At 33.3% G+C, this 247,995-nt stretch overlaps 23 protein-coding genes, 4 long non-coding RNA genes and 1 pseudogene across 32 annotated transcripts; 16 read left to right on the top strand and 12 right to left on the bottom strand.

The window, feature by feature from the left end:
• Positions 1-9,210: 9,210 nt before the first annotated feature.
• On the bottom strand, positions 9,211-10,724 carry LOC102616037 (protein TORNADO 2-like). The gene is made up of 2 exons (XM_006484747.4): positions 10,022-10,724; positions 9,211-9,771 (listed from the first exon to the last, which is right to left on the bottom strand). The coding sequence occupies exons 1-2, from the start codon at positions 10,520-10,522 to the stop codon at positions 9,457-9,459; spliced, it is 816 nt and encodes a 271-aa protein (XP_006484810.1). The 5' UTR covers positions 10,523-10,724; the 3' UTR covers positions 9,211-9,456.
• An 8,690-nt stretch (positions 10,725-19,414) lies between these two features.
• Positions 19,415-24,639, bottom strand: LOC127901931 (uncharacterized). Its single transcript, XR_008054285.1, has 2 exons — positions 24,509-24,639; positions 19,415-19,713 (listed from the first exon to the last, which is right to left on the bottom strand). It is a non-coding gene; the product is annotated as an uncharacterized LOC127901931 (long non-coding RNA).
• Positions 24,640-33,309: 8,670 nt separating this feature from the next.
• LOC102616317 (hypothetical protein) lies at positions 33,310-34,455 on the top strand. The gene has a single exon (XM_006484748.4). The coding sequence runs from the start codon at positions 33,509-33,511 to the stop codon at positions 34,397-34,399; it is 891 nt and encodes a 296-aa protein (XP_006484811.1). The 5' UTR covers positions 33,310-33,508; the 3' UTR covers positions 34,400-34,455.
• Positions 34,456-36,122: 1,667 nt separating this feature from the next.
• On the bottom strand, positions 36,123-51,423 carry LOC102616606 (cycloartenol synthase 2). The gene is made up of 19 exons (XM_006484749.3): positions 51,271-51,423; positions 50,948-51,157; positions 49,588-49,773; positions 49,269-49,358; positions 48,908-49,120; positions 48,719-48,803; positions 42,907-43,073; positions 41,889-42,077; positions 41,346-41,459; positions 40,922-41,044; positions 40,692-40,814; positions 40,478-40,576; positions 38,949-39,005; positions 38,406-38,452; positions 38,172-38,315; positions 37,768-37,945; positions 37,373-37,453; positions 36,997-37,080; positions 36,123-36,452 (listed from the first exon to the last, which is right to left on the bottom strand). Exons 2-19 carry the CDS (start codon positions 51,143-51,145, stop codon positions 36,336-36,338), a joined length of 2,295 nt encoding a protein of 764 aa, XP_006484812.1. The 5' UTR covers positions 51,146-51,157; positions 51,271-51,423; the 3' UTR covers positions 36,123-36,335.
• A 524-nt stretch (positions 51,424-51,947) lies between these two features.
• LOC112499000 (uncharacterized) lies at positions 51,948-55,469 on the bottom strand. Its single transcript, XR_008054254.1, has 4 exons — positions 54,832-55,469; positions 54,257-54,337; positions 52,163-52,225; positions 51,948-52,069 (listed from the first exon to the last, which is right to left on the bottom strand). It is a non-coding gene; the product is annotated as an uncharacterized LOC112499000 (long non-coding RNA).
• A 15,641-nt stretch (positions 55,470-71,110) lies between these two features.
• Positions 71,111-71,861, bottom strand: LOC112498998 (uncharacterized). The gene is made up of 2 exons (XR_003066468.2): positions 71,544-71,861; positions 71,111-71,463 (listed from the first exon to the last, which is right to left on the bottom strand). It is a non-coding gene; the product is annotated as an uncharacterized LOC112498998 (long non-coding RNA).
• Positions 71,862-72,595: 734 nt separating this feature from the next.
• LOC102616910 (U-box domain-containing protein 9) lies at positions 72,596-75,453 on the top strand. The gene is made up of 2 exons (XM_006484750.4): positions 72,596-73,250; positions 74,053-75,453. The coding sequence occupies exons 1-2, from the start codon at positions 72,966-72,968 to the stop codon at positions 75,136-75,138; spliced, it is 1,371 nt and encodes a 456-aa protein (XP_006484813.1). The 5' UTR covers positions 72,596-72,965; the 3' UTR covers positions 75,139-75,453.
• A 4,199-nt stretch (positions 75,454-79,652) lies between these two features.
• LOC102617305 (E3 ubiquitin-protein ligase CHIP) lies at positions 79,653-84,441 on the bottom strand. Its single transcript, XM_006484751.4, has 8 exons — positions 84,104-84,441; positions 83,899-83,966; positions 83,748-83,811; positions 82,688-82,759; positions 80,753-80,886; positions 80,482-80,635; positions 80,273-80,383; positions 79,653-80,179 (listed from the first exon to the last, which is right to left on the bottom strand). Exons 1-8 carry the CDS (start codon positions 84,218-84,220, stop codon positions 80,054-80,056), a joined length of 846 nt encoding a protein of 281 aa, XP_006484814.1. The 5' UTR covers positions 84,221-84,441; the 3' UTR covers positions 79,653-80,053.
• A 1,174-nt stretch (positions 84,442-85,615) lies between these two features.
• Positions 85,616-86,110, top strand: LOC107177764 (very-long-chain aldehyde decarbonylase GL1-9-like). Its single transcript, XM_015532166.3, has one exon. The coding sequence runs from the start codon at positions 85,616-85,618 to the stop codon at positions 86,108-86,110; it is 495 nt and encodes a 164-aa protein (XP_015387652.3).
• A 2,399-nt stretch (positions 86,111-88,509) lies between these two features.
• Positions 88,510-92,242, bottom strand: LOC102617591 (adenylylsulfatase HINT3). Of its 2 annotated transcripts, none has more exons than XM_006484752.4 (7): positions 91,882-92,242; positions 91,734-91,804; positions 91,482-91,539; positions 90,126-90,192; positions 89,227-89,282; positions 88,968-89,021; positions 88,510-88,886 (listed from the first exon to the last, which is right to left on the bottom strand). In XM_006484752.4, the coding sequence occupies exons 1-7, from the start codon at positions 92,077-92,079 to the stop codon at positions 88,764-88,766; spliced, it is 627 nt and encodes a 208-aa protein (XP_006484815.1). In that variant the 5' UTR covers positions 92,080-92,242; the 3' UTR covers positions 88,510-88,763. The 2 variants fall into 2 exon arrangements, with proteins under 2 accessions (XP_006484815.1, XP_006484816.1); XM_006484753.4 differs by having other exon boundaries at positions 91,734-91,789; positions 91,882-92,235.
• Positions 92,243-99,379: 7,137 nt separating this feature from the next.
• Positions 99,380-101,250, top strand: LOC102618070 (serine/threonine-protein kinase OXI1). Its single transcript, XM_006484754.4, has 2 exons — positions 99,380-100,101; positions 100,213-101,250. The coding sequence occupies exons 1-2, from the start codon at positions 99,710-99,712 to the stop codon at positions 101,099-101,101; spliced, it is 1,281 nt and encodes a 426-aa protein (XP_006484817.1). The 5' UTR covers positions 99,380-99,709; the 3' UTR covers positions 101,102-101,250.
• A 4,873-nt stretch (positions 101,251-106,123) lies between these two features.
• On the bottom strand, positions 106,124-108,193 carry LOC102618355 (60S ribosomal protein L32-1). Its single transcript, XM_006484755.3, has 4 exons — positions 108,048-108,193; positions 107,465-107,558; positions 106,619-106,800; positions 106,124-106,532 (listed from the first exon to the last, which is right to left on the bottom strand). Exons 1-4 carry the CDS (start codon positions 108,158-108,160, stop codon positions 106,403-106,405), a joined length of 519 nt encoding a protein of 172 aa, XP_006484818.2. The 5' UTR covers positions 108,161-108,193; the 3' UTR covers positions 106,124-106,402.
• A 7,263-nt stretch (positions 108,194-115,456) lies between these two features.
• Positions 115,457-118,538, top strand: LOC102618639 (protein NRT1/ PTR FAMILY 4.2-like). Its single transcript, XM_015532181.3, has 7 exons — positions 115,457-115,534; positions 115,650-115,700; positions 115,855-115,966; positions 116,764-116,981; positions 117,071-117,475; positions 117,557-117,654; positions 117,751-118,538. The coding sequence occupies exons 2-7, from the start codon at positions 115,698-115,700 to the stop codon at positions 118,487-118,489; spliced, it is 1,575 nt and encodes a 524-aa protein (XP_015387667.1). The 5' UTR covers positions 115,457-115,534; positions 115,650-115,697; the 3' UTR covers positions 118,490-118,538.
• A 14,364-nt stretch (positions 118,539-132,902) lies between these two features.
• On the top strand, positions 132,903-133,838 carry LOC107177770 (auxin-induced in root cultures protein 12). The gene has a single exon (XM_015532177.3). The coding sequence runs from the start codon at positions 132,989-132,991 to the stop codon at positions 133,703-133,705; it is 717 nt and encodes a 238-aa protein (XP_015387663.1). The 5' UTR covers positions 132,903-132,988; the 3' UTR covers positions 133,706-133,838.
• Positions 133,839-137,034: 3,196 nt separating this feature from the next.
• On the top strand, positions 137,035-139,454 carry LOC102608064 (cytochrome b561 and DOMON domain-containing protein At3g25290). The gene is made up of 3 exons (XM_015532175.3): positions 137,035-137,769; positions 138,203-138,457; positions 138,838-139,454. Exons 1-3 carry the CDS (start codon positions 137,128-137,130, stop codon positions 139,096-139,098), a joined length of 1,158 nt encoding a protein of 385 aa, XP_015387661.1. The 5' UTR covers positions 137,035-137,127; the 3' UTR covers positions 139,099-139,454.
• A 7,709-nt stretch (positions 139,455-147,163) lies between these two features.
• On the top strand, positions 147,164-148,026 carry LOC102608357 (sugar carrier protein C-like; annotated as a pseudogene).
• A 1,002-nt stretch (positions 148,027-149,028) lies between these two features.
• On the top strand, positions 149,029-159,353 carry LOC102618934 (uncharacterized). The gene is made up of 14 exons (XM_006484757.4): positions 149,029-149,496; positions 150,178-150,287; positions 150,470-150,532; positions 150,624-150,813; positions 151,017-151,121; positions 151,216-151,346; positions 151,478-152,060; positions 152,674-152,739; positions 152,985-153,061; positions 154,726-155,007; positions 155,964-156,285; positions 156,389-156,541; positions 157,459-157,998; positions 158,963-159,353. Exons 1-14 carry the CDS (start codon positions 149,233-149,235, stop codon positions 159,143-159,145), a joined length of 3,069 nt encoding a protein of 1,022 aa, XP_006484820.1. The 5' UTR covers positions 149,029-149,232; the 3' UTR covers positions 159,146-159,353.
• A 205-nt stretch (positions 159,354-159,558) lies between these two features.
• LOC102619232 (ras-related protein RABA5b) lies at positions 159,559-160,799 on the bottom strand. Its single transcript, XM_006484758.4, has 2 exons — positions 160,322-160,799; positions 159,559-160,076 (listed from the first exon to the last, which is right to left on the bottom strand). The coding sequence occupies exons 1-2, from the start codon at positions 160,659-160,661 to the stop codon at positions 159,754-159,756; spliced, it is 663 nt and encodes a 220-aa protein (XP_006484821.1). The 5' UTR covers positions 160,662-160,799; the 3' UTR covers positions 159,559-159,753.
• A 3,836-nt stretch (positions 160,800-164,635) lies between these two features.
• LOC102620003 (cysteine-rich repeat secretory protein 55) lies at positions 164,636-165,617 on the top strand. Its single transcript, XM_006484761.3, has one exon. The coding sequence runs from the start codon at positions 164,781-164,783 to the stop codon at positions 165,543-165,545; it is 765 nt and encodes a 254-aa protein (XP_006484824.1). The 5' UTR covers positions 164,636-164,780; the 3' UTR covers positions 165,546-165,617.
• A 5-nt stretch (positions 165,618-165,622) lies between these two features.
• Positions 165,623-169,220, bottom strand: LOC102619529 (asparagine--tRNA ligase, cytoplasmic 2). 2 transcript variants are annotated; one of them, XM_052439231.1, is made up of 9 exons: positions 168,528-169,220; positions 168,124-168,360; positions 167,387-167,971; positions 166,773-166,958; positions 166,619-166,683; positions 166,385-166,514; positions 166,232-166,290; positions 165,814-166,030; positions 165,623-165,771 (listed from the first exon to the last, which is right to left on the bottom strand). In XM_052439231.1, the coding sequence occupies exons 1-8, from the start codon at positions 168,981-168,983 to the stop codon at positions 165,847-165,849; spliced, it is 1,902 nt and encodes a 633-aa protein (XP_052295191.1). In that variant the 5' UTR covers positions 168,984-169,220; the 3' UTR covers positions 165,623-165,771; positions 165,814-165,846. The 2 variants fall into 2 exon arrangements, with proteins under 2 accessions (XP_052295191.1, XP_006484822.1); XM_006484759.4 differs by having other exon boundaries at positions 165,623-166,030.
• A 4,259-nt stretch (positions 169,221-173,479) lies between these two features.
• Positions 173,480-177,123, top strand: LOC127901735 (uncharacterized). The gene is made up of 3 exons (XR_008053985.1): positions 173,480-173,624; positions 173,733-173,969; positions 176,817-177,123. It is a non-coding gene; the product is annotated as an uncharacterized LOC127901735 (long non-coding RNA).
• LOC102620288 (EPIDERMAL PATTERNING FACTOR-like protein 9) lies at positions 176,035-176,974 on the top strand. The gene is made up of 3 exons (XM_006484762.4): positions 176,035-176,282; positions 176,386-176,453; positions 176,569-176,974. Exons 1-3 carry the CDS (start codon positions 176,201-176,203, stop codon positions 176,752-176,754), a joined length of 336 nt encoding a protein of 111 aa, XP_006484825.1. The 5' UTR covers positions 176,035-176,200; the 3' UTR covers positions 176,755-176,974.
• An 8,670-nt stretch (positions 177,124-185,793) lies between the features above and the next one.
• Positions 185,794-187,161, top strand: LOC102620578 (uncharacterized). The gene is made up of 2 exons (XM_006484763.4): positions 185,794-186,044; positions 186,667-187,161. Exons 1-2 carry the CDS (start codon positions 185,919-185,921, stop codon positions 186,925-186,927), a joined length of 387 nt encoding a protein of 128 aa, XP_006484826.1. The 5' UTR covers positions 185,794-185,918; the 3' UTR covers positions 186,928-187,161.
• Positions 187,162-193,705: 6,544 nt separating this feature from the next.
• LOC107177765 (ylmG homolog protein 1-2, chloroplastic) lies at positions 193,706-194,651 on the top strand. Its single transcript, XM_015532167.3, has one exon. It carries the CDS (start codon positions 193,884-193,886, stop codon positions 194,550-194,552), a length of 669 nt encoding a protein of 222 aa, XP_015387653.2. The 5' UTR covers positions 193,706-193,883; the 3' UTR covers positions 194,553-194,651.
• A 985-nt stretch (positions 194,652-195,636) lies between these two features.
• Positions 195,637-200,312, bottom strand: LOC102620840 (uncharacterized). Of its 2 annotated transcripts, XR_371262.4 has the most exons (9): positions 200,068-200,312; positions 199,808-199,958; positions 198,957-199,042; positions 198,468-198,580; positions 197,831-197,896; positions 197,089-197,198; positions 196,899-196,964; positions 196,053-196,655; positions 195,637-195,940 (listed from the first exon to the last, which is right to left on the bottom strand). XR_371262.4 is itself a non-coding variant. In XM_006484764.4 (8 exons), the coding sequence occupies exons 1-8, from the start codon at positions 200,160-200,162 to the stop codon at positions 196,146-196,148; spliced, it is 1,197 nt and encodes a 398-aa protein (XP_006484827.1). In that variant the 5' UTR covers positions 200,163-200,312; the 3' UTR covers positions 195,637-196,145. The 2 variants fall into 2 exon arrangements, 1 of the variants encoding a protein (XP_006484827.1); XM_006484764.4 differs by having other exon boundaries at positions 195,637-196,655.
• An 8,046-nt stretch (positions 200,313-208,358) lies between these two features.
• LOC102621212 (integrin-linked protein kinase 1) lies at positions 208,359-218,056 on the top strand. 3 transcript variants are annotated; one of them, XR_371264.4, is made up of 13 exons: positions 208,359-208,858; positions 210,393-210,467; positions 210,597-210,692; positions 211,367-211,452; positions 211,607-211,727; positions 211,924-212,003; positions 212,578-212,640; positions 212,763-212,881; positions 213,171-213,256; positions 215,302-215,423; positions 216,034-216,145; positions 216,929-217,238; positions 217,466-218,056. XR_371264.4 is itself a non-coding variant. In XM_006484765.4 (12 exons), exons 1-12 carry the CDS (start codon positions 208,544-208,546, stop codon positions 217,022-217,024), a joined length of 1,371 nt encoding a protein of 456 aa, XP_006484828.1. In that variant the 5' UTR covers positions 208,359-208,543; the 3' UTR covers positions 217,025-217,335. The 3 variants fall into 3 exon arrangements, 1 of the variants encoding a protein (XP_006484828.1); XR_371263.4 differs by having other exon boundaries at positions 217,448-218,056; XM_006484765.4 differs by lacking the exon at positions 217,466-218,056 and having other exon boundaries at positions 216,929-217,335.
• A 12,365-nt stretch (positions 218,057-230,421) lies between these two features.
• LOC102621698 (uncharacterized) lies at positions 230,422-237,749 on the top strand. The gene is made up of 5 exons (XM_006484766.4): positions 230,422-230,786; positions 230,892-230,935; positions 231,010-231,676; positions 234,186-237,319; positions 237,403-237,749. The coding sequence occupies exons 2-4, from the start codon at positions 230,904-230,906 to the stop codon at positions 237,315-237,317; spliced, it is 3,831 nt and encodes a 1,276-aa protein (XP_006484829.1). The 5' UTR covers positions 230,422-230,786; positions 230,892-230,903; the 3' UTR covers positions 237,318-237,319; positions 237,403-237,749.
• Positions 237,750-239,110: 1,361 nt separating this feature from the next.
• LOC102621987 (HVA22-like protein f) lies at positions 239,111-240,314 on the bottom strand. Its single transcript, XM_006484767.4, has 5 exons — positions 240,138-240,314; positions 240,000-240,026; positions 239,764-239,886; positions 239,425-239,677; positions 239,111-239,343 (listed from the first exon to the last, which is right to left on the bottom strand). The coding sequence occupies exons 1-5, from the start codon at positions 240,182-240,184 to the stop codon at positions 239,317-239,319; spliced, it is 477 nt and encodes a 158-aa protein (XP_006484830.1). The 5' UTR covers positions 240,185-240,314; the 3' UTR covers positions 239,111-239,316.
• Between the last annotated feature and the right edge of the window lie 7,681 nt (positions 240,315-247,995).

The raw sequence follows: 247,995 nt of genomic DNA, 5'->3' as shown, positions 1-247,995 counted from the left end.
CGTGCACTTGCGAGTTCAATAAAATTTGCACAACATTTAGCTTACTCTGAATATGCATTTTACCCACTAGTTTAAATTAGAATATTAGCAAATGTTGGTGTCTAATGGATGAGGTTTCTCATCCCATCCAAACCATATATATATAATATTAGTTGGAAAATTAAAGAAAAAAAACTAGATAATAAGTTAACATTGTCAAAGATTGAAAGTTTGAAACAACAACAAATTAAGAAACGGGTTGAAAAATATATGTTTGAAATGAATATTAAACTAAAGAAGAGAATTCTGATTCGTTACTGCCTATAAGTAAAGATAAGTTGTAATAAAATTATAATAAATTTGTAGAATTTTAGAGGTATTAGTGATTAAACCGTCTCCAATAAAAGCTTGGATAGAAAAGACTAAAGATATTAAGAATAATTTAAGGATATATTTCAACTTCAATTGTAACTTACTATATAACATTTGCATAATATATATATATATATATATATATATATATATATTTCAATTTCTTACAGGTGCCACGGCCCCTATCTGTCTTCATAGTAATCCGCCCTTGAGTGCGGGAGCTTTTGTTGGTCACATGAAAAAATTTTGATGTCTTATCAGTAATTATGTGAGTGTAGTTCAAATCTCAAACCTTTTTATTTCACCACAAGAGATTTCATCAGTTGACGAAAAACTTGTCAAAATAGATAATCTTAGTCCAAATCTGTGAAACACAAAACCGCCAACAAATCCAGGAGAAGAAATTCTTCATAGAAGAAAGCCTCTGAGCCAACCTATCTGCAGAATGAGTGAAAGGATAAAAAGATAATGGTTTTTTTTTTTTTTTTTTGCCCGAAAAATTGAAGGCAGGGTAGGTATTTTTGGGACAGAGAAATTGAAAAACGAGTGCTAAAGGCAGAAGAATGAGAGAAAATAGAGAGAATAAGCTGATTGAGTGTTTTCATCAATTTTTATTTTAAATTCATGGAATTAAATATATCCTGATTTGAAATTAGACTTTTACCCATGATCGGTCAGTTGGATTTGTCAACATTATTTTACCAAATCACTGCTTAATACATGTGAAGTAAGTACATATGATTGGAATTAGACAAAGACACAGACAAAAGCCAGCATTGACGACACCACAACTTGAATAACCAACACAGTCCAAAACCAACAACCTTATATTATTATATGGGAAAGGCATGCAAATTATTAACATTTTCAAAGTAATGTAGATTAAAAGTAGCATGAATTGTAAAGCATTCCTAAGCTGATAATTAACTCATCAGTGTGCTAAAAGATTTTGATAAACTATCATGGAGTAAATAATTAATATCTATCCAATAACGTTTGAAATCTTATTAACCACTTCTCTTAATTATTCTATTGTCTTCTATCAAGCACTTTCCGTTTATAAAAATATTTACGAGTCTATAATTGACAATAATTGGGAAGTCAATATATATTTTTTAATTGGGACGGAAAATATAATTATGATTATCTATGTCAAGTAAAGATTTTTTAATTTTCTTATTAGTTTTTTTTAAAATAAATATCATTAGGTTTTGATTAGAGACTCACTCTAATCAAACCCACTAAATTCTTTTTAACACCTCTTTTCTTAACATACCCTACGATATCTCAAAATTAACCCTCTATATCTTTATTGTTTCATACTGTTTTTACTCTTTACACCCACCTTCCAAGCAAGCAATCTCCATTTTTTCTTGTTTTCCTTCCTCTTTGATAGTTTTTTCTGTTTTTAAAATTCAGATTAGATTCTGAATTCCGATTTAGAAGCCTATACGTTTAGAAATTGATTTTTCTTTATGGTTTAGCATAATAATTAATAAATATATAACAAATTGCACTAGTTTTTATGAGGGGAACCAATTTGTTGGTTAATCGAGGCACAAATCTCAGTCACAAGGCAAAGATAATTATACTCATTAATTAAAACCTTATAATACGAGCGTGATTGTTAAGTAATTCATACCTTCACAATGCATTTTAGTGAATGTCTCAGAAGTCTTCTCTCCAGAACCGTACCATTTATTACTCATAATAACAATAATTTATAAGAATAAATAAACAAGCTATGTTGCTTAGATATCCCTCATTTAATTATGGCAGGTAATAAAATAAAATTGTCTTATAAAAAAATAAAATTACCACTGAAAACGTCAATACAATCCAAACTAAATGATTTATGTGAATTTGTAACTCGTAAGAATTCTATTTAAGTGAATTTATAACTCGTAAGAATTTTAACAGATCGAATGAATTAACTTTTATAAGAATCAATTTAGTCTTATTATTGTTGTTGTTGCTTTTTGTTTTTTAAGTTATCACACATCTTCCATCATTCTTTCATGTCTATAAACACAAATTATACATAATTTAACAAATCACATCACCTCAATAGGAGGGAAAAAAACAAAAACACTAATAGTGTTTGGTTGGTGGATTACAGCATTTAATGCATTGTTTTATAACAAAGTAATCACAAATTAAACATTTTATGATCATTCTCATCACTTGAGTTGTACATTGAACACACTCCTGGATAGAATTTTTGAGGGCTGCATCAGAGAAGAATATTCTAGCTCTCAGACTAAAATTGACTAGTTTGGGTCAAATTTTAGTAAAGACTACTTATTATTATTTTTTCTTTTTTTCTTTTTAAGGGTTTGGCTACTTTGGATAAGCTCTAAGGTAGACCACCCACCACAGTCATTGGATGCATGTACTTGAACTTGAAACAATTGTGAAAGAGTGCATCCAATAGATGTGGTGAGTGGTCTACCTTGGAGCTAATCCAAGGTAGCCACTGCCTCTTTTTAAATATAGTGCATGGATATACGTACTATATCTACAATTTTGTGAGAGACATATCAATTTCTACTCAATTATACATCCGAGTAAAAAGTCTATTTCACATCAAAAATAATACAATTAACTATAACCAATGTAACATGTGTATTTAAATTTAATATAACTATTATTTGCACGTTGATTTATCAAAATAAATTACCTCATAACGTGACATTATTTACTTCTTATATAACTAATGTGGTATCTCCGTATTTTAGAATTTCTTATACTTGGAAGGGAAAATTTAAGTCTTAGAATAGAAGTTGAGACTCAAACTTATCCCCTCAAATTAGTTCTTATTACCACCAGGCCAAAGGCCAAAGCCAGGTGGCTAAATACTTATCAATTTTGAATCCTATTTACAGTATGTCTGGGATTGATGTTAGGCAGTTGTAACTTAGAAGTTACAGTATTAAAATATTTAATGAACATTAATTGTTGTAGTTTGGAAGATGAGTCGATTTAATTTTATACTTTTATAATGAAAAATCTATTATATCTTTACTAATTTTGTTAAAATTATTTTTTAAAATTTATATTTACTACATAATATTAACTTTTATTTCATAATTATACTTTTTTTTAAACAGCTGTAACTTAAAAATTATAGCAACTCAATTCCGAATAAGATCTTAATAGTGTTTGGTTGGTGGATTACAACATTTAATGCATTGTTTTATAACAAATTAATCACAAATTAAACATTTTATGACCATTCTCATCACTTGAGTCGTACATTGAACACATGGCTGGATAGACTTTTTTAGGGCTGGATCATAGAAGAATATTCTAGCTCTCAGACTAAAATGGACTAGTTTGGGTAAAATTTTAGACTACTTTTTGCTTTTTTCTTTTTTCTTTTTAAGGGTTTGGCTACCTTGGATCAGCTCCAAAGTAGACCACCCGCCACAGCCATTGGATGCATGTACTTGAACTTGAAACAATTGTGACAGAGTGCATCCAATGGTTGTGGTGGGTGGTCTACCTTGGAGTTGATCCAAGATAGTCACTGCCTCTTTTTAAATATAGTGCATGGATATATGTACTATATCTACAATTTTGTGAGAGATATATCAACTTCTACTCAATTATACATCAAAGTAAAAAGTCTATGCCACATCAAAAATAATACAATTAACTATTACAAATGTAACATGTATATTTAAATTTAATATAACTATTATTTGTACGTTGATTTATCAAAATAAATTACCTCATAACGTAACATTATTTACTTTTTATATAACTAATGTGGCATCTCCGTATTTTAGAATTTCTTATACTTGGAAGGGAAAATTTAAGTCTTAGAATAGAAGTTGAGACTCGAACTTATCCCCTCAAATTAGTTCTTATTACCACCAGGCCAAAGGCCAAAGCCAAGTGGGTAAATACTTATCGATTTTGAATCCAGTTTAAGGCATGTCTGAGATTGAGGTTAGGCAGTTGTAAATTAGAAGTTACAGTATTAAAATATTTGGTAAACACTAATTGCTGTAGTTTGAAAGATGAGTCGATTTAATTTTACACTTTTATAATGAAAAATATATTATATCTTTACTAATTTTGTTAAAATTATTTTTTAAATTTTATATTTACTACATAATATTAACTTTTATTTCATAATTATAATTTTTTTAAAACAACTAGAACTTAAAAGTTAGAGCAATTCAATTCCAAATAAGATCTTAATCATCACAATTTACAACTAAATACTTTTTTTTTTTTTACACTAAAAAATATTTAACAAAGATGTTTGCACTCATGTAAAATCAAAATGCAATATATTTCGGTGATGGCTAGTGGCTACCGGCCAAATTAAATGAAATATATCTTAGTACAGTTGGTTGCAGATTCATCACCTCTAGCCGGTTACTTGTTTTGCAGTGTAGACATATTAAAAGAACAAAGCATCTAATTGTATTCAAGTCTATTAGGGGGAAAAAGGAAACAAAAACTGAAGTGAGTTGTAGCCAGTTGTTAGGCATACAAATTGTAAACTCGACATATTAAAAAGGAGATTTTATACATATCCATTTTTGTCACGTACCTTTGCAATTGAACCAGAGCAAGAATCTCATATCATCTATGACCTCTTTACCGCATGCATTTATGTGATCAGCAAATTAAATAGAAAGCCTGCTCGCTTCTAAATTGATAATCCAGGTTCCAAATAAAAGAAACCCTATTCAAAAGGAAACACCGTCGCTCACCACGTGGCACATTATTATTGGTTGGTAAAGCAACCAATTACAAGCTTATTAATCGATCTATCGATTTAATTTGCCAACCCTCATGAACCACATTTTGCAGAAAATTAATGCTTGTCATTTTGTTCAAACTCGATCACGATGACAACATTTTTGATTCACACGTGGGTTTTAAAATGAATTCTAGTTTTTTTGTAGTAGGAAATTTACATGCATGCATGTAAAGGATCTGAACTTCAATTAATTAGGTCAAAATATCCAGCTGCCAGCAAATTCTTGCATGCGTGCCATTCTGCCAACCAGATAATTACTTGTATGGCATGGCAACTCAACTCAAACCGTCAAAAATAGTATGTTGCTGATTCAATATTTCTTCTTTGACAAGATTTTTCTTATTGAATTTCATTAATTATTATCTGTCAGTTTCTCACTCTCAAAACTGTGAGTCGAATCTGTGTGTCAGCTGACACATATCTATACGTGCAGCCATTTCCAAGAAAACATGTACAAAATGTTAACTCACAATCATTTATAAAGTGCATAGATATAAGTGATATACATACATATATATATATATATATGATAGACAGATTCTGTACCTAACATCTCCCGTCATCCCACCGTCCCATTTTCTATGGTTTAATTTCTCACTCCACATCCAACCACATCCAACGGCTGATGCTGCAGTCTGTAGCTTACAGATTCTGTAAGCTAGTCGAGTCCTATATAATAAGTTGCATTAACCATCAAAGATGAAACTTCTGAACTGTAATCAACCGTTTTCTTAAGGTAGTCATTGTAATTAATATTAAATTGAAAGCATATCATTGCATATGGGCGCGAGAGGTTCAGCTAATTTACTTGCACGCTTTTTGTCAGGGTCCATCATTGACACAAAAGAAAAGTTACATTTTGTTAATTTAATTATCCACTTTTTTAAATAAACTTTTCTACTTAAAATGTCGTATTGAAGCAGCCTCCCCTGTAAAGACAATAAAAGCCATATTTTCCAGGGAATCAGGCAGTGGAGGCCAGCTTTGTTGGATACACAATTAGTTTTTGCTATAAATTTTTAATTTTTATACATATAAATACACATCAAAACATAATTTACAAATACTGAATAAGTTTCCCTTCCTGCTCGATCTGTGCATTGTCTTGTACTTTGCACTACACAATAAAAATTGTACTAATTACTAATTAAGTTTATGAAATTGGGACAAACAAAGATAAATAATTTATTTATTAAGAATGACTGTAGTTTAAGACAAATGAGAGAGATTTTTTTAAAAAAAAAAAATCTAAAAAAGACTTGGTTTAAAGGTGTTGCTGGGGTAGTTCTTTTCTTGATTACTAATTTTAAATTAGTGCCATCAATTTTGTTATAAATATAATATTATCTTTGTTTGTGTGTGGGTTGGTTATTGAATAAATTATTACAGAATAATATTATGAAATAGTATTTAAAGAATGTGGTCGGTGCTTTGTCCAAAACCAGAAGTATGTAAAACAAGCGGCGTAAGCTTCTAGGAAAGGCGGGAACTCGAATAATTAATTATTATAAACATTTGTTAAATTCCACTGCCCAATCACGTCTCGGATTTGTTTGGAATTTCTTGGTCTTTACTCTCTTGATTTAAAAAAACAAATTGACTAAATCATTTGGACAATTATTTTTATCCGTTCGTCTGGCACCAAAGGATTTTTATAAATGAATCAAAGATAATACAACTAATGAATGCATGTATAATATTTATCATTAAATTTAATATAATAACCATTTGTTTGGTAATTTTTTGAAATAAATATACACATATTATACTATTACTTATTTATTGTATAGCTGACATAGCATCTCTCATAAATTTTAAATTTTCTTTTCATACTGTCAGCGTCTTTTTTAATAAATTTTTTTATTTAAATTGTATAAAGTAGTTTAACTAGAATAGTTAATTTTTACTCAAACGGACTTTATTGTTACGATGGAAAGGAGTAAAGTGGAAGATATTTTTAATGCGTAGGGCTGGACTATGGTGCTACAGCTATATTGTATCCTACTGTTTACGTATTGTTATATGATAAAAAAAAACTTCTAACCGCGTCCAGAGGGTATAATAATGTAATGTTTTCAAGAGAGTAGTCTAGTAAAGTAATGTGCAAAAAGCATTCAACTGTAAACTAAAAAATGTGATGTGTTGACAGCACGTCCTCTAAATAAAAGAAATAGGAGCAATACTCTCATGCTGCGTTTATTTATCAGTAGTCGAAATGGATTGAAATTAAAATGAGCTAGAATGAGAATGAAAAATAGGAATCATAATAAGTTATTTACTTTAACTGCAAGAATCGAAATATGAATGAGCTAGAATCCTATTGATGTGTATATTTTATCTTGAAATCTGAATCAAAATAAGTTGAATTATTTTAAGTTATTGAAATGCCCTATTCGATAATAATAATAATATTTATTATTAGTATTATAATAAAAATGATTAATAATAATAATATTAAAAATAATATCATTAATAATTTATTAAAATACTCTTTGTTAATTATTTCCATTTAATAATAATAATAATAATTAATAAATTAATAACAATAACAACAACAACAACAATAATAAATTTTTTTATGCATTTACCGGTCAGGACTCAAGAGTTCAGCTATTTTAGTTGGATGCAAATAAACCATGCGGACCCATTATTATCTTTTCAAACCCACGACACAACAATTTTGCTCAGAATGGGGTGGTGCAAGATAAAATGTGGGGGGCAAACTAGTGCTTTCGCAGAAAAGAGCTTAAATGTTGAGCACATTTCCCGGTCAATATTCAATAGTCTAGATATTTCAGTTGGGTGCAAATAATCACCACGTACACCCCATCATTATCTCTTCAAACCCGGTATACAAAAATTATGCTCAGAATGGAGTGGCGTCAGATAAAGTGCGAGTGCAAACAGTGCTATGCTCTCATTTGGCCCAGTTCTTATACTTTCAGGCCCCTTTTTTTTCACTCAAGCATTTTAGATATAGACTTTTGTGTCTCGTAAGAAATTTTTGACGGGGTAAAGAGTACTTCCTTCACTTTCGAACAGATCCATTTACAAGAGGATTTTCAAAATTAAGTTAAAAAAACCGGCTTTAAATCAAAAACCAAACAAATTTTAGAAAACACCAATAATAATAATAATAAATCATCATGTATAAATTTTATTAACAACCAACAATACAAGCAACAAAAATGATCAAAAGATTATAATATACTTTTTTTCCCTCTTTTGAAACTAAACATACTTTAATTTTATTAACTTCTAATTTACTGAAGAAAATTAATGAAATAATATAATATCTTCAAGAGTATCTCAGATTAATTAAAAATCATGTTTTATGAATCTAGATAAATGAAAAGTAAACATCCCATTTTCCTTTTCCCTTTGCTGAAACTTTATAACTCTACCTTCCACTCTTTATTTCTAATTTTCCCACTTCACTGACTAAATTCTAAGGCTTCTATTTTCTAACGTAAATGTTTACATGAGGATATGTCTCTAATCCATTCATACACATTTGGATTTAATGAGTGGACCAAAGAAAATGCACTGTACTGCAGTACTGCTCTTTAATTATCTTCATGTATAGATAGCCCACAATAACAAATTCATGGGGACACGAAATTATTGATCACATCTTCTTTATTTTATTTGCTTACGATCTATTTTCACATCATTAGGGCACGCCCTTAATTATTTAAAATCTTAAACATAAATAAATATATGTGAACTATCCTTATCACATTCTTCATCAAACGCAGTACTTTGGTTTGAGATCACATTGTTAAATCATAATCCAATAGCTGTCTGCATAATGCATGATCACATGGCCCATTTCCTAGACTTGTGTGCATGCATGCTGAAGCATAGCTGTTATCAAGCTATAATATACTTGGTCATGGCCAATGGATCAAGTAGCAGTTAAAGAGTAATGTTAGGATTCTTTATATTTGAGTCTGAGTGGATGTAGCTGTACTCATAATAGATTAGTTATTAATATTTTATATAATGTGACGATTATAAATAATTTCACCCATTATCAACTGAGACTAAATTCAGGCTCGAATGATTGATCGGAACGAAATCTATACCCTTTTCTCTTAAAAAGCAATCATTCAAAAGCAACCCAACTTTCGGCGCCCTGCGCAAATCACGCACGCACAGCTCAAGATTATGTCATCATCAAATCAAACACGAGTCAACACTAAACAAGAATACGATCTTAAACAAATTCATAAAGCTTATTGTCAAAAATAACAATCCAAACCAATCCCCAATTACACTAATATCAAGATCAAGAAAGTTTGCAGGTAGCTAGCAACTAGTATTTACGTGTAAGTGCCTTGCTTGTACTTGCGAAAGAGGTCTTCAGTTTTGTCATTCCTGAAGGCACAGCATCCAATCAAATAAACCAATATCAAAGCAACAAGAGTGACGATCAATATGATATCTACTCTTCTCCATTCCTTTTTCAGATTAGCAAGTAATCCTGCTTTGCATGAATCACAGTTGTAGCAAAGCTGTATCTGGTCATTGCTCCACTGCAAGCAATCCATGTCCGCAGCATTGTTAATTGGACTTATCCAATATGTAGGGTTTACAAATGTGTACCCACACTCTGTCGGAGGTTTACAGCACCCCGACTGTAAAGAGAGAGAGAAAAATTGTTAGAGAAACCACTTAACCAAACGATTAAGTTGATGGATAAGAGTCCAATAACATATTATCTAGGACATCACGTGAAGCGTGTATAATACATAAGGCAGAAAGAAAATTGAAGAAATTATTGGACTTAAGATAAGGGATAACGGTTTAGTAATAATATTTAAGCCAAATCTTAATTAATTTGTTTATAAGAAAAATATGAACTGAAAATTAACTTAGTTAATTTACCTGTAGAGGGGTAATATCATGTGCATTGAAGAAATCCTGAGCCATTGTATAACTCTGGTTCAACTCAGCACACATCTGGGTAGAGCTAAGACAGCTTTTGATCCGATCCCATTTGTAAGAGCTTCGAACTCTTCTTCTTAACCAGCCAGAATAATCATCGAGGCGATATTCTAAGTAAGCTCTACTGGGTGGAAGGTGGCCTGAGCCCTTACTGGTAACCATGTAAATGAAAACAACCAAACAAGCCAGCAATATTATGAGAATTAGCATGGCAACGAGGTAGAGTATAAGGAGCCAGGGGATGCGCCAAAATCCTCCTATAAAGCCTGCTAGAGAAACAACCAAAATCAAGACGCCCAAAACAATGACTGGCCATTGCAGAAGCTTGACACAAGAATTGTCTGGCTCGGTTGCAAGCCAGACTCCGGCACCGATGACTGGGATTGAGAGAAGAATGGCTACGAAATTGATGGCTCCCATGACATTGCTGCTTAGTGCCATATTTTTGTATATAGATCTTCCAGTGTTTTGTTTCGGTTATTATAGAAATATTGATTATGAAATGAAATTTACTTGAGAGTAGAAAAATGTGCTACATAATAAGAAAGAAATACTACTGCTTTCACTTTAGGATCCGCCACATGACAAAACACCACTGATCCGTAGTCACACAAGTTTCACTTTTGTCATAAAGCCCACCGAGTTTTGTTCATTCTCTTGCATCTACATGAAAGCTACTAAAAGCAAAGTAAAAATAAATTTTAAGTTGTGTTTTGGTCTCCCAAGTCTAATCACTTGAGTGCAACTTTTTGAAAAGGTACTTATTCCAATTTGAAATAATGAAAATTTTGACAAATTTCTTTTAAGTCAGTGCTGTTGTTGCAGGAATATTGAAAAGGAAAATACTTGGTATCTAGAAGGGTGAGAGAAACATGACATGCTGCCGTTTCACTCCCAAAATTTCTCGCCCTTTTTTAATTAAAAAAATTAAAATATTAATAAAAAATAATAAAGAAAACATAATCTTATCTGCTCCTTACTCCATTTTTGTAACTCTCTCACCATCTCTGTCAAGTATCTCTCTCTCTCACTGTCTCTCACTATTTCACCATCTCTGTCAAGTATCTCTCTCTCTCACTGTCTCTCACTATTTCACGATCTCTCTCTCACTCACACACTCCTTTTCATGATCTGAAATTCTCTGGCCTTCTGCAACTCTTACAAGAAATTAACACTTTGGTTCTCACAAGGGCAAATTGGTTTTTTTGGGAATCTATTAATTAGAACCATTAATTACTTTAATTTCCATAAATTGTAATGACAGTGCAAATGCATCTGGTTGTGACAGCAAAGGGCCAGCTTGAAGTATTAAATTTCATCAGCTATTACTGGAAAATGCTTTGAAGATAACTTGCTTCTTCCTTTGCTCGACTACAAATTCAAAATTCTTAGGAGTTTTCCATTGTTGTCACAAACCAAGAAATTGTAAAATACACGGCCCGATTCTTTGGCGATGACCATCTCATCGTCGGCGGTCGTGTCGTCATTGTCACTGGTCTTGCTCGACCGAGATAGTGAGAGAGAGGTCTGTTAGTGAGAGAGAGTTGTAAAGATGGAATGACATAAATGATTTTATTTTCTTTATTATTTTTTATTAATATTTTAATTTTTAAAATTAAAAAAGGCGAGAGATTGTGGGAGCGAAACGGCAACATGTGTTGCCGTTTCTCTCGTGCTTCTCTCGCCTTTCTCGATTTTCTCGATGCCCAGCAGCACACTATTGAAAATGTTAAATATCACTGTTCATTGGCCATCTTTTTTTGGCCTAATTCTTATCTATTAGGCTGGCATTTTATGTATTTTAGTTATAGTTGGATTATTGGCAGGTGGGTATTTTGGCTTTTGTTTCAGTTTTTTTATGGTTTTATGGCTTTGGTTAAAAAATAATTTCGATTCGATTTAGTTTGAGTTTGTATTTCAATTCGATTTTAGGTTGTTAATTTGGGTTTGAATATAGTTTAGGTTACTTAATCAGGTCGGTGTTAATTCGGGTCAAATTATTAATTCAGGTTACATCTTCTTATTGTGTCTATTAGAAAAATACTTGCCTTTGTACTTGAAATAGAAAATGACTCTCTTAGATGTGGCTATGGCTAAGCAACGGGTTGTTTCCCTAGGATTTTTATTTAGATATGACAAAATCATACACACTTTACAAAAATATGATAACTTTTATTTAATTAAGTGTCCGTGACATTTTGACGGGCTGTAGTCTAAAATACCATTATCATCTCCAACAAAAGCATGGGCTCAACACTTTAAAGTATTATCAAACACTTACTAAAATCACCATCTTCTCTAAGTAAAATTCAACTCGTTTTAAAAAATTCTTCAACAAAATCTTTATACACTATTCTTATTGTTCTAAGAAGCTACATTGTCTTCAACATTTATTATAAGGGTTAGTTTTTATGTTTACTTAAAATTAAAAGTATTGAGTGCTGTTATTTAGGCTTTTTTAAAGGTAAAATGTGATCGATTATAGTTAAATGTACATGTTATTTATCATTTTTTAAAGAAATTTATTGTGTTTGATCTATAATAGTTGAGTTTGTTACATTCATGGTTCTAGATCGCGTTCTTGACTTCTCTACTTCTAGACTTTTAGACCTCTAGGAAAGGTTATAAGTTTGGAAGTCTAGAACTTAATCCTAAAAGTCTAGAAGTTTTAACAGATTATTTTTGTTAATATTACTATGTTTCACATGATTTTTAGGTAAATGGATTTGGTATGTATTATTGTCTTGCACAATGTTGAATGGATTAATCAAATCAATAAACACAAGTTCAATCCCTTAGCCACAAAAGGAATAATGGTGCACCTTCTTCAACATATTCACAATTGCTTGAAAACATAACTCAGACTATTGAAATTGGTATTTCAAAATATGAAATTATTATGAAGTTCAAATGCAATTCAACAAATTTGGTGCCACTTGTGGAAATTATCTTAGATGATGACGTCCATGAAAATCTTAATGGTATTGCATATAGAAAACCTTCTTGAGGCACATATCAACGTAGGTTCACTACTCCTATACTGCGAACAAATTTGAGTGGAGAGGATAATCAACATTTTAATAGTTTGTAGGAGGAGAGTCAGACCTATCCAATATTTAAACCATCAACATTTTCTAAAGAAAGTGTAAAAACTAATCGAAAGGATGTTATCAGTCCCAAACATTTCTCTACTATATCTCATTTACCATAGGAAAATGTGCCCACTATTGAGCCCATAGATGAGTATGAGATCGATCCAAACATCAACAATATTTATATGCTTAGAAACATAATCAGTTTTCTTGCAAGTAGTAACACTATGAGTACTAATGATGCATATCATTGTATTGACAATATTATAAGTAATGAATTTATAAGTGACAGTGATGGTTTTATGAAAAATGAGGTGTGCACATCAAAAGAGAAGTTGCAAGTGAGACTTTGTAAGCTTGCTTTGCAAAACTATTTTCAATTTAAAATAGTTAAGTCTGGAAAGAATATTTTGATTGTTACTTGTATAGATAATAATTGTCATTGGGGTATTCGTGCTACAAAAATAACGGATTCAAGTTATTTTTAAATTCAAAAGTATCGTAATAGGCATAAATGTTCTTTTAGTGAATAAAAGAGATCGTCAATAAGCATATGCAAAATTGATTGCGCCATACAGTTAAACACAAATTTAAAGGTACTTTATCAACATACAAAACAAAGTAGATTAGACGAGACTTTCAAAAAAATTTCAGCTATGATATTAGTTACCATGAAGCATGTAGGCAATAATGCATGCAGTGACACTTGTCAGGGGTTCACTAGCAACATTGTACAAGTTGCTCTTGACATACTTGAAAATGGTTGAAAATTAAAATGTTGGTTCTTATACTCTCATTGAATCTGTTGGTTCAAATCACTTCAAGTATTTATTTATGGTTATTGGTAGTTGTCTGAAAAGGTTCAGTTGGCTATTAGACCAGTAATTGCAATCGATGGCACATTTCTGAAAGGAAAATATAAAGGAACCATGTTTGTGACTTTATGCATGGATGGTAACAATCAAATATATCTACTTGCATTTGGTATTAGTGATAGCGAGGATGATGCATCATGGGAAGCAAAACTAAGGGATTTAATTAGCAATGTTAAAGATTTAGTTTTCATTTCAAATCCTAAAGGAAGCATAAAAAAAGGGTGTTGCCATGATATTTTCAGATGCAAGCCTCTGTATGTATCATCTCGATCAAAATCTAAGGTCAAATTTCAAGGATACACAAAATCTTCATATATGTTGCAAAGTTATACATTGTTTCTCAATTTGACATTGTCATGACTAAGATAAAAAGGATTAATGCAGACATTACTCAATACCTATTTGAAGCTGGTGGTTTTGCTTAATTGGTAGTGGACACAACTATAAAACTCAAAAAGTGGGCTAAAAACAAACTTCTTTTGTAGCAAGTTAACTCTCACATGTACTAGATTTTGTCTCTAAACTTGCATGAATTTATTGTGAAAGGTGGTCAATTTGAGGGCCACGCTAATATGCTTGCAAAAACTTGTAGTTGTCGAGCATTCTAACTAAACCATATGTTATGTGAATATGCTATTGCAGTGTGCAAGCATCTATCTTTTGAATGTCATTTATTTTTTTCTTCTACTACACTGTCTATGCATGAATTATAATATACACAGAGATAATCTATCACGTTGGTCTAATAGAAGAATATGATGTTCCTATTGAATTACTTACCACTAATATGCAACTTCTAGTATTAAAGCCAAAGAAAAGGCATCATAAAACAAATAAGATTCTATCAGTGGGTGAGGAAAATGTTACTAAAAAATGTCGGCGTTGCGGAAAAGTAGGTCACGATCAATTGACTTGCACAACATTGACACCATTGTATGAGCAAAACTCAACAATTGCCAACAATTTGATTTGAGGTGAGATCTTTAAGTTTATGCATTGTCTTTCCATTACAAACTTATTACTTGCATACCTTGTACTAATGTGTACTACTAATGATACTTGTAGACATTGCTGGGTGATGAACATTAAAACTTGTAGTAGTTTAGTGTTTACTTTTTACTAATGAGAAATTTCTAAATAATGAAGATGTATTATAATGAATATATCTTCATGAAGCAATTGTTGAACATGTCATTTTATAATCAGAGGTTGTACTTTAATGAGCTGTTATGAAATTTTTATGTTATATGTTTGGTTCTATTTTATTGTTATTACAATTAAAATTAGCATTCTGCAAATATATCTCGATTACTAGATTTGTCATAGGTCAATAACTTAATTTCTAAAAAAGTCTGTTAGTTTAAAATATTAATAAGTTTATGCGAAGTACGTATATATAATCTCAATTTGTTAAGAAATTGTATATTTTAAACACATTTCTTTATTGTAATTCAGCTACTACATTTTTCTTGATTCTATTAAATTATCTACTACAAAATTGGTCTATCAGTCAAGAACTTAACATATACACTAGTCTATTAGTTTAGAATATTAATAAGTTTGTGTGAAGTACATATATCTAATCTCAATTTCTTTAGATTTGTATATTTTAAAGACACTTCATTATTATATTTTAGGTACCATGTGTTCTTGATTCTATTAAAATATAGACCACAAGACTGGTGTATCGGTCAAGAACTTAACATCTACATTAGTCTATTGGTCTAGAAATTTGACAAGTTATAAACAATTAATTGACAATGGAACTACAAAAGCTATAGTTTGTATTGTTATCAAGCAATCAAATCCTGCTATAGTTTACATCCACATTACTAAACAATACATTCACAACAATTTTCAACTTCTATCTTTAAACAAGTCCAATATAATATGCTTCTTACAATAATTGATATCCTTTTGGTTGTACTGAGCTTGAATATCTTGTCCGTGCACTAAGATCTCCAAGAATCGTTAAACGAATACACTACAATCACCCTTATAATGATAGTTAAATAAGTATTTCGCAAATAAAACAAATAAAAATGACTTTAAGGTTATAAAAAATACCTAATAATCTATTGCGATGCATTAGATATCTGGTGTACAGGCCAAGGATTTGCCTATTCAAATGTAACGGAGGATCCATTGAGTCCTATATTGGCATCTTATTAAGAATTAAAGGTAACATCGCAACATATGGTTTCATTTTATTACTAAACTCACTCTCAGAAGTAAAACATATGGATGAGCCATAACATGAATTTTCCTACTCAATATGTTGACGACCACAAGAGCTTAAAGCTCTCCATACAAGTTTATTGGAATGTAAACACAAGAAATAACAACATTAAAAGATATATTAAAACCCTACCTTAAGTGACTCAAACCATGGTATTACAAGGGTAATTTTATTTCCACTCGCATATTGGACAAGTGAGTCATTTTTAAGCAAAAAATTATTTGGATTTTTTAAAGCTTTTAATCTCTATTTGATTAGTTGCTATGCAATAACAATAATAATATTTGTTAGAAAAAAAAGTTAAAGAAACAAAATAAATCATATTATATGTATTATTTTTTCATTCACTACTTGAAAATGAGAGTTCATAACAGCACAAGGTTACATATGGGAGTTATGTATTTACTCATAGCCAATCTCAACTTATAACAAAGTACATCCATGTGCTATTTACCATATATGAAGAAAAATAAAAATCAAGTGATAAATGGCTAATTTCATTAGTTTTTTATTATGTTTTTGAAATAAAATTCTAAAAAATACCAAATTGCTCAGCCACTTGCTTGAATTGTAGAGATCTCAGAAGAAACTTCTATCACCATTGCCAATAGGCTATTTTACAAAATTTCTACGTCAATCATCATATGATATTAGTTTATAATTTGTATAAATTATAAACTAATAATTATAATATTTTTTAAATTAATAAAAAAGCAAAATCTTAGGGTTCAACATTATTTGTTTGTGTCATCTATCTCTTTAATGCAAGACTATTATTTAGCTCCATCGATGGCTTAACTTCAAAGGCAACTAGCATTTGGGGCTTTTTCAATAGGCAAGTGTATGAAAAATGCAATTATATGGATTCGATTCCAACTCTCTTTTTTCAGACATAAACTTAAAAAGTTGGTTTGTTACTTACTGTACACCTCGAGCTTGTGTAGATGATATGGTGATCAAATTATCACCTCTTATGTCTGGAGGATGGACTAACATCATTTCTATGGTGGTTCTAGCAGAAGTGACATAAAAAATATCATTAAAGTTATAAGTTTCCTGAAATGAAAACATATAAAAATTTGTTAGGCTATTTTTCTTTGCTATATGCATATATACTAACATTCTACAATTATTTTGATATCTCATCAGAGAAGTTTTTAACTTGTATAGATTTCAACTCTTCAAGTAACTTAATCAAGAAATCTCTTTTCTAAACTTCCTAACTCAATTTTTGTTTTATTTTTTAAATTAGTTAGTGAGAAAGGTTTATGTGTATTTTCACAATTGAGTCATACTCTTGACATTTACCAACTAGTGAGTTATATCTGGAGCAATTTTGTTGGAAAAAAGACTACCACAAGCAGTTGCAAATTAAGTAGAAATAAAACTATTTCCTTCTTTATGTGATTAAAATAGGATGTGTACAACAAATAAATAAGCAAAAAAATAAACTACCAAATTCCAAAGTAATAAATCAACCACAAGAGATACAAATTGTTTATGTTAAAAACTCAAAGCGAGAAAAACTACGGGATTGTAGTCCAATATAATCTTCCATTATATTAATGAGATTACAGCACAAATTCTTCTCTAGATAATACGTGTGGCTAATAACATCAAGAATCTCAATATTCTTGGCTTACAGTAACAGTCTAATATTTGTCTATATAATAAGTGAGTATCTCAAATAATAGTCAACGAGATGATAAAATAAAATCAAGACTAATAGGAATGTAGAGAGCAATGCCAGGAACTTACCCTTCAAATTTAGGATAAAATGGAGTTAAAATCGCCTTCCGATCGAGTAATTAAAGATTGAAAAACCTTGCTCCCAATACTACATTCACGCCATTGTCTCTTCTCTCTCTCTCTCTCTCTCTCTCTCTCTCTCTCTCTCTCTCTCTCTCTCCCCTTCTCCCTCTCTCTCCTTTTTCTTATTTTTCCCACAATGTTAGTTGCCACTTACTCTTCTATATATAGTGCTTTCAAAACCTAAATTTCATGAAAATTTTCATCTAGCACCTTTAAGATTTCTTTAATTATTTAAATGCCCAAATTAATAAAACTTGGGCTTGGGCCACCCAAATGAAATGGACCCAATAAATCTCTCATTCCAGATGAAGTGTGGGGCACCACCAAGCCCACTCTCTGCATATAATTTTTCAACTTTTTCTTGGGCAATGACTATGTCATCATATCTGATTCACTCTCCATTGTGGGTATCTTCTCAAGTTGCAACTGTTTCTTCTGAAGCACATCTTGTATCCAATGATGCCTCACATCAATATGCTTGGATTTTGAATGGTACGTCGAATTCTTTACCAAGTGAATGACACTCTGACTATCTCATTGCACACCATATCTATCGTCCTTCACACCCAACTCTTATAAGAAATTCTTCATCCACAAGGTCTCTTTACAACCTTCAGTGATTGCAATATATTCTTTTCTAGTAGTAGACAAAGCAACACATTATTGAAGCCTGGACTGCCATGAGATTGCTTCCCCAGCTAAGCTTGGCAAAATCCGGGTCCGGTCCGGGTTTTGGTGTTGCCTGGGACCGGACCGGATAAGTGGACAAAAAACCGAGACACGGGTTAAAACCCGATTTTCTGGGTGCGGGCCGGGCTCAAACCCGGCACCACCCGGGTCCGGGTTTTTGGTTCGGGCTTAGAAACCCGCATGAAGTAACTTAATAGTAATGGCAATATGGCATGCAATTCTCTCCTGCAGAAGCTGAGAAGCAGAACCTTTTATTATTATTAACTATTAACTAAATAGCTAAAACCATATGAGAAAGTTATTTATGTCAAATAACAATGTAAATTTATTACACAAATAATAAATAAAAATTATTTCAATCTATGTAAAAGAAAAATTAGAGAAATCTAATATAAATAATAAAAAACTTAAAAGAAAAATTAAGCAAATAAAATTATAGACAAACTACTTAAATTCATCTAATTTTTAATCTAAACTCATTCAATCTATATCAAAAAAAATTAAATTCAACAATACAATAATCACTAAATAAATCTAAATATTAAAATAATATCCAACATATCATAAGTTCATAATTATGATACCAAAATACCAATTACCAATACAACATATGAAAATTTTAAAATGTTCAACTCAAAAAATAGTTCATTAAAGAGTCAAAATACTCCCATGTAAAATAAGTAAATAACAAGTTCATGTCTAATTCCAAATTAAAAAAAAAAAAGGTTCATGTAAAGTGCTCCCAAGCTTCGGAGACTTTCTTCTTTTTTCCGGTTTCTTCCTTGCTCTTACTATCATTCACAGTTGACACTGAAATTTCCTCAACCTCATTATCAGTTTTATCTTCGACATTACGAGATAAAACTGGAACACTCGTTGAATTGATTTCCACGTTGTCCGACATTGCATTGCTCATTTGCTCTGCTGTTACAATAGCAAAGAAATTAAGGAGACTATCAAAAATACTAAATTTCATATTTTAGTAATATCATAAAAGATATAGCTCATATTACTGTATTACTTATGTTTATTATTATCAAAAATCAGCTCGAGCATACAATAACCAACCAAATTAACATCCAAAAAAATACAAAGCATAAATAAACATTATAACACAAATAATCATAATAATTTATCATTTTTTTAACTAAGTCGGAAAAATTTTAACAAAGGTAAAATACAAAGCATAAATAAACAGTATAACACCAAATCTTAAAATGCAAGCGTAATTTATTTTCCCCTGATTTTGACTGCTAAACTCAAAATGATGTAAAGATTATGTATTGGCAAAAATGCAACAAGGAAGGCAAAATTAAGAAGTAAAAAATCAGTACCTAGGGCTGGCTGTGGTGGTTGTGATGGTAGTTGAGAAAGTGGCGATGGAGAGTTGGAGACGGTGGCGCTGATGGCGCTGATGGCGCCGAAGGGGGCCTCACCTGCACGGACGACTCACTGTCACTGAGTCACAACCACACAGCCACTGGAGATGGAGCAACCGAGTAAAGCCGCGTGCCAAGCCGAGTCAGCAAACGAGAAGAGATGACGCCGATGATCGACGGTGACGGTGGGTGGTGGTTGATGTCGAATGCCGACGATGACGAAAAAAGATGATACCGGTGACAGCGTTGCTGGCTTGCTGCTTATGCCTCTTTCAATCGGGAATTAGCCAATTAGGGATTTGGGTTTTGACTGCGGTCCGGTTTTGCCCGGATCCGGCCAGGTTTTTTTGACACCCCTATCCCCAGCAAACGTAAGTAAATATCCTGATAGAAATTTTATAAAATTAACATCTCCTGCCATATATACATCTGTGTACACTTGTAACATATGTTTGTCATGGCCAAAACATAAACATGCCTTAGAAGTGTCTCTGAGATATCTGAGAATCCATTTTACCATTGTCCAGTGTTCTTTATCCGAATTTGAGAGAAATCAGTTGACTACACCAATTGCATGAGCAATATCTGGTCTTGTATAAACCATGACATGTATCAAACTACCAATTACTGAAGCATAAGGAACTCCTTTCATCTCTAACTTCTCTTTTTCGCTTATAGGATAATGCTCAGAACTAAGCTTGAAATAACCTACAAGTGGAGGACAAACAGATTTTGCTTTGCCCTTATTAAATCTTTCAAGAACTTTTTTAACATATACTTCTTGAGATAACTATAACTTCATAGATTTTCTATTGTGGGAAATCTTTATGCCAAGAATATGTTTTGGCGGTCCCAAGTCCTTTGTTACAAAAGACTTGTTAAGCTCTCTCTCTAGATTATCAATTTTACTAGCATCTTGGTCAACAGTCAACATGTCAACCACATAAAGCAAAAGAATAATGAAATCATTATCACTGAACTTTTTCACAAAAATACAATAGTCACACATAATCTTGTGGAAGCCATAATTTTCCATGAAATAATCAAACTTCTTGTACCACTGCCTTGGTACTTGTTTCAGCCCATGTAAATTTTTCTTCAACTTGCATACAAGTTCTTTTTTACCTTTTACACTGAACCCTTCAGGTTACTCTATGTATATTTCCTCATCTAAATCACCATGCAAGAAAATTGTCTTTACATCAAGTTGTTCAATCTCCAAATTCAATCTAACATCTAATTTTAGAAAAACTCGAATAGAAGACATCTTCACCACAAGAGAAAATATTTCTTCAGAATCAATACATTTCTTCTGACCGAAACCATTCACAACCAATCTAACTTTGTACCGTTGTTGTGAGTTATTTTCAGTTTTCAACATATAAACCCATTTGTTCTTTAGTGTCCTCTTTCCTTTAAGCAGCTTCACTAAGTCATAAGTGTGATTCTCATTCAAGGATTTCATCTCCTCTTGCATGACTTTAACCCACTCATTTTTATACTAGTGAGACATGACTTTTTCAAAACATTATGACTTTCCTTCATCTGTAAACATCACATACTCATGTGGAGGATATATAGTGGAAGGTCGTCGTTCTCTAGTGGATATTCTCAATTCTGGCTCAATAGGTGGTGCAAGTGGTTCTGGAGGTGCTTGCTCAACTGGTTCTTCTAGACCATTATTATTATCTACTCTAGCTCCCCCATAATCATCATGAACAGTATGTGAGGAAACTGAAGTTAAGATAATAGGAATCTTTAGAGATGATCGAGACTAATCACTTTTCTTTATATCACCAACTATTTGATCTTTAAGAAATACAACATCTCTACTTCTAATCAATTTCCTTACTATTAGATCCCATAATCTGTACCCAAATTCTTCATGTCCATGGCTTAAGAAAATGCATTCATTGGCTTTATCATTAAGCTTCGATCTTTCATCCATAGAAATGTGAACATATGCTTTACAATCAAACACTCTTAAGTGTTTATAAAAAAACATATTTCTCAGTCCAAACTCTCTCAGATACATCACCATCTAATGGAGCTAAAGAATAAAGGTTAATCAAGTCAACCGCAATACACATAACCTCTACCTAGAAATATTTAGGAAGCTTGGCGTCAGAAAGTATACACCTTACTCCCTTTTTAATTATTTTATTTATCCTTTCTGTAACACCATTCTGCTACGAGGTTTTTGGTACAGTTTTCTCAAGTCTGATTCAATGGGATCTTCAATACTGTTCAAATGGTCATCTGTACTTACTATTATTATCTGCCCTGACATATTTTAATTTACTTTATGTCCCTCTTTTAATATAAGTATGAAGAACCTAAATGTATCAAGCACCTAGTCTTGAAATTTCAAAGCAAAAGCCCACACTTTTCTAGAACAATCATTAATAAAAGTCACAAAATAAAATGTATCTCTTATTAATCTACTTTGCATCATACAAACATCAATGTGGATCAAATCAAGTGTTTACGACTTTCTAGATAGAGAAAAGCTTTTAAAAGCTACTCTGTGTGTCTTTTTAGTTAAGCAATGAACACAAGTCTTGAGGGACATACTTGTAAAACTGAGTAGAAATTCTTTTCTGGCAATAGTTTCTAACACTTTCTCATCAATGTGATCGAACCTTTTGTGCCATGTCTCAATGTCAGAATTTTTTACAGCCACATTCACGTCTTCTTTCTTAATCTTGGCTTATATCACATAAAGAGTATTTACTTTCTCTCTTTAGCTAACACTAAGGTGCCTTTGGTGAGTTTCCATTTTCCTTCACTAAATTGGTTAATATAACCATCATCATCAAGCTTACTTATAAAAATCAAATTAAGGTGAATATTTTGTACATGTCTGACATCTTTAAGTGACAACTTACAACCAATGCTAGTTTCCAAGTAAATATCTCTTATGCTCATAATCTTGGAAACCCCTCATTTCTCATTCGAACATGGCCATAATCACCATTAACATAAGATGTGAAGTAATCAAGATATGCAGTGACATGGAACGAAGCACCCGAATCAATCACCCAATCACTAGTATAACAAGTGATATTTACATAGCTCTCATTATAAACAATACCCATATCACTATTAACTATGGCTGCAGTGTTCACTTTGTCATTTTTCTAAGCATCACCTTTTTTCTTTCGCCAGTTCCGTTTTCCACAATCTACACTCATTTTTAACGTGGCCCATTATCTGATAATGAAAACATTTTACGTTTCTCCTCTAGGATTTAGATCTTCCTCTATAGTTATCATTGTTCTGCTGGCGGGAATTTATACTTTGGCTCCTCCGCTTTTCTTGTTTTTTTGAAATGAGTCCATCTGACTCAGAAGAAAGTACTCCAACACTTGCTTTTAGATTTTTCATTTCGTAGCCTATCTGTAACCATATCTAAGGTTAATTTCTTGTTCGGCGCTAAATTATTCACTGATACCACTAATGTCTCTCAACTATCAGGTAAAGAACTAAGCAACAATAATGTTTATAACTCATCATCTAAAATAATTTTCATAGTAGTTAACTGATCAACCAAACCCTGAAACTCACTAATGTGTTTAGTTATACTGTGTATCTTTTTATATTTCAAGTGAAATAGTCTTTTCATCAAATTAGCTTTATTCTGTGCTGCTGGCTACTCATAAATCATCTCTAATTTTCTCCAAAGAACATCAATCTTGGATTCCTTTGCGATATGGTGGTACACACTCTGATCAATCCATGATCTAAGTTCTTCACCTTCAATAAGTTCATGTTAGTCTTTCATGTACAACAAATCTTCCATCCTAGACTTTCAAATGCCATAATTCCATGACTTTAGTTTAATCGTGCATGCCGAGGATTCCTCTATCTCAACCACACAGGTAATAAAAACACACAATCTAACGCTCTAATACCACTCTTTTGGGAAAGAAACTACCACAAATAGTTACAAATTAAGCAAAAATAAAACTATTTCCCTCTTTGTGTGATTAAAATAAAATGTGTAACATAAATAAATAGGCAGAAAAATAAACTACTAAAATCCAAAGTAATAAATCAACTATAAGAGACACAAATTTTTTACGTGAAAAACCCAAAGCGAGAAAAATCATGGGACCATAGTTCGATATAATCTTCCACTGTATTAAAGGGATTATAGCACAAATTCTTCTCTAGATAATATTAAAGGCTAAAAACATCAAGAATCTCAATATTCTTGGCTTACAATAACAATCAAATATATGTCTCTCTAACAAGTGGGTATCTCAAATAATAGCCAACGAAAGGATAAAATAAAATCAAGACAAGTAGGATTGTAGAGGATAATGCCAGAAACTTACCCCCAAAAATTGAGAGAAAACGGAGTTAAAATAACCTTCCAATCATGTAATCAAAGATTGAAAAACCTTGCTCCGAATACTACACTCACGCCACTGTCTTCTCTCTCTCTCTCTTTCTTGTTTCTTCTTTTTCCCACAATGTCGGCCGCCACTTATTCTTCTATATATAGTGCTTTTAAAACCTAAATTTCATGAAAAATTTCAGCTAACACCTTCAAGATTTTTTTTAATTATTTAAATGCCCAAATTAATGGAACTTGGTCTTGGCCCACCAAATGAGATGGACCCAACAAATTTTGCCCATTTCCTTGAGATTTGGTTTGCCAAACAAGTGTTCAGCCAGGGGCCAAGTTTTTCCTTAGTAGCCCTATGAGCATTGTACCTCAATTTTGCCAACTGCTTCCTCCTCTCATAAGCTACTGTCATGGGCTGCTGTGGTTGGCTGTTGTGCAGTTGGGGTGCAAATGTTGTACGGTTATGGTGCGACAATTTTGGCTGACATGACACTAATTTGAGAGGAGAAATGAGGGCTATTGTTCACTGTTGTTACTATCGGCGACTCTGTCGTGGTGTAGTTGTACTATTGTGTCGATGTGGAACAACAAGCCGATAGCTTTAGCCTTGAAAGAAAAGAAATGAGGGTTTATTTTGAATTTGATTTTGGGGATTGATTTCACAGGTGTGGGCTTGTAGCCGATGATTGTGCGTATTTGGGTTTTTTTTCTTAATGTAAGCTTTCTTTATTATTATTATAAAACCAATCAGTTTTACAAATTTGCACTGTTTTGGTTTCAAGATTAACTAGAACCGAACCAAAAATTAAATTAAAATTTGGGTTTGGCTCCATTCAGGTTAACCTAAACCGAACGCCCGCCCTTAATTTGCACCTCTCGGATCTCCTCATGAAATCGTTATTCCAATTCTTTTTCAAAAAAAAAAATCATTTTTTTTCAAATATACCCTTCCAATTTTTCATTTAATTTTTTATTGTCAAAACCCAAAGTAATATTTTGTTATTTGGTTATTTCTTTTGTAATCTTATTATTACCCCACACACAAATTAAAATATATTTCTAGCGGATGATTTTTGAACGTTAATCATTAGCTTAAATTACACATATTTTAAATTATAATTTGAAAGCAATCTTAAGTACAAAAATATTCAATCAATAAGAAGTAAGTGAAGAACAATACATTATTCTAAATTTGTACAATTTTTTTTTTTAGATAGGAGGTAACAAATGAAAAATATAGAGAATTAATTATGAAGTTAAGTACTCCGGAGGAAAAAACTGATGTGTCTTTAATTTTTATTTTTCTTTTAACTATAATTTTAATTGAAGTGGAGTTTTATAACGTTAATGAAGGGGGTGCCAATAGCTTTGCTCTTTTAATTATTTACACTTTGGGTCTAGGGAGATAAACTTTGGGGCTAAATAGTAAATCAATTACTGTCCAAGAGACTATTATCAGTTAAGTTAGCTGATGGACTGGGCTTAAAACATGTCAGGGTGTATTTAGCATTAAAAAAATAGGGAGAAAAAAGGCTTTTAAATTTTAACTTACTGGACCAACTTTTGCAGAAAGTCTGAAATATTTCTGTGCCATTATATTTTCTTCACTCTCCGTTGTGAGATGGAGAGGGAGACTACTAAAAGTTTTTAAGTCATTGCCTTATTTTATTTAACATTTGGCGGTTTTCACACATATTTTTATCATTGCTAAATTAAGAGCTTGTGGATCCTTCTTTTGAGACAAGCTTTCTTTTTAGTTTCGAAATGAAAGGTAATAAGCCTTCATCTAGGGATTCCACATGGTCCTATCGCGAGGCATATATCTCCGAATTTGCTTATTCTCATAATTTCTATTATATTCAGTTTTTATTTAACGTCATCGTATATTTACAATGATCAATAATATAGCGATAATTATTTATAATACCTTTACTTAATGATCCAAATTAATTATCAAAAATATATTCACACATATACGAGTGTATGTATGTATGTATGTATGTATATGGCTACACACACACACACACACAAAGGCAATCATTATTGTTTAAGTAACCAATTAATCCTTGTATTTTAAAATATTACCCAAAACACTTATATCATTTTTTTCATAATTGCTGGATCTATTTTTTCAAGGGTAAACTTTGTATTTATGTCCAATATAACTTAAAATTCAAACAAATCTAACATGCAACAAATAAAAAATAATTATAATTAAATAAAATTTAACGAAATAATTATGTGACAAAGATATTTTAGATAAAATGTGGGGTTATATGAATTGCTATTAAGGACAATTTATTACAAATCAATATTACGTAATTTTTTGAACACTTATATGGCATTTGAAAACATATACAGCACACTCATTATATAATGTATAATTCTCATGTCTAAATATATATTGAATCTATTGAAATTAGGTGTATTGAATAGTTTTATTGGCGTAAATAAAGTTAATTAATTTAAATAATTTAAATAAATATTATTTTGAAATTTTAAAGAGTGTGTAAAGTAAAACTTATTTTTATTAAAATTTACATATAAGTATATGTAGTAATAGAATGCTCCAAATAATTTCTAAGTACAAATAACTCCACCATTTTAAATAATTTTTAAAAATATAAAAATTAATTGAATAATGATAAGTGCATATTTTCTCTATATTTTACTATTAATTTCTCCATTTTTTTCTCGTTTTGGTCTTAAATATTCTAGTTATTTTAGTTAAATTTTAATTTAGTATTTTATTTTGATTTAATTTAAATTTTGTATCTTTAATTTAAATTAAATTCATTTTAGTTAGTTGATAATAAATTAAATTTACTATAGATAATTTCCTATTCCCGAATATTTAACTATCCTTAATTTTGTTTTTAATATAGGTGAAAAATTCAAATAGAGAAAGTTGGATTTGATTGAGGTGAAAATGTAGGGATGACAAAATAACCCACCAACCTGCAAATCTGCTCAAACCCACCCGCAAAAACCCGCCTGCTGCAGGTAATTTTGCGGGTTCTGGGTGGGTTTGGTATTTCAAACTTAAATCCACTACAAGTTGCGGGTGGTTTTGGTATTGAAAAAAAATCTGTTGGATACCAGTGCGGGTATCCACCAACCCGCATTCTTTATTTTTATTAGGAGAAAAGACTAACATACCCACAACGTTTAGATAAGGGGACAAAAATCCCCCTAACATTTCGAAAAAGACATTTACACCCACATTCACTAACAAAAACAATTACTTTTAATAGAAATAGTATTTTTAATATATAATTACCGCTATACCCTTCTAGCACATAAAAAATAATTGTTAATTGTCCATTGTCCAATTTGTCCATATATTGTTAATAAAATTACAAATATACCCTCATTGCCCAATTCCGCTATTTAAATTTTTATCAAAATCTCTCTTCAAATTCATCAAAATAACAATCCACTAAATGTGCGATAAAAAGATCACTCGTCATGGTTCAAGATACCTGATAATTGAAGGTAAGTTGAAATCGACATAAATCCGCAAAACGACATTAACGTATCATCTTTGTGCGCTAAGGGGGTGATATAAGAACATATACAACACAACAAAAAATGCATAGATGGGAAATGTCAGGTTGTTGACGATACCAACTGTGATGGAGAATATTGATGATAAGCGGTGAGTCCAAGACGAACTAATGCTATAGCATGTAAAATAGTATTGACCTATACAAATATTGGTAATTTTGTACGCATAAGTAAAGTTCTAACAATTATCTGTAACTACTTAATTAACAATTCCGCCAATCCATTTTGTGTATGTACATGTGGAACCAAATGCTCAACAACAATATCTATTGATGTACAATAGCCATTAAATGTCTTAAATGTAAACTCACCAACATTATTTAGATTTATGGTTTTGATCTTATAATTTGAAATTTGTGCCTTTAATCTTATAATTTGGGCAAGCAATCTTGCAAATGTAACATTGCATATAGACAATAAAAAAACATGTGACCTCCGTGCAGATGCATCAATCAAAAACAAAAAGTAACGAAATGGTCCACTAGATGAATAGATTGGTCCATGTATATCTCCTTGAATTCCTTGCAAAAACGATGGAGATTCATAACCAACCTTAGAAGAGGATGGTCTAACCACAAATTTTTCTTATGAGCAAGCAGTACAAACAATTTCACTGGATAATAGAATCCTCTGATTTTTAATAAATGTCCATGAGAACTTTTGCTAATTTTATGCATCATTATAAATCAAAGATGTCTTAGGGAGTTATGCTACAAGATAAATTTTTTTAGATTTGTGAACTTTTGGTTCATCACTGCACAACTTTAAATTGTATTTATGATTGTGTAATATAATCCTGATGAGAATGCTTTTATTTTCCTAATATGTATTTCTTCCCCAAGATATTTTTAGTAATGCAGAGATATTCCACATTATTTTCATTTGAAGTCTCAATATGACATCCATTTCAACAAAAAATTTTAAAGCTCAACAAATTCTTTTTGGATCTTGCTGAATAATAAACCATTTTGGATATTAATTTTGTTCTGTTTGCCAACAAAAGTATGGCTCTTCTAGAGCCTTCTATCAAGTCTACAAGACCAGATATAGTATTTACTTTTCCTTCCAGTAATTTATCTCCAAGAAATATATTTTATCTTGAAAAATAGTGCTATGGTTGCACTATCAACCAAGTATCCCAACTTTTGTTTCCAAAAAAATAATTCATTTCTAAAATTCATAACCTTACATTAAACAAAAGTGCATGTTATATATGAAGATTAAATATGAACATTAAGCACATATGATGAAATTACAAAAAAATAAAAATAAAAAGTTAACATATTAGTAACTTAATAATTATGGCATAATAATGAGAGCTTTAATTAATATAGACATTTCCATCTCTAACTAAGTGATCATTTTCCCCTCTGTTTCTTAAAAAAAAAAAAAAATCAGAGGTGTCAAGATGAGTCAGATCAATAGGATTTGCAATATCGACTAAATTAGTCTCAGTTTTTTCCGTTTCTTTATTGGATGCTTGGTATAGGTCTACCAAATATTTGTCAGTCTGGCAGGTGCATGACCAATGTCCTTTTCCTCTACGTCGATAACAAACTTCTTCATTATCATTTCTAGCATTATTCTTTCATGCATTATTGTATTTATTAGGTCTCTCATAAATATTTCACTTCTAGTGGCATCCATTTTTATTGTTGCGCTGTCCTATTAATACCTACATTCGCATTCACTTTTGGGAATAGTTGAGAGTCAATTGAATGTAATTAATGGTTTTTCATTAAGAGCTCATTGTTTTTTAGCAATTAAAAGAGTTATTATTAGATCACAATATTTGCTATATCTACGCTCCCAATGTTGTTGTTGTTGCAAGATAACATTTGATGTAAGAAAAGTAGTGAGTTTCTTTTATCTCAATCAATAATTTTTATACCACACAATTTCAATTACAAGGTGATTTGGAACAAAGTAAAGTTGTAATTCGAGACTCTTGCATAATCTTAGAACCTCATATTTAACATTCATGTTTAGCATTTGGAAGAAAAATATCAGCTTGGTGGTCAAATCTTTCCTTGAGGTTACTCCACAATGTTAGTGGATCCTCTACTGTTAGACATTGAGCTTTCAGGCGGTCATGCAAATGGTGGCGGAGAAAAATCATAGCCTTTGATTTTTCCTACAAAGATGCCCCATTTCTTTTGCTATAGTGCCTTCCAAGCCGATAGTGCATTTTGGCGTGCAATACCTAAGAAAGGTAATTTCTTTCGAAAACTTCAAGAGCAGGGATTTGTAAATTCGTAAAACTTGCCATTTTTAAAAAAACTTTGTTATTAATAATTAAAAGGAAAAAAAGTATCACAAAATAAATATATAAATATAAACAAAAATAAAAATTATGGAATATGTAGGAACTTCATGTATAAAAATTATGAAATATGTAAAAACTTCATTCATGTATTTAGAATTTCATATTCTAACTTGAAAACATAACTTAGAACTTCAAGTTCTAATTTTAATGAGGTTAGAAGTTTAGGTTCTCACCACCTTATTTGTTTTATAAACTTCATACTAAAACAACAATATTTAAAGGCAAATAATATGCAAGAACAAATCATAATTTACTAAAAATTAAAACAACTTGATAGGTAGTTAATCCAACCATCTAAGCAAATAAATTAAATAAGATAGGCGGTTAAACCAACTATATAAATAAATTGAACAAATCATATTAACATAATAATAACATATTAACAAGATAATAACAATATAGGCAATATTATAGAACCAGCTATTAAATTACTGTGAACAATAAATAATTAAAATAACAGCAAAATAAACTCACAATATAATAAAATAATAATGATAAAGCATAAATAAACATAAGCAGTAAAAATTAAACTACCCACATTAAATCAGTTATCATGTTGATGACGTGTTATGAAATAAATAAATAATAGAAAATTTTCAACTAAACAAAGCACTAAATAGTACCTTGTTATTAAGTTTATATTTAGCTAATTTTTGTTGTTACCAAAACAATGGAATACATTACTATATATAGAATTAAAAAGCTATAGGGGGAGGATAATTTGCGGATGTGGGATTTTAATAAATTTCAAATGGTAAAAGTTCACTAATTTCACAACAATATTCAATTTCTATCATTTAATTTATTTAATTGAGATTGTTTATACTCTTTCATAATTATCGTTTATGATTTTATTTTTGTCTTATTTGAATGGCCAAATTAGATAGGACTTGAATAATTATTGCTAAATTAAAATACTTGATCCATAATTGTCTCAATATTTTAATCATTAGTAGTAAATTGGAGTCGGTGATTGCAATCGGTAATTGCAATTGGAGAACATAATCTCGGTTTAATAATCGAGTGTGTGTGTTTATTGCCTTAATCAACTTAATATCTTATATACTTAATGCTTCCATTATCTTAAATTTAGAGATCTTGTTTTAAATTATTTAATGATTAGAGATTAGGTGAATAAGTTTTTTCCTTAACAAATATTAAGGAAATATAAAGATTAACAGAGTTTATTGTTGTCTACGGTTGATAGTTTCAATGGAAATTGATACTAAAATTGATGTGTTGATTATGTGACGAATGATCCTTCAATCAAAGTATTCATTATTATCATATCTATTTGATTATTATTTTCATACTTTTAGTTTCTTTATTTTTTACAATTCATTATAGTTGGCACTTTCTTTAATTAGATTAATTTATATTTTTAGTAGTAGTAATAGTTGTTGTTGTTATTTTAAGACTTTGTTTTAGAGTTGATAATAAGTAAAACTAATATAGTTTTCATGGGATCAATCTTTACTTACTCTCTACTGATTGTTTATATCATTAGTAAAATTTTATTAAAATTTGGTGTACCTTAACTAATTAAAGGAGCATTTTCCTTAATTAAAAGGAAACATTCCATTACTTCCCTCCTTTGCTGAAACTTATTACACTTTCCACTTTTTTCATTTATTTAATTTTATTTTTCTCACTCAACTTTTTAAATTCTAAAGTGCCTGTACGGTACCTAAATTTTTGCATGAGAATTTCTAGTACATTCACACATTTAATGAATGCAATAATACATTGCACTCTACTCCTCTTTATCTTCACATATTGGTTTTATTATAATAATTAGTCTGTAAAAATAGTAATCCAGACAGCCCCTAATACAACAAATTCTTGGGGACGCAATAGGTAAGGCTAGACGCAAACATAAATTCTCAAACTTAAAATTTTTTTTATATTGGAATTGGTCACAATCTGCCTATATTAGAATTTAAATACATATATTTATAATATAGTCTAAAAATCTATCGAGACAAATTTTAAACTCTATTTCCCACAATTATTTAGGGAGATACTCGCCTCTACTAATGATATAGCCAAAGTTTTAAAGTTGTGGATATAAATTTTATTACCTAGTAAATTTGCTAATAAATTTCATCTTCTTACAAGTGTTTTAATTGAATGTTGGGTATAATGTACTTATTTAAGTTGATTTGGTGATAAAAATATGATTTTAAACCTATTGTTATGTATTTTATTTAAAACCAATAAGGACAAATCACAATTTTATTGGGGTAAATAAAAATTTAGGTGAAATTACAAAATAAATTCAACAGAAACAACTGCTAATACTGAATAACACGTGATTTCACCACTAACCTCTGTCCATACTTATCAGTGGAGGCTCGAACTTTTGACCTTAACATAACAAACCTACCATGCAGGCATGTGTTATGCTAAAATCTCATTACTATTTTATAATCTTCGTTTTCATTTGCTTAGGATTTATTTTCACATCATTTGGGCGGTGCCTTTAATTTTTTTTTAAAATCCCACGAAAAGAGCGGATGTATATAATCCATCCATATCACAATCTTAATCAAACAGTACTTTGGTTCATAATCACATCCTTAATCATAATCCAATTTGAAATAATGAAGTTTTCACACAAAATAATTAATAATTAATGGATAAACCTCTTTACCCTTCCATTGCACGAAGAGCCGGAGGCCCCACAAACATTTATCCAGGTGTCACGTCCTATGGAAGCACAGAAAGAAACCAATCGCCAAATTACATCCGTCCACGTCACGTACTGTACATCGGAATAAAGGCACAGGTGCCGTTGGATATGCTGCCACATACGCAGGCGTCGGTCCGATACCGTCCGGTATATCCAAAACATATTTTAAATGAAACGCATAACAACTATTCAACACACTATAAACGAATATTCCAAAATAAATTCCCTAAATAATTTTTGCTTAATCCAAAAACAAATACAATTTCTCTATAAGTCTCTCAGATATTCCTTTGTCCTTCTATATCTCTTAAGCTAAATAACTCCTACCTCCAAGAACGTACTGGAGATTTTTTGAAAACGGGAAACTGTTTTTATAAAACCGTTTTTGTATATTTTCAAAAATGGCAAGCTCTGGCAGGGCAAAACGAGTTACTGATCCACTCAATGAGAAGGTCAAGGCTCAACTCATTGGCCACCAGCTCAGTTACGTTAGCAGCGGAAGCGAATACTCTGCCGCCGCCGTCGACGATGACTCGCCTAGCTTATCGGAGCTCGTTCATGATTTTCTAGAACACGAGTTGTCGCAGGCTCAGCCCCCGGGTTACGACTCAGATTCGGAGCGAGTTGACACAGTCGCAGACTCGACTGAACTGATCGAGGACATTCTCAAATCGACAGCCAACGGCAATGTGGATTTGTACAGGAACTTGCTTCTAACTCACGTTTTGAAAGCAATGGAAGTGTTTTCGCGTTTGAGACAACAGAAATCTGTTTTCAGGCGCCAAGTGATGAGCCTGCTTCGCGAACTCGGCCACAATGCGGCGATCTGTAAGACTAAGTGGAGCTCATCTGGTGGACTCACCGCCGGGAACTACGAGTACATCGACGTGGTCCAATCAGATTCTTACACGTCGACGCAGAACCGATATTTCGTCGACCTCGACTTCGCCGCGGAATTCGAGATCGCTAGGCCGACGAGTGCGTACACGAGGTTGTCAGCGACGCTGCCTAGGGTTTACGTAGGCAAAGGTGAAGAGTTGAAGAGGATCGTGAAAGTCACGTGCGATGCCGCCAAAAAATCGCTCAAGAGTAAAGACTTGACTCTGCCTCCTTGGAGGAAAAACCGTTACATGCAAAACAAGTGGTTCGGTCCGTACAAACGGACCGTTAATCCAATTCCGGCCGGTTCTTTGTCTCCGGCGGTCGGACCCTCGGTTAGTAACGGAGTTAAATGTCGGTGCATTGGATTCGACGACGGTGTTAACGGCCGTTTGTTTGTCCGTACTAGGTGATGATAACATTATATTATATCAAAAACTTCGAGAATAAATTGTGAATATTCGTCTTTTGTTTGGTTGATTTTTTTTAATATTTTATTTTAATTTAGGAAAAAAAAGAAATTGACTAAAAGCGTATGTAGTGTTTGTGGAACGCGGCAAATCCACATCGTGTAACAATGACGGCGCACAAGCCAAAATAGTTGTGAATCACGTGAATACACAAGTGTTTATATCATAGCTTGCACGACTGAAATTGACCGAATTTGGACCGTTGGATGGATATAATTAATTCATGCCTTCATCTCATGGAAATGTAGATTTAAAGGTCATGAGATGAATCAAGCTTCTGAAAAATTACACGAAAGAAACAGGATAACGTTAATTTTTATACTTGTTGGCATTATCATATGGATTATAAAATGACGTGCCAGATGGTGTTATTTGTTTCGACGTGATCCGCAGATTTCTAACTGAAATTTTGGCGAGAGGTGGGGAAGGGAGGCAGACAAGCAGCTGTAGGAGATTGATGTGGATTAATGAGGGACATAAATGTCAAAGTTGAGTTGATTTTTTTTTTTTTTTTGAAAGGGAGTTGATGTATCATGTATTGGATAAGGCCTTTCTTTTTCTTCTTTTTTTTTCCCTCTCACTGTCTGTGAAGGGACAAGATAATGCTAACCTCTGGTTTTCGACAAATGGCAGCTTCTGTAAGGGCTATTGACACTTAGTCCACTAGCATATCATGAAATGGCCCAATGAAAAGCGTGAAGGCAGTTTTGGATTGGAATGATATACGTGGGGCATGTTCAAGCTAATGGCGTTCCAGGCTGACTTGTTCTTAATCTTAGCGAAATAACTTGCACGCTGCAGCGGTCAGTCACGGCATCATATATTCTTTTTATTGTGTAATAGTAATCGAAGGGACAAATTTGCTTTCCTTTTCCAAGTAATTACGTATAGGCAAAATTAGTTCACAGCGTTGAACGTGTTTGGTGATGAAACTTCAATTAGGACGGATCAAGTTGAACGGCCAGTCAATTTTAATCCTGAAACTTGAGAAATACAGCTACCAGATTGAAATTACACTCTGGGCCGAACAGATGTCCATCTCCTTCTGCTTAGCCTAGTCTAATGAAAGTCTTCGTAGTTCAGGCTTTTGTTTCAGGAGTTCGGCTTCCAAAATTTAAGTACAAAAAAACAGAATCGGTTCAGTCTAATCTGACCATATCTGTTAGCCTAGTCTCACTCAGTCAATCTCAGAATACAATTTTAAGTGGTATTATTTTGGACGCACGACTCTAGGACTAACGGGGCATTAAGATGATCCGCTGTATGGTTGAGAACTGGCCCCCGGCCACAACAAGACGAGAGGTGTCAATTATCCCAAACTAGAACCAGATAAGACCATTTTAAAGTCTAATAGATAAAATAAAGTGTCCCCAATTCCCAGACAAGATAAGGCCACCAAGGTATTATTTAATTTTCGCAATAATTATCTCTCTTTTTTTAAAGTCGAGATAAGCCTTTTAAATCCTATATAAAATAAGGTTATATTGCTTTTGATCTGAGAAAAAACAAATTGCATAGCCTATCCAATATTAATTAATAAACAAACATCTAGCAGTAAAAATGGAATTGATTGCGGTTGTCTTGCAATACTTGTTTCCAAAGAACCTCCTGCTCCTGTCACCATTTTGAAAGTTGTCTCATCCATCATTCATCGTGGGAGATAAAGTTTAATCCTAAACCCGATTCCCGAATTAGGTTCGTCCTTCAAATATATGAGCTAAGAGTCTTTTCTTACCTTATTCTGCTTTCGTTTTTGTTTTTGCTGGAAACTTTGTACATCTCATTACAGCATTGAAAGCGATAAGGAAACAAAAAAGTTGAATGGACTAGTAGAAATTGGAAAGCATATGGACGATTGTAATCGAAATGGTTAAAAAGTTTACATATGAGCCTCCAATACTCGACATCGGTACTCTCCAAGTGCCCAAATAGGGAAAATGTTTCTATATGCAGAGTAGCTGATCATACAATTCCTATTGAAGACTCCCATAATTTCCTGCGAGAAGAATATATCAAAACAATCAGGCATTATAGATGTTGATGCCATATTAATTTTTCGACCTTTTTTTTTTTCTCAAATTCAATGCAGTTTAATATCAGCCTGTAACATTGGAAAGTTGAAATACCATACTGATATTGTATGTCAGGGTCATATAATCATTCACCATGAAATCTCTCAATTATTTATATCATTTTCCAAAATGTATGTGCATTTAAACCATCATATAAAGCTGATAGATACTGTTACCAAATACCATCAAATACCAACATAGATGTCAAGAGACATATAACAAACATTCATCAAAAGAAAGAAAACATTATAATACAATACCTTGTCATTTATTAAAATAAATGGTTTATATTTTTGGCCCTACTTTCAGTTCTAAATTGTTGCATGGGTATTGCTTTGCAGCATTAGCATATCTAGAAGCATGCATGCATGGTTCTGCAAGAATTAGTGTGTGAAATAGAATGGTATCTGTGCCAATGATAATGTATTCCATCAAACATGCATATTGCATAAAGTGTCACAGAATTACCTCCTGTGGATAATCTCCATTCTCCATTTGCGAATTTATTAAATATCTAGCAGCACGGTGCAAAGGTGTCGGATCTGTCTCAGCCTGCCCAATAAGTTTATAAGCATGCGACTACAAGAAGTATATAAAATAGAATGTCTGATGAATGATGCTATCAATATCTCTAGAAGATTCGTCAAAAAAAAATATCTCTAGAAGATGACCCAGAATTTAATAAGTAAATAAATTAATAACTCCTTGATGACTATTACCATTATTCACACTCTTTTGATCAACATATATGAGATGAACTCTAGTAGTCACACGAATTAATCGAGAATTCTCTTACTAAGCTCAATGTAACTTTTAAAGTACTGCAGCAACAGTTGATGCGTACCTGTCCAGCATCAATCAGAGCCAACATAGCCCATGCTGTATTTACCACATGAGACCTATCCCCTTCAAGATTTGAATAAACCTGTGCAAAATGTCAATAAAACGTAATAAGTGAGCAGTTCAATGGCATTTACAAAAGTTTCTATATATAAGGCATCTGAAGTTCACATTCTTTATGTGCTTTCATCCTTTGTGGAAAGGAAAAGGGGATGTATGAATGCTAGTCATGAGAGTACCGCTAGCAATTCACATATAAGACAGTTAATTCTATGCATTAAAATGGAGATAAATTTTTTGAAATGACTACTGTGGCAACCTCAAGTTTGTGGTCTATGAAGTTGAAAAGTATTCAAAATATAAATTTGACAAGAAAGAAATAAAAATTGATGTACTAACCTTTTTTTGACATGAAAGATAACTTTCTCCCCAGCCACCTGAAGGACGCTGTTTTGACAGCAGAAACTCACAAGCTTTACGGATGGTAGAAGAATTGCTGTAGTTCATTCCAGCAGCCACCAAACCTTTCACCCCAAACCATGTACCGTAAGTGAAGCAAACACCCCATGAGCCGTACCTATTCAGCAATGTAAGGTATTAAATGAATGTTCTAACTGTGAGCCATGAGAATCTTTAGTGGGAGCTGAGAGAAAACATAGATCCTCATACTTGAGAAGCTTGTAGGAATTATTCATGCAAATCTTGAAAACCCATAAGCTAAAGTGTGATACCAGACATTTAAAGCAAATGGACTGTAAATTTAATATATCTTCAAAATACAGCTGTTGAGAGAAGAGGCAAACCATGAGCCATCTAATTCTTGAATCTTTTCAATAAACTTGACAGCTCTTTTAATACAATGATCTACATCTTCTTGCCAATGCCCAGGATATAATTTCTTAAATGATGTCAATGCTTGAATTGAAGCTGAGGTACATTCCACACAACTACAGAATCGAAGTGGTTGATGTTAAAGTAACTTGTATCAAACAAACAAAAAATAGTAACAGATTCAACTCAAGGTGTTGATGTCTTACGGATAATCAATCACAATGTCACCAAAAGTTTCAGCAGGATTGAGCACCTACAACAGAAAAGGTAAATAAGAATAGTGATATTCCAACGTTCTACCAAGAACTCCAGAATCAAACAAAATTAGCATATCTGAATAGGTAATTCATCAAAATAAATTCCATATTGAAGGGTAAAACACATGCTAAGATGCATTTTATGGCATATGTTTTCTAAGGAATGGTTTATTTTTACCTAGACTCTACTAACTGTTCCATCAGTTACCTAAAATACTGCTTTATGCCCATAAAATGAGAATTGATTTCCATTCACAGACCTCAGTCTTTACCCTATTTTAGAGAAGTTAATGGCTTTCAGATGGAAAATACACTGTACTCATCAAACAACGATTTACTAATGGAGACTGACAGGTTGGTGGGGTTGTTAAGTAACAAGGGCAATGAAAGGTGATAGATGGCCTGGTCTGAGTCAGGGAAATGACTTCTTAAATGTAGAAAATGGAGACTTGAGCAAAAAAGTAACAGGCATAAACATAAAATGCACGCTACCTCCAACCAAGGATAAGATCTCATAAGCTCATATGTTGCAAATCCACCATCAGCATTCTGAAAAGAAAAATAGAAAGCTAGTCAATGAATTGATAAATTCCCATATCTAAATGTACTTATGTAAGAGTTATCTCCGGAAACACAACAAATAAAATCATAATTAATTAGCTAAACTCATAGTGCATCCGAAGATAGGTACAAAGGCACAAGAATCAAGCATGCACAACATTGTCTGCCCTCTCTAGATGCAAGTCTCAGAGCATCTCACTCATCCTTTTTTCGCCTAGCTGTGGGAACTTTGTCAGAGACAAGATTTTCCCATATTCCGATCCCTCTCCCAACATCTTTAATCACTAGCACATGTTGATAACAAGCTTTCAAGGACAGAAGGGGAACCAGAGATTTCAGTTCACACACTCGTGTATCATATAATCTTAGAAAAATAAAATAAAAAACATTACAATTTACTTTATGAGCTGAAAGTAGCTCTTAAAATGCAATCACCAAATACTTTTAGACATTGCCACATCAGTGAAAATGCAATTACATATCTATATACGCGCACACACACAAAAAGACTTAAAACTCATTATATAATTGAGCCATTCCTATCAAAAAGCATATTGAACAAATGAATTCCAACAGGAGATTCCTTCAGGACTTAATCAAATAGTAAAATCTACTACATAAACTAATAGGGCATAATTGAATCGTTTTTCTTTTGAGATGAAGACATTATTACCTAAATTCCATGCAAAGGATCTCTCATATATTCTGTGGCAAGGGGGGAAAATCCAACAAATATATGATTATTCCTCCAAGCATAAATATGCCAGAGGCAGAAACACAAGCCTTTTGTAAGATATTTACAATGGATATGTACTCGTCTGTGTGTTTGTGTGTGGATATGAGTATATTGCATAAAAAAGTGAATCAATGTTTTCCTGTCAACAAGAAGCATCGAACTATTTCATAGCAGAACACAAGAAGAATTAGGTTCCTCAACGGTAGAATATTCTGCAAATGACAACATGATTGCTTTAAATAGACAATCCAAGGATATAGGTTCATTAACAAACAATTTCAGTTGTCGAGAAGTGGCTTCAAATGCCATCTGAGGAAAAATACAAAAGAAAATATAAAGGCTGTGCATAACTTTAGATATCTTCTATTTCCTGCAAAGTAATCACTATTTCATATCCAAGATGCTTTTAGCTACATAGGCAGGAGTCTCATGGTAGCATTCAGCCTTAGAGCCATCAAATTTACATACAAGATAAATAATTTTCCGTTGGAAAAATTGCTGAGTCATTCGTCCACATATTAAAAAAAGAAAATTCAGAACAATAAACAATAAAATTGGAGTTTCCAAATATAAATTCGTAATATCCAAAATTTATGCCTGTGAGTAGAAAAAATTGCAAGCTTTATGTTTCTTCAAAGAAAAACTTAGATTAGGAAGTAACTTCTAATGCATTGAATAGACAACAGAAAACCTAACTTTTTCAGAGAACAAGAACCCGAGTTACCTGTAATGAAAAAATAACATTCACAGAATCATATAACCGTTTTGTCTCTATTGGTTCACCAACAATCGCTGAGGATAATTTTGATAATAGCAGAGAAGCCTAAAGAAGTTAAATAGATAAGTTAGGAGTGCAGAGGAAAAATAAGAGAGTGTGTGTGTGTGTGTAAAAGATAAAAATTCAAAAAAAGAATACTTGCTATTTCGTAAACCATTACTTTCAAACCCTCTGATGTGCAATCTGAGATGGGCCATCCATGATCAGCAGTTGAGAACGGCCAAGCACCTTTTGAAATGTGACGGTACCAAAAATCAAGATTACCAGGGCAATCTTCTAACACCTTCAAAGCAAAGAAAAACCAATCAGGAAATCATTTGGGGATTTAAAAAATATCAAATGTTTAAGAATGCATTAATACGAATTCCACAGAATTTAGAAATAAACAACCTGTGAGTCCTTTATGTACTTATGTGCTTTTTTCAGAGTTGCACCATATTCTTCAACAAGATTGGTTGAAATTATTGCTTGAACGGCAAAAGCAGTGTCCCATAATTGACTTCCATTATAACCCTGCAAAGTAATTTATTATGCATACTGCACATGGACATTTAAATCCTGTATTCATCAAAGTTGTAACCAATGGATTCTTAACGCAGTTGCATTTTTAAATTAGTCATATACATTATAAAAGTCAGGGAAACGACAAAAGTATTATATTATGGGGTACCAATTAGCACTTGCCGATGCTCATCATTAGTAAAACCAAATTATACTCAATAAGTTCTCTCCAGCATTTCTCAAAATTTTGATAGATGTCTTCTCATTCAAAGCGGGGATGAAAATGGTCAACTTAACAATAATATTGTCCCACCTGCACTTTCATGCCATCTTCAGCAATCCACAAATAATCATTGACTCTTGGAATATGCAACTTGAAAGCCTCTGAGTTCGGGTCTTCCACCCAACAGCAAAGCATGTTCAGAACCTGCACATTAACAGAAGAAAGAAGCATACATTGTTATCAAATCTTAACCTATAATTCTCAAGTAGATCTAAAGAGAAATTTTTGGAAGTGGGATGACCACCATGTATTAACTAAGCACATTAAACGCCAAACATTTGGGAAATGAGATAAGTAACTTGAAAGATCAAAGGCCATTGCAAAGTCATCTTAAATGAACCCAGATGGCATCTAGCAGGGAAAGGATTTCAAATAATCAAACTCAATTTTACCACAAACTGAAAGAATCTGCATGTTTCCATGATTGGGGTCCTAACTTCTAACCCCAGACCTCTTGTACCACCCGAAGAGTTTTGTTCAGTTGAACCAACTAGCACTGACAGTGCCCACCAGTTTAAAAGGCAGAAAGTTCTGTACAAAGATAAGAAACACTGCAAACCTTTGAATTCCCACCTTGTTCACAGGACCTATGCAAAGATAACGAGTATTCTCATCTTCATAGTGTATGTGTTTAATTGCATTGCGAAGGGCCTTTTCTCTTAACTTCTTTCCAGGCCAATGCATTAGGAGAGGTTCAACAACTTTGTCGAGTGTTGCCCAAAGTACATCTTGGATCAATGGGTGTGGGTAGTACAAGTCTTCCTAAAAAAGAAGTGAAATTCTTGTCAATACACAAGGTAAAAGCCCTGTAAAAATTATCATATTTAAGTGATAATAAGAAGAAGACACAATGACATATGCTAGGGAAAAAGGATATGAAAATGCCACCCGCAGTCTCGCAGAGTTCTACTTTTAACATTTTCCATAACTTTAGGACAGGACGGAGAATAAAAGTACATGACCTCTTTCACTTCAAGAGTCCTTATAATTTGACTCAAACAATCATACATCTAACCATTTTAAAAAATTAGTCAATTGTTTCAGGGCTGACCAACCATATATCTGCAACCTACACAACGTAAACAGAAATTGTCTGAAATTATCAACCAGTGCTATAAGAAATCAATATATCTAGCAATAAAGACTAAGTAGATTGATGCAGGAAAGAAATGTTTGTATTTTTGAAGGAAAAAGCATGGATAATATTGAAGAATTATGGGATAAAGTCCATCTTCTTGCTTCGCTGGCTTCAGTGTCTAAAGAGTTCCAGCATTCACCTTTTTTCTTCATTCATTTAAATTGGGAAGGGGTTTTGATATAGGGTGTTAAAGTTGAAATAGCATTGTACCGCGGTGGTTGGGTATACTTTTGCATATCACTAAAAGCTTTTCTTTATAGCTTACCTAGTTGATACCCTTAAAAAAAAAAAACACTAAGTATATTGGCAAACTATGGTGCCCTGCCCATTACATGTCTATATTGGATGACTCCTCATGGACATAACAAAACTTTCATTCTAAGATCAATTTAACAGAATATGGACGTGTTAGAAACACAGTTTTTTATTAGGACTAATGCCAATTTCACTGACCTTTGCACAGAGGTTGCGCGCCTCATTCCAATCTATTTCATGATATGGAACAGTGAAAAGCTCCTTTCTCAAAGCCAAGACTGTCGGGGTAATTGGACCAACAAACCTCTTTCCATACAAGTAAGACATAGGCAGATAGACCATGCGGCAGTGACACCACATCCTTCCTGCAGCATAGTACCAATTAAATATATTTCCTTTCAGTTTTCATGACTATGTATGTAGAAACTTTTAACAACTTCACAAAAGGTGAATCGGAAACACCATCAGTCAGAAAGTGTAAATCCCAATGGAATCACCACAATCAACTAATACAAATCATATTTTCATACAATGTCTGTTGGACTTCTCTGAGGACATAGGGCTTAATCCTAAATAATTGCTATAACTGGAGCAGAATAATGTAATTCAATCACACAGGTCCCAAAGATGTCCTATCATTTCACATATTTTCCCTGGCCGTTACCAAGAACAAAAGGCTTATTGAAGATTGTTGGAGATTTAGTCAATTAATTGTAAATATTTTTGGGTGTATCTTTTCCTTTATTATTTGATTTAGTCATAATAGGAAAGCTTATACTAGGGAGATATTGTAGGATTAGCTTACATAATTTAGAGATTCTTTATTTAGTTTCCTTTTTAATTGGCTTTCTAAGTGTATATATTCTGTCAAAGTTAATGAGAAAGCATGAACAAGAATTATTCATTCATCAGTATTCTTGTTTCATGGTATCAGAGCTAGGTTGCTAGTCAGTTTTTTTTTTAAATGTCTGAAGAACCGCTAAATATGACCTTAGAGCATCTCTAGGATCCATCTCCGGATCCTCATCTACACCTTTTGAAAGCCACTCTCTGCAAATCACACAGCACAAGCTTAATGGACTGAATTTTCGAGAATGGTTTCAATCCGTTATTCTTGTCTTCAAGGGTAGAGGGAAGGTTGGCAACTTGATAGGGGCAATAACACCTCCTTCAGACACAGCACCAAATTATAGCACTTGGGAAGCAGAAAATTTGATTGTCATGGCTTGGCTCATTAATTCTATGGAGCCAAGTATTGGACGATCTTATCTGTTTTACAAGACAGCAAAGGAGATTTGGGAGGCGGTTCAAGAAATTTATTCCGATCTTGAAAACACATTTCAATGTTTTGAGATTCGATCAAAGATTCGCAACACCAGACCAGGAAGTCTCACGGTCACTAAATATTACAATTCCTTAATGGAGTTGTGGCAGGAAATGGATCTTTTTTATGAGATGGGATGGTCTTGTACTACTGATGCAGAAAAATATAAGAAAATGCTTAAGAAAGAGCGTACTTTTGATTTTTTGCAGGGATTGAATCCAGATTTGGATGAAGTACGTGGAAGACTGCTCGGGATGAAGCCCTTTCCAACCCTTCGAGAATCGTTTGCTGAGGTAAGGAGAGAAGAAAGTAGGAAACGTGTGATGATGAATCCTTCCAGCCAAGACACTCCTTCCTTAGAAGCACGGGGCTGAAGCAAACAAACAAGATGATGGCCATGTATCTCAGTCGAGAGACAAGGTCCGGTGTGATTATTGTAAGAAGCCCTATCACACTCGTAAAACTTGTTGGGACTTACACGGCAAGCCACCTGATTGGAAACCGAGGAAGCAATGCAAGCAATCCAATCAGCCAATATGGTGGAATCAGATTCGGGCAAAGTTAGTGGATTTAACTTCTCAACAGAGCAAGTGGAGATTCTACGGCAACTTCTCAACCAAACTAAGGTGTCAACAGGATCCGAGAGTCAAAACTCAAAGATTCCTAATGCAGCTATGGCACAAACAGGTAAAATAAGTCAAACTTTCCTGTCAAAGTCACAACAAGCAGGCTGTTGGATTGTAGATACAGGGGCCTCTGACCATGTGACTGGGTCAATGAATGTCTTTGAGGACTATGACAAGTGCAAAAGTAAGATCAATGTGTGGGTTGCGGATGGAAAAATGTCACCTGCAGTGGGGAAGGGCACGGTTTGCTTACCAAATATGATATTGAAATTGGTTTTATATGTGTCCAAGTTGACATATAATCTTTTTTCAGTTAGTAAGTTAACAAAAGATATGAATTGTGTTGTGACTTTTTTCTCCTCTCACGGTGAATTTCAGGATCGTTCTTTGGGGAAGATGATTGGCATTGCTGAGAGAAAAGATGGCCTATACTACTTCTCAGGAGTTGGGGATTCCGGTAGAGTGAAGTCACAAAATAAAATGTTCACATCAGTTGTTTCCCATTCTGATATTATGTTATGGCATCACCGCTTAGGGCATCCAAGCTATTCTTATATGAAAGTTTTGTATCCAAATCTTTTCGTCAATAAAGAAAAAGTTTCGTTTCAATGCCAATATTGTGTCCTTCTAAACAATCCAGAGTCAATTATCTGCCACATACATACAAACCCTCAAAACCTTTTCAATTGACTCATAGTGATATTTAGGGTCCATCCAGAACAGTTAATTTAAATAGAACTCAATGGTTTGTCACTTTCATAGACGACCATACTAGGGTGTGCTGGGTGTACTTGATAAAAGATAAATCTGAGGCATTTTACTGGTTTCAACAGTTTCACAAATTTATCCAAAATGTTTTTCAATCCAATATAAATGTCCTTAGAACAAATAATGGAAGGGATTAGAACAGATAATGGAAGGGAGTATTTCTCAAATGAATTTAGCCAATATTTGGGGAATAAAAGGATACACCATCAAAGTTCTTGTGTTGACACACCCAAACAAAATGGGGTTGCCGAAAGAAAGAATCGACATTTGTTGGAAGTTGCTCGATCAATAATATTCACTAGTTCTGTTCCAAATTCCAATTGAGGTAAGGCAATTCTTACATCAACTTATTTAATTAATCGTCTACCCTCAAAAACACTTCAATTCAGAACTCCTTTGAGTGTCCTTCTTGATCATTTTCCAAATATAAATTTTTTCAACTCGTTGTCCCCAAAGATATTCAGCTGAACATTGTTTGTCCATAATAAACAACCCAACCAAAGCAAACTCGATCCCAGGGCTCTTAAATGTGTATTTGTCGGATATTCTCCATCCCAAAAAGGGTACAAATGTTATTCTCCTTTTCTCAAGAGATTTTTTGTCTCATGTGATGTAAACTTTTTTTAAAAATCAGCCTTTCTATCCCAACAATCATCTCCAAGGGGAGAATTCTGATGAAGATGGTCATTGGGATCTTACTGTATCTCTTCCAATATCATAAGATGTCTCATTTTTGCCCATGAATTCTACCCTAATAGAACTAGGAAATGTCACTGTCCAACCATCTCTAGAAAACTCAAGTCCAAGTCCAAGTCCAATTCCTATCCCTAGTCCTGCTCCGAGTCACGGTCGAGAAGGAGAAACAATTTCTGAGAGACCACTTCAAGTTTACTCTCGAAGGTCAAAAGCTCCTCAGCACGACCAATCATTGAACCAAGAACTAGATCCTGGAGTGAGCAGTGACTTGGACAAAGTTATCTTCTGGGTTTAGAGCTTTTATAGCAAAGATTGATAGTGTGGTAATTCCAAAAAATATCCACGAGGCTTTCAAAGATCCAAAGTGACAGAAAGTTGTGCAGGAGAAAATGAAAGCATTGCATGATAATGGAACTTGGGAAGTAGTTGACCTACCAAAGGGTAAGAAAGTGGCTGGAAGCAAATGGGTTTTCACAGTGAAATATAAGGTAGATGGAGAGGTAGAAAGGTATAAAGTTCGGTTAGTGGCACAAGGCTTCACACAAGCATATGGGATTGATTATGAAGAAAAATTTGCTCCAGTGGCCAAACTCAACTCTATTCGGATCCTCTTGTCCTTTGCAGTTAATCTAGACTGGGAACTACACCAAGTCGATGTGAAGAATGCTTTTTGGAATGGCAATCTTAATAAAGAAGTGTATATGAAGATTCCACCAGGATTTCAATCTAAAAAAGAACGAGGTAAAGTTTGCAAATTTAAAAAATCATTATATGGTTTGAAACAATACCCACGTGTGCGATTCACCAGATTTAGCTCAACTCCCACTCGGCTAAAGTACACTCAAGGGCAAGCTTATCACACTATCTTCGTTAAGAAAGGAGAAACTGGGAAAAAGGCCATTATTCTTGTATACGTAGATGACATTATACTTACAGGTGATGATAATGTTGAGATTCAAAGGCTCAAAAATCAACTAAAGGAAGAATTTGAAGTTAAAGATCTAGGACCTCTAAAATATTTCCTCAGTATGGAAGTTGCTAGAAGTAAAGAGGGTATTTTCATTTCTCAAAGGAAATACACTCTTGATCTACTAGAAGAAACAGGGAAGTTGGGGCGCAAACCAGTAGGAACTCCACTCGAAAAGAATTGGAAAAGCAAGATTAAAGATGATGAACCTTCAGTGGATGTAGGAAGATACCAACGCCTGGTTGGTAGATTGATTTACTTATCTCTCAGACGGCCTGATATTGCATATGCTATGAGTGTGGTGAGCCAATACATGCATTCACCTACTCAGAGACATCTAGAGGCTGTAAATCATATTTTGAAGTATCTCAAAGGAACTCCAGGAAGTGGACTAATGTTTCTAAAAACTGAGAGCAGGAGTATCGAAGGATATATTGATGCGGACTGGGCTGGAAGTGAAGATTGTAAGTCAACTTCAGGATATTGCACCAAGCTGTGGGGTAACTTGGTTACATGGAAGAGTAAGAAACAAACAGTTGTGGCAAGGAGTAGTGCCGAAGCCGAATTTCGGGCTATTGCATAAGAAGTGTGTGAGGTTATATGGCTGGAAAGGTTGATGCAGGACTTGCAAATCACAGTTTGCTCTCCCACTAAGTTGTATAGTGACAGCAAATCTGCCATCAGCATCGTGAACAATCCAGTCCAACACGATCAAATGAAACATGTCAGAATTGATCGAAGTTTTATCAGGAACGAAATCGAAAGAGGAGGTTTCGATTTATGCTACATCTCTACTCATGCACAAGAAGCAGATATCCTCACCAAAAGTCTACCCAAGCCAACTCATGAAAGGCTTGTCAGCAAGCTTGGAATGCAAAATATATATTCCTAAGCTTGAGGGGGAGTGTTGGAGATTTAGTCAATTAATTGTAAATATTTTTGGGTGTATCTTTTCCTTTATTATTTGATTTAGTCATAATAGGAAAGCTTATATTAGGGAGCTATTGTAGGATTAGTTTACATAATTTAGAAATTCTTTATTTAGTTTCCTTTTTAATTGGCTTTCTAAGTGTATATATTCTGTCAAAAGTTACTGAGAAAGCATGAACAAGAATTATTCATTCATCAGTATTCTTGTTTCAAAGATGCTATAGGAAATTACATACAGAAAACAAAACTGCTAAAAGATAAAATAGAGCAGAGTTTTAATTTTGCAAATAGTTAAATAAATTGGTTGCTCTATCAGGAATAGAATGGATGGAAAGAGAAAGGCGTCCTAGGCTGTCTTGCATCAGCAACTCTGTGAAAAAAAATTATTATTCTCAATCTGAAACAGCATGCATATATCTTTATTGATGCATATTTCTTTTAACAGTCCAGTCTTGATTATCCTCTTTGATCACATACACCATAAATGCAAACATTCTTTATCTTTTATCAGGAATAAGTGGATCAAAAGACATCAAGGAAAGGGGCTCATATAGTACATGCAGAGGCTAAAAGACACTGAATTCTTGAGTGTTCGAAAACTTCAGAGAATTATTTCTCTTCAGACAAATAGTACCAAGAAATTTGCATGTACTTGTCCCAATTAAAATTTCATAAAAAAATGCACAAATGCGCAGAAACCTGGATGGAATGGTAGAATATAAGGAAGAAGCCATATCTCAGGGGGAAGGGGATTGTTGCCAGACCATTCAAATGCTCCAAGTACCTATTAGCATCCAGAATACAGCAAGAATCAAACAAGCAGCAATAGAAAATGAAAAAGCCAAATCAACAATTCAAAACCAGAAAGAAATAGGTTCAATACAGAACTGAGAGCCACATTTTCCCCCATGATGTTAGTGCAGTTGCACCACCATGTTCCAGAATCCAGCTACGCCCTCTCTCCATTGCCCCTCGCCCATCATTAGCCCCTCGCCCATCATTAGCCCCTTCACCAAGCAACCTTAGAGTGACATAGTTCAAGACTGAACCAAACATGGTACTTGGGCCCTCAATATGTAAACCCCATCCACCGTCTCTGTTCTGGAATAGTGAATTTTGAGAAATTAGAAAGTTTCATCCATGATGAAGGACCAAATTAAAGGAAAAATCTGAATGAACCAAAACCATCAATCTAATGAAGAGACATCATACATATTGCGACCCCAAATAGAATGAAAAGCATCCTTGCCTGGTGATTGTAGATATAACGACACATCTCCTTCTTATGTTCTTCCAATAGAACAGCATTCAGTGCTCCAGTAATAGACAAAGTAATGACCTGATGCATCATATTGTTAAAGTGAATCAGAACTTGCAGTATTTTTATTTTGGTTTTTTTTTTTCCTTTTATGGACAAGATGTAAAGGTAGATATCAAAACAATTTTGCTTCCAGCAGCAGACGACCTTGAAACCCTCACATATACATTACACAACCACAATTGTGCAAAAGAACCAAGAAATCCATTGCATGCACTATAAAAGGAATCACAGCAAAATCAGCACTTACCAAGCCAGGCATTAGAAACATAGGACCTCCATAATCCCCTGGCCAGTGCCCATCATGGGCCTGGAGAGTTGAATGGTAACTTAATGCCCTTCTCAATGTGTTAGTCACTATATCCTCAGTAACATCTTCTGTGTCTTTCACTTTGACTTGAGGTAAAACTCTAACACCTGGATTCTCCTTGGCAAACTAGAGAATTAAAAAATAAAGGCAAAAAGTTGAAATTTTATGTAAAATCATATATTAGAAAATTGAAAAATGTGTTTATACCTAATTGAAACATTTGCAATCTCAGACATCATTTTTGAGTATGAGAGCCAGAATAGATCACGTCATATGACATCCAGTGGGGTAAAGTTAATTTCTAAAATGCGCTTGGTCAATAGTTCTTTCAGCTCTCAGGAAGCCCTCAATAAACACGGGGATGCAGACAATTGAAGCTGAAAGCAGCACCTTTTATACCCAAAATTTCAAAGTAAAAATGGGATTTCACTGGTGTTGAAACAATATATGAAGCTTCAGACCAATTAAGCAAAGGTTGAAACTGGTGCTTATCAAGTGTTTCCCAGTCTAACTTGCCCCATTATTTAGCATCTCTGATTCTCATTCCAGTTTTTCAACCTAAGCGCGATCTAATTTCTTTTATTTGACAAATAACCAAAAGGCATTAGGTGAATGAAAAAACAACAAGAGCAATTATGGTAGGAGATCGAAAACTTGGCTTCTTAAGGTTTGTAATTTAAGTAATGACAATGCCCATCAATGTGCTGGTACTTCTATCAAATGCGATACTGTGCAATTTGTTTAAATACTGACAAGGTAGTTACCCCGAATCATTATTAAAAAAAAAAATCAAGAAAACTTGACAAAAGCTTTTTTTTTTTTTTTAATGTTATGAAGACCAGTAAAGACACCAAAATTCATCATTACCATTTCATGCAACTCCATTACAAATTAAAATACAATTCTTATTGCGCCAAAGACTTATCTGTTTATAAACCAAAAACATTCAAATGATGTTGAAATTAATAAATAAAACAGAGTCAAAGAAATGCTTCAAAGTTAAATATACAGGGGCCTGATCATGATTAATAGTAGTAATTCACAATCAAAACACTTTTCCACTTAAAACAAGTAACAGCGTCTACTTAGTAAATTTGAAGAAAAAAAAATTGCTTAATGAGGTAGATCACTAATCAGCGATTAAATCAGCACTATTTTATAGTAATCATTTGCTGTTGTTCCAGTCGTAGAAGCAATTTACTTCACTAATTTTTTGGTTACCGCCATCGCTTTCGGGACACACAATGACAGCGCATTATTTGAAAAAAAAAAGAATAAAAGACTCGCTGAAAGTTGATACCTGCAATCGCATGAGCAGATCGGCACTGTGCTTCTTCTCGAAGCGATGGTTATGGAAATTTTCACGAGCCTTTTCGATCTTCGCCAGCTCCTCCGGCGATCCGAGCTCCGGATCGAACTCCCATACTTGTCTACCGACGTGATTGTTCAATGTACGCAGCCATGCATTGCCGCCCTCGGCGATCTTCAGCTTCCACATATCTTCTTCTAACTTCAGGTTGGAAAAAAAATTAAAAAAAAAAAAACACAATGTCATATCACACGTAAAGCTAATTTTTCAATTTTCGAGTGAAAGCATTAATATTAATCAATTTAATAAATTACCTGATTAACGGAAGGAGAAAAGAGAGTGGACAACTAATGTTGAGTGGAACGAGGCTTGTACGACGATTGTTTTGTGTTTGTATGGAGGTGGTGTGCGTAGAATAAAAAATGCTAACGACGACCCCTCACGTGACGTGGCCAAGTCGGCTTGCGCTATAATCCATCTAGCGGGCAAAACTCAAGGTGTTCGCGGATCGAATTTTATGGATTGGACATCAATTCATATTCGATCTATGATTTTACGGATTATAAATTTTTAATTCAATTCAATCCATTAATTGATTAAATTTAATTCAAATCCAATCCATACATCTGCGGATCGGATACAGATTTGACTCAATCCATATCCAATCCATACGTCTGCGGATCGGATATGGATTTAACTCAATTCATATCCAAATCCATCATTTTACGAATTGATTTGTTAATTAAAAATTTTAGTTCTCTTCAATCTATAAAATAATGAAATTAAAAAAATCTAATATAAAATTATTTTACTACCAATTAAATTTAAAATTGAATAAAATTTAAACAAATTAATTGTTTGTTTTAATAATACATTCAAAATTTCAAAATATAACACATCGAGATTATCATTTCAAATAAAACTATAATAATACGTTTAAAGTTTTAAAATATAACACACTAAAATTAATTGTTCAAATAAAATTACAATAATATATTAATATAATATCAAAATTAATTGTTCAAATAAAACCACAATAATACATTGAAAGTCTCAAAATAAAACACACCAAAAGGAAAAACTTCCAGCTCCAATTTGTGCTTCGTATTTTAGCTTAAACAAAATAAACATAATTGATATAAATAACAAATAAAAAATTTATTAAATAAAAAAAATTATTTAATAAACAAATTAATAAATATTTACCCTTATATCCCATCAAATGCCATCAAGCTTCATCAAATATGTTCTTGTCAGCTCCTAAAATCTCTGTACGTATAAGATAACAAAAATGTCAATTTTTAAAATAGAATAACAATATGAAGTCAAATAATAATAAAAAAAATAAAATTAAGTTAAATTGTTACATTTTACTTGTCTCAATATGTTCAATCTCATCTATTGCTTCATCAAGATTTATCGAAGTTGAACGTAGCCAATTTTGTGTGCAAATTAATGCCTCTACCGTCCTTGTAGATAGTGAGCACCGATGTGGATCAAGAACACGCCCACCAGTGCTAAATGTTGACTCAGATGTCACAGTGGAAACAGGCATGGCCAAAATATCTCGAGCAACATAAGACAAAATTGGATATTTGGAAGAATTAATCTTCCACCAATCCAAAACATCAAAACTCTCATTTTCTGGGTTCTCACATGATTCTAACAAGTAAAGATCCACTTCTGTTTTGCACTCTACAAAAGTGTTGTCTTTTAAAATCCTCATATAACCCGAATCAAACACTTGCCTAACATCAACCTCTAAATCTTTTTCATCATTGACAACATCCGTTACTTCCACATCATCACCATAAAGCAATTTGTATTCCTCATATAAACTATGTAAATAATTCCGCACTTTAACAACCAATTCATTAGCTTTAAATTCACTAAACAACACTACAAAACAATATCTCAAAAACCGTTCTTTATGTCGAGGCTCAAGCAAAATAGAAACAAACAAATAAGGGTTGATTGTTTCATAATTTCCCCAATACTTATCATACTTCTTTTTCATATTTTCAGCCATTATCTTCAAAAATAAATCCTTACTATCCCTCCAAGCTTGCAATTGTGTATGAATCAAACATAATTGGCGCAAAAAATTATTGGATGTCACATATAAAGAACCCGAAAATGTCAAAGTGGCATCATGAAAAACCTTCAAGAATTTAATGAAATAACGAGCATATTCGCAATCAATTGACGAATGACACGTTTTTGGCTCGCTCAAACAAAACTCACGAATGTATTGTGCATCATGAAGCTCTAACCGATCAAATACTTTTCAGCAGCCTCTAACATAAAAAAAGTGGAATTCCATCTAGTTACGACATCTAGACACAACAACTTATTTGAAGAAATTTTCTCTCGCTCTGCATATGCCTTAAACTTTTGTGTCCTAAAAGGTGAAGATCTAACAAATCTTACCACATTGCGAATTTTAGAAATCGACCGATGATACTCTTTTAACCCCTCTGCAACAATGAGATTTAATATATGTGCACTACACCTCAAATGCATATTTTGACACCCTAAGATTGCACTATTCCAATTGTTCACAACTTTTGACAAATAAAAGACAACACCATCATTAGAAGAAGCATTATCAACCGTTACTGTAAAAACTCTCTCAATACCCCAATCTAATAGGCATGTTTCAATTTGCCTACCAATTGTTTCACCTTTATGGTCAGCAACTTGGCAAAAATTCAATATTTTTTTGTGCAATGTCCAATTATCATCAATAAAGTGAGCTGTAAGACACATATAACAAAGATTTTGAGCTGAAGTCCATGTGTCTGTAGTGAGGCAAACTCTTTGATGACTACTAACAAAAAAATCAGTCAAATCTTTCTTTGTTTTTTTGTAAAGTTGCAAAATATCACGAGCAATAGTAATGAGAGATGGTACTTTAAATCTTTTTTCAAAAACTCCCAACATTTCCCTAAACCCTTCACCCTCTACAACTCCAAATGACATATCATCTTTTATAATAAACTTAGCAATTGCTTCCCTACAAGCCTTAACATTATAGGTTGTTGATACAAGGTTACATGACTCTCCAATTTTCACTGGTTGGTAAGACAAAGTTTTTTGTTTTTTGTCCACTCGAGCTCAACCAAGATATTTTAGACATCTCTCTCTTATATGACCCAATAAATTAGATGTTCCTTTTATTAAAACCACATTTATATTCTTTTCCACAATATCAACATTTGGATCTAGGATGCAGTGGATCAGAACTTAATTGGATAAAATGCTCCCAAGCTTCTGAAGTAGTGGATTTATTGGGTGTACCTTCAGCATTACTGGATGATTTAGAACTTGGGGGGCTGAATCTACAGCTACGCGTTTTCCTTTGTCAAATTGAGAAGTCATCTACACCACCAATATGAAAAATCATTAGAATTAATTACAAAAAATGACAGGAACAAATTAAGCTTAAAAGAGTTTAGTTAGGAAAAGTAAAAGAAGCCAATTCAAAAAGAAAAATCACAAAATTCGTGTGTTGCATTCAGAAAAGGCAATATGATTGTTAGATCCACAGAAGCAACATGATTTAACCACCCCCCACAACAGCTCTTTAATCTTCATTTTTTTTAAAAATAGCCCATCAAATAAGAAATTAACAGATTCAGTTTTACCACAGAACAAAAAGCAAAAGCAACCGAATTAAGACATGCAATCAACAAATAATTCTCTCCCTCGATCCCCAACAACCTTATTATTAATAAAAGGATATCAAAATCATTATCCCAAGTCACCATTGATAAAAAAGAAGATAAATAATAATAATTAAAAAAATTAAAACAAATGTTATCGAAGATAAAATCAAAATAATAAATTAAGAGAATGTTTTACGAGCACTGTACCTGAAGAAGGAGATAGAAACACCGTGGTAAAGTTTAATAATACTCGTCGGAATCATGCGTGTGACTGTGATGGCAGGGAATGAGGAAGCAGCTTAGGGTTTTTTTTTTCGTTTGCAGATTGTTGGTCGTGACCACTGATTTGTGATTTTGGGTTATGCTAATGCTAGTTTACTTTTGGGCTTTTGGCGTTATCTAATTTACTTTTGGCTTTATGTCATTGTTACTTTTTTTTTTTTGACAAAAGCTTTACGTTACTTTAGTTTTGGTTTTGGATGAGGATGACTTTATTTCAAGAGTTTTTGACCGCCGATTTGATATTTTTTATTTTTTATTTTTATTAGATAATGGTTGTTATGTTACTTTACTTGATGACTTTACTTTACTTTAATTTTTTTTATTAATTTAATCATTTTTTATTTTTTATTTTTATTAAATAATGGCTAAATTATATTATGGTGTTTATGTAATTACGTAATATTATATTTATAATATTTTTTAAAATAAATAAATAAAATTTTTTTTTTGCGGATTCACGGATTTTTGCAGATTCACAGAAGTAAATCCATATCCAATCAACCGACTGCGGATTTTTAAAATTTCAATCCAATCCAATCCACCAATCCACAGATCGGATTTATACGGACCGGATTTTTACGGATCAAACGGATTGAACGGATCGGATCGGATTCTGAACACCCCTAGCAAAACTTATGTATGACAGTCTAGTAAATGCATGACATCTGTCTTAGTTTGTTTTTATCTCTATTAGCATTAGCATGATTGTAAGCATGGGTATGTTTGTAAGGTAGAACGCGTCTTTATAACTATTTATTAAAATTAGTACCTCTTCTGAGGTTTTCTGTGAAAACTAAAAGGATGAGAGGGTGAAGAGAGTTGTCATAACTCTGGCTTTAGTCACTCTTTCATGAGTTTTTCTTCTGAGTCCAATAGCATTAATACTGTTGAATTAAAACTTAGTTACTGTAGTCCAGTGGTAAGAGCTAACAGTTCGTAAGCTTTTACTGAGGTTGGTGAGCACTTATTGGGGCTGAGCTCCTTGAAGATCAAATGGATACCGAAGAATTAATAAAGCGATGCAAATCTATCCGATTAAGTGAAGAAGAGGAAGGAATGAAGACAAAAGGGGAAAAAATATTGAATGGCTGTCTGGTGGGAAAAATACTTCTCTCCAGAGAAGTAAAGATAGAAAGACTGCGTTCAGCAATGCAGCATGTGTGGAAGACAAGCCGGGAAATAAAAATTGAAAACCTTGGTGATAATGTCTTTATGTTTAAATTCGGATCGAATGAAGACAAACGGAGAATTCTAGCAGGGGGACCATGGCCTTTTGATAGGGCACTTATCGTTCTCACGGAGCCGTCTGGGATTGGAGATGTTAAGAAGTAGGATTTTAGCCATGCATCTTTTTGGGTACAATTACACGATGTACCAATCATGTGTATGGAAAAAGAAATGGCTGCAGAATTAGGGGAAGCTATTGGAAAGGTAGAAGAAGTTGAAACCAATTCTTCCGAAGGGTGTATAGGCAAGTTCTTGAGAATGAAGATTTTGATAGATATCACCAAGCCTTTAAAAAAGTTAGTAGTTCTGGAAAATATGGAGAATGAGAGGGAAAATGTAGAAAGAAATAAAGAAGAAGACATCCCAATGCTGGTATACTACGAAAGGCACCCTGACTTTTGTTTTTGTTGTGGCCGCATTGGGCACTAGTACGGGGAATGTGCTTATTATAAGTCTCAATCAAATGATGAACTCGCCTATGGTCCATGGCTTAAAGCAACTGCATCAGCTGAAAGGTTGAAATAAAGTAGAGGCAATGAGAGATGGAAAGCAGAACCCGGTCAACCAATCACAAAAGTTCAAGCTCAAGTAAGCACGGATTTGATGCAGGTAGCAATAAAGGAGAAACAATAAGATCCAATGGAGAAAGAGGTAACAGAAAGCTTGCAACAAACCCGAATGGATCCGGGTAGGGAAAATGTAGATCCGAGAACAGACAATAGTTAAAGGGTAGTTGTAAATCATTTAATGCATAGAGCTACTGAACCTAGAGGGTCAGAGGCTAGCTATTCAGCAGCAGAAAGGCCAGTGGTCAACATCACAAGTCATGGGGAAGAGGCAAAAAGGGCGGGAAAGAAGATTGAAGAAGGAAAAAAGAGGGAATCAAAACTTTAAGGTGACATTTTAAAGGAAAAAATGATTTTTGAAAACAAAAAAGAGTTGAATGAGGAGCCGGAATTGAACTGGAGCAATAACAAGCAAAAAACAATTATGGGCTCTCAACACAAAGAAGCATACATGGGCCAAGTGGAATTAGAAACTGAGGATGGAGTTAATGAGCCATATGCAAATAAATGTAAGCCTATAAGGAGAAAATAGAAGCCTCAAGCCCGCAATTTAGAAGAAAAAAAGAAAAACAAAGAGGGGCAAGTTGTAATGAAAAGGCCAGCAAGTTCTCAAAATTGGTACACCCCAAATTCTAAAAGATTGAAAGAAAGTAGCCCAAAAAATATTGCCCTTTCCCAACGATTTCCAAACCAACTCCCAATAGCAACTCAGCTACAGCTTGAGGATGAGGAAGGTGAAGTTATGGAGGAATCACCACTTATTGTTGATGAACTATCGGCGGTGGTTAGAAATCAGCCCCGTCGACAGCCATGAGGATTATAAGCTGGAACATTCGGAGTTTAGTGAAAAACTAAACGTTCCGAGAAGCTCAAGAGGTAATCCGTGAGCATAAACCCCAAATTTTGTTTCTCTGTGAAACAAAAATGACAGTGCAACAAATGAAGAAAAAGAATGAGCAGCTATGTTTCCCAGGCTGTTTTGCTGTCAGTAGAGAAGGAATGGGTGGTGGCCTAGCTATGCTTTGGAGCTCTGATGTCACGGTTGATATAAAGTCATACAGCTTCCATCATGTTGACGCGGTTGTGCACAGTGAGAATGGGAGCTTGTGGAGATGTACGGCCATTTATGGGCATCTAGAAACAGTTTAGAAACAGAATACGTGGAAGTTATTGAAAAGGTTAGCAGATTTTTCCTCCTTACCATGGCTCTGTTTTGGGGACTTCAATGAAGTTCTAAACACAAATGAAAAAATAAGAGATAACGAAAATAATGTAAGCATGATAACTGATTTTAGATAAGCTCTCAGGGAGTGTAATTTGAGGGACGTGGGGTGCACTGGGTATCCGTTTACTTGGTCAAATAAGAGGTTTGGGGTAGATTTGATTGAAGAGCCATTGGATAGATTTTTATGCAACAGGGGTTAGGGTAACTATTTCCAGGAAAAAGCAGCTCTGAATTTAGTTTCCTGGTGCTCTAATCACCACCCAATTTTAATAGAAGTAATCGAAAAAGGAAAAGATAGGAGATTTTTCAAGAGAACTTTTCACAGAGCTCATTATGAAAACTTTTGGAGTTCCTACGAGAAATGTAAGGAGATCGTTAAGCACGGATGGAGGGACACCAGCTGCTGGAGTAAGGGAAACCTTATGGATTTGTTTAAAAAGAAATCGAATGAAGCTTTGGCCGATATGAAATTGTGGAGCAATAATGAATTCAAGGGCAGACAAAAGAAGTTAAAGCGGCTGAAAGATAAGTTGAAGATTATCAGAGAAGATTCCAGTCATAATGATAGTGGTGCTGAAATCAGAAAAACGAAAAGGCAGATTGATAACATCTTGTTGGATGAAGAAATTTATTGGAAGCAAAGATCGAGAGCAGATTGGCTGTGAGAGGGGGACAAGAACACAAAATTCTTTCATTCCAAAGCCTCGGCGAGAAAGAGGAAGAACAGAATAGTGGGGCTTGAGGATGAGCGAGGAATCTGGAATGAAAAACCTAAGGATGTCCAAAGTATGTTTTATGAATACTTCACCAGCATCTTTACTACAATCGATCTTTCTCTAGCCCATCTGAATGCAGCCTTAACAGATTTGCCTCAATGAGTAACAGGGGAGATGAATATGTCCCTAGAGCAGAGTTTACTGAGGAGGAGATCTCAACTGTCCTTGCTCAGATGTGCCCCACCAAAGCACCAGGTCCCGATGGTCTTCCAGCAACCTTTTTCCAAAAGCACTGGAGCTCAGTCAAGGAATGAGTGATAACAACCTGGTTGCATATTCTCAATAAGGGAGGTAGTGTTGCCCCTTTAAATCATACTTATATTGCTTTAATTCCAAAAGTGCGTAATCCTAGAAAGGTGACTAAATTTAGACTCATTAGCCTGTGCAATGTTATATATAGGATTGTGGCAAAAGTCTTGGCTAATAGACTGATACAAGTTCTGGATGAGATCATTTCGCCCAACCAAAGTGCTTTCATCCCAATCGATTGATCACTGATAATGTAATCATAGGCTATGAATGTCTTAATAAAATTAGGCAAAGTAAGGGAAAAAGAAATAGAGTAGTTGCCTTAAAGTTAGACATTAGCAAAGCTTATGATAGAATGAAGTGGTGTTTTGTGGAAAAGGCAATGCAGCAGCTAGGTTTCTCTGTAAAGTGGGTTAATCTTATTATGAATTGCATTTCTACAGCGAGTTTTTCTGTGCTTATCAATGGTGTGCCTACCGGACTAATATATCCTCAAAGGGGGTTAAGACAAGGCTGCCATTTATCTCCTTATCTTTTTATCATTTCTGCAGAGGCCTTTTCGAATTTGATAATTCAAGTAGAGAGACGTAAGCAAATCCAAGGCCTAAGTTTTAGCAAGAACTTGTCTGTTTCTCATTTCCTATTTGCCGATGACAGCCTGATCTTCGTAAGGGTGTCTATTGAAGATTGCAGAAATTTAAAAAAGATCTTTGATGTGTATGCAGCAGTTTCGGGTCAGATCTTCACTTATCAAAAGTCCTCAATGTTTTTCAGCAGCTCAACAAATTAGAGGCGGATGGAGGAGATCAAAAACATCTTTAATCTAAGTATTATTTCCAGGCATGAGAAGTATCTTGGTTTGCCCTCCATGGTGGGGAGAAAGAAGATTAGCTTCTTTAACGATATCAAATTGAGAGTCCTAAGCAAGCTGTCCAGCTGACAAAGTAAATTATTTTCTTAAGGGGGAAAGGAAGTGCTGATCAAAGCAATAGCTCAAGCTGTGCTTGCTTATGCAATGAGTGTCTTCAAAGTGCCCTTGAGTATTTACGAAGACATCCAAAAAGCCATAGCTAGATTCTGGTGGGGAGGTTCAGAAAAGCACAAAAGCATCTATTGGGCAAGATGGGAAAGATTGTGTTGTGCCAAGAAGATATGAGGGTTAGGCTTTAGAGAATTTTCCAGCTTTAATCAAGCTCTAATCGCGAAGCAAGGTTGGAGGGTCCTGCAAAATCCAGAGATTTTGCTGTCAAAGATACTAAAAGCAAGGTACTTCAAGCATTCTACTTTTATGGAAGCAAAGCTCAGTTCAAAGCCTTCATTCGTGTGGAGAAGCATAGTGTGGGGTAGGCAAGTTCTTTGTAAAGGCTCAAGATGGAGAATTGGAGATGGAGAGAAAGTGTACATTTATAAGAGCAACTGGATTCCAAAGCCGGAAACTTTAAAACCAAGCTCCCCTCATACTCTACTTCTCTGTGTTGTAGTAGCTGAGTTGATCAGAAACCAACAATGGAAAGAAGAGATTATTGCTCAGCATTTCATGAAGGATGAGGCTACAACAATTCTAAGCATTCCACTGCCAAAGTCCCCTCAGCCGGACCAACTTATATGGCATTACGACAAGCATGGTAATTATTCAGTAAAAAGCGGGTACCAAATTGCTTTGAAGCTGAAATTCACTGAGACAGCAAGGAGCTCAGACAATTCCTATTGCGCGCAAGATCAACTACTTCTTTGGAGTCTGATTCAACAATTATTGGCAGGAACTTTGCATTTTGAGCTACTTGAATGCCTAGATTAACTGCAGCTGCTTCCATATATGCCACATCTCCTCTGAAACTGACCTTCTGAACTGTAGCTGCTACTGCTTTGCCCCTAGAGTCTCTGATAATCACACCTAGGCCTGCTGTTTGGTCTGAAAGTTTGATGGCAGCATCAACGTTCACTTTAAACCACCCATTTGGGGGAGATGTCTATGCTTGCTGGTTACAGCTCTGATATATGGGAATTGTCTGATCAGTTGGAGTTTTAATTCTCCTATATGAATCCAGAATCCCTATAGCTCTTGCCACTGATAAATGAGGATCTTCACGCTTTCCTTTAAAAATGACAGAATCTGTAAGTTACAGACTGCAACATCAGCCGTTGGATGTGGTTGAATGTGGAGTGAGAAATTAAACAATAAAAAGTCGGATGGTGGGAAGGTGGGAGATGTTAGTTACAGACTCTGCACCAAAGACAGGTCCATAATAATATATTATTAAATTGGGGCACATGGTTCATGCGTTTCTCCTGGCTCGCGGCTGATTCGTAGTAAGCTTTGTAGGGCACCAGCTGGCGTTCGCTGCACCACGGCATTTTTTAAAATCTTTTTAATTTTTGAATTTTATTATAATCATAAGTTTTGAATCCATAAGCATATGAGTTCAATGGTCGGTCAATATTTGTGATTTGTTTTTAGATAAATTTTTTTTTACAGTCTTTTTGGATAATATTTGATGTAATTCCGTTTTTTACATCTTGATAACTGCTCGTTCATTGGGTGGTTGCGAACTGACGGGTGCAATTAATTGGCGATGTATGATTTTATTAAATATCACATTTATTATCAATTGGCAGATAAAAAGTCAGGACAGCCCTCGTAGATTTTTACCAAATTTTCCTTAATTATAGTAGTACAGCTGTACAGAGATAGATTTCTCTCCTGGATTAATTTTAAGGAAATGTGATAAATTGGTAAAATAATAGATAAATAAATAGTGATCCAGTGTTGTGTTATATTAGTTTATTATGTGGACTCAAGCCTTCCGGCTTTTCTCATGTGACAATATATTTCTTAAATATGGAATTATTCATACACGTGCCACGTAGAAATGCTAACATATATATTTACACGCCACACAAAAAACAAAAAGGCCGGTGAAGATTCTAGGCCGAATTGACTCTTGAGGCCTGCGTAGGCTGCATTTAAACCTCTTAAAAATATTTAAAATTTTACATAATTTATTTCATCGCTCTACTTAATTTCAAAAATAACCCTAGTCATTGAACTCATTTCTAGCCAATTTAAAAACACCCTAATCTAACAGTAGTGTTTACTCCTTCTCAAGACCTCATGAACGGTCAAACCGCGTTAATAAGATTTTTTTGCTCGCTTAATCATCCTTTCCTACACTCATATTCTACAAGTTCTTTTCGTTAGTTGATTATTTCTTTGAAATTATAAAAAAAAAAAATTTCAAACAACAATAACAACAACATTTGTATTGCAATAATGATAAAGATACAAATTATTGTACAAATGTTTTTAGAAAAAAAAAATGATGAGTACAGGAAGGTTGTCGTCGGTGAAATAAAGAGAAGTCATCAGCGGAACTATGTAACGCAAAGTGAAGGAGAAAAGTCATCAGCGGAACTATGTAACGCAAAGTGAAGGAAGAAAAATACAAATAAAAAATTGAAAATTTTTTTACTTAATCGTCTACTATTTAAGCTTTTTAAGCCATTATCTTTGAATCATTTAACTTGTTAATGTGGCTGGTACAACATAACTATCAACTCAAGTTGTACAAAAGAGTTTTTATAATAATTTGTAGTTGTATAATTATTGTTTGTCAATTATTTATATTATTCTCATTTTGTTTTAGAAATAGCAATATTAGATAAAGTGATTTTTCAATTAAATACTACTCAGTGAACAGATTTAGAAGGTTTAGATATCTTGCAACGTCATAGAATTTGAGACACTTTAATAATTAAATTTCCTGTGAAATCCCATAAGAAATTGTAAAACTCAAGATTATTGATAGTTTGAGCTTTACTTTTTCAAGAAGAAGTTATAGATTTATAGGTCTTCCTTTCTGCAAAATTTTTACTCCATATTTTGTAGGTGCCAAGAGTTCGCAATAGAAAGAAACTTTATATTGAGAATTATGTTTGTCTTTTATGTAATTAAGGTAAAAATAGTAAGTACTGGAAGTGGGTTTTAAAAGACTTGGTAAGGGGTGTCCGTAGCTCAACTCCGGATTATTCAGTGGTGGGCAAGGCCTTCGAAAAGGATCTTCGGCTATTTTCAGGCTTTGGGTTTCAGGCTTTCAGCTAAATTAATTAAAAAAAAAAAAAAGGAATTGCTATTAACATTCAACGCCCCTGTGAATAATCTAATAAAAACCCCTTTGATGTTTATGTTAACAAAAAAAAAATGATATTTAGTAAGCCCTTTCGTATAAATTAATAGCAAATGTAAAGTACTCTCATCATTCTATTTAGTAGAAAGGTTTTTAAGACCAACAAAAGTATTAAATCAAAACTAGGATTTTGATTAATAATAAGCTTATTATTGTCATCTTCAGGAATCAAGAAACCAAGTGTACTAATGTCACATTCAAGAGATGAAGAGACAATGAAATGAGCCTATAAATGTTTTCCTCAAAAGATAACGAAAATAAACCAATTAATGTCATCTTCAAGAACAACAACGTCTCGCTCTCTCTCTCTCTTTGAATTTACATCAAATGATTTTTGGGAAGCAAGAATGTTGCCAAAGTCAAATTATATTGAACCAAATAAAATATCTTTTTCACATATGTTGTTCTCATTTTAACGTCGCACACCGCCACAAAAGAATGGGAGATAACTGATATAAAAGAGGGGGAGCAATCAGTACCTTCAGGGTGTGTTTGGTGTGTGGTATTGCATAGGATTAATTGTGGGCCCAGCATTAATTTAAACCAATAACATGTTTGAGAGCAATTGAGCCTCATTGGGATTGGGCATCGGGAGGCGCGCTAATGCGGGAACTCCCGCATTAGATCACAGTCGGGTTTGATCTAATGCAGGAGTTCCCGCATTAGCTTCTTTTTTTTTTTTTTAACTTTAACTTTTAATTTTAGTTTTACTTAATAATAATAAAAATTGATAACTATATAATTTATAATTTATAATATAATTTTTTTTACATCATAATTTATTAATAAATTTATAATTTAATATGATTAATAATAAATACTTAAAGTATATAAAATATAATATAATATTACACTTTTTAATTATTATAATATTAATATATAAAATTTAATATTTTTAAATAATATAATATAACAAATAATAAATATTTAAATACGAATGAATTTCAATAATATTAATCTAAAATTAATAATAACATAAATAATAATATAAAATATTAGCACAATTCATTTTGTAATTAAATTTCTAAAATATAAGACCTCTATATTTAGTTTTTTTAAGTACTAATAAATATTATTTTATAAATATATAATATAAATTAATCACAAAAAATTAATACAGTACAGTGCGACACCAAACATAATATAATTAAAAATTAATAAAGTACAGTGCAGCACCAAACATTGTATAACATTATTATAATACAGTGCTAATGCAATACAGTATAATGCAATACAGCATAATACAATACAGTTTGCCAAACGCACCCTCAAGACATTAAGCTGTGGTATGATTAGAATATAAATTTGCAAACTCCCCAAAACAACCTGGAGGCTGATAAAGTAATTTAATGTGACGCAAGAGACTAATATTGCGTATTGACATTTTGGTCTATTCAATTTTATTTAGTCGAATTCGGTGCAACAAATGCACCTTTTGTCAAACAACCAAGTGCAATTAGTTAGATTAATACAATCTTCTGGCACGCTACTTGGATTCCATATTTCCATGGCTGTTTTTTTGGGTTGCTTTTCCCTGCTTTTGAGTACTAAAACATCTATCTACGATGAGATGTAAGCTATTATTATGACTTTGGAAATTGTTGTGGATACAGAGTGGACTCATCTATAATTAGAATATGATTCGACGTATGTTGTTATTTGTTATTACTGTACCACTTGTCATCCACCTTGGGAACTATATGTTCGTTAGCAAAATTGTAGAAGTTATTAAAGTTCTATTAATTTTGAATGTTCTCATAATTTCAAATATTGAAATTCGGTTGCATATTTTACTAATTGTTAGTAAGAGTTTACATGAGGATTCCTGTAGTGTATCTAAATATCAAGTTTCTTAATTGGTGTTACAACCTCTTTACCTTGTAATTTTTATTTTTCTAATAATAAAACTGCTGTAATTTTATTTTTTTAAGTACAATGAATTCGATTTTTTTTTTTTTCAAGACAAATGTGAGTATGCTTGGAAAACTGTATATTGGAGTGTGATTAATAATGTGATAGCATTTTAATCAGCACCCGTGATGTGTGTATGTGGACCTATCGACTTTTGTCTTGAGGGCTTCGCTGGCTTCAAAAATTTCGATCCAAAACCAGCACAAGATTGAGGCCTAGTAAGTACTGGGCCGCGACATGGGCTACACGGACTAATCCATCTGGGCCATGTTTTTCAAATGGCATTTTCCAAAGAAATCCAATTCAAATTCTCTGAACCACCGTTGTCTGCCACCACATTACATAAAAGCCCATCAAAATAGTCGACAACATATTGAGTTCTCGTGCAACTCTTTGATTTCTCCAACCAATGCATGTCTCAATTGAGGTTGAAACACGATGGAATTTTATACTGCTTACAAGCCACTCGCTAATTCAATGCATAAATTCACGAGCTGTAAATTCAACGATTTCTCATTAAAGTTGCGTCGTCGTCGTCGTCGTCTTCGATTCACCATAAATTCGATTTTGCTATTGAAAAGGAGTAAAGGACTAAGGATTTATTTGTTAAACATATGAAAGTTTAAAATTTTATTAATTTAAGATTCTTTTAAAAAAATTACTTGTTTACTTTTTATAATTAATGTCTGATATACGTACATTTACATTTGAATAAATAAAATAAATTTTTGTGACTTTTATTTGAATGAAAAAATGATAATGAACAGTAAATATTATATTCTAAAAATACCTCCTTTTACATATACTTATTTACTAAATTATAAAATATAATCTCTTTTTTAATTTGATTTATGAGGACGTAAATATCAAATAAAAATGTCTAAGATGTATTTTATTTATAAAAACAACCATAATACTATTTACATTTAGTTATTAGAAAACATATGTCAATTAAATATTTATATTTAGACCCATTCAAGCTTTAAAAAAAACTGAAATCTATTCAAAATTATATATATATAAACGCTATCTAAATGTATGACTTGAGTTTGTGTCTCCGTTGACTTACAACAAATGGTATCATTAAGATTCCACAAGGATCGGCTCCCCGTTGCATGAGGAATTAGATTCTTCGAGGTTGAAGATGATCATGAAAATAGCAGTGAAAGATTTTAATGAAGATTACATATGATCTACAGCCATATCCCCATTAATATTTTTTTAAATTATCCAAATCTTATCTAATCTTCGCATTAAGCATTCCACATGCATGCCATTGTTGCCAATGTACTTTAAAATTTTGTGCTAATATCCTACGTTGTATGGCGTGGAATTTCGCTCAGCAGGCAGCATTCTCCATTAATTGTTAATTACGTACTAGCGGCGACAAAGATTAAGTATTTAACACCAATCGATTTTGTTTCTTAAAAGAAAGAAATCAAATGATGCGGTGATCGATGAATCAGAATATCACATGGTGTGAGATTAATACGTGCATTTTGAAGGTGTAATCTTCAGCGCAAGATTCTGTAATAAATGAATTCAGTTAATAGAATACTAGCATTGGATCGTGAGAATAAATATGGGATCAAGATAAGGCTAATTAGTGTTATGGAACAGATCGAGAATAAAAAATCTGACTCTCAGTAATTTTACAATGGGTGGGTTTATTTGTACTCTAAAATCTATTTGATTATTTTCAACATCATTTAATTTATACACTCAATTAATAATTTTAAAATATTAATTTTTATTTCGAACACTCTTTTAAATTCCTACATTATTCTCATTAACCATTTCGTAAATTTCTTTGTTTCCTCTTTACACCCAATAAAATATTCATCATCACAAATAAAATATCTAACTTTCTTCTATTATAATTAGACTTTTATCCTCCTTTCATAATAAGGTTTGATATTTGTTTGTTCTTCTCTTTAATGAGGTAATTTAATTTTGTTTTTCAAACCCATGAAAGCATGTGGATTAGATGCAGTGAAAGCAAATTTAAAACAAATCTTATCCTTTGATTTTCTTTCGTTTTCTTATGTTGGAGTGGTACAATTTATTGTTCTTCCTCCACCACAATTTTTTTATTACTTTTGTTTCAGTTATAAAAGATGGAACATGTAAGTTGATGTTTTCCAAGCAATTTTATCAACCAAAAAAAAAAAAATTGAAAAAGGTTTAGTTCATAAGTAAAAGAAGCGTTTCAACGTGAACATTGATTCAATTTTCATTGTTGATGTGGTTTATTGTAGATAAAATATGATGTTTGGGATAAAAAAAAAATTAAACTATATTTTATTAAATTGTCCTTAATAGTGAATTACATTCAGGCTAATTTAATAATATAAAAAAATTATTAAAATTCGAGTGTTTAAAGTAAATTTTGAAGTGCAAATAGCCTCAACTTTTACAATAAGGGTTTTTTTTTTACATAAGTTAAAATATACATTAAAAAATATACCATTTAATACATTATATTTTATATTCTAATATATTAAAATATGTATTTTTTTATTTTTTTAAACTTATCGCTTACCTTCATATTCTCTTATTATAAAATTATTCATTTGTACCCAATAAAATTGAGGGGTTGACACAGGGTTGGGTTGGGTAAATCTTTTCCAACTCAATTGAGCTTATTTTCCATACTATTTACTATTTTAATTAGAAAAAGAAATACTAAATTAAATAAAAGAATAAATATAAATATAAACTTGAAAAATTGTTTACCATATGAATTTTGTAGAGCATTGTGTTTTGTTGTAAATTAATTTGATTTTGAGGCTTTAAACTTTGTGTGCGTTTATGTTTTTATATTAATTGTTTCAATAATTTGTTTTTAATAATTGAAGGATAGCTTTAAGAAAAATAAGAAAATGAACCTTTGAATGCGCCTAATATGGCCACCAAAGCCCGTACTTTAGGCATCTTTGGTGGGTTAGAGATCCCAACTTGTCCGAACTTAACTTACGCCCACTCGTACTAATAATATTTTAAAAAAAATGACGTGACCTTTTTACTAGAAAGAAATTCTAAAACATAAATTTTTGTTGGTAAATCTTATCTTACATGCATGTAAGATACATTTTCCTCACATGAATAGTGCATATGTGGGATCCACATACCATTCATGTGAGAAAAATGTATCTTACATGTATGTAAGATAGAAGGATCCCATTTTTGTTTATTAGTTTGGAATTTATCGTATTGAATATAAATAAACTTTTATATTTAATCCATTTTAAAACAGTAGTAATAATTCCATCGTCATTTCGGTTTTTGTCACGCGGGAAAATTGGAGCACCACGTCCATTTGGTAGTTGGGAATTATGCTATATGGTACTTTTGATTTTTCTGACACAAATTGTGCGTTTCACCCAAAACGGCGAGCAGAACATGAGCCAGTTGGCCATGCTGGGTGCATCAGAGCAAGAGACGTGGGTCTACGACGGCCACCTGTTAAAGTGACCTTACGGACGGGAATCCAAGTTGGCATTTTGGCTGTAAGGAGAGAATGGCCCCACCGGACACCTCAAAAAAGCTGATGCCGCAACAACCAATAAAGCGGGAGAGCGATGTGATGCCGATGCGATTGGTGATCCTCATTAATTATCATGGATCGCCGAGAAAGCAATCATGCTAAAGATAGCGGGAATGGCGACAAACCCTCGTCTTTGGGTTCCCATGTCTCCCGCCAAAAGCATTTTTAGACACTTCAATAGTACCACCCCTTTGTGATTGATTGTGATGATGCCATCGTCTTCTTTTTCGTATTCGTTTGAGTTTAACCTTTTTATAATAATTATTATTATTATATGATTTCTTATAAAATATTCGTCTCAATCAATTTTAAAATTGTGTAGAATTTCACATACATGCTCGAGAAGCTTAAAAAAAAAAAAAGGAAGATATAATAATAGTTAAATTTGCCCTTTATAAGTTTAAAGATTCAAATTTGAATTGATAGTTAAATAAAGTTATTTAAAAATCATTCCGTCAAATTCTTAAGTTCAAATCTGTAAAACGAGTTTGTTGTTGATAAAATATAAAATCATAAGTTAACATATTTTGACTATATATGGTTATTAACAACATATACATACGCAATACAATTTTTTAAAAAATAACCTTATGAGAACTTTCATATAATAACAGTGGGTGCGGTGCTTGTTAGTCTTATGAGAGATAATTTTTATTATGTTATTGTATTATTTAAGAAATAAACCTCACCTCTCCTCTCAATGCGCACAACTTATTATTTGGTCAAATTTTCACAAGTTGATAGACGTACAAAACATTGCCTTCTAGAGAAAATATATCATGCTTAAGGCAAGTAAGTACAGGTTGTAGAAGTTGACACGCACGAAATAATAACCATATCTGCACTTCCTACATGTACCAACGCGCATGTTGAAATATGTTTCATGCCAAAATGAAAAAAAAGAAAAAGAAAAAGAAAAAAAAGAATGCAAAATAGTTCAATTTAAATTTTAATTAATTCTTTATTCGGATTTCGGAGTGCTCGAGTCTTATTGAAATCAACGATCTCAAAAATTCACGAGTCTGGCTTGAAAATACATCACACGCAAGACTTTTGAGAGTGGAAGCATCTGATCCATTTGCAGCGAAAGGAAAGTACAATCCACTCTTAACAGTGAAATTTTCGGTGTTTGAGAATCTAATTGAAGGAGCAAATCTCGCTTTAGGCCATTGATTGGATTGATTACTTTTTGGTGGGTGCGCTTTAATCTCAAACTTAGGGGCCAAGTTAAGGGTAGGATTGTAATTGAATAGTAAAAGGGGATAAACAATTAAACATGCATGTGCCTACAGGTAGTGTTTTCAAACTGATCAATTTTTATGACTCACTGTTGGGGTTTGACTTTAATCTCGAGCCTTCCCTTCCTCGACACTCAATTAAGCTTAATTTTTAATTTCCTTTTAGGCCTTCGGAGGAATCTCACCTACCTTTGCTTGATCTTTCATCCAACAGCTGCTTGATTGCGGATCAGAGAGTTCGGACAGTTAAATAAACATGATAAATCTTTTTTTCTTTTTTTAATTTCTTAAGTTTTGCCATTTTCCTTTCAAAATCTCGTTTGTGTTGATTTCAAGTTTTTTTTTTTAATTGAGTTTCATAATTAGTATTTTTCAGTTACTTTATTTTTAGAGTAATGATATAACCACAAATTATTGTATTAATTTATTTTGTACAAACTGATATGTCATTAATTTATTGATTAAATTAAATATCTCTTGACCCACATCATTTATTTATATTATTTTATATTTTCATTCAACTGATGAATTAATGCCATATCAATTTGTACAAAATAAATTTGTACAAAAATTTATACTTGTATCATTACTCTTATTTTTAACCTATAAGTAAACAAAATAAGAGAAGGTCAATTATATTTTTTTAGAGTATTTGATTTCTGACTTTTTATTTTTAAGCAAACATGGATTTTTAACACGTTTTAGAACGTTTAGTTTGGATAGATAAAACTATAAATGTCTTCCAAAACAATGTTTGTAATTGTTTTTTGGAAAAATATTTTTCATGAAAAAGTATAAGCCACATATTTTTCTCAGGTGGCATTTTCTTGTGTTTCTATTTTCGATGGCTGTTTTTATAAAAAAAAAAAAAATCAAAGTTGTTAACAATTAATGCTAATTTGACTTCGCTCAATTCGTATTAAATTACTCATTTTCAATTGAGATTTGGGATTCATACATAATGAAATATACTAATTAATAGACTTAAAATTTATGAAATTGACTCAATAGATGAATATCTTCTTCTTCTCGCTGTTTGGAATAAAAATGTCAAGAGTAAAATATAAAAAAAGTATGTCAAGAGTACAATATAAAAAGTTTAACATTACGTATAAAATTCATTATTTTCAAATCAATTTAAAATATTTAAGTGTGAATAGGATTTTGTTGGGTGACCTCTAGTACCGAATTTAACAATCCATTTTGACAAATACATGGTTGCATTGAAGAATCTAAGCGACTACATGTAATAGTCTTCATTAATGCATTTACTAAATATAATTCAAGTAAATACTAAATATTATTAATGAAAAAAAAGTAATTTTAAATAAAATCAAAAGAAAATTACCGAAAGCACCGTCGTTTGCATTCATTCGACCTTTTTTCCACTCAATTACTGCTTTCAAAGTTGACGGCTTGATGGCTTCCGCCGAACAATTTAAGAAACCTTTGACTGAAGACCATAAAACTCAAATGCAATTGGCTGAGATCACCAAAACCAGCTGTGCTGAAGACCACCTATTCTTTGCCTCTCAGGTCCTTCCCGTGCCGCCGATATCATGCAGAGAATAACTCGAGCCCTACTTTTCTACATTCTCACATGACACGCGTCTTTATTCGCAATTCCACGTGCCCTGCCGCCGTGAAAAAAAAAAAACATTACATCAACCTTTTTCCCGTGAGCATGATAACAATTCTAGAAACTGATACATACGAACAAGAACTCTCGCGTAGCAGCCCGACTTTAATTGGATCTACTGATGGCCGTCAGCGTTCCCTTGTCCATGACCATGCCACGCTAGACCCGTATAAAAACAAAGCTTCGGCTTTCCCCACGCGTCATGCCAGCTGCAACTGCCATGCAGTCCGTGTTGCGTACATGTCGGACTTCGTGGGTCCCTCCATTTTCTCTACCCCTCCCGCACTTAATTCTGTTTATTATTGTTTTTGGTGGGAACTACTTAGGCTGGCTGAGCTATTATTATTATTATTATTATTAAATTTTTTATTAATTTTATTTTAATAGCTAATGCTGCCAAATCTTCTGATAAATTATGAAATTATGTTTAAAAAAAATTCATTACATGTAAGAATGTGTAATATTTTCGTTCGTGTATCATGACACCTACTTAGTATAGTTTCTTTTCCAACTAATATGTCATCTATTTATTGATTACAATTTATAAGGTATTAATTGACTATATTATTCATCATAATTATAGTCCAATGATTGAACTACACATAGGATAAAATTAATTAAGTATAAATTATATGCCACAATTATGTATATGGAAAATTATTATATTACGATTTTTTCTTCATAAAGATATTATACGTAAAATCAAGGAAAAAAAATCGTACGCTGCATTTAAAAATACAATTTGTAAATCACTCAATTTTTTTTTTTTGTAATTTTACATTAAAACAGAAAACTAGACAATCAAGGATTTTTTTTTAATTCAAATTTTGGTTAATTTTAAAGGAGGTCTGGAAGAAAGTTTTGGGGTCAAAAAAATCCCTTACAATCTTTGAATTATTTTAATAAAATGTTACAAAAAGAGAAGTATTTTTTCAATATATTTATATGATCAAATTGGGACAGCCAAAAATTAATTTGATCATAAAATGCGGTTGTACATTAACTTTATGCTACCATCACAGTGTCAACGTGGCAGCATATAACACAAACGGAGAGATAAAAGAGACGCGGCAGAGCTGACCCATTAAAGCGAGGCGTGTGAAGGAAACTCTAGAGAGAAGAGAACCTAGCCAAAATATTGCGCCACTCTTATATGATATTAATATTAATAATAATAATATACAAAAATATATAAAAATAAATTTAAATTTTGAAAATAAAATGTGTACAGAGAACGAGTGTTGTTTGCACAGAGTGAGTGGTATTTGTTTCCTTCTTTCTACCACACGGTTCATAGAATTAGAAGCAGAAGAGAGAGAAAGAGAGCAGGAAAAAAAAACTAAAATTGAAAATATAATGAGACTGAGCATTCTCATTCTGATTCTAATTCTCTGTTTCGCCATTATTGGCAACAATTAGATTGAATTTGTTTATTTATCTATTTATTAAATTTATATTGCTATCGAATCGACGGCGCTGATTTGATCCATTTTGTTTATGGCCAAGACCGGGATATTCGATTCCGATCCGACGGTGATGCCGAAAGCGACGGAGTTAAAGAAAGAGCTGCAGAAATTAGTGAGGCTTATTGTGGATGACGTGGATTATCGTACGGAAACGATCGACCAAGCCAGGGACACGCTTTGTGCTTTAAAAGAACTGAAGACGAAGAAGAGATCGCTGTCGCTGAAGTTGCACGAAACGGTGTCGTGTCCTGAAGAGTTTAAGTGCCCGCTTTCGAAGGAGTTGATGAGAGATCCCGTTATTTTGGCTTCTGGTCAGGTTAGTTAGTGCCTAAATTTGTTTGGTTTGCTGTTCTGTTTGGATGCTGAGAAAACATGAGCAAAAATTAAAGAAAATTTCTGGTTTCTTGGCGAGTTTTATACAATAAGATCTTTTATAGTGAAAATCAATTTCTTTCATTTATTTTCTTGTCAACGAAACAAAAGTTCCTTTTTTTTTTTCCTATTATCAATTTTGAACATTCTAATGTTCATAATGCTGTTATTTGATACCTAATAACAATGAATTCTTCACTCTATTTAGCCTTTTTTTTTCCCATTGGACTCGTCGCATTAGCTCAAAATTTTAACTTTCTTTTCTCCACAGCTAAATGTTGCATAAAATTTTTGTTCTTTACAATGTGAGTTTATTTTGCTTTCTTGTTTTGGTTAAAAAGAAAAAAAAAATTAAGTACAGTACCAGTAAAAAGGTTCTGATATCTGGTGGTGGTTGGTGAAATTAAAACGTTCTGAAGAATGTACTGTGACCTAAGAATTGAAAGTAGCAATTGCTTAATTCCCAAAAATTTATTGTATTCTGTATTCGCACATTTATGATGTCATAATTATATTATACTTGCTGCTCAAGGGTAATTTAATTAACTGATTTATTTAACTAGTATTGAAGAACCTCGCAAAATTACAATCGTAGATTTTAATTGTTGTTAATTTGGGTTCCTTCATTTCTTTTGTTGATTTCTTGTGCAGTTTTAGTGAATGAAATTGGTCATCATGTGAATCTTGTTTAATGCATTTCTTCATGGTTTCTTGACTGTTTTATTTGTTATTTGTTTCTTGTACAGACTTTTGACAGGCCATATATACAGAGATGGCTGAAAGCAGGAAACCGGACATGCCCACGAACCCAACAAGTTCTATCTCACACAATCCTTACTCCTAATCACCTTATTCGTGAGATGATATCACAATGGTGTAGGAGTCAGGGAATAGAATTGCCCAACTCTGTTCAGTACATTAATGAAGAAGGAATAACGGAAGCAGATCGTGACCATTTTCTCTCTTTGCTGAAGAAGATGTCTGCAACACTTCCTGATCAGACTGAAGCTGCAAAGGAGCTTCGGTTGTTGACAAAGCGGATGCCCTCATTTCGGGCACTTTTTGGTGAGTCTCGTGATGCCATACCTCAATTGCTGAGTCCTCTCTCTGAAAGCAAGTGTGAAAATGGAATAAACCCCAATCTTCAAGAAGATGTGATAACAACACTCTTGAATCTTTCTATCCATGATAACAACAAGAAGCTTGTTGCTGAAACCCCCATGGTAATTCCTCTTCTGATGGATGCATTAAGATCAGGGACCATTGAAACAAGGAGCAATGCAGCTGCGGCCCTTTTCACATTATCAGCTCTTGATTCCAACAAGGAAGTTATTGGAAAATCCGGTGCCCTAAAACCACTCATTGACCTCTTAGACGAAGGCCATCAATCAGCGATGAAAGATGTTGCCTCTGCAATATTTAATCTATGTATTACTCATGAAAACAAAGCAAGAGCTGTGCGTGATGGTGGAGTAAGTGTTATACTGAAGAAAATTATGGATGGTGTGCATGTAGATGAGTTATTGGCTATACTGGCAATGCTTTCGACTAATCACAGGGCTGTCGAGGAAATTGGAGATCTTGGGGGAGTTTCTTGCATGCTTCGCATTATTAGGGAGAGTACTTGTGACCGCAATAAGGAAAATTGCATTGCAATACTCCACACCATCTGTTTGAGTGATCGAACCAAATGGAAAGCAATGAGAGAAGAAGAGAGTACGCATGGAACAATTTCAAAGCTAGCTCAAGATGGAACTGCAAGGGCCAAGAGAAAGGCTACTGGAATTCTTGAGAGACTGAAGAGGACTGTTAATCTTACGCACACAGCCTAAAGAGATTGGCTTCTGCCCCAATGTCCCGGCCATTTGTAAATTCTACATCTTGGTTGTCAATGCAACTCATCCTCCTCAAATCACCATTTTGTAAATTCTCTTCCTCAAATTCTCAGTCTCAGGTTATTTTACGAGTTTAGTCCCTGTGAATAAATACGTCAAGCTTTTGTTTATAAGATTCTCCTTTTGGGTTTGTTTCAATAATTTTTTTCTGATGCCTTATTCTTCTTAATTGTTTGGAGTTTGCTTTGTACCAGCAGATAGCTAGTAAATTTTACTCCTACCAGCTGAAACGAGCCTTGGCGTTTGCTTTTCTCTTTGGGCTTTTGATTATACAAGTAAGATTTGATCCTCTAATTTGTCCCATATAATCGTCCATAGCTGATACGTCGTATCTATTAGGTACCTCGACTTCGAAAATTGTCTCACATTCGAAAATTCCAAAATGTAAAGTCGCCATTGACTCAATGTCAGACCTTAGCTTAAACCAAAAGCGTTGTATGATATTTTGGCTGATTCATTGATGATGACTCAATCCAAAGGGTGAAGAAATGAGTGGTTCAGAAAGAGTTAGATAAATAGCAACGAGAAGTATGAGCTCATAATGAATGGCGCTGTGAATTTCGGTGTTGTGGTCCATCCATTTTATAAAAGAAAGATGCTTTGGGTTTGCTTGCCCTTTTGTGAAAGTCCTCAATGGAACAGTTGTTCCACCACCTAAAATTTATCCTCTTCCATCGCATTAACATTTCTTATGTGTTGCATACAAACTTTCATTTAAAACCCAACGATGAATGCCAACTAGTTCACTTGATAAATCTTGAGTGGAAATAAAAGATTTGGATTTCTAGCCTGTTAATATAAGTGGGGAGGGATAAGGAGTTCATCGAGTTTTTGTATATAAACTAACTCAATCTTATGCGATTGTGATTTGAATCCCAAAATTTTTGTATTGCTCATGAAAATAGTTACCGATTGAATCATCTAGTATTCACAATCTTGAATTCAAGATTTTAAGATTTTGTTTGGGACAGCTGCTCCACTCCCTTTTTATTAAAAGAATTTTCCTAGAATAAGGGCCGCGCAATGTGTTGAATTTGTGATTTGTGCAAATTAGAGGAATTTGTTTTGTGAGTAATATCATACTTTTCAAGTAATATCTCGATGATTAGTTGTGATATTCATAAATTAGATTGTCTGATGGAGTAATGAGTAAGTGTCACCTAATTGAGGTGTAAAAAATTAAAAAAAATATTGATAAAGTACAAGAAAAGAATTAGTTATTTTTCATTATATTTTTTTCTCATTTATTATAATGTTGTGAATGAAACCCATGGGTCTACCATGTGACAATGGTTATGAATTTGACTGAGTAAGTCTACAACCTTCCAAAGGGCAGTGTAGGCTCCAGTCCCAGCCCTAATGTGTTGAATTTGTGATTTGTGCAATTGCAGACTGAACCACTTGGAAGAGTGGGAGCTAGAAACTGGCTATTGTAAGTGTTGTTTCTACTTTCCACATAATTTAATTATTATGATCAATAAGCCAAAAAAGAGAATAGTGGTTCTCCAAAAACTTTCATTGGCTGCCGATGTATTGTCTTGTTTTTTAGTGCTTATGAATTATTGCACTTTGATGTGATAAGAGAGTACCCTATAATTGGGCCTCTGTGCTGGCAAATTTGGATGTGATGCCAGGGAAGTGTATTCCTTCATTTCACTCTCCATTCTTCAAAGGCTTTGGATGGAATGACTTTTATGAAGAATAATAGACAAATTTTAGAATCACTTTATTGATTGGGATTTTGCCGACCGAAGACACGAATTGTCAATGCTTAACCGTATCTTGTACTATGAAAAAGGAGATATACTTTTGGAACAAACGAAAACAAGTGTTTTAAAAATGACATTATGAGATGAGATTTTAGCTATATTAATAATCAAAATGAGTGAATTAGAGAAGGTCTCATTATTTGAATATCAACTCTAATTATCAACTGTATTTTTTTACGCTCCATGAACATTCACACATTTTAAAATAAGAATTTTAGATTACAAAAATATTATTGTGTTACAGCCAAACTTTTTGTTCTATCATATCAACAGCGAATAATTTCAATAAGATATATAGTCCCATCATGTTATATTATACAATAAAAGATCCATAGAATAAACCAACCGCAATATTGGTCAAGAAAAAGACAATAGATTGAGGTTAACATATGTTTAATATAATTAGCCATGTGTCGGTAGGATTTGGTCATGTAGTGATGCTAATGCAACAATAGATTGAGAATCTAAAAGAAAAAGTTTATTTGTTGGTGACCTGTCTTCTTCGTTAGTTGTCACTGGTCACGAATCAAAACAGTTTTGATGGAATAATTTTTAATTTTTTTATGAAACTGATACACTAACTGCAATATAAATACAAGTATTTTTTTCCCTCTTTGAAAAATTAAAATTATATTTATCTACATTTTTTAGGAACTCTTTCCAGATTACAAATCAAAAGTCTATTAAGTGTCAAGTCCTGCTTGATACAATTTGATAACTGTTTAAAGTAATCATTGAAGTTCCCTCAAAACATGAATTGATTACTTCAATTTGCTGGATTGTTTACTGGGTGGGGGTCAATTGAAAGAAATTTTGTTTTAGATGATGAAATACGGCCAATGCATTATCAGCACAAGGTAAAGGCTAAAATGGCGGTGTTGATTGGTTAATGGGTTGTTTTCATTCAATCCAAAGAGAGATTGGAAAAATTTGGCAAAATGGGTCTAATCATGACCCTTTTTTTTTTCCCTTTTTTTTCACTTCTTTTTGAACCATGCATGACCCAATTGCTTAAAATTAATTAATTCACAAAACTACGATTGTGTAGTTTAACCATTAGCGACGCCTTATTGGGAGATTATGGTGATGTTGCTTTGATGCTAATCATCATTGCTCCCAATAGTTTAAAGCCAAATTTGCTTCCTGTCGGCAACCGAGCTTTGATTCACTGTGATATTATATCATACAGAATGTGGTTAGATCCTCAATTGATTCGGATGTGAATTCATTAACTTTTAGCAGTTTATTCTTTCGGACCTTTGACACAAAAATTATTGAATTCTTACCACATCTTTCAACCTAAGATTAAGGGAGTACATAAAAACATTCAAGATTTTCTGCTAGCGACAAACTCAACAGTTCGAGTAAAAAATATTGATCTTCTCAGACTAGGAGTACGATAGGACCATCTACCTGGGCTTGACTAAAATGAGCTTCTCTTCTTTGACCCATAATAGGTCTTTCTTTCTTTCTGCCAGACTTAGGATGAGATCCTCTTCCTTGGACTTGATTAGGATGATTTAACAATCATTAAGTTAATGGATGGGTTCAAGTAAGCAATGCGAAAAAAAAAACCAAGGTGCCCCTTTCTTAAAAAAAAAATTGCAGAGAAAAAATCAATAGGTTAATGAATGGTTCAAATAAACATAAGCTAACACAATCTAAAACTACTTCAACAAAGCCTATTGGCACTTGCCCGGCCTTCTAAGTCTTGGTGACACTACGTAGTACTTGGCAATTTACGCACAAGATAAATGATCTGTGTAAACACATCCTTGATCCTTTCTCTTTATACACCCTGGTGAAGGAGTTTTAAAAAAGATTTATTAGATAATCTTTTCCTTGGGCTTGATCGAGGAAAGAATCTGTTAGGCAGGCCGTCTTTAGGCTCATTCTAAATCTAAGGCCATCTCTAATGCTTAACACCATATTGGTGTAACACTAACATAAAAAATATACTTTTTTCATAATAAATTACTATTTCATCACCAATCCATTTACATCAAAAAGAATATTCTTCTTTTTATTCTTTTAATTCTCAAGAATTAATTCAATTAACATAATAAATATTACTATTAATATACATAATTAAATAATAAGTAATTTTATATCAATTAGTAAAAAAAATATAAAAAATTATTAAATTTGTATTTAATTAACTAAATTAGTACATTATGAAAATTAGTACTAAATTGGAGGATCTAATAATGATCTCCCACATTACTATTCATAACACCATTTTAGTGATGATTTTGGTGTTACATTGGAGAAGCATTTTAACACCAAAAATGGTGTAAAAAATAATTTGGTAACAGATTTAGTGCTACATTGAAGATGCCCTAATTCACCAAGAAAATCACTATATATTTTTTCTTTTACTTGACTTGCCCCAAATTACAAAGATCAAACAAATAAAAAATGGCAACTTCAGCATCATTATCTCTCACTTCCCTCTCCATAATCCCAACTCTCCCCTCCTGAAACCCTAATATCTAATTTCTTAACAATCATATCAAATTCACCCCAATTTCAAATCCAGCTCTCTTTCCACCTCATCACCTTAACCAACCCCAAATCCAGTTCAATCACTTATCCAGTACGCATAAATTAGCAATTGAAAAGCGGGGGCAAAAAAATTATCTAACAATGATCGAGGAGAAGAAGAAATAAGGGGGGAAAAGATAGAATTTTAAAAATTATTTCTTTTTTAAATTAGGGCTAATATAGTTACACAACTACTTTACTTATTGTAGCTAAAAATTAAAATTAAAAAAAAAAAAAAACATAACATGACAATGGCCAGCCTGGGATCAATATTACAGGTGGGCAAAAAGATCCTATTACTGACAGAAACAAACCTTTCATGCTATGAGTATGATTCAATAAAGTGCTGTACAACATACCAAGTTAGGATCTAAACTTTATAACAACTTTTTCTGTACAGTTCAAAGGATCTTGAGACATTATATATAACTGAAATCATGGTGAATGTAAATTGAAGCTGCAAAACGATCATTACCAAATGCGACCAATAACTCATACCACAACTCAGAAATAATTGCTCCAATCCTGCAGTTAAAATTTCAACTTGCCTTGTATGCCCAACCATGTTTGTCCATATATGCTCGAACTGCTTCCTTTATTGCCAAGTTTGGTACAAGCTGGGATTCTCTCAGTGGTTCCCGCGTGATTGGATCAAACTTACCCACCTAGAATGTAACAAAGATGAGAAAATGTTGGAAACATATAAAACAATGACAGCAACTAAGTTTGAAAAGCACAGTTTCAAAAGCATTTGTCACCTTATCAAGATGATCAAGGATTACTGCCCTCTCATAAGTAACCCCACTTGGAGTAATGACAGGATCTCGAAAAATATCAAGAGTTATTTTGCAACACAGGTAATCCGGGACCTAAAATACTTAATCAGCATCTCAAACAATAACAGAGAAGCATGTAATGATTTAAAAAGAAGCAAATAATGTAAAACTTAACAAATCGAAATACTCACCTCAGCTGGCGTGTCATCTTCTGCAGCTTTCCGGAATACTTGTCTCAAAGCCTCCATTTGTTTCAAATGAGTAGAACTAGCTTCATCCAAAAACCCTTCTTTTCTAGAAATATCAAGAACATGCTTTTCTTCAAGAGCTGCTTCACAAGCTTCCCTGAAACAACAGAGAAATTGCATGAAGCATTCATAAGAAAATGAAAAATGTAAGAACTTTCCAATAATGATGGCCACCCTCCAAAAAGGAAGGGAAAAACTCACAAGAAGCACATACTTCAAGCTTTGTAATTCCCATGAACGCTTGCTAGATTCTTGCTCCCACAACAGGTATTTTGCTCTTGCCAGCTCCTGCCAAATATCCTCTACAATATAACCCTTTGGCTTTGCACCCCTCCCAAGATTCAAAGCCTACAATATAAATTCTGTAAGAGCTCAAATCTAGGGTGATGCTCAGAAAAATTTAGCAAAAAAAATTTAACAAAGATCAGCAAGTTACAAGCATTAGATTTTTAAGATTGTTTTCTGCTACAGAAGAGAAAGCAGAATCAAGCTCAATCAACTCCATGGAATTTTAAAATCCATAACTACAAGATCATGCCAAGGTCACAAATTAAACATCAATCGCATTATGCTGTTTGTTTTGTTACCAATGATCTTTGTATAAACCCAACAATATTGATTATTAACTCCTGGTACTAATAACCCCACATTAAAACACAGCAGAAACATGTTGCTAAAGCCTGGAATAAAAATATATTGGAAAAGACCTTAGTTAGAAAGCTCTCTTGCCCTATTCAAAAAGCTACACAAAAGACAATAATTTGAAACACTATTAAGTCGGCTAGAAAGACCATCTATTGGGAAATTAACATGGCCTTTGCATACACATCTAGCCAAGAACTATTAGTTCTGCAAGATCACATATTGCTCTCCACCTATTCGGTGATGGATTCGGTGAAGGATAAGCAAGTAGCAATATTTGGCGAGCATTCAACACATATAAGCTAATTGGTGGTACATGATACATAACTAGTAAGCATATCATGAGTTGCTTGCATCCTATTCCTTGCTAATTAAAAGCACTGCAGTAAAAAACTGTTTATGCTGTCACTACCTGACAAGTAAAATCAATAACCCAAACCAAGCTGCACAGCAATATTTTTCACCAACAATGATGTTATTATTCTTTATAATCATAATAGCAAGCAATAAAGAATTTGAAGAAGTTGGTCTTTAGAAAATATATGTTTTACCACACAATACACTCTAATATAAATAGCTAATAAAGTAAACTAGCACACTTTGCATCTATAAATAAATCATATGATTTCATTTTTATCAAAAGAGCGATGGTACAAACTGATGTGGCATAAATTCATTGGCTGAATGAAAATACAAAACAATAAAAATAATGTGAGCCCGAAGATATTTAATCTTGAATTATGCCACATTAGTTTGTACAAAACAAGTTTGTACAAGAGTTTGTTATTCTATCTTTATTCTAATCAAAATCTACAGATCTGAACCAAGTCAAAATTTTTAAACGAGATTCAAAGTATTCAAAATCAAGCAATTCCATTGAGACTGAACTACTCTCTTAAGATAGTTACTTAAAGCTAAAATCAGATTTGAATTCTTACATAGCTGTTAATACAGATAACAATATGTTATGAGCAACCATATACAATACGAAAAGTTCTACAATTTTAATGATAAAGCAAAAGTGGAAGACAACTATTGAAATAACTAACAACATTAATGTCAGAAAAGTAAAATTATACTCTCAATGTGGAGAATGTAGAAAAACCAGACTGCATTTCCGTTATTCTCTTCTTTAGAGCTCCATTGTTATCTTCAATGTATTATTAAGTCTCTCATTGTCAGCAAAGCATTCCGAACAAAAGAGGAAAGAATAAAGCTATGAGAGCCTCACCAATATCTTTCCCAACCTAAAATGGACCGGAAGCTAGTTTTCCATTCTTTTAGATTTGTTTTCAAGCCATGAAACAGACCATAAGAGTTGAAAACTTAACAGGTGATGCTTATTAATCCTAATTCTTAAGTCATAAATAGAATAAGACGTCCAAGGAGGATGATGAATCTATTCACATTCCATTTCCAATGCTTAAATTAAAAATTGATAGCACTTCACATGAAGAATCTCTAATTAAATATTGAACAACCATCCAGAATATGTATAACAACATACTTTTTCCAGTTCCTTGATTCCATCAGCATACTCGTTCCTCTGTAGCAACGTTTGTCCCAACAAATAGTGTCCCTGTCATTTAGCAAAATGTAACAGAAAGCATAAGATTATAATTATCAAGAAGAAAAAAAATGTTGCATAATACAACAAGAATAGGAATAAACAGAGGAAGCAGCCGCTAGTTAAGAAACAAGGAACACATGAAGAAATTTACTAAATGGTAGAGACCACAGTTTACTTCAACACTTTCTGTGAAAAAGAAACAAGCGACACAAAGTTTCATGCAGCATAAGTTGCTTGCTTAAGCAGCTGAAGCAGAGCAGCATCTCAAACAAACTGAAGGCTCACACATTAAAATTTCCTAATAAGCCCCAGAATGCTTTCCCGTGCCAAAATATAAAAAATAGCACCTATTTGAAAATCACTTATAATTAAGATTAAATTGATTAATTTAGTCTGGACTATTCATCATGATCAATCCTCCATCTATCAACTTCTGGACCAGATAAGTCAATAACATCAATCCAGAAAACAATTAATCCACACAATACTCTTCAAGAGGTCTTCAAGTGTAAATATTTTATGATAGCAGTCTCCAAAATTCTTCACTTTTGATAATGAGAATCATTATTCGATAATCTTTTGACCTCAATATACTTGACCTGTCAAAAAAAGGCCCTCTTTTTCTTTCGAGTATCAAAAAAGCATTGTGTATAACCCATTCATCAATAGGATAAAAGAAATTAGGGAGAAAAGAGGAAAATCCATAAGGAGCCTACTGGAACTCTTAAACAAAACCTATTCCCAAATGCAAAGACAAAAAAGCAATTTGTAAGTGTCAGTAAGGCCCAAGTTCAGGCAATCTTAGGCACAAAAACACCCACAGAGAACTCCAGAACTTAACCCCGGTGCTTAGTGAACAGGAGCAAAATTCCATTGTTCTTTTCAAGAAGCATAATCAAAGAACTACATCAACAAACACAAAAATGCCCTCAAAAAGAAAAGGAAAAAATAATAAGTTGAAACAATTATAACAAAACAGAGGAAAAAACAAACAGACCTTGACAGAATCGTGATCCAACTGAATTGCTTTCCTACAATCAGCTTCAACTTTTGTCCAATCACTGTACATTTACGCCCACAACAACCAAGTGAAAACAGAATCAAACGACATAAACTCGAAAAGCAATTCTTTTAGTACTGATACATACTTCCTCTTGAGATGACAAAGAGCGCGATTCGTCCAATAAATAGGCACATTAGGGCAAAGTGTAATCGCCTTCAAATGAAAAGCAAAAAAAGACCACAGTAGTACATTAATTCAAGAATCAATCCAAAGGAAGGGCCTTTTTGTGATATTAATTAATAATAACGGGACAAAGAAATTAAATTTCGATAGAAATTTGAAAATTTTACCTCTGTATATGCGTCAATGGCAGCTCCGTAACGGTCTTTAGAGAAGTAAAAGTTTCCGTCTAATCTCAGTTGCTCCGCTTGCTTCGCCACCCCCGCCAATCCCGCTCCTAGCACCATTCTCTCTCTCTCTCTCTCTCTCTCTCTCTTCTCTCTCTCTCTCTCTCTCTCTCGGTCTCTAATCTGATATCCTCTCCGGTTCTGGAACTTTCTTTATGGTTTTTTATAAATGTGAAAATTACGAAACGAAACGACGAGTTTTAAGCGTGTTTTAGTTTTGGCGATGGAGGTTCAAGAGCGTTCCAGGTGAAATCGAAACGGAGAACGAAATGAGTACGAACTTCCGCTGGTCAGCAATTTAAACGACACTTCCTTGCGAGAAGAAGATTAAGTGACAAGCAAAGAACCGAATTACGTGACGGTGAAATCTGATTGGCTGATGCTTTTGTTGACTTAAGTCAGCGCGTGCTTTGATTCGCTTGTGACTTCGACAAATTTGCGGAGAGACTTCTGGTTGACCCATTTGAGGGTCATTTCTTGGACGGACATTTGGATTGGTGTAATTGGATTCTAGTTAAGCATACAAGGTAGTGCTTTGTCACGTAATGGCTGCATTACCTTCTCCTAGAAGTTTGTGTTTTTTTTTCCCACTTTTTTTCCTTTTTTTCAATTACATTACAAATATAGACTAATATATCGGAGACTCGACCATGAGATGAGAAGATACTTAACAAACTCAAGAGATATTGACATCAGTAGAATTTGTTCGTGCAACTTTCTTGTTTGTCACCCATTTATTATTATTTTATTATTATTATTATTAGTAAATTTGGGGTGCGAGAGTGAAAGCCACAAAACCAAACTAAAAGTAATAAATTTATTTTTGAGAAATGCTAAAGGTTGGGAATGCTGAGAGAACACTGAGAAAAATGGTAGGTTGTGCTGTCGTTTCGTGTTCTCTCAGCTCCCCCCCCCCAACATGACTAAGAAAGCGAGCCCTCACATGAAAAAATATTTCAGCTCAAGTCACTTTTGCCAGGTGAATTCTGCCCCCCACGTGAAAGTTTGAGTTCTCTCCTTGCTCATGACCAAGCAAAGCTAAGTTTGAATTCTCTCCTTACTCCTTTACTCGTTCACTTCTTCTTCATTTCTCGTTCACTTATTTGCTCATCACAAACCATCACAAACCAAGATAACTTGCTCCCATTAATTTCAAATATTAAACTGCTTTGTTGAGTTCTACAACCTGAAAATACAATTCTTTCAACATTCTAACAGCATCCTAGTTCACAGTTAGATATCAGAAACAAATGTTAACATATTTAATGCTAATCTTTATTCCATGAGAACTTAAAATATCTAAAAGAAATGCATCTACCCTACATATCTATTTACACAACAAGTGTCCCTTCAATTCCAACAGAATATACATGCCTCCATCTTAAGATTTCATATGGCACTGAAATTAAAAATTTCGTCAACTGATAGAAGCCACCACACAATGGCAAAATATATATGTTTATTATCAAAGAACAGAAGGCATCATTTGAGCAAATTAAAGAGACAACTATTCTCAGCCATTCTTCTCAATATGGGATAGACTTCTTGTATCGTCATATCCACTCTCAGCACCATAGGCTGGTTGTTCCTTATGCAATCGGCGCCCTTTACAATCACCCACTTGAGGGACTTTTGCTTGACACTTTGGGTGGAGCCCTCTCTTTTCTTGTCTCGGGAATGACTACACGAACAGCCGTGATATTTTTCTGCTTTGCTGTGATTAAAACTGTTGATGATCACTCTGGGCTTTGGTTGCCTGGCAATATCTTCCACTTGTTCTTCTATAACAACACCGCTTATCACGATGTCCACCATCAACTTCAGGGCTTGAAGTACAACTATTCTCAGCCATTCTTCTCAATATGGGATAGACTTCTTGGAACTCACATGTCTTACCATCTAGTCAAGCTACCTGAAGGAGGTTTTGAGGCTCGGCTAAAGAAAGACTAGATGCTATTAAGACAATTTGACTGTATCATAAATTAATTATTAAAATAATTATCAACAATACAATTACCAAAATAATTGTGGGAGTTGGAGTTCATGTGGCAGTGCTGGAGAAGGAGTTGAAAATAGAAAGGAAAATGAGTTGAAAGGGAGTGAATGAGTGCTGGAACGGATCTGTTGAAAGCGAAGAAGGAAGTGGAAGAAGGAAAATGATTTGAAAGTCACATGGGGGACAGATATCTATTACTCACGTGGGGGGGGGGGAGGGGGGGAAGGCAGCACAAGCTGCCGTTTCTCTCAGCGTTCTCTCAGGGTTCCCGATGTTTAGCAGCACTCTTTATTTTTATTGGAAAGCGAGGTGTGACTCGCTTGTTCTGGGTGTGCAAATTGTTTTGATTTTTATGAAGTAAAGGAAGAGTGGTTGATAAAGTGAGAAATTTAATTTAGATGCGGAAAACTCTAAAAGTCGCCTTAAACTTGCAAAATAACGAGAAAGATGTCAGAGGTAAAGTCGGGGATGACCGGCGACCACACTCCAATACTCAAATCAGAGTTGGATTATCTTAAGTTAGAGAGCTTGCACGCTCTCAGTAATGGAGCCTGGAAGTTGAAGGAACCTCAACCCTCGTAGTGTGTATGTTGGTTGTTGTGATGAAAATCAAATATGAATATTATCATAAGGTGTACCACGACTGCCGTGCAAGCTGGCGTTATTTTACTGGCGTTCTTTGTTGTCATGTCAGAAATATCCTTGTTCTTCGTACGTGTGGTGGCTTGAATGTTTAAAAAAAAAAAAACGTAGAGAGCAAGTTTGAGGAATATATACTTGTTAGACATAGTGTGATGGTCCCGCGTACTTCTATTAAAGTTGTTGAGAATTTACACGAGAATGTCCCAACTATCATAGCATCAACCATTTTGGCTTATTTGCTAGTGTGACAGACTGTTGTCCCCTCTTTTATAACACAAGATTTTCTCGTTGATTCATATTTTTTACTAGAGACTCAGCCAATCATTTTTGGAATTATGTCTCTTTCATTCCTTACATTTTTTAAAAATATTTTTCTGACCTTTTTATCCTTATTTGCTAACCCGAGTATCTTACAGAACACTTGGGGTAGGTGGTGTAGACCAACATTCTTGTAATTACTTTAGCAACAAAACTCCATATCAACATGTGACATTTTTCTTTGATCTTCTACTTTTCCCCCAAACAATCATCATTATTATTTCATTGCACTAGAATTTTAGATATAATATAAAAAATTTTGAAAGAGTTTTTACTCTTGCAAGTGCAACTTAACTATCATCCGCCAAACGCAGAAGTTAGCCATGGTTAATAGACTTTTCTTTGGATTTCAACATTTTGCTAGCAATAAGAGAATACTCTCATGGCATGCCTTCCAGTTCAGGTAATAATACTGGATGGCAGAAGTATTTTTTGAAATATGTCCCTACCAACAAAGATCAAAATATTTTACTAGAGAGTTTTCTTTTCAATATTCTACCGACCTATCCAAATTTGCATAAAAGGAAAATTCCTGTTGCTTCTTTACACCCTTGTTCTGTTTTTGCTTATGAGTATAATTATCATACCTTAGTGGGTGTAAGAAGAAGGTTTAGAAGTTGACGAGAGGAATGGGTGGCTTTGTGTTGGTCAATTTGGCTAGCAGGAATCACATGATTCATAGTAATGCTGTCAGTACGCCTCAAGAAGTTGTCATTGGAGTTGAGAATATAGTGAATTTGTTTAAAGCGGGCACTCTGTAAAGTGGAACCAATGCGAGTACTAAGTCTAATAATCTCAGCCTGTGTTGCCAAAGTCCTCCTAAATTACAGTATAAAATGAATGTTGATGCGACTGTCAGTTTCAAGGATGATTATACTAGTGTTGCAGTATTAATTTGTAATTCAGAGGGTGAAGTAATGGCAGCTCGAAGTGTTGATTCGTAATTTGGAGGGTGCAGTTATGGCATCTTCTATTTGCAGGGTGATTTTTTTTATGGAGATGTAGGGTTTGTGGAAGTTGTTGCTGTGCAAAAAGGAAGTCGATTTGTGAAGGACATTGGGCTGGCTCCAGCTATAATTGAATCAGACTCTCTTAATGTGGTTAGTCTCATTAGTGACAAAATAGCCAGCTGCTGTGAAGTGAGGTGGTTAATCTCTGAAATTCAAGAAATCATATCTTCTTTTGAAAGCTCTTTTAAAGTTATTTTTACTCCACGATCTCACAATGGAGCTGCACATCATCTAGCTAAATCGACTCTATGTAATTCTATCGAGAAAGTTTGGATAGAGGAAGCTCCAAGCGAGATCTATGCTTATACATATAAGAACAAATATATGTAACAGTTTTAATCAACGAAGTTTCAGTTTCCACCAAAAAAAAAAAGAGAATACTCTCATGGGTAACCAAAAGTTAAATTGAAGGGAGAAACCTCCCATCTGAATCTAACAATCTGTCATTGAACCAGCAATCAAAGACAAGAAACTAGAAGGAAGATATTCGCAGCCGAGAACAACTATGGCTATCTATGGTATCAGAACCTTTTAGTAACTAATTGCAAGCCATGCAAGAATGAGCATACTATTGATGTCACAGTCATAACTCAATAAGTAAATTACAACAATCACTGATCCAATAAAACATCACGATTCATGAGAGACTGGATTCTTGACCCTTGCTACTACATTCACAAATGTTTGATAACTTTTCTCGTACTTGATCAGCCAGTTGAGAGGTTTCCTGGTCTATCTTTAAGGGACGCCGCCTCAAACTCTGGAAAAACTCCAAACATTAATTGATCTCTCCTTGAAGTTTTGCTTGCAAGGAATAAGAAAGCAAATAAGTAACAGTTACCTCAGAAGTCCATAAGCAATCATGTGCCTTTCTGGGAATTATATGGATATGAGTCTGAAATTTCCAAATTTCAAAACCAAAATGTCAAAATTTATTGTTCTCGTCAATGTAGATCAAATAATTGCCACAACACTACATCTAAGTTCAGTTTGATAAACCAAACAAAAGAGGTGGGGAAGGAAAGAAAGAAGACAAATACAATATATTGGCATGCAATTTATTGTCAAGATCCTTTTGACTGGAACTTGTAACAACTTACGTGAAATATAACCTGGCCAGCAGCTGCACCATTGTTAACCAGCAAGTTGAATGAATCTGCATCATTCAAATGCCAAATAGGATAAATTAATCTGCTGATAGGAACAGTTTTGCTAGTACAGCAATGCGTAATGAAGAAGCATAAAACATTTCTCTTGTAAGATTTACAAATGGTCCCATCACTTTGCAGAAGTAGAGTCACTATGTTGATGAACTGATGTTTTCATTAGCATAACCTCAACATTTAAGCTGCCTAACATCAAATATTCCTCTTCGAGGACGTAATGAGAAAGAACATCTAAAGTAGCATAGACAAGTATGAAACCATCGCTGTATGTTTACAATATCAAGAATCATTATCATGAAAGACTAGGAAAGTCAAAGCTAATGTCTTCAGGCCATAGAAGATTTGCTATATAGAACAGAAATCACGGGCCATAAGAGCCAGGACACTGAAATTCATTGCTTCATGCAAGTACCTAATCACCCTGTAATTTACCCAATGAACAAGTTCATGAAAAGCAAATCAGCCACTCCCACATGCAGTATCAAATCATTCAAAGCAAATGCACAAAACAAATAACTAAATAAGTACAATAGTGTGTCTAACAAGAAGTTTCAGTATATGTAACTCATATACATCAGAAAAATATTCACTGTCAACAATGACATTCTAACAGATATTACTGAACAACAAAATTTGGTCTCCATAATTTTATCACTATTGTCCATGTGACATCACTGAAATCACATTCACAATGCCAAAATACCCCCAACCAGTAGCACTTTTTATACATGATAGAGCCAAGAAGCCAAGAGAGTAACTGGGCAAGAAAAAAAGAGGGAGGTGAGAGTGAGATAACTTAGTTGTAACCGCCGTATAGAAAATTTGGCACATACCAGCATCTGTGGCTTTCATGATTGCATTGCTGATTAAAGGTACCTTTGCGCACATTGCAGCTACCACCTGCCCAACAAACTCATTGAAATACACATAAAAGACAAAGAAAAATGGATCTTTCTAGATAAGAACTCCTGTACTGAAATTTTTAAAAGGGATGGCAAACTCCAGCAACATAAAATGGGCAAGAAATCTTATAGGAAATGAGAGTTTGATCAATGAGGATATTACTACACACTTAACAGAATTATTATTCTCCTTGACCGGTAGAATCTAATGTTTGAACAAATGGACAGACAATTATACGTTAGTAATCATGCATGTGTCGTGACTACAACAGACAGGATTACTATTTATTAAGACATTTGAGCCCCTATTGTCAAAAAGGCATCCATTAAGCAAAAACATATAATCCTATATTAGAATACAAACTACTATTACTGGAAAGACCATGATTTGAAAGTACTGGCAAATATCTACATGAGAAACATTCAGATTCTAATTTTGTTGTAGAGAATGGAGAACCAGAAAGAACGCTGTCAAAATGCTCATACATGCACCTCAAGGTTCCTTCAAGAGGTTCACAGTGAAATGGTAAAAGTTTGATAAAAGTAGAACCACGAAAAACAAGACAGCACAATCTATCTTATCCTGTATTTCCAATATCCAGAACTTCCCACTTGCTGGCGCTGTGACTGGAACACCCAACTCAAACATTCACTATGACTCCATAAGTACCCTACAAATTGTTTAGAGTGAATTTACCATGTTTTGATGTAAACTGTGTGTTCACTTGCTTCATATGTCTTATAGCAGCACCTTCTCACAGTCTTTGAGAAGTATATCATGACATCAACATGGTTTGATGCAAACCAGATTTTTTTTTTTTTTTTTTTCGATTTCCTCAGTAATTTCAAACACATGGAGAGACAGACACACAACCATGATACAGTTGTAAGTCAGCCAAAGTCATGAAAGAATCTTTGCTTCATAAATACTACTAACAACTGCTTCAACAAGCAAATTCTTTTACATGGACCTTTTACCTCATTCTGAAATGGGAGTTCCTTCGTAGATACAACAATACTGGACAGAGATATGATAGCCACAACCACCAATCTCAACCGAAATCTTCTGCTCGCCAAGAAGTGCCCATGTTGTTAATTTTCAAGTTCATTTCAACTTTTGTTCTAGAAATTTCAAGTTTTGTGCAAGATAAACCAAATTTTTGTTGGAGTTTGTATCTTATATATACCTAATATTAGTCAATCCTTGTATTATAAAGTAACAATGACAATACACATTATATAAAACAGACAATGCATAAGGACTCCACAAACTAGAAATTTACTTACAGATGGAGGAGTCGCATCCAAGCAAGAGAAATGAGATTTCGGGACAATAAGAGAGTGCCTAAGAAACAAGCACGAAACTGTAATGAGCAGACCACAAACAAAATAAAATTAAAATCAAAGATTTCGAAAACAAAAATGAACGTATAAATTATCACAGACTCACGAGTACAGACTTCATTTCCAGAACCTTCTAATTCTACTAACATCAGCAAGAATGTAATAAAAATTTATATTGGATAGATGATACCTTACCCAAGACTCAGAGGATTGGTATCCAAAATACACAGGCACGTGTCGTCTTCATAGAGCTGTAACAAACAAAACTGAAAACCAGATCAAACAATTAAAGCCTTAAAAAAAAAAAAAAATTCACCTAGCACCTTATTTTTTCGAAATTTACCTTGACAGCAGGAGATTCGCCCCGGATAATCTTGCAAAAAACGCAGTCGTTTTCATGACCGCTCTCCTGCGAACGACTCAATCGCTGCTGCGCGCAAAACGACGCCGAAACGCCTGACGAAGAAGAAGAAGAAGGAGCCGGACCTGTGGGGAGTAAATGTGAGGAGAGGACAGCAAGCCTCCGTTTCGGTGTTCCCATTTGAGGCTATACCTATGATATCGGTGTCTGTGAATTCGCCACGTGCGTCGTCATGTTCATTCTGAGAGAAAGGAGAAGAGAGGAATTGGAAGTATTATGTATTATTATATGTATTATTATTGTTCGAAGTTCGAACCGATTGTTCTGTGAGGATGTGAAGTTGTAATAGTGACTGGTCGATTGGTGGCTTATCCAATTTCATCCACCGGACCACAAGCATGATTTTTATTTTTAAAAAAAAAAAGTTTTGTCCTCTCTCAATCCCATAAACAAATTGTATTTTTGAATTTTTATCAATTGGCTGTGTAATTAATTAATTAATTAATTTTTAATTTTATTTTCAAGATGTTTCTTAGTTTATCGAATGAAGAAGTTTTTAATTTGTAGTGTGATATATTCAAATTTATTAACTTCGTAATTTGAATGAATGAATGAATAATAATAATAATAATAATAATAATGGAGTGTCCAAGTGATATGCAATAGTTTTGATGGTTGAAGTTGAATTTATTAACTTTTTTCGTTATTGTTGTTGTAATTGAATTTTGTTTTTTTCCTGAGAGTATATACTCATATATGAATTTTGTTACTCCTCGTGAGAAACTGAGAATACCAAAAGCAGTAGACCACCAGGCGCGTGTATTATTTTCTTTTAACTACTCGTTTTCAAATGAAATTAACCCACTAGAAGTTTTGAGCTTTTTGGGCTAAAAATGTGTAAACATGATCGAAGATGGGCCTGCACATTTAATACTAAATTCTAATAAGCTTTTTTATTTTTTAAAATCTCATTCTAATAATTTTAAAAGTGCTTTTGGCACATTATATTCTATTACATTAATTATATTACATTAAGTTGTAATATAATATTATATTGGTATAATATAGACTGTATTGTATAAAATAATTTTTCATTTTAATATTTTTGTTAAATTAATATTTTAAGATTATTTGAGTTTTTAATTTTATTTAATATTATTTATTTATTTATTTATTATTTTAACTAAAGGAATTATAAAAAAAAAAGCAAATGTGAACAAGACCGTATTACAGAAACCCACCCCCCCCCCCCCCAAGTTTATTTAATTCTGAACTATTCATATTATGGTGTATTATAGTACATCGTAATGTGAACAAGAAAATTTACCAAACATGGGTTGCATTGCATTAGCTAATGCAATCCCATGTAATATCGTGTACCAAACAAATCCTAAGAGTAGTCTATTTATAAATACTCTTATTATTATTATTTACAGTGGCGAGCCTATAGTTGGGTTACACTGGACTGTAGCCTAGTCTTGATCAGGAAAAAATTATTTCATATCCCTCATGTTTTTATTAAATTTATATAATAATAGAATTTTTATTTTATTTTCAAATATGTCCTTAATTAATTATATTTTTTATTTGAAATTAGTGACTTATTTTATAAAATGATTAATTTGTATATTTATTTGAATAGATTGAAAACATTAGAGGGCTAATGTTATTATTGTTTTAGTTTATTTAAAAAATATATAATTGAAAAAAAAAATAAGCCAATCTAATATAAATTGTCACTAGTATTAAAAATACTTACAAAAATGACATGTAATAGCAATACCAACATTTTCATAAATTTTTTATGTGAATTTTGAGTTTTCATTTAGTATTTACATTAGCTAAGAGTATAGGTAAGAAAATAAAATTTGAGTATTTTGAGGAGTTTTTGATAAAAGAATTATCGGCATCTGATTCTTCAAAAGAGAGTTAGAGCGCCTACCAAAGAAACAGCGACACTTAAATATGTTTTTACTAAATGAGTTTCATTTATTATTTAAATTTTTGACTAACAATATATTTATAATTTTAAAAGATGAATAAATTTTAGTTGTTTGATTTATTTAAATCTATTAATTAAGTACTTGACTTCAAACATTAAAGTTTTACTTGTGAGTTTTAATTGATTGTAATTACATATATTGATTTAATTTAGCATAAAATTCTTAATTGATTTATTAATTCTATACAATTATATGTTATTATATGTTGTAATGTCAGATTTCATAATTAAAAAATAGTGTTTTAACCCGAGGTAATATAAATTCTTGGGCCCGCCCCTGGTTATTTATAATATTAATTATACTTAAAATTACCGACCAAGAAATGACCATGTAATATATTTTATACACAAACTGTTCTCTCACACACAGACGTAGAAGAATTTTGGAGTGAGAGAGAAAGAACGTTATGTGAGAAGCAAGATCTAAACTGATATTAAGAATTTGTATATATTTCTTGTACTGATTTTTTTATCTTTTTAGAATCAATCTAAACATAAAAGAATATAAAGAAAAAAGTAGATTTCGATTCACATTTTGGCTTGATTATAAGAAGTTAATGAATACAAAGTGTTGGCTCCACTGGCAATGGAGTCCCCTTAAGTGGCTTGACTGGGTTTGCTCCTCAATTCGAGTCGCAGGGAAGTCGTCTTTGTTGGGAGAATCTGTGCCTCTCGGTTCGAGCGAGGACTTCTAATCTGGGTTGTGGTACAGGCTTAAAGGTGCCTCCCACAGTTGGGGCCCTCCCCAAGATACCTCGTGGTCAAAACCAAAAAAAAAAAAAATAGAAAGTTTGGAAACTGTTTACTTATAATTAGTGGAGGATAATTTATACGCAGTGAAACCTTTTCTCTAACCTAAATTTCGGTCTATCATCACGGATTTGTGATTAAATGTTAAATTATTCTAAATGTATCGGAGAAATAACAAAATAATCCTTGTGGTAATAGGTTCAAAAATGTTTTACAAATTTCTAAGACTTGTTTAAAAACGAGTCTATGTATCTTTAAAAAAATTATGTGTGACCATATTTTGAAGTAAGAGGATCTTTTACTATTTCACCAAGCTACGGGAAATTGTCATTTTCTAAAATATTTGATATATTTTAAATAAATCATTATCTATTTTAACTTTGGTTCCCGACCCCAAGAATCGGATCATTAGGTAACAGGATCATAGTCCAACTCCATGGGCCAATTCAGATTGCCCAGCTGATATTTGTTGATTCTCCGGATGCTGGATGGTTAGAGATGTGGGTCAAGCTCCAGCCCATGATTGAAATGCGTGGGGCCTTAACTTTTAGAGTGGGACTATTATCACCCTTGTAACATTCTTTTCAAACCCCTTTTCTATCCAAACCTTCTATAATTCCCAAAACATCCTTTTCTATTTTTTCAGTTTCTTTTTTATTCAAAAAGAAAAACAATTCAGTTTCCTCCAAACAACTCTAATTACAAATATTGTTTTTTATAAAATTTTGAATTATTAAATCATATATATTTTGCTAAAAAAAAATCAGATATATGTATGAATTAAGTAGAATTAAAGTGGACTCAAATACATATTATTTATTTTTTTAAATTAAAAATAAGTTTAGAAAGAAAAAGTTGTTTGTGAGGGAACAAAAATTCTAAAAGACTTTGGTGTAGTTGTATGGGCTTAAAGAGTTAGAGAGAGAGAGATATATATATAATGGCATAATTAGATTTATTTTGTTCGTTAATGTAATTGTAATAAGAAAGGGGTTTTATAAAGATTATATAGGGGTGCCAATAGTTCAACTCTAACTTTTATGCTCCAAACCTCAATTTGTCCTGTCCATGAGAAAAAAAAACCTCGGCAAAGAATATATGTTATTGAGACAAATGAATTTGTTTTCTTATCTCTATTTTCTTCATTCCAATATAACTTATAGTACCCCTAATCTATACCAAAACTTCCATCTTAATACACATATTCATTAATTTTACATTAATGATCTTATCAATCACAAGACAACGTTGCTTAATATTTTATATGTGTTGTAAATTGTAGAACGCATATGTGGATTCCACCAAATAGTGATCTCCCCATTATCTTCTTTATTGTTAACAGTCCTAAGTGCTCTCTCCATTAACGTTCTTATAATTAAGAAATGCAAGCGCTCCACCCACTAATGCCTATATATTACTCTTCCCTTACTAATGATAAGACACAATATATTTTCTCCTTGAAAGTATTCTACTCTTGTTTCTTCAATTTTCATCTCTCTATGAATGTAGCATTATTTGCTCAGATATCATTTTTAAATAATTACTTACATACGATTCCTTTAAATTATAACATCCATTTCCTCCAATTCATAACAATATGAGATATGTTCATATATGCATACTCTTTGTACCAAAATATTATTGTAGTTTGGCAAAACTTTGACAAAATTTGTAAAAAGACTAAATCATCCCACATTACTTAGTTCCTCAAAACTATGCTCTAAAAATATAGTAATATAAACTAAGTTAACCACTTCGTTGTATTCTTGATCCACGAACTCATATTAAAGCGAATATACACTTTTCTAATGGAGGTTAATAATGTGATTATAATACACATCAAACGCGTCCAAGCCTCACTGCTCCTTCCACAGCATTTCTTTGAGCTAATTGTTTTGATGTTTTGTTTGGTGAAGAAACTCCTCAAACCAAATTGCCCACTGATCATTCATCAACCAATGGAATTAATTATCACTTTTGTCAAAGTTTATATACTTGACCTTATCTAACTCTATTAAAAAGGGATATTAATTTCGATTGATATCATTATCAATGACAAAACTATGTTGCTCTCAGGGTGTAACATTCTCCCAATTGTGGCGTTTTCTGGTTCAATTATTTGTAGTCCCTACCGGTTTTCATATTTAACATCTAAAGTCCTATTTGTTTCCCTAGAAAAATAAAAATCCTATTTATTTAAATTTTTATGAGAACATGGAATCTCTTTCTTCTTTCTTCTTCCACTCTCCTACACGTTTCTTTACTTATTTTTCGCTGTCTTTTTCTTATTTCTTCTTCTTGTCCTTCAGCATTAATGTATTTCGGTTTCCGGTTGTTATTTTAAGAGCATTCAATAAGTGATTGATTTTGATTTCGGATTAGGTATGGACATATGGTGGTGAGTTAAACAGATTGAAATTGTGGATGAATTTGAGGTGGGATTTTAAGGAAATTATTGAAGAGATTGGATGTTACGTGGGATTTTACCCTTCTGTTAATGTATAGATTCATTAGTTGTGGTGGTTAGAAATTAAATGAAAAGTGGAGGGTGCAAGTGTTAGATTTTCTAATAACCAATTTGCTTTGTTTAGCATCCAAATCCAATCAGCTCCACATTTTTCCTTTGATTTTCTTGAACGATTAAAAAAAATAAAATTTTATTGGATTTTGAAGGAAAATTTAGAAGAAAGTCTATTGAAAATTAAGAATAACATTATGTTGTATTGATACATGACAAAATACCTAAGTAAAAGTTACAGAGATTAAAAGCTATGCTTGATGCAAATAATAGATGCTTGTGTGTTTGATTTCATGTCAGATTTCAAATTAAGCTGTATAGTTGATTGTAGAAGTTAGAATGAATGGAGTAGGAAATTCACTAACTCATAAAGTAAGGAGGAAATTCATGATAATGCCTATGGTACGTTAATTTTCAACAAAGAGCATTTTCAGAAAACAATAGGGTCTGTAGTGTTAATAACCAAATAACACATCCGTTGAAGCAACGGCAAAACGGACAAAACTTGGTGTACCTTGGCACCATGCACACGATGGCTGGATTCCCGATATCAATCTAGTGACTCCTTAGTTGGGGTAAACACTTATGGTTAGTGGGTAGGAAACTTGCTAAGCTGCATATGATATAACTTACATCAATTTATAAGTAATCTTTTTTATGACTCAATTATTATTAGTCAAATAACTAAAGGAACTTACTAAGTTGTATATGATATAACTTATATCAATTTATAAGTAATTTTTTTTACTCAATTATTATTAGTAAAATAACTAAGGGTCATGAGAAATTACTTACAGGTTGATGTAAGTTACATATATTATAATTTAGCCAGCCTCTACTATCTCCTGCACTTAAGATAAGTAGCATTAAAACATGTTTTAAACTTGGGAATGTTTGTTATCAGTCTACCTAATAATGTCGCGTCAATGAAAATTATTGAGACATAACTCAGAAATTATTTAATTATTCCATTCGAAAAATCATAAAATATTCTTTCGATTTTTTTTGTTCCACATTTTTTTTCTCGTTGTAATTCAAATCGAGAGGGATTTTGAGATTTTCAACAGTTTCTCATGCATTCATCGTTTATCCCCACTATTTAGTTCCTTAAAATTATGCTCTAAAATTTACGCCTAGTAACTTTGTTTTTTTTTTTTTTAAATGAAGTGAAAGTGAGTAAATTTTAAATTGATTTTTTAACATATATCTCGCTCAAACTTGGATTGCGAAGTGCAACCAAATATTATATTCTTAACACATCATTAGCCTCATTTCGACGATATTAACGTTTATTGATATGATTTCATGGACCGTTTTGCAAACAAAAATTATTCTGTGATCCTTCCAATCCCATAATTTCAGACCCGGTCCTTCGTGTCGTGATTATAATATTTAAACGCGTCCAAAGTTGCTTTTCTATACTCTTATGTCGTGTGCAAGAAAAGTTGCCATCCAGTTATATATGACTAGCGTTTAACACGTTGTTGTTGTGATGTTTTTTATATATATAATGTTATTTAATCTGGATTTTACAATTTATTAAAGAGCAGTGCTATACATCTATAATTTTATCCTAAAAAATTATCTCTAGTATTCATCAATTAATTGGTGCGACAATATAATTAATTTATTTTTGACACATCATTTAAAATGACGTTTGAGATAATAAAAAATTTATGATGTTTATTATTACTATGTATTAAAATTTAACAAAACTATTATACCATACCGTTTAATAACTTTTCTCAAATTTTATCAAAACTTAGAAACGTGAATTGGATAATTTACATATATAAATGATCTATCAAATATTCCTAACCATATTAAAGTAGGGACAAACAAAAATATAAAAAAAAACACATATAATATATTAAAATATGTGTTTTTAAAATTTTTTAACTTATTTCGAACTTTAATATAACAAAAAAATTTATGATAAAAACCCCTCTCTCTCTCTCTATCTCTATATATATATATATATGTATATAAACTTATTATTTAAAACAAATTTAGTGTTGCGGTGCAGTGGTTTCTGCCCTCCCACCGAAAATCGAAAAAAAAAACAAATTTAGAGTTCCAAAATTTGACACTGTTCTTAAAATATATATATATATATATATTGACACGGTTGCTTCTACTCTTTAATTAAAGTTGTAACAGCTCTCGATTCGGTCCGTCCGCGCCCGCCTTTGATGAAACATGAGTCATGCTTGCTGCCGCTTTCCTCATACTTTCTAGAACGGAACAGCCCGTTCTCCCCCAATTACCTCGTCAAAACCCAACCAACAGTGCAGATCTCGCCACGTATTCCAAACTCCCCTTACGTGTCACAATCAGAGCACGTTACCAAATCTTTCATGGAAATTTCCCACAGTTCGTTCTACTTCGTCTCCAAGCAAAAAAGGTCATTTAAAAAGCAGCCTTAAGAATAAAAAAGGCTCTCCGTAGTCCATTTTCTCCTGGACTCCTCGAGTCGTGAATCCAGCAGTCTCTCTCTCTCCCCTCTCTCTCACCAACTCCATCTCCAAGTTTCCGCCATCATGAACGATGTCGTAAATGACCGTCCAATTCGAAGCTTAGATTTCAGTTGCCTCAGAATCGTATCAGCTCTCGGCCGCGGTGCCAAAGGAGTTGTGTTTCTCGTCAAGGACGTGGAATCAAGTGAGAGCTTCGCTTTGAAGGTCATCTGGAGGGACTTAATTGAGAAGAAAAGCAAAGAATTAACTAATAATGATAATGGCGATAAGTATAGGAGGATTAGCTTTGAACAGCGCGTATTAAGAAACGTCGAGCATCCGCTTCTGCCGAGATTACGAGGAGTTTTGTCTACTGACAAATTCGTTGGCTACGCCATCGATTATTGTCCCGGACGCGATCTCCATTCTCTCCGGAAACAACAAAGTGAGCAAATGTTCTCCGATGACACCATCAGGTAAAGTGGTAAACCGGAAAAGAAAAAAAAAAAAAAAATATATATATATATATATATATATATCAATTTGAAGTTCGTAATTACGCTAATACATTTTATTTTATTTTACAGATTTTATGCCGCGGAACTGGTGTTGGCATTGGAGTATCTTCACAATATGGGCATCGTTTATAGGGATTTGAAGCCCGAAAATATTATGATTCAAGAAAACGGCCACATAATGCTCGTCGATTTCGATCTCTCCACGAAACTATCGCCGAAAACACCTCAAGCTTCTCCGAAAACGGTTCTCGCCGCGAATACGAGGTCGGGGATCAAAAAACGACGGTCGTTCTTGTCGAAGTTCTGCAGCTCAGGGATTTCTCTGGAAGACCCCGTCCATTCGCCTCGTATCGGGCCCGATCCGCCCTCGAGATCCGACTCCGACTCGTCCGAAAAGTCTAACTCGTTCGTCGGAACGGAGGAGTACGTGGCGCCGGAAATCATAGAAGGCAAAGGACATGATTTTGCTGTGGATTGGTGGTCGTTAGGGGTTGTTCTACACGAAATGCTGTACGGCGCGACGCCGTTTAGGGGTAGTAGCAGAAAGGAGACGTTCTATAGGATTTTGTGTAGGCCACCTGACCTCGTGGGCGAACCGACGCCGTTGAGGAATTTAATTAGGAGGCTGTTGGAGAAAGATCCGACGAAGAGGATCGGCGTGGAGGAAATCAAGGGCCACGAGTTTTTTAAAGGTGTAAATTGGGAATTACTGTTGAAGATTTCGCGGCCGCCGAATATTCCTGCACGATTTGAGCATGAGAATAATGAGAGCGATGGTAGGGGTAGAGATGGAACAAAAGAAATTGACGTGGAGAAATTTGTCCAAGGAATTTTTGCGGGCGGTGGCGATGCTGAACAAAAGAATGAAGTAAATGATGAGATGAATAAAAATAGAGGAGGAGAGAAAGTAAATAATCAACGTCATGCTTGTGAAGAGGATAACTTTTTGGTTTTTTAACTATTTTTTCATTTTTTTTTTAATTTTTATATATGGGTTATAAAATTTAACTATGATCCATTGATAGTTTATGATGATGATGATGATGAAAAATATTTGTAGATGAAATTATTGGAGTAATTTATGCACCTAAAATCATTTGTCCTAAAGTGAAATTGTATTACTTGTACAATACTTAATTATTAGTCGATTCACTAAAGGTAAAACAATTATTTACTGTACGTAATTGTTGAGACCTTTTTACCATGGTTTGGTGGGATTAGAATTACAAATATGAGTGAGCTAAGTATTTTCCAAATATTAATGAGTAAATATATCACATCATAGGGTCAAGAGTCAGAGGGTACCATAACAAAATTGATTTATTTAGTCTGGAGTGTGAAAATTAAAGGTCCTATCTTGCCCACGCATAGAACAATTAATTTCCATTTGATAAGTAATTATTTACCTTTTAGATTGTCTTGTCCGCTTACTCACCGAAAGAAAAGAATCAAATAAATGCAGCTTTTTATAATGTGAGGAGCAATTGAAAAATGACTATATTTGCATTGCAAAAACGTTGAATGTGAAACATTAAACAAACAAGGTCGAAAACCACTAAGGTTTGGCCCCGTGGTTAGAATCACTTTCTCATAAGTGTCAGGGAAGTGGTTTGAGCCTTCGCAAACATATTACAAGGATTTAATTTAAATTTTCTTCCTCAAAATTTGAGTGAATACGGTTTTTTTTTCAAGAACGGAGTTGATATAAACTAGTCTTAGTAACGTCCCTTGAATATTTAAGAGGGTTAAAAATATGAGCGGTGCCATATCAGAGTTGGTGTAAATTGGTTTCAATGATTGTATGATTTTAAATATCATAAGCAATAGTTTCCTAAGAAAAACAAACAAGGTGGAAGGTATAATAATTGCTAGGGGTTGACAACTAAGAAATAATAGCTACGGACTTTCTTAGTTTTGAAATTCAAGGGCCGCAATCTATTGAAAAAACGGGGAGTGTGATTAAGAAAGTTTGAGTTTTTTTATAATATTGTGAACAATGATGATTTTTAATCGATAAATAATATGTTACTAAGTTTTAACGGCGTTATAAAATCAAAATTCGACTAATAAGGGGCGGAGCTTTGAGTCCAACTCTACATGAGCCAAATTTAAACGTTTGAAAATTGATTACATGATTTTTTTTTTTCAATTGTATAGGTTGTAACATTTAAACATTTTATTTCCATAATGCAAAAATTAGTTTCTTAATAAAAAAAGATAACACAAATTTAAAGAGACCAAAGTCCACAAAATATCAACAAAAATATAGGCTCATTTGTTTTTAACAAATGAAAGAGAAATAATCAGTTAAAATAAATTAATAATTACAAATATTCGAGTTATTATTAGTATTAATATTTGTGGGATCATACAACTTAAATGATATTTTTCTCTACAATTTAAAAATTATTAAAGAATGTGCAGTGTTACAAGGGTCAAAATAAAAAATTTACATCATTACATATAATGTTTTATTTAGAAATTCATTAATTTCTTTTAAAAAAAAATTACAGGGCACTTGTTTGGATGGGGCACCTCCCCCGTCGAGCAGTAAACAAGTATGAAATAAGTAATTATTTTAAAGTCAAAATTAAATTAAATTTAAAAAAAAAATGAGCCTTTTCCGAAATTTCGAGCAGATTCATAATCACGTGTTTCAGAGAATGAAAACTGGAACTGGGTTTCAAGACTCGCGAGTCTCGACGCCTTGTTGTCAACGGCAAACAAAATCTTTGACTTAATGGACATTACAATAAGTAAATAAATAAATAAATAAATTCTACCTTCTAGAAACCCTAAATTATACAACTAGGATAACAAGAAGAAAGAACCAATTAAAATAAATCGGAATTAAAAAAAAAAAAAAACCTATGTTTTGGATTGCAAGTATGGTTGGATGATTGTGTATAGCTAATATTTTGTTTACTATTTGATTTGTGGCTTTATGAAAAACTCCAGTTTCTATCAAAAAAAATAAAAATTAAAAATCAACTTCTAATGCTTATTCATTTATTTATTTTCAATATCCTTCCATTTCTCAATTCGAGCTATTTATTGGGCCTCAGTTGGGTGATTGTTGTTTGGAAAAAAAAAAATTATTTAGTTTATATCAACTTCTAACAATAATTTTAACAGAAATGTAAAACACATGGTATGATTTTAAATGATCTTATTACGATTATCCTATTAAAAAAACCCATCAAAAACATACTTACAAGATGCAAATAGTACCAACATATAGTATAATTTTTTTAATTGTAAAATATCAATGTCATTGTAATTGAAATTATAGGAGTAGTAATGAATACACTGCTGATTACAAAAACTACCCCTCTTTGGGAGAAGAAAGCAACTCAGCACAGGAAGCTTGTCAATTGATTGATTGACAAAACTCAGCGTTTCGACACTCAAATTCGACAAAATCATGGCAGTTGGCTTGTGGATAACCCTTTCACATTGAATTTCAAGCAAAAATTTGACAATGAATTCAACTTTGAGTTGGCTTATGATCTATGGACCAGCACTTCTTGCAAGCCGCAACATATATCAATATCAGCTTTGAGAAACTCTCGCGTTAAATTTAGGCTCATCTCCCCATTTTTGTAACCAAACAAACACCATCAGGAGCCGCATGAATTAATTGAGCTGTCTCTTCATAAAACAGATCGAATTTGAGTAGCTGTTTGACAAAATGAGTGGAGATGTAAATTTATTTTTGTGAAAATTCATAATCATATGATATAGGGTCTGACTACGGTATTCAATCTATAAAATACAGTATCAATGGAGTAATATAGTCACAACTTCTGACATAATTGCATTAATTAAAAAAAATTACTTGGGTCATAAAATTTGTTTGTATAATAAATTCATTAATTTCATATTAATTTGTACAAAATAAATTCATATAATTTTCGTTGCTCTATTATTTAGTATTTACTTTAACAAATGAGGTTTTTTTTTTTTTTTTTTTTTGGGTGGGCATAATATTCAATACGTGGTTGCATTGTTGATCGCATTTCACATACTCACATGATATTGTTGGGTACTAAAAGCAAACTAGAGTTTTGGACCTTAATGATGTATATTATGAGCGAAAAAAAAGTTAGGTCTTGTGCCATGTGATGGTGCACCAAATATAGGGACTTCCCTCTGGTAGTTATTTTCAGTATATATATTTATTTCATTTGCGTATAGTCTGCATCACCGTCCCAGGAATTTATATAAGCACTCTTAACTACCGCCTATAACTTGTCCTGTCAGTTTTGATTTTTTGGCCAAGCCTCTTCCGAATAGTTCTGTTGTGTCTGAATTTGATGCTCTTGTCTGTGGTATCTATTGATTGATACCATACTATTTAGTTCCTCCGAATTAAATATTTATTCGTGTTTAATACAGAGATGATAAGATACCAGCTAACTGCATTTCTTCCACAGAAAATATTTTTAAAAAATAAAATTGCATAATGAATTAATTGCAAAGCCAAGAATATTCTTAATGAAAGTGGAATATGGTTAGATTGGTGGTTGGAGAGAGTTCAGACCTCATACAGCTTTGTCCAGCGAAATTGCGATGACTCGAGATTTTTTTTTTTTTTTTTTTTTTTTTTGGAAAAAAGAAAATGGTTTTGATCAAATATTATATTATTTTTTAAAATTGACTATCAATTTGTATAATTCTACAAAACATAGTTGTATTTAATTGAAGGTCCCATTGCAAATAAAGCAAGACGTCCCATTACTTGATTCCTCCTCCACCAGCCAAGTCTTCATGAAAGGCCATTATTACTTGGAGCCTAAGATTTGGTCAAAATAATCTCTGAGTTTTTCATATTTGTATGACCTCATTGTTATCGTCAGGCGAGGACTAAAACCATCCAACAAATAAACTAAACCCTCATTCGTGACATAAATTGTAACAATTTCAACACTTCAAAACTCACAGTTCACATTCTTAAAAAATAAAAATAAAAATAAAGATAAAATGTGTCCAATTTTGACTCCCCTTTTCTTTTTTTTTTTTAAAGAAAAAGAATTCAATTTCCATAATACAATTCAATGGAGATGAGCTTATCGAGATTTTGTTGTTTACATTTGTAAGTCATGTCATGCAACAGTATCCCAGTAGAACTAGGAGTCGTAGTTTGGCTTCGCCTTTTCGAATCCATTCAAATTAAATGAATTTTAATTTGAAAATATTAATTCGTTTAATAGATGGATGAATTCAATCACAACGAATCGAATCTGACTTTAAAATTCATTTGTATTTTGTAAAATACTAATTTTGTGGTTATTTTATTTTACTTGATCATTATTTATTAATTATTATATTTGTAAACAACTTCAAATTCAAATTTTTTTTGTTATAAATTTTGCATAAATGAATTAATGAATTAAACACGAATATCCGTGTAATAAACAAATCGAATCTAAATTCTAAGATTATGATTCATTTTTTAATCCATTATATTTTGACCTAATTTATTAAAGATTTGATTTGAATTCCATTTGTTTATTCAATTTACCACCCCTTAAGTAAATTACAATTCAATTTCAATGAATGAAACCCAAATTTAGAATTCATTTGTATTTTGTAAGATACTAATTTTGTGGTTATTTTATTTTGCCCAATCATTATTTATTAATTATTTTATTTGAAAACAAATTCAAATTCAATTGATTGTTATAGATTCCGCATAAATGAATTAAATAAATCTAAATTCAATTTGTCTAATTTTGCAGAGTAAATGAATTAAACATGAATATTCAGTTAATAAACAAATCGAATCTAAATCCTCAATTGATCGTTCAGTTGATTCATTTTTGGATCCATTAAATTTTGACCGAATTCATTAAAGATTTGATCTGAATTCCATTTGTTTATTCGATTTGCCACCCGACTACAATGTAGAACGTAGGCTCCCAGACCCTGATAATTGATCGTGATCGATGAAAGATATCAAATAGAAACAGTCAACAAATTAACGCTATTAAACATCATACGCTTAACATTGCCCACTAATAGTTTCGGCAAAATATGCAAAACAATGTTAATAAAAGGCTTGGCCATAAACCTTAACTCCTAAGTTGACATAACATTAATCATGCTCCGCAAAAAACAACAAATTCAAAATATCATTCAGGTGACAAAAATAGAAAATACATCATAATTCAACCCTGGAAATGTTCATCCATTCCAAAGACAACCTAGGAAACATTTGGCCAAAAAGCAAACACTAACACAATATAGAAACCAATTTTTACTCCTCCTCCTGGCTGCGCAACCTGGCCAATTTGTTGGTGACCACAACATCCAATTGTGCAGCACGCTCGACAATCTCCTTTCTCTTCTTGGTTGATACGTTGTGGGCTATCTCAGCACAATAAGTCCTACAACAAAAAGGTAAGCAATCATTGTCAAGGAACTTCAGAACAATTCAAGGAAACATGACAAGTAAATGTAAACTGTTATTTACCTGTTGTGCATCATCAAGAGTTCCAGTTCATTGACATTGTGCACAACAAACTTCTTGAATCCATTGGGCAGATAGTGGCGTGTTTTCTTGTCCGAGCCGTAGCCAATATTGGGCATCAGAACACATCCTTTGAACTTTCTCCTGACACGTGAATCAATACCCTTCGGCCTTCGCCAATTTTCCTGCCACCAGCCAGTACATTAATTTGACAGACAATTTATCGGTGATCCAAGCGCAATTTGTGTTAAACGTCCCAAGTCGACAACAAAATCAAATATCTCCAGCAGGATCAAATATTGGAACACATGAGCTAGTCTAGTTTATCTTTGCAGGGTAAAGTAATTTGAAGTTGTTGATTAGTGGGATAAACCTACAAGAATGAATACTGAAGAAGTGCAATACCAAATTCATTAGGATGAAATGCAAGAACATGGCTATTACAAGATTATACATCATCTAATTGATAATATTTGAATGAACATCCAAGCGATTCAACAAACAGAAAGAGCATGGAGCATTCTACTTGCAACCTATTCATAGGATTCAATTAGCAATCAATTTCCTGATGATCATAAATCTTTCAAAATAGATTTAAAATAAAAGAAAAAGAGATTCAAAATAGAAATAACAAAATATTTGGCGCAATCAACAACCAATATGACCATAAATCTTTCATGTAACAATCTGCATGATTAAAATCAGGTAATCTTATGGTTCCATAGAAGCATTGTCAAGACAAGCATACAAAAGGAACAGAACAGAAGTCCACACAACATAGTGCAAGTAGGAACTAAACAAAAGAAAGAACAAATAACCTATTTCAGCAAAGTAGAAGTAAATAGATACCTTCACTGATATCTTCCTGTCACTCTGGGGCCTCTTGAACTTCTTGAGACGCTTCTTCACTATCTTCTTGGTCAGCAAAGGAACAGCCATTTTTCTGTAACATATACAAAAACACAAGAACACAAAATTGAGCAACCGGACATTAACAAGAGCACAAGAAAACATAAATAAATTATAAGCTTCTGAGACCAGCATAAGAAGGAACTACAACTACGATGAAATCCAAAAGCCACACAAAGCAACCAAAACGAGATGGCAGAGCACACTAATTAGGAGATTCAATCACTTCCCCCAATCATGATAAACAACTAACAATTTTACATCTCCATAGTTGAATTCTCAATTTTATGCTCCGTTCATCAAATATTCTATTAAAAAAAAAAAGAGACGATATTTTAATTATCAAGGATCCCAAACTATTCGCATTAAAATTTACTCTAAATAAATAATACTTTCATGGATATAAGTTTCAAAATAGTATATACTCAGATATGATAGCTGAAGCCAGCAGATATACGTAATCAATAACATAAATTAACAGATAAATAGAGAAGTGAGGAAGAACAAAAGTGAAGGAATATACCTGAAACGATGAGCCGCGGCTTCTGCAAACCCTTGTGTGAAGTGAAGAAGAATATGGTGGGTTAGGGTTTTAAAGTGGAATATATACCTGGAGGAGCAGTGATCCGATGACATTCGGGTCGCAGTTTAACAATTTGCATCGTGTCTGGGTTTGGTGGGGGCCCAAAACATCAAGCCCATTAAAAGATTTGTGTCGTCCAAATCATAGCCCATTAATATACTGGGCTTGGCTCGTTAAATGGTCTGATCTTGTCCAATTTCGATTTGTAAAATAAGCAAATGATGTGATGAATCGTCAAGATGAACGGTAAGAAGGGCATCTGCTACGGCACGTTATATGTAATTTATAATATCATAAAAGTAGTTACTTAATAAAATAATAATAGGATGTGATATAAGAGGGAGGTTATAGGTAATTATGTTTGAGTTTGTTGTAAATTATATTATATGTAATTTAGCAAGAGTTGGTAATTATAAGAGGCAAATCTACTCTTTTTTTTTTTTAAATTTAACAACTCAATTCCTTCTTTACCCATGGGTTGATCATTATTTTTTTTAAATATGAACATAATGTACGACCTTGAATCATTTTTTTTTTTTAAAAAAAAAAAGATGGCTGCTTCTAATTGGTGGGAGAAATTGATTATTGACTTTCCAATAACTCCGACTTTTGTAGAGTCTGTTTCATCCAAGAAACAAATTGCGTTTTGTGCAAGAAAAGAGTTTCAATTTCTTTCCTTTTATCAAAATCAAATTAGGCCCCTACATCGCCTAAGGCCTAACTACAAGCAGGATAAAATAATTACATTTATAAAATAGTTCCTTCAAAGAAAAGAATTTGCAACGCGTTCGACATCCATAAAAGCTTCACTTTCCATCTGACGGTTTGGTTGAAATTAAGGGTAGGGAAACCCAATCCAATTCAACAGATCCAATTCAACTTAATTTAATTGTGTAAAATTGAATGAATTATTGTGAATTAATTGTTCTAATTTTTTTGAACCCAATAAATAATTGGTTGAGTTGGATAAATTATGATGAATATGTTTAACTCAACACAACCCACGTACATTATGATGATGATGATGATGATAAATTGTAAAACCCTCATAACCTAAACAACTAATTTGATCTTGAACCATTTTTTCTTTTATAAAAGCGACTATTTCATTTTCGTATCTACTGCTTTAGATTTTAATTCCAAAGCTAAAATCACTTTCTCAAATCCTGATTCTTTCATTTATTCATTCTTAATTCTTTTTTATTGTACTTTTAAGATTGTTGTTTTTTTTAGCTTTATTTATCACACACTAGACATTAAATGAAAATTTCATTTTATAATAGATTTATACTTGATTTTCATAAATTTTATTTCAAGTTTCATATCTTTTTCTTTATTTAATTTTTAATTTAACCTTTCTGAAATACTAACTAGGCAACCCAAGAGGGGGGGTGAATTGGGATTTTAAAAATTATCCTAGGCAAATCACACAACAATTTAATCTAATGCCTTAATAAATTAGAAAACAATAAATTCAATAAAAGCACAATAATAAATGAGTAAGGGAAGAGAAAGCAAACTCAAGGATTTTTACGTGGTTCGGCAATCCCCGCCTACGTCCACGCCTCCAAGCACACCGGGCTTGAGGATTTCACTAAGCTAGCCTCTCAAGGCTTCAAACGCTTACAATTGACTTCCAATGTGTCAATGGACCTTTACAACAAGAGATTATCTCCAATCTCTTAACCCAAGTGTATCCCAACACTTACAATCTTTTAACTTGATTTTACAAAAAAGATTACAAATGAATCCCTCTCACACAATGTGTTTGATCTCAAGTGAAAGCTCAATGTGTGAATGAATGAGATGAATACAAAGATTTAAAGCTCAATGAAAGTTGTATTCTCAATATTTTGCTCAATGATGATCGTTGGAATTCTTCTTGTTTGAATTGGATTGAGCTTATTTATAGTTGGAGCTGAAAAACTAGCCGTTATAGATTGTCTGCACGAAAACGGTTCGCCGTTAACCATTAACGGTTAACCGTTTAGGTTGGTCAAAGTTACCGTTGGGCCAATTTTCAAATAAACGGTTAGCCGTTTAGGCTTACCCTTTCGCCGTTAATTTCCAGAGACCTGCGAAACAAATTTGGTTTAACCGTTCTTACTAAACGGTTCAAGGTTAGCAATCTGAAAATAATCGGTTAACCGTTTTCAGTAAACGGTTCACCGTTAGTTTCCAGAATCATCATTTTAACAATACTTTGCAGAACATGATTTCTGGAAATTATCGGTTAGCCGTTTTTAAATAAACGGTTAGCCGTTTGCTACAGTAACCTGCACAGTGCACTATTTTCCAAAATTACAGTTTGACCCTAAAACTTTACAAAATTGTACTATAGCCCAAAACGTTATGAAACTTTGCAAATAGGTCCAATTTCAGAATTTCTAAGTAATGCTTTGTTAATCCCAAAACTTTCTGAAATTATGTTATAGCCCAAAATGCTATGACACTTTTCAAATAAGTCCTTCACCAAAATTTCAAGCAATACTTGTTTGTTTCAAAGTTTTCAAAATGCTTTCAATTAAACCATAAACTTTGAAAAACAACCAATTTCATAAAATCATTTTTCCATTAAATATGAAACATTTATAATGTGAAAATAATGATTTATTATTTAAAAAGAATAAAAACAATCAATTTCATAAAATCATTTTTCCATTAAATACAAAACATTTATAATGTGAAAATAATGATTTATTTAAAAAGAATATTAAATAATTTGAGCTTAAAAGATTAATCATTCTTAAACTTATTTGTTATCATCAAAATCAATATTATGGAAACATATATGTTAACACTTTCAACCTTATTAATTCAATCCAACCCAACTTAATGATTTAAGGGTTAGATTGGATTGGTATGAACATGTTCGCTTTGTTAGTTGGATTAATTTTATTTCAATCTATTCAATAGTGGGTTGAGTTGGATTTTCACAAACCCTATCCAACCCCAGCTTGAAATAAGAAATTAGAAAAATAAAAAATAAAATGATCCCCAAACCAAAACATTATTAAGGGTCTGTTTGGGATTGCTTTTGTGATGCTTAGAAGTGATTTTGAAAATATAAAAGTTAATTTTAGTATTTGGTAAAAAAGATTCAAATCACTTTTGTCGATTTTTTTTTTAAGAGAAAGTAAAGCTTTCTAATTAAACAAACTTAGACAGTAACAACATGATTTGAATTGGAAAGTCCTTCAGCCAAACTACATGGCTTTCAAAACCTAAGGCTACTTTGGCCAATGAGTGAGCTACTACATTACAATTTCTAAGAACGAATTGAATTGATGCTCTGCTCTGGTTCTTTAGACATGCTTGTATCTCTTCCACTGCCCAGCAAATTTCTGCCATGCTGCTCTTCCTTTGCAGTGATAGCTCTACCACTTCTAAAGAATCTGACTCTATAATGATTGGATCACACTTTGCTTGGCAGGCAACTTGAATTCCAAACAACACAGCTTCCGCTTCCATACAAGCCACATCTCCTCTGAATCCAGTGCTCTGAACTGCTGCAGCCAAAATTTTCCCGCTTCAATCTCTAATCACTACACCTAGCCCAGCCTTCAAATTTGCCATTTGAATTGCTGCATCCACATCCACTTTATACCAACCAATTGGAGGGGAATTCCACACCTGTTGATTATTATTGTGCTGACTTGGAACAACTTGGACATTTGGACACTTAATTCTCAAGTACAACTCTACAGTTGCTGCAGCCCGGGCTGCTGTTATTTGGGAATCTTCTTGCTTACCTTCATTTACCACTCTATTTCTTGCATACCAGATTGCCCAACAGGTTGCAATTATCAGCCCTAAATCATCTTTTTTCCTCTTCCCGGCTAATTCTTGAAGAACACTCAGCATATCCTGGTGAGCCAATTGCTTTCTATCCTCATAAAATTCTGTCAACTTCCACACCTTCCTAGCAGCTCTGCATCCCACCAATGCATGAAAGACATCTTCCCTGTTGCTATGGCATCTCCGACAAACAGAATCCATCACCACTTTTTTCTTCTAGAGGTTGTCTATAGTTGGCAACAAGTTATGGGCAACTCGCCACATAAAATTCTTAATTTTTTCAAGGATCTCATTAGCCCAAATAACTTTCCACTTTGATTTGGTGGCATCTGAACAGCCTGGTGTGTCTGGATATTTGAGTTTGACTGCTAACTGATAACCACTTTTCACTGAATAAGCACCATGCTTATTATAACTCCAGATCATAACATCTTCTTGGGGGGTTTTTGGAAGGGGAATCTTCAGAATTCTCTCTGTGATCTCCTTAGGGTAATGTTGAGCAACTATATCTTGCTTTCGTTGGTTTTTCTCATCAATGAAATCAGCCACAACAGCATCATTAGATAACCTTGCTATAGATGTCGGGTTATGAAGCTCACCTTTCTTCATCCAATTCTTGCTGAACACTGAAATTTTATGTCCATTACCTACTCTCCACCTTAAACCCTCATGAAGCAATTGTCTACCCCATAAAATACTTCTCCAAACAAAAGAGGGGTTTGACCCCAGTTTAGCCTCAATAAAATCAGTGTGCTTGAAATATTTGGCTTTGAGAATTTTAGCCATTAAAGAGTCTGGATTGTGCATAACCCTCCACCCTTGTTTCGCAATCAAAGCTTGGTTGAAGCTTGAAAATTCTCTAAAACCCAACCCACCTCTTGTTTTTGCACTACACAGCTTTTCCCACCTTGCCTAGCGTATACTCCTCCGAGTTTCGAAGGATCCCCACCAAAATCTTGCTACAGCCCTTTCAATATCATCACAGAGGCCTTGAGGAATTTTGAACACACTCATTGCAAATGCTGGAACTGCTTGCGCCACAGCTTTGATAAGGACCTCCTTACCTCCACTAGAAAATCTCTTGTTTTGCCAACTTGATAGCTTACTTAACACTCTCAACTTAATTTCATTAAAGAAGCTAATTTTCTTTCTTCTGACCATGGATGGTAAACCCAAGTACTTCTCATGCTTAGAGACAATATTCAGCCCAAAGATGTTCTTGATTTCCTCCATTTGACTTTGGTTTGTGTTGGAGCTGAAAAACATAGATGACTTGTCATAATTACTTAATAAAATATGAGAAATTATCCACCGTCCACCCATTTTTTCTAACTTTTTCAAAAATACACAATTCTTTTTTTTTTTTGGCTAGAATCCACCTGAAGTTACATTTCTTTTCACTTTTCCACTGTCATTGTAAAATAATGATTTTACCCTTATGATGTTAGCAAAGTTATAATGGTCTCCAACCGGAAGTGGAAAAGTGAAAAGAAATGTAATTTCAGGTGGATTCCAGCAAAAAAAAAAGTATTGTGTATTTTTGAAAAACGGTGAAAAAACTGGTGGACGGTGGATAATTTTCCATAAAATATTAATCTCTCCCATAGCCGATTTTAAAAAGTAGAGAAGGAATAACTTTTAGATTCTGATTTTGAAAATTAATTTTATTCTTTACTACAATTCCATAAATATCCTTAAAATTATTACCTAAACCCAAAATTATCCTTATTCAAATTAGAAACAAAATCAATATTTTAATAAATTTTTATTATGATTCATCAATATAAACTTATTAATATCAATTTGTTGGTCGAGTTATTATTAAATTTGTCTCACTATATTATGAATTTAATTATCAATTGTTTTAAGATAAAAAGTAAAATAAAATCAATACACTATAAATTTTATTTTTCATAAAAATTATTATACTACACTATTAAAAATATTATATGTACATATTTTTATATGTATAAGTAAATTTCATCATAAATTATGTACATTTTATTAATTCATTTTCTCTCAGCAGTTTAATAGTAAAATTTACCATACGTTCATAATTACTTTCAAAACTCACAGTACTTCTGAAAGTAGAATTTATCAAACACTTAACTAATTCTCTTCACAGCTAATTATTTGTACAGTACAATTAACAACAATTATTTTTAAAAGTTACAGTAGTCTCAAATTGTCCCTAATTAGATGCTCCTAGATTTGTGAGAATTTTCAACGCGTAGATTTGCTATGAACTTGACCCTTAAAATGATAAAAAAAAAAAAAAAGACTTTAGTTCAACTTAATAGCGAGACAAATAAGATTGTTTGATACTATAGTAAGGTAATTGTAACTTAAAAGTTATAATACTAGTATTTGATAAACACTTAGTACACTAATTTGGAAGTTAATTAGGTGAATTCATTACATACTTATACGATTAAAAAAAGTCTTTAATAATTTTATTATTTTTATCAAAATTATTGGCTAAAAGTCATATATATCACAAATTATCAACTTTTATATTATATATAACTAAAGTTTTTCTTCTACAACGATTGGCTTTTAACCTACAGCAGCTTAATACTAAAAAAGGCCTAAGTAGATATAAAGAACTTTAATAGAAGATTTAACCGAACAAATCTTTTTAGCTAATAGTTTTGGCGTTAACGGCAGCTAGTTTGGTGTTTGTTATTTTGCCGCTATATTCATGGGGATAAACTCACAACGTTATGCATTCATTAACAGTCAAGAACCTTATAAGGAACATAGATTACAAGAGTTCCTCCACTCTCTTTGGCGCTTCCTTCCTATTTTCTTCTCCAGCTCTCTCTCAGAGTTATGAAGAAAGGCTGACAAGTCTCCCAAAGAGAAAATACTGTCAAGACATAAATAAGGTTACTATTTATGCTACAGCATCATTATAGCTCACAAAACGATTAGTATTATTCATGCTACAAGGATGTCGTTTTTATCTTTGTGGTGTTTTCATGGTCATTTTTCTTAAATGAGTTATGAGGTAATAATTAATCTTATCACGGTGATCACTGATGTGGTTGTCTGTGGCAACAGTCACCCAATACGCTGGTGCCCCGTAAAATCATATCTTCTATCGGAACCTTCATGTCATTGGAGTCTTCAATGCTCTACATGTTACATTTTTGTAACATTAAAATAACGTATGGTGATAATATTTTTGGTCGTTACAAGTGGCGTTTACGTGCACACTTGATATATACATTTTTCATCGTTAACGTCCCTATTGTTACTAGTCGACATCCATAATCAAGTGGATCCAAATCAATTATATGATTATAATTTTTTTGAAGTTACAATATTTGTTGCGTGACTAATTTAGAAGACAATCTTTAACCATATGAATTGCTACGGCGACATTCCCCCCAAAAATATCAAACTGTGCCAAACCTCATACATATTCTGCCCCAGTACTGTAAGGTTCTATTTTGGAGTTTTGTCTTTAAATTTGTACGTTTCAAAATATGACATATAAATCTGGCTTTACTGTTAAATGGAATAACTCTATATAGTTTCCACTCTTTCACACAACTGTCTTCAAATATGGGCAGGCAATGCGAAAACCTTATCTCCACATGCAAAATTATTTTTTGGCTGCAAACGTAAGCTTTATGTATTTAGTCAATAACTTTATTCTTATCACAAGCCTACTTTTTCCTTTATATACAAGTGAACAATCATAACTTGGATGGATGCCTTGTCTCTTTCATTTCTCAGGCTTGTTTCAGTGTTTCTTAGAGTAACCTCCACTTCTGCTGCTAGCTCATGGTAAGTTTAAATTATTATAAACATTGGCTGCTCTTATTCATCTGCCAAATCTTTTTCACTCTTTTTAATTGAGAATGGTCATTTGATTTTTGGCTCCTTTCTTTGATCTATGTTGTTATTTGTTGTGGTTCTTAATTATTTCTACACAAAATAGGATGCGGAGATTCATGCAAGCATTGATCAAAGTGGAGATTATGAGGACTGGAGAAGAAGAAAGGCGGATTCTAACAAGCACGGGGGTGCCCGAGCTGCCAGCTTAGCATGCGGTATAAAAATAATAGTACAGCTCAGAAATTGTTTAATTACTTGAATTAAGGCATCCTTTTCTTTATTTTATATAAATTTTTTAATCCAGAATTATAAAGTGCAGAAAATTATGAGAAATTTTTAAAACTGTACGATTTTAAAATTTAATTTCATAATATTATTAAATCTCTACAGTTTTAACGATTTCTCAGATTATAAAATTTTAGACCAAAAAACTACTCTATATATATATATATATATATATATATATATATATATATATATATATATATATATATATATAATTTAGTCTCTCTAATATGCGGACATCTAGAAATTGTTAATTGTGCTGATGTGAGATACTAGCCGTTGGATGAATTGAGTGGATAGGATATGTTGTCAATGTGGGATCCGCGGCTGAAAAGAAAAAAACTTAAACACTTCACATACTATACTAGGATAGTAGGATCCATTTATAAAATGAAATAGAAAAAGTAGAGAACTTCAATCACTCTTCTCTCTAATCTCTATATTTTTTCAAATAAAATACCTCTCAAAGCCGTTGTAAATTGCTTCTTCTCCATTTTTCTCTTGCTAACGCATGTATGCATATGCATATATATAAGGCAACTTTATCTTTTTTTGGAAGACCAATACAATATATGCTCTAACGAGGCCATTTACAGTACCGAACTTCATTTTTTTGAGGGGGGGAGGGGGGTAAGAATATAGATTCAGGTGCTGATTTGACCATGTCCAATCAAGAACTATGATTAAATGATGATCTAGTATTTCACAACAAATATTTTGTCGACAGTTGTAGAGGCATTGGAGAACATGGTTTTCTTATCGAATGCAATCAACTTTGTTGCATACTTCCTCAAATCCATGCACTATCCAGCTGCTGAATCTGCAATCATGGTGAACAATTTCATGGGAACATCTTTTTTGCTTACGATATTTGGAGGCTTCATCAGCGACTCTTTCCTCACAAGGTTTACAACATTCATCTTGTTCTGTACCATAGAGCTACTGGTATAAACTTTACCTCAATTTTCATTTTAACAATAAACTTTAATGAAGCCAAAATTGATATTGAATGATGAAGTCTCAAACATTTTTAGGGGCTGATACTGCTGACAATTCAAGCTCAATACAGTCGGCTACAACCTGCGATGAATAGAAGGCCTTCTCACACTCAAGCTGCAATTTTGTACACGGGGCTTTACGCGATGGCCACAGGCGTTGGTGGCGTCAAGGCAGCCTTGCCTGCGCATGGCGCTGATCAGCTTGATCACAGCAACCGGAGACTAATCTCTGCTTTCTTCAATTGGTTCTTCTTTTCTTTATGTGCAGGTGGCCTCGTTGCTGCTACTGTTATGGTTTGGATTGAAGAGAACAGAGGTTGGAACTGCAGTTTTAAAATTTCTGCTGTAGCTTTGGGACTGGCTCTATGCATTTTCACAATTGGTTTTCCAATTTATAGATACAAACGTCCTAGCGGAAGCCCAATAACAAGAATCTTTAAGGTAAAACAGAAGCTTGTAAAAATGAAGCCAATAAGAACTTTTCGCCATTTCTTGATTGGATTTTTCCTATTTGGTTGTTAGGTGATTGCCTCTGCAATTCGAAACAGGAAAGCCTCAAGGTCAGAGATGACGGAACAGATTGCAAGTCCCGGAGCCACAAGGTCCAATGACATGTTCAGGTAAGTTTTCTAAACGTGTGATCAACTATAGAATTGGTAAATTTCATCGTGGGCTATGTATTAAGTAACAGATAGTAAAATAAAATTATGCTGCAGGGTACTAGATAAAGCACTATTTGATGATACCATAACTGCAGCCCAAGTTGAAGAAACAAAGACATTTCTTGGACTGCTTCCGATATTTGCAAGCACAATCATGATGAACTGCTGCTTAGCACAACTACAGACATTCTCAGTGCAACAAGGGATCATCATGAACAGAACAATAAACAATTTCAAAATTCCAACCCAATCGTTAACCGTGTTCCCCCTAACCATAATGTTGGCTTCCATACCATTATACGAACGTTCTGTGCACATCTTCGAAAGGAAAATTTCAGCAAAGTATAATATTTTCCGGCCTCTTAAGCGGATAGGACTGGGGCTAGCACTGGCATCAGGGTCCATGGCTATGGCTGCCGTGGTTGAGTCCACGAGGCGGGCTGCCGCAGAAAATCATGTCACGTTGTCTGTGTTTTGGCTAGTGTGGCAGTATCTTTTGCTTGGGGTATCGGATATGCTCACTCTTGGTGGGATGCTTGAGTTTTTCTACTCGGAGGCTCCTCACAGTATGAGAAGCATCAGCACTGCATTGTCTTGGTGCTCAACATCAATGGGATATTTCCTCAGCTCAGCTCTCGTGTCCATTACCAACTTGGTGAGTGGAAAATTTAGTGGTGAATGGCTTGGAGGAAACGATCTGAATCATGCCCGTTTGGATTTGTTCTATGCCCTGCTTTGCATTCTTAACTTCATAAATTTTTTGAACTACATTTACTGGGCTAAGAGGTATTGATTATTTGCGGCTTGTCGCTTGGTAATTAGTGTATATCAACGTATAAAATTTGCTTTGCTCTCGGGAAAAATTGGGGTTTTAAATTGTTCATAAATTTTGCTTTATGTAATAAAAAATAAAATAAAGTTAGTTAAGCATGTCTAGTTTTGTGCACAACTTTTAACGAGGCTTTTGGCTTGAAATACACCCTGTTAAATTTTATGCACGTGAATTCATATTTAAGAATAATTTTAAGTAAATTATTATGTAAAAATCATATTTATTGCATATATCGATTTTTATTTTACTAAGATCACTATCAATATTTTTTAATTTTTTTTTTTACAGTTGTTTCTGCAACAACTCAATTCCAAATAAAACTTAGTATGTATTTAAATTTAAAATAAAACATGAACACTACCTTATCCAAACCTTAAAACATATTCTGTGTGGTTGTAAACTTGTAATTTAGAATTGTGTCCTAAACTTGCATGCTTCAGATATGTCATGTAAATTCATCACATATGATAATGTGTTGAATTAGGAATCCCTAAAATCTTGCTTACTTTAAAAGCATGTATTCTGATTAGATTATAGTCCTTCGTACATATGTAAGACATGAGAAAAATCTTATTTTCCATATATACATATTATTTTGGCCCCAAACTTTATATTCTTACACTAAGAGCTTGTTTGTTAAACGTCTAAAGTCTGAAAATCTATTAATTTCAGATTTTTTTTTTAAATTTACTTGTTTGTTTTTTGCAACTTATATATGATTTTCAAATATTTACGTCTGAATAAAAAAAGTAAAGTTACGTTACTTTTATCTAAATGAAAAAAAGTCTGAATAGAAAATAAATACTATATTCCAATAATATCCCTATTAAATATACATATTTCCTATATTATAAAACATAATCCCTTTTTTATCTCTCTCTAATTCACGTTCAACTACTCTTTCTATTTATTCTCTTTTTTATTAGCACTAAAATTTTTCAGGAACAGCCCGTTAAAACTCCAGTGTTAATATTGTGATTGTGATTTGTTTAATTTCGGCAACTCCATGGATTTTAGAACATTGACTGATTTGTAGAAGAATTTATGGTTTCCCATTAATATTAATACTGACGTGGGGAATTCAATATTACCATCCAAGGTAGAATTGTGGAAAATTAAAGCAAAATGAGAAATATGGAAAGGGAGGCCGAAAGGAAGGCATGATGAAAGGCTTTGAGAAGACTTAAATTGGATCATCATACTCTAATTTTGCATTTTGAGTAATGTAATAATATTTTTATTTAAAGATCAATTACTACCTAATTCTACATATGTTTGATTTTAATTGTAATGTATAGATATTTAACTCTTAAAATTTGAATAAATAATTCTTATAAGGACATAAATGTCAAATAATCATATTTCATATGTTTGTGATTTATAAAAATAAGCAAGATGTCACTTATATTCCGATATTGAAAAAGAAAAAACAAACATATCATTCAGACATGTTCACACTTTAGCCAAATTCAAACATATTCAGATTTCAAATGAAAAAACAAACGCTACCTAAGTGTACACACACAGAGATCTGTATATATATATGTGTGTGTGTGTATGTATATTACTTAATACCTATTCAAATTTCTGCAACATTCACCCATTCAAATTTCAGATGGAAAAAAAAAACAAAACATTACTTAAATTATGCTGATCTTTATAACAATATTTGTGCTGAAGTTCATCTTCTTGTTGTTCACATTGATAGTATTTTAAAGTTCTCTCTTTGACAGACTTGTGCCCTTATATAAAATGATATATTGGATTAGTTTGGTTAAGTCTTCGGTTAGATTTTCGACCCAGATGACACAAACCAGCAAAAACGGAATGGTTATGTATGCAAGTATGTTCAAATCGGTTCGGTTTCGAAATTTTATTGTAGTTTGGAAAGGTTTGAAACAAAGCCAAACCGAGCTATACTTAGTTCGGTTTGAAAATTTATGTTCAAAAGCCACAGTTGCAAGATAAGAAACTGGGGGTGGATAAAAAGCCCACGACTCATAACTCATCCCAAATTCAAATCAAGTCAGCTCAGCTTGGTAGGGTTAATAATTTATTTGGGCTAGGACGCTAGGTTGAATCTAACCAGTAACTTGGTTTAGATGGGGTCCAACTCATTAATAACCAACCAAACCGATAATTATTTTAAGGTAACCATATTGAGAAAATTGGAGACTGTTGCCCCCACAATTTTTTTTTTCAATAAATCAATTCGAAATATGAATAGAATTCTCCTTCATTTAGAGTAGTTTCCTCAAGTTTTTAAATTGTACCTTTCGTTGTTGTACTTATCAAGACCAATTCGATAAATTTCTTATTGTGTAGATACAATTATATTAAAAAAAAAATGCAAGCCTCATATATTTTATAAAAATTCTGAAATGTCTATTTCACTCACATTTCGTAAGAGAGAAGACCAACCTCCACTTAAAATTGAGAGAGGAATTAAGTCCTCATATTGTTATATGAGGACTCAAACTCAAACTTTCATACAAAATTATTTTAAAATAAAAAATGGCACGTGACATTTAGGGATTGGCTAAACCTAATTGGTTCAGTTGATTTTTTAGTTCAATTTAATTTTTTTAGTTTCGGTTCGATATTTTGTAAGTAAAAAAATTGAATTTATTAATACCAAAACCGAATCGGATAAAAATACCCAAATTGGTGTTTTAAAATTCCCAAACGAATATTTAATTAAAGGGGTATTAAAGTCTCTTATTAAAAATTTCGGGGTCTTCTAACTATTTTTTCGAACTTCTAAGCTGTGGTGTCCTTTTTTCCTTAAAACTTATTATCTAACTAATTTAGTTACTTGCTTAACAAACCAAAACAGTGTCTTAAAATATACTGATGCATGCAGGTAAGTTGTACGCATGCCAATTAAATCCTTTATCCAAGCAACTAAACCTAGGGGTGGGCATATTTTAACCGAACCGATCCAAACCGACCTTTTGGATCGGTTTGGATCGGTTTCATTAGTAAAAAAACTGGTTTCGATTTATTGGATTGCAAACCGACATCACTCGGTTTGGATTTCGGTTTGGAAGGATTCCAAACCGATTCAAACCGATCCAATCCAGAAATATTATATAATTACATTATATTTTAAGTTAAGCAATCTAACTAATTATATTTATCATTTTATGCAGATTTTGGCAAATGAAAAGTAATTGGGCTATAAATTTTGACGGACAAGATGCACAATATTTTAATTGTCAAATGTTGTTCAAGTTTATTTTAATTTTGTGAGTTTGTTTTGAATGAACAAGTTAAGAACTTGTTTATTAGGATGTATTATGCTGTAAACTTGTATGGATGTATTTTTGAATTGTTATGTAGATATCAAAGTAGATGTGAATAATATAAAAGAGGTATCAATTTAGATTACTGACACAAAAAAATAACAAATAATTTAGGTAAAATAATATAAAAGAAGTGAAATTTTAGCTAATAAGTTCAAACCGGATCCAAACCGATCCAGTCGGTTTGGATCGGTTCGGTTTGAAAAAATTTTAGGTTGATATCGGTTTGAAAATATTTCAAACCGATTAGTTTGGATCGGTTTGAGAATATGTCCCAAACTGATCCAAACCAAATTTGCCCACCCCTAACTAAACCTGCATCCCTAGACTTCATCATGTCTCAAAGCTTCTTCCAGTGCTTTTTGAGGGTTAACCAATATTTAATTTCTCCCCATGGTAAGTTTAAATACATATCTACTTGTATATATCATAGTTATGTTCAATTCTTCTTCCAAGACTTGAATGATTATGTATGAATTATGAATAATGACGCAAGAAAATTAAATATAAATTTTGTCATTGTTTTAAGGAGGATGATCAGATTGAGATGGTCATTTAGAATGTTGGAGATAATGGGGACTGGAAGGGAAGACAAGCAGATTCTAGCAACCGTGGTGGTGTCAAGCTGCTATGGAAAGACGGCCTTCTCACACTCAAGCTGCAATACCGTGTACAGGGCTTTACGCGATGGCCATAGGCATTGGGGGTGTCAAGGTAGCCTTGCCTGCTCATGGTGCTGGTCAGCTTGATCACAGCAATCAGAGAAATGTCTCTGCTTTCTTCAATTGGTTGTTTTTTTTTTTCTCTTTTTTCCCCCCTCAATGTACGGGTGGATTCATTTCTGCAACTGTGAAGGTCTGCATTGAAGAGAATAAAGGTTGGAACCGGAGTTTTTAAGATTTCTGTGGCAGTGTTGAGCTTGACACCATGCATTTTCACTGTTGGGTTTCCAAATTTATAGATACAAACGTCCCAGTAGAAGTCCAATAACAAGAATCTTTAAGGTAAAAACAAATGCACAGAAGTATTTTTTTCACCATTCAGTAATTAGAAATCTTCTAAGGAGAGTTTCAGCACCTCATTAAAGTGTAATAGTAGTTACGTACTTTAATAAGGTCCAGGAACTCTCACAAGATAACGACTCTTTTTTAATTAGACAATTAGATGTGGACCTTATTTGGGTGTACATTTTATTTTACTGTGTAAGGGTGATTGTTTCCTCTAGCATCTATAAGGTATAATTCTCTCCTAATTTGTGCTAATTTTCTGGTTTGTTTGTCAAGGTAATGGCTTCTGCATTTCAAAACAGGAAAGCCTCGGGGCTGTCAAGGAAGCTCATAATGTATGGAAGGATGCAGCACACGTGTGAGATGAATACAGTCAGCTGAATCAATTGAAGAGTGGAGTGCCAGCTCAGCTGAAGTTAGTTAGACACGTTAAGATCATATTCAGTTAGCTTCTTTATTTTCTGTTAAGCTGTAAACAGCTGACTATAAATACAAGCATCTTGTAATCATTTGGAAGTTGAGAAAAATAAAATAAAGCATTTGATTCAGAAGTCTTTTACAAATTTTTCTTAGCACTTTAAATACATTTTCTCAGTAACCAAACAGTATGTTCATTCAAGCTTTTACGCTTTCAAACATGGTATCAGAGCCATACAGAGCTAGTTCCAGTAATCAACAGTCAAGCTTTCGTAATCAAACAACAAACAACACAAATCAATCTACTCAAATCAACTTCTCCTTTACTAATCCTATCAAGCTAGATCGATCAAATTACTTACTCTGGCGCTCTCAAGTTTTAGCCTCAATAAGAGGCAATCGTTTGAAAGATTTCGTCACATGAGCCAAATCAGTACCTGATAAGTGTCTTCTGTTAACTGGAGCAGATGGATCTACACAACAAATTGAAAATCTAGAATATCAGATCTGGAGATCACAGGATCAGACACTTCTTGGCTAGCTACTGTCGTCATTAAGTGAAGGTATCTTAAGTTTTGTTATCAATTGTGAAAGTTCATTTGATATATGGAAAACTTTGGAAAAGAAATTTGGAGTTCAATCTGAAGCTCGAGTTCTTCAGCTCAGATATGAACTAAACACTCTTAAAAAGGAAGCTCTTAGTGTTAAAGATTATTGTATTAAAATGAAAGCAATAGCTGATAAGCTAGCCAGTGCTGGTAGTTCAATTACAGAGAAGGATCTTATGTTAACTATTCTTAATGGATTAGGACCAGGATTTCGTGATATCGCTATATTTATAACTAGTTCACGAATGGAATTTGATGATGCTTATGCACTGTTACTCACTCATGAGACTAGATTAGAGCAGGAGCAAGGTGACTGAAGTATGTTTAATGCAAACTATGCATATACGAATGCATATTATCCTAGAGCTTATTTTGCACAGCCTAGAGGAAGTTTTAAACGAGGAGGTTATTCTGGTGGTAGAACTCCTTTCTTTGGTAGAGGAAACATGAATTACTCTCCAAGAATGTTTAATGGAGGTGTTAGAAATGGATATGGCAGAGGATTTTTTCCTGGAAATAACTCAACTGATTTCAATCATTTTTCAGCTCCTAGGAATCCAGTACCTAGGAACTCATCCTTTCTAGCTAGAAATGGTGCTAATATGAGTGGATCACAAGGAAGCTTTAATAATGCTGGGGAGCTGGTATGTCAGATTTGCTTTAAGAATGGTCATACTGCTGATGTCTGTTGGCACAGATTTGTTGAAGACTTTGTACCTGTTCCAAGAGGTTTTAGCAAGAGAAAAACACCAAGAGCAGCATATTTCTCAAACTTTGATGGCTCTACTTCTAATCCAGATTTTGGCTATGAAAATAATAATATGTTTCCAGGTTATGATTCTATATCTGGCAATAGTTACTATTCTAGAATGGATGGATACACTTCTGGATCAGCTGGAACAGCTTTCATGGCTAATTTTGAAGGGACGGTTGATGATGGATGGTATCTGGATAGTGGGGCAACTCACCATTTAACCAACAATATGGTTGCAGATCAATGAAGAGTTTAAAGGTATTGATCAGCTTATCATTGGAAATGGTCAAGGTTTGTCTATTACTCATGTTGGACATGCATTTATGGTATTAAGAGCTTCTAAATCTTTATCTACACATGCTAGAATAACACTTAAAGATGTGTTACTTGTTCCTTCAATTACCAAAAATCTATTAAGTATTTCCAAACTCACATATGATAATCCTGTATCTGTTGAATTCTGTGGAAATGTTTGTTTTGTGAAGGACATGAAGGGTCAGGTTCTTCTGCAGGGTATTGCTGAAAAGGGCCTTTACAAGCTACTGCTGAAATCTAATTTTCTTTCTTCATCACCTACATCTTATCTTTGTAAATCCCAACCAAATAAACCAGTTTCTATGTTATCTGCTTTCAAACACTGTGATAATGGTACTCGAGCTTGTTATCAGTCTGTTTTAAATAAGTGTAATGTCAAACCTAATATGATAACTTTGTTACATAGAAAGTTTGGTCATCCAAGCTCAATGACATTGGTGCATTTGCTCAAATCATGTAAACAGTTTAAAATCTCTCCAAAAGATATGTTATCTTCTGCAAACACTTTATGTGAAGCATGTCAGCTAGGCAAAGTCCATAAGCAACATTTCTTAATAACTGAAACAAAAACAAAAGGGGTATTAGAATTGATTCATACTGATCTTTGGGGGCCTTCACCTACTGTGTCTAGAGATGGATACAAATACTACATTAGTTTTGTGGATGATTATACTAGGTATTCTTGGATCTATCCTCTTAAGCTCAAATCACAAGCATTTGAAGTTTTTAAATTGTTCAAAACTCAAGTTGAGAATCAGTTTGATACCAAAATTAAGAAGCTACAATCTGACCTTGTGGGAGAGTTTAGAGCATTTACTGATTTTCTGAATCAAAATGGAATAATGTTTAGACACTCATGTCCTTACACTCATCACCAGAATGGTCTTGTTGAGAGGAAACACATGCATATAGTTGAGCTAGGCTTAACCCTCATGGCTCAAGCAAACCTTCCTTTTCAATTCTGGTGGGAAGCTGTTCATACAGCAGTGTATCATATTAATAGATTGCATACCCCTGTTCTGAAATTTTTATCTCCTTATGAGAAACTTTTCAAACACAAACCAGATTACACATTCCTGAAGTGTTTTGGTTGTCTTTACTACCCATACTTGAGGGATTTTAACAAACATAAGTTTGATTTTCACACCTCTAAATGAATTTTTATTGGATACAATCCCTCTTATAAAGGATACAAGTGCTTAGCAAGTTCTAGCAAAGTCTATGTTCTTAGACATGTGATTTTTGATGAAAACACATTCCCTTATCCAATAAACACTACATCTCACTCATCAGAAAACTCCATATCTTCTGAAACCTTAGTGTCTAATTTCTCTCAACAACATATCTATCATCTTTCTACAATGGCCTTACCCAACAGCAGCTTTGAAGGTCTTCAATCAGCAGGCTCAGCAAGAAGTGAACAAATGCCCTCTGTTCCCACACATACAGATATTCTGAATCAACAAGAACATCCATCACACACATCTTTAGAGTTATCATCCTCAACCTCACCATCACCAAACACATTACCAGTACAATCATCCATTCTACAATCAGAGGAAACTTCTATTCCACAGAACATAGACCAAATTCAAACCAGAAATCATTCCCAACCATCTTCTCATCCAATGATTACCAGATCAAAATCTGGAATCTTCAAACCAAAGGTCTATACAGTCACCCTAGCCAACAAAGAACCGAGTACAGTTCAAGAAGCTCTTAGTAGTCAGAATTGGCATCAAGCCATGGTAGATGAGTATGCAGCTTTGGTAAAGAATGAGACTTGGTCACTGGTACCATTTTCAAATGCATACAAAGTAGTTGACAATAAATGGGTGTTTAGACTTAAGCAAAATACTGATGGAAGCATAACTAAACACAAGGCCAGGTTGGTTGCCAAAGGTTTTCAGCAAACTGAAGGTGTGGATTACTTTGAGACCTTTAGCCCAGTTGTAAAAGCTTCAACAGTAAGGATTGTTCTGAGTTTAGCTGTGATGCATAAATGGAAAATAAGGCAAGTGGATGTGAATAATGCCTTCTTGAATGGAGACTTGACAGAGGATGTCTATATGTATCAGCCTGAAGGTTTTATTGATCAACAAAATCCCAATCATATATGTAAGCTGAAGAAGGCCTTGTATGGCTTGAAGCAAGCTCCTAGAGCTTGGTATGACAAGCTTAAGAATTGTCTTATTGCTAATTGGAAATTTCAGAATTCAAAGGCTGATACCTCTCTCTTCTTCAAAGAAGTGCAGGGTTCAATGATACTTATCTTAATCTATGTTGATGACATTCTAATAACAGGACCTGATAATGGTGAGCTGGAAAAATTCATCTCAGAATTCAGCAAGACTTTTGCATTAAAAGACTTGGGAATTCTGTCATATTTTCTGGGGATAGAAGTTTCCTATGCTGAAAACTGCATCTATCTATCTCAGAAGAAATATATCTTGGATTTGTTATCCAAAGCTAATATGCAAAATTGTAAAGGCTGTGACACTCCCATAGTTACTGGAACAAAGCTTCAGAAAGAAGTCAAAGGTTGTTTAGGTCAATATATTGAGGATGCAACAAGCTATAGAAGCTTAGTTGGAGGTTTACAATATCTGGTATTAACCAGACCAGAGATAGCATTTGCTGTGCATAAGTTGAGCCAGTATGTGACAACTCCAACACTCCAGCATGTTATGGCTTGTAAAAGAGTTCTTAGATACCTTAAGGAAACTGCAGATCATGGTTTGAAGTTTTCAGCAGGTGGGGAAATGAAGATCACAGGATTTACAGATGCAGATTGGGCATGTGATGTTGATGACAAAAAATCAATAGGAGCATACTGCATTTATTTTGGAAACAATCTAATTTCATGGTCATCCAAGAAGCAGGCTGTGGTTACAAGATCCAGTGCAGAGAGTGAATATCGTGCTCTGGCTTCTGCAAGTGCAGAGATAACATGGATCCAGTCATTATTCAGTGAACTCAACATTAAGTGTACTTCATTACCAACTATCTGGTGTGATAATATAAGTGCAACAGAGTTGGCCAAGAATCCAGTTTATCATTCAAGGACAAAACACATTGAACTGGATATGCACTTTATTAGAGACAAAGTTTTGGCAAAGGAGTTGGAGATTAACTATATTCCCAACGAGGAGCAAATTGCTGATGCTTTGACAAAGCCTCTGACATTCATTCATTTCAATTATTTCAGAGACAAACTCAATGTGCAACCATGCCCCTTGAATTTGAGGGGGGCTGTCAAGGAAGCTCATAATGTATGGAAGGATGCAGCACACGTGTGAGATGAATACAGTCAGCTGAATCAATTGAAGAGTGGAGTGCCAGCTCAGCTGAAGTTAGTTAGACACGTTAAGATCATATTCAGTTAGCTTCTTTATTTTCTGTTAAGCTGTAAACAGCTGACTATAAATACAAGCATCTTGTAATCATTTAGAAGTTAAGAAAAATAAAATAAACCATTTGATTCAGAAGTCTTTTACAAATTTTTCTTAGCACTTTAAATACATTTTCTCAGTAACCAAACAATCTGTTCATTCAAGCTTTTAAGCTTTCAAACACAGATGAGTGATCAGATTGGACGTCCACGTGCCAGTGCCACAAGGTCCCGTCAGAAGCTCTGGTAAGTATTTAAACGTGACGTGACATTATCTTATAGATTCACGTGATAATTTGTTCGGCTTGGGTATACGGGAGTTGTTATGAGGTTCAGCACTAGTTCGTAATCACATGATTAAAATTATAATAATTTTATTTATTTATTATTTTATATATGTTTTATTATTTATTATTTTATATATATGTGATTGAGATTCGTATTCCACCGTAAAACTACTCTAACATAACTATTAACCTAATTTGCTATTAGCACTGCTCAACACTTCAATATAGCAATGAATTTTAGCTGAAATCTCTGTGGTAATGTAGTTGAAATTCGTACTCTACCGTAAATCTACTTTAACGTAACCATAACCTAATTTGTTATTAGGACTGCTCAACACTTGTTTTTTTGTCAAATTAATTAACAGCACAATGAATTGCTATTTTCATGAGTGCTACAATGATTTATGATTTAAGCGCCAGAAAAGGACTAATTGCTGACATAACAGTCTAAATTTTGTGGCTTCTTCTCATACACAAACAATGACTTTAAACATGATTAAGCATAAATTGGTAGCAGAGCACATGAAAGTCCACTAACGTTTGCACTTTTGGACATGCTTAATTACAGCATGCTGTTTCCAATAATTGTGCAGTAATATCATCATGGATTATATTAAAGTCACAAACAACATTTATGCTGCAGGGTACTGATAAAGCATTAATTGATGACACCAAAACTGCATCCGAGGTTAAGGAAACATAGGAATTTCTTGGCCTTCTACCAATGTTCGCAAGCACAATCATGATGAACTGCTGCTTTGCACCTGTTACTATCAATAAACAGATGTGCTATACGAACGTGGCTACTCAACTTGCTACGTGGCCTTGAATTAATCTTTGTTGAATAAGTCTTGTTTGTTAGTTTTGGTTATTAACTCTAGATTCCATTTGAATAAGATAAGTAACTGAATTTGTAATATTTTTATTTATTTGAAGTTAAGTGAATAACAGAGTAGGCTTTTACCAACTTCACTTGAAGTCTTACAAAGGAGGATTTTGGGTTTCCCTCGAAGTACCCAAGTGTTATAACTTTATTAATTCTCTGTTGAAGAAAAACTGTGAAACGCCAAAATAGGTAGAACTAAGGACGCCATACCAAAGTGGTATCAGAGCTCAGGCATGGAGCAGAGTATAGAGCAACTGGAACAAACCAATGCGTCGCTTTCCAGTGGACAGCAGGATCTAATGGCAAAAATGGCATATAAGCTTTCTATATCGGATGGACCAATTGGTGAGCCAATCAACTAGAGAACATGAAGAAACCTCACAAGCTCCACCGAGAGCACATGTTACCCGTCAAAATAGCAATCTAAATCAACCAGGTTCAACAACCTCATATGCCCCCAAACTTGTAAAATTGGATTTTCGCCGTTACAATGTAGGAGAGGACCCAACGAGTTGGTTGTGCCGAGCTGAACAATTTTTTCAATTTCAAGAAACTCCAGAAGCTGATCAAGTGTCACTCGCTTCATTTCATTTAGAAGGAGGTGCTCAATTGTGGTATCAGTTACTAAAACAGGACACGTCTCATCTTATTTGGGATGATTTCCGAAAAGAGCTGCTTTCTCGCTTTGTCCCAAGCCAATTTTGTGATTTTTTTTTTTCGTGAACTAACCAAATTGCAGCAACATGGAACTGTGCAAGAATACCAATCGCAATTCGAAAGACTCTTGACCAAGCTCGGGCATCTACCTCAAGCACAACAAGTGAGTTGCTTTGTCAGTGGGCTACGGGATTCTATTTGAGCTAATGTTCAAGCAGGAAGACCAATGACACTTTCTGAAGCCATTGGGTTGGCAAGATTATTTGAATCTCGAAACCTGCTGCAGAAAAAGGTGAATCCTTCAGTGGCCCAACTGAATATCCAACCAGCCAAGAATAAAACCAATGGGATCTCTGCAATTCCAGTGAGAAAACTTTCAGCTGCAGAGCTACAAGATAGAAGAAAAAGAGGTCTTTGTTATAATTGTGATGAAAAAGTATTTATGATAGAAGCTTGCGTAGATGAAGAAGATGGTGATGTGATCATGGAGGATAAAGCGGCAAAAGTTTTTTATGCAACAACCCCTGAGAATATCGAAGGCGAAAGGGAAAAGGAGAAGTCTTGGTCCATTGGCAAGGCCTTTCACCATCGGATGCAACATGGGAAGATATTGAATTCATGATTTTGCACTTGAGGATAAGCGACCTCTTTAAGTGGGAGGGAATTTGTTACTATCAATAAACAGATGTGCTATACGAACGTGGCTACTCAACTTGCTACGTGGCCTTGAATTAGTCTTTGTTGAATAAGTCTTGTCTGTTAGTTTTGGTTATTAAGTCTAGATTCCATTTGAATAAGCCTTCCTATTTATAAGGAACTGAATTTGTAATATTTCTATTTATTTGAAATTAACTAATTAAGTCAATAACATAATAGACTTTTACCAACTTCACTTGAAGTCTTACAAAGGAGGATTTTGGGTTTCTCTCGAAGTACCCAAGTGTTAACAACTTTATTAATTCTCTCTTGAAGAAAAACTTTGAAACGCCAAAATAGGTAGAACTAAGGACGCCATACCACATTCTTAGTGCAACAAAGGAACATCATGGGTAGAACAATTGTCTCGGTGCTCAATATCAATGGGATTTTTCCTCAGCCCGGCACTTGTGTCCGCCACCAACTTGGTGGTGAATGGCTTGGAGGAAATTATCTGAATCACACCCGTTTGGATTTATTCTATGCCTTTCTTTTCGTCTCAAGTTTATAGATTTCTTGAGCTACATTTACTGGACTAAGAGGTATTGAGTGATTCAAGAATGTCAGTCTGTCACAACTCATAATGTCATAATGTTACAAAATGAAATAGTTAACTAGCATAACTAGTTTTGTATACAACTGCTGTGGATAACGCGATCCATTTCAATTGGAATCACATAACTCGGCCAATTTTCCCACTTATTTGTCGGTGCAAAATAGACCGCGGCATGGAAATAAATATAAAGCTAAAATTCAGAACCTGTTTGGCAGTTCCACACAAACGAAAGTGGCATGAAGAATCCAATTAGAATGCGTAAAAAGTCTTGTGGGGGCTGGTCTGATTTTTTTAATTTCAATTTTCCTGAAATAAAATTAAAAAAGAAGAAGAAGAAGAAGAAGAAAAAGTTGATAAAGATCATTCACATTCTTGCCTCTTGGGTGTTGGGTGGGTAGGCATGAATCACACAGACGCCCCCCCCTTCCGTCAACGGCAGCAATATTGGTGGCGACAAGCACGCCTTGTCCACATGTCACGTGGTCCCTCAATTTCTCAAAATTTTTTCCTTTTCTCGCCTTTAATAAAATGAAAATATCATTCGTTGCACGTGATCTATCTCCTTCACTCTTTGATTCTTGAGTCAACCAATTACGTAGTGAGTTTATTTTTTTTAAAAAAAAAGAAGAAGTAAATTCTGAGAAACTGGACTGCTTAGCTAAACTACCTCTACGCTACGGCCAAGTGCCGTTTTGAAAATTTCTAGTCGTTGTTCCCACACGCGACCAGTTCCCAACTCCCAAGTCCTCCCAATTGAAGGGAACCAGAGAAGGTCGTCTGTGGGGCTAGGTGCGACTATGTTACAGAGCTTAGATGCATTATAATATAAAATAGCCAACTTTTTTGACCGTATCTGGGGAAGTTTGTAAATTGTGTAATAAATTAATTTCCTTTTTTCTAAATTGAGTTTGACGGAAACAAAGAAAGGGAATATATATTTAAATCATTTTATGATTTTAATCACAATTTTCTCATCATCCAGACTGTCAATGGCATTATTATTACATGTAAGGGCTTCACAATTTTACATAATTTGTAAGAGACATCCCTAACAAACTAGGTAATTGAGAAGGAGAGCTGTATCTTACATAATTACATAAGATATCATAATCCTTACAAGTAAATACCATTCATCCTAAAAATTTTATCTTGAGACATTCATCAAGTAAATAATTAAAATTAAGAGAAATTATTGTAGAAAAGTTGACTTAATAAATTTAAACCAATAACATTTCGAAGTTAAACTATCAATAAAAAAAAATCTTCATTAAACAATTCAATAATCATCATCGTCATCCTTACGTATACATATTTGTAGTTGATTATTGTTTTAAAATAACTAACAAAACAAAAATAACAAAAAATTAAAGACGTGTGAAAAGGAAAGCCAATTTTTACTTGAAACTGCAACCGAGTTACCAAAACGACGCCGTGCGGTCGTTCCTCACTTCCCCTTTCACTGTCTATATAACAATACCTCCAAAAGTCCCAAACACACAGCCACAAGCCCACAGCCCCACACCAAAGAAAACACATCTCTGTCTCTCTCTCTCTCTCTCTCTCTCTCTCAAATTGTTAACAATGGCGTTGGCCGTGGTACTCCTTTCCATCTCGGTCTTGCTAATCTCACCGGCTCATTCCCTCACCTGCACCTCGCAGAGACTCACCAACAACAAGAAGCCCTACGACAGTTGCCTCGATCTCCCCACTTTGAGCTCTTACCTCCACTACACGTACAACGCCACGAACTCGTCTCTCTCCATCGCCTTCGTGTCGACTCCGGCGTCGCCCGACGGCTGGGTCGCGTGGGCCATCAACCCGACGGCTAAGGGCATGGCCGGATCCCAGGCCCTCATCGCCCTCAAATCCAGCGGCTCCCTCGTCGTCAAGACTTACAACATCATCTCCTACTCCAACCTCACCGAATCAAAACTCTCGTTCCAAACCTGGGACTTGAAGGCCGAATCCGGTGCCAGCGGGACCACCGTCATTTACGGTAAGCTCAAGGTTCCGGAGAAAGCGGAGACGTTGAACCAAGTGTGGCAGGTGGGTGCTCAGGTGGCCAATGGACATCCCATGAAACATGAGTTTAAGCAGGCGAATCTTCAAGCCAAGGGGCCATTGAATTTGGTCAAGAAGCCCGGTAGTTTGACGCCGGCGTCGGCGCCGACTCCCGGTACCCCCGGTAGCCCCGGCGTTCCTTCTCCCGACAGGGGCGGACAGTCGATGATCAGAGCTAATGTTGTTGGATTGTTTATGGGTTTGGTTCTGTTTCTTGTAACAGTTTCCGCTTTGTAAACTTTCTGAGTTTTGTTTTTTATTATTTTTTTTAATTTTTAGTATTTTGCTGTAGTTATTATCCGCATTTTGTCCATTGGAGATCTCTGTGTTTTATTTTTTCGGCGAATAATTAATATATTTATGTTTTACATTTTTTGCTTTTGGGTTTTAATTTAAAAATGGTGAATTATAATAATTAATGGTCCTCGAGTCCGAATGATTGAATTTTTAAATTTTTGGTACTCTTAAATTATTGTTTCTTATGATTATTTATTATTTATTATATATATATACACACACAAATTATTATAATTTGTTGAAACATATACATAACAAATAATGAATAATAAAAAAAAAGAATAGTACTTTAGTAGCTACAACGACTTGTCCTTTCTATATAGTTGTTTTAGTGTTATTTTATAATGCTGCATAACTCTAATTTTAATTCAAATCTATAATTCGAACCTTCGGTTCTGAAAATAACTATGATAATATTAAAAGTCAAATTATCTATATTTAATTGCAATGGGCCAATGGGGGTTTATTTGTAAATGTGAATCACAAGTGGCGTATTGATTAGTTTTGAATTTTGAATTGTCTGACACTATAAATAAAGGCCATATGGTATATATAATTCATTGCTTCCTTATTTTATTTTTCAGCGGCCTTTGGACGGAGGGAACAAAGCAATTGAATTCTCACAAGTGCACCTTTTAAAAATGACATAGAGTTTGTTGAAAAAGGTTCAGAGGTCATGAAGAATTTCCCTTTTATCTTTTTTTTTTTATTTTTATTTTCACATTTTGGTGCCTTTTTATCTTCCTTTAATTTTCATTCCATTTTGCATGAAGTGAAAAGCAAGGGGTCCCCTCTTTGGCATAATAACAAGACTACGTACAACAGGCTTTTGGTCCCGTGGGAGAGCCTTTGCACTTATAATATTGAGTGTAATGATTCGAGCCTCCATAAAAGTATTTATAGGGGTTATTTACCATCATTCCTCAATTATTTGATAATTGAGTAGAGTCAGTCTATTTCTCACGAAATGTGAGTGGAGTGGACATCCCTCGAATATTTGAGAGGGTTTAAAGAATTTAGACAGTGCTTCAGAAGAGTACATATCATGAAGAAAGACCCAATTGTAGAGTCTGTTTGTAAATATTAATTATAATACCTAAAATTCTGTATAACAATATTAAAAAAAAAATAAGACTACGTGCATATCATAGAATAAGCGACAAAAACTGTACAGTTATAATAATATCATGAACGTATTAAAATGAAAAAAAAAAAAACAAAACAAAATTAATAATTGGCGTATGCTGTTGATTAGAGTGTGACGTTTTGTGCTTTTTCTTTTGCCTACAACGATCGATCTTCATCATCAAACTCCTTTCATTGATATAATTGCAACAATTCTACGTGGATTGATTAGCCATAATAGTTCTTCAAGCCACGTTTACTTTTTTGTCGGAGGTGCGTTTTGTACTTTTGTTATAACGGGAATATTGTGTAGCAAAATAATGGCGTTACCATCATACCTTTTATGATGGCTCTTACTTAGGGCCAGTTTGGGAATGCTGTAGCTTTTAAAATAATTGCTGTTAGCTGTGCTGTAGAAATAATCAGCTGTGAAGAGAATCAGTTAAGTGTTTGGTAAATTTTGTTTCAAGAAGTACTGCGAGTTTTTAAAGCAGTTATGGACGTTTGATAAATTTTACTGTTAAACTGCTGAGAGAAAATAAATGACTAAAATATCCATAATATAAGATAAAATTTATTTATATATATAAAAACATGTACATATAATATTTTTAATTGTCTATTATAATAATTTTTACTAAAAATAAAATTTATAATATATTTTTTTTATTTTTTTTCTTAAAACAATTGATAATTAAATTAATAATATAGTGAAATAAATTTAATAATAATTCGACCAATAAATTGATATTAATAAATTTATATTTATGAATTATAATACAAATTTTTTTATAAATTATTTTGTTTCCAATTTGAATAAGGATAATTTTGGATTTAAGTAATAATTTTAAGGATATTTATGGAATTGTATTAAATGATAAAATTGATTTTCAAAATCAGAATCTAAAAGCTACTCCTTCCCGGCTTTTCAAAATCAGCTGTAGGAGAAGCTGATTTTGACAAAAGTGATTTTGATTTTTTTTTACCAAACACTAAAACTAGCTTTTAGATTTTCAAAATCACTTTTAGGTCTCTTAAAAGCAATCCCAAACGGGCCCTTAGTATTGATCCAAAAAGAGTTAGAATCTATAGCGATCCATGGAGTTTTTTATGGGCTTCTTTAGATGAAACTTTGAAGTTTCTAGACTTGTAGACTTCAGATGTTGGGGGGTGAGTAAAAATAACTTGGGGGCTCTTTTGTGCAACGCCACTTAAAAACTTGAATTCCACGGCCAATGTTTCCCGTATCAAAATGTATATGAAAATAAATTAAGAATCTAATATTTGATAATCAAAAGTAGATATGTAGTTAATGGCTTGGTTCAACCTAAACGAATAAATTAGGAAAAGAATCTTTTAATTTTAAGAATTAGATTTTGAAAGTGTTATTTTTTGGTACGCGACTGGAGCATAATATTGGGCTTCCTATCAATAGATTGGCATCTAGCAAAGTAATTTTGCTATAATTCCCATTTAGAGCCATTGGCTTCCATTCCCAAATCGTCATCACTGACATCAAAATTGTTCTTACGATTCACCGCAGTAGTGCACTGGCTTATGCCAAATTGATCAAATAAGCATTAAATCTCAAATCAAAATGACAGCTACGGATTGGAGAGACCAGAGAAATTGGCGTTAATCTTTTCTATAGAATAGGCATGGGGCACATTTTCAAAACATTGCCGAAAATGTAAAAATGAATTCACAAAAATCATTAACCTGAATTTCTGTAATTGGGTTGGATATAAATCAAATTTGGGCCGAAGCCCAAACTCATGTTACCGGCCCACACATGATCACACAAGACGAGTGACGACGCGATGAGAATCGACAAAATCGTGATCACCGTAACTCACAAGGATAAGGAAATTCAAAATCTTATGACCAAAAATTGCACACGAAAAATTGAGAATGAAGGAAAGAAACTTCTTCCTTTTCAAAAGGAATTCAGACCCCGCACGAGCCACGTGGCTCATTTACTAATCATGCCTGCGAGTGATCTCCACGAATCTCCCATTTCACGCTAAGTCAACCGCTTTTCTCCAATTCAGCATCCCACGATTGACTCATTACACGTGTCGCGCAATCATTGGCAACCACTCTCCCCCGCACTTTAAAAAGGGGAACAATTTTGTAACCATGTCATTTTTTTTTAACTCGCTCCACTGCTTCATTCACTCAGTCCCTATATATTCCACCAAATTTATCGGCGCTTAAGCTTTCCTTAATCTCTGCTCATGGCTTCCTCTTCCTCAACACGTTCGATAGTTCTGGGGCTTTCGCTCTGGTTTCTGTTAATCTCACCCGCGCTGTCACTCACATGCACCTCACAGTCGAAGAATCTCAAAAACGAAATCTACGTCCACTGCCTCGACCTCCCCTCTCTCTCCTCCTTCCTCCACTTCACCTACGACGCCTCCAACAGATCGCTCTCCATCGCATTCGTCGCCGCCCCTGCGAAATCCGGCGGCTGGATCGCGTGGGCCATAAACCCGACGGCCCCGGGCATGGCGGGGTCCCAGGCGCTGGTGGCGTACAAGGACTCCAAGGGGGCCGTGACCGTTAAGCTGTACAACGTCAGCAGTTACGAATCCATCGTTCCGACGAAGAAGCTGTCGTTTGATGTGTGGGACACCAGCGCCGACGAGTCCGGGGGGTTGATGAGGATTTACGGGAAGGTTAAGGTGCCGGAGGAGCTTGCGAAGGCGGGAAAGCTTAACCAGGTCTGGCAGGTGGGGCCCAGTGTAACGCCCGAGGGGATGATAGCTAAGCATGATTTCGCGCCACCCAATTTGAACTCTAAGGGGGCTCTGGATTTGAGTGGGGCCCACACCGGCGGGGGTAGTACCGGAACCGATTCCAGGACTAAGAAGAGAAACGTGAGTTTCTTTTTTCGTATTTTTATCTTCTTTTTTTTTTAATATTTTAAATTTTAAACCGTTGTTAATTTTTTTAACTAAAGAAAAACAACTCTTGAGTTATTATTTCTGTTTATTTTGCTTAATTTTGGAATTATTAAATTGATTCAAAATGGGTTTGTAGTTAAACTTTGTTTTTTTTTTCTTTTTTTAAAAGATGAGGAATTTTCTTTTTCAAGTCCAGAAAATTTTGAATTTTTTGGTTTTTCTTTGACTTGGAGACATTGTGAGTTTTTTTTTTGGAAAATTTTGACTTCTAATGAAATCTTTTTGCTAAAGAACTGGATTCCGTTTATTTCTTTGTGTTTACCAGTTGGGTGATTGGTTAGATATAGAATGATATCTTACAGGGATTCTTTAATTTGATTACAAATTTGATTGTTTTTAATGTCAGATTCATGGGGTATTGAATGCTGTGAGTTGGGGAATTTTGTTCCCAATTGGAGCCATTATTGCCCGGTACTTGAGAACTTTCGAGTCTGCAGATCCGGCATGGTTTTATCTCCATGTACTCTGCCAGTCCTCTGCATATGCTATTGGGGTTGCCGGCTGGGGAACCGGTCTTAAGCTTGGGAGCGATTCAAAAGGAGTTACATACACTGGGCACCGGAATATTGGAATTGCCCTTTTCAGTCTTGCAACTGTTCAGGTAACTAAAGCTCTTGTTGTCCACGATATTAATCTAATTTAGCATTACAAACTTTAGTCATTTTGTTTTCTTGAATTGAGTGACTTGAAATGTGTGGCTTATATGCTGACTCGAGTATTATAGACAATGTGACACGAGTATGGCCATTGAAGTTGATGGAGTTCCTTGATATTGTGTCTTGTGGCTGATAATTAATTCCAAAAGAAGTATTTTGGAATTTTTAGTATGTGAATTGGATTGGTTTGATTTGCTATAAGATAGAGATATTATTCTAGCTTTTTCCCTTTCTGCTATGCTAACTGGTTATGTGTCGTGAAGTTATATTTTTATTTGATTTTTTTCCTTCTCTGATAAAAACTCCCTCTTTCGGCTCTTGTTAGATTTTCGCACTGTTCTTGAGACCAAAGAAGGACCACAAGTATCGGTTTCACTGGAATCTCTATCACCACAGTGTTGGATATGCCATACTAGTGCTTGGCATCATCAATGTGTTTAAAGGGTTGGACATTTTGAACCCCGAAAACAAATGGAAATCAGCTTACATTATAGTTATTTCGGTCTTGGGTGGGATTGCTGTGCTGTTGGAAGCAATTACTTGGATCGTAGTCATCTCAAGAAAATCTAGGTCCAGAAAGGCCTAAGATTGATACAGCTACCGGATCGGCAATCAACTAAACACTTTTTAGAAGATTCTGATTTTATGATTATACCTCTTTTGTTGCGAGGTTTATCTCCGCCGGCACCTATTTCTTTCTTTCTTCTTCTTTTTTTTTTCTATTTTTTTACCCTTTTATCTATCTTTTGTAGTCTGTAGAATGGTTTGCTTTCACTTGTTATTATGTCACTTAGGATGTAAGTAAAGATTGTTTAAACTTTCTTCTACTCTGTCAGTGTGTCTTCAACTAGGAATTATTAAGTTTTCATGTTTGTGCTTGTCCATTGAAACGATTGGTTATAGGTGATTCATGATATACAAACAAATACCCCTTTTTTGTAATTTGCGCAAACATACATTATACATTTCGGCTTGCAAGTGGAAAGCAACCTCAATTGATTAATCAATCCTTCAAGCAATATCCTCCTATTTGAATCGTGTTGCAATTTGCAGCCTCATCTGTGAGCTCACATGGCAGATGGAGTCCGTTTCACTCAACACTGTCGAGTTCATAACGTTCTGCATTTGCGGGCACCTCGCAAACAGTTCCACTCCACTTGTCAATATTTATGATCTCCTTCGCTTTCTTGAAACTTTAATCACACAATTGTTAAAGAATAATGATACAACTACAAACTCTTGTACAAATTTATTTTGTACAAATTGATGTGACATGATAAGATTGGTTGAATTAAATATCAGTTGGTCCACATGATTTATTTTTATTAATTTATATTTTTATTCAACCAATGAATTAATGCTACGTCAATTTATACAAAATAAATTTATACAAAAATTTATAACTGTATCATTACTCCTTTAAAAAATTTTGATCATTCTTTAATTTGATCTACTACATAATGAGTGCAAAGTGATTTGTACAATGTGTCATGATCACGAGAGCTAAATGAGTAAAAATATTCGCATGACAACGACATCCATCTTTAGACAATTGACTGTGTATGTTAGTTTATATGTATAATCAAGCCAACTTTATTACCCACTCATCATACTTAATTGCAGTACGTGTCGATTTTCTAATCGAGATAGACTAATGGGTCGTCATATTCGATTGCAATTTGTCACCATGTTGTTAGTAAATTTCTTGAAGTTTTCGGAAAGCGATTAAGTGCGCAAAGTTGATTTGATAGATTATACTTTAACTCGAATCCCGTAGCGGAGTTAGTATTTTTTTTATCCTTTGTTATCACGATTTTGGTTTGGTGCACGATTAGTTTAATTAAGTATCCTTATTGACTTAATTAAGTCTCCCTAGAACAGGGTCCCTCAATCGATGCGCTTTGTTCTTCGTCCCCACGTTGCTAACTTTGGCTTTCATTTTTGCATTATTAAGCTTTGTTTACGGATTCCCAGGTGACAAGTGACAACGAAGCAATAAAAGGAGATGCCTCCCACCTTTTATGGTCAAGTCTTCTCATCTTTGTGATTGGTTCCATTGGAATTATGTATGAATTTTGACATGGGAATTTTTTATTTCATCGGATAAGAACGGATAATATAATCGATTGATTAATTGTATATAAATAATTGGTGTGTTACGTGCGCATAGTTGTAAACTTAAGGCATATTATTTGTCATTTAAAAATATATATGTGACTTTTAACCCAGTTCATATCTCGTAAGTAATTGACAATGTAATTAATTTGAAAACAGACTAAGAAAAGGAGTTTAATACAAGTGATGAACCCTAATGAAAAATATTCCCAACCGTCTCGTTGAAAAATTGTAAGAACTGCTCTAAGTAGCAACATAAATGCATAGAAAACGAGAGAAACTGCTACAAGTATAATGCTAATTTTTTACAACGCTATATTAAAAATGTATTAGTTAAAGCTCTAATTGAGGAGGCAAAGTAACAACCTAATAAAGGGCAGTTAATTAAATTGAGAGCAAAGGTAAATAAAAAAAGTGGGTAAGAAATTAAGAGTCCCAAAGCCAAAGTAGGTGCGAGAGGCAACTGCCTGGGATTGTGATATTGATAAAGCGATGTGAAAGCCAAACAAAGCGTAATCGTGCTTTTAACAAAAGCAATTTTGTGACTATGACCTTTGAACCCACATGCCTAGGTTAGCTCAAGTATGGCCACGGCTCTTCCTTTTTTTAATCTTTGCAATGAATGTATTTTTGCCATTAATATGTACATCAAAGGATGGGCAGGTGATCCCATCTAACTCTCAACTCACAATGAGGAAAAATGAAACAAGAAAACAAAAGATGGAATCGATTAAACTTTTTGTAAAGAAACTTATCATGTAGATGGTAATGACTTGCATGTGAGCCTAATCAAATTAAGCATGTTAATTATGGAATTAAAATGCATGTACTAAATCGGAGGAGGGGAGAGGAAAATTGAAACAAGAAGACAAAAGAAGGAATGTACCTTCTTCTTTTTTTTTTTTCTTTTTTTTTAAGTAGAACTTATTTAAGTAGAGTTTTTACAAGTACAACTTTTACCCAAAAAAAAATTAGTTGTTTGGTTATTAATGACCACTTTTATTAAAAATTATAAAATTATTTTAATAGGTAAATTTTTTAAAGTTATGTTATGAAAAGAATACAATAAGATTGTTAAATAAGTAAGATGATATTTTAGATATTTTAATATTTAAAAAAAATTCAACCTCTACTCCCAAAAGCCCAAAATTTAAATTTTTATAAATAAAGGTAAAATAACTTATTTAACATTCAAACTCTCTACTAAAAAATCAACCAAACACTAACAAAAATTTTGATAAGAACTTATGAAATTAAATAAGTACTTATAACCATTAGATAAACCGTACCAAATAGACACTAAGCCTTATTACTTTGAATTCAAATAATAAATTTTTATCAATGACACGTTAATGAAGATATAATCTATAAACTAAATATTTCAATTAAATAAATATATCATCACCCTTTCTTCGTAGAAATATCAAGAACGAAAATATTTAAATGAAACAACAATGAAAAGTGTCGTGTTATGGGGCATGTCACAATGATGATAGGATGACCAAATAATAATGAAGATTTTAAATAAATTGACACGTGACATCATTACTGCATCACTAATATCTCACACTTATCAGTGCTTTTATGTAGTACTAGAAAATTATAGTACCCCTTTTTTGAAAAGAAAAAAATTAAAATATCAACTGGACCACTTATGAATAATAATCCATCCATCCATTGGCAGCTTTGACCTTTTGTCATGTCCTTGTCTTTTGTTGAACCACCATTAATTAATTGGACCAAAGCATCGAGCCCATCACAAAGGCCAGGTTCTTTAAAGCCTTCGTTTGTTTAAACTTTAAACCACTCTTTTCTTCGTTAAATACTTAAATTTGCACTTTAATAGATATTAGATAACAATGTGACTGCCAACCAAGTACACCATTTTTTTTTTTTCTAAATTCTCCGTTAATAGAAAAAAAAAGTAAATATTTATATAGTCATTATTATACTCTTCATTTTTTTCTTAAAAATAAATTTATAAATTATAAAATTTATTATCTAATAGACAAGTGCACGTCAAATCATATTATTTGCTTTACAAATTTGATCAAGTGATATTTTTGAGTAGTCCCCTTAGCACAAATCTGAGAGATAGACAATTAAGAATTCATTTGGATTTTGGTCATTCTATCGTTTATTTCTTTTTTAAAGAAAATGTAATATTATTAAAAAAAATAATGTATTTAAGTTGATGTTTTCTTTATCTTTTAATTTCCCCAAGATTTTTAGAATTTCAAACTTCTTATAAGATGACTACTCGTTATACATATACAAGTATATGAGTTGAAATGACGATATTCATTATAAAAATTTCAAATTGACGTACAATAATTAAATGGTTGTTGTCTTTGATATCTGATGGACCACCAGAAATCTCTATGAAAATGAAACCGGTCAAGAGGAGAATGCACGCGATTGTGTGTTAACTCTTTTGTTAATTGATTTAGTAGTAGGGCTTTCAATTAAACAATGCTTGTTAATTGATTTTGTTATATAATAATTGTGTCAATTTGTGTAATTAAGAGTGGAGAAAGTCTATTGTATATCTGAGGCAATACAACCAACTATTATATGTGTAAGTGTGATATGTGTAATTGAATTTAATATAACTATCACTTGCATGTTAGTTTTTCAAAACAAATGAATACATATCATAACATCATTTACTTATTTTATAGCTGACATAACATCTCCGATGTATTTCAAAATTCCTTATAAGAGTATAAAATAGATTAATGATTCTTTGCTACTATCAAGTTTCCCTTGTAAAATTTTTGGCACGATCGAGTTTAAATTTTTTATTTCAGAAAAAAAAAATGATTGACAACACTTCTTTTATTAATTAATAGGGTTATTTATTATTATTATTATTTTTACTACTTAAGTTATTGTGAAATAACAATTAGGTACAACAAGTATTGCTTCATAATATTTTACCATATACTAAAGAATTATAAAATATTATAATTTACTACATTTCCTTTAGTTGACATTTAATTGATCTATACAATATTAATTTTGCCCTTACTTCGAGGAAAAAAACGCAAATTCTAATAAAACTTAATAAATAATTTTACCTATTGTATCAAAAACCCAAAAAAAAAAATAAATAAAAATTTACATTTATACAAACGAAAAAAATGTAGCCTAAGGTTTATTGTAATGTATTCCAATAATTTTTCATTCAATTAAATATTAATTTAATTTTAATTATTAATTACCTATAAAAATTGAAAAATAAAGAAAAAATTAACAAACAAATATACTTATAAACACATACATACATACATACAATCACAAAAATTTCAAGTATTAAATAATAAAGTTTATATTTGATTGATAACATATGAATTTATATTTTTTAATTCTTATTGATAATTAATAATAAAAATTAGACTTATTTAATTAAATGAAAATTATTCAATACAATGATAAATATTTAGTTAATAATAATTAAGTTCTATTGATAATTTATAATTTTTCCCCTTAAAGAGTTGGTAAAAATTAATATTTTATATGTCAACTAATGGTCAACTAACGTAAAAGTAATAAAATACAAGATTTTATAGTTCTTTAACAATAAAATATTAGGGTGCAGTAGTCATTGCAACTATTTGTTTATTTCACGATAACTTAATTAATTAAAAAAAACCTAATTATTATAAACAGGAGCTAAAAACGAAAACTTGTCAATTGGAAAGTGATTATCCCTTTGTACTAGTAATTTTTTCAAATAAAATAATACTAATTCGAAAAAGAAAAAATTTATTGTATTCAAAATATAATTTGTTTCCATCACTAATTATGTTGATTCCATACACATTTTGTTTTTCAATTATTGCACTTGAATATTGGTATCTTTATTTATTTATTTACTTTTAAAACCTTAAAACTCATTTAAGTACAATTTGTAATTTCTGAATAAATCCCGGCTCGCTGGCCCAAACCACCACAAGATTGACCGGGCCCGACCCAATCATTTCCATTTAAATACTTCCACTTTCGTAGCAATTCTTGAAATAGTGGTGCTTTTAAGACCCCTCCAATGTACCGATAGATCCTCTCTTCCATTGAAATTGTATGAAAGGACAAGTACAAATATAATAAACCCATTTATATTTATTCCATCTCGTTTGCTTGGACATACATGATTTTTTTTTTTTTTCATGTTGCAGTAAACTCTTCAAAAAATATATATATATTATTTATGATTCTCATCCATTCAATTCGTTTACAAAAATTTAAAATAATCTATTTTTTCTTTTTTTTAGATTAATTATATTTATTCTTGAAAAATTAGTGATTTTGAGTTTTATAGAGAGAGAAAATGATCAAAGAGAAGAATATAGATAATAAAAATTCAAAAAATTTCACCAGCAGAATTATTTTTTTTTGAAGGGTGATGTTACAAGCACAATGATAGATTGAACAAAATAAAGGGAATTCACAATAAATATAGGTTAATTTGAGGAAATCTAGACTCCAAAATAGTAATGGCTATTGGAGAAACTTATAAAACTCCCAAATGCAACTTACAAGTAGCCAAAATAATAATACAAATTCTTTATTGAATAACATTATGCTTGACTACAACTTCGCTTAGGATTACAAATTTAAAAAATAGCAAACACTAAGCATGTGCTCATGTCATGCTCCATAACTTACACCATGATACCACAAGTAAGTTCAACTATTTTTTGACTAATTCAAAATTAACTGATAACATAAAATAAAGTAAATAAAAATAGATAATAAAAACAGTAATTAATAAATTATTTTGGGATGTTGTATCATCAATTCCCCCTTGAGAATACCCTTGTCATCGTGAGTAAATTTTCTTGAGGTATTTTTTTTTTCTCTTTTGTTTCTAATTCATGATTAGATATAACAATGTCTTGAACCTCTCTGGAAGATTCTCCATTAATCCAACCATTTTCTTCATTTCTATTTTTGATATTTTATCGATGAATGATTCCTCATCATTGTGCCTGGGCATTTTAGCTTCGCACTTGAAAGAGACCATCTTTGGCAGGCCAGATAAAACTCTAAGCTTTAGAATGCGAATAGCGAACTTGTTGAATACGTTGAGTTTCGCAATGAACCCACAAGCTTGTTGCATTGTTGAACAAATTCATTGTCCTTTGAGATTGCCATATTGCCACTTTGTTGGGAACTTTTAGTTTCAATTGAACATGTTTCCTATCTCGAGCTTTGCATCCAATTTGATTGATATTTCACCCATCATGCACGATAATCTCTCTTGATAATTCTTTTTGTTTAAGAATCATAACTTCTATCAATTTCATTATCCTCTCTAATCACTACTACTCCATTGTAAGGATTTGCTCTTTTATATTTATTCCCTTATTTTAATACCAATTGCTACAGATATAATGATAACTTGAGTAAAATAGAAAGAATTCACAAGAAATATAGGTTAATTCGATATAACCTAGGCCTCCAAAATAAATATTAGTTCTTCAATAAATATTAGACTTTAAGTACAACTTAGCCTAGGATCATGAATATGAAAAATAGCAGACACTTAGCATTTTCTCATATCATACTCCGTAACTTATACTATGATTCCACAAATAAGTTGAACTAGTTTTGATTAATTCAAAACTAAGCAGCAACATAAAATTAAGTGAATAAAAATAGATAATACTAATAATTAATAATTTTTTTGAGATGTTGTATCAGGTGATATAAGGAAATTGTAAAAGATTTTTTTTTTTGGGTTTTTCTGTCAACGGCATAAGAGCTTTATGTTATATTTATTTCCTACATATTGTGTGCTAGCAGAAATCATTCTGATTATTTTATGCTTTACTAGATTAAGATGTGACTAATGTCAAATATTACGGAACAATTTTGATAGACTCTTTTATTATGTGATAAAATATTATGCTAAAGAGTCTAATTTTGTCACACCCCATATATTAGTATATTATAAACAAATATAATCTTTAGGATTGGCAAAAAGATCGGGCCTACCCAAGTTGGGGTTGACACGGCCTGCCCCACATGAATTGGACCTAGATAAGGGTTTAGGAAAAAAGCCTGGTTTGGCTCGAACTTTTTAATTTATAAATAAAAATATATCAAATTAAAAAACAACTCAAAATATTATATTAATATTTTTTTATTAGTATTTGTGATTTATTATGTTGTATTATTGATATTTTGTATATTAGACTATTATTTTATTATGGGGTAATTTTTAAAAACCTCCCATGAGGTTCGAGGCTGTTGCAAGTAGATGGCCAAAATCGTTTTATTTGTAAAAAACCCCCTACGTTTTTGTTTCGTTTGGTTATCGTTTGGCTAATTAGGGGCGTTATTGATATTTTGCAATGTTATCAGAGACTTGTCGTTTTATTGCCTTTAGCACAATGACTTGTCATTTTGAATGGGTCAAGTTCCTTTTTTATCTCGTTTTATTTCTTCTCTCTCCTAAGTTCAAGTTCTTTCCCTTTGTCTAGACCCCCAAACTCTCTCAATGGCCGGTGTTCTTAACTACACTAGTGAAAATGGTTGCTCCTGCTACCTCGACCAACTTCATGGGGATGAAGCCGCAGTTGCTTGTGGAAGCATCGAAGGCTACTGGCTCTGTTCGGTTCTACGAGACAGCGTTTGGTGCTGTGGAGATCAGCCGCAACATGGAAACTAAATGAAAGGTTGAACAGGAGCTCAACTCCAGATTGCCGGCTCCACATTTCATGTCTCTGCCTTTTCCGATGATTTTGCTGCAGCTAAGAATATGGGAATCAAATGCGTCCTCTGCTTGGAGATTGAAATGTTAATATGCCAGGTACTTGATTTTCTTCGAAGTTATAGTCATTCTGTTTCTAACCCACTAGCTCTTGTTACTTTTGTTCATGTGACGCTAACTCATTATCTGTTTGCGAAGGCTGTTGTTGCTGCTTGCATTGGTGCTAAATTTGGAATTGATGGGAATCCTGGGGAGCTGCCGAAGTGATATTCAATTGTTGTAGTGCTTTTCATCTGCATATACGTTGCTGGATTTGCCTGGTCTTGGGGTCCTCTTGGATGGTTGGTGCCTAGTGAAATCTTCCCTCTCGAAATAAGATCAGCGGCACAGAGTGTGAATGTTTCTGTCAACATGTTGTTCACATTCTTGGTTGCGCAAGTGTTCTTGAACATGCTGTGCCACCTCAAGTTTGGCTTGTTCCTTTTCTTCGCGTTCTTCGTGCTGGTGATGTCATTCTTCATCTACTTCTTCTTGCCGGAGACCAAGGGAATTCCGATTGAAGAAATGGGTAGAGTGTAGAAGACTCATTGGTTCTGGTCTTGTTATGTCGGTGAAGATGATTTTGTCCCCGGTGGAAACATGGAAATGCACAAAGGAAGCAATGCTACCAAGAATGTGTGATCAAAACGTGGAAATGCACAAAGGAAGCAATGCTACCAAAAATGTCAATAACGCCCCTAACTAGCCAAACGGCAACCAAACGGAACAAAAACGTAGGGGGTCTTTTACAACTGAAACGATTTTGGCCATCTACTTGCAACAGCCTCGAACCTCAGGGGAGGTTTTTAAAAATTACCCTTTTATTATGTACTGAATAATTATCTTTAATTTAATTTTTTTTTACTTTATCAATAATTTATTTTAAAATTAATGAATGCCAGGCCTGGCTAATTTAAGTTTGGATGGACTTTTAAAAAATATGGGCCTATTCTCAATAACTTGGGCTTCAAGCCTGGCCCAGACTCTTAATTTGCTCATCCTAATAATTTTTAACTATGTCACACCCTATATATTAGTATGTTATAATAGTTAATTATAAACAAGTATAATATTTAAAACTCATAATGAGATAGATAATTTTGTACTAATATATAATTTATTCATGTACTTAGCCATAGTATTTAAGTGGTTCTGTCTCATTGAGAGTCACTGTTTAGACAATTCATACTTAGCTAAAAGGTGTAGCTTTATCCTCTTCTGTCTCGTGGTACTTGTTGTGTGCATATTGTTGAAAAACAGGAAGGCAGCAAGTTGTGGAAGCTCAAAATCATAGCAAATCAAGGTATTGAACTTCTCTCTCTCTCAAGCATGTGTTCAGATGTATTTGCAAGATCACAAGGTTTTAAGTATATTATTTTAGAATTTTGGAGTGAAAAAACTGTTAAAATAAAAAATTTGAATAAAATGATTGTTAATCTAGAGAAAAAGGATAATTCTGGTATTAAATGGAAATATAATTCGAAATGGAATTTTAGAAGGATAATTCCCTTTGTAAAAATAAAATTGACGAAAAGAGAAACCCGACCCGAAGAAAGTCATGGGTTTAGAAAACAATCTCTGTAAGGGTAAAATCGGGAAATCACCTCATAAGTTTAAAACTCGAAGAGCCGAACGCGAACGCGAGCCGCGACACGGACACGGACACGAAACGCGACATCAATATCATCTTCCGCTGGGGGGCTGGGATTTGTGGGCATATACGCATATGCTTTCCCAAAATAACAGCCCATCAATATCACCGTTTCTTTAACACACGGAATCATCGAAATGACAACTGAATTTGTCGTTCTAAGAAAGAAAAACAACTGAAAGAAAGACGACGACAGGATGGAGGCAATACAGCGCAGAGTGGAGTCGTGGATCAAGGACCAGCGAGCGAAGATGCTGAATGTGTCGTGGGGTCCACTTCAGTGGCGAATGAAGTGGCCGCCGTGGAACGCCGGCGAGAGGGAACAGAGGAAGAGGATTCATGAAGAGTACGAGAAGCGCAAGAAGCAGCTTCAAGATCTCTGCCGCGCCGTCAAGGCCGAGTCCGTTTCCGACCTTCAGGATATTTTGTGTTGCATGGTCCTCTCTGAGTGTGTGTACAAGGTTACTCTTAAATTTAATTTACTTTTAAAAGTGACACTTTATATAAAATGCAAGCCAACTGTAATCGAAAGATTTCTACTGCGTTTTCCTTTTGCTTGTGAATTGTAATTGCATGCCTCAATTATTTTGTATCGAAGTGCTGTAATTTTGATAAAATTTCGTGCTTTCTGAGTTCAGTTGAATAGAATTAGGGCATTGAATGCAAGAACATGTGATATTGTCAACTGTTAGAATTTCATTTCTAGGAAACATGCAATGCAGATGATTTTAGTGCTATGGACTCTTTAGGAAATGTCAGTTTTGATTATTTATCGTCTATAGTTGTACTGCACGTTTTGATGTGCTTGTTAGAGCAGTTCTAAAACCTAGAATTATTTTTTTGAGTAATGACTAGTGACTCTGTGTGCAAAGGAAAATGGTTAGTGATAGCGTTTTACATATTATGCTTCATGTAATTTCTAAAGGTGTTGCTGGAGGAATGACGAAATTGAGTCACTTATTTAGAAGTTACGATAGTTGGTTCTTGTGGATTCACGGATCTCAGTTGTCTATGTCTCTAATGAGAGCCACATATGTCTGAAATTTTGGTGGAGAGAAGTTTTTTGTTTATAGTTAATGCTATTTTCATCTTGAACTGAAAGTTTCATATGTTGAATGAATTTGTTCATTGTTTCATGGTAGAAACCTGTTATTGAGATAGTTCGAGCTGTAAACAAATTTAAGGCTGACTTTGGAGGACAAATTGTTTCTTTGGAGCGTGTGCAACCTTCCTCAGACCATGTTCCTCACAGGTTTTTTATTCTTTTTAAATTTTTCTGTTCATTAGGTTTAGTTTACAATATGCACTTGCTTTACTAAAGTCGTTTGTCTCTACCATTTTTCTAGATTTTTTTTTTCAAATAAATATGGCAAAAACATTTGATGTATTATTTTTCCCTCAAATTTGAATTTTGACTCTTTAATGTCTTTGCAGGTACCTACTGGCTGAAGCAGGTGATACATTGTTTGCTTCCTTTATTGGAACAAAGCAGTACAAGTAAGCATATTGGATAAATTTTTTGTTGAACTTTTAACATGCTTCCTACTGTTTACTTTTGGAAACATGATTCCTTTCTCCCGTTAACTAGGGATGTCATGACTGATGCAAATATACTGCAAGGAGCTATATTTCATGAGGATGCCATTGAGGATATGGAAGGGATCGAGTTAGGTGAATCTAAACAAGCCAAAGAACAGAAGGGGAATGGAGAAAACCGGTGGAATCCCCTGGAAAAACCTAGGCAACTAAAAGATAAACCTAAACCTGCTGCACATCGGGTATGAATGATTGCATAACTGTTTTCATTGCTTTTAACTTGTGTTTTTTTAGCAGGTTATTATAATTTGTCTTGTATACTATCATCTGTCCTCTGATGTATTTTATGTATTTTTATGCGTAATCCAATTCATGTTCTTGCTTTGAGTCATTACTGATTGGCTATAAATAAATTAACTTTTTTCCTTTTAAATTATTATATTAGGGTTTCTTGGCTCGTGCTAAGGGGATACCAGCTTTAGAGTTGTACAGACTTGCTCAGAAGAAGAAACGAAAGCTTGTATTATGTGGACATTCGCTTGGTGGAGCAGTAAGCCTGACCTTCCTGCTTCTGTATGAATTTTCAGCACTTTGCTTGTGATTAATGTATTTCTCATCTACTCCATGCCTCATTTTATCTGTAGGTAGCTGCATTAGCTACCCTTGCCATTTTGAGGGTTGTTGCTGCATCCTCTTCATTAAAAGAAAACGACAAAGTTCAGGTCAAATGTATTACATTTTCCCAGCCTCCAGTCGGAAATGCAGCTTTAAGAGAGTAGGTATCAGCTCATTTGATACATAAATACTTATATTAGCTTGTAGAAGAAGGAAGCATTAATATGTATTTTAATTTTTTTTCCTAATTTTCAGTGCTATAATAAATTTTTTAATTTTTTATTTTAACAGTTATGTTAACAGAAAAGGGTGGCAGCATTATTTCAAGAGTTACTGCATTCCTGAAGATTTGGTGCCCCGCATCCTATCACCTGCTTATTTTCATCATTATAATAATGTTCAACCTCTGTTGGTGTCTGCTGAAATTAGGACAAATGGTTCATTTGTGTCTAAACATGAGGAAGGGGTAGAAAAATCCAGGGCAGAGAAGCCAAGAGAGAATGAAGGCGAGCAGTTGGTTATGGGATTAGGCCCTGTTCAGAGCTCCTTTTGGAGACTTTCAAGGCTTGTTCCTTTAGCGAGTATAAGAAGTCAATTTAACAAGTACAGAGCAAAACAAGTTGATCCTGTAGCATCTTCTGTGACTGATTCTGCTGTGACATCTTCAATCGAAGATGTGGCAGATGAACCGCAATCTCTTGAAATCCAAGAGGGTTCTGATGGCATATCTCTCAAACCACTAGCTGAGACCAATAATGGGCAATCAAATGAAGCAATAAATGAAAAGTTAGTAGAAAAAAGAAACACAGATGTTGGGGATGGGAGGAAATGGCGCAGAGTGCCTTCTTTACCTTCATATGTGCCATTTGGGCAGGTATATAATGTGATTGTACTTCTTTTACTTTCTTTCTATTTTATCTGACGACTTACATGTGTGGAAGAAGGAAAAGTAGTTGAGAAACTGTGGTTCCTTGATTCTTTAGTAACTTTTCTTTGATTTCCTTTGGTTTTATAGGATTTTTTTTTTTTTGGGTACTTTTAGTGGGTTTAATTTACAATTTGTTTGCTATAAATAGGTCATTAGGGCTTTGTTTGACTGTTAAGGATGCGTGCTAATCTTGTTTTCTAGCAATTCGCATAAGCTGTTCCCTTTGTTCTGTAGAATGAAAATAATTTGTTTCTTTCTTCTCACTAGATCCCTCTGGAGTAACGATCAAACCCTCTTTAGTTTGTGTTGGCTACCCTTGTTATATCTTGTTGTGCATAGTTCATCTTGTCTTACTAATGAAGCTAATATAATTAACTAAACTAGAAAAATGAGGTTCTATTCAAGTCATTTGTTATATTGCCCAACATAAGGGTATTTCTTTTTGCTGCTTTCCTCTTATGTCACTGAGAATAACATTTATTGTCAGCTAATCTTGATGTTATTAAGTCAGTTATGATTGGAGTATCTAGTTTACTAAGACTTATTTTATTCATTACAGCTTTACCTGTTGGAGAATTCATCCGTGGAATCGCTGTCCAGTGCAGAGTATTCTAAGCTAACATCGGTATGAGCTTCCTTGAATACTCTTTCTCTCTCTCTTTTTTTTTTTTTTTTTCAATTTATGAAAAGTTTAAGAATTTTTAAGTTCTTGCAAATGAGGAATGTTTGGTATTTTATTTATTCTACATAATGTAAATGAATTGTAACTAGTATTAGTTGGTGGTTACATATTTGATAAGAATTATTTGGTGGTATCCTCTTCTTGAATCTCTCATTTTGCTTGATTTATTCTGGCAAAGACATTTTCAGGTCAAATCTGTGATTGCTGAATTAAGGGAACGATTTCAATCACATTCTATGAGATCATATAGGTCTCGATTTCAGAGGTAATGAAATGCTTTATGTACGTACATATGATTATGTCTCTCTGCTTACACCTTACTCAAATTTCTTTCGTTAAGTGAAATTACATGAGTCATATGTTGGATAAATGGAATCTACTAAAAGATACAGGAAAGAAACTTAGTTGTCTGAAGAGTCTGGAAAATAATAATTGTTTAAGGTGCTGCTAAAGTTGCTTAAAATGATCTCAAATAGATTGAAGATCACGGACTGAAAACTTAAGAAACTATGAATTCTGTTTACTTGGAATCCAACTAGTACTGGTATGAAATGTCAACACTGCTACTTCTATTATCATCTTGTAACTGTAACTTTTGAAGACACCAGAATTATGCTATTGCGGTGTTTACAACCACCATCATGGTGCCACTACCTCTGCTGTTGTGACGTTGGTGGAGCTAGATTTGAAAATTGTAGCGGAGTCGAAGTGGAAAAAAATGAGGGGACTGGAGTACAAATAATTTTATTTTCAGGATTGAATTATAAATACATGTTTATTTTTTTCAAACTTGTGGGACCTGGCCTCCACCAAACCTACTCTACTTCTTTTTTGTCGCCACTTTGGAAATTAATGGGTGTTTAATACGTCATTATCTTGTTTTAATTCTAGATGATGACTTCAGGACAGAGAATATTAGATAACAATACTATTTGTGACAGCAAGAAAGTAGTGTTTGCCTGTATCTGGTATGCAGACTCGTAGACGTCTCCATTTTATTAGGCATTTTCTCGTTTCCTTTTTTTCGGTGCATGCCTCTGTGCTCTATACCATCTACAATAGAACCTCGTTAAATTAATACTCGATAAATTGATAAACTTGATCAAATAGTAGTTTTTGTAGATCCCAACTTGGTGCCAATATGGTAAATTAATAATTTGATAAATTTATTAGATAATAAATAAATAAATAATCTTATTTCCTATAGTACCCAATTAATACATAAATTAATCAATAACTAATTTGAAAATTTCTCTGTTGTACTAATATAATGCTTTACATGTTTCATCAGTCGCTATTGCTCTTTTTACACTTTTTAGATGAAAACCATTGTTGTATTCTATGTGTTATGTTAGGAGAAATAAGAGAAAGATCAGCTTAATAAACTTTCTAAAAAAAAGTCTTCTCTAATGAGTTACCATGTAATCTTGATCTAGTCAAAGGATTATCAAGTGACCGATTCACTAAATCAATATCAAATCAGAATCGTATGTTACAACTTGACAGAATCATTACATTCTCTAATTATATTACCTTTATACTTCATAAAAATTTCCATTATGAATGTGATATTAACTTTATAAATAATAAATTATTAATTTATTGATGAATTAATAATTATTAATGCGATATATTAATATTTGCTAATTAATAGATTTTTCATGGACCCAATACTATTAATTTATCGAGGTTTTACTGTATTTTACTGCTTTTTCCAAAACCCTACAATTACTGGTTCTCTTGATAAAATTTAAGCTAGTTTGTTAAGATTTACATGAAGTATTAAATGTTAATGTGATTGTGGTAAATCCTCGTCTTTCATATTTTTAGGAATGTTTCTCTGATTATTCAATTTTAGCAAGTTTTCTTTTGTAATTAGCGTGAAATGTTATTGTTGCAGGTCTAATAATTGATTCTTTTTCCTTGTAGAATCTATGACCTGTGCATGAGTGATGGTGCTGCCATATTCTCTGGAATGGAGCAACTACAGCAGTTTCCACATTTACAACAATGGCTTGGCCTTGCAGTGGCAGGTACCGTTGAGCTTGGGCATATCGTTGAGTCTCCAGTTATTCGTGCTGCTACTTCTGTTGTTCCTCTGGGATGGAGTGGGATTCCTGGTGATAAGAATTCAGAATCATTAAAAGTTGATATAAGTGGTTTCAGGTTGCATTTGTGCTCGCTGGTTCATGCTCAAGTAAATGGTAACTGGTATTTACATTTTCTCCTTTTTCTCAATTCTTTTTGCATCAGTTTTGGTATGTTTTTTCATGGGAGCCTAATTTTATCTTCAATTGTATCTGTTCTAGCTGTGGCAATTCCTGTATTGTGCACGTCTTTCCTAAGTCCTTTATTTTTTCTTTTTTAATTTTTAATTTTTAAAGTTGATTTTTTGCTGAATCTTTTGTACTTTGAATGATATGATCTCCGTTGTTGGTCTTTAGTTCTTTTGAGCGTCTTAATTTTATTACCCAACAGTCATAGTCTTTGTCTGCTGGTAAAAAGAAATTTACATTTAACTATTTCTGAATAAAACCAAAATAAAATTAAAACGGGGAAATAAAACGTCGCCATAACATATATATTAGAAGCTCTTGCTTTTTTAAGGGATTTTGGCATTTTGCAAAGCAGCTATTTGCCGAGGGATCTATGATTGCAGCTCTCCACAATCAAAAAGCGTTGTATAATGCCGAGTCTAAAATGTGTATACTGGGAAGGATGAATAAGAATAGAATAAAGTTGTCTGCTTGTCAGATTATTCTTTTTTCTTTTTCGTTTTCGTTGTTGTGTCTGCGGTCTGCCATAGAAAGTGTACAGATTCATAGGAGCTAAGTGCAGGCTTGCATTATTTAAACAGTGGATAATAGCACATTTTTTCCCTTTTACAGAAAACTGATGTAGAAGGGAAGAGGAACTTTGTGAACTTTGGAATAGTCATCCTTTGCTGTTGAAGTTATTCTGTTCTTGTTGAGTTGATACAGACATTGATAATCACACATACTAGGTCATAAAAATTGATTTGTGATTCAACTTTATATGCCGTATAAATTTTTTGGGGGGCATTACTTTATAATCAGAATAACTTTGAATCCATTTTATTAGATGAGTGAAATGGTTTATTGTGTGTGAGATTCCTTGTTTTTCATCACATTATGTCTCTCAATCAGGTGTTCAACTACAGTGGAGTCTTTTCCTTCAGCTCCAACATACTCTTCCAATATTGGAGTACAGCCAGAATTACAACAAATGCGAGTCTTAGTTGGAGCTCCTCTAAGACGACCTCCAAACTTATCAATTTCAGTCTTTCCTTCCATTGATTCAGAAACTGTTGATTGTTGTATGGAACATGGTTCAGGGTCAGCTGATGATGAAAAATTCATCCGTCCCGAGGGTTTGAGTGATGTTTTTATATTCTGCACCAGTGATTTTACCACAGTATTCAAGGAGGTGCACTTCAGAACTCGTAGGGTGCGACTACTTGGCCTTGAGGTATTGATTTGGTACATTATAAATAATGTACCACGTACTCTTGTTTGTCTTCCCCCCCTTCTGTTTTTGGGTCACAGAGATTATGGCTTATTGTTTTGTATAGGGTGCTGGTAAAACTTCTCTTTTCAAGGCAATACTCGGTCAAGGCAAACTTGTCAGAACTATCAATTCTGGGAATTTGGATGCAGAGGCTGATGATCAAGAAGGTATTGCCGGTGGTCTATGCTACTGTGATTCAGCCGGTGTAAATCTGCAGGTACATTTGTCTCCCCTTTTGCTTGTAGTTGTGCCTCATTTTTTTCCCTTTGTGGAAAATAGCTCAGTTTCCAGTGTAAACCTTCAGGGCTGCCAATGAGACCTGATTTTATGTAGTTTTAATAAGATTGTACTTGCATGTGATTGCAAACTTTGAATTTGCACATTTGGAATAGAATTCAAGAGGGTGTATGCACACGAATTATATTCATATATAATAACTATGATGGAGATATATTGAGGTATCTGCTGGGTTTGAATCCTTCTCAGATTAGAATCAAATTGATTTAATCTAGCTATAGCAGGATGTCTGACTCAGTGTTGATTATCCCTGCCGGTAGATTAACCATTTCTATCAGGGTGGTTGATTCAGGTCAAACTCACTCTGGCACTATGCTTTGAGTAATGAACCTTCATACATGTCTTATAATGTTCTACAATTTCTGTTGTTCGTGGAGATTTTGGTTTCTGATGGCTGAATGGAGAGAGTTGAAACTTAATTTTGCCTTGTTGAAATTTTAAGTTCAGGTTTGCTGACAATCATTCACTTCATAGTTGCTCTTGGTCCCTAACGAATTCATTCCCTTCATGTTAAATTATCTAAAATACTGCAGTCTGACTTATTATTAAATGACTTGTAAAATGTTCCTTGTTGAACACTTCTATGTCATATTTATTTATTGCATTCACTTGTAAATTGTCGCATGCTAGTTGACCACTGAGTGTAACTCATACATTTGTTTCTTTCTCCATTTGATTTAGATGACACGTTTTCTGACTGATATTTTGTAAGACAAACATCTTTATGTTCTCTTTTTATTATTGATTTCTGCATCATGCGGTCTGATTGAATGGATTAACTTGCTTATATATATAATAATGATATAAAATTCTGGGCCGTCTTCAACTGATATGCAGGAGCTAACTATGGAGGCTGCTCGTTTCAAGGATGAAATGTGGATGGGAATCCGTGACCTCAGTAGAAAAACAGATTTGATTGTTCTTGTGCATAACTTATCCCATAAGATACCTCGGTATAATTACTCAAGTGCATCAGGGCAGCAGCAGCCAGCCCTTTCACTTCTGTTAAATGAGGCTAAATCTCTTGGAATCCCTTGGGTCCTTGCCATAACAAACAAATTTTCAGTCAGTGCGCACCAGCAAAGAGCAGCAATTGATGCAGTTATGCAGGCTTATCAAGCATCTCCTAGCACCACTGAAGTTATCAATTCTTGTCCATATGTTATGCCTGGTGCTGTCAGTGCTTCTTTGTCTTGGGGTGCATCAGGTGGAGATTCAGATGGGAGGTCGGGTGCACAGAAGCTTCTTCATGCCCCAATTAATTTAGTCTGGAGGCCTTTTCAGAGAAAGGACAATATTTTACCGGTGGAGGGCATAAACTCCCTAGGTCAGCTTGTGCACCGTGTCCTCCGGACCCATGAGGAGGTCTCCTTTCAGGTAGAAACAATTTTTTAAGTGTCTTTTAACACATTTTATTATGATGACTTTGTGTACATTTAAGAGAATTGACTTTGATTTTGGAATTTTTTTTGGGGAGATGTAAAAGAATGATCAGAGTCATGAAATTTCATAGCTGACAGAGAGTTCTATACTGGAAAAATAAATAACCCCTTGCGGCCGCCTGCTTGGGATATTTACATCTTACAGGTTTCTAAACCATCCAGTCTTTTAGGTTGGCTAGTAGTCCCAGTTAGAACTCGATGAACTTAGGTTGAGATGAAAATTCCATTGAATGAGTAAAGAAAAAGATGTGGTTCTACTCTGTTTTTATTTGTCTAGTTTTAACATTATTGAACTTAAAATGGTACTAGTCTACTAGATGCTTTGTGGACAATGATATCATGTTGACATGTCTGACATACAAGCCATATTTGAAAGATATGCTATCATGATACTGATTAAATCCGATGGCTTTGTACTTTATTTAGATTGAATGTTTAATAACTATAGCTTTACATGAATTGATGGTGCCAATCCGATGGTCAAAATACTTATAACATTTAACTACTAGTTTTTCTGAATTTTGTCCTGCAAGAAACTGTCAAGGAAGGCAGCAATTAGTTGGAATTAGTTAATTTGAAAGTCCTTTTATCTGTGGGGTTCAACTTTGAATTCAACATGTTCATGAATTTGGGTATTCACAATGTTTGAGATTTGATGCAGTAGTCAGTGGCATGTAGCTATGTTTGAGATTTGATTCAGTAGTTAGTGGCATCTAACATGTTTGACTGGGTCAGGTGAATGTAAGTTGATTGTTAGGAGAATCAACTTATGGGTTATTCATCAACGTTTTCTATATTTAAAATCTGTTGTGTTTGGAAGCGTGTATGTCTCTTGTTTTCTGGTTTATTTGTCTGATGTCGTTGCTGACAATTTTGAATTTTGTATTGCAAATTTCAAGGAAATTGCTACGGATCGGCTGTTGGCAGAGTTGGAACGAGAGCGTGTTATGGCAATAGATGCCAATGCAAAAGCCAAGTCATCTTCTATGACAGCTGCTGCCGTGGGTGCTTCCCTTGGGGCTGGTATTGGCCTTGTCTTGGCTGTTGTTATGGGCGCAGCATCTGCTTTGAGGAAGCCCTGAAAATTCAAAATTTTGGGCCATCTTTAATGATGTGAGGATCACATCACTTCAAGGTGAATGTGCGTAGTCCTTGTGTGTTCATAGTTGGGTCAATGAAATTGTCCTAGGCGATTTATTTATTCTATTGATGTATATTTTACTAGAATTGCTTAGAGAGACTCTGTAATCTCACTAATCTCAAACATATGAAGAGAAACTTGAAGTTCTATCTGGAGTCTATGACATCAGTTCAGTGTAGAAAAATCTTTTTCTTCATTTCAACCGTTAATTTCCTGATGATTTTATTTCTTAAGGTTTCGGATCCCCTTAAGAAAGATGAGCAACCAAAGCCTAGATGTTCCATAAACTTTGTTTTAATTAATGAAATTCTCCGTTACATAATAAACAACCATATTAAAAAATAATTAATTAAAAAAAAAATACGAATACGATCGTTTTATAGCTTGTTCCAACAAAAGCATCCATCAGTGACTTGAGTATAAGACCAAATATGAAAAATTTGCTTGGTCTTCTAATTGGAAGAAAGCTAGAAACAACACAAGCAGTTTGTATTTGTACCGCCAAGGAAGGATAGGATCCTGTGTTATAAATGAAAGAACAGCTAGAGCTTATTTAGCACAGCATGAGAAATCCATCATGCTGCCTTTTGAAGAGTTGGCCCCATCCTTAACGAGGGTTACTCGATTGACAGACAATTCAGCTTTGTATGCATCAGAGTTGAGTACTTTCCTGCTGATATTGCTGTAAATTTCTCGGATGACAACCTCAAAAGCAGCTTCAACATTAGTAGAATCAAGAGCTGATGTCTCCATGAAGAACAATCCTTCTTCCTCCGCAAGGCTTTTGCCCTCCTCTGTGCTAACATCTCTAATGCTATCCAAATCACACTTGTTCCCCACCAGCATTCTTCCCACAGCAGTATCACAGTGAGCTGCAGCAATGCACGCATCATTCAACTCATTAAAAAACAAACTTTGGCTTCACACAACAGACACATTACCAACAATAATAGCACACAATTTGTCATGGTTTTGTTTTGTTATTTAAGACTAGACTGTAATACAAAACACTAGCCAAAGATCATCTCTCTCACTAGTCATGCGTGATAATACAAACTATTCATTAGACAAATATATCACAAGAAGAGCAAAATAATCCGAATGAAGAAGAACTTACTGGTGAGCTCCTCAAGCCAGCGTTTAACACTGTTGAAGCTGCTTCTCCTGGTAATATCATAAACCACAAGAGCACCAACAGCTCCCCTGTAATAAGCAGAGGTAACAGCTCTAAATCTCTCTTGGCCGGCAGTGTCCCAGATCTGGGCCTTCACTTCTTTCCCATCAATATCCACCACTTGCGTCTGAAACTCAACTCCTATTGTCGCCTTTGAGTTGCTGTCAAACTCATTCCTCGCGAACCTAGACAACAGGTTCGATTTCCCCACAGCAGAGTCTCCTATCAATACAATCTTGAACAAGTACTCTTCTCCCCCTCCTCCTTGCTCTTCTTTACCCATTGCTCTTCCTTTTGTTCCCTGTTAATTGGGCTTTTGATGGAAATGCGAAGTGAAGGGTTGAAAAGGTGGCACAGAGAGACAAAGCGGCGTGATTGGCGGGGGGACACTTTGTCGTTGTTTCCTTCGGTGGTGGACTTTGATATATACTTCAGCGGCTTTAAGTGACTTTATATTGTGCCAATTGCGCCCGGTACACCTCCATACTTCAAAAATTATCTCAATACCCTAAAATTTATTTTTGCCAAAATTTTCATTGATACCCTTTAAAGACTGATAGAAAATTACTAATCTATCCTCATTTTAAAACATTTCAACTCAACGGACAGCTCCTCTCCCTTCTCTACTGAAGCAAACAAACACTCATCTACTGCAATTTCCTCCATTATCAAACTCAAACAAACAAACACTGTAATTCCCTCACCGGCATCACCTCTACCGAAAACAAACATTCATTCTCCATACATGGTAAATCAAACTTCAACACGAGCAAACTAAGCCTGAGAAGGGGAAGCTGCCACAACTAAGAAAGTGAAGCATAGTTCGTCACTACATAATCGCCGGAGAGAGTTGAACATTTACTGTAAAATTGTCAGATTGTAACTAGTTGAGACAAGTAATTCCATGTAATTAGTTTTCTTGTTAATATTCAAGGGAAAAAAACAAAAAGTTAGGGTTTTATATTGAAAAAATAGATTAATTAGTTGTGGGTCTCTCATAACATGTTTGAAAATAAATTTCTAGTTGTTTTGCTGCATGCAAATTGTGAAAAATTAATGGATTGTGCTGATTATAATTTTGTTATGTAACACAAGATTTGGTCGTGTAAGGTTATGTAAGATTCAAGGTTGTGTATTACACGATCTTCATGTATTGCACGATTACATGATCTTCATGTATTGCACGATTACACGACCTTTATGTATTACACGTTTACACGACCTTCATGTATTGCATGTTTATACGACCTTCATGTATTATACAATTACACGATCTTCTTGTATTACACAATTACACGACCTTAAATTCCACATTTTATTTTTTGTCAATAGAATCTACACATTACATTTAGTTTAATTAGGCTCACAATAAATTGGAATGGTGTATATACATTTATCTGGTGAAATGTCATTAGTTAGAGAGATTCTTAATTTCCAATTATAAGCCATGTTAAGTCATGATATGTCTAGTTATGAGTGGAAATATTTTATCATTGCGAATGGTGTTCTTATGTGTATAACATTACATTAATTTCCTATAGTTGATATTTTTTTTTTGTTAATTGATTTCATGGATTAATTATATGCAGGCATTCCTCATGTATGCTTGTATGCTTGGCCAGAGGAAGAAAGCACTTTGAAGATAAAAAAAAAAAAAACTTTTTAAATGGCTGTAATATGTTTAATTACGACTTTAAAATTACACTAATTTTTTCATTAATCATTAGATTAATTTAGTTCTTTAAAAACTTAATTTGTGCTAAGAATTTATATTTGCTGCTATGCAGAAAATGTCAATGAAAATTATTAAAAAAAAGAAGTGAAATTAAATTGGAATCTAAAAAAATTCTACATCATCATTGGTTTGAATTGTAACTGGTGGCATAGGATCAGATGTCTTAAGTTTGAACTTCATTGTGATTTCGAATTTCGAAGTATCTATATCAATAACTTCAGCTATCTTCTCCACCAATTCGGCATATGTTGTCGATCGTGGTATCATTATCCCTTTAGCCTTTGAACCTTTGAACTTATACTCGTCATTTTACTCAATTCATTCACCATTGAAGATAATATGCACACGTACCAAAACCATATCTGATGATACAATAAAAACAATAATATTAAATTTCATATATAAGTAACTACACGACCTACATGACCTACACGACTATATTACTTACACGACTTACACGACTATATTTCTTACATGACCTACACGACTATATTTCTTACATGACCTACACGACTATATTTCTTACATGACCTACATGACTATATTTCTTACGTGACCTACACGACCTACACGACTTACACGACTATATTACTTACACGACCTACATGACTAACTATATGACGTACACGGTATCAAAAGAATGCACGACTCGAAACATTTTTGCCATAAATAAGTTATATTGCTGAAAAAAATAATTAAACAACCTACATCGCATATATTTCTATGTATAAGAAAAAATGGTGAAAATAAAACATTGTAATGTGAGGAAAATTTATAAATTTTCCTAAAAATTAAAAAATTTAAAACCCAACAACATTAACATACCTTATTGGGTTGTTTAATAAGCAATGCACCTTTAAAAAAAGAGTGGGTGTTAAAAAAATGAATACATAATTGTATTTGTGTAAGAAGTTATGAGAGATTTTGAGAGATTCTAAGAGATTTTGAAAGAATCGACAGCAAAAATAGATTTTGGTGAAAGAAATGAGGAAAAAAATATGAAGACAATTCATTGAGTGAATTTGATGCATTCATTAAGGGTATTTCCGACTTTGCTCACATTTGTTAGGGTATCCATGAAAACAAAAAAGGGAGGGGGTATTTAAATAATTTTGAAACTATTAAAGGGTATTTAATTAAAAACCCCCTTTATATTAGTGCGTTGAGATAAGCTTTATGGGGATTTGGTTAGTTTTGTGGCCGATTGAAGAAATGTCTTCATGTCATAACAAAATATTGGCCATAATTAATTTTGTTTTATTATTGTTATTGTTATATTATTATGAGAGGCAAGAACAATGACATGTCCATAGTTTAACGAAATGAACACGAAGGTTTTATTATTTTTTTTAAAAAAAAAATAGTTATCTAGATAAGTTTTTATGATAATTATGTTTTTTTTATTATAATGATCTAATTATTAAAAAAAAAACAGTTATGTGACCACAAATATAAATAAGAGAGTAATCACATTATTATAGATGTTGCTCTCATTTTCTCTTATTATTGTACTTATTATAAAATGAGGGTCAACAGTAAAAACATTACTTCGTATCTAATTATTTTGTTGGTATTTATTATTATTTCATTTGGTTCGTGGTTTCCCATTACTTCATACTTCTTGATGATGAGGTTGCTGCCAACATTGTCTTTTGCCCCTTTGTATTGAAGATTCCCATGTGACTGCGACGTTAAATGTAAGTTGGTTCCTAATGAGCCTCATTGAAAATCCAACACCCCCCACCACTATCTCACATCTATCATTATTATTATTATTTTTATTATTATTGGGTAAAAGAACTGTGATCCTAATTGAGCCTTATATACCATTAAGTTATTATTATTATTATTTTTATGAGCCATTAAACTCTTGAACTGTCTTTTAGACCCAATATCTGAGTTGCTGCCTGCAGACCTCAGTTTTAAAAGAAGGTTGAATTATAATAATTTTAATTAAGTTTGGCATCACCTTAAAAAGCTTATCTCGTGGACTTATAAGTGCCTAGAAAGTAGACTCTCTCTTTCTATAAGCTGCAGTACTCTTTTGCCTCTAGAACACCTTTTGTTTGGTAGTTTAATTTTTTTTTTAGACGTATTGAGATAATGGATAATAGATACAGCATGTTTGATTGTGCTACCTCTTTAGATTGACTTTTTGAAATAAGAGATATTTGAATAATGATATTCGGCCCAAATGATCAGAGAAGCCGATAAAAACGATCTCTCATGGTGTTGTTTTGATACCCTCCGAAAGGATGCATCACAATAAGTCAATAAATCTCTTGGATTAGGATTTAAGCACCATTAAAGATTATAATCAACAGCTAAAGATTCTATGTTTGCTATCAGAGGGACAAAGGAAATTAATCAAACTTTGTGGTTAAAACAATCAGTGATGCAGCTTTCATATATAGTATAATTTTTTTTTTTGTTTGACGCTCCTTGTATCTCAATCATTGACAAAAACATTTTCATAAATTTCAACAAAGATTATTAATGGAAGACTACCTTTTGGAAGCAGTTGTTTGAGTCCTCCACTCATTGGAGTCAAGAATGTCTGCTGTTGTATCCCCACATCCATTATCGGTCATCACTTCCCACTTTCAATCACTCTTATAAGTAGAGTCTCAATGTAATGGAGTTTCAACGGAAATAACAAGCAAAACCATGGCTTTGGTTCAGAGTCTTGTTCTCTTACTGTTTCTATACATTTGTGCTGCAGATCCTTTGGGAGAGTTTTGCAATAAGGACTCTAACGTGAGTGGCAATGGCATGATATCAGCAAACATAGATAATTTGCTGGCTGAACTAGTTGCCGAAACTGCTAAAACTGGCTATATTGCTACTTCTTATGGTAAAGACCAAGACAAAGTCTTTGGCCTGGCTCAATGCAGAGGAGATGTGGACAGCAAAGATTGCGCGAGCTGTATCCAAGATGCAGCGAAGCAAATCCGCCAACGTTGTGTAAACCAAGCTGATGCCAGGATTTGGTATGACTATTGCTTTTTGCGATACAACACAGAGAATTTTGTTGGGAAAGTTGATACCTCGTTTGGTATATTCTACTACAACGTTGAGAATGTGACAGATCCCAAAAGTTTTAACAAAGAACTGGGAGCCTTAATGGACGAGATTAGATCACAAGCTGTTGTGCCGAAGAACGAAGGACTTGGCAAAGGTGAGACTACACTTTCACCATTTGTGACACTTTATGCCTTGGTGCAGTGCACTAGGGACCTGTCTCAGATAGATTGTGCTCAGTGCTTGGCTATTGCTGTTGGAAATTTTCCCAACTTCTGCAACAACAAGAAGGGGTGTCGGGTTCTATACAGTAGTTGTTATGTTCGCTATGAGCTGTATCCATTTTTCTTCCCTCTTGATTCAAAAAATACCCTCGCTGATACTTCCATCAAGGTGGTCGTCTTTCCTTAAATCTTCCCAATCCTAGTTTGTTAAGCCAAAGACAGTTTCTTCGAAGAAAACAATGAATGAACTTTAAGACAAGGTCATTTCAGCAAGTAATTTTCTGCATTTACATTCACCTGTGTACATTTAGATGAACTAAGCATAAAACAAGTGAAACAATACAAGTATGATATGGAATGCCTCCTTTGTTTCACATCTCCACAAATATATTTACATGACATTTTTCATTTCTGTTTGCAATCTGGGAATTGGAAAGCTAAACAAAGAATTTTCTTCTTTTTGGAGTTGTATTCTGCTGGGAGTCCAGTTAATTGTAGGCTTTCCCCAGGCTTCTAGGAAAAGGGATAGCATCTCTAACATCGGTGAGACCAGTAGTGAAGAGAACCATGAGGTCAAACCCAAAGCTAAATCCAGAGTGCTTGACTGTTCCATGCCTGCGTAGATCCAAATACCATTCATACTGTTCTCTTGGCAATCCCAGTTCCTTGATCCTGAAGACAAGAAGAGGAAAAAAAAAAAAAAAGTAAGGAGATTTGATAAAGATCTATTTTGGTTTCAGCCATTTCTTAAATCACTTTAACAATTTCTCCTCATTTTCAAGGCTCAAAACTTCATTCAGTAGAAAGTCCACTAAATTTAACTCATGTTATCTACGAACTTATTATGTACAAGCTGACCTAAGATTGAATTACCTTGTATTCAACATATCTATGCGTTCCTCATTTTGGCTACCTGTAATCACTGTCCCGCCCTGCAAGCAAATGCATTCCATTTTTATAACTAGCATTCTTGGATATAATTTGTAATGGAGGTCCTTCATATGTTTGGAAAGATCTTGAGCTTACCTTTGGTACAACCATATCAAATGCTGCAACTGTGTGTCCATCATCATTCAGGCGCACATAAAATGGTTTAACTGCTTTAGGATAATTGTATACGATTACAGGCCTCTTATAGATCTCATCAGCCAAGTAACTGTCATTCCATGAACAGAATGTTAAGTTTTAACAACCAGATGAGGCCTTAGCTCCTATAGTTCAGCTAAGAGCAATTGTAAACTAAAATCAGAATATGAATACCTTAGATGTTCTGCCGTGAGAGCTACACCCCACTCCAGTTTTGTCTCAAATATCTTCTCTGTGACCTGGTTAACAAGAAACCTTTATGTTATAACAATGCTGATGTGAATATGTCTTGTTTATTGAAACAACCAATGGATATGTTCAACTTCACCTTTTCCAAAGCCTTCACTGCTTCTGTATAGGTGATTTTTTCAAAAGAACTTGATATCACTGACTGCAGACGATCAATACAGGTCATGTCAATTCGTTTTGAGACAAATTCCAGATCTTTTGAGCAATCTTCCAATATCCATTTGCAGAGAAACTTGAAATAGTCATCCGCACATTTCACGGCATCCTATGAAATCCACAACGTTTTTAGCCAGTTGTTATAAAATTTTTCAACTGAGAACTACCAAACAAAATTCTGATTATCTTTAAAATTCTATAGAAATTTTACTGGCAACCACAAGCTTTATCTACAGTGCAAATGGTCTGCCACCCAAGGCATATCATGTGTACATGAGAATCCCTTGTTTATAAACTACACAAAACTGAAAGGAATTCTAAAAAGCTCCTCACGTTGTCAATTGATCAGAAAAATGAGGATAAAATGTTCAGCAATAGCTTCAAAACTTAGATTTCTTTGCTAAAAGGAAAAATAAGTAATGAAGAGTATTTTTGCATGAGGTCTGATAAATAATGCAGCTTGAAGGCAGAAATGTGTAAAAGCATATAAAAGTAAATAGCAGAGATACTTGAAAATATAAGGTCAAGGTTTAATACCTCTAATTGTGAAAAAGCTATTTCAGTCTCAACCATCAACATCTCTGCTGCATGTTTTGAAGATTCCTTTTTCTCTGCTCGAAATCTGGGTCCGAACGAGTAAACATTTCCAAGGGCACATGCATAACTCTCCAAATGAAGGCGACCAGAAACAGTAAGATATGTTTGGCGAGAGAAGAAATCTTCAGAAAAGTTAACTTTATCAGTCTTAACTGAAGGCGCTTGTAATAGTTTGTCTCTTGATTCTAGGTGTGATACTAGTTCATTTGTTTTCCGTAAATCCTGAACTGCAGCAATGAGTGCCTCCCTATTGCTTTCACTTCTCTTGAGTTCTTCAACTTTGTTGCTTTTTTCCTTTATCGAAGCCTTCAAAATGTCAAGGTTAACACCTTCAATATCTTTAGCAGTTTTCGGCCCCTCTTTTTCTCTCTTGTCAAAAAGAGTAGTAACCTGGAACTTCTCACTAAATCCTTCAGAGTCTGTGGTTGTGATAACGGGCACTTGAACATACAGAAACCCATGGTTTTGGAAGAATGTGTGAGTTGCATGAGTCAGGGAACTACGGATTCGCATAACAGATGCCACCTGCAGAATGCAAAACATGCTTAATCAGATAGATGGATGAGCATTTAGACAAAGCTAAGTAAGCACAAGATGTCATACTTCCTAGCTATAACATTCGACAAACAATTCAAATGAGACAGGACAGACAGAAGAGGAATTGATGCACAAGCTACCGTTGTTGTACGAGGACGAAAATGGGCAGAATCCCGCAACATATCCATGGGAAGTCGCTTCCTTGATAATGGATATTTATCATGATCAACTGTCCCAATGTGAAGAATTTTCTCTACTTTTAGTTCAACAGCGTGTTTCCCTTGAACTGACGGCTGCTTCAGTACACCTTCAACCATTAGACAAGTTCCAATAGGCCGGATTTTGCTAGGGGAAACTAAAGTGGATTCCACCACAACCTGAGAGTTTGTAAAAGCAGTCAAAGGAGTGAACATGAAGTAGCTATGAATTTTTTCAGAAACAACTTTAATCAATTAAAGTCTCTTAACACGTATTCTCACTGTCAAGTCTTTTAAAAGCAACAGAGAATTTCAACAAGCAGATAAACTACATGACATTTTTGTACCTGAAGACTAGCCACACAAGAACCATCACTGACTTGCAAGAAAACAGTGGAAGGCGGCGGTGGCTTAGGAACCAAAGCCTCCAACTTCTCGCGAAGAGGGACATTGTTGGAAATGCCAGCGCTACCACCAAGAACCCTGATTATTGTCCTGAAAAATGGGATTCTTGATTGAAGAATCTCCACACAGCTCACGTCTTTCTCTTTCTCTTTCTCTTTCTCCTTGGAACTCGTTGCCGCTGCATCATCTGCCGGCGGGGGAGGCATAGGCTCTTTCTTCACTTCTTTCGAAGTCTTAACCCACCCACCAATCACCACTCTCTCGTTCAGCAATCCCAGCCCTCCATCGCCGGATTCAAGAATGGTTTTTAGAAGTACCCGGTTCGAGTACCTCCACGTGAGAGTCACCGGGGTGGCGGTGGTGGTGGTCAAAGCAATTTCTTCTTGGGAAGCGGCCATTTTGTGATTGTCAAGATAGAAAGAATGTGACGATCGAGTTGATTATTATAAAATGAGAAATGGGAAATGGTATTGACAGGATTGTGAAGAAGCGACATGGTGGTAATATAGAAGACAGATGGATGCTTTACTTTTGGGGAGTGATTTTGGAGAAGGGAGAGATTGGTGGTGAAAGGAAAAGGATTGTTTTGAGGAGGACTTGATGAAGTGTAGGCGGCAAGGTTTGGTATTCTTCAAGAAGCGGGAAGCCTAACTGTTTTTAAACCGTGGCGGCTTGTAACGATAATCCAAAGGACACGGCAATCTTTGGGCTAACAAGATACCTGGGCCTGTTCATGGGTTTGGGCCCAACTTTTGTTTTCTTACTCATACGTGTTTTTATCATTTTATGCAAACCACAGATCGGTCGGACCGATAATTTTTTTACAAATTCTTAGAAAATTAATTATATTATTTCATTATAACTGTCACATTTTATTAGCTAACACAATCATTTTTCTATAAATTAAAAATTATTCACCTCAATCTTAAGCAGGCTTAAATTTATTAAATCAAGCCATAAATGATTTAATTTTAACTTCTCATTTTTTTTTTGGTCCACTAACGCAGATATTATTTGCTTCCGTCACTTTGGCAAACTTTTAAGTCCTCAATCATTAATTCTGTTTATTTTATATAAAAAATCTGAAAGAGCCTATAAATTTATTTGTCATTGTGTGGCCTTATAAACCAAGGTTGTTAGGAATTTTAATTCCCCATATACTACTTATTCAGAGAAATTATATCTATGTGGGAAAACAAGATCCTGAAACATCATTTCCTAAGTCTGGATGCTCAATTTAGAATTGGTTTATTGAAAACTGAACATGCTTTTTTTTTTTAATTTAAACAAGATCCATTGATGAAGCAAATATTATAAAATAATATATATAATATCTCTCTCACTCACCAGGCCTTTTGAATTTTGCTTTAAATGCAATTACACGACAAAAAATAATTTATCGTGTATCCATATAACCATGTCATCTCCACTAAAACCACATTCACATCGAGTTTATGGAAATCATTCTATTATAGGTAAAATCCTATCTTCTATCTAGCAGTCATATTTTACTATACTAAGAATTATTACACTCTATCTTATTTAGAGCATATGTATTCGACACATGTCAATCGCCTTCTTGAAAATACCTACTCTCATGTTTAGCTTATTTGAGAGTCCATAGCCATCAATATAAAATACTCCACTACATACCTTGCATAAATGTTAAACCAAGCCTTGTGTGCAAATCTTGTGGACCGTTAGTAGTGACACATATTCTTCCATGGCACTGGCGGCTTACCATAAGGATGTCTTCGTCATTTATTACAAGGGACCATCATCTCCCACAATAATGAGAGACTTTTTACTAGCGATACTATTAGTATCTTCATATACTAACTTAGAGCCATTTACCGAACTTACTCTATTTACTTTATGATAATTTCTTTTAAGTTGTCCTAATTGTCCACACAACCAACATACTCCTTTCTTTTTGAATTTATTTTTCTTTCAGTTACCAAATGTCAATGCCATATCATCAGAAGCTTCATTACTTCTACTACTCAGCCTTTTTTGTTTTGAAAGTAGAGTATTAGTAACTTCTCAAGATCTATAGTCTCCTTCTCATGCATCAAAATAGGCGACAAATGCTTGTAGGAAATTAGAAAAGAGACCAAAATAGCCTAAGTGCCTTTTCCTTGTCTTTAATTTTACCTCCAATTGCTTCTAGTTATATCACGATACCATTGAAAACATTAAGATGATCAAAAACTTTTGCACCTTAAACCACTATCATCATGTGAAATCATTCCTTAAGGTACAAACAATTAAAGATTCATCTGATACAAATTTCCTAGTCTCTCCCAAAGTTCTCTTGCTGAAAGAATTTTTCCTACATTTGTAAGAACATTCTTAGCTAGACATGTTCGTATATCATTTGTAGTTCTTTCATCCAATGCTTTCCAATCTTCATTGATCATAATAATAGATTTTCCAGAATCATTGCTAGAAGTAGGGAATGACTTGCCCGTGTGTATCCCTAATTGAATCAATATACCCTTAACTTGAATTTGCCACAAGCCAAAATTAATTGTTCCATCAAACTTTTCACCTCAATTCTCACAAATTTAAAAATTTATTTGTAAATATAATCGCTTCGCGTAACAGCCTTAGCTCTGACAATACGTGTTAAGGAATTTTAATTCCATCCAAGATCTTGAAAGCAAAAATATAAAAAATAAAAATAAAAAAAATAGATAGAAAATAAAACCAATCATACAACACAATAATTTACGTGGAAAGCCCCTATACTAAAGAAAAACAACAAGCGCCAAGGACGATATGAGAAAAATCTATTATGTAAAAAATTATTACAGTCACTCTAGTATTTTTCTCACACCAAAACATCAATAACACTCAATCTCTCAATAGATATATTGTTCCTTTCACACTAAAAACTGTTTACTTAAAAAAAAAAAAACTGATTATTGTGTTATGCAAACAAAAAAACTCAATCTACTTATATAGTGATTATTTCTTATATAAGTTTTATTCATCCTAGAATAAATTAAGTCCTAAAAGGAAAATTAATTATTCCTCAAAGATGAATCCTCCTAAAGATAAAAAAATGCTAGGGAGGAAAATTTTATTATTTCATGATTAAAGTGAGGGTATCAATGCCATGATAAATATAAATTTTGTAAATTACAAATAAAACTAATAAATAGAAGGTAAAACAAGTAGATTAATATAAAAATAGTAAATTAGTGTTTTAAATTTGTAAAAAATTTTTTTGTAAAAATAACATATAACATGTAAGTCCATATTAAACTTTCAGTAAATAAAAAATAGTTTATTCATTTAATGTAATTAAACAAAGAAAAAAGTCAGTCATCAGTTGGAAACAAAAAAATTACATGGAAAATAATTAGAATAAGTTTTATTGAATAGATTCAACCATAAGTTATATATTCATTCTAGGACATTCATTATGTTTTTTTTTTTAAAATTTTCTATCATAGTGTTGTTACATGTTAATTAAGCAAAATTATTTTTCTTGATGTGGATCAATACAAAAAAAAGAAAAAGAAAAGATATTCTTATAATACTAGACATATATAATATATTTATAAAATTGGATTTAATTTTCTGCTTTTACATATTTCATGTAGTTTTAAACTTTACTTCTTACTTGTACTTAAAAGATCATTTGGGGTTACTATCAAAAAGGTTAGGAGAATCACTTTATGTTACAAAAAACTTTGAAAAATGAAATACATGAAAAGAATAGTTTTTCAAATTCTAATTTTGAGAATAAATTTTATTCTTAATAATATTTCACATCTACCATCACATGTATTACATAAATATAAAAATATCATTATTCAATTTAGAAACAAAATCAGCAAATCATAAGGTAATCATTATTATAATGAGTTTTTATTTTTTTAATAATTCTTATATTAATTAATTTATTTTACCTTTCATTTACAAGTCTTATGTTTTATTTACATAATTTATATTTTATTTTACAGTTAATATTGATTTACAGCTTTTATGTTACATCTATAAGTTTTTGTTTTGTTTATTAATAATATTCCAATTTACCACTCATATGTGAATTTACTTATTTTAGCTACTATTTATTGTTCTTATGTTTCATTTACATAATTTATATTTTTTCATATTTAATGTTGATTACAAGTTTTATGTTATATTTGTAAGTTTTTGTTTTATTTATCAATAATACATCAATTTATCGCTCCTATGTTAATGTAGTTCTTTTACCTTTCATTTACAAGTATTATGTTCCATTTGCACAATGTTTTATTTTACATTTAATATTGATTTACGAGTTTTCATTTTGTTTATCAATAATACACCAATTTATCACTCTTCTATTTTTTTTTTTGTTTTACCCTCTATTTAAATGTATTATATATGCTTCATTTATATAATTATGTTTTATTTTACACTTAGTGTTGATTTACAAATTTTATGTTACATTTATAAGTTTTGATTTTGTTTACTAATAATACATCAATTTACTACTCCTTTGTTATCCATGAAATCTTATGTTTAATTTACTTAATTTATGTTTTATTTGACTTATGGTTGATTTTTTAAGTTTTATTTTATATTTGTAAGTTTTTGTTTTGTTTGTCATTGATATAAACAATTTGCCACTCTTATGTTAATTTACTTATTTTACCTTTCATTTACAAGTCTTATATTCCATTTACATAGTTCATGTTCTATTTTGTACTTAATACTGATTTACAAAATTTTATGTTAAATTTATATGTTTTATATTTTATTTACGTAATTCATGTTTAAATAGAATATTAATATAATGATTTTAATTATGGCATCATAGAATGGTTCCCTAAGAAATCCTTATTGAAAAAGAACACATATTTTCTAACAATATATAATTCGACCCACTTTCTCATATTATCAATTCTTATTATTATTACTATTATTTGTCATACACATTTTTCTTAATATCAGAAAATGCTCTTATAACTTTGCAGGTTCTAAATCAAGTGACACTTCCTCATCATCAAAGCTTCTCTCCTTCATCTCCAGTTCATTTCAAGGTATTAATTATGTAATTTGCATTCACTGGTTTGAATTCTTTTCTTGTTTTGATGTAAAAACTTTTCATTGAAACATGCATTTTGGTGTTTATATATATATGAAAGCAGAGAAGCAAAGGTAATGAATAGGAATTGAAGAAGATTGATGATTGGATCGACAGCGGTAACTTGCACTTGTAATGAATGTGGAGGTTGCAAATAAAGTGTAGACCTGAACAAGTTCCAGATGAAGGAAACGACTCTATCAACAGTGCTTCCCATCACAAATGTGTCTCATCGGTAATCAATTAATTAATAATCAGTTACTGGCTGGCTAGATCAAAAAATTTATTAATTAATTGTAAGGTTGATTTTACGGTTGAGTTTCTGAATCGAAAAGTCTTGGAGTCGGTGTCGTGTAAGAACCTGAAATTATCTTTTAATTTCTTCTCGTACAATCCAACTCTGGTTTTGTCTGAACAATGTTATTACATGAGTATTAATTCACGTTCGTCGGTAGTGTCCATTTTGACGCACATAAATTTTCAGCTCTGCGATTATATCATGCAAATCGAGTTTAATTTCTTGAAGAAAAATATCATCAATTAATTAAGTGTTTGGTGAATTGTTATTGTGCATGATATGTATGTTTTCTTCAATGATTTGAGAGATAAAGAAAGGTTATCTTGATGGTCCAAATTTTTTTTTTTTCAACCTTCTTGTCTCTAATTGAATAGCAAAACAGATTATAGTTCACAAGAACTGTAACCTCACATGCAAGATAAGTAAAGGGTGGTCATTGAGGTAAGATATGTATATAATTATATACATAAATGTATCTACATTGTATATAATACACAAATAAGTACATATAGTGTTTCAGTATTCAAATTCCTTTTCACAAATTCTGTCTAGTTTCCCAAGCTAGGACTAAAAAATTTGATTCTGTAAACAGCACTCATCAGATTCAAAAGCACTGTGATTGCTTTGATGTGAAGCCACCTAGAAGCTAGCTATTAAGCCAAGCCACAACAGCAACTGTTGGAAAAGACTAGATAGAGGCATATACAAATACGATGCTTGTATATATTTGTATTAATTTAATTATTTAGGGTTTTGGGCATATGGGTAAATTAGACATTGGGTAAATGGGGCTGATTAAACTTTGAAGAGTGATGAAATGAAATATACGTACTTGAAGCCAGATGCCCAGATGGATAGCAAAACTCTGCAAGTGGGCACATGGACGTGGTCCCAAAATTAAAAAGAGTTACACATAAGCTAACAAAAGGGGTCACATGGGCAACTTTGTTTGAATCCATTTATTTGCACACATACAGGCAAAACTGAAACTAATAAAACAAAGCCAGAAAATTAATTTTTCACAAAAGCTACGAGGAAATATTAGCTAGAGGAACCCCATTTTAATTTTTCAAGTGCTACCAGCTGCATGTCATGTTGTATGTGCTTGGTCTCTTGCAGCATATCACACACACACATATACATAGAATCCTTCTCTAGTGTGGAAGCTTTTTTTTTTTTTTTTCATACGGACATACTTTAAAATTAACAAGTTTAATAGAGTTTAGATTTTAACTCTTTTAAACCGCGTGACTTTATAATTCATTAAAAAATAAACTTATTAAACTCCACAGTTTAAAAGCGTGTCTGTATTAAAAAAAAAGCAAGTACCCATACTATATATATATAAATACACTTTGGCAAATCTTTAGGTCCCTTATCATTAATTCTACTTATTTTATACGAAAAATCTAAAAGAACCTATAATTTAATTTGTGCCATTGTGTGACTTCAGAAGGTTGTTATGAATTTAAAATATATATATAATTGTGTTTATTTTATTCAAAAAATCTGAAAGAGCCTATAATTTGATCTGTGCCATTGTGTGGCCTCATAAACCAAGGTTGTTATGAATTAAATTCCCCATATACTACTTATTCAGAGAAATTATATCTATGCGGGAAAACAAGATCCTGAAACATCATTTGTTAAGTCTGGATGTTCAATTTGGAATTGGTTTGTTGAAAATTGAACATGCCTTTATTTAATTTAAACAAGATCCGTTGTTCAAGAAAATATTGTAAAATAATATATATATATATATATATATATATAATATCTGTCTCTCACTCATCATTTCCCAAGTCTGGATTCTTCATTCGGTGGGTGACATGTCTCCACCGTTACGTCTCTATACCCATCTAGAGGCATACAAATGATTTTCTTGACTCAAATCCCCTTTCTACCCATAAAAAAAATCAAAACAATTACAAAGTATACTTGTAAAATGTAGCAAAATCAAAGGGCATTGCAGTAATTTTACCCCTTGGTTAAGCTCCAACAAGCGATCTGTCGGTTTTAGGAATGCTTGGGAACCTCCTTAGGTGCGCTTGTCTGAGATTCTGGGTCACTGCAAATAGATTTTTGCCAGTCTATCTCTTATGGTCATTAATTGACCACAACTCTCTTCAATTCTGTTATATCTTATCAGACACATTTTGTGTTTTAAATACAAATAATTCAATTCACTTCCATTTTTCCCATTTCACCTTCGAAGTTTTTATTATTCTTCAAAAATGGCAAGCATTAAACTATGCAACTTTGTCCTCCTACTACTACTCGTACAACTTCTTGCTCCTGCTTATGTTGTAGTACAAGGTCACATATAACTCAACCCACTTTCTTACACTATCCAAATCTTTTTTTTTTTTTCCATATACATTTTTCTTAATATAACAAAAATGCTCTTATAATTTTGCAGGGTCTAGAACTCAAGTGGGAATTCCTCGTCATCAAAGCTTCTCTCCTTCATCTCCTGTTCATTTCAAGGTATTAGCTATATAACTTTGCATTCATTGGTTTGAATTCTTTTCTTGTTTGGAAGTAAAAACTTTTCATTGAAGCATGCATTTTGGTGTTTATATATATATATATATATATATAGGAAAGCAGTAAAGCAAAGGTAATGAATAGGAATTCAAGAAGATTGATGATTGGATCGACAGCACCAACTTGCACTTATAATGAGTGTAGAGGTTGCAAATACAAGTGTAGAGCTGAACAAGTTCCAGTTGAAGGAAACGACCCTATCAACAGTGCTTACCATTATAAATGTGTGTGTCATAGGTAATTAATTAATTAATAGTCAGTTACTGGCTAGCTAGATCAAAAATTTTATTAATTAATTGTAAGGTCGTTTTGATGGTTTAGCTTTTGAATCGAAAAGTCATGGAGTTGGTATCCTCTTACAATCCAACTCTGGTTTTTGTCTGAACAACTAGCTAGTTAGAATGTTATTACATGAGTATTAATTCAAGTTCGTCGGTAGTGTCCATTTTGACGCACATAAATTATCAGCTCTTCGATTATGTCATGCAAATCGAGTTTTCTTGAAGAAAAATATCATCAATTAATTAAGTGCTTGATGTATTGTTGTTGTTCATGATATGTATGTTTCTTCAATGATTTGAGAGATAAAGAAAGGTTATCTTGATGGTCATTTTTTTTTTTTTGACCTTCTTGTCTCTAATTGGATGGTAAAAGAGATTCTAGTTCAGAAGAACTGTAACCTCACATGCAAGATAAGTTAAGGGTCATTGAGATAAGATACATATTATATACTTTGTATTATTGTATGTAATACACAAATAAGTACATATTGTGTGTTACAGCATTCAAATTCGTTTTGAGAAATTCTGTTTAGTTTTCCAAGATAGGACCAAAAAAGCTGATTTTGTAAACAGCACTCATCATCGGATTAAAAAGGACCAAAATAGTTTATTTTTGTAAACAGCACTCGTCAGATTCATAAGCACTGTGATTGCTTTAATGTGAAACCACCTGGCTAGCTATTTAGCCAACACGCATAAGCCACAAGAACATCTGTTTGTTTGTATTAATTGATGAGAAGCATGATTCTAGAGCTTCACAAGATTCATTGAGTATCCATGAAAGTCTAGTGACACGGGTAAAAACTAAGAAAAAGAAGAAAGCATTAAATGCATTAATTGAACAGCTTTTAAATTCATGCCTTTTTCAAAACACTAATTTGTCGAATATAAGTATTTAAGATAGATAATGTTTTGTCAATATTGTTTAAGCTTTTAAATTTGATTGATAGTGACTTGCATGAAGAACAAACAAGATCTTATCAAATTAAGAAAAAAATTCAGGTAAAATCTTTATTTCTTAATTTATCTTAGAAATAAGATCTTCTATTTCCTTTTTACTTTAGGATCTTTTAGTTCCTTTTTATGTTATATTTAACAATAAGGAAAACCTTATTCCATTAGTAGAATTCAAATTTCAGATAAGAGTTTATAATAATAGTGAGAACTTTTATCCATTTAATGCTTATTTCATTTTCTTGGTTCTTACCCTTGTCATTGGACTACCATGGATACTCAACGGATCTAATAAAGCTTTATCAACATAGTTCTCTATCATTAATTTAATTATTTAGGGTTTTGGGCATATGGGTAAGTTAGATATATGGTAAATGGGGCTGTTTAAAGAGTGATGAAATGAAATATACGTACGTGAAGTGAAGCTAGAGAGATAGCAAAACTCTGCAAGTGGGCACATGGACGTGGTCCCTAAATTAAAAGGAGTTACATATAAGCTAACAAAAGGGATCACATGGGGAACTTTGTTTGAATCCATTTATTTGCACACGTAAGGGCAAAACTGAAACTAATGAAAAAGAGCCAGAAAATTAATTTTTCATGAAGGCTATATGGAATTATTAGCTAGAGGACCCCCATTTCAAATTTTCAAGTGCTACCAGCTGCATGTCATGTTGTGTGTGCTCGGTTTCTTCTCTTGTTGCAGTCACCACTTCACGTATAGCTAGTTTGTGACAATTAATCATTTTTACATCATCAGTAGGACCACAACTGGTTGCTTTGGTACGTTTTTCAGTTTGGTTTCAGACTCTTAGTCTTCTCTAGTTTCTGCTTTTCGTGCATGAGTCAGCAATACCAAGGCCTCTTCTGTGTCTTCCCATGCAAATTATTATTTTTCTTTTTCGTTTTTACAGAGAAAGTTTGTATGTATCTTCGGCAGTGCTGATGTGATGGTGTTGGACCAATAATTATTTTATGGCACGTGTTACTACGCGGCAATCATTTTGAATAACTCTTAAATTTTTTTTACCTAATTAATTATTAGTTTCTCACTTCTTCTTCACCCCTCAACCAAAATAGCTATATGATAACTTTCTTATTTTTACATAGTTTACATATGGGGTAATTAATTTCTTTGTTTGAGTAAAGTTTATGTACATTGGAGCTGCCGTGTTGGTCACATAGCAACACAATACAAAAACCTAAAATGATTAACCCTTTAGACTAATTAAGATCTAGCTCTACTGGTTAGTGGACACTCTACCAAAACTTAGGTCCGAATGCGATTCTCATATAGGGGACGTGTGTGTTTAATTGATAATATATTTTTTTTTAAAAAAAAAGAAGAAAAATAACCTCCACTGCACAAACTTGGCAATGGCAGATTGATTTCAGCTCAGCAGTGATCCAAATTGGGAGGAAACGCCAAGGCTTTTAGGGCCCTGTTTTAGACTTTAGTTCCAGAATTCATCTATGTCAGGACCAGACTGCAGCGTTGAGGAATTCCAGGCCCACATTGAATGAGTCAATATACTTTTAGAAATTATAAGCGTACTTTTAGGGTGTGTTTGGTTGGAGGATTAAAAGTGGAGATTTGAACTCTTTTTTTTTTAAAAAAAAAAATTTATCTTAGTCTTTCATGTTTGGTGCTTTCAAAAGTATTAGGATTTAGTTATCCAGTACCTACAAGCAGACAAGCTAATATCAATTTTGTAAAGGAAATTATTTCAAGGGGGGCCATGGGATTAGTTAGTATTGGACTATATTGATAACTCAATTAAATATAATAATTTAAAAATATTAAAATTATAGTAATATGTGATAAATGTAATAAAAAAAATATTGATTTTAATAATGTAAATAATAAATTATACTAAAAATCATTATTAATTTCACATTAAATTAACATTCTATTTTAATTTATTTAATTATTTAATATTTTTATAATTTCAAATTTACATTATAAATTAATATTCAAAAATATAATTTTTTTATAAAATAATAGATTATTGAATAAAAATATCATAAATATATTTAACAAAATAAAAATTATTTAAATCATGATTTATATTTCATTAATATCATTAAGGTTGATTTGTATAATTAATAATACAAAATTTTAGTTTATAATAATAATAATAACTTGTAAATTGTAATATTATAATATAAGACATGATCATTTATCGTACAATCCAATAATATTGCACAAAACACAACATAGTATTATATATGTAATCCAATACTATCGAATCCAAACCTATCTTATCCAATCCAATCCGATCTAATCCAATTCAATACGGCATACCAAATGAGCCCTTCGAGATAAAAAAAAAAAAAAAAAAACTAACTAACGGAGTATGAGTTTTCCATTTAGTTAAAGAATGAAAATAAATAAGCAAACGTAATATAAATGACATCACATCAATAAACGTTCCTTGTTCAGCTATTATAATTACAAAAAACAACGGCTATTTAGTTTTAAATTCATATTTCAATATCAAGCTAAAATGTAGTTAGATAGCGTAGTTTAGTTTTAAATTCATATTTTAAGGTGTGCAAATATCTATATATGCAAGAGAATAATTACCATAATAGTCGTTGTTAGAGATAATATTCTACATGGGCAAATGATGAATTTTGAGGTTAAGTACATAAAATTTAGGCGATCCTCAACTCTTGAGAGCTAGTTTTTGGTTTCCATTATTGCTGGTCTTGATATGTTCTTTCTTGTCATTTTACTTTTGATTTTATTATGTTCTTTTACCAACCATCAATCAATAAAATAAAATAAGCAAAAGTCAAGAACAGCAAGGGATCGATCTAAATAATTTCTACTTTGTATTCATTTTTTTTTTTAAAGAAAATTTCATTTCTTACAGTTGAAATTTTTTTTTTTTCCCTTAAAGCAAAACTAATTATGTCGAGTCGTATCAAAGGGCTGACTTCGAGATTATCAAGTTCTGAATTTAGCTACGAAGCCCGTGAATATAATTAACTGCCCAGATATATAGGCCGGCCATAGGTGATGATCAAGTCACAGGGAAAGGAACATGTCCCCTGTCACTGAAATATACACCAAAACTCTATGATGTCAATAAAAAGTCAATCACGGGTGGTGTAAAAAATTTAAAATTTGTGACGTATATGAAAGGTTAAAGTATAATGTCTCAGGTTACAAAACATTTCATGCAAATTGTTCTAAAAAAGATTCATGTAATTTTATTCTTTAATTGCTCATTTATTTGCCTATCTGTTAAATAAAAAAGTGAAAGAAGAAACTCTCTTTCTAAAAATTCTTTTATGTAAATAAGTTTATATTATTTTAATTAAATTCTTGTTTTATTAAATTTAACTACTCTCTATTTTAATACTTCTCTCTCTTTAATAATAATGATATAAATAATAATATAACAATATTTGAATAAGAAAAAGTCACTCTTCAGTCTTCAACATTGAAAAGAGAAAGATAATCTCATTTAAAGAGTTTCTATTTTTATAGATTTTATTATTGATATGACTCTTCAAATAAAAAATGAAGTATTATTTAAAGAACCCTTTTAAAGATGAGTTCAAGTTCGTGTAATTGCAGAGATTTGTAGGAGTAAGTTTTTTCTCTCACGACCACACATATGAGTGAAGAATAGACATATCCTTGAATGTGAGTGAGGGTAATACAATCGATTATGCCGTAATATATAGATTCCATTAACAGGAGGTGTCTCACACCGACGCTCATAAGAGCTAGCCTGGACTCTTTTTAAGTCAACAGTCAACTTCGAATGTGACCCTCTCAAATCGAAGCTGATCAGAAAGACAAGCAAGATCTTTGAGACTTTGACAATTCTAATTGTTTAGTGACGATCCGATTAAAGTTTCACTTTCGGTCCACGATAACGTTCCATGTCTCGATGGTGATCCAAAAGTTTATTTCTTCCTTAAAGCCTAAGCTATTACATCTTCAAAAGCAAGTGACAAAGAATTTGTTGGCAATGAAAAAGAGCACCCCCTTGTCGTCCCTAAGGTATCTTTCCAAACGATTTTTTTTGAACGACGTATTTATATCTACAGTCAATAGACTTTATAAAATATAGTTTATTGAAACATATTTTAAACTCTAAGCTATAAGCTATTGACCTCAGTGCTAAGGTTCCTGGTGCCCGTGAAGCTGAAAGAATTAATAAACAATTAGAGAAGGCGTTTGGCTGTGAAAAACAATCTGGGGTTATCAGATATCGGATCTGTGGATAGTGATTTTCTTTTAATTAATTAAGTTTGAGATTAGTGATTGACATCTATATAATTTGTGATTAAAAAAAATTATATAAAAACAAAATCTTTTACCATAGAGCATGACCCTGGCCGCATAGGATATATATTGCAATCGCATGCAGATGAAGTACTAGTTTCTCCAAGCCGATTAAGACAAAGTTAATTTAAATTTTGACAGCGTCATGAACTATGAGAAAATGTCAGAAAATGTTCTTCTTCTTCAACCCATTACAGAAGTTTTTAGTTATCATATATGCTGTTTGGCTTTTCAGATACAATAAATTATTTTATCCTTCAACTTGAATATGTCTTCGTTTGGTCAGACTAGTTTGATAATCCCCTAAATTAAGTCACAAGCAATGCATGATATATTTTATATAATATACAGAATAGACGTTTGCATTTTTTTTTATAAATAACGACCCCCATTTGAATTATTTTAATAAATCATAATTCTCCTTAGATGTGTAAAAAATATTTGCGAAAAGAAATCTCAACGGATATTTTCAATCTTCATGGACAAGTACTTTTATTGAACATAAAAAAACAATGAAGATTTTTTTTCCTCAATTGTTGGGGTTCGTTGAGATTTTTAATTCCAACTATGATAGTATGGCGTGAGAGTCTATCGAATTCGAACATGGCTAAACAATTTGATCAAGTAAAGAGAAGTTCTTCTCCTCAAAATTTGGATGGCTAATATTCAATATTTAACATTCTGCTTCCCTTATCTGTCCAATCTTAGCTCAATTCTTAGGATGCACACGTTAGGATGATATATCATCTTAATCAAATATATGAATGGTTTATCCATTTATCTATTATATCAATAGTTTATAAATTATTTTAATTATTTGTAATAGACTCATTATTGTATATATTAAAAAAAAAAAACAGCTCAACTCCTCTTAGAGTGTGTTTGTAATTAAGGTTGGATAACTGTAGTTTTTAAGATATAGCAGTAAAGTGTTTGGTAAACACTAACTGCTGTAACTTGAAAGATATGTTGATATGATTTTTTAATTTTATAATATAGAATTTATTATATTTTTAATAATTTTGTCAAAATTATTATTTAAAATTTTATTTACTACATATTATTAACTTTTATTTTATAATTATATCTTCTTCTTTTTTTTTCGCACCTCAATCCCAAATGCTCCCAAATACACCCTTAGTATCTCTGTTTTTAGGAAATTGTTAAGGTAAAGTAAATTATCATGACTGCACAATCTCATAATTGCTACCGATAACACAAAAATCGAACCAATAAAAACTACACGTATATTATTGATAACAATCACAAGGTTGACGTATGGTACATGCCAATGTACCGTAACAATATCGCTTTGTTTTTAATTAGTATTTCAAGCAGCAACGTTAGTGCTATATATTTTTCGATCGAGGCTTAGAATGAATCAAACAATACATATTTAATTTAGCATACGAGAGCTGAATCCTCGAGCAGATCGAATTATAAGGCCTGCAACAACTCATCAATCGAGTTGCGTAAGTAGCATAATAAAATTTGCTCATGACTCACGCATGTACGTTGCTATTATTATTTGAGCCTTGAAATGAACAAAGTAATTACTCAACAATGAAGATAACCAGACAGCACTAATGCTTGTGCCTAAACACAAAACTTTATATACGCGTACACTATATACATATATATATATATAGCGCTTATTTGGTGAGGGTTTTTATCCTTTATTAAAGCGTGAGAAAGTTGTTATGTATTAGACTATTATACCATATGATAAAAAAAAATAAATTTTCTGTATTTTAATAAAGTGTTAGAACTTTATATATATTATATACATAATTTTTTTTTATATATAGCTATCAGATAATAGTGATAGGTGCACAAAAATTAGCACAAAAAATAACACATTATAGTGGATAAAAAAAAATCAGTAAAAGACTATATATATAATGCTTATTTGATGAGGGTTTCTATCCTTTATTATTGAAGTGTGAGTTGTTCTGTATTAGACTATTATACCATATGACAAAATAATTTTTCTGTATTTTAATAAAGTGCTAGAACTTTATATATTATATACATATACATATACATATATATATATATTAATGTAGCTATCAGATAATAGTGATGGGTGCACAAAAAATAACACATCATTACTATAGGATCAAAAAAGTTTCCGTAAAAGACTTTTTTTTTTTTTTAACTTATAGTTTTTGTGCTAATTTTGTACTCTTTTCGATATAAACATCATTACACAGTTATCAAAATGCTTTTGTTTTTAATAAACAATATGTAATGTGAACACAACCTAGAATTGAAGACGCGCAGAGAGATATATTTTTCATTTTTTGAATTTAGATTTTATATTTTATTATGCTTTCTCAATTATCATACAAATTAGCTATCTTTACGTGCTAAAAGAGAGAACACTTTTTTTTTTTTGAAAACTCTAGTTTGTTATTTAGTTTAGTATTTTCATTCAATAAAAGTAAAAATTTCCAGAAATCTTGTTTCTTTTATTTCCGTTTCGTCATAAGTGACTTGAGGAGAAATTAATAAGATGGCGACTAAAAGCTATTTTCTTGATTTTTTTATTTTTATTTTTTATTTTTTTGGTGATTCATGATCTGCTAAGATTGCGTGAAAGCAAAAGAGTTTCAAAGACACCTACCTTTGAATTATCCTTGCACAAATTTGAGTGTAAATGCATTGAGTTTGGGATGAAAGGGACAAAGGGTCTTGCTTTTAACAAAGTGGTTTGTCGGACACATACCACTTGTGTAATAAGCACGATGAAAACTGATTGTAACATGTCAAAAAATTTCCACATAATTATTTTTCATGTACATGAAGTATTGTCATAGTCATTTGAACGTAATTTTCAAAACCACCCAAAACCCCTCAAAGAAAATAAATAAAAAATAAAAAAAAGAGTTGTTCAAATTGAATGGGAGCATCCTTGTTTTTCAAAACCCTAATTATATGGTATAAACAAAATTTTTTTTTTATAATAATAATGTCCCAAAGAGTAATCATTAGCAAGCACAAACTTAGGTGTCATCATATCTTGCCTTATATGTTTAAGAGGGAATAGCATTAATTATTGCTAACGGATAAAAATATAGCTCCCAATTGCCTACCTAATTAAAAATTTAAAATACCATTATTGGCGTAAATAATAAATTTTACCTTAAAAATTGAAAAAAAAAAAAAGAGGAAAAAGACAGGGCTGGAACCCACTCCTGATGAGCAAATTGGACCCGATTTTTTATTGAGTTATTATTATTAATTTGTGTCGTATTTGACCCTAAAAATTAGGTAATAAACAGCACAAAGTTCACCCATCAAGACCCAAAAAGACCAAATAGGCAGCGTTGACGTGGTGATGACGTGGCAGTTCAATCAAGACAGCGAAGGAATTCACTGCCGTGTTTTGCAAAAGGGGAGATTTATTATTATTATTATTATACAAAACCGAGTCCAAGGACAGTGGAGAAACAAGAAGGATAACCTGCAACGGGAGTGGGGCCCACAAGAACACGAGGATGAAGGCTTCCCGAGAACCGACACGACGACCTACAGGATAATGACACGTGTGAGTCTAACGGGCAGGGCAGTATGAACTGGCAATAGCAGGTAAATATTTTTTTTTTCTTCTTCTCTTCCGGAAAGGGGGGGTCTAAAAATTAAAATTCTTTGCACAACCAAGGAATTTATTCACTTTCCAGTAATAATAAATTACTAATATATATTTATTTATATATATTCTTTTTTTTTTGGGTGTCACCTGTTCTCTCTCCAGCTCTTTTTCATTATATAATGACCTAGTCCTTCATCTCTCTCTCTCTTTTCTCTCGAATAGTTTCTGTGTTTTGGTCTCTTGCTTTGAATTCAAAACTAACGAAAGAGATGACTACTGGAGTAGGAGATGGAGAAAGCGTGAGTCTTGATCTTCTCAGGCAGAAGATGGCTGACTTCGCAAAAGAAAGGGACTGGGACAAGTTTCACAGCCCAAGAAACCTCCTTTTGGCTCTCGTACGTGTCATTCAAAATTCTTGATTTATTTCTTTTCTTGTCAAGTTATTTAAAAGTTACCCTTCAGTCCACTTATTTATTTATTTTTTCTGTTCTCTGTTGGTATCTTTGATGATGACACATAAAAGACTCAATGAAGATGATGATCATACTCGTATTTCTTCTTTTATTTTTCTATGTGGGGTTTTGAAGACTTGACCAAAAATATTACAGCCAAAACCAGTTGTATTGTATTTAGAGAAGCTCGTAATTGATTTGTTGCTCACAGGTTTTTTTTTTTCCTTTTCTAAATTAATGTCATGTCTTTGTTAATATTATTTACTGATCTTCGAATCAGAAAGTCTACATATATTACTGAAATCTGCCGGGGTAACTTAGATTGATTATATTATATTACATATGTTAATCTTCTGTTTGAAGTTAGGGTTTAATTATTAAGCAAACAAATCTTCCTTTCTGCTTTTTCTATTTTGTCTCCCTTTAATTACATCATAGAAATCTTGAAAATCCCACTTGTTTTTTTTTGACCTTTTTCTATTTTGTCTCTCCCCCCATAATATCAAAAAGACCCTCAAAAAAGAATAATTAAGAAGATTTAACACGATGATTATTTGAGTCACAGGTGGGTGAAGTAGGAGAGCTCAGTGAGATATTCCAGTGGAAAGGAGAAGTGCCAAAGGGATTGCCAGATTGGAAAGAAGAAGAGAAAATACACTTAGGAGAAGAGCTTTCAGATGTTTTGCTCTATCTAGTAAGGCTCTCTGATATCTGTGGCATTGATTTGGGCAAAGCTGCTCTCCGTAAAGTTGAACTTAATGCCATCAAATACCCAGCTACTGCCTGCACCAATGGCTCGTCAAACAAACAACCAACTCCAAATTAAACCTGCAACCTCCTGCTGCTGCTGCCGCCTGCTGCAAGAATAATAATAATAATAATAAATGGCACCAACAAACAAGACTGTTTTATTTTTTCTTAATTTTCTTCTTCTTAGGCTTTAGAGTCAATACATGATGCTTATTATTAGTAGGAGGGTTTTCAGTTATTGCTGTTTAACTGCATGGATGGAGATTGGAGATTTTATTAATTGTATGGCAGTGTTTGGATTTTGCATTTATTCTCAGATTTTGTAACTTTAGTAGCAGCTGAATCGAATCCCTCTGACATATTATTAGATATGACCGTGATATCATATAATAGAGCTAAGTTAAGCTTTTGCTTTTAAAATATTTGATGTTTTGGCTTGGTCTCCTAATTCTGTTGTGTTCTATTTGATTTCTTCTTGGCTTTCTAAGTTTACGAACATTAAAGTTTCCACCTACTTGTGGAGGAAAATAAAAACTAAACACTGACATGTCGAATCAACTATTACTTCTTCAATTTGGTTACTGCAAACAATGTCATACAAAATAAAATATGATATGTTCTCTCCTGCTGTTAGTGGGGTGCGAGTTATCGAACTAGCAAAATGATAAAGAGTTCTAATACTGACACAATTACTATAAAAATAATTTGTAAAATTATGTGTTGTTATAAGGTTATATTAAAACTTAGTATTAATGTTTTATTCAACCGGATAAAATTATATAGTTTTACATTTGTTTTGTCGTTATTGTGTAAGATTTGTCTATGCAAATATCAACACTTAACGAACTATATTCTATTCTATAAGAGTCATGATAGAACAATAAATTTTTGTACAAATTTATTTTATACAAATTGATGTGAAATAAATTTTTTGATTGAATAAAAATATAAGATAATAAAAATAAAACATGTGGGTCAAAAAATATTTAATCTAACTAATTGAATTATTTATATAAGAATTGTTAACTGTATCATAGTACATTCTATAAATGTATGGATCTAAATTTTTAACATTTTCAGTAGACTTCAAATTACAATATAATAGTAAAACTATAACAATTCAAAATAATAATACCATGCAAGCACTTTATGCTAGCTAGTTAGAAAAAGATAATAATGATGTATGTGTTTAAGGCAGCATAGTAAGAAATCACCTTTATCATATGTTTCTTTAATTGATAACCTTTTTTTTTGTTATTGGTAATAATATTTTTCTCATATGTACAATAAATTTATGTAAAATTTGTTCTTTAGAATATTTACTCGAGATTGTGAGAATGTGTTAGTTGTTGTAAGAGTAAATACTCGTTTAGTCTCTTTTTTTGACTTAAGAGCTTGTTTAAACTCTATATTTGCCATTGTTAGAGATGTAATTATACACGTATATAAATATTTTCATGTGATAGGATTCCTATCTTGCATTAAATAAATGCACCATGCATTCACCTTTTCCCATTAGTTTTTTGTTATCCGTAACAAATTTTCGTTAATAGTAATTATATTATTGTTACATGTAGTAAGTTTCCGCAGCATATATTGTAAAACAAAAAAATTTAATTGTCTATACAATGAAAAATTATTAACAATGATAAAAAAACAAAGTTGTTACTAATAACAAAAAAAGAACTAGGCAGATATTTACAGTGCAAATGATGCTCTTTTAGTCCCACTTTTCATGGTATTATTCCAAATTGACTAGTTATTTTCCATGCTGCGTTGGCTTCCACCTATTATGAATGTGGATATATGATAGTATCATCAGGTGAAAGCTTAGCCGTGTTATTAAATCAATTAACAAACCATTTCTTACGGTAAAAAGTCAACCAAGGCATTGCAATTTTATTGACGACCAGGAGCAAAGCATTGCACTAAGACACCCACCGTCAAATGATATGCATGCATCAAATTTGAGAACGTGACATATTTTTTCTGCCAAAGTTTCATTTTCTATAAAGCAGGAAGTCTTTCAAACCTTAATTATAACCACCGCATAATTATATTTGAATTAATTAAGATGAACATTCAACGATTTCTTTTAATTGTTCAAAATATTACGAAAGAAGAAGTTAATTTTTTTCCCATTCTTCTATATAATATATTGTGTAACATCGAAACAAAACTAACTAAAGTTTAAGGCAGTTGGCATTTGGATTATTCAAAGGTTGATGATTATGGTCATGCATGTGGGGGAGCAAGCAATAAACATTTGTAGGAGGGGTTTATTGAGCCGTCCCAATGTGTGCTTGTACGGGCACAGTTAGAACCACACAGCTTTGTAGTTTGGGTGTTAATGGTGTTTCTGTTGCTTCTTGGGAGATGCCGATGGAGGGCTCGTTTAAATTGAATGTTCATGCAACTGCAGATGTGGACCGTGGGAAAGTTCGGCGTGGTGTAGTGCAACGAAATTCATGATGAGATTGGTATTTTATGTTATGTTGCCGAGCCTGGGCCCTTACACTTAGATAAAAGACACTTGTTATAGAGTTAGTTTGTTTCCCATTAATGGTTAAATCTGAATAGCTGCAAGTTGTTGAACTTACTGTAAGCTAGCAAAGTTCTCATACTAAATACTTTTTATTTGTTTCTAGAGTATAATTCTAACACTAAAGTAAGATTTTCAGATTCAAATCTTGATCTCAAGGACTTTTAATAACCAAATACTGATTTTTTTGGTCAAATTGCTATCTATTGTTGTGGTCCTTATGTATAGTTGGAAGATTTTCAAAGCCATTTATATGTTATCCTTGATATTTTATTGTTCAAAAATATATTTAGTTAATTTTATTCTAAAAATATATATATTTGCTACCCAGGAGAGTTAAAAAAAAAGGTTTAAAATCAAATTTTTAGACTATTATCTCTGGTAAGATTCGAATAATAGTGGCCAGTTATAAAAAAATTAATTACTTGGAAACCAGTCAATAAAACCCCAAGATAAGTAGAAAATTTATAACTTTACGTGTCATTTGTACAATGAAATATAATGTTACATGCAGTGGCGGATCTAGAAGAATAATTTACCGGGGGCTAAATTAGATAATAGTAAAATATAAAAAATTAAAATTTTGAATATATAAAATATTTATTAATACATTTATAATTATTCTCTACGAAAGTTCATATTTTAAAAATATTATGCAATAGACTTGTCATCAATATTATTAAATTTATTATTTCTTATATAAACAACCAAACTATCATTTATTTCATCCAATTCCAAAGATGATTATTAATGAGTTCATTACTGAAAACGTTCTCTTTACTATTATTATAGAAAATGTAAGAATTAATCTTATTTTTTAGAATAGAAAATATTTTGGGTGGAGGGCTATCATTATTTTTAATTAAAATATAAGTTTTTATAATTCTTAAAAGTTAAAGTTTAAATTTTATGGGGTTTATAATTTATAATGACTATTTTAATAAATTTAATGAGAGATAATTAGAAAATAAAAATATTTTTCTTTTTTATTTTTACAATTTTTTTTTGGCCAGTGGGGGCTCAAGCCCCCACTGGTCACATGCTAGATCCGCCCATGGTTACATGACATCCGTTTAATTAAATTTAGAACAAAGCTTTTTAGGATATGCATCGTGTTACTCAAAGAAAAAGCATTGGGACACTTACCAAAATTTAATAAGATAATAAATGTAAAAAACACCCAAAGTATGCATTGCAACGTGTAACATGAATAAATAGATTCTTTGATATCAACACAGTGTTGGCTCTACTGACAATAGAGTCCCCTTAAGTGGCTTGACTGTGTTTGCTCCCCAGTTCGAGTCGCAGGGAAGTCGCATTTGTTGGGAGAACCTGCGCCTTCTGGTTCGAGCGGAGACTTCTAGTTTGAGTTGTGGTACGGGCCTAAAGGTGCCTCCCACAGTTGGGGCTAGGGGTGGGCACGGTTCGGTTCGGTTCGAAATTAAGTAGAACCGATTTAAATCGGTTATTTTATAAAAAGAACCGAATAAGAACCGAACTCAATAAGAACCGAACTCAAACGGTTCTTTTCGGTTCGGTTCAGTTTTTTCGGTTCTAGGCCTATTGGGCCTATTTTGAATTTTTAAATTTTTAGCCCATTGGGCCTCATGAATGTAATAATTTTTTTCAACAATGAATTTATCCTAATTTTATTACAAATATTAACAATAAATACAAAGTATTCAAAACACATTTTATCACTAATATCTTACTAACTATTAATAAGATACTTCAAAAATATGAAATATTAAAATTTCAAAATACATAACCAAACTCCAATACTCCATCTATATAAAACATAATCATAATATTATAAAGAGAAATAACACATGTTTGATTTGAAAAAAATCATGTTTGATTTGAATAAAATCAAAAAATAATTCTGTTTTTCGGTTCAGCTAAGTGAATCGAATACCGAACCGACATTTCGGTTTTTTTACAAACGGTATATTTGGTTTTTTTAAAAAATAAAAATCGAACCGAATTAGAAAAAACCGTCGGTTCGGTTCGGTTTTTTTAACACTACGATTTTTTTGCCCACCCCTAGTTGGGGCTTGGGGCCCTCTCCAAAATACCTCGTGGTTAAAAAAAAAAAAAAAAAATTCTTTGATGATCGATACATCTCACCAACTACTTCTTTAACATCTTTACATAGTTTATAGTTTAAAAGAAGCCCATCACTCCTAATCATTACTACCACAAACCTAAAGTAAAATAAAATAATAAATTTAATGAAAAATATATATTTTATAGTTCATTAGCATTAGGCCTGAGCATCATATATTATTGGTATAATCACTGCCATAATGACCATCATGATTAACCTCAAGAGCCAAACTTTAAGCCAACTATATAAGAAACACAAGCACAAAACACTTTCACAAAAATGTTGAAGAGAAGTTCTTTAAGTGTATCAATGTTGTCAAATTCCGCCTTGTTAGTCGGGTGGTGCCGCGGCAGTGCGCGAAGTCGGTCGAGGCGGCGGAGGGTTTGCACGGTTCGGCTAGGGAACAAGAGACGGAGGTTCTGTCTTGGGTCACGGCCAGTGGTTCAATGGGGGGTCATGGTTGGTCCTCTAAGAATGCTGAAGAAGATCATCATGGAAATCACACCAAATGGACGGTGGATAGAGGCCTATTATTTGTCTTTGCCCTTATTCTTACGTCCCCAAATAATTCCATTATGTTGATTTTCTAATAACGTTTGCTTGTCTTTCGTTTAAATATTTAATAAGGGGACAGCAGTTAATCCCTCTCATCAATTGAATGGCAAATCGCTGCTTTTGCAAAATGTTCAAAGTAACAAAAAATGAAGAAATTGACTGTTATGTTGCAAGTAATGCTAAGGCATCTCAAATTTCGAGCCTATGGTGTGCCCACAACTATTATTAAATGGTATGTTGACATAATTATCAATGATTGTGATTAATTTGTTACTTGAATGAGAAAGCCGAGTGTTAATGCTGATTTTTCTCCAAGCCCAGTTTACTGAATGGATCGATCAACGATGAGATCCAGTATTTCTCGTAAAAATTGATTCCAAATAATTAAGATCCGATCTGAGGAGAGTTTGATCGATAAATTGAAGGAAGGATATAAGAAAACGGATCATTTATCATTTTTCATATAAGTGTAAGTAACCACATGGGCGGATCTAGCATGTGACCAGTGGGGTGAGCCCCCACTGGTAAAAAAAAAATTGTAAAAATAAAAGAGAAAAATATTTTTATTTTCTAATTATCCCTCATTAAATTTATTAAAATAGTCACTATAAATTATAAACCCCATAAAATTTAAACTTTAATTTTTATGAATTATAAAAACTTATATTTTAATTAAAAATAATGATAGCCCTCGACCCAAAATATTTTCTATTCTAAAAAATAAGATTAATTCTTACATTTTCTATAATAATAGTAAAGAGAACGTTTTCAGTAATGAAACTCATTAATAATCATCTTTGGAATTGGATGAAATAAATGATAGTTTGGTTGTTTATATAAGAAATAATAAATTTAATAATATTGATGATAAGTCTATTGCATAATATTTTTAAAATATGAAATTTCGTAGAGAATAATTATAAATGTATTAATAAATATTTTATATATTCAAAATTTTAATTTTTTATATTTTACTATTATCTAATTTAGCCCCCGGTAAATTATTCTTCTAGATCCGCCACTGAGTAACCAAATCACTTATTTAAGTAAAAAGAAAAAAAATAAATTGACAACATTAGTATTTTTTTTTCTATTGTCATCTTATAAAAATATCTACAATAACCACTTTCATCTCCTTGTTAGAGGTAATTAATGATACATTTATAGTTGAAATATAAATTAAATTGTATATCAACTGACAATTTTATGTATCAATTATTGATAGAATTGTATAATTAACATGCAAAAAAGAATAGTGCTACTTGATAAAGAATGGCTTAGGCGTGCCAATTAATGATAAATGACTGATCAGTTGAGATACAAATTATGTATTTTAAATTAAGTGTAGAATTATTATTTTTAGTCTCATTTATTTTTCGAGAGATTCTAAAAGTATTTCTATGGTACTACGTTCACTTAATGTATTTATGACATGTGTGCATTTCGTCTTATAATAATTGATAATTATATTTAATTTAAATATCGCAAATCATGAGTATTAGGTGCGTGTGTTAGGTGAGTGTAGTACAATAGAACTACTCTAAAATTTCTCATTTAATAGAATTGTATTATAAGCTAATGTTAAGTTACATGCATGTAACTTATAATCCTCTCACATGAATAGTGAGTGAGCCCACAACACTCAGAACCTGAATTTGGGCCGTGAGGAGGGCCACGAAGGCCCGTGGTTGCATGGAACTATCCTGATTCCAATGGTGGAAGAAGAAGAAGAAATACGCAACTACAGATATGAAACCTCCTCCTACAGAAACTGCACTCTCCGCTAACAAACTACTTCTTCTTCAACAAATCAAAAAAAAAAAAAAACATGGCCACCGCATCTCTCCTCCTCCGCTCTCCCGTCGTCTTTCCAAACCCTAAAACCCCTCATCACCTCCTTCACCACAACCACTGCCACCTCCGCCCCCAACCCATAAAAGCTTCCTCTTCTTCATCCTCATCTTCATCTTTTTCTTCTTCTTCTTCTTCCTTCACATTCCCAACTTTACCCTTCAAACCCTCCAAAATGGTAACCCCTACCCCTCTCCTCGCAGACTCAACTCGCACCGTCTCCACAATCTTCTCTCTATCCGGCCTCTTCATAAAATCCCTCATCCAAAACTTGGCTCCAACCCTAAACAAATCTTCTCTGCATTGCAATATCGTCCGCACGGTGGGCCCCGCGTTCTTCGCTAGGATGCGTGAGCGGCCCAGCGGGTACCTGAACACGCCTCTGACGGTTGTGGCGGCGGGACTGGCGAAGTGGCTGGACATATACAGCGGGGTTTTGTTGGTTAGGGTTTTGTTGAGCTGGTTCCCGAACATTCCGTGGGACCGGCAGCCGCTGTCGGCCATAAGGGACCTGTGCGATCCCTACTTGAATCTTTTTCGGAATATAATCCCTCCGGTTTTCGATACGCTTGATGTCAGCCCCTTGTTGGCTTTCGCCGTGTTGGGCACCCTCGGCTCCATTCTGAATAACAGTAGGGGTATGTAAGGATCAACGAAATAATATTCACATTTTTTTTTTCAAATTGTCAATTATTGGTTTGCTAGTTTTGCATTCATGCATGCATTTCAATGTCATGGTTCTTTCCTGGGCATGTCTTGGATTATTGGGTGTGTCTCAGATAGAGGACTCAGAGATATTTGTCAAATGGTATAATATTTTTGCCAAAAGTACGAGTTTACTCTTGCATCTTGCTCGGGCAAAATTCCGGCAATTTCGTCGGTAACCGTTTTCCCTAAATCATTATTTTCACTTTTAGCTCGAACTTTGAAAAGTTTACAAGTAGGTCAAAGTTAACAACTTTGAAAAGTTTTCAAGTAGGTCCCAATCAACTTTGAAATATTTGTAATTAGATCCCTATGCTTAAACTTTAAAAAGCTTGAAAACAGGTCATATTATGAACTTCGAATGTGCAAATAAGTGATTGTGATTTCTTTTTTTCTTTTTTTTTACAATCTATAGGTGCAGTATAATATGAATTTTACTGAGATTATTCTCAATTTGTATATTTACACCACAAAGTTTAAAAATAAATTGAGAATAGTTTCAAAACTTACACTAATTAGAAGCGAGACTTCTATCTCCATATTTAGAAAATTATTCTATTCCCAATAATATTAGTGAGATATATCTACTCTACTCATATTTATGGAAGTGACCAACCTACCATTAGGTTGGCGACAAACTATATTGATAATAAATTATACTTAAAAGTATTATATAATTTAAAATTCAATATTGTGAGCTCTTATATATTTGTATAATGAAAAAAATTACAATATTTTATTATTTTCATAAAAATTATTATTTAAAAATTCAATATTGTATGCTCTCAACTTTTATCTTTTTCTACAACTGTGAATTAAAAACTATAATTTCTTAATATTAAATTAGACTTGAACTCAAACCTAGTCAGAGCCAGCAAGGTTGTTATCATAAAAAATCAAGTTTTTTGTATAGTTTTGATCTTTGCTCAAATTCAGCTTAAGGCATAAATTATTGTCAGGGGCAATCCCACTCCTCCCTGAAGGTACGCAATAACAGCGTGGTATTAGGTGCATAGAGCCTCGAGTTCAGCAAAAGTAGAATAAATTAGCTTTTATAAATTTGAACATAATTGAATTGCATTTAAGGAAATCAGATGTCATGTGCAGATTCTAATGTAGATGCAGAAAAATTGACAAGGAGTACACAGACAATGCAATTACAGTCCTATTTTGGTGGAATAACCATTTTCCAGAAACGTGTTATGCTACAACATTGGAATTTTAGATACTTGTAAGCGCTGCAAAAGGAAGCCAGTTCAGTTGTAAGTTGTATGTACAAGTTGAGATGCACGCAAATAGCCATCCCGTTCTGCCGCAAGAAAATATACACTGCTACATTGGCAAGCAATGGGTATCAAAGAGAAGCATTGCTGGAATGCACTCACATAATACAGATTTGAGATACCATCAAGTGTTTCCTAGAAAGCTCTCATACCCATACCTGAAAATGATTCTGCTCACAAAATTGCATTTCCCACAAAATATGTTGCTTTGGTCCCCAAAAAGCCTTGTCTGATACAAGAGTAGTCAAACTTCATTTTTTGCTGTAATATGAAAATAGCGTTGGCTGTTTCTCACCAGCATCCTTAACATTTCCCTTCCTCTTCAGGGGACTCGTTTCCAGCTTATTGTTTCCATCAATAACTGGCTTTGAATCAGCTAGAAACTCCTTGTAGTCCCGTTTCTGTAGTTCCTTTTTAGTATCTTCATCAGAAAGTACAGAAGCAACGGATTTGGTATCAGGGTCTCCTTTTTCAACTGAGGATTGAGTTCTTATGTCATCTGCAGTCACAGCTTCGTCTTTCACGCTTTTCGGCAGATTAGTCTGAGCAGTAGTATCAAATGAATATTTCTCTTCCAGGCCTGATACTGGTTCTTCTTTTATTTCTTTGATGGGCTCTCCTTTCATACGTTTGGGCAGATTTGTCTTCACAGACTCGTCAAAAGAACTTTTCTCATCCATTTTTGATTCTTGTTCTTTCTTGATTTCCTTCTTCAAAAAGAAGTTTGAGATTGGATTCTTCCCCTCAGTCTTCAACGGAATCTGAAGAATATAAGTTAATGATTTTTTCATCAACAAAACCAGGAACTATAACTATCTAAAGAAAATTTTCTATGAGAAAAGCTGTCAGATATCTTTTGATAAGACCACGTTATGGAGCAATAAACGATGTAAGGAGCTATAGAACATTAAGCACGGTTGCTAATGACCTCTGGTAGTTCATAACGGTTAAATAACAGCAGCCATAAATTGCTAGATTTAATAGCAAATGCTAACATGACGCACCTCCTTAATGCACTCTGGCCCATTGAAAGATAGCTTGCCCATTACAGGTGTCACAGGATACCACACCTGGAAATAACAGTTATTATTCCACGAGACAAGAATGATAAGTAACCTGGAACCCCATCCCCCTTCCCCAATTTCCCAATTTAAAAAGGAGATGTCATGCTGATAGTATATCCAGAAGGCATACCAAATCAGACTCTTCATACGGTTTAAGAATTGTATCATATTTGGAAGATGAAGAACCATTTAGCCATGCATCTGATGATTCCTTGTCACCCAAAATTACAGGCATCCTGTCTATAATTATCAACCAATGAATTAGGGCATGGCTGCTCCATTTGGCAAGAATCAAGAATGCATGGAAGTCATGATCAATCAATTACAATAGCATATAAATTTCTCAATTTCCTCGCTCAAGATCAAACTGAAAGCAAATGTATAACCTAGCCAAACACCTTTAACAATATTCTATTTCTTAGAATTAGCCAGATTACCATAATTTTATCAAGGTCAGAGACCATCAGAGTCCTCCGACAAAGTATTTGCCAGTTAGAGTCCTAATTAGTGTTACTATTATTTTTCAAAAGAATAATCAAAATGCAAAACAAATATCATATTTCAAAAGAATAATCAAAATGTAGAATAAATATCATGCTCATGAACATTCTCATTCGTTTTTAATAACAATCTGTAGCCTGATTTTCTACCTTTGCAATAAATATAAGCTATTAATGCATGTTGGGTATACTTTCAAGATGCTCAAACAAAATCAATATGTGACAAGGAAATGTGGCTTCATTCAAGTGAATCCTGACACATGCAAAAACACTTAAACTGTCATTTTTTGAAAAATGTATGAGTATGAAAGTGTACAGATATTTCATGATCTAAAACAGGCAATCCGAATAATGAAAGCAAGCACAACTCACCATGCAGCCACTGTAAGGCAGCTGATGAAGAAGTTGTCAGTATGGTGAAAGTGTAAAGTATCTCGCCTGCAAGAAAGCATATACTATTGTGATTGTCTAAAGATAATGGAAGAAAGCATAAGCCTTTCAACAAAGGAAAATAAGGATTTCTGATAAGTAACTGTCAAATATCAATGTCTGTAAGTTATGACAGATGTGCCAACATCTCATCATAAAGGGTAACAGAAATACTAATAAGAAGATTAACTACAAAAATGGAGACTAACGAGAAATACTAATGAGAAGATTAACTACAAAAATGGAGACTAACGAGAAATACTAATGAGAAGATTAACTACAAAAATGGAGATTAACGAGAAATACTAATGAGAAGATTAACTACAAAACTGGAGATTAATGGTATAAAACCATATTTTTACTAATAATCTTATATCAAAATAATTTTCCTCAGATAAAAATGTATCAGCTGTTAAGCACTAGCCATGACTGAATAGAAGCAGAATATAAGCAGAACAGCTTTCAAAACTGAAAACTAATAGTAGTAAAGAATTATGGGTTAAAAAAGAGTGGATCCTGGAGCAAAATAGTCTGGCAATTCATGTCATTTCAAAAAAGTGAATATTAGAAGAGTGTTCACCTTCAGAGCTTTGCCAGGTATCATAAAGCGCAGCAAACACTAGAGGCCTACCATCCTTAAAATGAACATAGTAAGGCTGCTTCTTTGACCCATCCTTTTTCCATTCATAGAATCTGAGGAGAAGATTGAAGTCAAGTAAAGCACGGAACATCTGAAGCATTAAATGGAATGAAGTCAAGTAAACAAGGCAGATATTACTGTTGGCCAAATGGAAATAAAATGAATGTATTAGCTTGTTTAAAAGCTGCAGCTAATATAACCGAAGTCAGAGAGATTAAAAGAAAATGCTTCACGAAATTATTGGAAAACATCCCCCTAAATTTCAAATTACACATAACGGCTAAATATTTTGAAAAAATTTTAAGATTCAGCTAAAACACTTCAAGAAAAATATTCAAGATAATAAACATTAATTATTAAACAATAGTAAAATGATGCAGCAGTAAAGAGCATGCATAATCTTATGAACAAACCAAGGAACATAAATACCCTTCTACTGCCGCTAAGCACCGGCTTTTAGGAAGAAGACGACGAAAAGAAGCCTTTTCAGTCACTGATTCAGATCGAGCATTGAACTGCAAAGCAGAACACATATGAGACGTCGACAATCCTCCCACATAAATGAGTGATTTTGACCTTATGACTCACTGATCAAATTACAGTCATCTTACATTTGTATTTCCCTTGAGATTTGTATAAAGAACTATACAAAAATGGGAGTCGGTTTCGAGCCCCAAAATAATTTCTAGAGATTGTTAAGCCTTTTTTTGGGAAAAAAAATTAAAGAAAATCACATAAAATTAGGAAAACCTTCTGGCCCATTTCGGGCCCAAATTCAATGGCTTTGGCACACCGGTTTTGAACTTTTCAAGGAGAGCATTAGAATAAATAGGCTCTACAAAAACCTCTACTTATTTAACTTTTGACCACGCCATAAACGAAAGCTTGTTAAACAAAACGACTCATAAAACCACCAATTCACAGCATCAACATATTTATTTATTTTCGGATACAACCTGATGGTAACCCAAACTCTCCTCGGTATGTAGTGGAATTCTAAACCCATACCTTCTGTACTACCACAAGAGGTTTTACTAGTTAAACTAAACTAGCATCCACAAAATTATGTTATAATTATAACTTAATAATATTAATATTGCAATTAAATGTTCAAGCTAAATGGAAATATATTAACAGAATCAGCTGAATAATTTCCAATCTTGGCCTCTGTTAGTGCTACTCTTGTTTCTTAACAAAAGTATCATTTCGATCATAGACTAAGCTAAGTAAGAGCACAAATTAAAGATTTAAGTAACTGGAATGAAATAAATTGATATTACCATCTTATAGAAATCAGGTTTCTCATTTTTCTTAGTGAAACTAGGAATTAACCCCCACTTCATGCAATGGAGGACAAACCCTTCACCGTCGTCGTCCCTGCGAACAACCGGAAGATTCCATCCCGGCGCGACGTTGTACGACGGGCGATACCTAATTCAAATTTTCAAACGAATAAAAAATTAAAACAATCCGTTGTTTTTTTTTTATTATTACTATTACTATTTTAAAATGAAACTGAAGGAACAAAAAGTGACAGTACCTATCCATGTTGAGGGTGCGGGCGGGGCTGCCGGTGCGGTGACAAGCCCTAGGGAGGTCGTCGGCACGGAGAGTACAGCGAGCTCTTCCACACATCTTTGTTTAATTGCTCTGTTAATTCAATGAAGGCGGGAAGCAATCGGCGGTTTTTCTAGAAGCAACCGTTGGTTGCTGATTGACTTGAATCTTCATCAAAAGGTGCTTGATGTTGACACGATGCCCGATACTTCCCTATCCATTTGTCATTTCATGTACTATTATTATTACGCAATTTAAATCCATATCTCTGTCGCTTTTTTTCTTTTTTTAAGACAGTCGAAGTTAATTTATTTTTATGAATTAAATCAAAATTTTCATTAAATTTTAAAAAAATTAAGAGATAATAAATCTAATGGATTTTTTTAACTTAATAATTTAATTAACTTAATTTCAATAAATCAAGTCAAATCATTAATTATTTATTTTTTCAACTAATAAATATTTTTAGTGATTAAGTAATTAAATTATTAAGTCATTTTTTAATTTTTTTTACTTAATCTAAAAATTCTGAATAACAACATTATAACATATTCTTCCAAATATCCTTATTCAGATTAATTTATTTTCATCTTTACTTAAATTATACTTACTAATTAGTATTATTATCATCTCTATGACTTGTGATAATATATTAGGAGATTAATTTTTATCTTTTTATTATCTTCAAATTAGCATTATTTCTATCTTTATAAAATTTTATGAACTTTTTTTTGTATAAAACATCATTCATTATAATAAAATTGATCAATATATTCTAATTTAGAATATTAAAAGATTGTATCCATTTGAATATAATGTTTGTTATAATTAAAGAGAAATTGCCAATATTCCTTATTGAAATTAATATATACATCTTAACCTCTATAGTTTTTATAATAACCAATAACTCCCTGATAGCATAATCTTAAAGTATTACCCATGATTTTAAATACACTTTATTCATATTTATTATAAATGAAATAAAGCATGTTAATGAAGATTAAAATGAAAAATTTAAGTACTAAAAATAAGAAAATCTATAATTTGGAGTGAATAAAAAAATAAATTTTTATACATTTTTCTTATAATAAATATATATTTTTATATTTCCAGGTTAAATTATCAAATAAATAACCTATTTATCCTTCTTTTCTTTTTAAATTTATATTGCCAGTGTGTTATTAGTTATTATAAAAGTTGTAGGAGATAAATGGTATATATTGATTTTATTAGGAGAAATTGACAATCTCTCAATAATAAAATATTATATTATTAATGTTTTATGAGATGTTTATTATTTATCTAACATTAAAATTATGTAAGGGCGCAAATGTAAAATTACTTGGTTTCAGATTTTTTTGAGTTGAAAAAAAGAAAATTGGTACTTTTTTAGGAACTCAAACAAAAAAGCGAATATGACATTCATATTTTGACATTCAAATCTATTTAAAATTTAAATTAATTATCTATTTAAATAAATAAAAAAATGATACATAAGAGAAAATCCTAATCCATTATTGTTGACTTCTTTTAATTATCAAAATTCAAAAATTAATAGTAAGGAAATTGCTTTATTACAACATGTACAACCTCTATTAAGTGTGATAAAAAATTAACTCCAACCCCATTTCGACCGCATCTTAAGTTTGAATAATGATAAAATTACTTAAAAATTTTGTGTTAATAAAGTTAAGATTGAATTCATCAGTAGGAATTATATATTTTGAATTGCCACATCCTTTGTCTCCTCGTAACCTTAAGTCTTTACCAAAGATAGTAGTGTGGGAGTGTTCGAGTGAGTCTTTATACTCTTTTTTGGTTTCTTTGTTCAGTTTTTTCTCTAATTTATTTATTTATTTATTTCTAGTGCTTATGGACACTTCGGAAGTCGTCTGCCTCTGTAGTTCACTTTCGATGAATGAACAGGTTGCTATAGTAGTGGTATCTAATAAGGTGCAACAACGAGGAGATGCAATGGCTGCTACATGTCTGCTTGGCAAGATCTTAACGTCAAAATCATTCAATAATGATGTTTTTGTGAGAAGTATTCCGACAATCTGGAAATTTACACGGGGCATTCGAATGGAGCATATTGAACATTTTTTTTTTTTTTTTTTTTGCTTCTCTTCAAAGCAAGACCGTCATCGGATATTAGCTATAGGCCATTGGCATTTTAATCGTTCCTCATTAGTCCTGTCTCCTTTAGCAGATGGTGGTGTTTTAACTAAGCAAAGTTTTAACTCAGTTGCCTTTTGGCTGCATATTCTTAATGTGCCTCTGAAGTATACGTCCAAGGAGATGGCAGAATTTATTAGAGGTATGCTTGGTGTTGTTGAGCAGGTGGATGTTGGACCTTATGGTGATTATATTGGGTAATATCTTCGTATTTGAGTCTCAATCAATATCTCTGAACCTAATCAACCGAGTTTGTTTTCGTACCAGAGAGGATGCCTATGTGCTCTCTGTTATGTATGAACGCCTGCCGAATTTTTGTTATTTTTGTGGTAGTTTTGAACATTTGATTAGGGATTGTGCTGCTTTGAACTTACTAAAGCTGAGAAAGGCCGAGCATTATGATTGATTATGCCCGTAGATTTGTGTGGCTCGTGATTACAATAAGGTGGTGGGCCGTAATGCTTCTCCGAAGCATAATGACTGGGTGCTGGAATCCTCTAGTCTAGAGTTGACTTCTCAAAGGGATAAACATGATCAAAATGGTAAGAGATGCTCTCCTAATGTTGCTTTAGTGGTGATAAAGTTAGTTATAACAGTAGGGAAAGTGGCAGCATCTCTATAGGGCTATAAGTATTTGGTCAATAGGGTGATAATGGTTTCATTGTGCAACCGACTGTAGGGAAACAAACCTTTTGCAATACACGTGTGCTACCTCATTCTCTCACTAATACACTCGCGCCTTCTCATTTTAATGACAGCTCATGCTCCACACGTGACTTTACTCCAAAACGTGATATTGTTTCTTTGCCTGATAAAATGGCATTAGATGCTTCTCTCAAAACTAATACCAGCTATAAGGATGTTAATGATGGTCTTTCTAGCAATTTTTATCCTACCTTGGGTTGTGCTAATAAGGACCAACATGAATCTTAAGAGGTGCTGCAAAACTCAGCAAGTCTAGAAGTGGGAAAACTCAAAAGGAGGCTGTGGAAGCGTCTGGCAATGATAGAAAGTTCTACTCCAGTTTCTATTCCCTTGGCTATTGTTGAAAATTAATTAAAAAAAAAGAGTTGAAAAGTCAATTTGGAAGATATCATTTGAATTCAATTTGGAGATAGTCGAGAAGTTTGATAAGCAATTGGAAGTGGTCAAAACTATTGAAATGGTGGCTATTGAATGTTGAAAAATTGGCTTGATTTTAGGCAAAATCTTGCCTATAAAAGGAAGCTCTCATTTGAGAGCTTGGCATCCAAAATCCCAGAGAATGAATCCAAGTTTTGGTGAGAAATTGAGAAAGAGAAATATTCTTAAGCATGTAGTTATATTGAAGGAGCATTTGACTCCTTAATATGGGTATTACGAGTTTGCTTTGTTAAGGGGTATTTCTCAGGATTATGTATTTGGGGCTTGGGTGAGAGAAAATTATTTCTGAGAGTGGTTGTAATAATTTTCCACATAGTGAATATTTTTCTTTGGTTGTCTTGTGACAACGGCCGTGGTTTTTCTCCGGATTTAGAGTTTTCCACGTAAATCTTGTGTTGTTTGATTGGTGTATTCTCCATTGAATTTTCTTATTAATTTGTTGCTTGATAAATTGCTTGAAGTGATCTTGGGAGGAAGTTCAATTTCCTAACAGTGGTATCAGAGCCATTGATTGAAGTTTTGGTTTCGGGGTACTATTCACGTATACGGTACTGTTCACGTGAAGCAGTGGGAGCCAATCCAAATAATTTGTGGTGAAGAGAATAGGTTGATCTGTAAAGCAAATATGTTAGCAGCTAGTGTTTTTTCAAACTTAGTGGAGTTTGATGTTGTTGAAAAATTAATGGGAGAATGATTTTATTGGCTTGTGGAGAATTCAAGTCAAAGGTGTATCCAATCTGGTATGCACAAATATTTGAAGGTGTGGACAATTTTGGTACCTTAAGAAAATTGTCAAGAAAGCGGAGTGGGCTCGGCAAATTACTCCAGAATCAGTAAAGGAGATACTGATATTCTCGTAGATGGTGAGTTTCCTTTTGATAGGAGACTGGGTTAGTTCTTTTGGCATGTAGATCTCCAAGTTGCCATGAAAGAGAGCATGTTATGATCAGCGGGGTCCACAAGTTTGCACGCGGGCATTGGCTTGGTATAAATGCAAGGTGTGTGGTGGAAAAGTTATGTCATGGCTGAAGAATTCTCAGGGAAACCAAGCATGAGAATTGCACCATAATTTTCAGCGGATATGTTCGACATATGCCGGAAAAAAAAATCTTAGAATGGTTAATTCTAAGTGGTATACTCTTTATGGTGGAGTATGGTAATTCTCTATGTTGAGAATTATGACCGTTGGTGAAGACAGTGCTTTGTAACATTAGTTATGAATTTTTTTTTTAATCAAGGTGGAGATTGTTGAAAATTGATTAAAAAAAAAGAGTTAAAAAGTCAATTTGGAAGATATCATTTGAATTCAATTTGGAGATAGTCGAGAAGTTTGATAAGCAATTGGAAGTGGTCAAAACTATTGAAATGGTGGCTATTGAATGTTGAAAAATTGGCTTGATTTTAGGCAAAATCTTGCCTATAAAAGGAAGCTCTCATTTGAGAGCTTGGCATCCAAAATCCCAGAGAAGGAATCCAAGTTTTGGTGAGAAATTGAGAAAGAGAAATATTCTTAAGCATGTAGTTATATTGAAGGAGCATTTGACTCCTCAATATGGGTATTACGAGTTTGCTTTGTTAAGGGGTATTTTTCAGGATTATGTATTTGGGGCTTGGGTGAGAGAAAATTATTTCTGAGAGTGGTTGTAATAATTTTCCACATAGTGAATATTTTTCTTTGGTTGTCTTGTGACAAAGGCCGTGGTTTTTCTCCGGATTTGGAGTTTTCCACGTAAATCTTGTGTTGTTTGATTGATGTATTCTCCATTGAATTTTCTTATTAATTTGTTGCTTGATAAATTGCTTGAAGTGATCTTGGGAGGAAGTTCAATTTCCTAACAGCTATGGCATAAAAAAGGCTCATTAATTAGAGGGTTGCAGATAAGAATGGCTCTGGCAAACGAGTATGATTAGCGTCTGAGGATTATGCCCATAGGGTTGTTGATGGTGGTTCAGTGATTTCTACTAATATTTCTTCACAATTATCAATGGGTCCTAAGTCTCAGCCCCATCAATCGCAATGAATGTCTTATGTTTGAATGTTCGAGGTTTGAGGAATCCTGAGACATTCCATGCACTTTGAAAAATTCCCCATGAGACATAGACAAATATTATATTTTTGTGTGAAACTAGATTAACTGTGTCTGAGATGCAACATAAGTATTCATGTTTGAGGTTTGAAAATTGTTTGGTTGTTGATCGCCGCAAACGTGGGGAGAGGGTTTAACTTTGCTCTGGCAGCGAGAGATTAGTTTTTTGTGCATTCCTATGGTTGGCACCATATTAATGCCACTATACGGATGAAATATGATTTCATATGGCATTTTTCTGGAATGTATATGCATCGGGAGGCTGCTTTGAAAATCATACATGGCAGCTACTACATAGATTGCATTCTTTCCTTTTTTTACCCTGGATAATTGGAGGTGATTTTAATGAGATTTTGAAATTGTCACAAAGACTTGGTAGGTTGCCTAGGGATTTGAAAATGATGCCAAATTTTCAATCTGTTTTGTAAGATTGTAAACTACTAGATATTTTTGTAGATCGTCTTCTACACAATTTTTGTAGGAAGGCTCTGAGTTTTTTCAATGTCGTCACTCATCTCGTTGCTTGGGGTTATGATCATAGTCATATTTTGGTATCTTTTAAAAATTCGGTTGGTTATGCTAATAAGGTTTCTTCGTGTAAGCGCAATTTACAATATGAGGCTTTTTAGAAGGAGTATGGTCAGTGCTGTGAAATTATTTTTCGCTATTGTCAAGGTCATCGTTTCGGAGAGGTGGATCAGGTTGATATTTTTTAGCAGAGGGTTCGTTCAACAGCTACAGCCTTGTCTCAGTGGAGTAGTCATAAGTTTAGGGGTTGGCGTAAGCTGGTGGATGCAAAAATATTTTAATTGCGAGATTTGTGGATTAGTAGAGGGCATTATACAGATGGTAGCTGTATGCATCGCTTAAAGGCTGAAATTGATGGGCTTCTACATGAGAAAGAGCAATATTAGATCCTGTTTCATGGCTACCACGTTATTGGTTAATGCCATGGCATCATATCGTATATGTAAATAGTACCGTATAAGTTAATAATTTTGTATATGTAAATAATACTATATACAAAAACAGTACCGTATATCTCTTTATGTTCTTCCTAAGGTTTTCAACTGTTCTGAGTTAAAAAATGTCATATGTTTTGCTGTTCGACTTCTCGTTAATCATGAAATGGACACAAGATCCCTGGAATACATAAATATTTAAATTATAATAAAATACACACAATTAAATGTTAGAGGATTTGAACACATAAAAATAGAAATATTAGTGAGATTTAGAGCACAAAATGACAATTATATCCTTTATAAATATGCATTCTCTAGTACTAAACAATAGATGTGGTGTTTACTTACTTTTGTTAAGTCACTTGCTGCAAGGGCGTTACAGGCTATGTATTTTCATTATTGTTCATTTCTTGATACATGCATGGGCAGTAATCCATCCTTTATTTAATGGAGTATCCTTTGAGGGCAATAGTTATTACAGTGCATAATTTTATGAAGACTAGGGTCTGGACAGGATGTTCATATTTACCAAGATATTTGAATTCTTAGACCTCTACTGTTCAAACCTATTTTGTCAGTTTTCTTTGAAAATGTCTGGAATATAGATATGTTACACTGGCATTTTTCAACGGCAGATATCTATTATATTCTGAAGATTAAATTACCACTGTAGATTCTTCATGATCATATTATGTGGTATTTCGATTATAGTAGGGAATATTCTATTAACTCTGGGTATTATGTCGCTTAGGGGAAGAAGAGTTTGTCACATCTTGCAATGTCTGCTGGTTCTTCTCATCAGTGGTCCTCAATTTGGAAATCGAAAGTTCCCTCCGAAATCAGATGGTGTGCTCTCTTTAATTTGCTTTCTACTGTGTGTAATCTAATGTTGAAAAGGGTTGTTGCTGACCTAAGGTGTATACTGTGTGGAAACCTTGGTTGGTTAGTTTTGCACGCTTTATTTGTTTGTGGGCATGCTTATGATGTGTGAGATTTATCTCCTTTTTCTGGGTCTATTTTGCCTAGTTGCTTTTCTTGTTTGTGGGAAGTATAAGAAAATGTGCGTTTAGTCTTTTCATCAGATGAGCTTTATTTGTTTGTTTTGCTTATGTGGGGGATTTAAGGGCAAAGGAATAAACTTTTGTATAATGGGGCTATTGCTTGCTCTTTTTCCGTCACGTCTTGTGCTCAAGGGCTGTATGATGCTTTTCGTCAACAATCCTTTACGTGTGCAGGTGTTTCTTAGCCAATAGCTTCCCCTTATGTTTTGGGAACCACCTCATGTTGGGTTGGTTTAAGCTTAATTGTGATGCGGCTGTCAATGCTCAACAATGTATGGGTAGTAGTTTTGGGGTTGTGATTCGTAATCATGAAGATTTAGTTGTGTTACCAGGGGCTGACATTGATGTTTATTCTGATGATGTTAATGTGGCTGAGGCGGAAGCTTTACACTTTGGTTTAGGACTCACCAAGAGAGGCTGGTTGGTCTCTGACTCTCTGTTGGTTATCAAATTGGATTCGTTGTATGTTTCTTTGCTTATCCAAGGGTAGCAAAGTACGAACACTAATATTTTTTTATTTTATTTATAGTTGAAATACAACAACTGATTATACCAAAACATAACTTTAGGATTTTAATATATTTTAAGGAATTGCAATCGAGCTGCGGATAGTTTAGCTAAATTTGCACTTCGTCTTTGTAGTTCTTTTATTTTGCTTGAAGATTTTCCGCAGTCACTATCTTATTATTTTTAAGATTTTCTCATTCTAATTTAATGAATATTTTCTCTATTAAAAAAAAAATAAAAATTACCACACCCCTTTTACTCGGCTTTAGTAAAACTACCTCGGTCTTAAACATAAGAAAAAACAAAAAAAGAGTAAGAAAAGTTTTAGTCCCCCCTTAGCCATCCCAGCTCTTTTTATTCTTATCCTTAAATATTCTACTCTCCCCTTTATTCTCTTCTCTTCCCTCTGTTTTCCTACGCATAAAATATCTACACGCTCACTCTTCAATCAAGCAAACAACAAGACAACCTAAATTCTCTCTGCGTCGATACTTTCGACAGAAGTTTTCCGCTCAGCTCCAATGGAGTCAAAATCATCTGCTCGATTCACCTTGGGCAAGCAGTCTTCTCTGGCGCCGGACCAGCCGCTTCCAGCCGACGACGATGCTGACGGCTCCGAGGCCATTGACCCCAGGGTGAGGCTCATGTACATGGCTAATGAAGGTGATTTGGACGGGATTAAGGAGCTCTTAGACTCCGGCACCGATGTTAATTTCCGTGACATCGATAAACGCACCGCTTTGCATGTTGCCGCTTGTCAGGGAAGGACTGATGTTGTACGGCTGTTGCTCAGCCGTGGAGCTGACGTGGATCCTGAAGACCGCTGGGGCAGCACTGTAATTTTCATTAATCCCTTTCTTGTTCGAATTTTTTAGCAAACACTTAACACTTGTGTGATTGCTTTCTGAAAACCCTTTTTAGAATCACCTTAGGTGCGTTGGGTATTGTTTTCATATCTTGTTTTCTATTTTTCTGAATTTAGAAATAGATTATTTCTCAAAATATTTTTAAAATATAAAATTCATTCTACATTTTTAATAAAAGAAAAAAAAATTCTTGTTTTGTTTATTTCCCAATACAGTATTAGGCTTCAATGAATAACTTTCCTCTATAATCTCTCAAAATGATAATAATAACAAACATCATTAATATTAATAATAATAATAAAAACAATAACATCATTATTATTAGGGAAAATATCCACCGTCCACCTATTTTTTACATCTTTTTTAAAAATACACAATTCCTTCATTTTTTAGCTGGAATCCACCTAAAGTTACATTTTTTTTTCATTTTTCCACTTCCGTTTGGAATCCGTTAAGAAAACTAACGGAAACTTAATAAAATGACCATTTTACCCCCAAAACGAAAATTACAATTTCACCTTAAAAAATACCAAAAATAATAAGATTTAATGATGAATATCATTATTGGTACTTTAATGAAGTACAAAAAAATCTTAACTACTAGAGATTATAACTCAATTAATAATAAAACTCTACTTATCTTAAATTCAATTGATGATTTGTGAGATTTGGCTATTTTTAATACTACTGTTATAATTTAGTATTCTAATTACAGATATATTTAAAAAAAAAACATGTATTTGATGGTTATGGAATTAATTTATTTATTGACCGATGGGGAAAATAATTAGATTTAATCTAATTATTTTTTGTAATTTTTAAGGTGAAATTGTAATTTTCATTTTGAGGGTAAAATGGTCATTTTTTAAAGTTTCCGTTAGTTTTCTTAACGGATTCCAAACGGAAGTGGAAAAGTGAAAAAAAATGTAACTTTGGGTGGATTCCAGCCAAAAAATGAAAGAATTGTGTATTTTTAAAAAAGGTGTAAAAAATAGGTGGACGGTGGATATTTTCCTTTATTATTATTATTATTGATATTATAAAAAAAAAATTTCCCCGTCCATAAAACTTTTCTTTTCTTATACATTATGATATTTATGTTTTATATATTAATTAAATCAAGTATATATAATCTATCATTTTTCTTTAAACAATTTAAACAAATATAATTAACAACATCACCTAATTTATTCTTAAAATTAGAATAACCAAACTAATTAAATAACAATAAAAATAATTATATATTAATTGATGTTTATTTAATGAAAATTATTTCAATAATAATTCTTTAAAATATTCCTATAAAACGGATTTGATTATTAATAATTCTTTAAAGTATTCCAAGTGTTTTTCAAATTTGTTTTAATTCAATTGAGGCTGTTCACTTTTTCTTACTCTGTTCTTGTATACCTTTTGCAAATCTAAGTAATAATCATTTTCAGACAATCAAACTCACAAATGTGACCATTAATAATGAGCTAATAATTCATAGTTGATTGAACAGCCTCTTGCAGATGCGGTGTATTACAAGCACCACGACGTGATCAAACTTTTGGAGGAACATGGTGCAAAGCCTTCAGTATGTATCAACACCTGTCATGTCCTATTTGCCCTGTGATTTTCAGTTCCTGTCGCACTCTGTCTTTCGTGATTTTAGTATGATCTCCTGAACCTTATTGCATCTGTATATGTGGTTCTGTCTGTTCAGACAGCTCCCATGCATGTTCAAAATGCTCGTGAAGTCCCAGAGTACGAAATTGATCCTAAAGAGCTCGATTTTTCCAACAGTGTTGAGATTACAAAGGTATCTTATAAGCACTTCTCCACTGGTTGTTTCTTATTTCTATTCTTGGTTTTACGTTCGATAAGAAAATGTATATGGATAAATAGGGTTGGAAGGAATGCTTTTTTTGCTTGAGCGTCAACCTTTAGCACACTTTTTGAGTTATAGAAAAAGCTTTTATATAGGATCTGACATCTGATTCCACTCTGCCCGATATAGTATGGCTTCCTATGTATGACGTTAAAGCAGTCAATTGGGATTCCTTGTTAAGGCCAAACTTGTGTGATGTCTGATTGTTATGATTCTTTGTGGTTAAATGTTGCACTAATTTATTATTATTTTTTCAAAAAATAAAATACTTTTAGCTTTATAAGAATGCGATTACTGAAATTGAAATTTAAGCTCTCATATTTGCATTAAATCAGAGAATTAACATATCAATGAGTCTTCAAGTTGCAAAAATAAAGATTACAACATACTGATCCGTTTTAAGTTTTACAGTCTGCAAGCACATGTTCTTGCTTCTTTATGTTGTTATTTTTTTTTTAATATTTATTTTTCGTTCTTTCTTGGGCATGGCAAATGCCTTCTATATTCTCTGAAAATGCTCCATTTAGTCCAAGCTTTTCATCTGTGAAAAATATCAAAACTTGATAAGGGATCCATCGTATAAACTATCACCTCATTGATAATAGGGAACTTTTCGGATTGCATCATGGCGTGGAACACAAGTTGCTGTGAAAACACTTGGAGAGGAAGTTTTCACTGATGAGGATAAAGTGTGGGTTGGTCTAATACCATCACTGATTTTTGTTCCTTTTTCTTATTTTGCATTTTTTCATTTTCTTAAAGTTTCTTTTAATTTTAATTTTTGGAGTATGCTTTCTGGAATCTTTCTTGCGACTTTGGAGTTTCATTGCTGCTTGGCATTGCAGGAAGGCATTCATTGACGAGCTTGCATTACTTCAGAAAATTCGTCATCCAAATGTTGTCCAGTTTTTGGGTGCTGTAACCCAAAGCACTCCAATGATGATTGTCACAGAATATTTACCCAAGGTTTATTTTATTCTGCAGTTACTATAGCAAGGCAGACCTTATATTGGTGACTTGTTGTAGTGCTGTTGAATTTTAGTTCTGAATCTATTGTTTTTCATCATTTTGTCCTCGGGGATATTGATTTGATTGTATACAATTGGCATTATCTGTCTTCATCAATCAAAGTTCTTATGCTTTTACTTGTAATTACTTGCAGGGAGATCTCCGTGCATATCTGAAGCAAAAGGGTGCATTAAAGCCCACACTAGCTGTGAAGTTCGCTCTTGACATTGCTAGGTTGGCTTCCCGGTTTGCACAGCAAGTCTATCTATTACTTTTTGGCTTGCTTGCTGCAGAGCTATAAGTGATGCGTGATTTATGGTTCTAAGTTTTCAGGCATAATCATTGAGTTGGAAATTTGGAAAATGTATTATGAGATTTGAGATAATTTGTTTTTATCCTTGTAGAATTTTAAACACGTTCTGTAGTTCTTTTCATATCTTAGCAATTAATTTAAATGAGGCCATCATGTTTGAAGTTGAACTTCTTATCTTTATATCCCTTAGCATTTGCATTTGCAACCAATTAACAATTAATATGCTTAGAAAATGGTAGGACACATATACGACTGTGGGAGAAATTTTTTGTAAATTTGACGTGGCTTTTAGACCATATAAATTGCTCTGCGTATTTTTTGGAGTGATATATTGTAATTTGTGTCTTTGTTTATTTCTAAAACAATATGCTCTGGTCTTTGTGTTATTCTTTACCCATCCTTTTTGAGTAGGAGGGACCATTGTACATTGATATATTTGATGAATTATTAGGTGTTTCTTTATATCTTGATTGGAAGTCATCATGTCTATTGTAGGGGAATGAATTATTTGCATGAAAACAGACCTGAAGCAATAATTCATCGGGATCTTGAGCCTTCGTAAGTTTTCAATCTTACATCCCCCTCAACTGTGCATGTAAAGAATTAGAAAGTATGAATGATTAGTACCTGAATGGTTAAGACTGTTTTAAAATTTCTCAACTGTTCGAGTAAGATAACAGAAATATACTGCGGGATGATTCTGGGCATCTGAAAGTTGCAGACTTTGGACTCAGCAAGCTACTGAAATTTGCAAATACAGTAAAGGAAGACAGACCTGTGACATGTGAGGAAACTTCCTGTAAGCTTTCTTCTTTGAGTACACTTCTTTATACTGTTTTCTTTGATTAATGCTAGCTTAGCAGGCTATGTACGATAGATATTTAGCCTTTTGATTTTGGCCTTGAGAAAGAATTAGACCAGCTCGGAATTTTAAGTGACTGTCCGGATCAAAATTTGCTGCATGGGCTCCTATCCAAATAGGATCTCCAAGCAGTCTCTTGCAATAGGCAAAATTTTGAAGTTTTAAAAGTTAAATATTTGTGTGCTTTAATGGTAAATGCTTCATGTCATCCATTTTTTTTGGCCAGGGAGATATGCAGCCCCCGAGGTTTACAAAAATGAAGAATATGACACTAAAGTGGATGTGTTTTCATTTGCTTTGATCTTACAAGAGGTTCTTCCTCTTGCCCTCTCTCCCTCTCACTCTTCCCCGACACCCACCTCTACCTCATCTTCCCCTCTCCACCTCGTCTTCAAATAATACATGATATTGTTTCCAATATGCTTTAGGATATGTAATATGGGTGGTGGATATTAGGTTGCAATTAGTAAACATGGATGCCAACTTCAGCACTTGACAAGCTGATATTATATAACAGATGTTTGAGAAATCTTGTTAATTCAGCCTGCAACATAAGGAAATGAACTTGTGGCGGAGATAAACTGACCTTTTCGAAATTATACCTGTGACTCTTTTTGCAACTAAAGATTTCTTTGAATTTTCAGTTCACACATACTGCTATATTTCTTGATTATCATCACAAGGGATGTCAAAAGTTGAGGACACTGGATGTTCAGCATGGAAATTTAACAAATTCTCTATGGATGCACCAATCAGACTTAAATTATTGACAATCAACTTAGTTTGTTTCTAATTTGATTTTGCTGTGGTTACAAATATTATGCTTTTAACTTTACCATCAGCTGTTTGTGCATTTATATTTGCTGGAAGTTTAATGTATTTTGTTGGTTTGTTAATGTTACGTTACTTTGAAGTGACATTTAACTATCCCAAAGAGTGCATTATCATGATCAGATCCATTAGTCAAACTGTAATGCAAATGGATTTTAGCAACACTTTCTGTATGTTTGATCCAATCAGTATGTACCAGTACATACTGATATGGATTTAGAGCTATATATGAAATAGTTTTTAGCAATATTTTCTGTATGTTTACTTTTACTGCCTCAGTTTTACACTTGATGAATTCCATGTTGCTTGAATATCAATATTAGCATCTCCCCAAAAAAAAAATGAAGTATAAAATTTAACACTTTATAATTAAGAAGATCCATTTGTCAAATTGTTAGAATGCAAATTTGCAACACCTTCTATATGTTTACTCAAATCAGTATGTGGTGGTACATACTTGCATCAATGCACAGCTATATATGCAAATAGATTTTAGCAACAGGTTCTATATATTTATTTTTACTACCTTAATTTTTACACTTGATGAATTCCATGTTGCTTAAATATCAATAGCTGTCATCTTATGTTGTTTTAAGATCAAACGTGACATCCTCATTACAGTTGATGATATAATTGCTTTGGACATTTTTTTTCAAATTGATCATACATTGGATTTCCATGTTATCACTTTGGACTTTCTATAGTCTATATTTCTTGTTTATTTTTCTACTGATAATAGGCAAGTCTAAATTAAGTTGGTATTCAATCCATCAGATGATCTTGTTTCTCCACAATCAAAGTATTGATCCTCCCTGTATCCTTTTGTTGATATTTTTATTATTTGGATAACAAACAAAACTTGTATATATTAGCAATGAATGGGTTTTTAAAAAGTGAGCAAGCTGTCCACTAGACTAGGATCAGCATGAAGACAACCTTATAATCTATACAAAACAAAACTAAACCACTCAAGTTCAAAAGACTAACCAAAGAAATTCTGTCCACTAAGCTAGGATCAGCATGGAAACAAGTTATTCAATTTCAGCCCAAAACCTGATGCTGGTACTGCAGTGGATTGATAATTTGACTGATTTACCCTTGATCTACATTCTAGCGGAGGCTGGTTTAAGATTATGAAGATGAAAGAAGTGTCTTGAAATTCCTTTGTCAGTGACACCCAAAGCTAGCAAATGAACTCTTTCCCATAAACATTTAACATATTCCCTAGCCAAGCTATATAAAAACATTATTCAATTTCTTTTTTGCCAATTCACCCCAAAAGAACCACAAACCAGAACACTTCCATAAAAGTTCTGTATATGTAAAATTGGTTGATTTGTGTGCATCGTTGATTAGTAATATATCAAATTAGTTGAGTTATTTATCATTTTGATTAATTGAAAGTTGATTACTGGGTTTTTGTGGCATAAAGTTGTCAGGTTACATACTCTAGATTAGATATATTGCATGTAAGGATGATGCTTTTTCTGGGTTCCAATAATTTATTTAATCTGCTGTTACTCTAGATGATTGAAGGTTGTCCACCATTTCCCACAAAGCAAGAAAAAGAAGTTCCTAAAGCATACATAGCGAATGAGCGGCCACCATTTAGAGCTCCGACAACGCATTACGCTTATGGATTAAGAGAGTAAGTCCGAGATCAATCTTGCTTTCTTCATATTTGTGGTGTTCTTCTGTAGACATATATGGGTATATTGCTGGTTGATCCTGTAGTCACCCAATTTTTTCAGATGATGGCATCATGATTTTCCCATGATTCTTTTTTATCTCATCACAAAAGCTGGCATACGTTTTTATGCAAAGTCAGAATTCCTAAAAGAATGCAATAAGGTGGAATTGGCTTCAATATCGCTAGGCCAAAGTTTGACATTGTTGAAATTGAGCTTTTATTGTTTTAAGAGATAAGGGGAATGAATCAAATTGTACTTCTTTTGTTAGCCTATTCGTGGATACATTCAGATTTCGGCCATAAGATAGCAACATTAAACAAATTGAGATTTCTCGTTTCCTTTTATCTAGTGATTCCAGTTGCCATTCTTTAGGCTGGCGTGTGGTATCCAGGGACCCTTGTTTTTTGCACCCTTTTTTGGTTGCTTTCATTGTTCCATGGCAAATGTGTAATTTAGAGGTCAGAGGAACGTTATCATACTATATATCATTTATAACAATGTTTCCATTTTGTCTTCTCACTTGAGGTGGTTCACTGTTTGACAAAAGCCGTTTTGATTCTTCTTAAGGTTAATTGAGGATTGCTGGAGTGAGGAGCCATTCAGGAGACCAACATTCAGGCAAATACTTATGAGGTTGGATGACATAAGTGACCAGCTTTCTATTAAGAGACACTGGAAGGTATCAATTCTCTCTCTCTCTCTCTCTCTATCCCACTCTCCTTGCATGTAAGTTTTGTGTGTTCATGTGTGCGAGCACCTCCTTACCTTCCATCTCTCCCTCCTCTAATCAATTTACTTTCAATGTTTAAAACTACATTAAAATATCTCATGTATCCAAAACCATGATAGGAAGTTTGATTTGCAGTATGAGAGAGAGTCAAATTAAGGGGACCAAGCTATCAAATTTGCTGCCATGATTTTAGGATATACAATTCTTTTGAATTTGGATATCAATATGTTGATGATGTGTGAAGCAGAAGCCAAAGAGAGAAGTGGCTAAGTTCTGTATGTACAAGTCTGTGGTTCATGCGACAATCGATTTTGTGTTTTCTGTTAATTTAAATGGAAAGTCAACCTGCAAGGGACATTTACTTGCAGTAGTGTGAGGCGAAATTTGATTCAAATAACTTTCTAGAATTAGTCTAGTTGCTGCAAATTTGCAGTTAACTCAATACAATGTGATTCCTTGAGCAGCATTAATAATGAGGAAAGTAAGAAGTGAAGGAAAGTTGGCCCTTCTTGCTGTGTGATTTAGATTTACCAAAATAAATTTCTTTCTTGAACCTTAGAAAGATAGTTCCTGATCCTAGATAAGTAATATAAGAACTAGGTGAATGCGCTTGTTGCATAATCCTAGGTTATTGGCGTTTTGGGATATCATCTGGAGCTGTTTAAATGCATTTTGTTGCCTGTTTTATCTTGAGAAAAAATATGAGTCTTATCCAGTACCCTGCATACTCAGGTTGGGCCGCTAAGATGTTTCCAGAGTCTTGCAGCCTTGTGGAAGAAAGGTCATGCAGATCCAAGCAGCCGTTCATCTCGCTCTACAAACAGATGAGTAACTATTGCTTTGGCACGTGCATAATTTCAGTTCCTTACTACCCGGAAATCTGGAGCTTTTTATGGCTGGTTTTACTGATGAGTTCATATTAATTGTTTTTGCCAGAATCTTGTTTGAGTTGTCAGGCCTGTCTCATCCTGTATTTTGAGTTCATTTCTTCCCTTCATGCTCTTGAAATAAGATGTACAGAAAATTGAAAGGACCTGACAAGGTAATTAAAAAATAAAGAAAGAACTATGAATTGTTGTTACATTCCCTCCCTCCTTTCTCCGTTAATCTTTTCCATCTATGAAATTGAAGTTTACACAGTGTTGAACCTTCTATTTTTTATTTTTTGAAAAAGAAGATTAAATGAAATTTACAATAACAGTATGAAAGCAATCTGAAGTTTTGAGCATTCTCGTGAATTTTTTTGTGAAGTGTTTGGTATCTTCGCAGCAACCAGCTTCCAGTCATTTCTAGTTTATGATTCTGAAGTGCTTGGATTAATCAAATGAAACTTTTTAAGGTTCTAATTCACCGTGTCAACTGACACCTACATTTGAGATCATGTTATTTGCTCAAACTTTGGTGCCAAAAATTCACTCGAAAGTTCTGGAGCTCAGTCAATGTGAGTTTAGAGAAACAAGCAACTGTATGACTCCGATTATGTGGCAATGATGGGTTTCTCTCAAGAGCAGGAACGGATGAATCTCGTTCCTCCTGTGCTGTGGTTCTTTGTTTCTGCAGTCTTGCTTTAATTATTGTAATTTTGCTGTGCTATATAATGGCATTGGAGGAAAAATAGATGGTCTGATGATATAGAAAAACAGTTGGATGTTCATGTTATGCCTCTTGTGGACTCAATAAGAGAACAAGATATCCTATCTGAAGTTCTGATTCCAAAGATGGCGAATGTAGATGAACATTGAAACTGGCCTCTTGTTCCATGTATTTTTAGTGGACGGTTGATGCTGTCCACAGACGCAGAGCTCTTATTCTGGGTGCCAAGGATTTTGACAATACTAACAAAACTTGTTCAATTCTTTTTGGCTTTGTGTGGGTGTCAGACATTGTTTGGATTCATGTATCTATGTGGTCTAATAAGAAAAGGGAGAACAGCAAATTAATAAAATGCAAATAGCTTCTCATCCTAAAACGCAAAAGCTGGTTTGGGCCGAACCTAATCTTCCGATCGATGTTTGATAATAAACAATATCAAAAGTCACTAATATTGTTTGCAGAAAAAAAGGTTTAGATAAATTAAATAAAAATATATATTATTTCTATCCATGGATTTGTGTACTAAGTTTTAGAAAAAAAAAAAAGAAGTTACGATTTATTTTGTATAAAATGTATGGCATTATTAAATCGTGTGGATTAAATATCTTATAGCTCACATAATTTATTTTTATCATTTTGTATTTTTATCAAACAAAAGAAGTTATGGCACATTGGTTGATACAAGAGTTTTTTTAACTCTATTACCACTGTTACACTTTCGAACAATGAATTTCTATCCATTCATAATAAGAATCGCACAGCAAAATCTTGTCGACAGTGGCATGTTCTTTAGTTACCAATTGGCCACCCGAACGTTAATCCGGAGCAATTACGTTTATGCATCAAGGAATGAAGCTCCTCTAAAACGAAATATTTCTCCCCATTCTCTTCTTTAGCCAGCAAACCTGTCTCATTCCCTCTCTTATATTCTTCATTGTTCGAATAGACTTTTGCCTTCCTTCTTAAACCACCTTGTTAATTAACCAAGTTAGACTTGGTGAGGTGTTGCCGTCTTTCAGACATCATGAATCTCAACTTGTTCATATCACAAATAAAACACAATAAAATTAAGACAAAAAGAAAACCTTATCATACCAGGCCCTAGGAACCTGTTTCAGACCATATAATGCTTTAAAAGTTGGCATATCTATCCATCCTTAATTAACAGCAAATGCCGCTAGTTGAGCAATATAAACATCTCCAGAAAAATCATCATTAAGGAAAGCATTGTTTAATATCTGTTTGCCTGACCGTCCAATTCTTCACTACCATTTAATTGAGAATCATTCATGATTTGACAACGGGGTTAAAAGTCTCAGAATAGTCCACGACAACTGTTTGATGAATCCTTTTGGCCACAATTTAGCTTTATACTTTGACATTGTGCTATCAGTATTTTATTTGGTTCTAAAAACCTACCAACACTTCAGATAGAACCACCGTCTTAACCTTTGTCCAAACACTTATGATTACTAAAGTTAAAGAAGGAATTTTTGAACCAAAGGCGTTCTTATCAACACACAATATTTTAGAACCAACTACAGTTGCAGAAGCTTTATGATCCTCTGTGGAAAGTAGCCATGTAGAATGAATTTGATGCCCTTGTTAAGAGCAAAACTAAAACAAAAAAAAGAAAAAAAGAAAACAGCACTTTGCCCTTGGCAGAAATCCGCCGAGGAATTGCCCTGAGGTAAAACTCCTTGTTAAGCTTTAACACATTGGAGAAATAGAAATCTAAAGCTAACTATAGACCAACGTTAATGTTTTATTGATACGGTTAGCGTTCAATTAATATATATATATATATTCCCTTTAAATATATATGAATCATTTCTAGGGATGGTAATGGGGAGGGGAGGGGACCGACATCCCCACACTCATCCCCAAATATTCTACATATATCCTCGTCACTGTTAGAATTACTTGAGGGAATCCCCGTCTCCTCCCCGAATAATAAGCTTGGGGATCCCCGATCTCCGAATAACTGATACATTTTTAATTTCTGAACTTGATTTAATCATATTAAAATAAAATAAAAAATTTAAACAAAAGTAAAGTTTGACAATATATCTTACACTAACATTAATTCAATAGAAACATCACACTAAAAAATACAAATCATCATAATAATTATATTCGTCAATCTTCATAATCCTATAATAAAAAGAAATTATTTTTATATCAATAATGAAATAAATGAAATGGGTATAGATAGTAAAAATAATATTTTCAATAAAAACATTTACTCTTGCACCTCGTGCTCATCCTTTTTTTCCTCAAGGAATGTGGCAAATTGAGAGATAACATTACGTTTCAAATCTAAAACAATAAAAATAATATAAGCAATATCACTCATAATCTAAAATAGTTTTGGGCCAAGACTTTTGAAATAAGGTATAATTGAATAGTAATTAGGACTACAACTAGTTAACTAAGCTCTTAATTTTTATAGTTGATTTGTACAAATATTTTGATATTTGTTATTTATACTAATATTTAATATTTTATAATTTAAATTTTATTAATCATTTATTAATAATTCTAGAAAATAAAATCAAAATTAAATTTTAATATGAGGAAATGGGGAATGGGTGAGGGGATGGAGATTCCACCTCATCCCCATCCCTTTCCCGAAAAAAAAACTGGATAAAATATTGTCCCTATCCCTTCACCGAATAAGAAATTGGGTTCAAAATTGTCCTCATTCCCTCCCCGAATAGGGAAAATCCCCAAGGGTCTCCGTCCCCATGGGGACTTTTGCCGTCCCTAATCCTTTCCTTAGCCTTTGATGATTTCTCTCTAGTAAAATTCTTTAAAATTCAAATTCTAAAAAGATGGAGTTGGGAACTGGGAAACTATGGAGTTGGGAACTGGGAAACTACTAAGTTTGAGTAAAAATACCATCATTTTCGTTTATTTCTACTTTTATTTTGAACTTATTTATTACATATACTGATATACATTTCTTAATCACTTCAATTACCTCACATAAAGTTTGAGATATTAAGTTTTTAATATACACATCTCTTCAATCTTGGACAAAATAATTTTCTTTTTACGTAAATTGAACTACTTTCAATATGCCCCACTTCGATCAAACACTAAATGTGTAATTAAAATTATTGCAAATATTAATCCAATGCAAATTATTGCTACACATAGGCATGGCCAATTCACAAGATTTATATATAAGGGTGGATGGATGCCAAAGTAAATTATACGCAATGAGCATAAGGAATTAAGCATAACGATGCAAAGCAATTATGTAAATGAAGGGGTTGAAATTTTTACCTTCACACTTATTTATAGTTTGTGGAGAACTTGTCACGATCATTGGCCTCGAATCCGGTGAGTGAATACCTAACAAAGACACTTCGATACTCAAGTTAGTGTTTAATGAATATTAAAAAAAGAAGAAAGATGGAAATGATAGGTTCTCTCTAAGTATGAATAATACTTTTGGAGGCCAAATACCATTTTCTCTTAAAGATGAGTCTCTATTTATAGATGATGAGTGATGTGGATTTAGGGTTTTGCTTTAAACCCAAACCTAATGACATGTGTCACCCATAATTTATGCACACGTAAAAGTGAATTTGGTCATAAGGAATTATTCCACATATGCATATTTTCCTGACATTATGACCTTTGAGCATGATTTTCCTAGACCAATGGATTAAGTAAGTAATTCCCTCTCTTGCCATTTTCGGAAGAATTTTTCCTTAGGTGTTATTCCCTTGGAATAGTTGGGGTGTTGTTGCCCGGAATAACTTCTTTTATTTGAATAGATAGACATGTGGCATGGTTTAGTGCATTTGAAATATGACACTTATATTACTCCCTCTGCAAGTGTATTTTCTTTAGCAAATACTTTAATTGGAATAAGAAGTTCTGACTTTTGTTTGACCGGCCATGTGGCCTTTTTTAAAGAACTATGCTTTGGGTGTTTGAATTTTGGGAGGAATGTATCAATGAACTTTTCTCTTTGTTGACTTAAGGAAAAGTGAACTATTTCCTCTTAATTGAAGTTTTTAGATGAAATGTTATCTTTTTGAATTCTTTCTCTAAATTGAAATTCCAGGAGGAAATTGAATTCTTTCTCTAAATTGAACTATTTCCTCTTAATTTGCTTTTGATAAGCAGATATTTTATGCCTTGGTTTAGCTTGACTCATTTTTGTCTTGGCTTGTATAGGGTTGGCAATTCCTTAGTTTGGCTTTCCCTTGTTGTCTTTGGCTTTTGTTTTCTTTTGTTAGCTTTTGCCTTGTTGGGCATTGGCTTTCTCATGGCTTTCTCATGGCTTTTCTTTACCACGGTCTTTCCTTAGCCTTTGTTTACCTTGTTGGGCATTGGCTTTCTCATGGCTTGGCATGCTCTTCTTGCCTTTCCTTTTGTTTGCCTAGGTTTTTTCTTAACCTTCGGTTGTCTTACAGGGCATTGGTCTTTTCTTGGCACTAGAAAAAATGACTTATTCTGAAGGAATATTATCATGAAAGTTTTTCTCCTTGTTGGCTTAGGGAAGTTTTTCCTTATTATTAGCTTTAGAAGAAGTGAAATATTTTCCAAAGGAATACTATTATGAAGTTCTACGAGGAAATTTTCCTTTCCTTTAACGGAGGAATGGATATTTCTTGTTCTTTAAACTTCTTCCTTGAATTGAAGTTTTATGAGGAAATCTAATTTTCACTTTATTAGGGATGGCAAAATCCGGGTCCGAGTGCGGGTTTAGCCTTTCTGGATCTAGATTAGGACGCATATTTTCTATACCGAACCCGAAAATAAACCCGCATTTTTCCACTCCGGGTTTAACCCGAGAAAATTTAGGTTCCCGGATTACGGGTTTTCAACCCGGATTGATGAATCCAATTGAAAAAAAAAACTAAATTCAACTAAAAAATCAAATAGAAATGAAAATCCAGGATTTCAGCAAATCAAATACAAATTTAGGTTTTAAACAAACCAATACAAATCAGCTCGTTCAATTCTTGGTTTGATATCATCATCATTATTGCTGCATTTGAATCAAATCGATCATGTTTCCAGCACTCTAATATATTAACAGCAACAACCAAGACTTTTAGTTTTTAACCCGTGAGTAGTTCTCCAGATTTGTTGAGTGGCCATTTTGAACCCTTCGCAACGGATTGCCTTATTTGTTAAAACTTCCTCCAACAAGTACTATTCTAATTTGTGTACGCCAGCATCGTGTGCACTCCCCTCAATAGCAACTACCTCGCCTTCTTCCTCGGGAAGAGAAAGGGCAGTATAGAACCGATACAACTCTTCAGAGTCCATGCAGAGAACAGATGAAAGACAGAAAAAGAAAGTTGAGATGAGTAGGCGAAAGAGAGAAGAAAGTGAAAGCACTTCGATTGAGTGAATAATCACAACCAACAATTAAAAAATATTTCAAAATTAAATAAATTATAAATAATGATGATGATGAACAGCCACATCATCGTTGGTTACCGGTCGCGCCAAAGAAAACAAGGAAACAACGGCTGGTGATAATGATGATGAACAACCGCGAAGGTGAAAACGATGATTTGATGAAAATGAAGATGAGCTAAAGAGGGACTGAAAGAGGAAATGGTTGCTACAGCTGTGAAAGTGTAAATGAGTTAGGGCACCATTTGGGCTTTTTTTTCCTATTTATATTAAAAATAATTTTTCAAAATTAATATTAAAATTAATAAATATCCGGGTCCAGATTCTAAATATATGGGTTCACCTGAACCCGGAATCGGACCTGGATATATGCGAGTTTTGAAAATGGCATCCGGATACCAGATTTATTTAATTCGATACGAGTTGAACCCGGTCCGAAAAATTCAGGTTTCGTCCGGGTCCGGGTTAAATTGCCATCCTTACACTTGATGTAGGAGGAAATATTTCTTGTTCTTTGAACTTTTTCATCTGTTAAAGTTCTAGCGGGAAATAAAAATTTTCCTTCGGCAATCCAGTTAGTTCTAAAATTGATTTTGAGATTTTTGGAAACATATATGACAATGTATGAGATAATCATGAGCGCTCATGAGACAATAATGAATGTGAATTCTTGTGAGATACATAGATATGAATATTTATGCATGCGAATGCTCATTAATACAGTGCATGAGTCATTTGAAAATATGGAATAATTTTCACATTTTGTGATCAATAACTTGAGTATATGAGTTATACATTATCTATTAGATTAATATTTTCAAGAGTTGAAATCATTCATATAGTCATATCAGCTAAGATGAAATGTTTCTCATCTACAAGTTATCAATCTAAGTAAGCATTTAGATTAGTCCAGAATATGATTCAAATGGACTTTAGCTTTTTCTCTAGGGGGCCAATATCATGGCATCATCTGCTGTGGAAGCCATCTGGAAATTCTTTCTAGAGCTTCCTTAAGATCTTTTAAATTCCCTTTTGTAGGAATTTTGGAACCCGCGTTCCTCATCACTATCTGTTCTATGTGCCTTTTTTAGGTTGTTCTATGTGGGTTCAGACTTTTTCTTTTGGTGGGCCAATTTGCCTTTTCACCTATTTGTAGTTTTTTCGAGGCTATCTTTTGACTGTTGTTCAAGGGCAAGCATTATCCGCTGTGGAAGCCATCTGGAAGTTCTTTTTACAGTTTCCTTAAAATATTTTGAATTCCCTTTGCAGGCATTCTAGGAACCTTTATTCCTTATCACTATCAGTTTCCTATGTACCTTTTTAAGTTTGTTCTGTGTAGGTTCCAACCCTTTCTTTTGGTAGGCTAATTTGCCTCTTCACCCGTCTTTTAATTTTTTTCAGGACTACTCTTTTGACTGTTGTTCAAGGGCAAGTAATTTGGTTTTTCTACTTCCTCTAGGAATTAGCATATAACATTATGAAATTTGTAAATAATCGAGAGTAAATACGAAAATGTAAAAGCTAGATGCGTAAAGATAATCGTTAGTTGTATAATATGTAAGGAAAGTTAGATTAGTCTACATTGGCGTAATATCCGTTTGTTTATTCTCTATCAGGAGGTGAATGTTTGGGTTGTCCTTAGCCTTACTTGTGGGTAATACCATGATTGTTAGATACACGATCATGGTTATTCTATTAGAATATAAAATTATATTGATCCACGTCGGCTTAATACCCTTCATATATTCCCCTTGGTAAGGTAAATGCTTGAGTTTTCTTTAGCCTCAATCGTGGAAAAATAAATAAATTCCGAGGGAATAAATAAAATGGCATAAATGTAAATAAGTTAGCATAACTGTCAGGAATTAGTTTTAAAGACCATTTTGACCCTTTTTTATCATCTTGACATTCTACTATTTGGCCAAAGTTTTATGTTGACCAAATGAGCTTTTCATTTTCTTTACTCTTTATCTCCATCAACTCACTTGAAGAAGAGACCTTTGTTTTTTAGCTTGGATTTTTGGTTTTATCTCCTTTTTAATCATGTTTAAGGTTTAAACCTCATAATAAACCCATTTTTATTAGTATATGCAAGTATTCACCTCTTTTTACAACCATACACAACCAAATTTAATTTAAGAAAGTGAATTTAAAGTGGTGGTTGTGTGGCCTTTAAATGGCTTTCAACTTAGAAATTCCCCACAGACAGTGCCAATGAATGGGCTGAAATTTTAACCTTCACACGTATTTGTAGTTTGTAGAGAACTTGTCACGATCGTTGACCTCGAATTCGGCGAGTTGAGTACTTAAAAAAGACACTCCAACGCCGAAGTTAGTGTTTAATCAAGATTTAAGAAAAAAGAAAGATGGAGAAGATATGTTCTCTATCTAAGTATGAACAATACTTTTGGAGGCCAAAAACTCATTTCCCTTAGAGATAGGTCTCTATTTATAGATGATGAGTGATGTGGATTTAGGGTTTACTTGAAACCTTAAATCTAATGACATGTGTCACTCGTCATTTTTGTACACGTGGAAGCGAACTTGGTCGTAGGGAATTATTCCACATGTGCTTATTTTCCTGTCATTATGACATTTGGAAGTAATTTCCCTAGACCAATGGGTTAAGGAAATAATTCCCTCTCTTGCCATCTTTATGAGCTCCAGAAGAATTTTTCCTTGGGTGCCATTCTGCGGGAATAGCTGGGGTGTTATTACCCCAAAATAGTTTCTTTTATCTGAAAGGATAGACATATGGCATAGTTTGGTACCTTTGAAATATGGCACATGTAGTAACATTTTATGTTACGGGATTAAATTACATATATAATGCCAGATTATTCATCATCCTTCACAATTTGCTTGCAAAGAAGGAAAAAAAAAATACAACATAAGTTTCAAAGGAATTCAATTAAAAAATATATTAGTTTTATCCATAAATTTCTATGAATTAAATTTAAAGAAAAAAATGTTGCACAGCAAAATCTTAAGAATAGCCTATTTTAAATCTTTTAGTTGGCCAGCCAACGGTCAATTCGTGGAGTAATTATTTTTCTTCATTAATGAATGGAGCTCCTCTAAAACAAAATATAGTTATATTTCTTCTTCTTTTTAACAAGCAAACGCACCTTCTTTCTCCTCTTATATTTCCGGTCGTAGGTGCCATATTTCAAAGGCACCAAACTATACTACCTATCTATCCTTTCAGATAAAAAAAGTCATTTCAAAATAATAACACCCCAGCTATTTCGAGGGAATAGCACTCAAGGAAATTTTTTTTTAGAGCTTTTAAAGATGGCAAGAGGGGAATTATTTCCTTAATATATTGGTCTAGGGAAATCACGCCCAAAGGTTATAATAACAGGACCATATGCATGTGTTGAATAATTCCCTACAACCAAATACACTTTCACGTGTTGACGAGTGACACGTGTCATTAGATTGAGGGTTCAAAGTAAAACCCTAAATCCACAACACTCATCATTTATAAATAAAGACCCATCTATAAGAGAAATGAGTTTTTAGCCTCTAAAAAAGCACGGTTCATACTTCATACTTAAAGAGAGAAACTCATCTTTTCCATCTTTCTTCTTTCTTTAATCTTGATCAAAGACTAACTTGGGCCTTGGAGTGACCTTTTCAGGTACTCACCTTGCCAAATTCGAGGTCAACAATCGTAATAAATTCTCCACAAACTACAAGCACAAGTGAAACTAAAAATCCAACGCCTTCACTCGTGATCCAAAATAGACTTTTTGTCTACTTTCTTAATGTTGATAGCTTCAAAAACAATTAACCATTTGTGATATGGTATTATATCCTATTTGTTTAAGTTCCAATATCCAAATTAGAATATACAATGGGTAGGAGAACTTTCTTAAACCACCTTTGTTAACCAAAATAGACTTGGTGAGGTGTCGCAGCTTTTCAAACATCTTGAATCTCAACATGTTCAAAGCATAAATAAAATGGAAAACATAAGAAACGAAAAAAAAAGTAAAATTTACGCAATATATATATATATATATATATATATATATATATATATACGATAACTCTTGTGCTAAGTAGAAAGCCGGGAGATTGAGATAGAGATCAGCACTAAAACTTACAAAGTTTCTCTGCAACAATAACAAAGGACAGAAACTATAAACCGTCTTTTTCAAGAAACTAGAGAATTTAACTTAAAAATGACTTAAAATAACCATTTAACTATATCATTTAGTGAATGATGGTCAAAATAATACGATTTCAAGCACTTTCTATAATGATTAAAAAAATATATTGAAATTTCATGTTATTTATTTAAGGTAACTTTCATATCCATTTTATTTCATAGACCCCTACAATTTAGTTTGACTAGTAATTGAATTCTAAAGTACCAAAGTGCCCTTTCAAATAAAAAAATAAAATAAAATAAAAAATACTATCAAACACTGGTTACCATTTTTGTTCAAATAAAAAAATAGATATCAATGACAATTACCAAAACATTAAATCCTATTCCCAAATGAAAAATTCAAAAACCGATCGAAATTAAATAACCCTATTGCCAAGATAAGAAAGAAAACTTTAGGAAAAAAAAACTTCAGCCAAAAAAAAAAAAAACACCATAAACAAGTCAAAGTTCCAAAACCATAATACCTCCTAATAAACCTGAAATTAACCCTATTTTACATTTCGAAAACTTTATATACAATATAAAAATTTTGATATTTTGTTTTCAAGTTTTTTAATTTGACCTCATACACGTAAGAAGCTAGAATCAAATCGCTGTCAAGTAGTGAATGGACCCGACCCACGTCAGCTTCCCAATTGGAGAACTGGTCTACGTTACCATGTCATGTGTCGCATGCATGCTCAATTTATCATACACGTCATCGTTGAGCCATTCAAACTCCCAAGATGTCTTTTGATGATGCTCATATACATAATATGTGAAAAGTAACGGGGGTGCGATTGTAAAAAGTGCTGGGGACGAATCGATAACCCTAAAAGTAGGTATCCAAAAAAAAAAACACATAACAAAACAAAAATCAACGGTCATTATCATGCGGTCTCTTAACCCTTCACCATCCTCATAATGTTTCACGTACTTTTGAGTCTCCCTTGTCCAGCTCCGCGTTAAGTAAAAAACAATTATACTCGCTGCATTATGCTGCCACGTGTAATCTATGGAAAAGTAAGCGGCTTTTGGTCGACTAGGCTTCATCATTTTGAGTTTTTGAGAGTCCGAATGCGCTTGGACCGCGTGATTGGCACGTGCGAAACTTTACTCCCACCTTGTTTCACTTCCAATGTAGCAGGGCTAGTAGCTGTAGCTAGTAGCCCATGAAATGGCGGCAAATCTAAAAGCTCAATAGAAACGTTGTCTGTAATTGTCACACTATTTTTATATTATTTGGAAAATGGAAAACCTCACAATCGAGACTCTTCATTCTTCAAGATCAAGAGTAATAATAATATCACGGCATATAATTAATTATATTATTGTTGTTGTCCCTAAGTCAAAAGAATCGCGAAATAATTATGTAAAATCTCTTAAACTTACGATGTAGTCAAAGATTAATATTTAATGATGCCAAGTTTTTAAATCAGTTAAACTCATGTTACAGTAGATACTTTATACTAGGGTCCAAGTTTTTAAAAAATTATTAAATGCGAGATCATATCAATAACGAATAATGCATGAAATGGCTTTATGACACGTGAAATTGAGCAAATTTTGAGCTTAATGTTACTCCTTTCACTATTTATGCTTCGCTTAAAAGAGTGTTTACAAATTCCAATTATTTCCACATTTTTAATGAAATCTGTTTTTGTGCGGCCAAGAGAAGGGCAGTAGGGGAACAAGATATGATGGAGTCCATTGCTCATGAGAGCTAGGAATGTCGACATTTGATTTTTATATGAATCTCAAATGCAATTGGAGTTATAATTGTAAGGGTCACATCAAATTCGTTATAATATTTAACATCATGTGACTATTAACATATAAGCTGTTACATGAGTTGGGACTCAAAATATTAAATTTTTATTAATATTATTTATGAAGCTAGACTAAGAGAGACACTAACTGTAGAACTGGGACTGAAGATACTTTTGGATAATTTTCTCAAGCTGTGATAATATTTTGGATGTAGGTCAGCATGCATGCAAGCCAGTGACTCTAGATTTAGATTTTATCTAGCTTTGTCTTGCTATTAGATATAGCAATCTACAAACCCTGCTGCTCTTTGTTTATACTTAATATGTATCTATATATGCAAATGATCATCCAGAACTTAAGGTCCAACTTCTTTTATTTATAGTGATATTCTATATAGCAATTTCTATATAGTTATAAAATATTATGGTCTTAATTTGGTCAATTATAAATAAGAATAAACTCTATTAATTTTTTTCTAGATTGAAGGAACTTACCTCCACATCTTAATAATTACATTAAAAGTTTAAGATGTAACAATATATATATATATATATATATTTTAAAACTGTTGGGGACATTAATTTATACAATATATAGTATTTATATTGAGAAAAAATATTAAAGAGAATACAAACATTAATTTAAATATTTTAGATGACTTTTTTTATAATACTAAATAGTTTTGTGCACTAATTTTTAGAAACTAATCTATCTTTTTCATAAATATCTATACGTAATATTTGACATATTCTTTTAATTAATTATTAATATAGTATATATTTTACCTTTATTTCACTTGCGTTAACAATAATTAAGATAAAACTTTAATTTTTGTAATAACACTTCTATTAAATTATATATAATTTCGTAGTAATAATAAAATTAACTTGGCTCCAACAAAGAGAAATTTGACTACATATATGCATCCACACACACACACACACACAGAAAAACAATGAATTTAGCATTGGTTGCTACTGAACTCTATGGGGACGCGAGGGGACCTCAAATATATTTACCATGAATGATGCTGCTTCATATGCCTCTCATTCAATGTTTTTTTATTGATTTAAAAACCTCAACGTGCATGGACCACAACCCATTACTTACTACGTAGATGGCGCGTGTTCATCACGCGCTGAACCACTGCGCGTGCGATGGCCTAGAGGCAGGAGCGAATCTTTGTTCCATTATGCCAACACGAGTCCGTATAACTGCTACAGTGGAAGACATATGTAGTATCAGTACATGGGTCTAAAATAATGTAAAAAAGAAAAAGGGCAGTGAATTAAATTACCTTTTAATTAAATAAATAAATAACGAAGAAGAAGAAGAAAGTGAAATTGATATTCTCTGAAAAGCTTTAGCGGTCGCAATTCTCATACGTCGCTGTCAGTTATAAATAAAAATTAAGGGGAAGCAATGCCTGTCCTGTAGAATTGATGTGAAGAATAAGAGGGCTAGCTGCCGCTGCTGCTGTTATGTAATCAGAAAGAAGCCCACTGCTTTCTCTCGAGCGGGAAAAAAATGGGAGAAAAAAGAAGAGAAAGAAACAAAGCCTTTCTCTCTCTTGGCTCTTTCTATGTTGTTGACTGATCACTTCTTGTGAGATCTCCTGTGTTTATTTTTTTTTCTGCTTTGAAGCTGTTCTTCGATCGCTCACTTCAAAAAAATTTGTTGGTATGAATTTTTTTTTAAAATTTTTTTTCCAGCTTCTCTTGTGAAGATTTTGTTAGAGTAAAGTATGTTGCTTGCTTTTCTTAGTTACTTTTTTTGTTTCTGTAGGTGACGAAAGCTATGGCTGTTGTGTTTGAGGGCTTCTCTATCCGGTTAGTTATATAGTTAGTTAGTTTAGTTTTGTATGGCATTTTTTTTTCTATTTTTAATTAACATGTTGTTACAGTGAGTACGCGGCGAAGAAGAGGAGCGTTGACATAGCGAAATGCTGGCCATTTGGTGGAGATTCTGATTCTATTTCTGATGAGAAGAAAAGAGAAGTTATTGAACCCTTGCTTCCGCCGATCACCGTCACAAAATTCCGCTGGTGGTCCCACGAGCTCGAACTGCTCAAGTCAAAAGAGGACGAGAATGAGGAGTCCTCCAGTGCTGTTGAAGAAATCCCTCAAGATATCACGAGAAATTATGATGATGACGATGACGACGACGCCGAGAAATTGGAAACGGTTTGTCCAGTTTTCCGGCAATTTGCAGGGGGCACAGTGAATGTTGTGAATGCGCATGTTGATAGCTGTCTTGCTGAGGCATCACGGGAGGAGAGAAGAAGGCAGTTGACATTGGCCGTGAAGGGAAAGTCGAGACAGCCCAAGAAAAGATCCATTGTTGAGATTTTCGCTGTGTCTCAGCAGATCCAGAAGGTTGATGTTGATGCTGATGATGATGAGAATTTGGATGCGGTTGATGGCCAAGAAGATGAAATGAATTCGAAGAGTGAAACAAAGAAGAAGAAGAAGAAGAAGAAGAAGAAGAAGGTCAAGAAAGTGAAAGTCGTGAACAAGTTGATCATCAATAACAAGACCAACAAGAAGGATAAGTTGAAGAAAATTAATAAGGTATGTGTGATTCTTTAAAGCTTGATTTTGTTGAAAACTTTTACAGCATTTTCATTGATGAAGAAATGTATATTTATGATTCATTATTTCATGTCATTGATAGAATATTTTGATTGTGTTAGTTACAATACTGTATGCAAATCTTGATTAAGAATTTGCAATCTTTGTCACCTTTATGCCTAAATCACTGCTGGAAAAGCTGGTTCAATTAAAGACTGTATGTATATATGTATTTGTTTATTATGAGCAATGAGGGTTCAGAATAAAAAGAAAAAGGTTGAAAGAAAGAGAGATGGGGTTTTCATGTTTGACAAGGTGGGTGTGTTTTGCTGATCCAGCTGTGCAGTACGGGATTGGGTGGAGATGGCTTTTATAGGCCTTGAGGGTGAGGGTTTTTTGTCCTTAGTTTGGCATATCAATTATCAAATCCTTGATTAATGATGCTGTTTCTTGCTTCACTGTTTGAAGCTATAGCATTTTTATTTTATGTGAAAGATTTAATCATTTGGGCATGGGGGGCCAGTCAGAATGTTTTGATCTCATGGCCAGCCTTAAATTTGATCATATGGATTGGAGAGGTTATGAAAAATCTAGTGTGTCTGATGTTCAAAGTAAGTTTTCAAAAGGACTGTGCTGATGGTAAGATATATAAGTCTTGTTGATGATCTACACCAATGAGTTATTTGATGCAACTAATCCTGGACCGCAGCAACAGAAAAAAGAAAGAGCAAATACCATATCATGGTGTTATCTTGTCGATTGCTTGAATAATGTACTTTTAATCACGGAGATTACTTTATGAAGTGGGATATACAAATATTAGTTTGACTTGTTGGTTGTTGGAGTTGGAAAAGTAAATTTTTGCATAACTTCGAATCTTTATGTTAAAGAATACAATGGATGCATGATTATTTTGTATTCTGGGGCACTGTATTTTGGTGTTTGAGTGAGCTGGATGAGTTATGTGTATGCTCGCAGATGGTTCAAAGGAGGGATGCTACGGTTGTTTAAGAAGGTTCATCAACAGCAATAGCTTCTTGTCAGTTATTCCAGGATAATCGCTTTGGATTTTCAACTTACCCCCTATGTTAAAATCCCAAAGCTGAAGATCTTTTTCATTATTTTATGGCACTTCTTCCTGAAACAGGATGCATCTTGGTGTCACTAGATTGGCCATCATTTTGCTCTATGTGGCCTGTGGCAAGATTTTATTTTCTTTGAGGGATTCATTTTACGTTTTGTTCAATGGATTTTCACTTGGATGAGATTCTAAATTTCTAATGTTGAAGCTGCTGGTGCGAGGTGAATATTTTTTGAGAACTACCATCACTGGATATCTACCTTGAATTTACAAACTTTCAACTGTTAATGAAATATTCCTTTAAAAAGAGCTTGAATGTTGTTCAGAAGAACATATTGCAGGTGCTATTAGGGCATGAAAGGGATAAGTTTGTGACTTGCATTTGTAATCTTCGGCGGTGTGAGCTTAGGCTGAAAGCAAATTGCGAAATTAAATTACCATATTTAGATGCTGCTAGATATAGTCCAACAAAAAGGATTGTAATTAAGATATTTGTTGAAGAAATAAGTTGCTCTTTCCAACCTGAAGAACTGCAACTTGAATGAAGTTACGGATGTTACGTTTTTATTATTTTCAGGAAAATGTTATATGTAAAAGAGTTCGGTAATTTTTCGTTACTTTATAAGATAACTGAAAAGTCTTTGGATCTGGAAACATATCTGCTGAATTTGAAAACCTCCTAATTTTCATTTTTTTTAAGGCCTTATTGTTTTAACATCATGCCTAGTTTAATTCACGTTTATCATGTTAGCTTTAATATTTCTTCTCAATGAATATATGCATTTTATTTAGTTTTTGTTTGTTGGTGATAACAGCTGCTAATATCTGTTTATTTCCTTGTATTTTTGGCCTTCATATCATTTGACGATTTAGCTTTCATTTATGATTATGACTAAAAGCTCTTACATCTGCATTTACGTTCTTGGCTAGTGCTCTTGCTGATCCTATATCCTAAAACTAATATTTAGTGAAGTATTGGCAAGAATGAGAAATGAATTGTCTGTTTAATTGAGCTATAAAATTTTGGGAGGTTTCTTTTATGTGTTATTTTAGACATTATGTGTTTTTTATGCTTTATGCTTCAATTCAGGAAATATGCCTACTTTATATTTTACTATTCTGATTGATCCTTTTTCTTATGTATTAGTTGTAAGTGCACATACATGTGCTTGTACATGCATTATAATGATCAATGATGCAACAAAGTAGTCATATCTCTAGGATAAACTTGTCACAAACTCCAGTAAGCTCCACCTTAAATTACCAAGGCATTAGTCAGAATCTGCACATCTACTAGTGAAGTAAAATGTAAAGTTCTGCACATCTATTAGTGAACTGAGTTACGTTGACAGCTAAATTTAGTATAGTTACAAATGTATCTACTTTCTAGTTTATTACATGTTGTTACAGCTTTCTTGTCTGTTTTAGGAGAATGCTAATAAGCTCAAACAGCAAACTCCAGTCAAATTTATCAGACAATTGGATGATTCATCATGTAACAAGGGGTTTGCAAAGGACATCTTGGATTCTGTTACTATTCATGGAATGAAAAGACATCCGAAATGCTTATCTAATAAAAAGAAGCACAAAGTAGTTCAAACATCGAAATTGATGACAAAGCATTATGAAAAAATTCGGGGCATTCTCAAGAAGCACAAAAATGATGTTCCTGGGCAGAATGCTACAATTTGCAGCCAGCAGAGTGCTAGTCAAGTGACTCCTTGCAGCATTCAACATTCAGACAGGCGTGTCAGATTCTCAGGCAAAGATGACATACTTGGTCCAAGAATGGAAAGTGTTTCTTCTTTTGAGAAAAGCATTTGCAACCTATATTTAGATGCCTGTGCTTCTTCATCACAGAAACACCAGTTGATGGGAAGTGAGAAAGAATTAGCCACTGTGAATGAAATGTATGGTGATGTGGGATCAATTACCATAGAAAATGGAACTGGGCTGCAACGTGTGATTGAAAAGGACTTTTTCCCCAATGGCCATGATCGTGTTGATATACCAAATTTTCTGAGGCCAGATATTGCTTCTCAAGAAAAATTAAAGCATCTGTCAGAGAACTCCATATCCCTTAGTCAAGTTTCAGTCCATGATGATAATTTGCATATGTTTGATCGAGGCAACCAAATAACTTCTCATAGACCACCATATGCTGGTTTTCCCAGACTTATTTCTACACTAAACGAAATAAGCAATCCATGCATAAATTCTCATTTTGGTGGTACTGTTGCTAGAGCTTCCAATCCCAGTGATAATTTTGTTGATTATTTTGAAAATCATTCCCATGGAATTGCTGAAATGACTTCAATGGAAAATATGAGGGGATTTCTGCAGCGTTCATCTTCTGGATTTACTTTAAATGGAAGTGCTAATGTAAGGCTTCCATCTGCGTCAGAAAATATGACTGGCTATGCTGCGCAACCATGTTCTCATCTGCCTACATTGGGAAGCTTGTATCCTTTTCCAGAGTGGAAGCAAAGAACGGCTTCCTTCAGTCAAAACTTCATGAATGATGAATGTTTTGGTTTGCCTCTCAATTCCCAAGGTGAGCTTATCCAGGCAAGTTCAAATGATAAAGGAAGTTTTAACCTGATAAAGAAGACGAGTGTAGGAACTGGTTTGTCCAGTTGCTTACCCGTGGATAGCTTTGACCGGCAAAAATGCAAAGGGGCTTGTTCCCACATGAATGAGAGGCATTTTGTTGAGAAAGCACTTTCAGGAGAGCAGCCAAATTTGTTTTGTGGGGAGAAATATGTGAAAGAGAACTATAATTTATATATACCAGCCAGACTAGGCGTTTCTGGACCTGAGGTTACTGCAAAAGATGGTGTCAACTATCTAAATTCGGGGAGTGGAAGCAACCACCCTATATGCCGGTTGGATTCAGACCGACATATGATGAACTTTTTCAATGGATTCGGCCAATGTGACCAGCTTCAGAATCAAGAGAGAAATAGGTTGATTCCTTCAAAACAGAATTCAGATTTCATGTCACTAAACACTACACAGCTAACAATGCGATTGATGGGTAAAGATGTTGCAATTAGCGGAAGTAGCAAAGAGACACAAGGGAATCTGGATGGAAAGGTATGGACTGACAAGGGAATCATAGCAGATCATTGTTCTTTGGGTACTGCCCCAGACAATTTGTCTGTCAAAAGGCATTTTCAGGAGGACTGCTGTTTAAATCCAGCATCAGGAAAATCAATTCAGCCATCAGAAATCCAAAGCAGTGAGGCCAGCAATGCACCAATGACGGTTCCAGGTTCTAGGCCTTTTCACCCATATGTCAACTGCAAAACTAATGATGTAATTCAAAATCCTATCCTTCCCAGCAACGGGAATCATAGTCCTAAATCACACCGTGTTGCTTATCTGCCCACTTTCCCTTCACTATTTAGTAGGGAAACAAACTTCCACAAGCCCTTCATACATGGATCAGAAATTTTAGGGGTCAGCTCTCATCTAGCTTCTGTATCGACTCCTCACATTAATCAGCATTTGCATTGGAGTCCTGCCAATCCAAAATACAAGCAGAATCATCCTCGAGGTACAAAATCGGCTTTCAACTTTCCTTTCTTGCACCCAGATTGTAGTGAACCTGTCCAACAATCTTGGTTCCGAAGCTCTACAGAGAGACTGCTACCATGGTTACATGCAACTCCACAGGTAAAGACGCCTTTGGTCCCTTGTCAGACTTTTGGTGATATAGATGGCAGATACCCTCCTCATTCAACTGAAATGAACCTGCTTGCTACCCCATCAGTGCATAGGCCAAATGTTGTGTGTCCTTCCCATGCCATAATCTCTCAGTCACACATGCAGAGTTCAGTTGGTCCAGCATCTGTTGTTCACCCCTCATCTGTTCCAGCCTTTTCAGATATCAGACCAACCTCTTCAATTGACATGAGCTATGGAAACAGAAACATGGTTATAGACAGAATGCAGTCAAAAGGTTGTGGCATTATAGGCCTTGACCATTGTCAGAAAATGAAGAAGAGGCACGCGTCTAAAGAAAATGATCGGACAAAGCCTACTAAGAAGCTTAATTTAGGAATTCCTGAAGATTTAAGTGTTGTGACAGAGTTGACAAGAGAAGATTATCAGAGGAATAACCAATTTTGTGCAAGAGCTTCTCAATGCAATTCAAATGGGGATCAAGCAGGCAGTTCACTATGTGGTCCCTTAGAAAAGCAAGAAGATGCAAGTGCTACTGCAAGATTGGCAAGACACAATCTTAACCAGGAGAATGGACAATTTGAACTCTATTCAGACAGTGCTGAAGCAAGCGCTGTAGGCTGTGTTTCAAATGACAGTCAAAGCATTGGAGTCGGAGCTTCAGCTGGCATTGATTCTTCTAATCTGGACAGTATGGGAAGATCTGGTCCTGTCAAACTAAGTGCAGGAGCAAAGCACATCTTTAAACCAAGCCAAAACATCGACCTAGATGACTCCAGGCTGGTCCACCTAACTATCCCTTTTGCTGCAATGCCTGATTCTAATATCTTCTTAGAGTCTCAGAAGAAAACAACAAAGATTTACAGGTTTTAGCAGTAAGTATTTATTAAATCCTGTAATTGAAATTTTGTTTGATTTTCACATACTCATACATCATATTGCCATGTTCACGAAACAGGTTTGCTCTTCCTAATAAAACATGTCTCACTGCTCTGGTTGGCTGACTTCAAAGGAAATGTGTATCATCAAGTGCAGTACTCATAGAGGCTTTTGTGACTACCTCCAATGTTTGGAATTATGTAACCATATTTTATTTACAATCTTTTTCTCTGAGATCTGTCACTGAATTATGTTTTTTTTTTTTTCCTTTCGTTCTTAATTGACTATTTCACGCATGAGCATCTGTAAGGAATTCGAATGCTTTGCCAAATTATGACTCGAAATTCCGAACATTTAGCCGTGGGGAACTTTTTCTTTTTAAGCATGAAATTGTTGCTTAGATGATTATCTAGTTTCATTCAATTTTGATGCTAGAGATGAAGAAAACTTTTTCTAGTATAGCTTCTTCGTTTTCGTAGAATTAATATTGCAAAATGTTGTATTATATTTTCTTGGAAATGATTGATATAAACATGAAGAGGGACCTAAGTTCTGTCAGATATGAACTTTTACATGAGTAAATACATGCCCTACTAAATAGGAGTGAATATAACGATCCTAGAAAAAAGGTTAATGAAGACACTCACAGTGTTATACTGCCGGGTTTTTAATAACCACACAAAATATTCTAAAAAATTCTACAATAATACCAGAATATATGATCAAAATTTATTTGTAACTTTGATTATTTAATGGGAGTATGGTTTCTTTGAGGAGGAAAAAAAAAATGGTTCACAGCCGCTCTACAAGATGCAGATATGTGACACCATGAACATACAAAATAAGATTCTCAGGTATAATTTATTGATCAATACATAAAATTCAATCAATACATTGAATAAAAGTATGATAATTTCTTCAATTCTCTGCTGAGAATAGAAGGATATTTGTTTTGATTGGGTCGGTTCCTATACGTATGTTTTGTCTACCTTACTTTCTTTTCTTCATTATCATTACTGGAACAAGTTTATACTAATCTTTCAAAAAATAAAAGATAAAAATTCTCCTATCTAAGCTATTATCCTCCTACTTGGCTGACATAAGTATACTTAAAGGTCCTCTCTTGTAAGAAATGATCAGTTAGAATTCGCGACCTCCTGATGGTAATGCAGCGCTTTGATGGTTTTGGTAACTTCGTTACTCTTTTGTCACTAATAATGATACCATTCGATATATCACGAAATATAGAGTCCTGTTGTGATCGCGAAAATGTATTAGATATTAAAATTTATTTTTACACAAATTAATTAAATTCTGAAAGGTTGTATTAATAAATATTACAACTCTTGACCAACAATTAGTGGGATTTATCATAGCACCGCACTAATTTTTTTTTTTTTTTTTCGTAACTACAACTTTTATTTCAATGGTTATGATTCGAAACCACAAACATTTTAATACTAAATAGACCCTAAAATTAAAATCTATCTCCAAGAGCAAAGGTTAAAGCAGTGATCTTGGAGAGTAAAGAGAAGTAGAGAACATGTTGAAGGGAAATTTATTATGTTTTCACAATCACTTTTGAGAAAAAAGATAATGTTTCCCCATTGATAGAGAAGCCTCGTGACTCTATTTTGAAGATTCCACGTTGTGATTTAAGGCTCACCTTGTGTGCTGAAAGGTTGCATAATTTGAAGATCCAAAGTGTCCCCATGCCAAGACATGTTATGGTCCGTTATCGATAAAAAAAAATTACTATTTTAACATAAAAAATCTCAAATTAACGGTTAACAATTAATTCTAGTTTGTCTTTGTATACATTCGTCAAGAACATTTACAGTAACAAATTCATCTCATTCTCTTTGGTAACACAAATTAATTAATTAATTGGAATATATGCTCTAGCTCGTGGGATCTTTCCATCTTTACATTTTACATAAGAGTTATAATTGAAGAGAATGCGAGGCTGATCTGATGACGTAGTTGGAGATCCTCAACGCTTCTTTGTTTCTTTTTCAGCCTGCAAAAACAACACGAAACATATATATGATGAGCCACTGCATATAAATGTGTTTAACTTTTTAATTCAGTAATTAATTACCGCTTTGATAGCCCGCTCGACAGCTTCCCATCCATGTTTCTCAACATATTGAGAGACTGATTTTCTAGCATCAAGGCTCATCATCTGAAGAACCTTCCTCTGATCTGCCGTATAATTTGATGATGGGCTCACATACCCACCAATCTTTACATATCTCCTTATATGCTTTTCATATATATAAGCTGCCCCATGGAACATTGGCAGCACCAACCACATGCAAAATAGTAGCTTCATGTATGCCCAAAATGGAAGCCTGCATGCATGCATGGTTAATTAATTAGTAGATATTTTACATACAATTCTATAAACACTTAATGAGAATGAAGCATGCATATGTACCAAGCGAGGACTTTGTAACATGATAGCTCAAATAAGGTTATGAAAGAGTATATAATCCAGTACGTCAGCCACTGCTGGTCATCTAGAGTTGAAGGCGACTCAATTGCTCGCAATGATGCGTATCTGTATGTACATTCATATCCATACAAATAATTAAACGTCTAGTTCATTATGTTATATAGTTCATTTTATTACATTTAATACAAAATAATTTTTACTTAACGCTTTTCACTTACAATGGATAAAGAAGCATAACTCCTGGCCTGTTCAAAACACAAATCAAATTTAATTTCTCGGCAAGGATTTAAAAGAGAAAAAATTTAGAGACATATATATAAAAGAGCAATTATTAAATTAATTAATTAATTAATTACCCGATCAGCGCATCCAAACGTTTAGCGATTACTGCAAGAACACCCATATTGCAGTGTTATGTTCTTTTGATTAATTTTCCCAATTGATCGAAATGATAATGCTAAAATGATTTGATTTGCTGTGAAGAGCATGCAAAGAGGGCAAAATAAGTATTTAAAAGGTTTTAAGAGTGGGCGTGTTTTGATCATGAAAACAAGTAAAGAATTTTTGTTGCAACGATCTCTCTTTCCTTTGTCAACAAGACAAGCATCGAAGAAAACATGGGAGAAATTAATCATGCGAAAAGTTTTACTTATTCTTTACACCTTTTAAATGTCTACGTTATGCCTTAACTCCCTTTCTTCTGTGGCCTTCCTTCCTCTTTTTAGAATTAATATTTATGATTTCACAAATTTTTTTTAAGAAGAAGAAAGGGGAAAAAAAAAAAACTCAAAAAGAACCTTTTTATGACTAATTTATAAAGAATATTCTAATAAAAACCAAGTGCAGATTGATGCATGTATAAAAAACTTAAAGTCATTAGAGATTGATGCCCACATGACAATTAGAGTACACATACATAAAATAAATTTAATAAAATGGCCTCTATATGTCTATAGTTTATGTTTGCCAAAATGTTCGATTTATGATCCGATACATTACATAGCATGTGTGTTGTTTGTTAAAGCCACTAATATTACTTTGGAGTGGAATCATCATGCTCAAAATTCAAAAGACACAAAGAAAACAAAAAGAATATTGTGATAAAAAGGCTATCACTAAAAGTGAAGTTATCGAAGGGCAAAAGGATTTGAGAATGACTTTGCTACATCATTGCGTCAATTCCGCCCTGTCTCTGTTGGCCAACTAATTAATTTTTATTTAATTGAGTGGTCCAATAATAACAGCAATGTCCTTCCGTAATTATTCCCAAACTCTCATTTTGAATTAAACTGTTTGTATTTGTCATTATGAAGTCTTTATAAATGATCAACACTCGCTGGTGGTAAAATTTTAACTAGCCAATGAAGGGGTGGCGCGTATACAAGAAAGTGTTTTGAATATAAAAGTCCTCGACAAGCTTTAAATTGAGAGTTTAAAGGTTGGGTCATTATGGAAAAAAAAATAAAGTAATATCTGAAAAAAATTAGAGGATGTCTCCTACTTAGTGCTGAATTATTGCCGAGAATCATTTGGAGACAACAATAACACTGATAGGGTTTCCATTAAAATTAATACATGTTAGTATGAGATGACCCATCGGAACCCATTCAAAATCCTTTCTAATTGTTATGGGCACTAAAATCGAGAGAGCGGACCACACCAGACATAAGTAAGGCAGCTGCTCTCATCAAGGATAATTGAGTGGAGACAATCTCTCTCTTACGAAATGTGAGTGGAGTAGCTATCTCTCGAATATTAGAGAGGGTTTAAAGTATTTGTCTAAGTGCTTCAGTGGGTTAATGTATGGTGGTGGTACCAGTTGTTTAGTACGACTGTAAATATTATAATTGTAATGTCTGATTTAATATCAGTAACCATCTCTGTATAACAAAATTAAAAAAAAAAAGGGAGACCCCACTTTAAAGAGACTTGAGGACTGAAATTAAATAATTAGATTACACAGTTGCCCCTATTAAGGAGGGAAAGAGCCATATATGAATTGCCACAAGTAAAAAAGAACTAAAACCACTCTAAGGGGTACACTACTATAAAAGATTAAGTCAATTCCATCACAAAGGAGGTCCTCTTCACTCTTTCACTTCTTTATATTTATATTTAAGGTTTCATAAAAACCCAACCTTAGGAATGACAATGGGCACCGCTCGCAGCGGGTTTGCCATTAGCAAACCCAAATCCGCACAAAATTTAAATTATCAAAATCACCCGCAACCTGCAGTGAGTTAATTTTTTTAAAAAAACCCACCCGTTACGGGTTTTGACAATTACCAAACCCGCAATGGTATCCGATAGATTTTTTGTGGGTTTATACATTTAAAATAACAAATGTTTAATATATAAATTTACAATAATAACCTCAAATTCCACATAACATACTCATTTTTAAATGCAACCAATGTAAACGAAAAATTAAAATTTCAACATCAATTCAACACAAATTCTCAAATTTAAGTATAAAATACACAAATCCATTCAAAAACACCGCAAACTAGTATAGAAAAATAACAATTATATTTTATATTATCATTCAACACAAGTTCAAAGAGAAGATCTTCATTTCATTCACCATCATTAACACTCATCCAACATGATGCCTACAATAATGACTAAGATTAATATTTTTCAAACAATAATATTTTTCAAATAATAATTCAAAAAATATAATAATGAAAAAATTCATGCATTAAGTTAAAGAAGAATAGTCCATACAAAAATACTTTGGTTATTTGGCACTTTGCATAATTGCATTATTTTCTTTATATATTTTTAGATTTAATTTTTTCAATTAAAATTAAATTAAAAATATTAAAAAAAAACATTGCAGGTCTAGCGGATATCCATGCGGGTACCGGCTGGATATTGGGCTCATATCAAATCCACCAGCATCTAAGTGCAGGTTCCAATTTGTAATACCAAATCCGCCTGCAACCCGCAAAATTATCAGTAGTAGGTGGATTTTGGCAGGCGTGTTTGGGCGGATTTATGGGTTTGTGGGCACAATTGCCATCCCTACCCAACCTTCTCTTGACCATATACTGACTTGATCGTCGAAGTATCATCATCGACTATTGTTGATGATTCCTTTAACGATCGTTTTCCTCTTTTTTAGGTTTTATGTGAGCCTTTCCCATCAAGTCCTTCCCAAAAATTTAGAGAAATCATCTTCAAGACAAGTCCTCAAATATTTTGGTCATTAAAATCGAGCCATTATCCTGTCCAAAATATTGTGAAATATGAGCAAGAGCAGATAAAAGATGATAATGTCAACCTCGGGAGCAATAAATTTAATCAAAGGCGAAGTTGGATATGATCTTGATGGAATGATCATTTTACGTGGCTATCCATTGGCTCTGGTTGACCATTTCGAATTCAGAGTATTTGTTAAGAATTTGAAGCAGCTTTTTGGACTTGTAACATCTAACACAGTTAAGGCCGACTGTATAGAAATTTATGCAAAAGAGAGACTAAAAGTTTGTGAAGTGTTGGATAAATTGCTGGCAAATCCAGCCTCAGTGCTGATGTGTGGTGTGCTACGGGTGATTTTGAGTACTTGTATTTGACAACTTACTTCATTGACGATTAATGACAATTGAAGAAGAAGACTTTGGATTTCATTGCAATTAATCCCTCTCAAACAGAAGATATGCATGCAAGGTTATCATGACATGTCTAATGGAGTGGGATATGGACCGTAAGTTGTTCTTTGTGGCTTTTGATAGTGGGGCTAGCAGCAACAACATTGTATGTAGAATCAAAGACAGGCTGTCACAGAACCGATTCCTCTATTTAAATGATCAATTATTTGATGTACGCTGTGCTGCGAATGTTGTTAATTTGATGGTTCAAGATGCTCCAGAAGCACTATCTAATGTTACAACTAAGATTAGGGAAAGCATTCGATATGTTAAAAGTTCTCAATCAACACAAGCAAAATTTAATGAACTGGCTCTACAAGTTGGAATTGAGAGTCACAAGAGCTTATGTATTGACAATCCTTCACTGTGGGACTCGACGTATTCCATGCTTAAAGATACATTCGAGTACAGGAGACATTTAGTCGTTAGCAAGAATTTGAACCAGACTACAGAATGTGCCCATCTGATGTGCATTCGGAGGGAGTGAGTGCCACTATTGGCCGCTTGAAGCTCTTCGTTGAAGTTACTAATGTTTTCACAAAGAGCAAGCATTTGACTGCAAACATATGTTTTCCTGAGATTTGTGATTTACATTTGCAGTTGATTGAATGGTGCAAGAATCCAGATGATTACATTAGTATTTTTGGCTGTAAAAATGGGAAGCCAATTCGATGAGTATTGAGGAAATTTTGTTTATATTTCAAACATTTAGATGCAAATTCAATATTCCTGTCATGAGATCATATATTATGTGACCAAAGTCATGCATTATAAATTCGAACACAAAAACAATTGCTTCTTTTACCATGTTATCATAAAAAATTTTACACCAAGCAATCCAAAATATTCTTATGTGGCAAGATAGCGACATGTTGTCATCTAGCATTTATGGAATTAGGTAATGCATTGAATATTCGCACATCTTTCGCCATCATTTTTGAAGTTCCAATATAAGCATCATCATGCTGCAAGCTGCAGCTACCATCAAATTTGTGGTCCCTGATCAAATTTATCAAACCTGCAGTTGACAACAATGTACATTATTTGATTTTTGCCTTGTACTTTGTATTAGTTTCCTTTCTTTGTCAATGGTTTAAAAATAAAAGATGCAAAAATGCCATTCCATTTAACAATGCATCATTGCATCCCATTCAAATATGCCTTTGTTCATCTTTGTTTTTGACCACACAATCTTACTTTGCCCAATATATTCTTCCCTTCGTAATTAATGATATCAACTTTGTTCCACTTCTTCATGCTTCCACCACCGTTTTGATACGTATATAGGTCAATATTCCACCCCGTTTCAGCAAATTCCTTGTGCTTTGTTCACTCTAAATTCTTCTATATGTTTTAACCATTTTAGCTTATCTCAAAGTTTGATCAATTTCTTCTATTATTGAGAAGATGCAGCTAGATTTATATGTACACGTGTGGGGTTGTGCATGATTTCCATCATTTACTTCTAAATTTTAGAAGCCCCACATCTTTTACTAGTGCGGGGTTATTGAAACATGATATGTTAAGAGATGCGTATTGTTGTCAAGAAAACAATTGTCGTCAATTTTATATATACGAATATAAAGCAATAGTTTCTATGATTGAATAATCACTTTGAATGTGGATGAGAAAATTGTGCAAAAATTTTATGTAACAAAATTAAGTTAAAACAACCTAATCAATAAAAATTAAATCATACTAACGTTTACGTGAGTGAAGTTCAAACTTAAACCTCTTTTAACTAAATTGCACTTGACTTTGATGTATCATTTCTAAAAATATTTACTATAACTATTTACCTCCTATATTTTTTACTACTTTTAGAATAACCCAAATCTCTTTACACGTTCTATTGGAATTTTAATAATTTATCATTTTAGAGCGAGTTGTCTATTTAATCAAAATAAACATAGCTAATGCAGTTGGTGCTCTTCGTGCATCGCTCTTTCTTTTCTTTAAATTCTTGCGGTACGTATCTTTCAATCAAATCAATCAAAAAGATATACATACATATATGGAAAAAAAAATTAATAATCGAAGAGCCGAAGAGGAACCTCTACACAAAGAATATATACTAATAAGTCTTGACTGATTCGTCTATTTTGAAATTTTTATTTATGCTTCTTTAATTATCATCTTTTTCTTTTCTTTTTTTTCCAACAAAGATTTACTAATACAACTAATTAACCAAAGATTAGTGATACTGAACAATGCAATAGTGATAAACAAGTTAAACAATTTTAGAAAAAATGGAAGAACAAACTTTCTTCTCGGGCACCTTCCCTCCCCTCCTCACCCACGACTTGGTAAACACATATAACATAAGTCTCAAAAATTATGAATCGAAGACATTTTAATTAGCTAAAACAAAGGAATAAACTATATCCTTAATTTAAATCATTTTTAAGTCATATTTTAAGCTACATTGCATGGTGGATATACTAATTAAGCATATTATTGGACACACACATGCACACACACAGTTGGTCAATTGGTCAGATTTCAATGTTTTTAAATGTAAAAGAGGTAGAAGGGTGATGGGTGAGCAATTATAACTTCAGACAGTACGTAGCACCCAACATTGTGGTCCTTATTACTGCAAAAAATTTCAAGACTTTTTTCCTTCCCGAGTCGCAAGAAATAAGAAAAGTTTTGCCAATTGAATAAAGTTAGTCACTGTGGAGAATCAAAAGCAAAATGTAGCCCACCCGAGGCGAGGCATGCTATTTCACATATCCAGTAAATAATATCTTGTGTACTCTCCTTTGAAACTCAATGCATTTTTATTGTTCTAGCAAGAGTGAGGAAGTGATGAAAACTCACTGTTCTTTTAGTTAAATGAGTATTTCTACATTCATATTTCAAAACTGTCCTAATAGCACTTAAGAAAAGAATTGGTTAACTTATTGTAAGATTTAAATAATGATGGAAAGAAATGAAATAATAAATTGAACGATTGATTTTCTCTATCTTAATTATTGATTAAGAAAGATTGATTGTCAATAATTAAAAAATTGATTGTTTTAGTCTTTGCTAATCAATCAAATTATGTTAATTGTATCATTTTCTTTTTTAATTTTAGAAGAAAGCCTTTCCTTATACTCGTGAATCAAATGAATAAGAGTGAAATTTATTTCCTTCATATTATTTTTCTTTAAAATTAAGCTTTTGACTTTCATTCTTTTATTTTTACTATTTTACCCTAGAATCAAATTTGTTCAGATGCTTTACTTTTATGAGTCTGGCTCTAGGGGAACATAGTAAAGTGCCAAAAAGAAATTGGAATTTAATGGAAACTTCAAACAATAAGCGGATTTGATTGGTTTCAAATCAGGATGGGAGAAATGATTAATTTTGACAAATATCATGGAGGTTTTTATCATCTTCCCCTAGCAAGAGCGAGTAAGAACACTAAGATGGATTTTTTTTTGTCAGTGTTGAACTATATATTGTATGATTTGTCAATATTCATCAAGCTTATCATGGTGATAGGTCCAACTAGGAATGGTGTGAGGACATTGAAAAAGATTGATAATTACTACCTTGATTGACATTGCAATAATTTCCATCTTTTTAATATATAAATATATATACACATACGTACATGTAGCACAAATTTACACCAACATAGTCTATCAGCTAAAGTAATATAATAATAGAGCAGACTTTAAAGGGAAAAAAGGTTCAAGATAGAGGAGTTGACAACTTGATTCAACTTTGAAGCTAGTTATAAAATGTTGGTACATAACTATGCATTAAGGCATAGAAGTGGTTCAGTACTTTAGTCACGTTTTTAACATATATAATTAAAATATATAGATCAATATATCAATTTATTATTCATGTCACCAAGTTTGACTTGACATGCATGTTCTTCTTGACACTTTTAGTTTAATTTTATATAACTACTACTTAATGTTGATTTTTCAAAATAAATGCACACATATCATAACACTATTTATCTTGTTATATTATTAATATGGTATCTCAAAGATATTTTAAAATTTCTCCTATAATGAGGTATGCTAAATGCGCATAAAATTTAGTCAAATAATTATGCCATGCATGAGCATGACAATATAAATTTGTTATTAAGGCACTACTACTAATAGAAGGTTTATTCATTGGCGACTTTTATATAGTTCGGACTCAATGATAGATTTGGGGTACCATTCCCATCACTGTCACAATGATATGTTGACACAATCTAACCCGATCCCTCCGTCAGACTAGAGGCGGATCGTGCAAAAACTCATTGTATTACTTATCTCATGCTTATATATAAACTTCATATCATAAATTTAATCTATAAATAAATAAAGCTAGCTTTGGGCTCTACTATAAACATATAATAGTATTCGGACTTTATCTGAAAACATGCACAAAACTTGTGCACTTCACATCTCACTATACATTTCATATATAGAGTCATTTTCTTATGAGGGCATCCTCACTTCGTTAAAGTGAAGATGCATACTAAAATATAAAAAAAAATACAGATTTTAATACATTGAAGATTGCCAAGAACATCACCAAATGAGCATAAGGGGAAAATCGTGGT

This window comes from Citrus sinensis, chromosome 4, assembly GCF_022201045.2.
Source record: "Citrus sinensis cultivar Valencia sweet orange chromosome 4, DVS_A1.0, whole genome shotgun sequence".
In the NCBI taxonomy this organism is placed as follows: Eukaryota; Viridiplantae; Streptophyta; class Magnoliopsida; order Sapindales; family Rutaceae; genus Citrus; species Citrus sinensis.
This window is presented reverse-complemented; position numbering and strand designations above follow the sequence as displayed.

What these genes read in the sequence shown, in the direction of transcription:
- LOC102616037 (XM_006484747.4), bottom strand. Translation starts at nt 10,522, where the DNA reads ATGGCACTAAGCAGCAATGTCATGGGAGCCATCAATTTCGTAGCCATT. An exon ending in ATGATATTACCCCTCTACAG is followed by an intron (nt 9,772 to 10,021) that starts GTAAATTAACTA and finishes CTCTCTTTACAG; the next exon opens with TCGGGGTGCTGTAAACCTCC.
- LOC102616317 (XM_006484748.4), top strand. Translation starts at nt 33,509, where the DNA reads ATGGCAAGCTCTGGCAGGGCAAAACGAGTTACTGATCCACTCAATGAG.
- LOC102616606 (XM_006484749.3), bottom strand. Translation starts at nt 51,145, where the DNA reads ATGTGGAAGCTGAAGATCGCCGAGGGCGGCAATGCATGGCTGCGTACA. An exon ending in ATCTGCTCATGCGATTGCAG is followed by an intron (nt 49,774 to 50,947) that starts GTATCAACTTTC and finishes TTAATTCTCTAG; the next exon opens with TTTGCCAAGGAGAATCCAGG. An exon ending in ATGTTATTTTTTCATTACAG is followed by an intron (nt 39,006 to 40,477) that starts GTAACTCGGGTT and finishes TTTTCTTTTCAG; the next exon opens with AATGCTGATGGTGGATTTGC.
- LOC102616910 (XM_006484750.4), top strand. Translation starts at nt 72,966, where the DNA reads ATGGCCAAGACCGGGATATTCGATTCCGATCCGACGGTGATGCCGAAA. An exon ending in TTATTTTGGCTTCTGGTCAG is followed by an intron (nt 73,251 to 74,052) that starts GTTAGTTAGTGC and finishes TTTCTTGTACAG; the next exon opens with ACTTTTGACAGGCCATATAT.
- LOC102617305 (XM_006484751.4), bottom strand. Translation starts at nt 84,220, where the DNA reads ATGGTGCTAGGAGCGGGATTGGCGGGGGTGGCGAAGCAAGCGGAGCAA. An exon ending in TGGGAATTACAAAGCTTGAA is followed by an intron (nt 80,636 to 80,752) that starts GTATGTGCTTCT and finishes CTGTTGTTTCAG; the next exon opens with GGAAGCTTGTGAAGCAGCTC. An exon ending in AAGATGACACGCCAGCTGAG is followed by an intron (nt 80,384 to 80,481) that starts GTGAGTATTTCG and finishes TAAGTATTTTAG; the next exon opens with GTCCCGGATTACCTGTGTTG.
- LOC107177764 (XM_015532166.3), top strand. Translation starts at nt 85,616, where the DNA reads ATGTTTATTATCAAAGAACAGAAGGCATCATTTGAGCAAATTAAAGAG.
- LOC102617591 (XM_006484752.4), bottom strand. Translation starts at nt 92,079, where the DNA reads ATGGGAACACCGAAACGGAGGCTTGCTGTCCTCTCCTCACATTTACTC. An exon ending in GCGAATCTCCTGCTGTCAAG is followed by an intron (nt 91,805 to 91,881) that starts GTAAATTTCGAA and finishes TCTGGTTTTCAG; the next exon opens with TTTTGTTTGTTACAGCTCTA. An exon ending in CATGAAAGCCACAGATGCTG is followed by an intron (nt 89,283 to 90,125) that starts GTATGTGCCAAA and finishes TGAATGATGCAG; the next exon opens with ATTCATTCAACTTGCTGGTT.
- LOC102618070 (XM_006484754.4), top strand. Translation starts at nt 99,710, where the DNA reads ATGAACGATGTCGTAAATGACCGTCCAATTCGAAGCTTAGATTTCAGT. An exon ending in TTCTCCGATGACACCATCAG is followed by an intron (nt 100,102 to 100,212) that starts GTAAAGTGGTAA and finishes TTTATTTTACAG; the next exon opens with ATTTTATGCCGCGGAACTGG.
- LOC102618355 (XM_006484755.3), bottom strand. Translation starts at nt 108,160, where the DNA reads ATGTCATCGGATCACTGCTCCTCCAGGTATATATTCCACTTTAAAACC. An exon ending in ACAGGAAGATATCAGTGAAG is followed by an intron (nt 106,801 to 107,464) that starts GTATCTATTTAC and finishes GGCTGGTGGCAG; the next exon opens with GAAAATTGGCGAAGGCCGAA. An exon ending in CTCTTGATGATGCACAACAG is followed by an intron (nt 106,533 to 106,618) that starts GTAAATAACAGT and finishes TTTTTGTTGTAG; the next exon opens with GACTTATTGTGCTGAGATAG.
- LOC102618639 (XM_015532181.3), top strand. An exon ending in AGCTGCCAGCTTAGCATGCG is followed by an intron (nt 115,967 to 116,763) that starts GTATAAAAATAA and finishes TTTTGTCGACAG; the next exon opens with TTGTAGAGGCATTGGAGAAC. An exon ending in CAATAACAAGAATCTTTAAG is followed by an intron (nt 117,476 to 117,556) that starts GTAAAACAGAAG and finishes TTTGGTTGTTAG; the next exon opens with GTGATTGCCTCTGCAATTCG.
- LOC107177770 (XM_015532177.3), top strand. Translation starts at nt 132,989, where the DNA reads ATGGCGTTGGCCGTGGTACTCCTTTCCATCTCGGTCTTGCTAATCTCA.
- LOC102608064 (XM_015532175.3), top strand. Translation starts at nt 137,128, where the DNA reads ATGGCTTCCTCTTCCTCAACACGTTCGATAGTTCTGGGGCTTTCGCTC. An exon ending in CCAGGACTAAGAAGAGAAAC is followed by an intron (nt 137,770 to 138,202) that starts GTGAGTTTCTTT and finishes TTTTAATGTCAG; the next exon opens with ATTCATGGGGTATTGAATGC. An exon ending in TCAGTCTTGCAACTGTTCAG is followed by an intron (nt 138,458 to 138,837) that starts GTAACTAAAGCT and finishes GGCTCTTGTTAG; the next exon opens with ATTTTCGCACTGTTCTTGAG.
- LOC102618934 (XM_006484757.4), top strand. Translation starts at nt 149,233, where the DNA reads ATGGAGGCAATACAGCGCAGAGTGGAGTCGTGGATCAAGGACCAGCGA. An exon ending in AGTATTCTAAGCTAACATCG is followed by an intron (nt 152,740 to 152,984) that starts GTATGAGCTTCC and finishes AGACATTTTCAG; the next exon opens with GTCAAATCTGTGATTGCTGA. An exon ending in GCTCAAGTAAATGGTAACTG is followed by an intron (nt 155,008 to 155,963) that starts GTATTTACATTT and finishes TCTCTCAATCAG; the next exon opens with GTGTTCAACTACAGTGGAGT.
- LOC102619232 (XM_006484758.4), bottom strand. Translation starts at nt 160,661, where the DNA reads ATGGGTAAAGAAGAGCAAGGAGGAGGGGGAGAAGAGTACTTGTTCAAG. An exon ending in CTGGCTTGAGGAGCTCACCA is followed by an intron (nt 160,077 to 160,321) that starts GTAAGTTCTTCT and finishes GCATTGCTGCAG; the next exon opens with CTCACTGTGATACTGCTGTG.
- LOC102620003 (XM_006484761.3), top strand. Translation starts at nt 164,781, where the DNA reads ATGGCTTTGGTTCAGAGTCTTGTTCTCTTACTGTTTCTATACATTTGT.
- LOC102619529 (XM_006484759.4), bottom strand. Translation starts at nt 168,983, where the DNA reads ATGGCCGCTTCCCAAGAAGAAATTGCTTTGACCACCACCACCGCCACC. An exon ending in CTTGTGTGGCTAGTCTTCAG is followed by an intron (nt 168,361 to 168,527) that starts GTACAAAAATGT and finishes ACAAACTCTCAG; the next exon opens with GTTGTGGTGGAATCCACTTT. An exon ending in TAGCTTTTTCACAATTAGAG is followed by an intron (nt 166,959 to 167,386) that starts GTATTAAACCTT and finishes TGGATTTCATAG; the next exon opens with GATGCCGTGAAATGTGCGGA.
- LOC102620288 (XM_006484762.4), top strand. Translation starts at nt 176,201, where the DNA reads ATGGCAAGCATTAAACTATGCAACTTTGTCCTCCTACTACTACTCGTA. An exon ending in TGCTTATGTTGTAGTACAAG is followed by an intron (nt 176,283 to 176,385) that starts GTCACATATAAC and finishes ATAATTTTGCAG; the next exon opens with GGTCTAGAACTCAAGTGGGA. An exon ending in CATCTCCTGTTCATTTCAAG is followed by an intron (nt 176,454 to 176,568) that starts GTATTAGCTATA and finishes ATATATATATAG; the next exon opens with GAAAGCAGTAAAGCAAAGGT.
- LOC102620578 (XM_006484763.4), top strand. Translation starts at nt 185,919, where the DNA reads ATGACTACTGGAGTAGGAGATGGAGAAAGCGTGAGTCTTGATCTTCTC. An exon ending in GAAACCTCCTTTTGGCTCTC is followed by an intron (nt 186,045 to 186,666) that starts GTACGTGTCATT and finishes TTTGAGTCACAG; the next exon opens with GTGGGTGAAGTAGGAGAGCT.
- LOC107177765 (XM_015532167.3), top strand. Translation starts at nt 193,884, where the DNA reads ATGGCCACCGCATCTCTCCTCCTCCGCTCTCCCGTCGTCTTTCCAAAC.
- LOC102620840 (XM_006484764.4), bottom strand. Translation starts at nt 200,162, where the DNA reads ATGTGTGGAAGAGCTCGCTGTACTCTCCGTGCCGACGACCTCCCTAGG. An exon ending in TACCTGGCAAAGCTCTGAAG is followed by an intron (nt 197,897 to 198,467) that starts GTGAACACTCTT and finishes GCTTTCTTGCAG; the next exon opens with GCGAGATACTTTACACTTTC. An exon ending in CGTATGAAGAGTCTGATTTG is followed by an intron (nt 196,965 to 197,088) that starts GTATGCCTTCTG and finishes TGTTATTTCCAG; the next exon opens with GTGTGGTATCCTGTGACACC.
- LOC102621212 (XM_006484765.4), top strand. Translation starts at nt 208,544, where the DNA reads ATGGAGTCAAAATCATCTGCTCGATTCACCTTGGGCAAGCAGTCTTCT. An exon ending in TTCGCTCTTGACATTGCTAG is followed by an intron (nt 212,004 to 212,577) that starts GTTGGCTTCCCG and finishes TGTCTATTGTAG; the next exon opens with GGGAATGAATTATTTGCATG. An exon ending in CATCGGGATCTTGAGCCTTC is followed by an intron (nt 212,641 to 212,762) that starts GTAAGTTTTCAA and finishes GTAAGATAACAG; the next exon opens with AAATATACTGCGGGATGATT.
- LOC102621698 (XM_006484766.4), top strand. Translation starts at nt 230,904, where the DNA reads ATGGCTGTTGTGTTTGAGGGCTTCTCTATCCG. An exon ending in TTTGAGGGCTTCTCTATCCG is followed by an intron (nt 230,936 to 231,009) that starts GTTAGTTATATA and finishes ATGTTGTTACAG; the next exon opens with TGAGTACGCGGCGAAGAAGA. An exon ending in AGTTGAAGAAAATTAATAAG is followed by an intron (nt 231,677 to 234,185) that starts GTATGTGTGATT and finishes TGTCTGTTTTAG; the next exon opens with GAGAATGCTAATAAGCTCAA.
- LOC102621987 (XM_006484767.4), bottom strand. Translation starts at nt 240,184, where the DNA reads ATGGGTGTTCTTGCAGTAATCGCTAAACGTTTGGATGCGCTGATCGG. An exon ending in CGTTTGGATGCGCTGATCGG is followed by an intron (nt 240,027 to 240,137) that starts GTAATTAATTAA and finishes TGTTTTGAACAG; the next exon opens with GCCAGGAGTTATGCTTCTTT. An exon ending in TCGAGCGGGCTATCAAAGCG is followed by an intron (nt 239,344 to 239,424) that starts GTAATTAATTAC and finishes TTGTTTTTGCAG; the next exon opens with GCTGAAAAAGAAACAAAGAA.